Genomic DNA, 286,644 nt, shown 5'->3' with positions numbered 1-286,644 from the left:
AGGTAGTGTGAGGATAAGGAAAAGGGATGGACAGCAAGGAAGTAGACATGAATGGCGACAGAGGAAACTCATTCACATGCAAACAGGGAGAGTTTCAATTTCCACACGAGGAAATAGGTTGCAAAAGGGTTGGCGGGGGGGGGGGGGGGGGCAGCAGGAGATTGGTGGTTAAAGGAGCAGAGGTAAGTGGAGGATGGGGACTAATGAACTTGTAGCCCAGGTGAATCAAGAGTAGAAAGACTAAGGAACTGTTCCCAGTTGTATAGTTCTGAAAAGTTGGTAGAATGAAATTTTCACTGTATAGTGGAGTGTGCGCTGATATGAAACTTTCTGGCAGATTAAAACTGTGTGCCGGACCGAGACTCGAACTCGGGACCTTTGCCTTTCGCAGGTAAGTGCTCTACCAACTGAGCTACCCAAGCACAACTCACACTCCGTCCTCACAGCTTTACACAGTTTTAATCTGCCAGGAAGTTTCATATCAGCGCACACTCCGCTGTAGAGTGAAAATTTCATTCTAGAAACATCCCCCAAGCTGTGGCTAAGCCATGTCTCTGCAATATCCTTTCTTTCAGGAGTGCTAGGTCTGCAACCTTCGCAGGAGAGCTTCTGTAAAGTTTGGAAAGTAAGAGACGAGGTACTGGCAAAAGTAAAGCTGTGAGGATGGGGCATGAGTCGTGCTTGGGTAGCTCAGTTGGTAGAGGACTTGCCCGCGAAAGGCAAAGGTCCCGAGTTCGAGTCTCGGTCCGGCACACAGTTTTAATCTGCCAGGAAGTTTCTGAAAAGTTGGTTTTGTGGCATAGTTTAGTAAGATGCCATTGTAATCAACCATTCTGTGTTGAGTTGCGTGCTCTGCAACCATTCAGTCAGAATTTGGCAGTGGCTGTTCATACCAGTGGAAGAGTTGTTTGGTGGATATGGTAATATACCAATTCATTACTACTGGTTGTGCAGTGAATTGTCCCTGGAATGGGTGTTTGTCATTATTGTAAATGGAGTTGCATTGAACAAGGTATACACTTTACTAAAATGCAATTTTTGCATAGCTGATTGTCTTGAAGTTCACTTCCTTGTCCTCACATAGAAGTACGATAATGGCACAGGCCTACTTTGTATGAATAAAAACCACTGTTGGTAGGATTCTGAAAGTCTTTTGAATCTCTGTTTATGAAACAAAATAAATATCTGTAAATATTTGTATTTTAACTCTTCAATCATCAGAATAACAAAATGTAACATTCATTTACTTCTGTGAGCTATCAGGTCCAACTACAAAGTGTTTGCTTTCTACTGCTTCACAAACATGACATTTCTCCATTACTGGACAACTTTCCACCAAGCATTCCCAAAGAACTAGTAAAAAGATAACATTTAAAGCCAGTAGATTGACATCATTATCAAAGCTGTTAACTGATAACTATTTAGCAAAATTTAGTATATTTAAATTTACAGTTTTTATGTTAAATCTTCTAAACATAGAAGATATAAATAATTTCTGTTATGTTGGAAGTAATCATGTTTAATGGGTATAGTTGTATATGAACACACAAATTTATAAAAAAAAAAAAAAAATTACCAAAAGCTCGCATAAAAATTTATGGATGAGAATGTGCCAGCACAGTGATTGCGGCAAGCCAGTACTAACAGAAACTTTTTCCAATATTGCAAGACAAACTGGAAAAATTTTCAAAATTGTAGATTACAACTGTTTACAATATGTACAGTCTTGTCTTCTGGTCTTGACTTACAATCAGTTCTTCTGACTTCTCCTTTACCCACAGTCATGGTCTTCACTCTTAACCTCTTCATCATAGTGTCTTTTGCTCAAGCATGGTAATAGTAGTCTTTCACTTCGTTGAGGAACCATCAGTTTGTCCTACAAAATATTCCTTGCATTAGTACACAGAACCAGGTTCCCCTAACACATAACAAAATATATTAAAGCAAAGCTTAGTTGGAATTGTAGGAATGAGAAGACAAACTACTCAAAGAATGTGAGGTAAAATTTCTTAACATATACCACTTAATTTGCAACAAAGCAATTGTTAACAATTATTACTTTGAAGATGTTTTCACATGTAAAGTTAGACAACCAATAGCATCTTCAGATGACAAACAATGTAAGTGAAGATAAATTTTATATACAAGAAACTGTCATCATGAAATATCATAAGTTGGTGTGTATACCAACAGTTAAACGACCAATCATACCCATGTACTGAAACATGAGGATATGAGAGAGTGTTTCACAGAATGTATGTTGATCATATGAAATAACTTAGCAAAGCTTTTTCATATATAATTTTGCAGTAATATCGACACCCCATATCTTTTGATTCATTTTTGTAGTAATTTAACATTAATACAGTTCGAAATACAGACCATTATGCACATAAGTAAATAAATCCTAAGCCGTGCCTAGATGCATTGCCATGGTACAAAATACCAAAAGGTTGTCACCTGACAGAAGTAACACAGTGAGAAAACTGCATAAATAAAAATATTAATAAAGCTAATGGGATTGATGTGTCATTCCATATCTCTGATCAGTATTTTCATTGTGAAATTCTTTTTTGGAAGAAAATAGACAAGCTGCCTCCATATAGTGAAAAAAGAAGTATAATATTTCATGAGAAAATTAGTAATGCACACAAATATTATAGCAATTAGTGTATAACATGTGACTAAATGTACGGACAAACCATATCAGCGCATGGTAAAATATTGAAAACTACAAATGAGTACAAATTGAACTAAAATGTACAGTTCCTTAACCACTCACGTATGCTGGTGATATTGAATGTTCATTCATAAGTATTCATTTCCTGAACTATATTGAAAGTCAAGGTATTATGTTTGCATTCTTACACAGCAAAGTCAAATAATGTAATCACTTTGCACAAATACTGTCATGTAACATTGTGCATTTATAACCACCACAAACTGTCATGCTCATTGCTGAGCATCATGTCCCCATGAATCAAGTGTCTACATCCTGGACTTTACCAGCTTCTCTTACAGCCTGCTGGAGGCATGAGGGACCAGTTTTTGGAGGAGGTGACTGAGGCTTTGAAAGGCCTGCTGCCAGGTTCCTCAAAGCAAGGGCTGCCTGTCTGCCACAGCCTTCTGAGTTGGTGGTCACTCATGGTCCACACTTTGTCTGAAACCACATGGACAGACCTCGTAGCGACAATGCGGCCAATGTCAGTAACACCTTCCAGCAGAGCACAAGATGCCCTCAGCCAGAGACAGCATGCATGCCACCTTCCCTTGAATGCTCCGCATGGATGTAATTCAAATGCTGTGCCCAATCAAATTGCATTCCACTAGACCTACACAGATATGCCTTGTCCTGTTACAACAAGCTGTGTCTGAATTTAGTAAATGTCCATTATACAGCTAACAGTTCTTTTCTAGTTACATTTTAGATTCTTTCATGTTTTTGGAGCATCGTACATGTAGAAGCAGCCATCAAGTGTTTATGTTCCCATCCAAAATTTTTATATAGAACAAATCCATAATCACTATCATCATAAAATAGACAAAATGTTAAGGAAGAAAGATTGTGTTTAATGTCCCATCAACATCAAGGTCATTAGAGACAGAGCAGAAGCTCAGATTGTGATGAGGATGGGGAAGGAAATTGACCATACCCTTTGAAACCATCCGGGCATTTGCCTGGCGTGATTTAGGGAAATCATGGAAAATCTAAATCTGGATGGCCAGATGCAGGCTTGAACAATCCTCACAGATGCGAGGCCACTGTGTCAACCACTGCCTCACCTCACTCGATAAACAAAATGGTAAGGATAAGTCGAGTCTGTACAGAACGTTGCAGTTACTGAGCACTTGTTATAGAATGAAAAGCTTCCTCACACTCTGTCCCATATCTAGACAGAATTCTTTTTCAGTAAGTTGCAGAAATGTGATGCATTTGTACCCTTGACTACTAATGTATTTTCTATGATATCCATACATGACGAAAAAGGATTTCAATTGATCCTTATTGTTGGGTACTGGAAACTCAGCAATGGCTTTAGAAACCTCTGTCCAGACAGGCCTCAGAAGGCCCAACAGTACCGATAGACTGCCATATCATCCTTAGCCTAATGGCATTACTGGATGTGGATATGGAGGGGCATGTGGTCGGCAGGTGTACTTTTCTCAGTAATGCAGTATCCCAAAAACTTCAGTTTATTAACTACAAATTTATATTTTTTTTATTTTAATGTCATCCCTCCTGATCGCAATTTGTCAAACACTTCTTTTAATAACAGGAAATTCTCATCCCAACTCTGAATGTAAAGCAAAATGTCATTAACAAATATGGTTAATTTAGAAGACAGTTCCTGACCTAAAACATGATTCAAAGCTCCGATGAACTCAGGTAATTTAAACCAAAGAATACATCACAGTGCTGGTAACCTTTACCATTGTACAAAAATGTCGTAATATTTTTCTGAGATTCTGGAGCAAGTGGAACCTAATGAAATCCAGAGATCACATCTAAACTTGTCATCAGTTTAATATACTGAAACTTTTGTAATGACTCATTTATGTTCTCCAGCTTGCTGTTTCCTCGATGTATAACTTTTTTCAGATGTCTGGAGTGTAAAACAAGTCTAACACATCCATCACATTTTATCAGAACCATCAGACGTTTATAATAATCACTGTTACTTCTCTCAGTTATACCATGCTTTTCCATCTTTTGCAACTCCTTTCAATTGGTACATTATATAGTTTTATAAAAAATGGGCCAGTAGGTTTCAGTTTTAATACACATTCAAAATTCTGTATCCATCCTGGTATATCACTGAACACATCCCCATCTTTCCATAACAAACCTTTTTACTCATTCTTTTGTTCATCATGCAGCCCCTCAGTTTCAGATACCTTTCCCTCAATTGTTTTCATTAACCCTTGAGTGGGTGTGACTATGTATAAAGTGCACCAACCACAAATAAAATTGTTTTGCGTTGTTCCATTGTTGTTTCACAGCTTTAAGCTCATAACTATACCTTCATTACTGCTTTAAACACAGTGATAAATTGTGTTGTCATATGTGCAAGTGAGCAGCAATAGTATAAAATGAACAGCAAGCTAAGAGAGAAAAAATTAGGATCAGTGCAGGAAAGTGACCCAGATTACAAGATAGCAGCACAGTTCTACAATGAGGCTTTTCTCAACGATATAATTTGTAATCTAGTAAATGGTTGGATGGAATCTGATGCATCTGCACTGTTTAATGCTTTGAGTGAGTCATTACTGTAGGGTAACTCCTGTCAATGGCATCAGAGTGTTGCAATCAAAGTTTATTTCACTATTGTTTAATTAATCAGTGCTTTAGCTTATATCATGTAAGTTTATTTTATCATTGTTTAATTAAACTAAGATTAAACTGTGATTTTGCTCATACATATTTACCTTGGTATCTTGAAGACAGCAATTCTTTACATGCATACAATGTGCGCTGCGTACATGCTGGTGTTATGAAAAATAGTGTGCCAGCTTGAGGGTTAATTCCTTGTCTTCAACTTCCTGTTCTGAATTATTCTGTACTATATGATTTCCCTCCTTCTTAAATGACAACCTATTTACGTTTTCACAAGCAACTTCCTTTCCCTCCTTTATAAATTTTGTTCGGATTATGTTTCCCTTTATGTCTGTCACACATAAGGTTTTCTCTTTCCGTCGAGAGCAGCACTAACTTTGTGTAACTTACTGCTCCCAAAATAAAATCTTGATGTAGTTCTGGAACTATCAAACAATTGTGTTCAAATTCTATACACTTGATTTCAAATGTCAGTAAAATTTGATTTCTTACCATGTGCTGTGTCTACCAGTAGCACCTCTAATCCTATTATAACTGACATTTCAATATAATTCTTGTTGTTGTTGTCGTCTTCAGTCCTGAGACTGGTTTGATGCAGCTCTCCATGCTACTCTATCCTGTGCAAGCTTCTTCATCTCCCAGTACCTACTGCAACCTACATCCTTCTGACTCTGCTTAGTGTATTCATCTCTTGGTCTCCCCCTACGATTTTTACCCTCCACGCTGCCTTCCAATACTAAATTGGTGATCCCTTGATGCCTCAGAACATGTCCTACCAACCGATCCCTTCTTCTGGTCAAGTTGTGCCACAAACTTCTCTTCTCCCCAGTCCTATTCAATACTTCCTCATTAGTTATGTGATCTACCCATCTAATCTTCAGCAGTCTTCTGTAGCACCACATTTCAAAAGCTTCTATTCTCTTCTTGTCCAAACTATTTACCGTCCATGTTTCACTTCCATACATGGCTACACTCCATACAAATACTTTCAGATATGACTTCCTGACACTTAAATCTATATTCGATGTTAACAAATATCTCTTCTTCAGAAACGCTTTCCTTGCCATTGCCAGTCTACATTTTATATCCTCTCTACTTCGACCATCATCAGTTATTTTGCTCCCCAAATAGCAAAACTCCTTTACTACTTTAAGTGTCTCATTTCCTAATCTAATACACTCAGCATCACCCGACTTAATTCGACTACATTCCATTATCCTCATTTTGCTTTTGTTGATGTTCATCTTATATCCTCCCTTCAAGACACCATCCATTCCGTTCAACTGCTCTTCCAACTCCTTTGCTGTCTCTGACAGAATTACAATGTCATCGGCGAACCTCAAAGTTTTTATTTCTTCTCCATGGATTTTAATACCTACACCAAATTTTTCTTTTGTTTCCTTTACTGCTTGCTCAATATACAGATTGAATAACATTGGGGAGAGGCTACAACCCTGTCTCACTCCCTTCCCAACCGCTGCTTCCCTCTCATGCCCATCGACTCTTATAACTGCCATCTGGTTTCTGTACAAATTGTAAATAGCCTTTCGCTCCCTGTATTTTACCCCTGCCACCTTTAGAATTTGAAAGAGAGTATTCCAGTCAACATTGTCAAAAGCTTTCTCTAAGTCTACAAATGCTAGAAACGTAGGTTTGCCTTTTCTTAATCTTTCTTCTAAGATAAGTCGTAAGGTCAGTATTGCCTCACGTGTTCCAGTATTTCTACGGAATCCAAACTGATCTTCCCCGAGGTCGGCTTCTACTAGTTTTTCCATTCGTCTGTAAAGGATTCGTGTTAGTATTTTGCAGCTGTGGCTTATTAAACTGATTGTTCGGTAATTTTCACATCTGTCAACACCTGCTTTCTTTGGGATTGGAATGATTATATTCTTCTTGAAGTCTGAGGGTATTTCGCCTGTTTCATACATCTTGCTCACCAGATGGTAGAGTTTTGTCAGGACTGGCTCTCCCAAGGCCATCAGTAGTTCTACTGGAATGTTGTCTACTCCTGGGGCCTTGTTTCGACTCAGGTCTTTCAGTGCTCTGTCAAACTCTTCACGCAGTATCGTATCTCCCATTTCATCTTCATCTACATCCTCTTCCATTTCCATACTATTGTCCTCAAGTACATCACCCTTGTATAGACCCTCTATATACTCCTTCCACCTTTCTGCTTTCCCTTCTTTGCTTAGAACTGGGTTTCCATCTGAGCTCTTGATGTTCAAACAAGTGGTTCTCTTATCTCCAAAGGTCTCTTTAATTTTCCTGTAGGCAGTATCTGTCTTACCCCTAGTGAGATAAGCCTCTACATCCTTACATTTGTCCTCTAGCCATCCCTGCTAAGCCATTCTGCACTTCCTGTCAATCTCATTTTTGAGACGTTTGTATTCCTTTTTGCTTGCTTCATTTACTGCATTTTTATATTTTCTCCTTTCATCAATTAAATTCAATATTTCTTCTGTTACCCAAGGATTTCTACTAGCCCTCGTCTTTTTACCTACTTGATCCTCTGCTGCCTTCACTACTTCATCCCTCAAAGCTACCCATTCTTCTTCTACTGTATTTCTTTCCCCCATTCCTGTCAATTGTTCCCTTATGCTCTCCCTGAAACTCCGTACAACCTCTGGTTCTTTCAGTTTATCCAGGTCCCATCTCCTTAAATTCCCACCTTTTTGCAGTTTCTTCAGTTTTAATCTACAGGTCATAACCAATAGATTGTGGTCAGAGTCCACATCTGCCCCTGGAAATGTCTTACAATTTAAAACCTGGTTCCTAAATCTCTGTCTTACCATTATATAATCTATCTGATACCTTTTAGTATCTCCAGGGTTCTTCCACGTATACAACCTTCTATCATGATTCTTAAACCAAGTGTTAGCTATGATTAAGTTGTGCTCTGTGCAAAATTCTACCAGGCGGCTCCCTCTTTCATTTCTTAGCCCCAATCCATATTCACCTACTACGTTTCCTTCTCTCCCTTTTCCTACACTCGAATTCCAGTCACCCATGACTATTAAATTTTCGTCTCCCTTCACTACCTGAATAATTTCTTTTATTTCATCATACATTTCTTCAATTTCTTCGTCATTTGCAGAGCTAGTTGGCATATAAACTTGTACTACTGTAGTAGGTGTGGGCTTCGTATCTATCTTGGCCACAATAATGCGTTCACTATGCTGTTTGTAGTAGCTTACCCGCATTCCTATTTTCCTATTCAGTATTAAACCTACTCCTGCATTACCCCTATTTGACTTTGTGTTTATAACCCTGTAGTCACCTGACCAGAAGTCTTGTTCCTCCTGCCACTGAACTTCACTAATTCCCACTATGTCTAACTTTAACCTATCCATTTCCCTTTTTAAATTTTCTAACCTACCTGCCCGATTAAGGGATCTGACATTCCACGCTCCGATCCGTAGAACGCCAGTTTTCTTTCTCCTGATAACGACATCCTCTTGAGTAGTCCCCGCCCGGAGATCCGAATGGGGGACTATTTTACCTCCGGAATCCTGCTATACGAATCAGCTAATGTTTTTTCTTCCAAATTCCCTATTTTCAAGAAAGCATAGGGGTTTCCGATCTCATCCGCCCCTGTATCAATGCCTTCATCTAGGAAATCCCTTACAACTTCACTCAATTCCATATCCTTGCTATTCTGGATACTTTTGTTCCTGTTTCTAGTAGGTAAGTCACTTACCATCTTCATCCAATTAATATTTAAACCATAAATAACATTGCTTCTTATATTATAATGGTCATCCCACAAGTTACCCAAAAGCTCAATTAAATCTTCACTCACCCCTACCTTTCTTTTATATGATTCATAAATTGCATTGCAGTTTTCTTTCCACCAGTCAGGGTAAACTCTTTTGCACAACATTGCTAATTTTTTCAAAGTGAGTAAGTAAGTAGCTCTTCCCTAACATTTATGCGAACTGTGTACAGAAAACTCTTTATCACTAATTTCCAGATTTAGAACTGAAGACTGATTAGACAACTCACATCCATATTTGTTCTGAACACTTTCTGTGACTGATTTATGAGCACAATTAGTATTCATACATATATTCAGACACTTGGTTTGTGGGACCGATGACCGCCGCAGTCTGGTCCCTTTAATCCCACAAACCGACCAACCAACTTGGTTTGTAACTTCATTTACATTTTTACTTGCCTCTAACAAACTTAACGAATAATGTGGAACAATATTTCTTCTCATCTAACAAATCATCTTTTAATCCAACAAAATAATCTACTTTTTTTTTTTTTTTTCATACTATGCAAGCCACCTGACGGTGTGTGGCGGAGGGTACCCTGAGTACCTCTATCGGTTCTCCCTTCTATTCCAGTCTCGTACTGTTCGTGGAAAGAAGGATTGTCGGTATGCTTCTGTGTGGGCTCTAGTCTCTCTGATTTTATCCTCATGGTCTCTTCGCGAGATATACATAGGAGGGAGCAATATGCGGCTTGACTCTTCAGTGAAGGTATGTTCTCGAAACTTTAACAAAAGCCCGTACCGAGCTACTGAGCATCTCTCCTGCAGAGTCTTCCACTGGAGTTTATCTATCATCTCCGTAACGCTTTCGCGATTACTAAATGATCCTGTAACGAGGTGCGCTGCTCTCCGTTGGATCTTCTCTATCTCTTCTATCAACCCTATCTGGTACGGATCCCACACTGCTGAGCAGAATTCAAGCAGTGTGCGAACAAGCGTACTGTAACCTATTTCCTTTGTTTTCGGGTTGCATTTCCTTAGGATTCTTCCAATGAATCTCAGTCTGGCATCTGCTTTACCGACGATCAACTTTATATGATCATTCCATTTTAAATCACTCCTAATGCCTACTGCCAGATAATTTATGGAATTAACTGCTTCCAGATGCTGACCTGCTATTTTGTAGCTAAATGATAAGGGACCTGTCTTTCTATGTATTCGCAGCACATTACACTTGTCTACATTGAGATTCAATTGCCATTCCCTGCACCATGCGTCAATTCGCTGCAGATTCTCCTGCATTTCAGTACAATTTTCCATTGTTACAACCTCTCGATACACCACAGCATCATCTGCAAAAAGCCTCAGTGATCTTCCGACGTTATCCACAAGGTCATTTATGTATATTGTGAACAGCAATGGTCCTATGACACTCCTCTGCGGCACACCTGAAATCACTCTTACTTCGGAAGACTTCTCTCCATTGCGAATGACATGCTGCGTTCTGTTATCTAGGAACTCTTCAATACAATCACACAATTGGTCTGATAGTCCATATGCTCTTACTTTGTTCATTAAACAACTGTGGGGAACTGTATCGAATGCCTTGCGGAAGTCAAGAAACATGGCATCTACCTGTGAACCCGTGTCTATGGCCCTCTGAGTCTCGTGGACGAATAGCGCGAGCTGGGTTTCACACGACAGTCTTTTTCAAATCCATGCTGATTCCTAAAGAGTAGATTTCTAGTCTCCAGAAAAGTCATTATACTCGAACATAATACGTGTTCCAAAATTCTACAACTGATCGACATTAGAGATATAGGTCTATAGTTCTGCACATCTGTTTGACGTCCCTTCTTGAAAACGGGGATGACCTGTGCCCTTTTCGAATCCTTTAGAATGCTACGCTCTTTTCATTAATCTTAATTCCTCCCTCTTCAGTAACATCATTTACATTACAAATACCAGTTGCATTTTCATCTACCATGTATTTCTCATTCTGCTCATGCTCCACTACTTCTTCATTTTTGGAAAAGATATAGTAAATGTTTAAGTTGTTACCACCAGACTCATTAAAATTTTCTCCCATGTCAGTACCATAAAAGTTTTCTTGATCACTTTCTTGCAATTCATAATTAAGATTTTTTTTCTATTGTGTTCTGGTCCTTACCTCAATCTGACCAGAAATTACTCTAAAACTCTTGATACACTGTAATTCTATTATTTTGGTATTTTTCTGTACTTGCCCTGAAGTTGTAACAATCATTCTCTATTGGATATCTGTCACGACTACTGGTACATGAATTAAGTGTATTATTTTCCACTCTCACATTGTACACCTCAAATGCAGTGAGCATTACTTTACCAGCTCATTAACTTTAGTACTGTGACCCAAATGCTGAGTTGCATGTTGATTATGATTGCAGTTTCTATTACTTTGTTCATATTTTCTATTATATTGTCTCCCCCTCTTATCAAATTCTCTTGATGCTCCCCTTTCTTGATTTCTATGATTATTACCTTCATTTCCCCCATGATAATAATTATTTCCTCAGTTTCTATTGTAACCTTCTTGTATGAAACGATTTGGACCAAGACCCTATCTGTTATTTCTTTCAAAACCTGTATCCAATTTCTCTATATATTTGAGAAACTGTTCAGCTGATTGGTCAGGCCCATGCATCAAACCCTTTGGACATTCTTAGTTAACCTTCTCTTTAATGAGTCGATTTCGTCAGTTTGTCAAAAGGTTGGTTCAAATGAACAAGTTTCCTTGATTGATTTTTACAAAATTCTTTCATACCCCCTCTGTAACTTGGCCAGCTGAGAAATTTGCTTTTGATTGTAGCCTGTTCTGATTCTGACCAAAATTTATTAAGTAAACTCTTTTCAAAAATGTTGTATGTTAAATATTGTATGCAAATCTAATTTGCCCAATATTATGCCTCCCTATCAGAACATCTTTTTGCAAATTTAATTTTAAGATTATGAGTCAGATCTGCATAAAATTGTATTTATGTTATTCTAAGAAACCAAAAGGATGCAAACAACCATATCTACATCTATATGTACATCCATACTCTGCAAGCCACCTGACTGTGTATGGCGGAGGGTACCTTGAGTACCTCTATTGGTTCTCCTTTCTATTCCAGTCTCGTATTGTTCATGGAAAGAAGGATTGTCAGTATGCATCTGAATGGGCTCTAATCTCTCTGATTTTTATCCTCATGGTATCTTCGCGAGATATACGTAGGAGGGAGCAATATACTGCATGACTCGTCGGTGAAGGTATGTTCTCGAAACTTCAACAAAAGCCCATACCGAGATACTGAGCATCTCTCCTGCAGAGTCTTCCACTGAAGTTTATCTATCATCTCCGTAACGCTTTCGCGATTACTAAATGATCCTGTAAAGAAGCACGCTGCTCTCCATTGGATTTCCTCTATCTCTTCTATCAACCCTATCTGGTATGGATCCCACACTGGTGAGCAGTATTCAAGCAGTGTGCGAACAAGTGTACTGTAACCTACTTCCTTTGTTCTTGGATTGCATTTCCTTAGGATTCTTCCCATGAATCTCAGTCTGGCATCTGCTTTACTGACAATCAACTTTATATGATCATTCCATTTTAAATCAGTCCTAATGCCTACTGCCAGATAATTTATGGAATTAACTGCTTCCAGTTGCGGACCTGTTATATTGTAGCTAAATGATTTGGGATCTTTTTATCCAGTGAAACTTTTCACCGGCACATTGGACTTAACATTACAGCATGTGTTAAGAAATGTTTTGCACCAACACCTTGATGTAAATTATGTACCATAATTGTTTTTGAACTTCAAAAAAATTATTCTGTAAATATGACACACTGATTCTTACATTCACTGGTTTTCCCCCCTTCAAAAATCATCTTTCCAACACAAAAAAACTTTTGTGTTGAAATTACAAAATTTTGTATCAAAACTGTTATTAACAAATAAAACTTTGTTACATAAATTGTGCTTTATCTCTGAAATCTCACCTCACAAATTAACCTCCAGATCAGCTACTTTTTGATTGACAATCTGAGCAAAGGATATCCTGTGTTTGCGACTGTTGTCTAATCCTGCAATTTTATAATTTGCAGTTTCAATTTTATCACTTAATTAGTTTTTATCCGCTCATATCTGATTACGTAGTTCTTCCTGGAATCCCAGAATTTGATTCCCTGTCTCCAGTTTAACAGCATTATAATTTTCAGAATTTCTGTTTTCTAGCTCAGTTTTGGTTGCATCACAGTTCTCAGAAATTTGTTTGTCCATTTCAGAAATTTGTTTGTCCATTTCAGAAATATGTTTGTTTCAGTCATTTTATTGTTTGTTTCAGTAATTTGGATGTCTAGAACATCACCAGGCAACATGTTTCCAGTCATCAACAGTCCAGTGTCAGTGTTGAAGGCCCCAGGTGAGGCATAAAGCTTTGTGTCGTGCAGTCATGGAGGGTACACGAGTGGGCCTTCAGCTCCAAAAGGCCATATCGATGATGTTTTGTTGTATGGGTTGCATGCTGACATTTGTTGATGGCCCTGTATTCAAACCTGCAGCAATTTGTGGAAGGGTTGCACTTTTGTCATGTTGAACAATTCTCTTCAGTCATCGTTGGTCCCTTTGTTGCAGGATCTTTTTCAAGCCACAGCAATATCAGAGATTTTGATGTTTTACTATATCCCTGATATTCACAGTACACTCGTGAAATGGTCATATGGCAAAATCCCCACTTCATCGCTACCTTGGAGACGCTGTGTCCCATCACTTGTGCACCGGCTATAACATCACGTTCAAACTCACTTAAATCTTGATAACCTGCCATTGAGCTGTAGTAACTGATCCAACAACTGCGCCAGACACTTGTTGTCTTATATATGTGTTGTTGATCGTAGTGCCGTATTCTGCCTGTTTACATATCTCTGTATTTGAATACGCATGCCTACACCAGTTTATGTAGCACTTCAGTGTATATCCTCTGTCACTGTTACCACTTTGATGAGATAATTAGGAAAGATAGATGAAATAGTGCACCTTTACTTTCCCTGTTGTGTGTCCATGTGTGCCCTCTTTGTTCCCCAGAACTCTTAATTGCCTTTACATTTGATCTCCACTTCATTGCTTTTGCATTCATTGTAAAATTTTTCACTTTTAGGTTATCTGAAAACTACATCAGTAACTAATATTTCTTTGTGCGATATTAATGTCTCAGGATGGTGCACTCACATTTAGTGTAGTGTAAGACTACAGAGTTGATAGAAATGGTGAAATGAAGAGAGGGAATGTAGCATTACATAGCCAACAACAAAAGAACAATAAATTTAATGATATGACAAGTTTATCTGTGGTACCAACAAAACTTTTCTCATCAGCATGTTGAGATTTTTATAGCCAAAGTTCATAGCTGGGAAATAGTAACCTTGGTGATGTCTGACCATGTAATTGTTACCATTAACCCTAGGAGCACAAAGTTATTTAGGTTTTCTGGAGCACCAACCCAGGCCAAAATTTTCCCATGTTACGGTACGTCATCAGTCATGTAATACATATTTATTTTAGGTGATTGTGTTTCCAATTTGCAATCAGTTTAAAAATGCCCAGTGACATTATGACTAAAAACATAATGTTTCAAACATACAGGGCAGGTGCAGCCAAGATTTCGGCTCACGAACTGTGCCCTGGCATGAGTGCCATAGTGCTCAGCTTCACTGCACTCTTCCCGCACCAACACGCTACATTGTCTGAGCATAAGGAGGGGGAAACTGCAAACGTGCCACATTTAAATGGCAGTGCAGTCACACTACATATGACTTGGTTTTATATTTTTTCTCAACAACATGGATGACAAAAAAATAAATTTTCAGCATTATTTAATTATTTTTGGCTTGCTGAAGACAGAATATAATTTTTGTGTGGTACAAACTATTGGCATATGGACAGAAGAAGACAATTTTACAGAGTTTTGCACTCAGGTTGCCACATAATCATGACCTATTTAGTTTTATAATTAAATAAAGGCCTTGCACACAAATATATCAATAGAAATATTGTAACAGTTTGCAACCTTATTATGGAGATGTGGAAAATCTACCTAAGGAAAGTGATGTAGATGTCTTGGACAGTTTTAACACAAAAGGATTTATTATTAAAATGGGAATTACCTTGCAGATCAATCAGACACATATGCACTTGCACAGAGACACTTTCAACTAAAATGGCAAATGGTCTCAAAAACAGATGTAAGACTGGCAGTGTCATCAAAACAGTTAGGAAAGGCCTCTTTGCATACCGTTACATGCCTTTCAATCTTCGTAACGCAGCCCAGACTTGGCAGCGATTCATAAATGAGGTTCTCCTTCACCTCGATTTCTGTTTCGCCTATTTAGACGACATCCTCATGTTCAACCCTTCACTAGAGGACAAGAAGACCCATGTACAAACTGTACTCGATACCTTGCAGGCAGCAGGTATCGAAACAAACAATAAGAAGCTGCAGTTACACAGAACCTCCGTCGACTTCCTAGGGTTCGTGGTGTCACCAGCGGGCATTACCCCCCGCCCGCTAAGGTGCAACCAGTGTTAGAGATGCAACACCCAACAACTTACAAGGAATTGCGCCATTTCTTAGGAATAATAAACTATTACAGGAAGCACCTACCTGCCGCGGCAGAAGTCCAGGCTCCGCTTACAGACACGCTCGCAGCATGGTTAACTTCAGGCACATGACCCGTCCCTTGGACAGAAGAAATGAACTCCACTTTCGAGAAATTAAAAAAACGTTTGGCCTCAGCGTTTACCATAGCACTCCCTCACCCGGAGGCAGAACTATTCATAACTACAGACGCTAGCGAAAGCGTGGTAGGCACCGTCCTGAGTCAAACGGTCAGCGACTCTACCTCCCCACTGAGTTTCTTCTCGAAGAAATTGAAAAATGCGCAGAAGAAGTACTCTGCCTTCAATCATGACCTATTAGCAGTCTACGAGGCCATCAAACATGTTCGTCCAGAGATCGAAGGCCGAGGACTCTATGTACTAACGGACCACAAACCGTTAGCCGGTGCCATACAGAACCCCACTAAAGATCCGCCCCCATGCCGTTTTCGATATTTCAACTTCATATCACAGTTTACCACTGATGTGCGGTATATCAGGGGTGCCGACAACGTCGTCGCAGACTTCCTATCGCGAGTGGACGCAGAGACATCACTTTTCAGTATATCGAACATTGCTACCTTGCAAGCAGCAGACGAGGAACTCTTGACACTGATTTCAGACCAAAACTCGTCACTCAAACCAGTGCGCATTACTTACCCAGGCGTAGTTGGCGAGATTTGGTGCGACAAATCCACCGGGACCCTACGACCGTTCATCCCGCGCGCCTTACAGTGCAATGTGTTTCTCAAGCTCCACAATTTAGCGCACACTAGCATCCGCGCTTCCACAAGACTCGTGACGGAATGTTTTATTTGCCACAACATGAAGCATAACTGCCAAGAGTGGGCCCGCAACTGTACACGATGCCAACAGAACAAAATATCATGCCACACCATACTCCCACTGCATAGTTTCCCTACACCCACAAGCCAGTTTCAACATGTCTACATAGACTTAGTGGGCTCCCTCCCCTCCCCCCTCCCCCCTCCGAGGGATATAGGTACAACCTTTCAGTAATTGACAGGACAACACGGTGGGTGGAAGCAGCGCCCCTGCCGAACATTACCGCAGAGGCTGTAGCACGAGAATTCTTCTTCATGTGGATCACTCATTTTGGTTCCCCTGCCACCGTCACCACCAACCAAGGTCGCCAGTTTGTGTCCACATCGTTCAACTCGCTCTGCGCTCTTTATGGCACACCACAGCCTATCCATTGGATTAGCTAAGCGATGGCACAGGATGCTAAAGACTGCGATTCGATGCCACGGAAAATTATAGACAGAGGCCCTGCCATTCGTACTGCTTGGCCTCTGCGCCACCTACAAGGAAGACTTGAAGGGCACAACTGCCGAGTTTGTGTACGGACAGACACTCATCTTACCTGGTGAACTGGTCAATCCCTCATTTGAACCCATCCTCTCCGAGCTACCTACTTTACTTGAATGCATCAAACTGCATTGCTCTAAACTCCTATACCCTCCACACCAGCCACACTTCCCCGCACACATACATGCCACGAACATTGGAAACCTGCTCACATGTAATGCTCCGCGACGACACAGTGCGGACCCCCCTAAAGCCTCCCTATACTGGCCCACATAAAATTATTAAATGCACAGACCAGACATTAGACATCGAGGTCAAAGGCAACCCAGTCACTCTATCACTTCACCGAGTAAAACCAGCGAACGTGGAGCCGACGTCCCCGCCCCCTCCTGTTGAGGATGCAACTTCCTCTAATTACATTTACAGCCCACAATCGAGCTCCCTTATTTCGCCCCAGCCGCTCCCACTTCTAGGCCCCCTGCAACTTGCAGCACTCCCAACTCACCCTTCCAAGGTTTCTCGCCCCGACCTTCACTGTCCAATTCATCCCGAGCCAAGTCCAGTGACACCAACAGCTCTCTGTCAAGCTCTTTACCCCCCTCTCAGACCTCTCCCCCCACGCTGGGAACATCAAGGTACTCCCAACCGAGCACATATTATCCCCACACTGCTATACCCCCCTCGCCGGGTCGGGACAAACCCCTGACCACTCCCATCTCCCCATTCCGAGGTTTCTCAGCACCCCTACACAGAACTGACCAGGGCCTTCCACCGGAGACCAGCATGATTGAGCTGCGGGTGGACATTTACCCGGAGGACATCACGAACCTTTCTATCACCATCCGAGGTGATTGTTGGTAAAACTGAGTGTGTCGCCCCCTACTTGCACACCAGCCACATCAGTAGTGCGACGATTCCCACTCCCGCCCTGCACATCCGTCGATGCTATCAGAGCATTTGTGTGCCCTAATGGGTTCGTGTTCCTGTGCGTGCCATGTGCGTCACAGATCTCCTCACCACACCCACACTCCAGGGCTGGCCGACGCCTTTGCCACCCTCAGAGATTCGACGACTACACCGTCCAGTGGCCCCCCCTCGAGCTGCGAGCACAGGCATCACCACTAATCCCAGATGACGCCGAGGAGTTACCAATCACGCATCTGCCTGTCAACCCACTGCCCCTGCCCACCGCCGAGTACTCCATACTGCAAGGGGTGGGGGGGGGGGGTGGGGGGGCTATGTGGTGACATTCACAGAAGTAGTTAAACATCAACCGTCACCAGCATCGAACATTTGATTTCTCTTTGCCATATTCTTTGGAGCGTCAAGCAGAGACCCACGGCTTGGCACACTTTTCTTTGTCTTTGTGCTGTATACATTGTGCCATCAAGTACAATAAATCAGTGTTTTTATTAATGGGTGTATTATTCGGTATTATAGTACCCACTTATACCTCATACACATAATCAGTGATATAAATGTTTATCCAGGAGTGAATGGCATATCTGGCCACATTGTTCTGTTTGTCACATTTGATAACTTACCTGATTACAGAGAAGTGGTGGGACAGAAAATAGAGTATGTATTTAATGCAGACGTATATGATGTAACAAATGTCAATTCTAAATTTAATGTATTTGTTGATGGATTTCTATGAATCTTTAACAGCTGTACTTCCAAGAAAACAATAATATGACAGAAAAGCCTTGAAATATAAAAGTAATCAAAATAACAAGCACAAGGAAATGAAATTCATATGAAATTGTTAGGACAAACAGAGAAGTAGGACTGATTTCATATTACAAAAAGTACTGCTCTATCTTAAGGGAAGTTATTAGAAAATAAAATAACCTTCCATACAATGCCTGAAATTGATATTTCAGATTATTATCTGAATTATTACATCAGAGATGTTTTGATTTTTTCATCTGTTTGGACAATAGTTAAAAAGAAACCAAGAAATAAATTAAGGATGTGACATCTTTGTTATTAGAGAAAACAGTCAAATAACAAATTTTAGCAGTCAGCTACTCAATGTATTTAATTATCACTTCCTGGAAGTAGCTGAAAAAAAAGGTGTGGGCTGATCAAGGCATAAAGTAATAGAATTCATGCAAGAAACAGTGTCAGTGCCATGTACCTATAACCAGATCACGATGAATCAAAAATGCTCAGCCAAATAAATGAAGAATGTATTTAATACCTCCAAAAGGGGAAATGATAGATTATACACTGATGAGCCAAACCATGATGACCACTGGCCACTGTGAAGTTGTATGCTGCCTGATGCCACTAATGGCATGTTGATGCAGAAAGAGAAGTACGGGGTGGGGCAAATAAAAGTGGCCTGGCTAACAGAGTTCCAGGGTACAAAGAAACACAGCAGAGCAAAGGAAATATAGTACTAACCTGACTATATTAGATGTTTAAAGTGACCACCATTCATCTATGGGCACTTTTGGACCATGGTCAGCAAGCTGCTGAAGCCAGAATGATTGCTGCAGTTTCATCAGAAATGTTCTGCTGCAGTTTTTGAAGACAATGAGGGGCAGTTCACTTGCAGAAGTGGAAGTGTTAAGACGTGCTACACGGTCGCTCTTCCGTGTGACGCTTGTGTTTACCTACTAGTGCACGCGCGTAACAGCTTTCGTTTGGTACGGTTTTCTGTTAGGCACATTAACACCTGACATTACTATCGGTGATGGCAAGCCCCGCCATGTATGGTGGGGTGTATGGAGAAGGGGGTGGTGACTTCGATGCCCCTATGGGACAACATCAACAACAACCACCTGCCCAGCGGCTACATCCAGATGCAGCACCCTTACCAGCTCCTCCAGGAACTACATTGGACAACACGACGGCTGTGATCACCCACTCGTTAGCAGTTGTTCGGGGAGAATCTGGAATACAGCCGGCAGAAGAGCATATGGATTTATCAGAACAGGATTCCTCCAGCTTCTCCGCTACGAGAAACAAGCGACAAAGTGAGGTCAGTCTGGATTTAAGAAATTCCAAAACCTTCATAGCAGACGCTAATCAACACTTACCTGTAACTGACGTTTCAAATGTAGCTGACCCCCCAGTAGCAACTGCTTCTGGGCTCACTCCTAACCAACATGCTGCAACTAACACCCCTCCTGTGGGACCTGCACCTACACCGAGGTCTCTCAACTTTTACAAACGTACAGATAGGGGACCATTCATAGTTTATATGGAATGTTTGGACAAAAACTTAGGTCGCTTGCACCCTATGGCACTAGGGAAATTATTGCATATTTCCTTGCCAGAAGTGAAGAATTCTATCCTTAACATCTCTTCAGCAGGAAAAACAAAAGTTAAGGTGGAACTGAAAACCCCAGACAAGGCTAATTTCCTAGTTACCAGTGAGGTATTAAAGTCAAAAAATATAGAAGTTTACATTCCTTCCTTTGTTGTCCATAAGCTGGGAGTAATCAGGAAAGTAGACACCAACCTTGAAGAAGCGGAGATTTTGGAAGTCGTACAATTTCCCTTCCCTGTTGTAGGCGTTCAGAGGTAGAGATATGGTAAAGACCAAATCGTTAAATTGCAGACCTGTTTGTTAACCTTCGCCTCTCAAACCTTACCGGAAGCCGTGTCTATTCACGGAACAAAATGTCCCGTAGACATTTATGTACCAACTGTCAGGCAGTGCTTTAATTGTCTTCGTTACGGGCACATCAGCAAACAATGTCGATCTCAGATGAGATGCATTAAATGTAGTGGTCCACATAATGTTGAATCCTGTGTCTCACCTATCACTATTTGCGCTCATTGCGGGGGACAACATGCATCCACGGACCATTCCTGCCCGGAATACCATATACGGCGACGAGCTCAAGAATTAGCTACGTTCAATAACATTGACTTCAGGGATGCGCTGTCTATTGCTCGTATGCCAACCTATGCATCCGTCACCGGGGTTCAACAACATCACTTGCCGGCTCCGATCATTCCTGCTCCAACAAATTTGAGTTCTCCAGACTTTCAAAACCCACAACTCTTCCCGCCGCTGCCCGCCGCAAGCATGCAGAGTCAACAATGCGGAAGTGGGGACGCAACTCACAAGGGGAGGCCGCCAATTGTGAAATTCAGATTCGATTCATACTGCGCATAATAAAAGCTCATGGCCAGAGGTGTCATGTTGCAAAGCACCAAGATGCACTTCTCAGCCGTTCTGGAGAAAATCGACAGTTAAAAGAAACCGTTGCGGTGAAATACTCTCTACGATTAATGATTTTCTACAGCGTCGTGGTGCAGCGGTAGGCGCTGGAGTTCGTAATCCGAAGGTCGCCGGATCGAATCTCGCGCCATGCAATTTTTTTTATTATTTTTTTGTAATTCAAATATATATATAAACTATTAATGAATTGCTTATGCATGTTGGTGAAGGCGGATCGCTCTCCAATTGAACCGCCTCCATTTTTCCGTTTGTTTAACAGGGTGTACCAAAGCTCTCCCGTCCGCACTGATTTTCGACGATGTTATAAGCTGCGCTAGGGACCACATCTACCTTCTTTCGAAGTTAGCACGCAACTACTCTGTTATGCGGCGGCTCGTTTCGGCCCATTCAACATCTGTCCTTCAAGTGTAACGAGCGAGTAACGGTGTTTATATTTCATACCTGCCACAGCAAGTTTGTGTTCGTGGGGTCTCTATTCTAATTCGAACGTTTGACTTACGCTATACGTATTCGTTTCGGAATATCGTTTCTACATCTTCCGTTAACTATACGTGGTTAACATTATGAAGACAATTAATAAAATTTGTGAAATACAACTTTGTTTGCGTAAAACATAATGATGTTCGAAGTCGCCCGTTTTTCCACGTCAAACGACTTTCAACAACTTATTATATGCATAATTGTTGCAACTGATGCCGGGAATTATATATATTTGAATTACAAAAAACAAATACTAAAAATTGGGTGAATGGTTCGGGATTCGATCCGGCGACCTTCGGATTACGAACCCGAGCGCTTACCGCTGCACCACGACGCTGCAGAAAATTTCTACTCTTAGAGAGTATTTCACCGCGACAGTTTCTTTTAACTGTCGATTTTCTCAACAACGGCTGAGAAGTGCATCTTGGTGCTTTGCCACATTACACCTCTGGCCATGAGCTTTTATTATGCGCAGTATGAATCGAATCTGAATTTCACAATTGGCGGCCTCCCCTTGTCAGTGTGCAACTGTGCCCCATCAGACACACGTCGCTTACTGGCCTCCCCGGCGGCAGGCGCAAGTAAACAACCCAAGTAACGTTCGTGAGTGGTCTCAGTACCGCAGCCTGTTATATCCCATGCAACATTCATTCACTCCTATCAGCCAAAATCCATTCCAGCCTGCTGCTCACAGATTAGCAACCCCACAAGCGTCGAATCAACGACAGCCTCAAGGTCATGCTGAACTTATAGATAAGATAATAAATGTGATTGATATTGTCATGCAAAACATGAGACAAAATAGTGCTATGAACAATTCCGATATCCGGCACCTCGTTACTGGCATATTTCAATCTCTCTCTCCCTAAATTATGGCGGCTTTAAAAGTATTGCAGTGGAATGCGAGATCGGCTAATTCTAATAGAGAAAGCTTGCAACGAGAACTGTTCGTAAGTCAGCCTGATATCGTTCTGTTATGTGAAACTTGGTTCAAATTTGAACGAACTGTTCGCTTTCAAAATTATTCTATAGTAAGGGAAGACTGTCTCGATGGGTGGGGCGGCGTAGCTATACTGGTAAAAACTTCGCTGCCGCATCGACCACACCCGTTACACGTACCTGTCACCAACCTTGAATTAGTTGCTGTGGAGATACGAACTGCCCACAAAACCTTTACAGTTGTCTCGCTGTATAACGCTCCCCACGACAGTATCGTGGAAGATGACTGGAGACAATTAATAAGTCAGCTTCGTCCTTCCTTTATCGTAGCTGGAGACGTGAATGCCCACCATGTAGCGTGGGGAGGAGACGTGACAGACAGGAACGGCAGGACCTTGATAAGCGTTATCAAAGATAATAACCTAGTGATACTCAACGATGGCTCTCCTACTATGATAACTTCACCTCTCCGTAGACCCTCCGCAGTTGATGTAACTCTTTGCACCCCCTGCTTTACTGAAATATCTAATTGGTGCGTTAAAAGGGATTCAATGGGATCCGATCATCTCCCAATAGAGTTTCACATTAACATCAATGTCGATACTACGCACATCTGTTACTCTAATAGTACGTGGAAAATCAAGGAAGCCAATTGGGCCTCTTATAAGGAAACGGTTCGCCGGGCACTCGCAAATACGAGACGTGACTTACGGGACGACGATGCATACCCAGTTTTACTCAGTGCTATGAACATCGCAGCTGGCATCAGCATCCCTAAGAAAACAGAATTTACAGTAATGAAGCACCGTTCTCCTCCTTGGTGGAATTCGGAATGCTCTCGGGAAGTTGCGAAGCGACGACTCGCCTTGAAAACCTATCGTCAGAATCCTTCATTGGACAACTTCTTGGCTGTACAAAAAGTGAATGCGCGAGTTACCAAATTCCTGAAGAAAACCAAGAAGGACAGTTGGAAACAATTTTGCCTGTCCCTAAATAATGAAACCAGTATGGCAAGCATCTGGCATAAAATAAAAGCTTTTAGAACAAGAAGACTGTCTTCCTCCCCTCCTGCTACCACAGCCTGGTTAGAGGAATCCATAGATACAATCGCTCCTCCCACGGTGCCATTTTTAAACCATCGGTTCCCTGCTGAAGAAGACCGCTATCATGTTCTCCTTCGTCCTTTCTCTATAGAAGAACTCAACGAAGCTATTAAAGTATCGAGCGACAGTTGCCCTGGCATTGATCATATACATTACTCTATGCTTGCACACCTGCCTATAGAAGCGAAAGACTTTCTCTTGAACATTTTTAATCAGTACTGGATGAAGAAAGACCTCATATCAACATGGACGACGCAAGTAATAATTCCAATTCTCAAACGTGGTAAAGATCCAAATGTCGGTACTAATTATAGACCTATTGCCTTGTCGTCGTGCGTTGCAAAAACACTGGAACGAATGGTAAAAAGGAGACTAGAATGGTGGCTTGAAAAAAGTAATTTGTTGCCTCGGAGTCAATACGGCTTCAGAAAAGGCAAAGGGACCATGGATAACCTGTTTTTGCTTAATATGAATATCACGTCAGCCTTTCAAACGAAAGAGACAGTAGTGTCAGCTTTTCTTGACGTTAAGGGTGCATATGATCACGTACAAATACCGATACTCTTGGACAAGCTGGCAGGATTCGGAATTCCTTCACGGATGATCTACGGTATCAGTACCCTGCTTACTCAAAGAACGATCTACGTCCGTTTCAAAGGTACCATGATCGGACCTTTTTATGTCTCCCAGGGCTTGCCGCAAGGTGCAATTTTATGTCCTCTCCTGTATACTCTATATACGCACGACCTAGAACGCATACTTACTCCCCCCACAAAAATCCTACAGTATGCTGATGATATATGTGTTTATTCTACTGCTGCTTCATATCTTCAGGCCAAAACAGCATTAACCACAACCATCGCACACATCGATGAATGGCTCTCTATCAATGGGCTGGAGATCTCGGCTGAGAAATCAGCAGTCGTTCCCTTCTCCAAGTCGACGTCAGCTCGCACTGAAGATCACATTACCTGTGGCAAGTACACCTTCCAAATAAAATCTCACGTTCGATTTCTGGGGATGATTTTTGACTCTCGGTTAAGCTGGGTGCCCCACATCCGATCCACCGTTACCAAGTGTGAAGAAGGTTTAAATGTAATCAGATCACTCACTCGTGTCTGGTGGGGAGCGCACCAGAGTGTTTTACTCACCATGTACCGAGGGATAATTCGATCTCGATTAGACTATGGCTGTCAATTCTACCACACTGCGTCAAAGATTCATCTCTCCAAATTAGATACTCTTCAATATAGAGCCATTCGTACCTCTCTTGGAGCCATGCGATCGACGCCCACCAACGCCCTTTTAATAGAAGCAGGGGAGATGCCCTTGAGCATTAGGCGCCAAATGTTATGGGACAAATTCTACATTCAAGGCATGGCCATTACGGACAGTTCCGTATATCAAAGTAGAGACTGCATTTATCAACTGTGGATTGCATCCCACAGAAGGAATAAAGTGCCAGCCGTTTGTGCCAGCTTTGACACTTGGTCACCTGTCATACATTCTATACGGCGTTCAGCGCATCTACCTGTTTTTGAATATGATCTTCAAACGCTCTGCTCTCAGATCCCAGTCCATTATTTAAGTACGACCTGGCTGGACAGTACTAATGTCACCGTTGGCTTCAATCGTCTCATTCAAGCACAATGGCCGGGTTTTCTCTGTGTATATACTGATGGCTCCAAAATTCTGCAAGAAGAGTGTACAGGATGCGCTTTTTTCTGCCCTCAGATCCAGATCCGCAAAACCTTCAAACTGCCTACGAGCACTTCTATTTTTACGGCGGAGACAGTGGCAGTTTTGGAAGCACTTAAGTTTGTCTCTAGCAGTTCCTTCCCCAAGATATTGATAGTATCTGACTCGCAAAGCGTTCTTAAAAACATTCAGTACAGTCGATGGAACAAAACGACCAACAGTTATATCTTGGATGTGATATCTGAATATATTCGCAGCACACGCACGGGCCGGACGATCCATTTGTTGTGGGTGCCTTCCCACTCTGGTATCGTCTATAATGATGAAGTCGATGCATTAGCCAAACAAGCGGCAACGTCAGGCACCGTCCTGGATCTGCAGCTTCCTTATACAGACTACTTACGTGCAGTCAAGGATCACGCAAGACAACAATGGCAGGAAATGTGGAACGTTTCTCAACAGACAAAAGGCGGTTATTACGCAATGCTACAACCTCGGATTCCTTCACAGCCGTGGTTCATGAGGACACTTCTGGACCGATCCACGATTTCTATCATCATAAGACTCCGCTTCAATCATGCCTCTTTCCCACAGCATCTACATCGGATCAACGTTCACAGTTCACCATCATGTGAGTGTGATCCTGAGTCGGAAGCTGATGTCAACCACATCTTATTTATGTGCCCCAAATTTGACCGTGAACGGTTGGTCTTTTTGAAGATATTGCTGAGTATGGGCTACCATCTTCCTCAATCAGCTTCTTCTCTTTTGTGTACTAAAGACGTTCGTCTATATAAAGTGATCGTTAACTTCATCAAGAGTACTGGTCACAATCTGTAGGTTTTAATGGTGTATGTCAATTATAAATATGTCTTGCTGATGAAGATATTTCAGAATTGGTGTGAATTGTACGCCTAGACACTTTTAATTATTTTTCAATTCAATTCAATTTTTAAAACATTAAGTACAAAAATGTAACAGTTAAGATTTTTATTCTTGTAAATATGCATTTCTGTATTTGTTTATTCAATTATGTGCACATTGTCATTGTGTTGCCGATGGCTAAATTGATGTGTAAATTGTCATTGTGTTGCCGATGGCTAAATTGAGTACACACTCAAAGGCAAAAAAAAAAAAAAAAAAAAAAAAAAAAAAAAAAAAAAAAAAAAAAAAAAGACAATGAGGGTAGTTGCAATACACCTTAGACTTCAGGGTTCCCCACATGAAGTAATTACACACCAACAGATCAGGTGACCTGGGTGGCCAGCCAGGGCCACAATCAGACTGGCCTCTGCTAACAACTCTGTGAGGTGTGAAGACTGTGTAAATGTACTCCAAGGTTCAGCTGGCTGTATGGGCAGTTGCTCCATTCTTTTGGAAGTTGGTGTTAGTGTTGTTATATGCATACATTCATGACAAGTTGTATCCACACATCCAGGCTGTTTATAAGCCCCACCCTGTACATGAGTGGAGCAGAGACAAGTAGAGCAGATACGGAAATCCACTGACTTAAGTGACATTGACAAAAGCCAGATTGTTGTGGCCCAGAGCCTGGAAGCGAGTATCTCGGAAATGGTGAAACTGGTCAGCTGTCCACATGCTTCTGTGATGAGCATCCCTGGAAAGTGCTTGAAGAACATTGAAATAATGAGTAGACAACAAGAAGTTGAATGTCCATACCTCATCACAGAACACAGGGATAGGAGGCTTGCCCACTCTCTAAAGCAGGATAGCGGTGATCTGTGGCAGGTCTGGTGGACCACTAATCAATGGAATCATGTCACCTGGCTGGATGAATCCCTTTCATTGTTAAACCAGGTCAATGGTTCTGTCCAGATATGCCATCATCCAGGCGATGGCTGCTCGAAGTATACAGCATGCCACAGCTTCAGGCCAGTGGGAGCAGTATTATGTTATGTGGGAGATTCACCTGGTATCTGTTTCTATTCCACACACTTAATCACTTCGATAAAGTGCAGTAGCTGCCTAGGGAAGTACAACATCATGATGGTCTGGGGCTCCTGAGGCTGTCAACCCACCCCGCCCCTTCTGTCAGCACTGCAGAGCACATACGCAGCACCCAGAGCACAAACCACCACCCATACATCTGTGCTGACCAGGGACAACAGAGTGAGGTATGTTTTCCTCACTGAACCATGACATGTAATGTACTGGAATTAAATGAAGGCATTCTTTAGCATCAACAGTGTTTCCACTGGGCCCACCACCTTGTCACCACTACTCACTCACCACCCTGAGTGCAACTGCACTTTTTATCTAAGTCACTTATATCTCCTACATTTACACAGTGAAGCTGTAAAATTTTGACACACACTTTAGTCTTGTAAGTTTATCACAGATGGAATGTAAGTAAAAAAACATGCAATCTGATTTTGATGTATTACTGACCTTTGTAGTCAAGGTTGCAAATATACATAGTGTGGTCACATGCAGCTAGAGTAGCTAATTTGAATCCTAGTAGTGAAGGAGCAGAGATTATTGAGAGTTGCAGAGGGAGAATTATGCAATGTTTTGCTGAAACTGGAAGGGAATACGGTAGAAGACCAGTGGTTAGGTTTGAGAGATGAAATAGTGAAGGCAGCAGAGGATTAAATATGTAAAAAGACAAGGCCTAGCAAAAATCTGTGGACAACAGAGGAGGTACTGAACTTAATTGACAAAAGGAGACAATGTAAACAAGCAACAAATGAGGCAGGCAAAAGGGACTACAGGCAAGTACAAAATGAGATTAGTAGAAAGCAGAAAATTGCTAAGCAGGAATGCCTGAAGAACAAAGTCAAGGCCATAGAAGCGTGTATAAATAGATGAAAGATAGATACCAGCTATAGAGAGATTAAAAAGACCTGTGGAGAAAAGGAAGCAACTATATGAATATCAAGGATTTAATGGCAAGTCAGTTCAAAGGAAAGAATGTGTCCGGGTTCAATGTACCTGATGCCGAACGCTGGAGCTTGGGTTCAGTTACCAGCCAGGTTGAAGATTTTCTCCACTTGAGGACTGGGTGTTATGTTGAAACTTCCTGGCAGATTAAAACTGTGTGACGGACCGAGACTCGAACTAGGGACCTTTGCCTTTCGTGGGCAACTGCCCTACCATCTGAGCTACCCAAGCATGACTCACGCCCCGTACTCACAGCTTTACTTCCATCATTACCTCATCTCCTACCCTCCAAACTCCACAGAAGCTCTTCTGCGAACTTTGCAGAAATAGCACTCCTGGAAAAAAGGTAGAGTCAGTCTTGATAAAACTTATCTACCTGCTATGAAAGACACTGATCAGCCACAACATTATGACCATCGATATAAAACCATCCATGCAATAGCAACGTCACCTAGCAAAGAATGACTGCTAGTCACACACATGCATCATGGATGCAGTATCAGTGAGTGTGCTGTCAGTGGGTAGAATGTGGATGACGTGAAATCTATCTGAATTTGACTGAGAGCAGATTGTGATGGTCTGAAGGCTCAACATGAACATTTTGAAAACTGCACAACTTTTTGGACATTTAAAGAGTGCTGTGGTGGGTGTCTTCAACACATGGCAAAACCAAGGTGAAACCACATCCAGATGTCATGACATTGGGTGGCCACCCCTTATCACAAATGTCAGACATCGTAGGCTGGGCAGACTGGTAAAACAGGACAGTTGGCAAACTGTGGTGGTACTAACATCAGACTCTAATGCTGGGTAGAGTACAAGTGTGTCTGAACACTCCTAATGATGGGCCTCTGCAGCTGGTGACCCAAGTGTGCACCAATGTTAATACTATGACATCGGCAACTATGACTGAAATGGGCACATGACCATCGGCACTGGACATGGGTGCAGTGACAGAACATTGCATGGTCTGATGAATCCTGATACCTTCTTCACCATGTCGATGGGAGGGCATGAATCCATTGTCTTCCAGAGGAAGAAGCTTCTTGAAATCTGTACTGTGGGATGGAGACAAGCTGGTGGCACCTCCATTACGCACTGGGGAACATTCATGTGGGTATCCATGAGTTGAGTGGAGCTCATGAAAGGCACCATGACACAAGGTGTATCGTACACTGGTTGTAGATCACATACACCCCATCATGACAAACATGTTTCCTGATGGCAGAGGCATTTTTCAACACAACAAGATAATGTGCCATGTCACAAGGCCAGGAGTATGATGGAGTGGTTTGAGGAACACAGTGGTGAGTTTCAATTGATGTGCCGTACTCCCCCCTCCCCCCTTCCCGCCCCCTCCACCCAATGTCCTCCAGGCACCCCTAGTGACCTACCCAGACCTCATTGCTTCCGTACTACGATGCATCACTGCTGTTATCTGTGCCAAAGGTGGACATACTGGCTGTTAGGTAGGTGGTCGTAATATTGTGGCTGAACAGTGTATATGAGACAGGTGAAATATCCTCACACTTCAAGAAGAATGTAATTCCAGTGAAAGCATGTTCTGATAGGTGTGACTTTTACCAGAGTATCAGTTTAATATGTCATGGTTGTAAAATAATGACAAGAATCATTTAAAGAAATTGAAAACATAGTAGAGGCTGACCAATGTGGGTTTCGGAGGAATGTGTGAGGCAATGTTGACCCTCTGACTTACCTTAGAAGATCAGTTACAGAAATGCAAATCTATGTTTATAGCATTTGTAGACTTAGAGAAAGCTTCTGACGATGTTTAGTATAATTAATTTTTTGAAATTCTAAAGGTAGCAGGTATAAAATATGGGGAGTGAAAGGATATATACAGTTTGCACAGAAAACACACTGCAGTTAGAGGAACTGAAGGACATGGAAGGGAACGAACTGGACAGTGTCTTGAAATGAGGTTTTACGATGAATATCAGCAGAAGTGAAACAAGGGTAATGGAATTTAGATGAATCAAATCAGGCGATTATGATGGAATTAGATTAATAAATGAGACATTAAAGGTACTGTGGTAAATGAGTTTTGATATTTGAGCAAGAAAATAACTGAGGATGCCCAAAGTAGAGAGGTTATAACATCCAGACTGACTGTAGCAAGGAAAGCATCTGTGAGAAACAATCCAGACTGACTGTAGCAAGGAAAGCATCTGTGAGAAACAAGAATTTGTTAACACCAGACATAAATTTAAGAGTTTGAAAGTCTTTTACGAAGGTCTTTATCTGTAGTGTAGCCTTTTATGGAAGTGAAATTTGGACAATAAGCATTTCAAATGAGAAGAAAATAGGAGCTTTTGAAATATGGTGCTATAAAACAAAGCCAAAGATTAGATGAGCAGATCGCACAAATAATTTGGAGGTACTGAATTGAATGGAAGAGATAAAAAAAATTGCACAAATTAAATAAAAGAAGGGATTAGTAGATGGGACACATTCTGAGGCATCAATAAACTGTCAGTAGTGGTGTTGGCCGGAAGTTTTGGACCAACAAGGTATGAATACAGTACGCAGGTTCAAATGAATGTAGGTTGCAGTACTTATTCAGAAATGAAGACGCTTGCACAGGGTAGACTAGGAGTGGAGAGCTGCATCAAACCAGTCCTCAGCCTGAAGTCTACGGCCACTACAAAATGGTACAAAAATTCACCTTCTCTCTTAATTTTATTTTCATAAACATTCAAAACACAAACACAATATATACTACAAAGGACTGAATAAGTGACAGTTTCTCTCTTTCCTCCATGTACCCATACCATAGCAGGCATACCAATCCCAGTACTTTGTTTAGCCAAGTGACAACACTGAGTTACTGTGGTGTAGTGGTTACTGTCTTTATTTTTTTTTTTAATTACTGTCCCAGAGAAAAAAGGACATTTTTTTCCTGTTCAGCTTTCCTTCTTTGACACTGACTTACTTCTCATTTTGGGAGTGGCTCCATGGATTACTTCATAAGGTCCTTAAGTTCTCTTCGAAGCAGGTAGGATTTAACAACAGGCTTTTTTAACCCTAAAATGGTCTGACTGGGTCTGTGAAACCCACTTGTTTTTGTTTCACTTCATTTATATTCTTACAGCTCCTGATTTGACTTGAGCCCTGGCTAGCTTCCTGAAACATCTGAGAGAAAGTGTTCATGTCATGAATGAGGTTTTGCTTTATTTGGTCATTGTCTGGCAGTCTTACAAAAAGTGCATGTGTATGTCGCCAGACCACATATGTTACTAATTTCTGCCAGTGTGATCCCATTTTTATTTTCGTATAGGCCTATACTGAGTTACTTTGCTAACAATTTGTGATGTCCTACAACTGATTTATCATAGTCAATAGCTCACAGTATAAAATGGCAACAGAAAATCTTTCATACGGTGAAATTTACAGAATTTATATCATGAGAGCGAAGTAGACGACTGTGATGAAGACCCAGACTTCGAAATAAACTGTGATCATGACAGTAATAGTGAAATATGTGGTGGTGAAGAGAAAGATGTTTAGTCTTCTGCAGGCACCAACACACCTACTGTTGTTGATCCAAAAGAACAACTCCTGTAATTGACTCAGGAACGTCACCTATGCTCTTTTATAAAGGAAGGAACAGAGCAACTAAATGGAGAAAGACTTGTTTCCCAAAAAGCGTTTGAACAAGACATCACAACATACTTACATGCATTTGCCTGGAAATATTTTAGCTGTGATGGATGCACATTCACTGTTAGAATCATGGCAGTTGTTTTTTAGCAGTCGATTGACTGATTTAGTTCTTGAATCAACCAATATCTATACACCTCAAAAAAAGTTTCACACCACCTCAGTTCTGAGAGTTCTGGAACCTGTACAGAAAATTGGAATAGAGATCAACATAAACACATTGCATGTTGTACCACCATATAGTGAAACCTTCAGAAGTGGTGGTCCAGATATCTGCACACGCCGGTACCTCTAATGCCCAGTAGCATGTCCTCTTGCATTCATGCACGCCTGTATTCGTCATGGCATACTATCCACAAGTTCATCAAGGCACTGTTGGTCCAGATTGTCCCACTCCTCAATGGCAATTTCACGTAGATCCATCCAACTGGTTGGTGGGTCATGTCGTCCATAAACAGCCCTTTTCAATCTATCCCAGGCATGTTCGATAGGGTTCATGTTTGGAGAACATGCTGGCCACTCTAGTCGAGCGATGTCATTATCCTGAAGGAAGTCATTCACAAGATGTGCACAATAGGGGTGCGAATTGTCATCCATGAAGATGAATGCCTTGCTAATATGGTGCTGATATCGTACAGCCATTACATTGCCTTTCATGGCCACCAGTGGCATACATCGGCCCCACATAATGCCACCCCAAAACAGTGGGGAACCTCCACCTTGTTGCACTCACTGGACAGTGTGTCTAAGGCGTTCAGCCTGACCGGGTTGCCTACAAACATGTACTCCGACGATTGTCTGGGTGAAGGCATCTGTGACACTCATTGGCAAAGAGAATATGATGTCAATCCTGAGTGGTCCATTTGGCATGTTTTGGGCCCATCTTTACCACGATGCGTGGTGTCGTGGTTGCAAAGATGGGCCTCACCACGAATGTCAGGAGTGAAGTTGCACATCATGCAGCCTAATACATACAGTTTGAGTCATAACTGTGGCTGCACGAAAAGCATTATTCAACGTGGTGGCGTTGCTGTCAGGGTTCCTCTGAGCCATAATTCGTAGGCAGCGGTCATCCACTGCAGTAGTAGCCCTTTGGTGGCCTGAGTGAGGCATGTCATTGACAGTTTCTGTCTCTCTGAATATCCTCCATGTCCGAACAATATCACTTTGGTTCACTCAGAGATGCCTGGACAGTTCCCTTGTTGAGAGCCCTTCATGGCACAAAGTAACTATATGGACAAGATTGAACCGCAGTATTGACTGTCTAGGCATGGTTGAACTACAGACAACACGAGCCGTGTACCGCATTCCTGGCGGAATGGCTGGAACTGATCGGCTGTCGGATCCCCTCTCTCTAATAGGTGCTGCTCATGCATGGCTGTTTACATCTTTGGGCAGGTTTAGTGACAAATATACAAGTGACCTGATGGCACAAGATGGACAGACTGTCATTCGACTGTCAGAACGTGCATACGCTTCGTTGATGTAACCACACTACACAAAAACTCCTTTGAACAATATTAACATTAGCTTTATTGGTTGCAGTGACAGGAGACGGCAAAGAATACATGGCTTGTTCGGTCTTTCTTAGCTTACAGTTGAAAATAACTTAACATGCAGGGAACAAAAACATCAGCATTATCTAACTAAACTGCTAGTTTGGACGATACAAAAACAAAACACAAATGTATAAAACACAGCGCCTCTGGTGGGTGGCATACGAATTGTTTGATGGCGTGATTGTAGCACCTCTGGTGGCTGGCGTGCAAAATGCTTGATGGTGCAGTTTTGCACACACATGCTGATGACATGTGCGATAAATTACGTAACTGCATGATTTTGCCACATCAGCCCCCATGGTGGAAGCATAGCATTATTCCAAATAGCAGGCTGGAAATTGGACATGGTGACCAGATCATGAGGTACACGTTGTAATCTGTGCTGGTGGCTGTGGAGGCGGTGATGTGGTGGCTGTTGGGTGACGTTGAAGTCTTGGAAGCTTTGGCATTGTTGCTTCTTGGAAGATGTAAGCTGGTTTAACCCTGCCTATAGAACAGTAGTCACCTTCCCGTTAATTGAAATGTCAATTGCAGTAGCTGTACTGTGTATGTGGGGCTGATGTGGGTGAATTCGGGTAAAGTGCTCTCATAGTTGGCGTAGGAATTCTGGTTGATCATTCCTTGGTTGTGACAGAGCGTTTGTTTGCTTGAATTCTCCTGGAAGCCTCCAATTCTCGCTGTACACCAGTTCCACCAAAGAAGTGTCTAGATCCAATTTGAAAGAGCCTCTGAGGCTAAGTAGTATCATGGAGAGGGCCTTGGTCCACTCAGTGTGATGGCAGATTAGTGCAGCCTTAAGTGGGCGATGCCATCTCCCAATCATCCCATTACTGGCTGGGCCATAGCTCGTCGTTTCGTGCTGAGTTGTGCTGCAGAACTTCGCGAGTTGTCTGAACGGGTCGGGTTAAAACTGCCGTCCTCTGTCTGTCATGATGTGTAACAGAAAGCCAAAGCAAGACACCCAGTATGACACGAAAGCGGAAGCCAGAGTTTCTGCTGTAACGTTGTCCACTGGTGTGGCTTCCAGCCAGTGTGTGTAACAGTCTGTCATTGTAAGCATGTTGCTGTGGCCTTCTCCACCAGACATTATGGCACCTAGAGTATCAGCAACCACACTGACAGCCTGCAGCTGCGGGTTGCCTGCTTCGCAGGCCACCAAAGCACTACACAACCGACAGGCAATATTGATGAACGGCCACAACAACAACAACAACAACACAGCAAAGACACCAGCGGCCACCAGGGGCCACCACCAGCCCACATAAACATAAGACAGAGGTCGCTGCAGATCCCGGAACTATTTTCACACGTCAAATCACGTGATGGAAAATAGTTCCGAGGTACTCATCCGCCGAAGCACTATAAAGGCCGACGCTCGGCCGCACATCGGCAGTTCATCGAATGCCAGCAGACGTGGATAGCTGCCGCCCCATCAGCCCGGCTTGGATCTCCTCGCTGATCTCTAGATTAGGCTTGGTATATCGGAGAAGTCTCTGGTGGAGACTAGTAGGAAATTATTTCAGTTGTTTTCCATGTTATTCTTGTATGTAGTTGTGATTCGAAAACGGATCTCTGTTTTGTTGGTGTTATACTTGGAGAATTGGTTTTGGTTAATTGAACAGTCCAATAAATTGTTTTCGGACTTTGATCGTTAGTTTCTTCTGCTTATGCAGACATATCACATGTAATGTTGGCCATCGGATGGTGGCAATGTGGACACAACTGAGACAGGCCGTTGTGATCGGAAAGTTCCCTTTTGGTGCTTGCATGTGGTGATGTATCTTGCTGCATTGGCATTTAAGACAACACCTCGTCCATTCAGGGGCTGTTGAAATGCCACATTACACCTTCATGATTCATACTGTCAGTCTATGCTTCCGCATTTTAAGATCTGGAGCCAAACGCTGTGGACTGCAAGACGTGGGAGAACCGTCGGTCATCTCTATGTATTGGACAGTTTCGTGCCTTACATCCTTAGGTGTTCCAAGGAGTCGTGTCAGAGCCAGAAATCCGTTCAGCAACTCTGCGTACTCGCTGTCCGTCACCTGTATTACCTCGGCAGTATGAACAGCTGCAGTGTCGTCAGCTAGGTGTGAGTACTTCATTTCTGGCAGTAGATTATAATGGGTGAGGAAGTTCGCTCCGATGATAGGTTCGGCGACGTCTGCAATGGTAAAATCCCACATGAAAGCTTGTTGTAAACCCATGTCTAGTTCCAAGTGCAGGGTTCTAAACGTTATGACCATGTTGTTTGCAGCCATCAGACAAAATAACGTACGTCGTCGCTTCCTGTGTAACATAGTCTGTCGGTAAACGAATAAATTGGATCCAGTGTCTATTAAATAATAGGTGGCACACTAGAGGTTGCTTTACCGTCTGTAGACGTCTCTCCATTGATAACATGCTGTGTTCTGTTAGCTAAAAACTCTTCAATCCAGCCACACAGCTGGTCTGATATTCCGTAGGCTCTTGCTTTATCAGGCGACAGTGCGGAACTGTATCGAACGCCTTCCGGAAGTCAAGAAAAATGGCCTCTGCCTGGGAAACTGTATCTAATATTTTCTGGGTCTCATGAACAAATAAAGCGAGTTAGGTCTCACACGATCGCTGTTTCCGGAATCCATGTTGATTCCTACAGAGTAGATTCTGGGTTTCCAGAAACGACATGATACGTGAGCAAAAAACATGTTCTAAAATTCTACAACAGGTTGACGTCAGAGATATAGGTCTACAGTTTTGTGCATCTGCTCGACGACCCTTCTTGAAGACTGGGCCTACCTGTGCTCTTTTCCAATCATTTGGAACCTTCTGCTCCTCTAGAGACTTGCGGTACATGGCTGTTAGAAGGGGGCAAGTTCTTTCGCGTACTGTGTAGAATCGAATTGGTATCCTGTCGGTCCAGTGGACTTTGCTCTGTCGAGTGATTCCAGTTGCTTTTCTATTCCTTAGACTCTTATTTCGATGTCAGCCATTTTTTCGTTTGTGCGAGGATTTAAAGAAGGAACTGCAGTGCGGTCTTCCTCTGTGAAACAGCTTTGGAAAAAGGTGTTTAGTATTTCAGCTTAACGCGTGTCTTTCTGTTTCAATGCCATCATCAGACCTGAGAGCTCAGGCCGGAACCGCGCGACTGCTACGGTCACAGGTTCCAATCCTGCCTCTGACATGGATGTGTGATGTCCTTAGGGTAGTTAGGTTTAAGTAGTTCTAAGTTCTAGGGGACTGATGACCTCAGAAGTTAAGTCCCATAGTGCTCAGAGCCATTTAAACCATTTTTTGAAATCTGGCATCTATTAATCTTGCTAAACAGATAAACCTTCCTCCCTTTTTTTTATATTCCTATTCCCTTCCAAATTCAGGGATGCTGCAACGGCCTTATGATCACTGATTCCCTGTTCTGCTCATACAGAGTCGAAAAGTTCGGGTCTGTTTGTTATCAGTAGGTCCAAGACGTTATCTCCACGAGTTGGTTCTCTGTTTAATTGCTCGCGTTCCTGATTCCAAAAGTCATAATTTTGCTCTCAAATAGGCCAAAAGGAGTGATGATCGCTGTCTTGGGAATGCCTCGTTCGGCTACAGACATGCTTTTGCACGGTCCAGGACACTAAAACTAACTGCACCACTCAACGCCTAGGTGAACAGTTCGTATTGTTTTCGCGAAAGGCGTAAGTTAAAGGGTTTGTGATCGGCGTATATAACAGTCTCTAGCTTCCAGGTGAAGTCTGAAGTATTTGATGGTCTCATAAACAGCCAAAAGTTCTGTCGTAGGCACCCCACAGCTTTTACAAGGGTGATAGTCAACGCGAGAAAAACGCAAGTGGTTGCCATGTGTCACTACATCGTTGTTACAACGGTGCACATATCGCATTCTGGCTAGCGTCGGCCACTCCTTCCGAAGGTGCAGGAAGCTCAGGGTGCACTAGTAGTGCAGCGTCTGCAATGCTGTTTTTGGCCACTTCAAACGCCACAGACATGCCATCAGTCCTTGTTATAGGCGGGTTACCCTTGTTCTTTGGGACAGTGAGCGCTGCAATTAACGGTTCTTGTAGCTCAGCACAGTATGGCTAGTGAGAGCGATAAAAATTTAACATACTGAGGAATCGGCGTAATTCCTTAGCTGTATTTGGGAGTGGAATCCATAAGACGGTTTCCACCTTCTCTGGCAGTTGTAGCAATCCTGATGCTGTTATCCTACACCCTAGGAAATATGCTAGGTGCTGGCCAAAGACACATGTTGTGGTGTTCAGGATGACGCCATAGTGTTCCATCCACTTAAACACTTCCGTTACATGCTGCCGATGTTGCTCTGCTGATGGCGAGAAAACTAAAACGTCGTCCATGTAAGCGAAAGCAAAGGTTAGGCTCTTTAGCAAAGATTGAATGAAGCGTCGCCATGTTTGTGCAGCGTTCCTGAGTCCAAAAGTCATAATTTCGCTCTCAAATAGGCCAAAAGGAGTGATCGCTGTCTTGGGAATGCCTCGTTCGGCTACAGACCTGCTTTTGCACAGTCCAGGACACTAAAACAAACTGCACCACTCAACGCGTTGTTATAGTCACGTAACAACGGCACTGGGTGTCTGCTCGGTATTCTGGCATTCAGGGCTCTGTAGTCACCACAAGGCCGCCATGACCATCCTATTTCGGGATCAGATTTAGCAGTGAGGACCGGGGGCTGTTGAAAGGCCACATTACACCTTCATGACTCATACTGTCAGTCTATGCTTCCGCATTTTAAGATCTGGAGCCAAACGCTGTGGACTGCAAGACGTGGGAGAACTGTCGGTCATCTCTATGTATTGGATAGTTTCGTGCCTTACATCCTTAGTTGTTCCAAGGGGTCGTGTCTGAGCCAGAAATCAGTTCAGCAACTCTGCGTACTCGCTGTCCGTCACCTGTATTACCTCGGCAGTATGAACAGCTGCAGTGTCGTCAGCTAGGTGTGAGTACTTCATTTCTGGCAGTAGATTACAATGGGCGAAGAAGTTCGCTCCGGTGATAGGTTCGGCGACGTCTGCAATGGTAAAATCCCACATGAAAGCTTGTTGTAAACCCATGTCTAGTTCCAAGTGCAGGGTTCTAAACGTTATGACCATGTTGTTTGCAGCCATCAGACAAAATAACGTACGTCGTCGCTTCCTGTGTAACATAGTCTGTCGGTAAACGAATAAATTGGATCCAGTGTCTATTAAATATTTCCAGTTGGATCCTCGATCACTAACAGGCATGGAGACACTGATCGACAGTTGGAGGTCCCTACTTCCTATCGCCGTTGTCATTTGGGTAATTGCAAGAGGTTGTGAATCTGCACGCTTGCTCCCCAAATTTCTGGTGATAACAGAAGATGACTTGGTGCTAAAGTTCATCTGCAGAAGAGGTCGTCGACGATCTGCTGCACGAGCAGTATCGATTCCGGCTTCTCTTGTTGCTCAGGTCATGTTGAGTTGACAGTTCGCCGACCCGCTCTATCAATAGATCTACCTTGGCCGCCAAGGCGTCGTAATCTATGGGCGAAGCAGTTGGCATCGTGTTAGCACACTGCATAGTAATTGTGCTGACAGGAGCCGGTGTCACCATGTCCTGGATTTCATCAGCCAGTTCCGCTATGACATCCAATAGTGTCAGATTGTGATGCTACAGTTGCTTTGACAGGTCTTGGCAAATGACTGCTTCCTATTGTGCACAGTACGCTGTCCAGAATGGTTTCCACATCTACTTTGCTTCTTAGATAAGGCAAGTGTTGCCAAGGCTTTGTCTCCAATATCTTCATGACTGAGGACTTGACGGATTTGCTCTCCCTGCGATGCTGACACTCACTGGATCAACTCTACTTTAAGCCGGTCGTAGAAGTTAGCCTCTGGTGGTAGAGGTAATATTATTTTACACTTCCACGGCGTACTGGTGATCTTATTGGCTTACTACCAGTGCAAACTTGGTAGTGTCTGCCAAAATTGCAGAATAGAAAATCTGGCCTCCGTGTGTGCAAACCACAAAGCTAGACTGTGTGGCCAGAAAGGTGGTAGCCTTAAAGCCAGTCGTAACATGGCAGGGTTCGTGTCAGTCATTTTGTAATTCTCTTCTGTAACCGCTCATTAATCCGATAGTACTACACAGGTGTATCACACTGTGATACCAATTTCTCAGCACAAGCTGGGCAGACTGTCGTTTGACTGTTTGCATCTGCGTGCACTTCGTTGAGGTAACCCCACTACACAAACTCCTTTGAACAATATTAACGTTAGTTTTATTCATCACAGCCATAGGATACAGCAAAGAATAAATGGTTTGTTCACTCTTTCCAAGCCTACAGTTTAAAATAACTTAACGTGCAGGGCACAAAAACATCATTATGTTGTAACTACACATGAACTAAACTGCTAGCATGGAAAAAATAAAAACAAAACACACATATATAAAACAAAGCACCTCTGGCGGCTGGCATGCAAAATGTTTGACAGTGTGGCTTCCAAATAAAAGCAGACGACACGTGCGATACAACAATACCTAACTGTACGATGTCACCACAGACCAAAATATGGCTAGGCCAACAAGTTTGGAACGTTGTATGGCGGTGGAAAAAATATTGAGGACTTTTGGAATACTGCTGGGGCCAGAATAAAATCTTTCGAGCAATTATGCCACTGAAGAGGTTCAGATTTTTGACTCGTTGTACCACATTCGACAACTGTACGTGGGAAGAAAGAAAAGCACAAAATAATCTTGCTGCCATAAGATCCAGTCTTTGTATGTTTGTCTCCAACTGCAATGCATGTTGTTTTCTTAGAGAGAAAGTTACTTTGAACTAAATGCTTGTTCCATACAGAGTCAGGAGCAGGTTAAGGATGTATGTCCCAAATAAACCAGCCACGCAGCAGATAAAGGTTTTCATCCTGGCTTGATTAAAAACATACTGTATAAAACATTTGGAAGTGTATGCTGGTGCACAACAAGGACCTTACAAAGTCAGCAATAAGTCAGTTTTCAATCTTGTAGACTCATTGAAAGTGTCTGGAAGGAATATGACGATAAAAAATTACCTAATAATCAAAAAAGCACTAAAAGAAAATATTACTGCTGTTGGTACGTTAAAAAAAATAAGCCTGAAATTCTAGTTGAAAATTGTAAAAAGAGTATTCAAGAATGATTGATCAATTTAGTGGCCTGTTTTATCATTTTTGTACATAGTTAAAAATTAATTTGGACAAGTCAATTTTTGTGAGATGTTGATATGATACAATGTGAATTTGTGTGATTATGAATTGTGTACCTACTAAAACATGAATAAGTTTACACACATAAAACTGTAAGCAAGTGTATACATACAGGTTAATGTCTTCAAGCTCTTCTCAAGAACTTATTAGTTTTCTAGATAAAAAGCAAGAAGATTTTTACATTATTGTGTTGATCATAGCTTGCATTTTTTTTTAAAGAAACAAATTTACATTAAATCATGATACTTTTCTTATTGATTAACAATTATCCTAAATAATTATAAAAGCAGAGTAATATTTTCGGTTTCTGGCATCTCCATGACTATAGCTCACAGCTTTTGCATTTGTACAAATGGCACAAATTTAAAGATTAGAAAATAGGCTTCACTAGCTTCTATATAATTTAAGATTGTTTATATTCATTAACGGATTCATGTTCGAAGAAATTTAGTGTTGTTTATAGTTCATAATTGTTTGACAGATAACATTATGACAGGGCTTGGAGAGGTGTATCATTTGTGTTGTATGTAAATGCATACTTACTGTCTTTTCTGCATTTGTGATAAGACTGTTTCTGGAGAACCAATCAGTTAGGTGTAATGTGTGTACTTTTATTTAGCTCCCCAGTTCATCTGCAGACTTCCCTTCTGGGAAGGGGTTGCTGACTCTTCAATCTATGAACAGCAGGAACAAGATTGGACCTAGAGTGGAACCTTGGGGCACACCGTATTTAACATTTTGTTTACCTAGATCGTACATGTGTAGTTTCCATCTTGATATTTAAGTTCCACTGTTTGTTGTCTGTTGTTCAGGTATGATTCTATCCATTTGTGTCCTAGTCCCCTGACACCTACATGTTCCAATTTTGAGAGTAATAGTTCATGCTTAATAACATCAAAAGCTTTGGTGAGGTCCAAAAATATAGCAGATAAGTGTTTGAAACTTGTTCTGTCCCAGTATTTGGTGGAACCATTTTGATAAGATTTTCTACTTGTGTAAAGTAAGAGTTAAATTTATTTTCAACTACTTTGGGTCTGATATTTTGGTTTACTTTTCCAGTAAGTCAATATTGTGGTGTTCTTCACACTGTTTTCCTGTTTCTTTTCTTACTATACCCATCGTTTCGTTTGGGCCACGATTTACAGAATTCTCATTTGTCAGTTTCTTAGACATTTTGTTGAGTTTGTTTAGGATATGTTTCTCCTAAAATAAATAACAAAATCTGGTGGTTTTTCTGTTTGTTTAGTCTTCATATAGAAATACCTTTTCCTTAACTGGTATCAGTATGCCTGGTGTGGGCCAATTACGTTTCTTATTTCTGTGTATAAACTCCTTTATTTTAGGAGAGAAATATAGTTCAAAATAATGGCAGAATGTGTTACTGAAAGCATCAAATTTTTCATTTGTGCATACAATGTTGTAAACTTTTACCCATTTGTCCGTGGTTAAAAACAGGGCCTACTGGAAGGAATTTGATTTTTTTGCTGTACCTGACAACGGCTGATATCGACTGTTTCGAATGTTGACAATGATTTTTTATTTCTACAGAAATTATTTGAGCATTGTGGTCCCCAAAGCCTGTACTGAAAGTTTGTGTATTGTATTTACATGGCATATTTGTAAATATTTGATCAATGTTTGACACTGATGTTGCTGCTCCTGTTTTAGCTTTTAGATAAAAAATTAAAAGGAACTTCAAAATATGAAGTTTTTTCTTTCAGAAACTTAATGGTTCAAATGGTTCTGAGCACTATGGGACTTAACTTCTGAGGTCATCAGTTCCCTAGAACTTAGAACTGCTTAAACCTAACTAAACTAAAGACATCACACACATCCATGTCCGAGGCAGGATTCGAACCTGCGACCGAAGCGAGAAAATTAATATTTAAATCTCTGCACATTATGAGAATTTTTGCACCTTTTTGTTAAGATGCGGAGGTATAAGTTGTTAGCAGGGTAGGTATATTGCGTGTTGGACTTCTAAAGAAGCAAATAATAGCTAAATTTTCAGCTAGTAATTCAACTCCAGATATCTCTAAAACTCCTTCTTTAAGTGTATCTTTTGGGAAATTAGTAGGTGCGAATTTTATACCACTTTTTTATATACAATTTTTTGTTAGTGATTGCACATTTTGATGAAGCACCGAGAAATTTGAAAATAACTTTGAGATTTGAAACTTACTTGTTACATAGTGTAGTTTATTGTCAAGTTACAGGAGGTGTCATCACCATTATCTTGTGTGCTTTCCCTTCTGTCTGCCTCTGATTAAAAAATCATTTAAACAGGTAGGTGGCACTGCTTTTTCTCCTGTGCGCAGTATTTGACCCTGTTTCTTCCGTTCTGGACACCTTCTCTCCTTTTGCTGTTGTTGCTGTAGATGTTGAAACTGTAGCTTTTGTAGTTGTTGTTGGTGTCTGCTCTGATGTTCCTGATGTTGAATGTAGCTCAGCTGCTTCTGTTGAGACTGAGGCAGATGTTTCTTCTATTACTGCAGTTCTCATAGGCTTCATCATTTCATTTGGAGCAACTGTTTGTTGTTTTTGTTTCTGTGGTCACTTAATCTGGGATTGCTTTTTCTGTACCACTGCTTTCTGGATACCTCAGTGGGATGACAGGTTTGTACAGACTTTCTTTTCTTGTCAGCAGTATTTTTCTAATGCTTGGGCGATTTTTTTCGCTGAGTGTTCTTTTCCCATGTTTCCCATATGTTTTCTGTTCAGATGCATTCCATGTTTTGTATAATTGCACCTTTCCAGAAAGTTCACACTAAGGAAATAGGCATTTATATAAATTTTACAGATCTTGTGAATTTTACAAATCCGTTTGCCTTTTTAATTTCAGAATTTACACAGGAAGTAGACATGAGATCGTGTCTGTGTGGTATTACTGCTACTATAGAGTTTCTTACTTGCTCAGTGAAGTAATTGCATTAGATTGCGGATTACAGTTAACAGCCCATTTCTGTAAATATGGTTTGCATCCCTAATCAACACAATACTTCCGTTTTTGCTGTCTGCACAGTCCTGCTCGATAGCTGTGGTAACTTCATGCATGGCTGCACCAGGTTTAGCATATCCATATGCTTTCAGTGAAATCATTTCGTAAGATTTCTGCAACATTGCGTCCATGAGTATCCAAATGAACAGGTATTTCTGCAGGTTTACCATATCGTTGTGACTTCTTACTTGTGTCTAAAGTTTTCTGTTGAGCAGAATTATTCACTTCCCACTTTGTATGATTTTAATGTTAACATGTGGTTCACTTTAATTGGTCACAACACTCTCTCTTCCGATTTTGAAGACTCCTTAAAGTAATTTTAGTCCACTACACTTATCTCTCTTTCACAGTTTTCTAGATTTTCCACTTTGTTTGCATACTTTACTTCCGTCCACTTCTGACAGTCGGACTATAATGGCGAGATTTTGAATGACTGATATGTTTATTCAACTGTATAACAATACAAATTGTATGGATGCCGTCAGTCATGTCTCATAAACTAAAACATATACATACGTTCTAACAGTTTACAATTCAATTCTTACAATTTTTACATGTCAGTTCTTACAATATTTATAATTTTGCAATATGCAGTCACTTTATATAGACCTATGTGGTATTTGCATCTACTGAATAGCTATCTACAGTTATTCTAAATATTCATTTGCCTTGTTACAACTTTTGCTTAATAAATAAGTTTTTAGCTTTTCGCTAAAGATATGATATTCATTAGCACCTTTCATTTCCTGTGGCTGTCTATTGTACAGTTTTAGGCCATTATATACCATCATGTACTGTGTTTGGGACTTGTTTTAGCTGTTTAGGTATAAGTAGTGGCTGGATCTAGTTTAAAGGCCATGTATTGAGCTGTTTGTACCATACATATGTATATTTTTCTTACATACATTAGTGTAGAAAATTTATTCACATGGGATAGTCAATATTTCTAGCTTTTTGAATAATTCAGTACAATGGGCTCTATTGCTACTATTTCTTATCTATACAGCTCTTTTCTGTACCTTGAAGACATACTGAATATTCCCATCACTTGTTCCCCAAAACATGATTCCATAACTAAGGATTGAGTGTAAGTATCCAAAATATGTCATTTTGAGGCATGAAGTATTGCACACTGGTGCAAGTGTTTGTAGACTATAAGATGCTGTGGATAGTCTCTTTGTTAAAGCTTTTACATGTTCTATCCATTTTATCTGACAATCTACCTTCCACCCCAAAAATTTGGTATCCATTACACATTCTATTACATCATCATTAATTGTTAATATATCATCATTGTGTCTTAATTCAACTGGAAGTACATAGAATTAGTTTTATTTACGTTTAGAGTTACTTTATTTTTCTGCGACCACTTGTGAACATCTTTGAGGGCTGCATTAGCCTTTTCTGTCAACTGTGTTGGAGTTTTGGCTGTGATCAGTATGCTGCTGTCATCAGCAAATGGTATTTTTTCCCCACATTAGGTACTCTGCGGAAAATCACTAATGTAAATGAGAAAAAAGGATTGGACCTAATATACTACGTTGCGGGACGCCTATATTAATATTTTTTTAATCTGATAAGTCTTTTATCAGAAATCGTTCTGAAATATATGAAATCTCTACAGGCTGTGTCCGGTTTTACAGGTAGGGCTTAAACCACTTCTTAACCACGCCTCTTATTCCTAGTAACTCTAATTTATATAATAAAATTGTGGTCCACTGTATGAAATGCCTTTGGTAAGTCCAAGAAAAGTCCATTCACATGGTGACCTTCGTCTAGTACCTCAAGAATGACACTTGTAAGCTGTGCAATAGCCGATTCTGTACCTCTTTTACGCCTGAAACCAGTTAAACTTATTTAGATACTGCATTAACCTATTTTTCATTACTTTTTCAATAATTTTGGAAATGGTGGACAGTAGGGAAATTGGACTGTAGTTCTCTACATTTTCTGCATCACTATTTTTAAATATGTGTATTACTTTTGCTTATTTTAGGCTCTCAGGATAACAGCCAGATTTGAATGATTCATAGATTATTTTTGTTAATGGAACTTTTATGGAACTTGCACTGACTTTAAGGACACAAGCTGGGATTTCATATAGACCAGTTGATTTTATTTCTTTGAAAGATTCAGTTCACTGTTTTCTTTTTTGTTCGAAGTTCAGGAGGACGTCACATTACTTTCATATTTACCAAAACGAAACAAGTCAGTACTGCTTATTTTGTCAATTCATCATGATGAAATTGGCATTGGCAATGGCGAAAAGAAAAAACAAAGTATAGTAACGTACAACAAAACAAAAGGCGGCATGGCATATATGCCGTTGATGCTGTGTGGTGAATATACTGTTACTAGAGGGACAAGACTGTGGCCTCTCAGTTTTTTTTTTTTTTTTCCCTTCGTTGCAGTTAGAAACGAATACCCAAGAACCATTGGAAATTCTCACGTAACATCATATTTGACAATACATGCAACCCATCCAATCCTCCCTTGTGAAATTCGCAGGCTTGCCTCTAACCTCTCTGGCACCCAAGAACAAAGAATAGTTGACGATCCACAACCATGGAAAAGAGGAAGATGCTGCAAATGCAAGGACAGCAAAACTAAATACTTTTGCAAAGTGTTCAAGTTGTTGTTATGCTGAAATGTTTTCCGGGGACTGATGATTTTAGAGAACGATATCTCACAAACTACTCATTATATTCACAATTTCCATTGATGTAATGAAAATTCAACATTTTTTGTTCTTAGTTCAACAACTTTTTCTCATTTGTATTCGTGTTTCAGTCAAATTTACTTGTATTTCTAGTTCACTTATATTTAGTACTAAAAAGCAGTATTTTTCAGTTTTCTTTCAATTCTTGTATAATTGAAAAAGTTAAATTATGTCACTATAACATTTAGTACTACCGGAACAAAATAAAAAATCATTTGATGTAAATATACTGTTTTTCACCTTTATAAGTGTTTTATTTATTGGTTTCCATAGACCCAGCCCGACCGTTCTTGAAACTATTTTCCGCCCGTTCTAAGGTTACAACAGTGGACTATTTTTTGCTGTTAATCGCTATTCATTTGAAAGAGGGTTGTCCATTTGGCCATGGGCAATACTTTAGACAGACCATGGCGGCCAACACTCCGCCCAAGGCACATCAGGTTCTCTGCTGTCAAAAAACAATTTGTCGTTATTTTCATCACAAGCGTTTATTGGTCATATGGTTTCGTTAGATATGTCATTGATACATCGGGTATGAGACAAGCCAATTTAGCAACTGGAGTGCTGACACCAATAGTAATTAGCATATGAAATTATCGTTGCTCATTTTTCAGAGAATTACCGGTGGCAACCAATATACACCACAGCGCAAAATGAGATGTTCCTAAAACTTTTATGCCTATAGATAGGCTTTATCCATGTTCCACAAAAAAATTTTCATTTTTCTCAAGTAGAAGCTCACGAGCAGTCATTGTATCTCGTAGCAATTTAATTGCCCGCAAACAACTCGTCACAGAATGGGCCGTTTGTGTCTGGCAGCATGTACTTCGAAATCCTGTTCGATACAACTAAAAAAAAATGGTGAAATGTTCTATTTAGCCTTGACCGTATATTCCAATTTCGTTGTGCTGATTGAAAAATAAGTTTGACTACGCCAAATTTAACATCTTTACAGCGTCATCATTCATCAAATTGACTCTAGGAAAATTTGTTGCATGCCTGATTTACCACTATTCACCTGTTTCTAATAGCTCTTTTGTTTAATCATGGCTAATACAACGTGGATAGAGACGTTCTGGAAGAATGATTACGAACATGGATTTGCCAGCGAAATGGTAATTAAAAACCTTAATGCCTCGAAGGCAACCCACTTAGGTGTTATGCTGTTGCAATCATAAGGAGTATATACATAAATCCGCGACGATTTTATGCAGTTGATGTTCTCTACATAACCTCCACTGCGTAATGTGGTACCACTGCGGTTTTGATGCTTCGAATTCGGATCAGTAGTTTACAGACGCAGAATGTGACAGATATGCTATTTGTTTTGGATAGGTGGCCATGCGAATTGTGTGTACTGAATTAACTTTCAGTAAGTGTATACTGCTTCGTGACAGAAATCGTTAACAATGAACACTGAAATAGTTGTTTGTGTTTGGAACTTCAGCGTTTTACATGCGCGAAACGGAATTTTAATTAAATGTAACTGAATTAGTACGTTGGTAGTGGTGTATTTCTCGTTGGTTGAAAAATTGTATTGTGTACATTTCTGTATTATCGTTATGATAAATGAACCCTGATGAAAGGCAGTTTGTAACACAAATAGAGATTAGATATGATTCAGCATTGTTCCTTAGTGTCTCAGCCAGCAGAACAATTTCACTACCACATTTTGAACTTGGTGGCACACTCATCACATTTGATACGTTGATCAAAAAATAATCGGGTTAAACCACAAAAGTGTGATACAGGTGTTACACTTTGAGCAATTTGATTGAGCACGAGGGTTTGTAATTTCTCCATCTCTGTTCTTCATGTTGTTCTGAAGTACTTGACAATAAATTATGTTTGCAGTTTTCATGGCGAGATTGGTTTCTATTAAGTTTCCGTGACTCAGATCAAGTTAATATTATATTTATAGTAGGCAGCACTGCATTTGAGATGTTTTTACATGATGTGACTTGGTGAAAGGGCAGGTCACACTTATATACAAGAAGACTATCAGAAATGATCCACAGAACTAATCTATCCAGACTGACAGTAGTCTGTTGTGGAATGTTAGAACATATACTGAACTCAAAACATAAGCTGTTTCCTTAGCCTTGCCAACCAGCATGAATTCCAAAAACATTGCTCATGTGAAACCCAACTTGAATTCTCCCATGACATCTTGAAATCTGTGGATGAAGGTAGTCCTAATAAGGAGGATGCAACATTTGTTGGCTTCTGAAAAGCCTTTGTCAGTACCACACTGACATTTACTACCAGAAATATGATCATATGATCATTAAACAAAATTTGTGACTGGATTGAGGATTTCTTGACACAGAGGACACATGTTGCCTTGGATGGAGAGTCACTGACAGAGGTAAAAGTAATGTCAGGTGTGTTCCAGAGAAACGTGTTGGGACCCTTGCTGTTCATATTGTATATCAGTGACCGTGCAAGCAATATTAATAACTAAGGACTTTTTACAAATGATACCATTATGTGTAATGAAGTACTATTTGAAAACTGACAACAATGTCAGTAAATCGTCATTGGAAACAGTCATTGAATACAAATAGCTGATGTAGCAATTTGGTGGGGTATGAAATGAAATAAATCACATAGACTTAGTTTTAGGTGAGGCAAAGGTTGCAGATTTTGGTTAATTACCTCATTCATTAGCATGATATTGGGAAAATGCAACTAGTTTACAAAGTAGATTATTTACAAAGCACTACTGCATACCTTCTTAGTTTAGTGTTAGTGTGTTGGACCCATACCAAATTGGAGTACACAGGGGAGATTGAATGTCAGTAAAGAAGGATTGCATGAATGATGATGGGTTTATTTGACTTGGCTCATGGAAATGCTGAATTGGCAGGTGCATGAAGATAGCTGCCAGCCATGCTGCCAAAATCTACTTACAAATTTCCAAGAACTAGTGTTAAGTGAAGTATCCAGAGATTTTTGTCAACCCTCTACATATTGCTGACAGTGACCACAAAAACTAAATTAAACTAATTGTAGCATGCACATAGATGTTCAAACAGTTATTCCTCCCACACTCCACATGTGATTGAAATGGGAAGGAACACTAACATTTTGTACAGTGCTAAGTGCCCAATGCTCAGCACTTCAGTAGTTTACACTGTTTATGTGTAGACAGAAATACGATTAATACAGCATGTGAACTCAAGTTTACAGGGTACGATTTAAACTTGTGTGTTCTCTTCGAAATGCTTGTATGGGCACATTTCTGAGGAGGGGGGGGGGGGACCTTGAGTTAAGTAGGCATATATACTTTTTGTTCCATTGATCCATATAACAAGGATCCTGATGGATACAAGAAATGTCATAAAGACAAAAATGCATATATACAAAAGAACAGACATGTTAATGTTCCTTCCACATATCCTAAGTGAAGTGGTCCTCATAGATGTTTTATAAGAAAATATCTGAAACATATTGGGGCTTTGGTTTGTGTTACCTCCTGTGGCAACAATTCGTGATTGTACTGTTCTTGCATTTCTTTGAGTTACTTGAATAGTGCAGTTTATTTTTTGAACTGCTCCTGATTGTAAAGTTCATAAATTCCTGGCGTCATTCAGTGTTGTTATAGTCAGCATCAGTTCAGGCTGGGGGTTCTTAGTCGTGAATATTATGGAACTTGACACATGATAAAATTCGGTACAAAGTAAGAAATCTAATTTTTATGTTTTGAAAAAAAAAAAAAAAAAAAGCCTGATATATTGGTCCCTTGAGATGGAACATTTTTTGTATAAGTCTCTTGGCAAATTATTAAAATGATGTACCTCTGGTGGTTCAAGGTATTTTGCTGCTGCTTATTCCTTGAATGGCAGCCTCACTTTGGAAATGTTTGTCCAAGTTCTTTCGCTATTGCTATCTAATTTTTTAATATTTTTCAAAAAATATGTTTTTTCCAATAATGCCAATCCCCAAAATTTTGTCGATACTAGTGTTTATCAGTACCATACGGTAATATGTTTTCTGAAAATGAAAATTTGTACTTTTCAGTGTAACAGATCTTATAAACGGTATTCATGTTTCAATTTCTGTGTATAATTTCCCTGTTGCAGTTGCTTTAGATTTTTCGTATCTCAAAAGCACAATTCTAAAAAATTCTGAGAGTTTTACAGGAGCTCTTGAACTGGGGTGTTACATATCCTGTAAGGGAATCTTCTGTTGGGACTTCTCCCGCCTCCCCCACTTTTTCCAGTGGGGTTCCCACATATATGTTGCCGTTGGTTCCTATCTTCCCAGGCTTTGTCTTCTTGTATTTATCTTTTTCTCATGGCCTACTACCATACAACTTTCGCTCTTCCCCTTCTCCCTCTTTCCTGAGGATGGTGCTTCAAAATATTTGGCCTTGTTTCATATGTCATTTGCATTGTATGTCCGTACCAGATGACTTGCCATTCTTATATGCTATCTGTGATGCTATCTTGAGTCTAGGTCAATTCTTTAATTGTTGTATTTCTTACGTGGTCTCGCTAAGATATTCTACGCACTCTTCCGAGATAGTTCACTTCTACAACTGTCAGAATTTTTGTTTCCATTTTTTACAGTAAGTAATTGTTACTTTGTCGTAAATTACAATATAGTGCTTGTTAAATTCGGTAACGTCCGAGACTATGGAGTTATGATTTCTGTAGCATCCCTGAAATGATGTGTGCTACAGCTTCTAGTTTGATTGCAAAACTATATTTTATTAAATTTTACACAATCAGTAACATGATTGCACTGAAAAAAGTATTATCATTGATACCATATTTAATTGTTGTTAAGAATTTTTTTATTAATAGGCAGAATGAATATCCCTTGTATTTTCCTAGTTATATATCCTCTACTGCTATTATTCAGTTTCACAATACATGGTGGACTATGTGACTTTTGTTACTGTTTACAGTCACCTTGGTCACACATTTTATAACACAACTGTTTTGAGTTTATTGGTACTTATTTTTTGTTCTCTCCCATCCATGGCACATTCCTGAAATGTGTAATGTGCAGTTTTGTGATGATGCAGCACCAGCAGTGGTTTTTACTTATTGACACTTGATACAAGCGATAAGTGTGCAGGATGATTCACTTAGCTCTTACAAATGTACATACTCTATTAGTCCACATAGAAGAGCCGTATAAGGTGAGATCATCATTGTCACTTAACAAGTCAGTTTACAAATCTCTCTCAACCCAAACATTCTTTCCAGTTCAGTGAATCATGATGACTGTTTCTGTAATATGTATAATACATATATAATTTGCAAACAACTGTAGAATATAACAAGTGTGTTCTGCAATTGTACCATATCATGTGGAAGTATGACTACTTAAATGTTTTTGTTTACTTTGTAATTAGGCTAATCTTGTCTTTGCCAACCCCTTTGGGAGCAGTAAGCAAGGAGTTATAGCATATTTCTAATTCCTCAAAAACTGGCTCTTGCAAAATTTTTGAGTAGGCTTTCAAAAATATTGGGTTAACACACAGGAAGTTGTATAAACACGAATGTATACTCCACTTTGCTACTTGAAACAGTACTCTCCTTCGACAATGAGGAGGATACACAGCCTGAACATACATTTTTTATGGATTAATCCTCTGCATAGAAAGTGCAATACCTATTCATGGACTGCCACCCAGTTTATGAACTGCAGTTCCGGGCGTAAAGTCACTGTACAAACTGATCATTTTAGCCAGAGAAACAAATATAACTTTGAAATTCAAGTACATGCATTTTGCAGCAAATCTCTCACCACTCCTGTAACTTAATAATTATACTTGCAATAAAAGCACAAAGTACAAGATTTGTACCCCACTTAGTATATCTGCCAATTATATACTTTTCATTATGCTCCCTAAGAACAAGCTTTGATTAGGAGTCTTACAAAGCATATCAGTTGGTATGAATTAACTGTCAGCACTGGCATTTGAGATTTGTTGTTGTCTGTGACATAATGTTCTGTATGTTACTCAGTGCTGACAGACAGCAGCTGTTCCAGTATGAAGTATTATAGACTGTGGCAGGTAAATGAATCTTTCTAGCCACCAGCTATCTTAAAACCTATAAATTAGTGTTCAGCTTGTGGGCATTAGGTGGCTTTAGAACAGACACCACCCTCAGCAGATGCACTGTACTGTGAGTCACTACTTTCCATTGAGTGAAAATTACTTATTGTATAAAATACTTAAAAGATTGTTCAAGTCGTCACAGTAGTCAACAGCCTTTCATCTCATTACTTGAACACCTTTCGAATGAATGGACCTAAGCTGTGAATCCTTTGAGAGACGTTGTGGGCTCTTACGAATCTAGATGTGATGGACATAATTGTTTTTACCATAGACTGGAATAAATATCCACCATTGTAACTAAGAAATCTTGTACTCCATATTATGTTTTTACAGAAGTATTTTATCAATTTGTAGAGAAAAACCACAATTTTAAAGTCCTTTATGCTGATGGTTCCAAGTTGTGAGAGGCAGTCAGTTCACAGTATTTGATGCCGAGCCCTGTGTGATATGAAGGCAATGAAATTTCTGGAATATAGCCAAATCAAGAATTTCCTCACCTGTACAGATTCCTTGTGTTCTCCCACATATTTGACAGAGAACTAAATGGCACTGATCATGCAAATTAAACTTACCTTGTTATAACAATAAGGGAGGTAAAGACTATTCTGCTCAGGACCAGGGCAAGAGGGACTCCAAGGGAAGAAACCGGTGGACAGGACAGTAGGAGACAATATGGAGTTACTCATTGTTGTGATGCACTGCCATACTACTGCATGCTTTCAGCCCCCATAGGAGTGGTCATGTCTCGATTGGAGATTGAGTGGCTGGAGATGCTATAAGCAGCTACACCAGCCAAAGTACATTACAGGCCTGTGGAAGATGATGTTGAAGTAACTCTGAGGGAAAGAAGTTGTATTATCAAGATTAAGAACAAGATATTAGCACAAGACTTATGTACTTATCCTGGGGAGGACCCACAAATTACTGGTGGTTTTGGCAGACCACTTTTTAATATGCCACAATGCCATATTTTATTGGACAGCACTCTTCATTCTGACAAACTAGCTGCAGTTTGTTTGGATTCTAGGTAACAATCTGCTGAGTTTGAAATTTTGAATGCTGTTCGTGTTGTTTGACTACCTGATCTTGTCACTAGTATATTAAACCTTATCTTTCTGCTACTTTTGGTATGTGTGGTATTTTAATGTGTAATAGAATTGGTGCTTCATTCTCTTTTAGTTACTAATCAACCAGCCACATCTTTTTTAAATATTTACTTTTGATTTAAATTTTAATAGAGCATGGGGTTTCTTTATATTGTGTCTTTTACTGTTTCATCAAAGATGTCTTCCTTATCACAACAATACTCTTCTCTCAGTGAAAAAACATTGCCTTTAGTGACCAGTTTGTCATGCACCCTAAAGACAAATCTGAATTGCATACACATATGCAGCAACCATACTGTAACAGATTCATAGTCCATATGAGTGTTTGTTTGAAAAATGTATTGTTAACAGTGAGGTAACAAGCCCATAAATTTTCATTTTAAATTGTTAAAAACCTGCTATATCAATTAAAACTGATGTGAACTTAATACTGTAATAACAGGAAATATTGAAGAATGCGATACAACCCATCACCTTTGAGCATTAACACTGTCAGCCAGTATGATGGCTGTGATGATATACGATCGTGTGAAATTAACAAAATATTGGGGCCTCTGTGAGTTTATGGGGATTTAAGATGAGGATGTTCTTGTTATTAACACATCTGTCTATCTTCTTGTAGCTTCTTTACGTATCTGCCACATTTTTCTGTCTGTATGGGAAGGATAAGTTTAGGAACTACTCCAGGGAGTTTGATACGATGTTCACTAAGAAACAGACTGATTCATGAGGAAGATTTGTGGGAAGTGCTAGGCTGGCACGATGTGCTCCTAACTTTGTAAATGACTTGCGATGCAGGACATATCAGATATTAAGCTGATTAAAAACAGATTTTTTGATATGGAATTAATGTTTAAGGGGCATGAAGGGAAGTATGGAAAAATATCAGAGAGAGAATGTAGCTTGTGCCGGACTGATGCTGGAGTTAGGTGGCCAGCTAGTGGCCACAGCTTGCACTGAACTCAATTGCAGTTGAGTGGACTATACATTACAGGCACAGCAGGCAAGCAGCTGTCAAGTGGCCATAGCTCATGGTGAATTGGTAGTGCAGTGAGCTGCACCAGGTGGCATGGTAGCTTGCAGCTTCCATTGTGGCTGTGAGATGCCAATTAAATATGGAACAGATAACATTTGTGCCTCTTGATAGCTTTCCTGATGTGCACTACTCAAATTATCAGTTACTTAATGGTGTCCTCTGAATTTTAATTATAACGCAATGCAGTTGCCCATAAACAAAATTACCACTATGTCAGACAAGTTGTTTGCTTGTAGATACTTAGTACTACCATTGTTAAGCCAGGGTTGGTTTCTAGTTCAAAACATATTAAACACTTTATAGACCACAGTAGGAAAATAAGGACTGTAAATAGAACCATGGGATGTGCAGTACATAAAAAAAGAAATATTGTCATGAAATGTACATTGGATTTGCCAACTTGCCACCAAGATATGACTTTCTAACTTATCATAGATCTTGTGCTATTCTCCAGACCTGTCTATAATACTAAAAACTTAATGAAAGTAACTTGTTAATGAGACTTATTCATAGGCATCACTAACTCACAATGAAACTATCACCTTTCAGCATAACCTAATGTTGGGCTATGCTACACATCAATCAGTCGCCACATTATTCATTAATTAAAAAACAACTGTCGGTGGTGAGGCCAGTAGTCAAAGCAGAATGTCGGTATTGTGATATTCAATAATTCCTAGCAACATGTTGTTCCAGTTACAATGTTTTCTTCCAGTTTGTCTCCAGAAACCTCCACTCATGATTTTTTCTCAACTCTTTCCTTGTATTCAACGCCACAATGGAGACATTCTCTGTCTAATTTGGCATGTGATTGTATTTGAGGGATAAGTGATTGACACATCAAACACCTTAATGTTAACAATAGCCTTTAAAATTGGAGCTGCTGTTTTGCCCTAAAGTCATCCAGTTTTTATTTGCATCAGTTGGTTTCCTTTCCCACTATGCACTATAAATATATTGTCTGAGTTTTCCATTTCATTGTTACCATCCATGCCACCAATGCATCTTGATTGAGTTGCTCTCAACATCCCCCATTTCCCTCCTTTCCCAGAAACTGCAGAACTTTTCAGAAATGATCCTTGGCCTAATGTGTACCTTACAGTATTAACATGAATGAGTTGCAAGTCCAGTAAACCTATAACTTCTATCATTGTTTTCAGTTCTGGTGCATTATTCTGTTTATTAGACAAATATTACTATAGCACAATTATTGCTATTGGAAAAACCTTATATTTTGCACTGTACTGTTTTTATAATAGTGTAACTTGCTGTTAGCAGAAAATGTGCTGCTGATAAATTATTTTATTGTGAATAAACTGTTGTATAGTTCTGTTCTGATAAGTGTTTTTTATTTTGTGCCCCTGCAGTAGTCTTAAAACAGATCACAACAACAAACTATTGGAAAGTCAAAGAGATGTGCAGAAAGGATGGACTATAAAATTTCTTTAGAAAAATGATTTTGTATAGAACTTGCTCATCAGTTGTAGAGTGTAGGTGTTGATCATTAACCTTAGACCTTCTCATGTAATTTTGTGTGTAGAGCACTAATTTGAAGGATATGCAAGTGATCTGTGCTCAATCCATCTGTGTACCAGATGGACCCTTGATGTGATACACCAGCCAGCCATGTGTCATTTTCTTGCAGTCTCTCTCACCTTTATTCACTACTTTCAAAGAAACACTTAGTAAGCAAGGGGAATAAGAATGCAATGAGCAGGATAATGTTAGTGTCGAAGAATAGAACACAGGGGGAGGGGGGGGGGGTTTCCATTTACATTGTATCAATTACTTTGCTTAACTAATAAGAGTTAATTAATAATTTTTTAAAATTCAAGGATGTATTTAAATCATGTTTTTGTTTATTAAACATCTTGAAATGCTTTGACAGTGATTTTGGGGACCTGGCATGGTTTTTGACTGTACAAAAGCTTACAAAGTTTCAAGAACCAGTATAAGGGAGGAATCAAAGAATATACTGTAGACTTTTACAGATCACTCCAATAGGGGCCATGAACAGGATGGTGATTCTTCTGGAATACCTGGATTTCTCAGGGAATCACATTTTATCTGGAAAAATTGGAAATTTCAGGGAATGTCATGAATTTCACAAAATCTCAGGAAATTCTGTGTTTTTAACCTAGCATTGGAATTTAATTTTATTGAGTGTTACAAATCACAAATTTTAAAATACTTGATATTTCAAAACATGTTAATTATACGAGTTATTTAAACTATCAAAGTTTAAAAACTGCAGTCAAACTACTGCTCATGGTCAATATTTCTCAGCTGAATGGGAATAAGAGTCATTATTGTGGTATGCCAAAATTGCTCCCCCTGCCAGGAATTCCCAGGGAATATACATCCCCCCCCCCTCCCCCCCCCCCCCTCCCCCGAGTTTGAGTAGTCATACTGATGAAAGACTATATTAATTACAGTGCACACAGAGCCATTTAAACGGCCATTCTTCCCATGCTCGATACCTAAATGGAACTCAAAGAAACTCTTAATATGTGGTATAAAGGGAAATACCCTCTGCCACGTACTTCACAGTGGTTGGTAGATCATGGCTGTAGATTACACCATTGTACTACAAGGTAATAATTTAGATTCCAACTTTATTTTGCAGAATACTGGTTTGTAAGGCAAGCATTTTTAAACTTGCTATCGAGTGAGGTGGTGTTGCAGTTAAGATACTACTACAGTCAAATTTTGGAGAAGTGGGCTTAGAAGCTCCACTCAGCAGTCAATTTTAAGGTTTTCCTTGATTTCTCTAAATCAAAATGGATACCCCGAATTTCCTTCCTTGTCCTTATCCAGTGTGAGCTTGTGTTCCATCTTTAATGCCCTTACCACTTAGATGATACTGTACTCTAATTTTGCATCATACTTTTTTTTTTATTTTTTGATGTAGTTTCAGTTTAGATGTGTTGATTATGCCGGTCTTTTACCCTCTCTGAAGAAGTATTCTACAGGTCTGAAGAACGGCCAAATTTAACTACCATAATCTCTTTATTGTACTTGAAACTATTTCAAGCTACAAATTTCTTTGGATGATGGAATATGTAGAAGTTAGAGGAGACCAAATCTTTCAACCAGTTGCTCTAGTAGATATGTGTAGTATTTGCCAATTGTTGTTCTACTCTCTGTAGGAAGACTACCATTTGCATTCCAGAAAACTCAGACTGTGACCTTCCTGCACACAAATTCAAACTTCATGTTGTTTTTGGTGAAAGACTACTGGCATTTACCCACTGGCATTTTGCTGTTCCATTTCTGGAGTTTAGTTGTGGACCCGTGTTATACTACGAAAAAAAATCTGTACACAATATAAGAGGGACTCTCTCTCTCTCTCTCTCTCTCTCTCTCTCTCTCTCTCTCTCTCTCTCTCTCTCTCTCTTTTTATAACAGTTCAGACATTGAACAGTCCACCGGTGTTCTGCCAGTTAATTGTGCCCAGCAGTCACAATATTTTTGCAATCAAACATGTTACCATTGTCAGGTGCACTGTTGAATGGACCACCTGGGGGTGCATGGCTGACTTACATCCTCTTCTCCTGTGGGCCCCATGTACGGCCCACACCCGAAGGTGCACATTAGTGGCTGAAGACAGTTACATTGGTGGCTGTGGCTGGCACCACCCAACGGAGTACCTCAATTCCGGAAGCATGGGTGTAGGCACCCTAGGGTGCCCTGCCTTCTGGACACTGTGAACTGGCAGTACATCCATGGACTAGTCAGTCAACTAATATGGCAAGAGAAACTTAAGAATCATGTTGCTTTTTGTGTGTGTGTGTGTGTGTGTGTGTGTGTGAGAGAGAGAGAGAGAGAGAGAGAGAGAGAGAGAGAGAGAGTGCATTTATGGTCAGCAACAGCTCCCATCTTGTCTTATAGTTAATTTTTCATAAAAAAATATTATGTACTGACTGTGGTGTCAGCTATTCAGCTATTTTGTACACCTTGATCACTAGCAATGCAGTAGAATATTTTATTGCAGTTTTCATCTACGGTTGCAGTTACGAGATGTCATCAACAGTGATCATCATCAGTAATTCAGCTGCTTATTTCTTTACTGTGAAAAATAGAGTGGTAGACTTCTTTTGACCCTAGAACAGTGAAAGAGGTCAAAAGACACTTTTCAACTTTTGTTTCCATTGCAGTGAATTCAATTTTTAACATCTCTCCACCAAAAGTCTTGACTTTTGCTCATTTCTTCTACTTTTGACAGTAGAACGTGGAAATTTCAAGAAGTGTGCCCAGAACAGCAGGAGGAGTCAGTTGACCCTAGGACGTAACTCCTTTTTAGACTATTGATGTTCTCATACTTACAAAAGTAATTGTGTTGCATCTTGTTATGGTCAATACTCATTGTCTCAAATGATGATGTACATGTTATCAGGAACGTTTGCACACTGGACATAATAATGTAAAATTTCAGTCATGTTTTGTGTGTTTCTGTTGTTACTCACATTATCAGTGGGAGGTGGTGGTGGCGATTTTTTGCCGTAGCAGGTGTTTTCAATTATGTTTCGTCAGTTGGGTCTTGGTAAGGAAGAGATGATATATATTCTGTAGAACTCAGGTATTGACTCAGAAAGTGGCTTCTCTGATTCAGGTAGTGATTTACTGCCAGAGACAAGTGACGATGAAGAGGTGTTACTATAGAAGATGACGCCCCATCTCTTTTCTTTCCACACCAGTCTCAGGAGTCAACTGTTGCAACAGTGAAGAAATGCAGCTTTAGATGGAATGGAATGTAAGGTCATAACGTGGCATCACCTGGAAGAAGGGCTCCTGTGAATGTCCTGGAGGAGAATTGATCCACTGCGTATGCCTGTCACCAAGTGGATAACTGTCATTAGTGCCTTCCAGCTTCATTTTGATTAATTAATGCTGCAGAATGTCACAGAATCTAGTTCTTAAAGAAGTAGTCCAGCCAGACAACCAGCCATTGGGAGAGTATGCTATTCCATGCCTCATGGAACCATTTCTGAATCAGGGAAAGACTAACAACAGACAGCTTCTTCACATCCCATCAGCCTACATTTTGTAACACTACAGTCTGGTGTGGACTTCATTGATCAAATGATCTCTAAGTATCCAACTAAGGTTGGTTAAAAGTGAAGATTGTGCATGACTTTTACGATATCCTACATATCACAGCAATAAATGGGTGGATCATCTGCAGTCGAATAACAAAATGTAATTTGAAGAGAAGGTATTCATTCTTCAATTGATAAATGAACTTACAAACGGGGAAACAATAAATAGCAAGACACGAACAAGGAAGCTAATCAAAAGGAGAAGAGGTTGTAGCATCAGACAAATAAAAAAAAAGTGAAAGAATTGTCAAATTGTTTGCGCAAAGGAAAGATGACCAAGATGAAAGATGGAAAAAAAAGCCATCTGCAGAAAACATGTGGAAAGTATCAGTACTCAAAGATTAATTTCAATGTTTTGGAACAAACAAGTGTAGTAAGTGAAGAAATATTAGACTTTAGAAATAGGTCACATCTCTGTGTAGATGGATGATCTAATCATGTGGATTTTATTATGCATATTTCATTTGGGGTCAAATGGCACCTTTGTGCTGTTCTAGTCTTAAGCAGTTTTGGATAAATTGGTGTTAACTTGTTTGAAACAGACTTTTGTGGCTGTCTAGAATTCCAGTTTATCCATTTGAACAATGGTACTACTTAGTCAGTGTAAACAAAATTATTCCATATATAAAATGGAAATTTGAATTATGGTATGGAACAATATATCCCAACAAAACAGAGAATTTTTTGCATTGTCCTCTTACAAGGTCAGCTCTATCCCTTGCTGGTTTTGTAAAACTGGTAACCCATTACACTCAACCGGATAGGCCATACCTAGTGTTGCACCTTGCCAAAAAGTCTTCTTACATTGTAAATTCACTCGTTTACCATATACTTCAAACTATGTGCAGTTGTTTTTTGTTTACTATCTATATTGGAAAAAGGTTTAACAAATCAGAGACAGTGAAAAATATTGAAAGCAAACACACATACTTCCATGAGTGATTCATATTTCAATTTTTTTTATTAACCTATATGTGTTTCACAGTAAAAGTTTTATTTTCAGGTTTGAGTATTTAATTGAAGCGGAACACCATTATTATAACAGATTCTGGTGATTAAATTCATTGTCGTGATTGATAGAGCTGGAGCAATACTGAAAAATTCATGATGGCCTTACAGTGAATCAGATTAATTTAAGAGGTACAATTCCTTCACCAGGCTATCGTGTGGACATATGTATAGTTAAATAAAAAGCTGAAATGCAGACAGTCAGTAATTTTATTAATAAACTGTAGAACAATGACAGTCACGGTACAAGTTTAACAGTGCCTGGCTGATTTAAGAAATTCATCAGTAAGTCGTCGAACATTTTACACTGAAACCAGCATTTACCACTCTATCACTATTTCTGAAATACATGAATGGAAAGGAATATAAAACTGAATTGTTCAAATGAAATGATTGCATTATAAACAAATCACTAAGATGATTCATATTGACCACAAAATGCACAGAAAATTTTGTTGTGGTGTAAGTAATATTGTGGCAGTTTGTCTTGTGGCACAATAAAAGCACTAATTGACAATTGATATTTATTGTGTGAGGTGTACTGCCTTTCTATGCAAACATAACATTTGACACACTGTAGTAGAATAGTATTTGAAAGAACACAGTGTAGGCTATTAGAGTGCTGCAACGCTCCATGTTTGACCGGTCACGGCTCGCCTGTTGACGGGGGGACCGAGCCGCTCGTGTCCGGTCCCATACGACTCGGCTCGGTCATGTACTCGCCCCATGTCTGATGTCCGGATTCCGGACACGCGGATAACCGAGCATGACCGGCCACCGCTGACGTCTCACCTCGCCTCGCCACGGCTCGCTGCTCTGTACTTTACTGTACAAATGCAACACCTCTCTCTCTCTCTCTCTCTCTCTCTCTTTTAATACAAAAGTAACGTTTCCAAGAATGGGTACGTTACACAGCTAAATTCATAGAGCACTCTCTTTTATAATATTTACTCCCGTCTTCCTAACGTCCGGGTATTTTGTGGTAAATAAAACATTGATCACAAGAGACCAATCTGTGTTAATGTAATGAAATGTAAGCGTCAAATAGTGCACCTGATTATGCGAATCAGTCCACATATCAACTGTCGCAGCGCATGTTTTATTAATAACTTCCGCAATAACAGAAGGCATTATACTGTTTCGTATTGCATCAGCTTGTTCTTTGACATGTCTGCTTATAGTAGAGGGATGTCGCATGACATCTGCCACGTTAGCTTTTCCATAATGCGCACCTAGATGTATTAATTCTTGGCCTAGTTCTCTGAAACCTTCACCGCAAACAGCATTAAAAGGTCTCATATCTTTAGCACACATTGCAACACACTTTGCTGTAATACTATTTTTTATTACTGCCGGTATCCCTGAAGGAGCTGTATATTTGTGAGGTTTCTTGCAACTGTCTTTCTTTAAAAGAGTGGTTCGCGATTGGAAACACAATAATGTGGAGCAGTTTATGCACGATACGTACCCAGTAGACGCACTGTCTTCGTCTACAACCACCAAAACTATGCTCCGTACTTTGCTTTTTAGACCTTCCCGTCTCTTCAACGTGTAAACATTGATTTCAATCTTACGTCTTACTGCACTGGTTTCCTCGCACTGCATGATTGCAGAGAGAGAGAGACCACAAATGAGAAGCCCATACTGGGTGCAGTCTCACACGGATAATGACACGTGTAATGTGTTCGAAGTTGCGTGCTACGTATTCGGTCACGGCTTCTATGCTCGGTCACTAGAACTAGTGCGGGCAGCCTATCCAGTTAGGGTGTGCTCGCCCCATCTCGTATTTTGTGCTCGCTTACTCGGTCGTGCAGGACTCTATAGGCTATATTGCATTCATACTTGAATGTGATCTGTGTAAACACCTGCTTCACCTATAACTTGACTGAGGATGAAACTGAAACATTCATCATCTGTACTTAAAGAAATATATAAATAAGAGGCTCCAATCTTCCGTAAAATTTTATGTTATCAAAGTGTGTCTTATTGAAACAGGATACTTAGCACCAAGCAGTGACATGGGGGGTCAATGAAACAGGTGAACTAATGAAAGTGGAAAGATACATCTCCTTGACTACATTTGGAATTGTCTGAGATACTGCTTATCATGTTCATCGCCAAACCTGCCTCCTCAATCATATTCAGATTCTGTTCACCAGTGCTGTTGGAATAGACAGTGGAAAGATTTCTTTGACTGAAAGTACATTCCTACATTCATAATTTGTTATGCTGTCATTAATGCCAGGTCTTCAGCCATAGCAGCGTGGCACAAAACGACAAGACGTGTGGTGGGAAATGTAGTGTCTGCATGTGAACCTGGAAGGGGATGTAACTTGCCAATGTGTTACTAACTGTTTAACTTGTAGAAGACAGCTTCCTCTTTATGTGTGGGAGTGGGAGATTAAAAACATCAAAATTATGAACTGAATACTATATGCAGAGGCAAGTAAACTGCATAAAGCACAGTAGCAATCCACCCTCTCATCGTCTTTCTCACCTATTGTCAAGAAGTTCTCTTCCAAAGTGAATTCAATAACACAAATTCTTCTTCAACTACTACTTGTGTACAAGCTCAAGTGAAACAGAACTTCCATGAAAGTCACAGGCACCACTGAAGAAACAACAAACAAAGTAAAATCAAGCAGTGTTCGGTCATCTGTAACCAAAAGGATATAATAAAAAATTTCCTCTCTTAATACTATCATTCTCACAAGGTGTTGGCAACTCAACTGTAGCTGAAGATTGATATTATGAGATATTGAAGATGGCTGAGGTATATAGTGTTCAGTCTAGTCTTCCCACATTCCAGTTGCGCCGGTGATGGTGAATTTTGTAATGACTAAAATGCTCTACTGTTGTTCTGTAGATTACAGGTTGAAGTTTGTAATGACAACTCAGTGGTTAAGGCTGGAGGGGTTAGTTTCAGAATTCTAAGTTCTGCCTGCACCTCTGGTGAACAGATGCCAAACACATTGCTGCTTGTCCTTTGTCAGAAGCAAAGTGGATTTTGTAGAATGAGATGTCTCTTACACCAGTTCTGCCATACTGAGATCCCTTCTCTCTCACTGCCTTCACTACCATTGAGATATTCAGTCATCAGTACGCCATCACAAGGTTCTATCACCCTTGCCCTCCCTCAGTAGATCGTACTTTTTATTTTTTATTTCATTGCCAGACTAGTATTGGACTCGTACCCATCATCGGGGGCATCTGCATTATGGAAGACAAAATACCTTTCACAGTGTATTTACCTATAGTTTATAGCTATGAGCTAATGTGAATGATGTCTTTTCAGGTTTCTTAATTTGACTTGCCATATACATTCTGCTTTCTGGTACATGTGTGGTTCTAGGCCGGCAAAAAAATTAGTAGTACACTTTATTGGACAGCTCACTGCAGCGTGCGTATACACACATAACGGCATGACATATTTTCAATATTTTGAAGCTGCATAACACCATGTGTCTGAGACATGTGAAATATTAGTGCATATATTTGCAGGAAATTGTTTCTGGTCCACAGATAATTGCTATGAAACATTTTATATTCAGATTATCAAACATAGTCCTGTTTGAGGCAACATTCCCAAAAGTTTACCATCCATGCTATATGCAGTATTAATTCACAAACCTATTTCTAATATACTGGGGATTCATTCACTAAGACTACATTTTACATCTACTCTCATACAGAATCTATTGTGGTTTCATCAAGCACGGTGAGAGGGAGCGATGACATGAATTTAGCGAATGCAAATCAGAGAGATGGATCTTTATTTGAAAACATTTACTTCTACATTGTTAAAAAAAATGTGGGTTACTTTGCAACATAAATTTTCAACAGGCTGTTACAAGAATTGGAAACTGAAAAACCTCAGGGTTGTTCCGTGGTCTGTCCATAGTGTTTGGGTTTTCTATGGCTTTCGTGAATTCTTGCTTCCTAACAGGCCATAGCCTCCAGATTCTCTGTCTCCTGCCTATTTTTAACAATTTAAAATTAGTCTTGTAACTGTATTATTGTTATTGTCCATATCAACTGCACCTTCATTAGGTAATAAGAATTCATCATATCAGTGGCTAAGGATAAAGCTTCTCTACTTTCTTCTGTTGATCCAGACATGAAGATGGTGGAATTTCTGTATACATAAAAACAAGAAAACCCCTTCAAACTGTTTGATAAAGGCCTGAGATCAAAATTTTGAAGAATTATTGATTCAGCACAGCATAACATGGAGGTGGCAGTATCTTTATTTACAATAGTGACTTCTAAAAGAGTCATTGACATCACCACCACCAGTATTAGTAGATGTTACTATAAGCTATTCACAGTTCAGACTCAAATATCTAATCATGGACAGCTGGATCTTTTTTGCATGGGTAATGATGTATCAGAACTGAAACAAACACTCAGGATCACCAATGATTAAACCATGACCACCTTTAAAAGAGTATTAAGTAGAGACCCTTGTACTGAAACTATCTACAGGCACAGGATGTGAATGAAAAAAAATGCATTATTAAGAAAAGCTGTAAGCTGAGTAGGAAGCTACAAGAACTGAGATGGTTGGGTGATGCTGAACGCTGCAAAGTATTATGAAAGAAATACAGGAAAATAATAAGAGACCAAAGCTGTTATCACTACCATAAAAAAATAAAAAATTGAGTGCAGTGCAGAATACAGTTAGCACTGAAACAAAAATGACTCAGAAAAAGCAACAAAGATTAGGACACTGAAGATGGATAATGCAGCGGTTACGAATATCAGGAAAGTAACAAACATACTGAGTAACTAGTAAATAAACATGATAGAGAACTCGGCAGAGGAAAGAAACAGTCAAATAAATAAATAATGCTAAACATCTAAGCCCTAAGGTATTAACATCATACAGCGTGATGGTCTAGAAAGCATTATGAAAGAGAAACTCAGATAAAATATACAATAACTGAAGACCACGAAATCAGCTAGTGTTGTATTGATGCACTTAGGACATCTTGTGAGTGAACAAATAATCACACTGTTGCTGGACATAGCAAACTGCTGAGAACAGAAAAACTAAAGTTAAGCAGGGTGGTGACAGAGTGCAGGAAAAGGGACAAGCACAATCCCTATAACTAAAGACCAGTTTTGCTGATATCGAGCTTCTCAAAAATTCTGGTGTATCTGGACAAACACAACATTCTTGTGCCTTCAGAGTGTGGTTTCAGAGAGGATAAATATACAGAATAGTCAGTTGCCTGCAACTGACCATGAAATGCTCATGCAATAGTGAGAAAAACTGTGGCATTACCTGGCAAGCAGGAAAGTGGGTACTAATTGTATCTGAGTGACAGGAAACAGTAGGTGTCAGTTGAAACCAAGGCCATCAAGTACATAGCTCCTCAGAGTTCCGCAATGTGACTGTTGCTGTTTAATATGTTTAAAAATGATCTAAACATGGAAAAGAAAGAAGGAAAGAGAGAGAGAGAGAGAGAGAGAGAGAGAGAGAGAGAGAGAGAGAGAGAGAGAGAGAGAGAGAGAAAATATTGTATCTAAATGATAGGACGATACTGAGTGAAGACAAAAATAATGTGGAACAGCTTGAGAAAGGAGCATATATTTCTGCAAATGTCACACCATAATGACTCATGAAAAATAAACTGGTTATAGACCTGAAAAAGACTGCACACACAGTGTTCAGGAACAAAGAAAAGTCTGAGCAAATGGGTATAAAGGTGGTTGAGAAAAAGGCTGGAGAAGGTAGAGTCTACTAGAGTTTTGGGTATTATTTAGATTAGATCAGATCAGGCAAGAGAAGTTTCAGTAGAGTATAAATAAATTAGGAGTAAAGTAGACCACATTCCACATAGTGTTGAGTCAACAGGCACACAGAAAAGAATGAAAACTTTCTAGCTTTCAGAAAAATCCTTTGATGAGGTAGAGAATAAATAAATACACAAATAAGTGCACACGAATGCCCGCATACTCTCACCAGACACTCCCCTCCCCCTCCCTGTCCCCCTCTCCCTCCCCCTCCCCCCATTCAATCTCCCCACCCCCCCCACCCCATCAACACTCTCCCCTCCCCCCCTCCCATCCATTTCACCTTGTCCTCCGCAGCCCTGTGTTCCAGGTTCTTGGACATTGACCTCTGGCTCTCTGATGGCTACATCCAAACCTCTATCCATATCAAGAGTCCACTAACCACCAACAGTACTTGCATTTTGACAGCTGTCACTCCCTTCACACCAAAAAATTGCTCCCATTTATCCTGGCCCCCCCTGGATCCTGTATTCTCTTGCTCAGTACGCTGAAGGTCTCACAAAATCCTTCACAGACAGATGATACCCCACGAAATGTAGTCTAAAACAGATTTCCACCACCATATTCTTACACAGCCCTAATCCACCCACCACCTCCAAGAACCAGCTGCATAGGAGCATCCCTCCCAACCCCTCCTCCCCACCCCATTTATCATCATCCGAGACTGGAGAAACTGAGCCACGTCCTTCATCAGGGCTTCGACTATCGTCAGGCCTGGAACAGCCCACCCCCGATCCTTCCTACCCCCTCCTAAAGTGGCAGCTTACACAAAATCCTGGTCCATTCCTATGCCACTCCCACCTCTTGCCACAGAGGTCCTATACCTGTGGAAGACTCAGGTGCAAGACCTGTCAGATTCACCCACCCAGCACATCCTACTTCAGGACTGTTACAGTCATATCCTTTCCCAGCCAGTCAGAGGCAGTGTTACCTACAATAGTAGCCATTTCATGTACCAACTCTGCTGCAATTTCTGCACAGCATTTTATGGGGTTATAACCAGCTATCCACAATAATGATTGACCACCGCCAAACTGTGGCCAAGAACAAAGTTGACCACCCAGTGGCAGAATGTGCTGCTAATTACAACATGCTAGAGTTCAGTGGCTGCTTCACAGTTCATGCTATCTGGATCCTTCACTCCAGCAGCAGCTTTTCTGAACTACGCATGTGCAAATATTATTCTTACAGCATGTGCAACATTTCTTTTGTTCCCAAAATCCACTGCACCAAAACCCTCTGCCCAACAGTCTACCCGTGATATGCCCTGTCAACCATGTCACATCATTGTCATTGTGCACTGCATGAACTCACTGGCACCACTGTGTGCGTGTCGCGTTCCTATCCCATGCACTCTCTGCCTCTCCCTCCTGCATTCCTATCCTGCACACGTTGCGTCCCTTCGAGCCACCAGCCACTCCTCCTCAGCCACTCCTTAGCAAGTTCTCATTCTTTTTCTTCTTTTTTTTTTGCCTGCTGACAACCCAATGCTTTCACTATTTGGTAAGTAGTACCAACTACTATAAATTATTTACATTAGATTAGATATCCTTTTTTTTACATAGATCCTTAGTGAGAAGATCCTCAAGAATATAGAATATGTCCAAAAAAATACTTATCATACATCATGAGATCAAATGAAAACATTATGTTAACACTTTCTGTAAAAGAACTTGGCTGTCGCTTACAAAAAACATCTGTGGATAGTATACTTTGGACTGTTTGAAGCTTACCTGCAATATGGAGTTTATTATGGGGAAACTTACACAGAAAACAAAACAGAATGTTCACATTGATGATAAAAAAGGATAATTCCAAGAACAAGACCATATGAGACACGCAGATATTGCTTCGAAACCTAGACATCTTAAATTTGGTATTTCAGGGCATATATAAAACAGTAATATTAATCACAGAAGTTAGCCAATAGTGAACAACAAAACAAGTATGTTCTCCCACAACACACACAAGAAGAACCAATTAAGAAACATACTCTACAATACTTGACAGTCTGAAAAAACACCTTCGTACACCGGTATCAAGTTAATAGTAGATGTGCCAGAATTCTGTGGGATGATATAAAAAGAGATTAAATTTGCAATGAATCCCAAAGACAATCCGGCGGTAAAGAAATATTACAAAGTTAAAGGATTACTTATTAAATTAAATAATGTTTTTTGTAATCATTGGTGTTAGAAAGCCTAATCACAATTGTTACTACTTAGGAAATATGTGATAACAAATAGTTTATATTATTTATGGAATATTCCGACAGTTCTCAAAAAATAGGAATTATACAGCCAGCCGGATGCAAATAACTGTGTGGTACACTGACCTATGTTTCGACACCTATTAAGGGTGTCCTCAGTAGAATGAAACTTCATTCTGATGAAGACACCCTTGGTAGGTGTCTAAACCTAGGTCAATGTACCAAACAGTTATTTGCAGTTGGTTGGCTCCATAGTTCCTATGTTTAAAAATTATATACCATTGCTGAGAAAGGGCCATGTTTAAAACTGTGTAATTCCATCAGTTCTTGTAAGAACATAGACATATTAAATACTTCAATACACAGTATTAATGTTCCACAATAATATGTATTTAATAGTTCATTGTGAACTGAGTTTTGGCTTCTAATGATGGTGTAAGAACCCAAAAGCCAGTTTGTAATGAACTATTAAATAAATATCATTGTAGAACATTAATACTGTGTATTTAAGGTTTTAATAGTTTACGTTCTTGACATTGCTGTATGCTACATATTCACTTGCTGTACACAAAGAAATGCTGCATGATAAGTTAGTTAGTTTCGTGTTCTATGGGTGATTTACACAATAACTCATTACGAGTCTGTTTACTTTCACATCACAAATTAATTTGTAAGTAAGGCTACATGCTGAACATTTCAATTTTTTCTTTTGTTTTTAATTTTTATTTTAAAAAAAGATATACAGATGTGAGTTAGTAATTCCTACTCAGCACCTTTCAATAATACTTCTACAGTATGAAAGGAGTTGTCAAAGAGAAACTTTTACACATTATTTTCCAAGTGTACTTTGCTGTCTTGTGAGACATTTTGTATCACTGGGTAAGTGATCAAAGATTGTGGTTTCAGCATTGTGAAACCATTTTTGTGCTAAAGACAACCTTAATGTGAAATAATGAATGTGATTTTTTTCTCCTGGTATTGTAATTATGAGCATCATTATTACTTTTGAATTATACTGGATTACTTACAACAAACTTCATGAGGGAGTAAATATACTGAGAAGCAGTAGTCAAAATGCCTGACTCCTTAAACAGATATCTACATAGTGGCCATTGTTGAGCACCACATATTATTCTTAAAGCTCATTTTTGAGCAATGAAGACTTTTTTTCTTAAAGGTGAGTTGCCCCAGAACATTATTCCAGATGGAACCACTGAATGAAAATAAGATTTCCAATGTTTCTAAGTGCACATGTGGCTGAACTAGCTTGTTTTAGGATCTCGAGAATGTACTTTTCCCAGATTAAATTCTCAAGAATATGAACACGTAAGAGTTTCAAAGTTTCTATCCTATTTATAATTTCTTCTCCATGTGTGACACCTATCATTTGTGTAGTATCTCTAGATAGGCAAAACTGAATATGTTGTCACAATTTTTTTTCTGACATTCCTTAGTTAGTTCAAAATTCATGGAGATATGTTCTGTCTTTGCAACTGAATGAAAGGTGTTTTTTCCATGTGTGTTTCGCTTCTTTTATTTATGAAGCATATTCAGTGGCCTGTAATACATGTTTATTTGTATATATTTCCAATTTCTGGTGTTGTTTCACTTACATTTATTACAACACAAATGCTGGAAATTGGGCAGCTGGTGCACGGAGACTGAATGAATATATCTCCAGGACTACACACATGGACTAGCAACATTGTAAATTGTAAGTACCACCAAACAATAATTCAACCTCACAAAACTTGTTGTTTCTAATCTGAAAAACAAGAGAAAATGTTAAAAACCTAACATAGTAACATATTTGTAACTCCTACATTACCATTTATTAAAACAAGTATTACAGACTGTTGGAGATATTCATAAATAAAAGAAGTGAAACACATATGCCAGAAAACAAACTGCCATTCATGTAGCAGAAAAGCTGGAAAACGCCTCCATGAATATGTTGTGTCTTTATAAAATTGGTGGGTGGGGGACCATTCACAGAAAACCAGTGGTACTGTTAAGAACATTGTTTACAGTCCTTCTGTAAGTGTATATATGCATGGATTCATTACAATACTAGTGTCTTCTGCAAAAAGAACTAATTCTGCTTGTTGTTTATTAGACAGAAGATTGTTCACATGTAAAAGGAGGAACAGTAGCAGACCCCAGATGTGATATGTCCCCAGACTACGTTGGTCGACTTACGAAGTACAATTTCCTGCATTCTTTTGGGTAGATACATTATCCATTGGTTGGCTACACCATCAGTTCCATAAAACCTCAAATTATCGAGGAGAATATTGTGATTCACTCAGTCAAATGCATTAGATAGGCCGCAGAAACTGCCAACTGCAATATTTTGTTAGTTAATGCTTGTAAAATTTGGTGAGTGAACAAGTAAATGCCATTCTCAGTAAAGCAACTCTTCTGAAATCCAAACTGTGGTCTGCAGAGGATATTATTGTTTCTCAGGTGAGATCTAATTCTAGAACACACTACCATCACAGAAATTGTGGAAAATGTCAGTAGTGAAATAGTTTTGTAGTTATTGACATTCCTCTTATCACCTGCCTTATAGAGGGGTTTAGCAACGACATATTCCAATTGCTCTGGAAAAATGCCTTGGATAACTGATGAATTACGTATTTCAGATAAGAATGCATGTATGATATGGGAATAAATCTTTCGTATTCTGTGGGAAAGACTGTCAGATCCAGATGAGTTTTTATTTTTGAGAGAACATATAATTTTCTTCGTTTCGGAAGAAGTTGGTGATACATTTATATGATAGAATTTGATTAGACTTGCTTCTTCAACATACTGCTGTGGTGTTTCTCTTGAACTGTTTGTTCTCATATTTTCTACTGTATTTAAGAAATGATTGTATTTGTTACCTGTCACTCATCATTTATAGCCATTCCATTCAATTCAACAGAGATGTTATCCTGTTCTGTAGCTGGTTGTCCCTTCTCCCATTTCACTGTTCATTGTAGCCTTAAGTACATTGTCGGAATTACTGACTTCTGAACTAATGTTCATGTTCCTTGATTTTTAATACCTTTTCTTTGTAAATTTGAGTAGTGTTTCTAGTGTGTAACTACTGCAGGATCTCTGTTTGTTCTTGGCAACACACAAATTTCCTTTTTCCTTTCACAAGCTACTTTAATCCCTCTAGTGGTCTATCATTTTTCACATGGCTGTTTAATATCCTTTCTTATTAGCTTGTATGGAAAGCTATTTTCAAATAATGATATGCATTTATCACAAAACAGATTAAGTTTTGTCAGCATTTGGTTCATTATAAATTTTATCCCTCATCTCTTGTAAACTGCACTTAAAAACATTTTTTCTGGAGTCATGAATTTTTCTAACTGATGTCCACTATGGGTATCGATACTGTAAGGCAGTATCATATTTATCCTGACTAACTGTGTGTCATGATCAAAGAGCATTTGTTAGTGGGAATACTGTTATTTTCTTACCTTGAGCTTCATTAAAGAAACATTATCCGTTGGGATCCCAGTGTCTTTATTCACCCGCCCTGGAAAGTTAATTACCGAAATCAAATTGTAGGATCAAATAAGGTTTCCAGATCATTTTTCATATTGGAATCCTTTAGAAAATCTATGTTGAAATCACCACAGACTATTAACTATTTACTGCTTTCCGACAGATAAAATAGTAAGGAATCCAAATTCTTCACAAACAGTTCAAAATTTCCTAGTGGTGATCTGTGTACCATTACAATTAAAAGTGAACTGTTTTTCAGTATTACTTCACAAGCACACACTTCTGTGTGTTGATTACTACAAAATCAACTTTCCTCAATGTTTTTGAACTTGGGTTCTGTCTTAATATATTTAACTATTCTAATCCTGTGGTGCTAATATAGACACAGGATGTTTACATTTTCAGAGCATCTAAAAGTACACAAACAGACAAGAAGCTCTTCTACTTTATTACTCAATCCTCTAATATTATGATGAAATAAGCTAACCTTACTTCTCTGCACATTCTCAAGAATTTTCTGGGGCTCTTCTGTTATTTTAACACCTTTCATAACAGGGTGCCAGAACACTGATTCAAGAAAGGTATCTCTCTGATGCCTGCAACCACGGGGATGTTGATTTGTGTGATGATGCCCCCCCCCCCCTCCCTATGTAATATTATGTTACATCATCTGAATGTAAGGTTCAAAGTCATCCTCTGCAGTGTTATTAATGAAATTATGATCTACCTCATAAAGGCAAGAAAGATTTGTATGCTCAAGTAGGTGATTATTGTGTTACTGTTATCAAGTGTGCAGGAAAGACTGGAACAAGGTCACCCCTCATCTGTTTCCAGTCTGAGTTTGGAAGGTACCATTCCATCTCTTGATAACAAAACAGAAGAGTCTGTCCAATGGAAATATCACATCACAAGGGCCTTGTTCAACACAGAAAGTTTGTGATGGTAAATGAAAATATGAGACATCACAAGTCAGCTTTGTAGACTGTTGCCAGAATTTCTCAAATATTTTGTAACATAGTTTTTTCTGTGACAAAGTTGGCAGTCCCATTCCAGACACATTCATTCTGTGGAATGATGTAGCTCAGAAAATTATTTCAGGCGTAATTCTGATGCAGTAAATACCATAATATACACAATAGAGACTTATTCCCATTGTTCTCTAATTTTGGAGAACTTTTATTTTCACATCTTCCAGCATGGGAACTACAGAACTTTGTCTGTTAACTCTTCAGAATCTGTAGAAGTGGGTAACAATCACCAATTTTCACTTTTAATCACAATGCAGTTGAAGACTGATCATTGAAATTACTACCACCTCTGCTCTGATTTCCAGAGTGCAGAACAGACTACCACGCAGATTTATCTAGCTGAGAAAATGATGCAAGACATTATGGATACCTTTCTTTATGTAAAACAACAGGAGAGTGGGAAACACAGTGTGCCAGTGCATGTGGAATTAGGACAATAAGAAAGATGATCACAGAGCCCAATGATACATATAAAGAAATCTGTGGCAAAATATGTCATCATCCTCAAAAATCTTTTGAGACCCAAACTTTTGAGAGATAAGTTCATATATTTGTTTGTGGCTATACATACAAAAAAAGAAGTTAGGGATCATAAGACTGACAGTCCAGCCTTGGAGAGCATCTTACCAGTTTGTGACTTCTTAGGCTTTCCAAGTGTAATAATTCTTGATAACCTCCTTGTGGTTTGGTTCTATATCCTAAAATCAACATTATTTGACATTTGAGTGATCCATCCATCTCTTCAGGAGAATGCTGCTGCTGCTGCTGCTGCTGAGTCCCCAATGAAAATGGGACTCAGCAGATTTTCATTGGGGACTCAGCAGTAGCGTTTTCCTGAAAATGTCAGACAGATGGATTGCTAAAATATTGAATTGTGTGGATTTTAGTATCCAGCAGAAAAGCCGGGTGGATTATCCTACTAGTTTATTTACATGAATATATGGTAAATAGGATTGATAAGATCTTCTACCTTATACATTTAGTATTTTGCACTTCTGAGCATTCACTCTGGTTTTGCTGCATGTTGCACTTTTTTGTTCAGTCTGCAAGTGCTGCAACCATATTCTCCTTTACTGTGATATCTCAAGTGTCTTCCGAAGTAATTTGGACACACATTTTCGTAATAATAGAGCTGATATTCCTAAGTTTCCTTTCTAATTCTCCTGTTGTTTCTCCATCAAATCACAGAGTATATTTTGTAAGCAGAGGGAGTTCAACATACGACTAAATTTGTTTGGGAAGTATAAGGTATTCAGAAAAAATTAATAAAAAAATGTGGACAGACAGAGTTAGTGAGTGTGTGTATGTGTGTGTGTGTGTGTGTGTGTGTGTGTGAGTGAGTGAGTGAGTGAGTGAGAGAGAGAGAGAGAGAAAGAGAGAGAGATTGCTTTTAGTTTTATTAGCAAAATTAATGGGAATGCTTATTAATAAAAAAAATTAATAATGATATAGAACTACAGTAATTAAGAACCAACTTCCAGTCAAAATTAATAAAGTACTAAGATTTTTTCCAGCTGCAGAATTTTTAGTTCCATTATTACAAGAGGTAATTTCCGTTCAATTTAGTATTACTGACAATGGACCAAAGGTTTTGCTCACCATGAAACCATAAAGCAAAGTGTTTGATAATGCATGAAAATTGTTGACATAGTTGAAGTACTGAGTATTCTTGACAGTTCTCTCATTTTACTAGTTAGTGTTGTGGCTAACTGAGTATTGGTCTGAATAAATATATCCCTAAAAGTGAATATAAAGTCATCAGTGTAGTAGATGAAGTTTGTATGAATTGTCTAATAGCTGGAATACGGTTGAAATAGGCTATATTGATGTAGATGTACTTTTTATTGTTGCAATAATTGTATTGTCTGTCCTGTTCGCAGGTGACAATGTTCCTGAGTACTTTGACACCAAAGTTCTATGTAGCCTTGACTGGAACATCATCACTAATATCTGGACTGATTTTGGTGAGCTGATGTTTAGGTTTTAAATTTTTCTGTCACTCTTACATAGCTACTATTATTTTCTGTTTACTTGCACTCACAGTTCCACAGTATTTCAAAAACAACATGATTTTCCACCTTTACTGTTACTGAATCTTCCAATATAAATTTTGGCATGTTTGCCAACTTCAAGTGATCATTCAACAAGAAGACTGTCCATACATATTGTTTAATGTTTAGTGGTCATTGCTGTTGTGTCCAACCATGTTCACATATTTCACTTCACCTGTGTGAGAACAAACAGATTTCCCATAGTCAGTATAAATGGAGGTTGTAACAGTTTGTATAATAATTTCTATCAAACTCAGTGTTGAAACTTCCCCTTTTTACCACAGTCCGTCCACCAGGTACAATGTATGACAGTTCGTGCAATTATATAGACAAAGTTAAATATGTGAATATATGATTTATATTAGAATGATGTCTATAACAGTAAAGAATATGTATTAACATACTTCATGTTGAGTTATCACTTGCCAGTGGCACACATGCCAAAATCTCGATTGTGACGTAAATAAATCAGGTAACAGTCCAGGTAGAAAATCTTGTCGTTCCTTAAATACAGTACAAGTAGATAATTCGACATGCTCTGGAATCTGTCAGTGCTGAATTATGAATATGCTGGACTCTGAAGATCATTTTTTTTAATGTTGTTGTCATACAAAAACAAGTAACAGTAATGTAATTGGATAGATAAAAATGTACTCGCCAAGTGGCGGCAGAACACGCACGTAATAGAAGATGACAATTAGGCAAGCTTTCGGAGTCAGTGGTTCCTTCTTCAGGCAGAAGTGTTGAAAGGGAAGGGAGATCTAAGTTCATGTGTGTGTTATGCCACCGCTTGGTGAGTAGATTTTTTATCTATGCAGTTACATTATATTGTCAAAAATTGATTGCTTCGTTGTTATAAAAACAAATAACTGTTATTCATTAAACATATCAGGAGAGATTATGCTATAAAAAATTAAAAGTATGTAGGATTATTACTTTCTTGTAAAAACAAAATTGAATTAAAAGTAAAATACTGTAAGTCTCTGTTAAATCATAAATTCAGACACATTGTATTGTTGGCTACTTCCAGTGAATTTCACATAAGTTTTTAAGGCTTTTGAAGCCTGAGCTCAAGATATGAGAGTTTTAGACTTTCCTTCCTGTCACTTTGTTTCTGGTGTGTCTTGTGGGTTGAAAGCACTTTCGTATATCACATCGCCAGTCATCTCTTCTTCAGTAGCTAAATTTGTCATTGTCAATTCCCATGTTTCTTGGAGGCATCCAATAATACAGCCAAATCCAACATACTGAGCTAAAAATAGGGAAAATTTTTGATGTGTCCACCACTATTGGGTCTGTCATATTGATTGCTGGATTATCACTGTGTTACTGTACTATGGTGACAGTTGTAAGAAACTTCCATTTAAATAAAACTTTTGTTCATTTTGTTTGTAATAATTTGTGACATCTGAAGAACTATTGGATCACATTATATGACGGGAAGGTATAATAGTGGTGCTATAGTGTTGTTATACGATATGTGTTATGAGGACAGTAATTAAAAGCTGTGGTATTGTCATTGTCATTTACTTTCTCAACTTATTACAGTAATCATTCCAGGCTAATACTTACAAACCAGGCTAATGCTTACAAAAATTTCTATTGCAGAGCATGGCCAGTTTTCTATTATCAGGCTTGATTATATTAAAGTCTTCCATTTACACATGTCAACTCTTGTAAGCAGTCCTGTCAGTGCTAGTAAGGCGTGTGACTCTCCAGACAGACAAGAAGTATCATGTTGAAACATAATATGAATCAAAAGGCATTACTTTGAGCGGACTTAAATTTCTGCTTTTCATATCTTAGTCACAGTGAATGGACCGTGCTGCCACCTAGAAAATTTTTAGTCACTTGCATCACTGGTCAAGTCAAAGCTGGAGTCACTTGCTTTTGAACAAAGGGGAGGGGGGTGGATATTTTATTCACTATTTACCATACATTAATCTGATGACAAATGTAAAATGTGTACAGACCAGTCAGAATTTGCAATTTGGAAAGAATGTGAGTGAATGTTCGTGATGAAAAGTATTCAATTATTTTCTCTCATTTATTCAGTCATTAACCTTATGATGATAGTTCTCTGTAGGCTACTAAGGTGCAGTTGTATAAGTATATTCCCAGACTTATCCATCAGCTATAATTGAGGGCTACGGACTGTCTTGAATATTTGACTAAAAGTCACCAGTTACTTACAAATACAGTAGAAATACATCTGGCTTTAGGAGGTTACAGATCCCTATGGTACAGTTCCAAAACAGTACCAGTGATATATTCAAATGCAAGGTTTCTCTGTGAATTACACTGATAAGCTCTTCTTGGGAAAAGAGCCACGTAATACAGTGATTTCAGAGTAATGTTTTGACAAGTTTCTTACTTATCCTCAGATGAGATGTCTGAATCTTGTAGGACTGTTATTTACAGATTGTGTATGTTGATTTTCTTGTTGTCATATTTCTATGACATGGCATCTTTGTGTCTTCAGAATTGACATATATCCCTCAATGATGCTGTGCTCTGCTACCACTGACTTCTCTGTGTACCTGAGGAGGACATTCCTCACCTGTCCCATGCAGCTCTGTGATATGCAGTGTTGTGTCTGGCTGATGATGTGTCTGATGTATTGGCAGAAACACACATGATGCTGTGCATGCCATTTGTCCTTAGTCCTAAGATATCTTTTATGGAACTCTGGATGTTCCTAATTTTACATGAAGGATGGAAGACTGTCTTCATGTTAAGCTTGTACAATATCCATTGGAATATAACCTCCCTTAATTGTGTACATAGGCCGGGGAACCTAAAAAGAAAAATGTATTAGTTGAAGTTAGATATAATGGGAATTAGTGAAGTGTGACAGCGGGAAGGATGTAACTTCTGGTCTTGTGAGTACAAGATTATGAAAACAGTCATATGGGCTAATGCATTAGTAGGTCTGATAATTGAATAAGAAGGATGTGGGTAGGCTCTTATGGACAATGCAGCGAACACAATATCATAGCCGATACAGACACAAAGCCAACAACCAGCACAGTAGTGCAAGTTTTTATGCACTTACTAGGTCTGCAGTTTATAAAGAGATTGACTGACTGTATAGTGAGAGAGAGGGAAAAAAACAGATAGTTAAGCGAGGAAAAAGTATTTGCAGTGGGATATTGGAACTCAGTAGTAGGAAAAGGAAGAGAAGGAAGATAATAGGAGAACATGTCTTGGTGAAAGGGTTGAAAGGGGAACCAACCTGGTAGAATTTTGCTCAAAGCACATTTAAACTTTTTCAACACGTTGTGTAAAACTCATGAAACAAGGTTGGATGTGTGGAAGAGGTGTGGAGACAAAGGTGTCAGGTACAATATATAATGATAAGACAGATTTCAAAATCAGGTTTTAAACTGGAAATCAATTCTATGGGCAGATGTGGACTCTCACTGTAACTGTTGGTTATGAACTGTAGATAAAAGCAAAAGAAATTGCCGAAGTTGGGAAATTATGGATATGGAACTTGGATAAATGAAACAAACATCTGGTTTTCAGAGTTTCAAATAGAGAATCAGGCAATGATTTACTGAAGCAGAAGAAAATTATAAACTAGAAGATAAATTGGTACCTTTTATAGATGAAATAGTGAAGGCAGAAGAAGATTGAAAAGACAAAAATACTAGGTCCAATAGAAATCCTTGGGTAACACATGAAATATTGTACTTAACTGATGAGGAGAGAAAATATAAAAATGTGCCAAATGAAGTAGACAAAAGGAAATATAGGTGTCTAAAAAATAAAATTGATGGAAAGTAAAAATTGCTAAAATAGGAATGGCTAGAGGAGAAATGTCAAGCTGTGGAAGCACACATGACTATATGAAAAATAGATGCTGCCTATAGAAAACTGAAGAAATCGTTGGAGAAAAAAGGAGCAGCTATATTAATATCAATAGCTCAGATGGCAAACCAATACTAAGAAAAGAAGGGAAATGAAGGTAATATTATAGAAAAGGAAGAGGAAGTAGGTAAAGATGTGTTGGAGATATACTGTAAGAATAATTTGCAGAGCACTGGAAGTCCTGTGTCTAAACAAGGCACCGGGTGTCGACAACATTCCCTCTGAGTTATGGGGATCCTGTAGAGATCATAACATGACAGAGCTATTCCACCTTGTATGCAAGACACATGAGACAGGTGAAATATCCTCAGAATTCAGGAGGAATGAAATAGTTGCATTTCTAAAGGAAGCAAGTGCTGAAATGTGTGGGTATTACAGAAGCCTAAGTTTAATGAGTCAAGACCTCGTGGGAGGTTAGTTTGAGTTCCGGACAAATACAGGATGATGTAACCCCTACCCGGGTCACTACATACTTATTTTATGAGCTCACTCTCAGATCAGAGGTGACGCAGGATTTTTGGTCATCTGTTTGTTGGTACATGAGCAGCTACATTCAAGAGTGAAACAACAGTGTGGTGAAGCTGGAATTTTTCAGATGTCTTTGGTTGGAGACAGTATAGAATGTCTTGGATGTTTTAGACTAAGGAAGGAGATATGGTGGCGATAGTGAAATGAGTCTCTGCATTGGCTTACTGGTCTGCTTTTTATTGCTTCTTCACATGTTAGCAATGCACATGCAGAAGAGCACATATGCTGGCTTACAAAAACATAGATGAGGCTTACTAGATTCTCTTATCAATTGCCAGAAAAACTGGCCAATCCCACCTATCACTTTAGTTATAATTGAACACTTATGTTCAAGTACTTGTCACAGTGTAACTGACATACAGACATAGGTACATGTAGGCATATGTATGTTGGAAACCAATAACCCTAGCCCAGAGGTACATACAGGCAAGCTTTGCAAGTCCTTCTTAGTGCACGAAGTTAATTTAGTCTGATTGCTCATTTAAATAGCACCTGCTGTAGGCTCGTTCATATGAGGCAGCTGTCGCTGGATCTCTTCTGTTCACTGGAACTCTCAAACTCTGCCAAATTCTGCCTTGCTTGGCATTTGAGGACCTCTGTATAGAGCATTTGAGGCTCTTTGCTTATAGACAACATGTAACTGCATCACTTTTTACCTCTAATTTGCAATCAGAGAGTGTGAAATCAGCGATTTCTTAATACATATATTCTCTTAATGGTTTGACAAAAGTGGCTTACACTGTGTGCCTGTACCTACAATACAAGGTTTATGGCTATATTTGGATAATTTTTCTTTTTTTCTGGCAGTGTTCCATGATTCGGTCATTACACCTCTGTTACTGGGGGAAGATTCGCCCTCAAATCTTAGACACTAATTTTACAATTTTTCTTATACAATTTACATTGGTGCATACATATACATACATAAAGGCATGGGTTTCTCTTTTCTTTTTACATATAAATATACATACATAGATTTTTCCATTGATACATCTAATACACCCATAAATACGTACAAGAAGTAATCATGTCTTCTCCCATCTTCCTCTGTGATCTTGTACATCTGGTGATGAAGTGCTGGGATTAGGAACAATTTCACTTAGGGGGTGCACATCTCGTGAGATTTTCCCATGAGTTAGATCACAATCCACATACACATGGTCGTAATACTTCTCCTCTTTCCACTTTGTGCACTGGATGATGCATCTGAGATGTCTGAGTTTCTAACTTTTACACTTCTCACTGATGTATTCCATCTTTGTCCTTTCTTCCTGTTTGCTACTGCAGCCAGGGCTAGGCTGTAGTGGCAAAGAGACTGGTGTCAGCCTGGACTGATGACATTGTCTCCCTCACCTATGCCTTTAGAATTTATATAAGCAAGACCCTCTTTGTATAAACTCAACTTTATCACAGCCTCACATGTCTAAAGTCATTATCTGCCTTAATCTGTTTGTGTGTAGTGTTATGAACTACTTATTTGTTCATTGGAATACTACATTTATTCCGTGAGTCCTTACAATATGGAAAGATCCCCTCTGTGGGCTTGTTAACTGCTTTGACTGCTCTCTCCTCATACTTTTGTTGTGTAATAATAGCTTGTCTTCTTTCTTGAATTCCTTGGGGTTTTGAGTGCAATCATAATACTCTTTATTCTTCTCTTTACGTTCCTTATTAAATAATCTTGCCACTTGCTGCATTTGGCACATCGCTTCCTTTAGTTCCATTACGTAATCATCATGGTTGTATTGTACTTTGGCCAGATCCCACTGTAGGATCCTGGTTATGTTGCATATTCTCTCAAAAAAATAACTCAAATAAGGTGAACCCTGCTGATGAATGCAGTGTGCTGCTGTATACAAAAGTGGCAAAATGCAGCCATTCATCCCAGTTTTCCTATGTCATTTCCACATAATGGAGTAGATATTCTGTTAGCATTCAATTCATCCTTTTGAATGCTCTATTCATTTGGGGAAGGTGTGCACAAGATTGAATCTTCTTGACCCTCAGTAAATGAGAAACAAGATCTGCACTGTTGTGTCAGCATCCTGTTGCACTATAGGCTCTGCTGTAGTGTATTTTGTGAGGGCATCCTGTACATTGTGATTTATCTGTTCCCTTTATCTGTTATCTGAAGTGGTCCAACCATGCTGATATCACAATTAGCTCTTCTATGTCTTTCTTCAGACCTTTCCATGGCCTATACTTTTTAGTATGGTCATATATGTGTCTGATATCTTGGTGTCCAACTACTAGTAAATCATGAAATTTCTTCAGAATAGTTCACTTCTCCTCTTTACTAACCGCGTGTTGCTGGTCATCTTGTTCTTTCTTGCTGATCTCTTCCACATCCCTAATGACTGCAGTTGGCTCTTTTGGTATCTATGACAATCCATTTATTATTGCGTTTTGCGATCCCTGTTTTGTATATTATCTCAAAATCATATTCTGCCAATTTAATCCTGATTTCATTCATCTTAATGATGGATCACTCACATGCGCCAACCATTTCAAAGGTTTGTGATCACTACATACAATGAGTCTTCTTCCATACACATAAGGCCAGTAGTGCTTCACTGCCCCACACTATGGTTAAGAGCTCTTGCTCAATCATATTATGTCCTCTCTTGGTGTGGTTCAATGTTCTGGATGCAAAGGCAATGGGTAAGCCCTGTCCTAATTCTCCTTGGCTCAGTTAGGCACCAATCAACTGCTTGCTAGTGTCCGTTGCAGTTATGAACTGCTTCATAAAATCAGTATACTGTGAGATCAGGGCGAACTATTTTTGCTTTCATTGCTTGGAAAGCTGCTTCCAGCTGAGTCAACCACTCATATGTTGCTTCTTTCTACAGTAATTCGTATAACAGTTTCACTGTCTATCTGAAGTCTTTGATAAAATGATATGGTCCCTAGAAAGCTCTTTAATTGCTTCGTGGTACTGGGTCTTGGATACAGTCTTATCATGTTAGGTTTTAATCCATCTGTCATAATTACATGCTGTAGGTAAGTTACTTGTTTCCATAATAGTTCACACTCGTCAACCTGCAATTTCAAATTGTGAAATTGGAACCTCTCGAATGCTTCCCTTAGTCTGGCACCATACTCTTGTAACATAGCTCTGAACATGACCACATCATCTAAATATACAAATATCACGTGTCCCTGAAGTCCATTTAATACTGTGTTCATCAGTCTCTGAAAAGTAGCTCCACTATCTATTATTCCCATCAGTAATCATTTGTATTTGTAATGTCCTTATGGAGTAGATAATGCTGTTTTCTCCCTATCATCCGCTTTTCCTAAGTAGTGTAAAATTTCGTCAATACTGGGTAGTAGAAATACAGTGTTAATGCAAATGTCATTTAATCTCCGATAGTTTGCAACTATTCTCCAGTTTCGTTTCCCTGAAGCATTCACGTGTTTCGGAATCATCAGTAATGGAAAATTACACCCACCTGTGCTTGGCATAATGATATCCTCCCTTAACATTGCATTTATTTCATTCTGGAGCCCTTCCTTTTTTGCCTCTCGTAGTTGATATGATTGGATATTTATTACTTTTTCTTGCACTTCTAGTTTCAACTTAATTTTATGCTTCACCATCTCTGTGTACGTTAATCTGTCTGCAGGCAGATGAAATACTTCATACTTCATGATTTGCAATATACAATTCAATAACTGAAGTCCTTTCTTCTTTGTTTAAGTGATCCACTCAAGCCATATCCTTTAATCTGCTAATTCGTGACCTTGTCTCTCGGTCCACAGAATGTATACTATGTATGCGGCATTCCTCATCTTCTCCCATGTCAAGCAAGGCTTCTGTTGTCGATTTGGGACATTTTAATATAACTTCTTCTTCTTCTTCTTCTTCTTCTTCTTCTTCTTCTTCTTCTATGGTAGTCAAAATACTTGTGACACACGTGCCTCTCTGCTCGATCACCAAGGCTGCAGGAAAATACATTCCCATTTGCAACTGCTGCTTCTCCACTATTTCTTTGGTCAGATCTGTGTTCTGCACTTTAATTCTTAAAATCTTTTCTTGTCGTGGGCCTATTTGTATAACTTCACACAGACACACTTTCCTTTCCACCTGTTGCTCACCTTTATTCCCGTAGATGTGCCATTGTATCACATTTTATCTCTTCTGGTTCCTCACTTTGAAGGTCTCTCTTCTCTCTCAGCTCTGAGTCCAATCCTACCTGTGTTCCTACTGACACCTCTCGCTTTGCATTTGCCCTCGCAACTCATTTCTCTCAATGCGGTTCTCACCCAGTACTCAAGATTTATTTCTCTTAAACACTTGCAGATGTCTATGCCTAAAATTCCTTCATGTGGAACATCTGAAACTTGTGTTCCACACATATTGTCAACTATCAGTGTTAACATCTTGGTTCTGTTACTTCTTTAGTGATCCCTTTAAGTTTTATTCTTTCATCTGTGCTACTGCCCACCATACTCTTCAATGCTGGTTCTTTTGTTATGCTCACCTGAGTGGCACTATCTACAATGAAACTTGTTGTTCCCAGGCTTCCCTGTGTGCATCTTATATTTATAAAATCATTCCTGCCCTTGCTGTCTACTGAGTACAATTTTGCAGCACTGTGCAACTGCCTATTTATGCCATTCTTTTGTTTCCCGGTTTTTGGTCTCACCTGATCACATGGTCCTGTATGCCTTGAAGATAGCATCGATGGTACACTGTTGCTTGCTTGTTTCCCATTTTCCTGCGATGACCTCTACATAGTATTTCTTCTATCTTTCTTGGTAGTGATGGAGGATGGTGTGCCCATTTTTCTGCTCCACCACAACTCAGGTGCGTGGCATCTAATTTCATGACAAGTTTTTCCATAGTGCAGTTCCTCACATGGTGGCCGCCTCTCTTACACATAAAACAGAAATCTCTCATGATACTGGATTCACCAAACTTTTCTTTACAAGAGGTGATGGGCACTACTTCTGCTGATGCTAGATCCATTGCTTGTGCTAATGTTAAATCTTCTCCTTGTGCTATCATGACTCTTTTTACTCCTCTCATCCTTGATTCCCTGTATGAACACTCTTTGCGCCAGCTTCCCAATTAGAGTATGGCTATCTGGAATGTATGACTCCCTCATCACTCCCTAGATGGCTTCTCAAAATCGGTGTTGCTATGTTTCAGACACACTTTCAACCCTTCTCTGTCTACTAGTGAATAGTAAACAATCGTGGTAACCCAAAGTTTGTTTTGACTCATAGTTCTACAATAAAATCCCTTTCACATATGCCCAAGTTGATGTCAAACTGCATGCAAGTAGTAGCTGCACCACAATCCTAGTTATAACAAATTTTAATAGCACACTGTGACTATGCTGTGGTGTTAGTTTGAATGATAGGTGACAGTTGTGTATGAATTCTCTAAGTTCACCTTTATTTTCATTAAAAGCCCTCAAAATTAACTTAAATGTGTCAGACAAGACTATGTCCCGAGCAAGGCCTCACTACCTTCCACATTCATATTAGATGTTTTTTCAATCTTTCTCCCAGCTGCAGACTGTGTTTCCACACTGTTTTGTGATTCACTCAATGTTTCTCGATCAGGTGGCAGTGCTGTGTTGACATCTCGTGCAGGTGTGAGGTTTGAATCTGGTGCGGTCAGCGCACAAGTGCCGCTGATTCAAGTGTCGGTGGTCCCGACCTCGGTTGTCGTAACAGCTGTAAAGGTATCCTGATTAGTGTACTGATGCAGGCTGCTTGCAGCAGTCTCGTAATTCTTCATCACAGGACGGTGACTTCTTTTCATCATCATCATCATCATCTTCTTCTTCTTCTTCTTACCTTGCCACTGCTGTGCACTACAAAGGAATGTTTTGCCTGGGCACTGTACTTGAGCTACCTTAAAAGCTCAAGCTTATTCATCCTCAGATAAGGCTTGCTAGTTCTCTGAAGAGGAAATTGTATCTTCCGTACTCTAAGGCACCTTAGTTCTTAATAAAGCTACTCAGCCGGGAATCGAAGGCTGGACCCCCGAACCTGAAACAGTTTTATATATTGTAACCCAAAGTGGGTCGCGATTTACTGTAGCAGCTCACTCTCAGATCAGAGGTGGCAGGAGAGTTTTGGTCATCTGATTTTTGGTACACGAATGGCTGCATACAGGTGTGAAACTGTGATTGTGTCAAGCTGTGTTTTAGTTTTCTGTGGTTGTAGACAGTACAGAATGACTCAGATGTTATACTAATCACCATTACAGTTCTATGTCTCTGCAAAAAGTGTAGAAAACTTCAAGAGGCGTTAAGATGTACAAAAGAAGAACTTTTTACTTATCTTGATTATCTCGTTGTTGTAGGCTCCAAGTCTACGGGTACATTCTTGCGCTTGAAATTTTGATTTAACATTGAGGATTTCTGAAGATAAAATAACCGATGAAGATTTGCCTGTTACTGTGAATATTTTTATATTTTATCCAATTTTTCTATACCAAACTGACTACACAGAAGACGAAATAACTGATGAATATTTGCCTGTTGCTGTGAATATCTTTTTATTTTATCCAGTTTTTCTATACCACACTGACTTCAGAATCTCCATTTTTCTCACACCAAAAATTACATTGTTGTTGGCAAGTTTAGCAAAATAAGTGTTTTTCCATCAGAGGCATGCCCACTACTACTTACATTCTGCAGTACTCACGTTATTCCAAAGAGTTTACAAAGCAAAAGAGTTTCCAAACTTTCATGATAAAAGAAGAACCATCACCAAGACATGGCGTCATTTTATAAACCGATCCAGAAATAAATTTAATAATTCACATTAGATTCTGTAATTAATATTATTAATTTTAAGCATACCAAAAATTTTGTGATTCCAAATATTTCTAAAAGAGGAGTTATTTTAACTGTTAGTACACACTGAGGGTGTATACGACCCGGGACAACCGGGAGATCGGGGAAAAACCCGGGAATTTTTTCATCCGGGAGAAAACCGGGAAAAACCTGGGATATTTTTAGAATTCCGGGAATTTCTCATCGTTCGAGTTTTCAGTTAAATATTTGTAATTTTGACTGGTAAGAACCAATACTCTAACAAAGGATATTACTGTATCCCGCTACTGCGGAATAATACTTCAACAATAAAACATAAATGAGAGAAAAAACGAAAATAACTTAAATTGCAAAGGAAATGCGCCATATACAACAACGACACACAGTGCTCATGCAAGCGTCTGCCAATTGAGAATGTGTCAAAGGCTTTAGGAAGACTATGCAGTGCTTCATAACAACAAATTGCCTCCAATGAGCGTGAAGTCGCAACTGTTTATATTCGATTTGTTTTAGCAGTTACGGGTGGGCTCATGCTCACGTTTGAGTAGTAGATTTTCCGGCTTCTGGCTACAGGAATGTGGCTGTTGGCTGTGCAAGCAGCTAGATGCTACTGGGAAAAGAGGGCACCAAATTCTTATTCTTGAGGGAAAAAAACTTGTTTAACAAAGCGCCTAGCATCCAGTGCACGTTTGTCTATCGATTATTCATATTATTTTGAAACGCTTCCCTGCTGGTTTTTGAACACATTTTAAGTTGATTTCAGAATGAATCATAAGCTGACTTTTGAATGCATATATAGTGTACGTGATGTCTCTGTCAGGAGAATCCTCGTTGCATCTAGAAATAAACTTTCCCCAGACAAAAGGGGGCGGGGCAGTACGAGCTGAGGGAGTAAAGCCGAACGAATGAATGCCAATCGCTGTCTGATTATGTGGTTGATTACCTTTGTGAATGATCAGCATTGTTATAATTACTAGCGAAATCCATAGATTCAGACTACCAGAATGGAAATAAACGACTAACAGGAATAACTGGTGAGAAAGATTATGTATTATCTTCTCGGTGTATCCAAGAAAATGAAATTTTGAAAAAATGGCTCTGAGCACTATGGGACTTATCTTCTGAGGTCATCAGTCCCCTAGAACTTAGAACTACTTAAACCTAACTAACCTAAGGACATCACACACATCCATGCCCGAGGCAGGATTCGAACCTGTGACCGTAGCGGTCACATGGCTCCAGACTGTAGTGCCTAGAACCACTCGGCTGCTCCGGCCGGCCATATGTTTTATGTTTCAGAGTTTTCAGAAAGATGTGCGCTACAAGATTAACATATTTTGAAAATTCGATTTTTTTTAGTATTGACTCGGTTCGCAAATGTCGTAGATCCGGGGCTGATGCACAGAGCAGTCTGAGTTATAGCGGGTAGTCTACACGTGACCCTTGTTTACATTTAGTGATTTTGCTGTTTCCCCTTCGTTTACTCTCACGTCAAATGAAAACAAAACGGATATCTGTGGTCGGAAGCTATCAAGTGAATTAAAACACATTCACATAATTAACGGAAGGTTAAAATATGTCATTAGTTTCAGATTTTATTTTATTTCCACCTTTCTGACAGTCAAGCATTAATCGCCTTGTGAAACAATGAAGTTATTTTTGTCTGTTAGCTAAAGAAATTTAACTTCTTTTAACCTTTTCAGCAGAGGCAGTCAATGTATTTGAAATGAAATGTTTGCTTCCACAGTACTGGCTAGTTTCAACTGTTCGCTGCATTTCAAGTGCACGTTTACATTTTCTAGCACGTATGGCAATATGTCATAATAAAGAACCAAACATGATATAATACAGTACTGGTGCTCCAAGAAAATTTACATCCCGAAAACCACACTGAAAAGCTTAATATCAGGTCGAGGTCCACTTAATTGGGAATCCGGACATACAAATGTGCACTTTAAGTATGCACTTTAAGTGTGCACATTTTAATATTGTTCACGAAATTCCGATGCTCTTACCGTATCCTCTGATGTCTTGTTTCTTTTATGACATAATGTGTGATCTTCCAATGTTTTAAACGTACGTACATACGGGCTTCGTACGTCGTGATAGCTACCCAAGTGCGGTGTCGCCTGTTATCTGCGCTTTCTGGCAACTGTTGAAATGAACCTATTTCTAACAGGTTGCGGGAAAATATTGGGAATAGTGATTTGAAAAGCGTTACTTTCAAAGTGAATATCCTTTTACGTAAGTTGAACTATGTGCAAGAATGTACTATGAATTTATTAAATCACAGAGCGTTTGACTCTCATTCAAAAATCAACTCTTTGATGACACGCCATGTACAATAATTTCGAACCCTGAAGAACAGACATTTATGTCATTATTAAAAATTTTACTGGCACATTTGTGGGATATATCTTAAAGTGTAACACGTGCAAAAAAGATCAACAGTATATGCGAAAGCTAGGCTTCTCTTGCAGGTTGAGAACAATATTTTATGTGAAAACTTTGCTTTTCTTGTAGCAACACTATGTATATTAATTTAAACTATTAACTTTCCCTGTTTGTGTGTTCGTGCTACTTAACAGTGATGTTGCTGTTGGCTGACTACATCATGTGTCCTATGCTCTGAATATCCGCTGTCATCGGCTGGCGAGATCATGTGACATGAGCTACGAATGGCCTACAAAAGCGCATCAAAATCTCGATTTCAATTATTCGGAAAGTAACGTGCAGTATTTGGTGGAATTCCAGTGTATACTTTCGTAATACGAAAATACCCAGCGTACATGTTGCTGCACATCACAGATGTTTCCAAAACGTGTCTTTTTCCCTGAGTTTCATTTTCTAAAGTGCCAGGAAATTGTACGTCCGCAAATAAAACGATAACCATTCAAAGGATTGATAAGGGAAAAAATACTGTCACCTGGGAGAAAGTATATTTTTAACTGGGAAATCCGGGAATTTTTTTTCCTTGTCCACGTATACACCCTGACACTGATTGTAACACATTAATTTCTTTTTTATACATTTTAACCTGAAATATAATACATTGTATACAATACGAGAGAAGGAAAGTTGCTACTTACCATATAGCGGAGATGCTGAGTCACAATAGGCACAATAAAAAGATTCACACATTCATAGCTTTTGGCCATTAAGCCTTTGTCAACAGTAGACACACATACACAGTCACACAAATGCAACTTGCACACATGCCTGCAGTCTCAGAGAGCTGAAACTACACTGCAAGCAGCAGCACCAGTGCATGATGGGAGTGGTGGCTGGGTGGGGGTAAGGAGGAGACTGGGGCAGGGAGGGGGAGGGGTGTATGGTGGAAATGGCGGACAGTGAAGTGTTGCTGTTTAGACGGAGGGCAGGAGAGAAGATGCGGAGGGGGGATGGGGTAAATAGCGGAAAGGAGAGAAATAAAAAATAAAGTAAAAGACTGGGTGTGGCGGTGAAATGACGGCTGTGTAGTGCTTGAATGGGAACAGGGAGGGTGCTGGATGGGTGAGGACACTGCCTAATGAAGGTTGAGGCCAGGAGGGTTACGGGAATGTAGGATGTATTGCAGGGAAAGTTCCCACCTGCACAATTCAGAAAAGCTGGTGTTGGTGGGAAGGATCCATATGGCACAGGCTGTGAAGCAGTCACTAAGTTACGGGGTGTCATGTTTGGCAGCATGTTCAGCAACAGGGTGGTCCACTTGTTTTTTGGCCACAGTTTGTCAATGGCCGTTCATGCGGACAGACAGCTTGTTGGTTGTCATGCCTACATAGAATGCAGCACAGTGGTTGCAACTTAGCTTGTAAATCACATGACTGGTTTGACAGGTAGCCCTGCCTCTGGTGGGATAGGTGATGTTAGTGACCGGACAGGAGTAGGTGGTGGTAGGAGGATGTATGGGACAGGTCTTGCATCTAGGTCTATTACAGGGGTATAAGCCATGTGGTAAGGGATTGGGAGCAGGGGTTGTGTAAGGATGGACGGGTATATTGTGTAGGTTCGGTGGACGGCGGAATACCATGGTAGCAGGGGTGGGAGGGATAGTGGGTAGGACATTTCTCATTTCAGGGCACGATGAGAGGTAATCATAACCATGACGGAGAGTAATTCAGTTGCTCCAGTCCAGGATGGTACTGAGTTATGAGGGGAATGCTCCTCTGTGGCCGGACTGTGGGACTTTGGGAGGTGGTGGGAGACTGGAAAGATAAGGCAGTGTTTTTGTACAAGGATGGGAGGATAATTACGGTCAGTGAAGTCTTCAGTGAGACCTTCAGTATATTTAGAGGAGAACTGCTCATCACTGCAGATGTGATGACCATGAGTGGCTAGACTGTACTGAGGGGACTTCTTGGTATGGAATGGGTGGCAGCTGTCGAAGTGGAGGTATTGCTGGTGGTTAGTAGGTTTGATATGGACGGAGGTACTGATGTAGCCATCTCTGAGGTGGAGATCAACATCTAGGAAGGTGGCTTGTTGGGTTGAGTAGGACCAGGTGAAGCAAATGGGGGAGAAGTTGTTGAGGTTGTGGAGGAATGTGAATTTTATTGTGCCTATCGCGACTTAGCATCTCCACCATATGGTGAGTAGCAACTTTCCTTCTCTTGTATTGTTACATTCCATCTTGGATTTTCCATTGTTTGATACATTTTTTAACCTATGCAAGAATCTATAGTATACATGCTATCAGTTATCTCTATAAGAAAAAGGTAATGTTGGAGGAGGATGATTCATTATAAGGTAGATATGGTGACGATAGTGAAATGAGACTCTGGGTTGACATATGGGGCTGCTTTTTGTTGCTCCTTAATGTATTAGCAATGAACATGCAGAAGAATACCAGGGTGTATACGGCCCGGGACAGCTGGGAGATCCGGGAAAAACCCGGGAATTTTTTCATCTGGGAGAAAAACGGGAAAAACCCGGGAATTTTTTAGAATTCTGGGAATTTTTCATTGTTTTTGTTTTCAGTTAAATTTTTGCAATTTTGACTGGTAAAAACCAATACTCTAACAAAGGATATTACAGTTTCCCGCTACTGCAGATAATACGGCAGCAATAAAACATGAACGAGTGAAAAAACTGAAATAAAACTTAAATTGCAAAGGAAATGTGCCATATACAGCAACAAAACACAGTACTCATACAAGCGTCTACCAACAGCAAAATGTGTCAAAGGCTTTAGGAAGACTGTGCAGTGCTTCGTAACAACAAATTGCCTCCTATGAGCGTGACATCACAACTGTTTACATTAGATTCGTTTTAGCAGTTACGAGCGGGCTCAAGCGCATGCACAGTTGAATGGTAACTTCTCCCACTGTTGGCTGTGTAAGCAGTCGCAGCAAGCAGCTAGATGCTACCGGGAAAAATTTCACTGGAGCGCCCAAGCTGTCAGATTAATGCATGCGCAGCAAGTCCAGATCTAGAGGGGGGGGTGGCAAATTCATATTCTTGAGGGGAAAAAAACCTTGTTTCACAAAGCGACTAGCATTCATCACACGTTAGTCTATCGATTGTTCATATGACTTTGAAACGCATCCCTGTCGGTTTTTGAACATTTTTGCACACATTCTAAGTTGATTTCGGAATGAATCGTAAGTCGATTTGTGAACGTGTGCATAGTGTACATGATGTCTCTGTGAGGGGAATCCTCGCCACGTGTAAAAACAAACTTTCCTACAGACAAAAGCGGCTATACGAGCTGACCGGAGTGAAGCCGAACGGATGAATGCCAACCGCTGTCTGATTGTGTGGTTGATTGGATTTGCGAATGATGAGTGTTGTTATAATTACAGGAGTGGAAGTAAACGATTAACCGGTAAGAAAGATTACACATTACATTCTCAGTGTATCGAAGAAAATGAAATTTTGACGGAAAATTTTTGGCCAGATCGCTAGACTAGTAAGGGCCAGTTGTACAGTCCCCAGCTAGCAGCCGCCTTAAGTTCTATTCTGGAAGAAGCGTGGAAAACACGTTGTACAAACATGTAACAACGCCTAACCGGAGAATAATCACGGATAACTAAACCAGTAATTCTGGCAGAGTTAGTGAAGTTAACCTGTGAATATGCTTTGACACTGTCAGGAATAGTTACAGAATTAGTGATAACAAGACTATTTGTTAGAACGAGGAAGGAGAAGAAACGGGGACATCACACAAATTACGGAACGGTATGACGATTCCAAGTTTGTATAAAAATTTCGTACTACTACTTTTTGATCTCATGCTTGAGAAACTGGAGCGTCTGAATGAAGTGAAACTATTCCCTAAAGTAAAGCTTTTTGCTTGTAGTAGGCCTAATAGGCATTTGATATTGGTACTTTGTGAATTATGTACTGTCGTTACAAAAAAAATACCGTTTGTGCCAAAACAGTCTCGTTTATTTAGTGTATTACAATTGTTGCAGTATTAGAAAGGGCTAGTTTATCTAGCAGACAATGACAAAATAGATGTAATCAGGTCGGGAAACCACACCAGTCTTGGGTTCTGTTTGTATTAACAGCTTTTTCAGTATTAGACAGCGACATTTCGATTTTTCATGTAGCAAATCGTTTGACGAACTTTGATGAGGTAATACATTCTTTCGCAGAAAGGAAAGCACGCATGTAAAGCTGTAGCAAGATTAGAGAAAAAAAAAATTCTAGGAGCCAAGGATTGAAGAAATGTGTATGGTCTTGCTTGTCTTATGTTCTGAAGAGTTTTTTAATAAAAGAGAGGGACAGGGTGTGAAACCGGCTGACTATAAGCAGGAGAGGCACCACAGGACATTTTAATTTCCACTGTCCTGAATATGGTTTGATGGCATCCATTACAAAATATACACGTTTCAATTCCACAGAGCGAAATAACGTGCGGTAGAAGAATGCCTTATGCAGAGGTGAGGCACTGCACTTTGGCCTACTTAAGACCATATAATATGTCTTACATTTCCTCGAACACACATGTTTTATGCATCAGACTCTTCAGAAAGCTGTGCGCTACAAAATGAACAAATTTCTGAATTTTTTTTTTTTGCTCGAGGGAGTGACAGGGTATTGCCCCGGTTCGGAAATATCGTAGACCCGGGGCTGATGTGCAGAGCAGTCTGAGTTGTAGTGGGTAAGTGGGTAGTCTCCACGTGACCCGTGTTTACATTTAGTGATTTTGCTATTTCCTCTTCGTTTACTGCTCTCATGTCAAATGAAAACAAAACAGATTTCTGTGACGGGGAGCTATCAAGTGAATTAAAATACATTCACATAAGGCTAAAATGTGTTATTAGTAGCAGATTTTATTTCTGCCTTCCTGACAGTCAAGCATTAATCGCCTTGCAGAACAATGAAGTTATTTTTGTTGGTTTGCTAAAGAAATTTCCTTTTATTAATCTTTTCCGCTGAGGCAGACAATATATTTGAAATGAAGTGTTTAATTCTACACACTTTTCGCTGCATTTCAAGTGCTCGTTTTCAGCTTCTAGCACGTATAGCATTATGCCATAATATACAACCAAATACGAGATAACACAGTATTGGTATTCCAAGAAAATTTTCGTCCCGAAAACCACATTGATAACCTTAATATCAGGTCGTGGCCTACTTCACTGGGAATCTGGATATACAAATGTGCGCTTTAAATGTGCACATTTTAGTATGGGTCATGAAATTCCAATGCTCTTGGCGTAACCTCTGATGTTTTGTTTCTTTTATGACATAATGTAAGATCTTTTAATGTTTTACATGTACAAACATATGGGCTCCCCACTGCATCGTAGCTGTGCAAGCGTGGTGACGCCTGTCATCTGGCGCTCTCTGGCAACTGCAGAAACGAACCTATTTCTAACAGGTTGCGGGAAAATATTCCGAATGGTGGTTTGAAAAGCGTTACCATCAAAGTAAATTTCCTTTTACGCAAGTTGAACTGTGTGCGAGAATGTACGATGAATTTCTTAAATCACAGAGCGTTTGACTCTCATTTAAAAATCAAGTCTTTGATGACGAGCCATTTAGATGAATTTAGAGCCCAGAAGATCAGACATTTATGTCGTTATTAAAAATTTTACTGGTACATTTGTGTGATATGTCATAAATTGTATACGCGCGTAAAAGACCAACATTATGTGTGAAAGCTTAGATTCTCTTGCAGCGTATTAATCTTATAGACCAATATTATATGTGAAAACTTTGCATTTCATGTAGCAACACTATGTATATTAATTTAAACCATTAACTTTTTGTGTTTGTGTGTTCGCACTACTTAAGTGATGTTGCTATTGGCTGACTACATTACGTGCCCTAAGCTCTGAATACCCCGCTGTCATTGGCTGGCAAGATCATGTGTCGTGACCTATGACTGGCTTACAAAAGCGAATCGCTATCTCGATTTCAATGCTTCAGAAAGTAACATGAGGTGTTTGGTGGAATTCGAATTAATACTTTCATAATACGAAAATATGCAGCGCACATGTTGCTGCACATCAAAGATCTTTCCGAAACGTGTTTTTTTCCCCGTGTTCAGTTTTCTAAAGCGCCGGGAAATTCTACGCCCATGTATAAAACCGTAATCATTCAAAGGACTGATAAGTTATACAGTTCCAAGAGAAAATATACTGTCAGTTAACAGGGAAAAAGTATGTTTTCACCCAGGAGAAAGTGTATTTTTAATCAGGAAATCCGGGAATTTTTTTCCTTGCCCACCTATACGCCCTGAATACAGACATTGGCTTATAAAAACATAGATGAGGCTTACTAGATACTCCAGTCAGTTACCAGAACACAAGGCCACCCTGACTTTGGACCACAAACCATGGAGGTGCCAGTCACTCTTGTTATAATCGAACCCTTGTGTTCAAGTACTCGTCAAAATATAGGTGACCTATAGACATGGGTATATGTAGTCAAATGTGCGATGGAAACCAATAACCCTAGCCCACAGGTACATCAGGCAAGCTTTGCATGTCCTCCTCAGTGCACAAAGTTAATTGAGTCTGATTGCTCACTTACATAGCATCTGCTGTAGGCTCGTTCATACAAGGTGACTGTCGCTGGATCTCTTCCATTCACTGGAACTCTCAAACTCTGCCAGACTCTGTCTTGGTGTTTGAGGGCCTCTACATATGGCGTTTGAGGTGGTTTACTTATAGGTGGTAAGTGACTGTGTCACTTTTTACCTCTAATTTGCGATCAGTGACTGTGAAATTAGCAGTTTCTCAATGTGTTTGACCTCTTAATGGACTGATAAAAACAGTGTGCAGGTTAAAAGGCTTGCAGCTAGTATTTATACTTGGGTGATTTTTCTTTTTTCTGGAAACTTTTCATGATTTGATCGTTACAAGGAGCGGACGAGCCAATACTGACGCTACGACTTATCTTAGGAGATGGACTGAAGAAAGACAAACTTGTGTTTATAGCATTTGTAAATATAGAGAAAGCTGTTTACAGTGTTGACTGGATGACACGCTTCAAAATTATAAAGGTAAAAGGGAGACAGTACAGGGAGCAGAAGGTTACATACAACTTGCACAGGAAGCTGACTGCAGTTACACGAGTCAAAGGTCTTGAAATGAAATGAAAGCAGTAGTTGGGAGGAGGGAGAGGCAGGATTGTAGCCTATCCCCAACATTAATCAATCAGTCCATTGAGCAGGCAGTAAAAAGCTAAGAAGAAATTTGGGAAGGGAATTAAAGTTCAGGGAAGAGAAATAAAAACTTTGAAGTTTGCCAATGATATTGTAATTCTGTCAGAGATAGCAAAGAACTTGGAACAGCAGTTGAACAGAATAGACAGTCTCTTGAAAAGGGATTGTAGGATGAATATCAACAAAAGTAAAAAAAAAGGGTAATGGAATGTTTCTCAATTAAATCATATGATGCTGGGGGAATTAGATTATGAAATGAGAAGCTAAAAATGGGGTGAGTTTTGTTATTTGGGCAACAGAATAATGGATGATGATCAAAGTAGAGAAGATATAAAATGCCTGTGGGCAATAGTGAGAAAAGCATTTCTGAAGCAGAGATATCTGTTAACATTGAATATAAATGTAAGTGTTAGAAGTCTTTCATGAATGTATTTATGTGGATCGTAATCTTGTAATGATGATAAACAATTCAGACAAGAAGAAAATAGAAATTTTGTAATGTGTTGCTACAGAAGATTGCTGAAGTTTACATGATTAGATCAAACATCTAATAAGGAGATACCGAATTGAACTGGGTGAAAAGAAATTTGTGACACAACCCAACTAAAAGAAGAGATCGTTTGATAGGACACATGCCAAGGTGTCAAGGGACTGTCAGTTTGTTAATGGAGGGAAGTGTAGGGGTAAAAATTGTAGAGAGAGACTAAGGCTTGTCTACAGTGACAAAGTCCAAATGGACATAGTTTGTAATGGCTATGCAGAAATGAAGAGGCTTGTACAGGATAAAGATTAGACGGGAGAGCTGCATGAGATCAGTCTTCAGACATTAAGCCACAGTTAATCAAACAAGTTGATAAATCAACTTCCAAAAAAGAGTTATGATCACCTAGACACATGTTAACAATTTGAAAAATCTTTTAGAATGAGTATTCTTCTCTTTTGTGTTGAACTTTGCTATTAATACTGTCACTGCTAGATAAATCAATTACTACACAATATATAAAAATGAGGAAGACAGCTACTCCCATATAGCATAGAAATGCATCTGACAACACAGTGTCATGGCAAGCTTTTGAGCTTCCTTTCTATTTCTGTTGTGTGCACTTCCTAAAAAAAAAAGCTGTTCTGTGTGTCTATGTGCCACACATTAATCAGCTGTGAGAGAGTTGTCACCTTTCATAGTTTTTATTTCTTTTGCCCATACTGGAATGCTTTTTATTGCCAATTTTTTTAAGTATAGCTAAATAACCAGCTCATAGAAGTTTTCTAATATGTTAGTGTGACTAGAACAATTGAAAAATTTAGAGTTTATAAGTCAAAAGTGGTATACAATATGTTGTTCTTGATTTTTTTTTTTTTTTTTTTTTTTTTTTTTTTTTTTTTTTTTTTTTTTTTTTTTTTTTTTTTGGCCAGGTGAAAGTCTATGACATAACTTGGCTGCATCATATTCTTACTATTCTACATGGATGGAACTTTAGATGTGCTGTTTTCATTTTTATCTCATTGTTCCTTCCATGTTTGGGTAGGAGCTTCTCACAGTCTTCCCAACCCACAGAAAAACAGTGTCCCACAAGGTTCTGTCCTGAATGTAGCCCTTTGTATAATAGCTATTAATGGACTTAATGACATGGGTTGACAAAGTGACGAGATGGTCAACTGCAGAACGGTGCAGTCAAAAACAACATTGTTCAGTGGTTAGTAGATGGTGAGACTCGAGCCACCATACCAGCCAGCCATGAATCATATGTTTCATCAGCATGCAAACACAGCTGGTAAAAGAAATGGGGCAGTAGCTAGAAGGAAGGTGTTTGTTCTTACTGAGCTCACATCATCCAACCCTGGGGTGGCAGATTGGGATGAAATGATTGTATGGTCTAGCTCCTTCGTAGTAAAGTTGTAGCATTAATGATTCTCAGAGGTGAAGATATCACTCGAGCCGCCTCCACTCATTCCTGAGGAAGAATGGCAGGATGATAGAGGATGGTGCTCAAAATCTCCACAAAATAGTGCCCCAAAGTGTTGGAGATGGCATAAAGTTCCACAATGACATCTGCTGTGGTCAGGCCACGGGCACTATAGTCTCGCCTTCCCTGTATGTTGATGACTACTGCATTTATTACAGTTCTTCAAACATAAGTGTCATAGAATGTTAACTACAGGGCACCATAAGGAAATCTAATCTTGAGCCTTCATCCATGGCTGACAATTCTCTATTTCCAAAACGTATGTAATGCACTTCTGTTGCTGAACTGCTCGTCCACACCTGGACATTTCATTTTGAATTGCATAAGGTAGTAGAAACATATGACTTTATAGGGCTAATTATTGATTCTAAAATGACATGGCTGCCTCATATACACTAGTTGAAATAGAAGTTCCAGGCAAAATGTTGTACACTGCCAGAGCAACACTTTTTGTGGTGGTGATAACTCCATTATTTTGCGACTAAATCATACTATCCCACTTGGGCCTGTGGATTAGCAGACCTGTCAGAGCTACATTTTTTAGATCCAATTCATGTATCTGACTCACAACCAACACCTTTTGAATAAATGTTGTTGGTAGACACCTGACAGAGATGTGCATACCCTTGCAACAGAGTTGACAGCTTCAACTATCACTTAACTGCATCTCCATGTACATAGCCTCAAAGACCATCCAAGCCACCATATTCTGTTCTTAGATAACAGGACAGTGCCTACACAAAACACCCTAAGCCTGGTGTCCTGTTATCAGTCCATCCTCTCTGAACTAGAAGTGACTTTTGAACCCTTTCTCACAAGCATTTTCAAGAACACACCTTTGAAGGGTCCAAGCCCATAACTAGATGCATCCTTCAGCTCAAAAGGCATAACAGACTCATATATTCAGGGTGAGTATTATATCCGGTTGTGAACAAATTCCAGAGTTCAGAAAATAAGTATACCATTGGATCATGGGTTGATGGCCAGTGGCTGTGAACAACAGGACACCAGGATGCAGTGTCTTCACTGCAAAAATTGTAACCATTATGTAAGCTCTAAGATACATTCAGATCTGCTCACACAAGTCTTTTCTAATTTGCAGTGAGCCTGTGAGCAGTTTGCAAGTCATAACTTAAAGTGCGACCTTTGCCACCCACTGGTTTTGTCCATTCATGACCTTCTCTCTGAGCTCCAAAACAATGTCACTTTGACTGTATATCTAGGCATGCCAGAATCCCAGGAAACAAACTCACATTTGAAATGACAAATGAGCCTACCAAAAAGGACACCCTAGAATTAAAGATACTGGGTCTTAACTTCGGAAGTATAGAGAGTAGTATGATGTAGCTACCACTAGCATGCTATGCACTTTAAAAGATTCGACTGGTGCATGGATGTCTTCATGCAGAGTGTCTCACCAAGAACCTACAACCTCCCAGGTGGGTCACCATTCTTTGGTGAGTTTGTGTGTGGCTACCATGAGGCCTCAGCCTTTTGAGCACCTCTTCCCTTTCCACACCGTATGTCTATTCTCCTGCCATTCTTTTTCACCTCCCTTGGTTGGGAACATGTCTTGGGTATCTTCAGGAATGCATTCTGAAACTTTGGTAGCTTGGCATTGGAACAGTCCCTTGTCAGCTTTTTCCTTCTTCCATAATTCTCCATCTCCTCACGTTCCTCTGCTTCAGCGTTTGAGGTCTCTCTTTGTTTATTCTTCCTCCCTGTGCACTCCTGAAGACTGGCCCACGCATTTGACTTGTTGCAGGTGATTTATGAACAATCACCTAAGGCTGGTGAGCCCCTCTCTGAGGGGGCCACTAGTTGGAAGGAGCGTGCCATCAGAGATGCTGGCAATAATGGGAGATTTTTTCACAATCAGCCAATCACCATCTCAGTCTATGTCTGTTAAACGTAAATGGAATGAGGTTAAATATTCAAAGACTTTCCCAGATGCACCACGGTTCCTCGGGGTATCACATACCGAAAGAGGTCAGTCCTTTGCTACTGTTAATCTGTTGATTATTTAGAGAGGTGCTGATGAAATTGCAGGACCTGTGCATTCCTGCTCTCACTTATGTAATACAGCTTTACTTTTGGAGACCAATTGTGATTTTCAAACGGCCAGATGTGTCACTTGTGGTGTAGATGCTCGCCTCATTCTCCCTGCTGTATCAACTGTAATGGTGATGGTGCTACCTCATCCCATGAGTGTGCCATGTATCTCAATGAGTGGGCCGTCCAGCAGATCCAGGTGAAAGAAAAAATACCATACCCTGTCACTCGCAAGTTGTTGGCTAGTTGAAAGCCCTGCATTTTACCATCTGGCACTTACAGTACTGTTCTTGCTACACCTTGCTCCATGAAGGATATGACCACGCAGACTTGCAACCTCCAGTTTAGTATTGCAGTTGTGAAATAGCCAGTGTCACAGGAGTGTCCCCATATCCTGCTCCTACAGCTGCACAACAGACCTCGAAATCCACAGTGAAATCACTTGCTACACAACTGACAAGCCGGAAAGGACAAAAGGAATACTCGTACAAAGACTTCTTATGCTCCTCCAGCCAACTAATGTATGACGGCTCTAAGAAATCCATGAAAGACAAGTGATCTTCTCCTTCCTCGACTCAGAGATCCTCATCAACAGTGTTGCTGCGTGATGTCCTACCCAGCCAACCTCTATTTCACTGGTGCATATTGCCTACTGTTTTTCTGCCACCTCCATTTCACTGGTGCACATTGCATACCATTTTTCTGCCATGGAATCCACAGGCTGACCCAGGGAGATTGCCAACACCTCTGTAGAATTTTTCATGGGACAGAATCGTCTGGCCTCTACATCCTATAGCAGTGAGGCTTTAAAGACTGGTACTCAGCAGCCAATGAGGTGACTACCCTTCATTTGTCTCCTCCTCCCCATTCCCTGTTATGACTCTTCTCCAATGGAGTGTTCATGGCATTAGATGCAACAAAGAAAAATTACACCTGCTTTCGAAATCAGTGTCTGGTTTTTCGTGCCTCCAAGAAACAAAACTATATCCTTGCGACCGCTTTGACCTCTTGCGTTTCCTTCTGGTCCACTTTCACCTTCCCCCCCAAGGATGGCATTCCATCTTGTGGGGGTGATGTGCTGCTCATCAGGGATGATGTCTGTAGTCAAACCATCTCGTCAAACACCCAGCTGCAAACTGTTGCAGTTGCATTTTCCTTCCTTGTTTCCCTTTGTAATGTCTACATCCCTCCATCATTCGCTGTCAGCAGGACAGACTTTCTCCAGCTTATTGGTCAGCTTCCTCACCCCTTTTTGCTGCTCCGTGACTTTAATGCCCACCATCCCCTATAGGGCTCTTCGAGAACCTGTCCGAGAGGTTTCCCCTTAAGGGCTGACCTTCTCAATCAACTCCACCTCCTCTGTCTTAACACTGGAGCACCCACATTCCTTGCAGACTCCCCATACACCTATATCCATTTGGACCTCTAGTTCTCCACTGCTCACATTCCTTGCAGACTCCACATACACCTATATCCATTTGGACCTCTAGTTCTCCACTGCCCAACTTGCCTGTTGTATCGAGTGGTCCATTCTCTCTGACATGTACTAGAGCGACCATTTCCTACACGGTATCTGTTTGCTGACTCGTACACCACCTGCATGTAAACCCAATTGACAGCTTTCTTAAGGCCGACTGGAGGTTTTACTCCTCCCTGGCGACCTTCGACAAACAACATTTCCTCAGTTGTGATGACCAGGTAGAGTACCTTAAGACTGTAATCGTTACTGCCACAGAATGTTCCACAACTCCCACTTCTTCTTTACCGCGCTGTGTCCTGGACCCTGTGTCGACCGAAATGTGATTTACACATGGAGATATGCTCTCAATGTTTTTAACCATCATCCTACAATGGAAAACTGTATTCATTATAAATGGTTGCATGCACAGTGTTGTTGCATTCTTCGAGATAGCGAAACAGCTAAACATGTACTAGTTCTTTTAACAGTTTCACTCCCTCTTCTGTTGTGGGGCAACCTCCGTTGGCTGTCTGGGACTGGGGTCCATTCCCTGGTGGTTGGCCTGACCACAGCAGATGTCATTGTGGAACTTTATGCCATCTCCAACACTTTGGGGCACTATTTTGTGGAGATTTTGAGCACCATCCTCTATCATCCTGCCATTCTTCCTCAGGAATGAGTGGAGGCAGCTCAAGTGATATCTTCCCCTCTCAGAATCATTAATGCTACAACTTTACTACGAGGGAGCTAGACCATACAATCATTTCATCCCAATCTGCCACCCCAGGGTTGGATGATGTGAGCTCAGTAAGAACAAACACCTTCCTTCTAGCTACTGCCCCATTTCTCTTACCAGCTGTGTTTGCAAGCTGATGAAACATATGATTCATGGCTGGCTGGTATGGTGGCTCGAGTCTCACCATCTACTAACCACTGAACAATGTTGTTTTTGACTGCACCGTTCTGCAGTTGACCATCTCGTCACTTTGTCAACCCATGTCATGAATGGTTTTATTGTGGATATGCCAGACTGTGGCTGTGTTTTTTGATTTGGAGAAAGTCTAAGACACCTGCTGGAGGACCGATATCCTCTGTACTCTATACATGTGGGTATTCTGAGGCCGCCTGCGCCATTTCATTCAGAAATTTTTAACAGACAGAATCTTAAAGATATGTGTGAATTTGGCCATGTTTTCCAGGAGAAAAGGATGCCTCAAGGCTCTGTTCTGAGCGTCATTCTCTTTGCTGTAGCCATTCACCCAATTATGGACTGTCTACTGCCCAGCATCTCCGGCTCCCTTTCTGTTGATGACTTTGCAAGCTGTTGCAGTTCTCCATGAGCTTGTCTCCTTGAGTGACGTCTTCAGCGATGTCTCGATTGCCTTTATTCGCGGAGCATCAGCAGTGGCTTTTGATTTTCCACTGATAAAACTGTTTGCATGAATTTCTTGTGGTGAAATGTGTTTCCTTGAATGTCTTTACATCTTGGGCCTGTTGCTCTTCCATTTGCTGAAACTACAAAATTCCTGGGGCTCATGCTTGATGGGAAACTTTCTTGGTCCTCCCATGTGTCTTACCTGGCTGTATGCTGTACCTGGGCCCTCAATGTCCTGTGTGTCCTAAGGGGTACTTCCTGGGGAGTGGATTGGACCATCCTCCTCCATTTGTACCAAGCCCTTGTCTGTTCAAAACTAGACTATGGGTGTGTTGTTTATTCCTCTGCATGTCTGTGCATCTTACATCATTTTAACGTAATCCACCATCATGGAATACATTTGGCCACTGGTTCCTTTTACGCTAGCCTGGTTGTGACTTTCTATGCAGAAACTGCCAAATTACCCCTGTCACACCAGCGTGATGTACTCCTCGGTGGATACGCATGCTGTTTGTGTGCCATACTTGGCCATCCATCTTATGCCCTCTTCCTTTGATGACTCCCTTGTCCACAAGTATGTAGCAGGCCCTTCTTCTCTGTTACCTTGTGAAGTTTGCTTTTGACTACTGATCTGACAGCTTAACTTCACAATACCTGACATGTTCCCAGTGAGTATGAACCCTTCACTGCCCTGGCTTCGTGTGGTGGCCCATGTTCATCTTTGACTTCATTTGCTTCCCAAGGACACCACTCCAGATTCAGTCTGTTGATGTAAGTTGCTCAAACTTTGCATGCAACTTTGCGATAGCACCTTCATGTACAATGATGACTCTAAGCCAACTGTGACGTTGGGTGTGCCTGCATCATTGTCACCAACTAATTCCAGTATTGGCTTCCAGAACAGTGCTGTATTTTTACAGTAGAGCTCTTCGTTCTCTATCGGACTACCCAGTACATCCGGTGATACAGGCTCTTTGATTTTCATGTGCTCAGATTCTCTCTGTGGCCTTCAGAGCCTCTGTGTGCTGTACACAGTCCATCCTTTAGTGCAACGTGTCCAAGAAAGCTTCCACTTGCTTGCTGTTGAGGGAGCCATCATAATGTACATGTGGGTTCCTGGTCATGTCGGTCTAACAGGAAATGAGATTGCTGACACTGCTGCCAAGGCTGCAGTCTTCCCACCTCTTCCATTCCTTCAGATGATCTCCATGTTGCCGTCTGTCAGCATATGGTGTAACGTTGGCATCAACACTGGTCTTCTCTTCATGGGAACAAGCTCTGGGGAATTAAACCTCTCCCAATGCTTGGAAGATGTCCCCTAGACCCTCTTGTCACAAGGAGATAATTTTTGACAGGTTACATATTAGACACTGTCATTTTAGCCACTGCCATTTGTTACATGGTGATCTGTACCACTTTGTGCTCCTTGTCATCAACCTTTGATGGTTCACCATTATCTGACCCAATTCCCTCTTTTAACTGCTTACACTTCAGTGTATTTTTGCCGTCTGAGTTATTGGCTATTGTAGGGAAAAATGTGTGGGCTGTTGGCATCGTTTTACTTTTCATCCATTGTAGCAGTATGACATTTAATCTTCGGTTCAGGAACTCCACTGTCTCAGTGGTGTATGTTGTGGACGTTTCTCCAAGGGGAAGCCCATGTTTTTAGCTCTGTTTCATTCTATTGGTTGGGTTTAACACACAGTAGCTTTTACTTGTTTTACTTCTTGGTGTTCTAATGTTATGACATGGGCATTTGTGACCTCAGCTGTTTTTACACCCTGAAAAAAAATAAAATAAGCAGCACATTTTAATAAAGAGCCCCATTTTTGTCACATTAAGGCGATCACTGAAGCTAACTGACACATTACCCTCAATTTTAGTTGATAAAATCCCAGTTTTACACTTAATGTGACTGTGCAGCTTGTATAATCTTCTTTGGGGGTCAGAAAGTATGGTCTTGATGGCTCCAAATGAGGGACGGCTGGTTGTATGTTGCTGCTGTCTCAGCCCAGAGACCGCCTGACTTCCTCTTGCTAGTATGTTGGCTTAACTCCACCTTGTAATTCATTAGTCCTTCTACGTGCCTCAGTGTTTTAATCTAAGGATGTTACCTTATTTACTTTTTCCATTTTGTTGATCTGACTATCTCACCAACTTTTATAATGATCGAGGGTCTGCCAGTTGGTTGCGGAAGGTGTACCTCTCGCCACTGACAAACTCCAGAGCGCCTTTGGCTGTTCATTTTTTTTGTACCTTTTTCATTGCAGATGAACATACAAATGATCATTTTGGCAACCTGTCTCATTCCTTTTAGAGGAATTTTATTGATTAGGTGCTCTCAGGATGGAGGGACCAATGACCTAGTATTTTGGTCCTTTAAACTAATAAATCCAATCCAATTGAACCTGAGTCTTCAGGGGTGTCTTGTATCCATCCTCCCTATTCATGCTGTTGAGGCATTTAATGATCTCAGTAGCCTCTATTATTTTCTGCTGCTGCGTTGATGGATACATAGCAAGCACACAAGGTTCTTGAAAATTAATAGGTCATCTTTAGTCCAGGAGGTGTTTAGGTATTGCTGATTTGCTGTGTTACCCCAATACCTTAATGCTCTGACATGTGATTAATGGATTTCTGATTTTCACCAACATAGATGTTGCGATTCATCTCGAAGGCCATAGAGAGCATTTGCAGGTTCCTATTTGCCCCTCAGTAGAACTCGTCTATTGCAGTTGCACTATGACATTGGCTTAATGACTCCATGGTGCAGCCAGCAATACGACTACAGTGATGTAAAATTTAATTATTCATTAGGTGACTTCCATGAACACATCAGCTGAAGAGGAAAGGAAGAACTTATTGCCATTCTTATCTGCCTGCTAGTAGTATTTGCCTTGACAACAGTAATATGTGGTTGACAGGAACAGCTGCACCAAGTTGTTGTAAATATCTGACAGTACTTGCTCCTGTAAGGTATTGGTGGTCTCAGCTATAGACATATTCAGAATCAGAAGTTTTACATCAAACTGACCAAGAGATCTGTAGCTTGGACTTGTTGTTTCTGTATTAGTTGGGTAAAATGTGTGGAATCGTTTTTTATTTATTTTGTTGTCTCTGTTTTTGGCAACCAGGTGGCATAACTGGTGGACTATGTGTTTTGCCTGATAGTACATTGGTCAGTTGATTCCACTGATAGGTCTTAAAGGGCAGTCCTCCGTATGTACCTTTGGTACACTAAATATACTTGGTGGCACTGGAAATATCGATGTCAGTCATAGGTCACACAGAAGGGGAAAAAATAAGAACAATGAAGATGCATGAACCGTATAGAGAAACTGAAGAAGCTAGGACAAAATGGCTACAAGAGGACTGTGATGGAGCTGAAGCACTGTAGAAGAAGGGAGAGTAATATTTGTTGTGTGACAGAGTAAAGGGTACATACAGCAAGAGACCAAATCAGACATAGAAGTTCTTACTCTGAAAATTCTCACCAAAGACAAAAATATAGTGTACAAAGGTTGCAAGGAAGTCCCCCAGAGATGAGAAGACTATTTATTTGGTCAGTGCATCAGCTCGTAACTTTTTGTTTTGCATCTTGGTGCATATGCACTATGTTTGGGGGTAATACCATTGGACAGAGAATGACAAGAGAATGGTTTTCTTGTTTTAAGAAGGATAATTTTGACAGTGACTCTCCATGTCCAAGAAGACTTTCAGGGTTTGATGGAGATCACTTAAACACATTAACCTTCAATGATCCATGTCACTGTACTCGAGAAGTGGCAAATGTAATGAACTGTGATCATGCCACCATTGTGTGACATTTGTATGCAGTGTGGAAGGCTTAAAAATTGGGTGTATGGGTACCGTGTGTTCTCAGACAAAATCACAAAAAATCAGTGGGTGGTCATGTGTGCATCTCTGCTTGCTTGTCATCAACTCTCATGTGAATAATGGCAACCATTCCTATCTTGCCTCATTACTGGTGATGAGAAATGGTGTTGTCATGCTAACATAAGGAAAATACAGGAATGGTTTAGCCCAAACATGTAGCAGCAACTCCCCGTACAAAGACCTGCGTGCATCCACAAAATATAATGTTATGCATCTGATGAAACAGTAATGGTATGTTGTACTATGAATTTTTTCCCCAAGATGTAACCATCACTGCTTACATTTATTGTCAATGACTGAGATGTCTTGCATATGCAGTCCAAGAACAATTACCAGGAAAATGCATGAAGTGATGCTACCCCACAATAACACCTTCGCGCATTCTGCTAGACTGGCAAAAAACAGCAATAGGAGTTCAGTTGGGAAGTCATTTTACACCCACCTTATTCACCTGATCTTGTGTCATCAGATTTTTACCTTTTCTGCCTACAATCAAACAGTCTTCAAGAAACTTCCTTTCCAGATGAAAATGTGCTTAGAACATGGCTCGACAAGTTCTTCATCTCAAAACCGTGAGATTTCTACAGTCGTTAAATTGAAAAGTTACCCGAGCATTGGCAGACTGTTATTAATAGTGAAGGAGATTATATTATTGATGACTAAAGCCTGTGTTATATGTCTCTGTTGTGTTTATTAAACTTACGGTAATCGATAAATGATGTGGATGTTGATGAGAAACAACCACAAATTATAATTTAAGAAGTAAAGAATGCAATAGCTGTAATGAAAAATGTGAAAGCAGTAGGTACAGGTACAGTACCAGGAGAAATACACGAGTGCATGAATTAGGAATGAGTTAGAGAGATAATGATGTTATGCTACAAAGTTTTTGGTGGTGCTGAACAGACAGAGGACTTTTTGACAGTGGTAAAGATTCCAAAAAAAAGAGAAGAAAAGAAATTTCATTGTGCACAGGACAACTAATCCCACATACAACCTAACTTACGTTAATGATCATGACTAGAAGACTGGAAAAGACAAAGGAAAAGAATCTGGCTGAGGAGCACTTCAATATTAGAGATTTATTGAGAAGGAAAGAGACTTACACATATTTTTTTGTAGGCCAGGAAAAGGTCTTTCGGAATATGGCTTGGGATACTCTTACAACTGTAACGAGAGAAAACAGTGTGTGCTAGAAAATCAGGCAGCTTATAAAGGCATTATATTTAAATCAGAAGGCAGTGGGAAGAGTGAGAGGAGAAAGTAACAACTTGACTTAATTAGAAAAAGGATTAAGACAAGGCTGTTACCTGGCTGCTACCTTTTTTAGTCTGTGCATAGGTAATATGATTGAGAACTACCCACTAGACAACAAGTGGTTAAAAATGGGAGGAAGGTTTGCAAATTACAAGGTCATTCTAGCAGTGGATGGAAAAAAAGTGTTTCAGGAAATAGTGGAGTTCATTGAAATTAAAGAAAAGAGCTATGGAATGAAAATTAGTACAAAGACAATGAAAGTAATGTTACTAGTAGGAAATGAAATAGTAAAGATACTGCTGTATAAAAACATTGGAAGATGGGCAAAGCTTTGAATACCCTGCAACCAGAATAGAAAGTGACTGGATGTGCAGCATAGAAATTGAAATGAGAATAGCAATGGTGGAAGAGACTTTTTGTAAGGGAAGGAGAATTTTCTGCAGCAGTATGCACAGAGAACTGAGGAAAAGAGTGATAAAAGCATTTTGTATGGAATATTCTCCTGTATAGTGTTGAAATATGGACAGAATGAATGGAGACTTTTGAGATACAAATGAGGTGCAGAATCAAAGGAAATAAGTTGGATGAATGGAAAGATCTCTTGAGAAGAGAGAGAGAACAGAGTCAGTTACGTGGTGTCATAAAGAGGAGGAAAAGAAACAGCATAGGTCATATATTAAGAAAGAAGAAAGGGCTTATAAAAACAGTCCTGAAAGGTTATGTGGAATTGGGCTAAGGGCCCTATTCAGTCACCTGTCTGGTGAGGCAGTAGAAGATACCAAAACAAAAGCTGAAGTTTTAATTTCATTTTTAAGAAATCATTCATGCAGGAGAAGTTTACAAACATAGCGTCATTTGATCATTGCACAGAATCCCATATGGAGGACATAGTAATAGGCATCCCTAGCAAAGAGAAACAACTGAAAGCATTGAAAACAAATAAGTCACCGGGTCCAGATGCACTCCCAGTTTGGTTTTATGAAGAGTATTCTACAGCATTGACCCCTTACTTAGCTTACATTTTTCGCAAGTCACTGATCCAGTACAAAGTCTCAAGCGACTGGAAAAAAGTGCAGATGACTCCTACATATAAGAAAGGTAAAATAATGGACCCACAAAATTACAGACCAGTCTCCTTAACATCAGTTTGCTGCAGAATTGTTGAACATGTTCGCAATTCGAATATAATAAATTTACTTAAGGTGGAAAAGTTTCTGTCCATGAATCAGGGCGGTTTTAGAGAGCATAGCTTGTGCGAAACTGAGTTTACCCTTTTCTCAAATGGTATCTAATGAATTATGGATGAAGAGCAACAGGCAGATTCCATATTCATAGATTTCTGTAAAGCATTTGACACCGCACACCACAGCAGACTGTTCATGAAGGTACGAGCATATGGAATAGCTTCTCAGAAACATGAGTGGCATAAAATATCTTAAACAACAGAACACAGTACATTGTTCTAGACAGTGAGTATTCTTGAGGAACAAGGGTATTGTCAGGAGTGCCCCAGGAAAGTTTGATAGGACCGCTGTTAATATCTATATACATAAATGATTCAGCGGACAAGGGAGCAGCATTCTGCATCTGTTTGCTTCCAGGGAAGTTGTTGTTGAGTGACTACGAGGATACAAGATGAATTGGACAAAATTTCTGGTTGGTATGATGAATGACAGCTAGCTGTAAATGTACAAAAATGTAAGTTAATGCAGATGAATAGGAGAAACAAACCTTTAATGTTCGAGTACAGCATTAGTATTGTGCTGCTTGACTAAGTCACATCAATTAATTATCTAGACATAACATTGCAATGCTGGCCAGGGTGGCTGAGCGGTTCTAGGCACTACAGTCTGGAACCACGCGACCGCTACGGTCGCAGGTTCGAATTCTGCCTCGGGCATGGATGTGTGTGATGTCCTTAGGTTAGTTAGGTTTAAGTAGTCCTAAGTTCTAGGGGACTGATGACCTCAGAAGTTAAGTCCCATAGGGCTCAGAGCCATTTGAACCAACACTGCAGTGCAGTACAAAATGGAATGTACATGTAAAGATTTCACTATGGAAGGTGAATGGTCAACTTTGTTTTATTGGGGGAAATTTAGGAAAGTGTGATTCATCAGTAAAGAAGACTGCATATAGGACACTAATGTGACCAGTTCTCCAGGTCTGCTCAAGTGTTTGGGATCTGCACCATGTTGAGTTAAATGAAGACATGAAGTAATTCAGAGGCAGGTTGCTAGATGTGTTACCAGTAAATCTGAACAACAGACAAGTATTACAGGGATGTGTCAAGAACTGAAATGGGAATCCCTGAAGGTAATGTGACGTTCTTTCCAAGGAACACAAGTGAGAAAATTTAGAAAACTGGCATTTGAAGCTGACTGCGTAACAATTCTACTGCTTCCAACATACATTTCACGTAAGGACCACAAAGATAAGAGAAATTAAGTCTCTTATGGAGGCATATAGACAGTCAGTTTTCCCTTTCTCTGTTTGTGAGTAGAGCAGGGAAGGAAATTACCAGTAGGCTAACATAGTTAAAATATGATTGTGGTGGTGGTGGTGGTGGTGGTGGTGGTGATGTAAGGGATCACTCAGCCACCCATTCATTTTGGATTCATACATTATAGCATGCATTATTGTCGTGGCATTTCCTTTGTCTGCCTGTAGAATCATAATATTGTCATGTAGAAGAAAGTGTAATTAGATGAATGATGAATACTAAGTTCACTTAATGAACGTTTATTCAGCTCTTGCACATACAAGAGCGCGGAGTATATATACAGTATATATACAGCTACAGAACATTCCAGTACAATAATTCTTCACATTTGTGGTTACTTCTAGAATGTACTCGAACTGAATATAGAAATTGAAATTGTATATTCAAGGTGAGTTTTGAACTCGTGACCTTCCATCCAACAGTTTAGTATCATAGCCACTACACCACAGTGCTACTCAGCTTCTAGCAGCATTGCTCCCTCCTTAAGAGAACAGCATCTCGGTGTTACATTGTCCTAGTCTGGGAACGAGTCATCGGTCCTGCATACTCTGACTCCTGATGACTGATTCTTGCCCTGGCAGTGATCTTCTTAGAACTTCTTTTCTTGATACGCTCTTCGTCACCTTTCCACTTGTTGCCTGTCACTGGAGCTCCGAATTTACCCTGGGTTGCTGGATCCTTATAGGGCTTCATTCGAAGGACGTGGACTGTATCTCTGATCTTTCGTCGTCTTGTGTCGGGGTCAAAATCTTCAACTTCATGTGTAACATCAGACAACTGTTTTACAACCTTATTAGGTCCAAAGTAGCGCCTGTGGAGCTTCTCAGAGACCAACCTCCCGAACAGGAGTGAAGATCCAAACGAGGTCACCAGTCCGGTTGACAACAGGGTGGTGGCTTGCGTCGTACCTCCGGCGATCATTTTCTTGAGCCTGCAGTGTGCAGAGTCGAGCTAACTGCCAAGCTTCCTCAGCTCTGGTTAACATCTGGCCAATGTAGTCATCGTCCATGTCATCAGGATGTAACGGAAACACAGTGTCCATCCTCGTAGTCACCTCACGCCTATGCACCAGGAAAAATGGCATAAATCCTGTGGTGTATTGTTTGGCGGTGTTGTAGGCAAACGTTATGAAAGGTAGCACCTCAGCTCTGCTCAACATTGACGAACACTGATATCAAGTCGGCCAAGGTCTTATTAAGGCATTCAGTAAGCCCGTTAGTTTACGGATAGTAGGCAGTTGTCATGTGATGATTAATGTTGCACCAACGGTTTATCTCTGTCACAAGATTCAATTGAAAAACTTTCCCTCGATCCATAATTAACGAACTTGGGGCACCATATTTTAATACAGTGTCTTCCACAATGAATTTGGCTACCTCGGATGCTTTGGCTGTTTTCACAGCTTTTGTAATGGCATAGCGTGTGCAGATCAGTGCAAACAATAATCCATCTATTGCCACTAGCAGATGTTGGAAATCGTCTGAGGAGATCAATCCCAACATGCTGAAAAGGCATTTCAGCTGGTGGAATTGGTATGAGTCGGCCAGGTGGTTTCTGAGGAACAGCTTTTCTCCTCTGGCACTCTCGACAGTGCAACACATATTGACGGACACTCCTAAATAAACCAAGCCAGAAAAATCTCTTGCGGATTCTATCATAAGTCTTAATAAATCCTGAATGTCCGGCCTCAGGTGTGTCGTGGAATTTCTGTAGAACATCCAAGTGCATGTGTTTAGGAATCACTGGTAGCCACCTCTTTCCGAATGGATCAGAGTTTTTTTTTTTTGCAAAGTAATCCATTAACCACCTTAAATTGTCCTTTCACATCCTCTGACCAATTTAAGGCAAGGATAATTTGAGATATCTTGGCGTCCTTCTGTTCAGCAGAGAGGTGCTGGAGTGCAGCGAGACAGTCACTATCTTCATCAAAGTCTTGATGGTCTTGCACAGGGTTTCTTGAGAGACAGTCAGGCTTTTGGTGTTTTCTTCCACTTTTGTACATTATGGTAATGTCATATTCTTGAAGACGTAGTGCCCACTTGGTGAGTTGTCCTGCACCCACATCTTGTTCGTCTTCGTTGTCCCGGAGTTGACATCGGCTAAGATCGGTCTGCTGTTTTCTGGCACAGCCATCATCAAATATCCACTGCCTTTCTCGACAATAGTGCACCACATGTCCCGTTCGTCCACAGTGGAAACATACTGGTTGGTTGTCTTGGGTCCTCCAGACATCAGTCTTCCTTGGTGCCCAAACAGGTTCCTCATGCAGCATTGTAGGAATGTAACTTTGCCTGGGTCTTGACTTTTTCACTGTTATAAAGACAAGAAATTGGGTTCAATGTCTGCTCCACTTCCTCCCTTATCACCTCTTGAAGTGTGTCTGTTTTTTGCTAGCCATGCAGTCCAAGTGCCTTCTGAACTTCCTTTCTCACTATCTGATGAAGAACACTTTAGAAATCAGTTGCTTCCTATATCACAGACATCGATACGACGTTTGGAAGCCATTCAAACTTCTTGCGCGTAATTCTTTTTTGATGCATTGTCTTGATATACTGGCACCATTTTATGAAATCATTTGCTGTCGAAACCTCTTTCAGGAGTAGGGCTTCATACATGTCCTCGGCAACACCCTTCATGAGATGTGCAACCTTATCTTCCTCCTTCATTCTAGGATCCACTATTTTACAGAGCTCCAAGACGTTTTGAATTTAGGATGCTGTAGTTTCCCCTGGACGCTGTGCCCTGCACTTTAATTTATCTGCAGCCTTGCACTTCTGTTGTTGTTGTGTCGCCGAAATACTTGTGCAGATCCACCTGAAATACTTCCCAGCTTGTGAACTTCTCCTCGTTGTTCTGATACCATTGCTTGGCAGTGCCCTCCAAGTAGAAAAATATGTTAACCAAACACATGGCGTCATCCCATTTGTTAAATTTGGCTATACGTTCGCATACCTTCAGCCACTTGCTTGGATCTTGGCCATCGTCACCAGGGAACCCGGAAGGATGTCTCTTATGGTGGCACACAGTTGCTGTCATTGTAACGTCCTCTCCTTCTTCTGTCTACGATAGATTGCAATCTGTTGAATATGGCTCAAACTCGGGTCTCGCCATGTAAACGGTGACTCTGTTGTGGCCTGATGGGAGCCACTGTGTTGCCGATAATGTGTGCTATCACAAGTTCCAATACGCAGTGTCCCCACCAAAATAATGCACATACAAGAGTGCGGAGTGAACTGCCTCCGGCCAGAACACAGACAATATATGTACAGCTACAGAACATTCTGGTAGAATGATTCTTGACATTTGTGGATACTTCTAGAGTGTACTCTTACTGAATATAGAAATTAAAATTGTACAATCCAGGTGAGTTTTGAACTCACGACCCTCCAGGCAACAGTTTAGTATCATAAACACTACACCATGGTGCTACTCAGCTTCTAGTGCAACAATATCTTGTTATTCTTGAGTCTGTGTAGGGCAGATCCTTCATGTGATACATTCTGCTTCAGTAGCTTCACATACAGCAGGTTTTGAATTGTTTCTTGTTGAATCCTCTGTGCTCCTACTTGAAGCAGTTTCCAGAGCAACACTCTAATGGATTGTATGATGTCTTTGCCAATATGTGTTGTGACGTAACTGAATAACTTGTACCCTTTGACTGTGCATCTGTAGTTTCGTTGATGAGGGTTTGTGTTGATGACTTCACCACAGTGTTACACATATCCAAATTAGACTGAGCTTTTCTTTTGATCAGTGAATGGTTTGAAAGAGGAAATGCCTGGCTCCCATTGGAACAAAGTGGTGCAACAAGAAGTTGCATACACTTTGTCACCAAAAGCAAAAATGTGAATTTTTAGAGGTGTTTACAGAAAGAGATGCAGCAGCCAGTCACTTCATAAGCATCTTTTGCAGTAACTCAAGGAGAACACAAAACAAACATATATGGTTGTGAAGATTCAACAGATTAAATATGGTGAGTTACAAAACTCTTTATCACACCTGCAGACAAACAGGATATCAGACAAATGTGTAAAGCCATCACAAGAACATTTAAACATTAGAGCCATCAAAAGAACTGTTAATGCAGTCATTGTGGAAACTGCACCCCAAGAAGACTAAAAATAAGTTGGAAAAGGCAAATTGGGTAAAAACTATTAAATATGAGGAGCAAAAATAAAGGAAATTCCTGTTGGTTATTTATCATATGCCAGACACCTTAGCAGAGGAGAACTTCGTAGGAAGTTAATGAATCAGACATGAGGTCACCAGTAAAGATGAATTTGAAAATGATTTCAAAGCTAAATTCATACTTGTACACGGCGGTTGTGGTCGTACACATAATGTCACTGGATAAGCCCCTGTGTTAGACACAGTCTGAGAAGGGACATGTATATTTAGGCTTTCAAGGTGCCAAACATCAGAGATTACATACTCATCTTAAAACATTTCAAATGAAATGATGCAGGTAACACAGTCAGATCCTATGAAAGAACACCAGTTTGTGTGAAAGATGGAGACAAGGCTGCCAGAAGAGATAGTATAGTAGACAAGAGAAACATGTGGGATGCATACCATATAAGCTGCATAGGTGCTAGTGTAACTGTGGGGGACTATGTGAGTGTGTAACATACCAATTATTACTTGAGTGGCAAATTGCATGCACAGAATACAGATAGTAAGAAAGTAAGAGAACATGTATGATTTTCAGTGCAGGAGGAATAGCAAATATAATTCATGTTCCAGTAATTGTGTGTATGGTACAAAACTTGGAAAGCAAACTGCAAGTTGTGTTCCACCAGAAAACCCTATTGGCCATGTTGTAACTAGGAACACAAGGAAACACACGACCATCATGGAGATATGATTTAGCGGGTCACGGCGGAACATCAACGAGAATACAATGACAATAGTTTACACGTCTTGAGCACATTTGACAACTGAGTGAACAGAGGCCTGTGCATGCCCTTATGAAGATGCTATCCATGTCAGGTGTTCCTGGTGTGTAGAGCTGCATGCACACTGTGGACCTGATGTTGAGAGCTGGGTAGTTGCGACTGTGCCGTTTGAATGTCGGCATGCACTGTGATTACTGTAGTGGCCTGATCTAGGTACACTGTGGGCAGTAGTTGTAGTAACTGGAAGGTTACGACTCTCCTGCTTCTCTGTGGGGTGAATGACCAGGTGTCAACTGTGTGAGAAGTTTCTGTTCTGCCTGGACCGGCCCATACAGTTGAAACAAAGTGGGATGAGGGCATCCCTGCTACTAGCAAACCATGAGGTGACAAAAGGACAGGGACCAGCATTGGGGGGAGAGGGGGGGAGTCATTTGGATGTTGGAATCTGCAATGAGGAGTGCCACCACAGGCAGTGACAGTGGTGGACCAAAGAGGAGAGGCTCTGGCGATGGAGAATGGCTTCTGTCCCCACTGATGGCGGTGCCTGCTCAGCGCAGTGAGAGGCACTGGTCACAGTTAGTGATGTGGGCTAGGCAAATGCCGAGTGGGCAGGACATTTATAAATGGACATTTGTCCAACACATTTTTAAATGCTCAAAATCTGGGCATTATATATATAATAGAGGGAAACATTCCACGAGGGAAAAATATATTTAAAAAGAAAGATGATGAGACTTACCCAACAAAAGCGCTGGCAGGTCGATAGACACACAGTGTTGCGAAACACCTTTTCCAATACAAAATATTTTTTATAACTGCTGCTTGTCAATTAATCTTTAAAATGCATAAATAGTTGGACATTTGGACTTTGGCCCTGGCATTTCCCCTGGGCATTTGCCCCAACTTATAAATGACCAGGCATTTTACACCACTAGCTACGGTATTGAGTGTGACCTGGTGAAAACAGTGTCTATCGACCTGCCAGCGCTTTTGTTGGGTATATATATATATATATATATATATATATTGAAAATGTTTGGTGCTAGAATGTACAATTTATCAATTAAAATAAGGGAAGGGATGATACTCCTAATATTAAAACTTAGTAAATGTTTACACTTACACATGCATATATTCTTCATTACCTTTATTGCTAAGAATGAAAGGAAAGAAGAGAGAAACATAGGGTTTGAAGAAAAAAAAATGCATTCCAACTTGGTCTACCAAGGAAGGGCGGATGATGTTGACAACCCCTTATCATTTACAATGTGACACACACACACACACACACACACACACACACACAGAGTGTTGAACAGCTGTGTGGTTATTGTCATTAGGTCATCGCTTTGTAATGTAACACATTTTATAATCTGTGTTAAATCTGTTATTCATTGAAGAATGATTATTGACAAAAAAATTATTACTGATTGTATTAAACATCTGACATGTGTTTCATCATAAATGTATTCTTAAATGTTAAACAGTTTTCAGGAAGAAAATATGCTGTATTGACAGATGTAGTGATGTTTAAGACAAACTATAGTTTCCTATTCTGCTCCTTTCTTTATTTACTTTTGTACGACTGCACTGCTGTGAAGATAAAATGAGAAGATTAACATAAACAGTATTTAATAACAAAGAATCGATGCCCAAGATTCTGGAATCATTTGATTCTGATACTAGTCGATTCCTAGAGAGTCGACGATTCTTGGAATCGTGGAACTGGAACACGACACATCCATAATTATAATCATTATGGGTAAACTTATTTTACTCTAATTTTTTTCAGTAGTATAGTATAAGTAAAAATATTACCTGCAGGCTATCTTCTTAATATAAACTATACTTTACTTCAGAAATTACTTTTAAATTTGAATGTTGTTTTCTTATTTTATTATATACTACCCCAAGAACTGACATCACTAAAGATGCAAAAATTTATATTTACAGTCCAATCTATTTCCCATAATAACTCTTCCCTAACTCTGAAGCAGCTTTTTCAGCTTGGTTACCCCTCCAGTACAGAAGCAGTGTTGCGAAACACCTTTTCCAATACAAAATATTTTTTATAACTGCTGCTTGTCAATTAATCTTTAAAATGCATAAATAGTTGGACATTTGGACTTTGGCCCTGGCATTTCCCCTGGGCATTTGCCCCAACTTATAAATGACCAGGCATTTTACACCACTAGCTACGGTATTGAGTGTGACCTGGTGAAAACAGCCTCTGCAACAACCCATACCAATGTTGGGCTGGTACCTGCTTTCGTGTGGCATGATCAGCCCCAGTTGAACTGCTCTGTCTGGAGGGTAAATATGGAGTTGGATCAGTTACGTAGGGCGGCCACTCTGTCAGATCGGATTGGTTCCTGTCGAGGGTATTGATAGGGGGAATTTCACAAGGCTTGGCCTACACCCCAATAGGAAAGGGTAAACCTCTTTTTTAGACTAATATCAGTGTCCAATGAGAAGTTCAGACAGGCAGGTGCTAAAGAGGTCCACAACTCACAAGATTCTCACAACAGTAAAGTAAATAATAATGTTACCATATTTAATAAAAATACTGGTGGATTAAAGAAAAAGTAGATTCTCACAAAAGTAAAGTAAAGAAATAATGTTACCATTTTTCGCCAAAATATTCCGGGATTGAAGAATAAAGTAGATGAGCTCCTGGCCTGTTGAGATGACATTGAATCTGATAATGTAATAGATATGCTATGCCTGTCTGAGCATCAGATTGTGTCTGATATGGAAAAGGTAAATATCAGTGGTTATAAACTAGCTGCACATATGAGTAGAGAGAATAAGGTGAGAGGAGGAGTTGCCATGTATGTCAAAAGTTATCACTGTGTAAAAAGCTTAGATACAAAAAAGTTTTGTCTAGAGCAACATATAGAACCATGTGCCTGTCAACTTAAACTGAAGGAAGGCTCTTTTATAGTTGTAACAGTATATAGGTCCCCTTCAGGAAACTTTCATTTATTCCTGGAAAACTTGGATGCCTTGTTGTGCTATCTGTCAGATAGGGGAAAGCAAATTATTATGTGTGGGGACTTCATTGTTCATTCACTGAAGGAGTATAATAGGAAGAATGACCTGGAAGTCTTGCTCAGTTCTTTCAATTTGACATTTGTCATTAATTTTCCTACTCGGGTAGTAAAGGACAGCAGCACATTGATAGATAACACTTTTATAGACCAAGATAAGTTTAAAAACATAAATTCTTGTCCTGTTGAGAATGGCCTTTCTGATCATGGTGCTCAGTTAGTTACAGTATATGACATAGCTCCATTCAGTAATTCAAAACTACCCTCCAAAGTTGTGTGTTCAATTAATGACTCAACAATTAGAAATTTCAGGGAAATTCTTCAGTAGTTAGACTGGGATGAGGTGTTCAAGGAATCCAATGCTAATTTAAAATATAACTTATTTCATGATACACTTGTAAGAGAATTTGAAAACTGTTTCCCCAAGAAAGTAGTTAAATCTAATTATAAGAAACCATTCAGGAAACCTTGGCTTACTAAAAGAATAAAAATATCTTGTAACCACAAAAGAGAACTGTATCTAACATCAAGAAAGGATAATGACCCAGAAACAGCTAAATATTATAATAACTACTGTGCTACATTAAGAAAGGTTACTAAAAAGTCCAGAAGCATGTGCATCATGTCTGAGATTAATACCTCTGATAACAAAATCAAAATAATTTGGATTGTTATTACAAGGGAGACAGGACAACCAAGAGTACAGGATGATGGCATTACCATCAAAGTGAATGGAAACTTGACAAAGAACAAGCCGGAGATCGAAAACATTTTGAATAATCATTTTTTAAATGTTGTAGAGAAAATAGGATCTAAATGTTCATTAGAAGAAGCAAGGCTGTTAATGGAAGAGGCCTGACCCACACAATTGGATACAATTGAAATTCCACCCACGTCTCCTGCTGAAATTGGGAAGATAATAAACTCTCTCAAGAATAAAAGCTCACATGGAATTGATGGCATTTCCAGCAGGATAATAAAAGCTTGTTCCAAAGAGATTAGCCACATATGTAATAGCTCTCTGAAGCAGGGTATTTTCCCAGAGTGGCAAACTTCAGTCTTGAAGTATGCCATTGTTAAACCACTGCATAAAAAAGGGGATACTTCTGATGTCAACAACTACTGCCCAATCTCTCTTCTGACTGCCTTACCCAAAATTCTTGAAAAAGTAATGTATTTTACAGTAGCTTCACACCTTTGTAAAAATAAAGTTTTAACAAAATGTCAGTTTGGTTTCCAGAAATGTTTTTCAGTAGAAAATGCTATATATACTTTCACTAATGAAATATTAAATGCTTTGAGTAACTGGAAGTCACTCGTTGGAATTTTTTGTGATCTCTCAAAGGCTTTTGACTGTGTAAATCATGGAATACTCCTAGATAAGCTCAAGTACTGTTATATGAATGGGACAGCACTCAAATGGTTTAAATCATACCTAACTGGAAGAGTGCAGAAAGTTGAAATAAACAGTTCATATAATATGCTAAAACACTGGTGATTTCTCAAACTGGGGAACAATCAAGAAGGGTGTGCCACAAGGTTCGGTGTTGGGTCTTCTGCTGTTATTAATATGTATTAATGACTTGCCATTCTATATTCACAAAGATGCAAAGCTGGTACTTTTCACTGATGATACAAGTATAGCTATCACACCCAACAGACAAGAATTAACTGCTGAAATTGTAAACGATGTTTTTCAGAAAATCATTAAGTGGTTCTCTGCAAATGGGCTCTCATTAAACTTTGACAAAACACAGTATATTCAGTTCCACACAGTAAATGGAATGACACCATTAATAAATATAGACTTCGATCAGAAATTGGTAGCTAAGGTAGAATATTCAAAATTTCTAGGTGTATGCATTGATGAGAGGTTGAACTGGAAAAAACACTCTGAAGATCTGCTGAAACGTTTGAGTTCAGCTACTTATACTATTAGGGTCATTGCAAATTTTGGCCATATACATCTCAGTAAATTAGCTTACCACACCTATTTTCATTCTCTGCTTTCGTATGGCATCATATTCTGTGGTAACTCATCATTGAGTAAAAGAGTGTTCATTGCTCAAAATTGTGCAATCAGAATAATTGCTGGAGCTCATCCAAGATCATCCTGCAGACACTTATTTAAAGGGCTAGGGATCTTCACTGTAGCCTCACAATATACATATTCACTTATGAAATTTGTTATTAACAATCCAAATGAATTCAAAAGTAATATCAGTGTACATGGCTACAACACTAGGAGAAAGGATGATCTTCACTACTCAAGGTTAAATCTAACTTTGGCTCAGAAGGGGGTAAATTATGCTGCAACAAGTGTCTTTGGTCACTTACCTAATAGCATCAAAAGTCTGACAGATAGCCATATAGCATTTAAAAGGAAATTAAAAGAATTTCTGAATGGCAACACCTTCTACTCATTAGATGAATTTTTGGATATAGTAAGTGGGTAATTCCTCCCCCTCCCCCCCTCCTCCCCTCCCCCCCCCCCCCCCCCCCCCCCACACACACACACACAAAAAATTAAGTGTCATGTAATATTCTGTGTAGTGTAATATCTTGTATAGACACCTTTTATTAACCTGACATGTTTCACATCATTACGAAGTGTCGTATTCATGATCTGTGGAACAAGTACTAATCTAATCTAATCTAACACCCACCGTCAGTGCTGATGGAGCCCTGACCACCCTGGCCCTGACTGGTATGCTGGGTGCAAATGTCGACAAAACCAGCACTGCTGGGGTACCTGCCCAGCAGCAAGAGGTTGAGCATTGTCTGCGGCTGGCCGCACTTGACGTCGTTCTCTAAGTGCTTTTTTTTTTTAAAAAAAAAAAAAAAAAAAAAAAAAAAAAAAAAAAAAAAAAAAAGTGGGAGCCTCCATAGCTGGGAAATCTTCTACGTACTTGCGCATCTGCGTCTAAATGTTCGGACATGAATCGGACATGAAATTCTGCATTGCCATATGACTGCCAGAGGAAGACAGGTGCTATGGCACAGTGAATGTCATTGTGTGGACAAAATTTCTTGCAAGATTGTGTCTCAAACTGAGGTCCATTGTCCAAAACCAGGGTGCAAGGCAAGCCTTCTATGGAGAATACCTTCTACAGGGCCTTGACAGTTGTGTCTTATGTGACAGATGTACAATGAACAACATAAGGGAAATGAGAAAAAGCATCAATTTCGATTAACCAGAAGCTGTCTGCAAAAGGACCAGCAAAATCAATGTGGATTCTTTCCCAAGATTGTGTAGGGGCTGGCCATGGTGAAAAAGCAACGTGCAGTGCCACCTGCTGCCTCGAACACATGTGGCCAGGTGTTTCACCTTTTGCTCAGTGCCTGTCCAGAACACATGGCAGCACAGTAAGTTCTGTGCAAGAGATCCCCCAGTGACCCTGATGTAATAAGCAGAGGATCTCCCACTGCAGAGCAGCTAGAACTGTGATGCGGGGAGTAAACCTTCTTCAGTTGCAACTTCCGGGCTGAGAGGCCATGGTCGATGTATAAAATTTCCACCTAATGTTTCGTCTCCATCTGTGGGATACATCTTCTGAGGTCCTCCGGCTACTGCCACTGAGGCTCCAGGTACTTTCACATTTATAGAGTGCATAGAGGGCACCACCATTCATTACGTGATGCTGATGGTATGCCTATCTTTGGAAGGCGTCATCATTCTCGATTAAGAGTAATTGATTGTCATTCTGCTGGCACAACGTCGACATCCATATTTTGTCTAACTTTAAAATTTCCCCTTTTCTATTAAAATTGTTATGGTGTTCGTGAATCTCTATTGCTTCTCTATACATGCGCGCATGATAATGGGATGTTCATGCTAGAACGCTTGTCTCGTTAAATTTAATTTCATGGTTCCCATCTCGAAAAACATGCTCAGCTATGGGCGATTTTTCGATGTGTCCTAAGCAACAGTTTCTTTTATGTTCAGCTAAGCAGGTGTTTACACTTCTTTTCGTTGTTCCAATATATACTTGTCCACAACTGCATGGAATTTTGTATACCCGAGGTGTTGCTATGGGGTGTCGGGCATCTTTTGCAGTTCTTAAGTATTCCTTAATATTCTTGGTGGGTCTGATGATTTTTTCGATCCCATACTTGGTCAAAACTTTCCCAATACGGTCCGTGACTTAAGTAATGAATGGTAGGAAAACTTTTCCAGTAGGTGACTGTTGTTGCTCTGGATTTCTGGCTTTTCTTCTTCTTTGATGGAGGGTTCGATCAATTTCCTTGCTGGTATATCTGTTTTTCATGAGGGCTGACCATAAGTGATTTAGTTCATCTTGTAAGTAAGCCGGCTCACAGATTTTGTTGGCTCTGTCCACCATGGTTTTCATGACACCTCTTTTTTGCCTAGGATGATGGTTTGATTCTTTGTGGAGGTATCACTCCATGTGAGTGTTCTTTCTATATACCTTGTGACCCAGCGTCCCATCCACCCGTTTAATTACCAACACATCCAAGAAATTGAGTTGACTGTTGCTCTCTTTCTCCATCGTAAACTGTATCTTCGGGTTAATACTGTTCAGATGCACCAAGAAGACATCCATCTCTTCTTCACCATGAGTCCACACTACAAATGTGTCATCAACATAGCAGTACCATTTAGCTGGCTTTTTACTGGCAGTCTGCAGCGCTCGCTGTTCCAAGATCTCCATAAATAAATTGGCAACAGCTGGGCAGAGAGGGCTTCCCATCGCCACCCCCGTCGATCTGTTCATAAAGCTTGTTGTTATACAGGAAATAAGTTGTCGTCAGGCAGTGTTTAAATGAAGCCACTATGTCAGTCAGAAAAATATCTGCTATATATGAAATAGCTTCGTTTACAGGAGCCATGGTCAATAATGTCACTACATCAAAGCTCACAAGAATATCACTTGGGCTGATGTTAATCTCCCTCAGTTTTTCAATAAAATGCGCAGAGTTTTTAATGTAACTGTCCGTTCTGCCAATGTATGGTTGCAGCAAGCAGGCGAGATATCTGGCCACCTCTTGTGTGTTGGCGATCCTGTGGCACTCACAATCGGTCTCAATGGGACCTGTGGTTTATGTACCTTTGGGAGTCCATAGTCTGGGTGGATAAGCTTCCAGTTTGCTGAGTTGTTTTTTATCATCCAAAGAAAGAGAAGATGTTTTACCAGTTGACGAATGGTGGTGCCCTCTATGCACTCTATAAATGCGAGAGTACCTGGAGCCTCAATGGCAGTAGCCAGACGACCTCAGAAGATGCCTCCCGCAGATGGAGACGAAAAGTTAGGTGGAAATTTTATACATTGACCACAGCCTCTTAGCCCGGAAGTTTCAACTGAAGACAACACCGGCCGTGAAAGCCTTCATTGTATGAGTAAACCTTCTGTTGACAGCAGAATAACGCCATCCTAAACAGAGAAATTATGGTGCAATGCATGAAAATTCTTAAGGGATCCAGTGACTGTCCTGGTGGTCAGTCAGGCCAACTATGTTGGACTGTGCCTATGACCAGCAGGAGTACCACATCCTCCATCACAGCAAAAGCAATATGGGAACTGGGGATGGGGAAGCCATGCATTTTGTGCCCCCTCTCTGTATGCAGTTGGAAACAAAGCTGTTTCCCCTCATCAAATGAGGGGTCAGGACCCGTGGAGAGACCTGGGACGCAGCATCTGCGTTCATGTCACAATGTGGGATGAAAAAAAATTTCATGATTTTACTGGGACAAGAACAGAATGCAACACTGATGATGATGATGAGCAGATTTGCCCAATAAGGATGCTGATGAGCTACACAGAGAAACCAAGGGCTTATGATCAGTAATTAAATGAAATTTTGCACCATACGGGAACATATGAATTTTTTTTAGGCATCATTGTATAACACATGTTATTGTATAACATTGTATTGTATAACATAATGTTTCTGAGACACTTTGAGTGTTTCTGATGCAAAGGCAATAGGCTATGTGGAGCTATCTGAATGGCAACAGGCCAGGACTGCCCCCACCCTGTACTGGGACATGTCTGTAGCCAGGACCAGATGCTCGCTGGGTTGAAATGATGCAAGACACGGCACAGAGTGAAGACTATCCTCATGCTGCAGACCAAACAAAAGGAGTGCTTCCCCAAAGCAACAGATGCAAGAGTGATTGTAGCATCTCTGGGAATAAACTTGTGATAGTATGCCACTTTGCCAAGGAATGCCTGAAGTACTTCTAAATTACACACATGGGGCAAAGCGTTAATGGTGGTGACATGTTTCCATGGAGCACATGCCCTGTCAGGAAGTTTCATGACCCAAATAAACAATGATTAGCTGGAAAAAGTGAGATGTAGTGAGATTACATTTGAGGAACGTGACCCGTATAACATTAAACAAAGAACTCAGAGGGACAACTGTTGTAATGCGTTCTAAAAAAATTTTGAAACATGCCAGATGCACTAGCTACCCAAAATGTTAACCATTGATACTGATAGAGGTGAAAGGATATGTTAACCATGAACAACTGTTTTGATGACATATCGAACAGAATCTGAAGATTGGCGTCAACTGAATTGATTTTCGGAAAGAATTGACCCCCAGCCAACTTTGTGAGCAGCTCCTCCAGGTGAGGCAGAAGACTACCTGTGCGTTAACAGTGACTGTGAAGTCACAGTTGAGCTGAAGCTGCTACACAACTCCCTTACAATCACTAAGGGCATAGCCCATTCTCTTGAACAAATCGGTTTAATAACTTCCAGTAATGTTAAACGTTCCAGCTCCATCTTAACCTTGTTGTGTAAAGCTACTAGTACTGGCTGCACCAGTAAAAAGTGATGGTGGGAGGATGGTTTGAGGGTGATGTGTGCTGTGAAATTGTTTACACAACCTAATCCTAAGGCTAACGGATGGAAAACTCAGCACACCAGGAATGCAATTTGTGATAAGGCACTCAGTCCAAAATCAAATGCACCACTTCTGCAAAAGAAGAAATCAAAGTAGCAAACAAATTTTCAGTCTTGCTTCATTAACCACTAAGTTTATAATGAAACAGACAATTGGCTTGTTAACTGTGTTGGTGAAAAACTGGCTGAGAATAGGAGTCTGCTGTTATAGTTTACCAAATGCCACTCAAAGCATGCCTCTGTTGAGGACTGTAGCCTGGCATACATCTGCAAGTTGCGTAGGGACATGGTGTCACCCATGTCGACTTGTAGAATTAAAGGCTTATCCATCACCCAAACTTCTATGAGAAGTTTGTTCTGGCCAGCAGACAAAAACATGAGGATGAAATAGTATGAATATCAATGTCCATTGATTCCTGCAATGACTCCTGGAGGCATAGAGATCAGCATACCACTGCTGTGCGGACCCCAATTTTCTTTGTAGCAGGTCCACTGTTTGGGGCAGGCCGTGTGCTCGACCTGTATGAAATGAGAGTGGGCGTGAAAGAAGGGGCATTTACTGTTCCTGCTACTGACGATGTGTTCGTCCGTGTCTTTGTGGTTGGCTTGTTTGTACTGTAGATACCTCCTCTTCCCCGAGCATGCTAGGCTACATGTGTCAGGGCTGCATGCCATCTGCAGTGGCAACGTTACTCCAAGCCTCCAATTTGTGGCCCCTGGCGTGAGAGACCTTGAAAGACTGTGCTGTATTCAAAACCTCTTCTAATGCAGTGTCCTCAAACTGAAGGGCACATTGACACACCTCCTTCATCTGGGGTTGGATGAATGATTGCATCTCTGACCACTGCGTCCACAGAAGACTCCTGACAATGAAGTCGCAATGAACTGACACTTATGACTGAGACCATGAAGCTCAGCTGCCCAAGTTCAATGAGATTGCTGCAGCTGTTTGTGAAATTGGTAGAATTTGCCACATGCGGCAACCACATGGTATACTTGTGTTGACAGGAGGACAGCAAACTAAACATATTGTCAAAATAAAGTGACAGTGGTTTTTGCAATAAATGATACAAATATGAAATTCTTGCAAAGCTGCTTCTTGTAAGCATCCCACTTGTCCATGGAGTTGTCATAGGGAAGGAATGGTGGCAGGTGAACAACCAGTGGCTGGGGCTGGGTCATCGTAGTCAACAATCATTCAACGTGGCTGTACATGCCTATTGTTTTTGCAGAAGTGAGCAGAGTAAAGCCTCCATGGAAGAGCCAAACAGGAAAATAGCAAAATCCAAAACACGCAAAATTCTGTCCGTGACATCACTTATGTTTTAACAAGGAACACCATAAAAGAGACACAGTTTATTGGATCACAATGTGATATCAACAAGGACACAGTGAAAGTAGTTTACACATCTTGAACACATTTAGCAACTGAGGGCCTGGAGGTGTGCACATGCCCCTCTCTTTATGTAAGTTGTACATTAGTGGCAGTAGAAACATTCTGTAGTCTGTTGCAAATGTCAGTTTCCTAAACTTTCTCAGTAGTGTTTTTCAGGAAGAATGTCTTCTTCCCAGCAGGGATTACTATTTGAGTACACAGAACATTTGTGTAATACTTGATGGTGATAAAAACTACTGTTAACAAAATCTTATCAGTACTCTTCTGAATTGCTTCGATGTCTTCCTTTAAGGCCAAGTTCTCATTTAAATGAGTAAAAAATAGGCTAAGTTAAGAATTTTTTGAGAGAATGAAAATACATACAAAGGATATGTTTGGGAATTATGATTGATCATACTTTGAACTTCATTTTAGATTTTCAACACAAAGAAAACAACAAAATGGCACCCATAATTATGGTTTGATCAACCGCCTGTTAGTTTGAAGTATGCAGAATCCGGGCTGTGTAGCCCCTCGGGAATTATCTGAAATAAAAAATGGATAACATCAGTCAAGACTTTGAGCTCAATTTTTGAGGATTTGTTTCACTCTTTATGGCTCTACAAAAAAGAGTATAAAAATAGTATCAAATAATATATTAATAAATTTCAAATATTATAGGTATAAGCTCCCAAGAAAAGTGTTAACTTTTCGGGGGTCAAATGTAGAAGTTAATAGGTTGAACCATTTTTATTTTATACTGCACACAGTTTTGAAAAATTATTTTGCGAGAAAAACTTGTTTAAATTTTAGGGAAACTTTTATTGTATTATTAGTTCAATCTGCATAAAAACATGATTATATGTATTTTTTGATATCGGTGAACAGAAATCTGAAGTTAGATTTTCAAAATTCAAAATGGCTAATCCAATATGGCAGATAAAAAATTATGTTTTGACCACTTTTGAACAAAAATTGAGAAAAAAAGTTATTCCATTACTTATGTTTAGCCTGCAGTTCCAGGGACTATATATCAGCCCTTCCTCTAACTTCAATTGTTCCTGGAGAGCAATTCCCTCATCGTTATTGACGAGCAAAGCCCATCTTGCTGAGCTTGATATGCTGCTTTCGGCAGCCTGCACACATTGTTCATCAACTATTTTGGCGAATATGTTTGGATGCATACTGCAGTGTAAAACAATTTGTGAATGTGCGTCATGGCATGATAAGTTTTCTACCTGAGCCGGATATTTCCAGCTGAGAGCGTCCCAGGGCAGCTGTGATGCTGCTTCAAAACTTTTGCAACACTTGGTTTTAAAAACCTTTTCATACCAGCATTTCAAGAAATGCAATAAAATAAAAATTGAACTTTGGCCATTTTGAATGAGAACTTGGCCATAATCCTAGTCGAATGGGATGCAGAATTGCTCCGAAACATTCTTCTTTCGTATATGACCTACAATTTCCTAGAATTTTCCCAATGAACAGAAGTTGACCTTTTGCCTTCCCAACAACTGACCTCGTGTTCTTGGCTGTGCAATGTTATGCCCAGATATTTGATTGATGTGACTGTCAAGCACTGCACCACTAATACTGTATTCACAGAACTGTTTCTCCTATTCATCTGCATGAACTTACTCATAGCACAATGCCACTCATCAGACCAAATGTATATTCTATGTGAGTCATCCTGTACCATCCTGCAGTTGATCAATGGCTACAGAATAGTCGCAAATTGGTATATACATAAATGATCTGACAGATCACCTTATCCTTCAGATACTTAATGTATATAGAGAAGAAGAGTTGTGCTATCACACCTCTCTGGGACACTCATGATATCCTTGTCTCTGGTGAAGACTTGCCTTCAAGGACAAGGTGTTCTGTTACTTAAGAAGTCTATGAGCTACTCACATATCTGGGAACCTATTTTGTATGCTCCATTCTTCATTAACAGCCTGCAGTGGGCTCTTTGTCAAATGCTTTCTGGAAATATAGAAATAGGGAATCTGCCTATTGTCCTTTAACCATATTTTGCACTATATTGTGTGAGATAAGAGCAGGCTGAGTTTCGCATGAGTGATGCTTTCAAAAACTTTACTGATCTATGGACAGAAGTTTTTCTGCCTCAAAGAAATTTATTATATTCGAACTTAAAATATATTCAATAATTCTGCAGCAGATTGATGTTAAGGATATTGGTCTGTAATTTTGTCTGTCGATTCTTTTACCCTTCTTATATACAGGAGTCACCCTCACTTTCGTTTTCTAAGTGCCAGCTATATCTGTTTCTGCATCCTTCATGTGGGAGTTCGTGTGACTGTCAAATGATGGTATGTCTATATGATACTCTGCATTAATGATTTTTTTTTAACGGGAAATTTAAAACATCAGTTTTCCTTTTGCTGCCTTCTATACCTACATCATCCTCGTCAATAAGTGACTGAATGCAAGCCTTCAAGCTCCGACTGTGCCAGTGTTCCTCACTATAAACCCCGCTGCAGGACCTAACAGAAGTGGAATAGTAACAGACTGTAGGCAACTAGTCTTGGAGTATACACTCTCTTTATATTCATAACTCACACCCCTGGCAGCTGTGATGGGGGCATAACCCATATCTTGAACTAATTTCTATTTTTTTTTTTTCTTTCCTCTTCCTGGCTCTTAGTTAGATTTGTTCCATTTTATGTTTAGATTAGATCTTTTAGGTCAAGCAGAAATAGCCTGCACAAACCACTAGTGGAACTGTTTGCATCATTTCATTGTACTTGCAGAACAAATGTATATATGAGCTGTGATTGAATGCCATAATTGTGTATAATTTTATTGTTGTAACTTTGATACTGATTGTGTCATTAATGTAATGTGTGAACTGCCATTGTATCTAGATGGTAGACCATAGTTCTTGCAACAAATAAATAAATAATTAAATAAAGAAAGAACTTATAATCAAACATGACATTTGTAAGTTAAAAAATAGTGATAAGTTTTCACTCGTTACAAAGTTTCAAAAACGTGATTGACAGAAATTGAAATGTAAACTCAATTAGAAGTTTTAACTTCAAGAGAGATTATGCTTTATGATTTGTTTAGTGCAAAAGTAGAACTAAAATGTATTATAGGTAACTAGTTACAGATTTGATATGGGTGTTTAACAATCAAAACTAAACAGTTATCTTTCACAGTGTTACTAAAAATAGTTGTTTTTGTCACAGAGGTATGTGTCTAATGTCCATAGAAATTAGCAAGCAATTTTTAAATCAATGATAACTGTTAATCAATGAGCATATACTGTGAAGGACTAAATTACTATTAGCAATTAAAAAAAATGCACAAATACTTGCTGTTGTTGCACCTAAGTCTCTTGGAAGTGGCAATATGCTGCTTGTATATGTATCTGAGGTGTAAAGTGAGATATAAAATGTTTGTTGTACCGTTTTGCAACAAGGTTTATAAATTTTAATTGGCACGTTTCTATGCCATTTAAAAGATTTTTTTTCAAACACAAGCTGCAGAAGTCGCAGTTGTGCTTGGACATTTCCAAAAGTGATAAACAGTGATTGTTAGCAATAATTTATACATGTGTTCTACCTGACAGTAAGCAAAATAAAATGATATTTAATGTTAATCAGACTGTATCAAGTAAGTGCATAGAATCCCACCGCTATTACCGCCCCCTTCCACCCCTATAATTAATCTTATTTCTTAAAAGAATTTAGTGGTACTTGAATCTTTTCTCATTAGAGGACTTAAGTGATATTATTTGCATCTATCTTGCAGATTTTTGAATGGTGGTACTTCCGCAAATATGGAACATCATTTATAGAACAGGTATCACTAAATCACATCAGCCCATGGATTGGAGGTAATGACAGTTGTGGAGATATCGCAAACATACCAAATAATGAAAATACCATTGTCAATAATCAGCAGACTGTTCCAGGTAAGATACTGTCACCAGGAATACGTGATGGATAGACCTATGCATATACTGTATTTTGTATACTCCCACATCTAAACTGAGAGCATCTTCATCCCCAGATAATTCCATTATGTTATTGTAAAGGAGCACACTGCATTTTTAATTACTATATAAGACTGTTCGGATTTAATTTTCAGTGTGATATGCTTGCACATACACACACATCATGGATTTTAAGGTGATGCTTTAATGCAGAATGGAAGGAGTTCTTTGCCAGAGCTTTTTATATTCCGTTTTGTGTCACCCTTATGACAGTTGTTGAATGTGAAACACTCATTTATTGAAGAGGTTTACTGCATCTTTTATCATTCATTTTAAGCTTTTTTCCCAATTCAAGTTAATGAAAAATTTTAAAATTCATTTACAGATTGCAAAGTATGGAGAAATCCAATGAACCTTTTTCGTGGTGCAGAGTATCAGAGGTATTTTTGGGCCACTAACAAGGAACCTCTGACTTATTATGATATGAATTTGTCTGCCCAAGATCATCAGACGTTCTTCACTTGTGAAGGTGATTGTGGGAAGCCTGAGTATGAAAGTAAGTCCATAACTAAGCTCATAGATTATGTAACACTACATTATTATTGTTGTAATGGATAATTTAAAATGACAGCATTCGAAAAGGTGAGAGAGAGAATCTGAAAAGGGAGGACATCATAGTCTAGCTTTCAGTATCATGTTCGATACCATGTAGGAGTGGAGATGTTCTTCTGTCTCCTTTTCTCAAGATGGGTTTGTCCAAATGACCATGTTGTCTGCCTGACTTCATCATTGTAATATATTTCTCTATCTTGCAAGTTGTTCAAAAGACAATTGAATACACCTTCATGGACGATCACATTCTTAGACTGCTTTACAGTCATTTTTTAGTGACTCAGGGGAAATATGTCTCCAATCATGTGACCTTTCAATACAATTATTCGTCACAGAGCTACATTAAGTGACACAATTACAAGAAAGAATACCTACAGTTTTTTTCCATTATTTTTCTCTCTGTACCAGAAAATAGGACTTGTAATGTTAATTAGAACTGAAATTGTATCAATTGTATCTTATAAAAGATACCGTCTTTTGTGAAAAATGTGTGTGACCTTTTGTATTTTAACTTTGTTAAGAGTCCTCATAAAATATCAGTCTCTCTCTCTCTCTCTCTCTCTCTCTCTCTCTCTGTGTGTGTGTGTGTGTGTGTGTGTGTGTGTGTGTGTGGGGGGGGGGGGGGGGGGGGATACGAGCATGTGTGCATGAGAGGTCTGCCAATCTTAACAAGATATTTATGTTATTAAATATGAGATTACAGAAAAATATTTATATTAATTTTTATGTTATTGAAAATGATTTCAGGTTTAATGTTTAGCACAATCTATATTATCGAATCTTTCATAATCTGCTGAGCTTCATCTTGGGCTGCTGTTGATTTTGTGAATGTAATTTCCACTTGTTTAAAAATGTCAATTTTGTGGCATACTTATTGCTTTGTGACAGTAATGCAAACAGCGTGGCGGGAACGTAATCCAATTGCTAGAATCAAAGCTGCCCATGAAGCTCTTGAGAAAAACAATGAGTGCACACCTGCATTTATACTTCTGGCAGAAGAAGATGCTACAACAATCAGTGAGGCGGAAAGAACATTTAAACAAGCATTAAAAATAGCTGAAGCAAATTACAAGAAGTCACAGCAGTTGCAAAACCAGAGCTCTGTTGCAGAAGCAGTACATCGTAAGTGAACTTTTTATCTTGAGGTGAAACTGAAAATATGTTATTTCAATGCTATGCTTTAATCCTTGAAAGTTAATATTCTGATGATCAGTAGAATTAACATATCTCCTTGGTCAAGTGTGCCATCCCTCTTCCCCAACCCGTGCCCCCTCTTTCCCCCTCAGTGACGATGGGGGTTTGTGTAGCATAAACTCCATAAAATATAAGAAGCAATACACTTTCTATGGTTGAGATCTAGTTGGTAACAATAAGTTCATGTAGTATATGACTAGCTAGTAAAAAAAAAAAAAAAAAAAAAAAAAAAAAAAAAAAAAAAAAAAAAAAAAAAAAAAAAAAAACATGTTAAGGTCATTATAAACGTACAAGATCAGTCCATAGTGAATACCAAACTAGCGAAACTGTACAACAAGCTGTTGAGCATTGTGTCCAATGATATGATCTGAAAGCTCTGAGATAACAGTTAAGTGGCTGTATATGAATCCACATGTGTTTTTAAGCAGAGAACTCTGCTAGACTCCATATTGATTCTGTAACATTGTGGTAAATCTAAATCAGTGTAAGAATAGTGTGGCAATGCATTGTCTTGCTGGCTCTTCAAGGGGCCACTGCAAGCCGACAAACTGATACCATGATCGTGCTTAACAGCTTAATATCAGTGTTTGACAGTGATAGTCACTTTTGGAACCTATAGTGAGAGTATGGTATAGCTCTTCACATATTACACGTGGCATGTTGTTACACTGCAGCCTATCTGCTGTTAAAATTCCAGCTAACTGAACTCCAGCAAAGTATACATAAGTAACATGAAGGTGAGTCATCAACAACATGATATGAATAAATAGGAAACTGACTGGAAAAAATGGAGAAGTTGGACTGAAATACTGATGTTAGATTATTGCTCTTCTTTTACACTGCTTACTTTTGTCATGTCAGTCATGTGTAGCGCATTAGATGGACTTGTTATTACATACGGACAGTATTATTTTTCTGCTAGGGCTATGAGTGATTAACATTTCCCGCTATGTCACTGTCCTCTATTTACATTTGCTACAGTTGCCTTTTCCATACCCTCTCAAGAAAGCTAGATTTTAATGAAACTGTAGAAAGTAAGTATCTGTTGCTGTTTATCTTGCCTTGATTCTTCATTTGAAAGACTATTTCCATCTGTCAGATGAGTTATGTTTATGATATTTCTTCAAGTGATTATTAATCTGGCAAATGCTTATTCTATCTTACATTAATGTTGATGCTAGTCCCTTAACATTTCCCTGTAGTGACATACTAATAACATATGGTGGTGTTAAAGATATAGGATCTTTTGATTAATCATGCACTTCACATGTGCTTATGACAGGTCAGCAGTCTTGTACAAAATACTGGTAATCTGCACCTCATCCAGCAGTTTATAACCATTTACCACATAATACACATAACAGTACAATACACATAAGCAGTATCACAACAGTATAATACACATAAGCAGTATCACAACAGTATAATACACATAAGCAGTATCACCCCAGAGATCTCTCAGAGCTACCAGCATTATCTTATAACTCATTTCTATACATTGTGAATAATAACTGTCCTCTTATATTTATCTGAAGCACATCATTGCTGGAAAGTAAGAAACAAGCCATCAATCTGAGAGACTTTCTCTGTCTCCTTGTGGATTTTGTGAATATATAGGGTAACCTAAATTCTGGTTTGTGGAAGCTAATGATTCCAACAGTCTACTCTGAGGTGACAAAAGTCATATATCTGAATATAATGTCAGATCTCTTTTGCCAGGCATAGCACAGCAACTCGATGTGGTATGGATTCAACAAGTCGGTGGAAGTCTCCTGCACAAATATTGAGCCGTGCCGCCTTTATAGCCATCCATAATTGTGAAAGTGTTGCCGGTGCAGGACTTTATGCATGAACTGACCTCTCGATTATGTTCCATAAATGTTTGATGGGATTCATGTCAGACAATCTGGTGGCCAAATCATTCAGTCGAATTTCCAGGATGTTCATCAAAGAAACTATGAACAATTGTGGTCTGGTGACATGGTGCATTTTCATGGGAACACGAAGTCCATGAATGGCTGCTATTGGTCTCCAAGTAGCTGAACATAACCATTTCCAGTCACTCGTTCAGTTGGACCAGAGGATCCGGTCTATTCCACCACCAATTGCACAGTGCCTTGTTGAGAACGTGGGTCCATGGCTTGTGGGGTCTGTGCCCCACTTAAACCCTACCATCTGCTATTACCAACTGAAATTGGGAGTCATCTGACCAGGCCATGGGTTTCCAGTCATCTAGGGTCCAACCGACATGGTAACGAGCACGTTGTACATGTCACATTGACCTCTGTGGTCATTTCATGCAGTGTTACTTGTCTGTTAGGACTGACAACTCTACACAAGTGCTGCTACTCTCGGTCATTGTGAAGGTGGTCAGCCACTGCGTTGTCTGTGGTGAGAGATAATGCCTGAAATTTGGCATTCTCGGCACATTCCTGACACTGTGGATCTCAGAATATTGGATTCCCTAATGATTTCCAAAATGGAGTGTCCCATGCGTCTATCTCCAACTGCCATTCTGCATACAGAGTCTGTTAATTTCAGTTGTACAGCCATAATCAAGTTGAACCGCTTGAGCGCAAAAGACAGCTCCGCCAACACACTGCCTTTTCATATCTTGTGTACGCGATACTGCTGCCATCTTTATATGTGCATATTGCTTTGTCATGACTTTTGTGGGGTCTCATGGTCTCTGTAACTCATAGATGTTTCATAATTCTACAAGAAGTTGCATGAGTCATATAAGACTGTTGTTTTTGTGAACTACTTTGAATATTGCATACCTCCTTTTCCAGTAACAATGACAGGGAATGCTCAATTGCTCCAGCATTCGACCAACAAACAGCTGGTAGAAATCCACCAGTTATGACATGTGAAGCTAATATCTATGCCCTTGTGTCAAATGACCTGGCTATTAGAAAATGATTGCACTTACTTTTAGGCTCTAATATATATATAGGACATTTTATGTATTCATGAGACAATTAACTGCAAAAATTGATATAGTTGTCTTTTGTCATTTCACAGGTAGAGATACAAATGTTTTGCTTTATATAAAGAGGCGCCTAGCAATGTGTGCAAGAAAATTGGGAAGGGTCAAGGAGGCAGTAAAATTGTTTAGAGATGTAAGTATGTTTTTTCTTAATGCATATGGATAGTGTATTTGCCCCAGTGTATAAGTAGGTTTCGCACAATTATTTTTAGACACATTTATCATGTTTTCACTTGTGTGACTTGCATTTGGTAATTATTCTTTTCTAGTGGTTTTTCTTCTTTTTCTCTTCTGTTGCTGTAGAGTATTTTACTTTCTACATCTTACTCACAGTATTGTTCATGCCTCTGCATAAATTAATTACTGCTGGATATTAACAGCTTAAAGAATTTTTTTTTTCTTTGCAAACACTGCCTTTTTTTTGTCATTTGTTTTTGTATGTGAAACTTCTTCACTCTCTCTCTCTGTGCTGCAACATGTACTATTTGCTACTCTCCTTTTCCTACATATCGAATTCTGTTTACCTGTTATGTAAGCCTATTGTGTAATTCCCTTTTGGTAATTCATTCAATTCTCTCTCTCATTAAGCTTTTTTCATTGTGTATGGTTCCTTGTGGGTATTTTACTGTGCTATTATTTTCCTTTTTCTTCTTATCCAAACATTTGCTATTAAATATTCCCATCATAATTTTCTCTCCTATTGATATTGTGTATGGCTGTTTCTTTTTGCTTGCTTAAAATTATTCAGTTACTAATTTACTTCTTATTTTCAGTGGAAACTTGTGGTGATGCCTCAATGTGCCACATTCCTCTGTGTTTCCATTTACATTTGTATCAAGTTAAAACATTGTTCCCATTGGAGCAGTTAACTGGACTGGTCTCTTTCAGGCATTGCTTGCATGTTGAACATCATTGAGAATCATTTGTGTTAATGTCTAAATCTCTTAAGGAAGTAATTATTTAATTGTTGCCATTTGCCATTTTATGGTGGCCATTCTGCATGTATGTACAACTCGTCTAATTAAATAATAAAAGCATGATAGGGATCCATTAGACTGTGTAGTGTGTGTGGGATATTACTTTAGTACTGAATGCAAGGACCAAGGAATGTCTTCTGAGAAATGGTTCTTCATTGTTCCTTCAGATCAATCTTGTTCTCACTATAAAAGAGTGAAATGGGATTATCTTGTACCATGCCTGATGCCAATATTATTTTTTTTCCTTTTACGATCTCCTTTATTATTAAATAAAATAACAAAAGTCCTGTTCAAGTTATATTTTGTTAAACCACATTTTTTACAGTATAATTTACCGATTGTTTATGACAGTAATAGAAATAGTTCATGTAGAATCATTTTATGTGAAGAAATTTTCTAAATTTACAACACCTATGATCTATGTTCACTTCAAAATTCAAACCCACTGAAAGATATTTGTTCTTCAATTTATATACCTTATAAAGCCCTCTTTCTCCACTTTTCAACCAACATTTTACTTCCTTCAAAAACTGCATATTTAAAAAAAATGATAACTATTCAAAATTATCAGTTCCAGAAGCTCTCAATCTTAAACTGAAATCCTGTCAAAATTCTACCATTAGTGTAGTAGCTCTTATTCTTTAGATTCCAAAAATGTGTGATTTTCATGAAATAACATGTTAGTTAGCAAAATATGCCAATTAGAAAATCTAATTTCACAGAAAATTCATGGTGGGCTTTGAAAATCCCAGTGTCCAGAGAAACTTCCATGTCATAAAATAGTACCTATATTGTGTCAGTTCTATTTATACAGCTTATAGTTAATCAAGATAACATCACTACCTAATTTATTTGTTAATGTTTTTCTTTTTCTGTCTTTTATGTTAATATCTAAACGTAACAGTCTTTTATGTTACCATTTTGTAGTTTATGTACTACACACATCTTTGTATAGGCATCACACACAAAGCCACGTGCAGACTGCGGTAGTTAGTCAACATGTTAACTTATAAGTAAGTCTGTTTAAACAAGATGCTACTTGCTAACATTTGCTAGGCTAATAATAGCCTCTGCAGCTTAGTGACCTGTGATGTTACACTGAAATTATTAATGACAAGCAATTTGATCATCTAAAGTGCTTCTCTTCTCTTTCCCAGCCTTTATTCCCTGTGATTATCTAAAATGCTTATGAACAATAAATATGAAAAAAGCAAAGGGTAGTATCATCTGGCTTGTATGCAATCACTTTATAAGGTGTGATAAAAAAAAGTTTCCATTCAAAGGCTGTACAGTTCAGAATCGGTATGCCAATCAGGCAAAATCACTGTGAGCATTGAGGCAATCATGCCACCGACGCACCAGGTTGAAGATACCTATTTGGTAAAACACTGTGTCCTACTGTGTGAAGTAGTCCATAACTGCGTGATGCACATGCTCATCCGACAGGGATTTTTGTCTATTCAAGGCCTTTTCTAAGGGACCATAGACATGATAATCACTTGAGGAGATATCAGGACTATAGGGTGGGTGCTCAAGTGTCTCCCACTTGAGTTGGCATAGCTTCTGCATTATGACATTCACAATATGGGGACATGAATAGTTATGAAGCAGCCATACCCCTTGTCACACCATTCCACAATGTTGGTTTTCAACAGACATGTTGTGCCATACACATTCTTCATTCTCAGCTATATGTCTACCAGTGTTTGTCCTTCAGCAGCCAAGAAAAGAATAACAGCATGTTGATCCTGTCGCATTTGATACTAATGTCATACTGTTGATGTTTCCCCATTTACATATCAGAAAGACACAAATGCCATACACTAATCCCTTGCCTACATGTTGGTGCTTATCTACCCACATTGGAGTTGTGCTACATTGCACATATGCTGCAGCAACACCCTCAAATGAAAATTTTTTGATCATCCCTTATATAATGCTTCAAATTTCCTAATACTCATAAATAAGATATAAAGCAAAAGAAGAAATTTGATGAGATTTAAGAGAGGAATCAAACAGGTCATTAAGTTATACTGCCCCTGTCTTTTTGTTCTTTTTCTGGTGGTCACTAGTTTCTTGTGCCGGTCCCAGTTTTCCTTATTCCTTCATTTTTGAGTGGTCAGTCATTAATTGTCCCACCACTACTCTACATTCAGTACTAGGTTGTAATTCCTTTTGTTAATTGAATACTCTTGTTCTTGTTCACTTTTAAACTGTTCTCAAAAACTTGACTTCTTTGCCTACATGATAACTTTTATAATTATATTTTCAAATTGAAATAAGAAGTCCCGATTCACTGGAATTTGTTTCTCAACTTAATATTTCATGTTTTTTGGAAGGAAAGTGTTCATAATTTCACTTTAGCTTTCACAAATAAAGTTTATTAATGCCAGTGTTTATGTTTGTATAGTTATGTTCTATGAATTGTTAAAAAATAAAATTTTTAAATTAAATTAAATGAATTTACCAGAACTGTACCATTTTCACTTCTCAGCTTCTGAGGCAAAGTCTGTCCCTTGAAGATATAAAGAGCAGTTGGACTATGTGGAGTCCTTCCTAATATAAGGTTTTTCAATCAGGCCAGAAACTTTTGTAGTTTTAATTTCAAAAATTTCTGAGCCCATTTGAGTCTGACATATATACAAAATTTATCCAAATATTTCAATTTTAAAAATGACAACTTTATTACAGTAAGCAAAGTTCTGACAGAATGTAAATAATTTAGGAGTAAAGGAGACCACTCACTGAATAGCAGAAGCCTTGAGACATCGACAGGCACAGTAAAAAGAATGGCAGCTTTGATAGCTTTCAGGAAAAAAAGAATGACAACTCTGCTAGCTTTTACAGAGCAGTTGCGGGATCAACACATGGTGAAACTAACAAAACCTGGTTGTTTATAGAACATGAGCATAACCAGTTTGGAGGGAGGTGGAGAAGGGGAGGGGTGCTAGAAAAAAAATGTTCATAAACCGGACTCGCATCATACCCTGCCTCATCTCACAGAAAGGCATATCAATTCATTATCAGTTTGAAGTAATGCTAAACATGTAATAGATACTGATTGGTTGCAGCATAATCATTTGTTGTGAAATTTCAAAATTATTTTGCTGTTCACAAAGAAACTACGAAGAGTCATCACTAACAGACGCCACTTTCCCTCGCCTGCTCCCCTTCCAGATTTGCGGTTGTTTCCTGATGCTATGGTGTACAGGCAGGTATCGAAGATGAGTGACTGTAGAATGATACAAGATGTCTTGGACAAAATTTCTAGTTGATTTGATGTATGGCAGCTGGCTCGGAATATTGAAAAATGTAAGTTAATGCGGATGAGTAGGAAAAACAAACCTGTAATGTTTGGATACAGCATTAGTAGTCTCCACCTTGACATAGTCATGTCATTTAAGTATCTGGGCATAACAATGCATAGCAGTATGAAATGGAATGATCATGTGAGGATTGTGGTTTGAAATGCGAATGGTTGACTTCGGTTTACTGGGAGAATTTTAGGAAAGTGTGGTTCATCTTTAAAAATGAGTGTTTGGGATCCGCATCAGGTTGGATTAATGGAAGACATTGAAGCAGTTCATAGCTGGGCTGCTAGATTTGTTACTGGTAGGTTTGAATAACATACAAGTGTAATGGAATTGCTTCAGGAATTGAAATGAGAATCCCTGAAGGGAAGACAACGTTCTTTCCGAAGAACACTATTGAGATATGGTAACTTGGACATAATTCAGTATTGTTGTTAATGAGATGTAATTATCATATATTGTATACATGTTGCTAACTACTATGATATGACTCTTCCTTTTTTTTTTTCAGCTATCAAAAGAGGTTCCACCAATTATGAATGTTCTCAATGTTCATGAGAATCTCATTGAAGCCTTACTAGAAATGCAGGCCTATGCTGATGCACAGGCTGTCTTAGCAAAATATGATGATGTTACATTACCCAAATCTGCTACGATATGCTATACAGCAGCTCTTCTAAAAGCAAGAGTAGTGGCCGACAAGTAAGTGTAGTGTAGTGTAGTGTAGTGTAGTGTAGTGTAGTGTAGTGTAGTGTGTGTGTATGTGTGTGTGTGTGTGTTTAATTTTTATTTATTTATTTGTTTTTTATGAGCACTCAATGGTGAGGTTATCAGCAAAGTCAAAATAGAAACATAACACTATATTCTCTTCCCCACACTACACATTCTATAAAATATTAATAGGTCTGCTAAATTCTTTCTTGAAAATATTCTTTAGTGTTTAATATGGATCATTAAAACCTTGTCCCCAAATCAAACTCCCATTCTTTTTCCAGTGAAGAATGCTTGTGTCTGTGCTTTACTGAAAAAATAATGATAAAATCAATAATATTATTAATTGTAATGATTATAATTGCTGTATGCACTTTTTAAATGACGGTTTAATAGCTGGGGATACTGTATTGATTAGGCTTGTCAAAGTAACTAAACGGTATGTATTTGGCACAGGCAAGCCATCTACCCATTATGAAGTATTTGTTACTCATTACTTTTCTTACTAATCACATCATGTACTATGATTGGCTGATGGAGAGCATTTGGCATGTGCACCATATTTGATTTCGTAATCCTGAAGTTAACATTTTTGTTTGATAATTTTGTATTAAAATGTGCTTGCAATGAGAAAATACTGTTTATAGCCATTGCTGCGTAGAGGGATAGACATGCTGTACTGTGATTCCCAAAATATTTTATACACCGGGCAACCACAACTGTTGAAAGGTAAGATATTATGAAGAACTCTGATCACAGCTGGTAAAATTGTTGTTTATTAAAACATGACTGGTTTTGCAGCTTTAAGCCTTATCATCAGGTGAACCTATGTGGTAAAAAGCAAAGTACAGTGTCACCACTTTTTGTGGATATTAAAATTAGTAAAAGAATGCCTAAAATATACTCACAGTACTAAAAGATCATAGGCATACCCATTGCCGCTACTCAAAATGTACTATTCAGAGAGTATCGTCAGTACTATGGTGAGTAAAAGATAAAGTAGTAGTGTCTCATTCTTTAAAATTTGCCTGCATCTAAAAAGAAAAAAGAAAATATTTTATAGTGAGCAGACAATAATTTTTTTTAAAAAAAAGAAGAGGCCAGATTGGTGACAAAGAATTGTCACTGCTAACATGATTAGTCATGGCACACAAAAATTACGATGTGGAAAGAATCAGGTGGCAGTGTCTTACCAATATGCCAGCAAGGCAGCTCAGTGCAGGCAAGGCAATAGCGGCCTCCATGAATGACAAAGCTGGCTGGCGGAACAGAAGCAAGCTTGTAAAGGTAGTGACCCAGCACTCCTAGTCATAAGTATACAACACCACACTGTCCACATGAATAGCTTCCATTCTGCCAGCCAGCTAGTCTCGCTTTGTCGTTCGTGCACGTCACTTATGCCCTGCCCTCCACTGAGATTTTCTTTTTTGAGGCAGGCAAATGTTAAAGACTGGGGAACTTCTTATTTATGTTTTGCTAACTTTAGTATTGATGATAATCTCTGAATAGTACATTTTAACTAGGAATGATGGGCATGCCTATGATCTTTTAGCATTGTGAGAATATTTTAGACATTCTTGTACTAATTTTAATATCCACAAAAAGTGCTGACACTGTACTTTGCTTTCTACCATGTAGGTTCGCCTGATGATGCGGCTTAAAGCTGCGAAACTGGTCATGTGTTAATAATCAACAATTTCACCAGCTGTGAGCAGAGTTTGTCCTAACATCATGTACTATGATTGGCTGATGGAGAGCATTCGGCATGTGCACCATATTTGATTTCGTAATCCTGAAGTTAACATTTTTGTTTGATAATTTTGTATTAAAATGTGCTTGCAATGAAAAAATACTGTTTATAGCCATTGCTGTGTAGAGGGATCCTTTAAAAATGCATTGTTTTGGCATAGTTTGTTAAAATAAGATGATGGAATGTAAAACATTCCATTGTGGTACCTTATGAATTGCACCAAGGCTAGAGTCGCTCAGTCACTCAGTTTTGTAATGGTTCATTGGGTACATCCCAAACAACAAATATGAAGGTCCAGGGTTCCATCACCAGTCATTCTTAAGATTTTTCTTTTCTGTTACTGATTTTATTCCTTCCAATGTTAATGTGAAAAATGCCAGGTTACCTTGTGATTCAGAATCTGCACTAAATTGTCCCTTTGTAATTGGATAGGAAAGCCAGTTTATAGTTTGTTAGGGCAGCTTTATCCTTTTCTGTAGTGTCCATTAGAGTTAAAATTATCAGTATGATTATTACTATTTTACTAAACTCTCAAGCTGTGAACCTGAATATATACTCGTACGCTGTTAGTTAAGGAGCGATGGGAACATAGCAATTGGTCACAATCCCACTGGTTTTCAGCTACAAACTTTAGTAGTGTATAGGCAAAAGTAAACTGTTAGTTTCCTTCTGCTTATACGCCAGTAAAGTCATATGGTGATGTGTACTGCTGCAAGTTTGTTGGAGGATAACTCACTGGAATGCACTGAAGATGGCTATTTGTAGCTGAAATCTAGTTATGCAAGAATGATAAAAAACCAATGGGATTGCAACTGATTGTCTTCTTACTTATCCTATTAATCTACAGTTACTGTTAGTGGTGGTTATCTGATCATGTACTCATCAGTTGCAGTCTCACAAGTAAAACTATGTTGCTCTGCCATCTGTTGTGATGGGCAACACTACTTTGTCATCTAGATGTAATGATATCTTTATTGATGCACTGTGAAGTTCTTTGTTGGAAAGTTAGGGAGTTGGAAGGAATTGGGAACTACAAACTGTCTTTACAGAAAGAAAAAAAGAAAGCATAAAGCAGTGCATGAATATGTCTAGAAGGGCACTAAATGTTGCAGTACACAATGCTTTCATTGTTTCTCAAGCAATTGAAAAGGCAAAGGATGATGTACATATAAATTTCGAGCTTTGTATTGTAACAGTATTGCTGGAAAATCACTGGAAGAGACTGTGGTGTAGGACTTTCTGTTGAAGGTTGCTGCAAAGTGTACCATTTTAAATGTAATAATGGCCTAGTAGTAAAATTTTGTCAAATGTCGTGAATAATTACTGTGCTAGAATGATTTAAATAAAATGATTCATTTCTGTACCAGCTGGCCATGTAAACTACAGCCAGTAGGCTAGGTGCGTGCATGGAATTTACTGACACGAAGAGTTGATACATGGGATAAGAATATGCTGAACTGTACCTTCATCTTGCTAATTTACTTTGTAGTACCTTCCAATAATGATATTTTGAAGGTTATTGACTTTCAAATATTGGATTGCTCTCAAATCAGTGACAGCAAGTTAGTTTAAAAAGTACATAAAAAACTGTCACAACACTACTGAAAATGAAAATTTGAATGATGATTTCATCCTCATGCGTAAAATATTCTGGAGGTAAAACAGTCCCCCATTTGGATATCTGGGGAGGGACTACTACGGAGAATGTCATCATCAAGAGAAACAAAATCGGCATTCTGTGGGCCATGGCATGGAATGCAAGATCGCTTAATTGAGCAGGCAGAGTAGAAAATTTGAAAAGGGAAATGGATAGGTTGAAGTTAGATATAGTGGGAATTAGCAAAGTCCAGTGGCAGTAGGTATAGAGCTTGTGGCCAAGTGATTACAGGGTTATAATACAAAATAAAATAAGGGTAATGCAGGACTAGGTCTCCTAATAAATAAGAAAATAGGGATACAGTAAGCTGCTATGAATAGCACAGTGACTGCATTGGCTTTGCCAAGATAGACACAAAGCCAACACCCACCAGAGTAGTACAACTTTATATGAGAGCTAGCTCCACAGATGATGAAGAGATTGAAGAAATATACGATGAGATAAAAGAAATTATTCAGACACTTAAAGAAGATGAAAATTTAATTATAATGCTGGACTCGAATTCAATAGTAGAAAAAGGGACAGAAGGAAAAATAGTAGATGAATATGGATTGGGGGAAAAGAATGGAAGAGGAAGGTGCTTGGTAAAATTTTGTGCAGAGCCTAATTTAATCATCACAAACACTTGGTTTAAAAATAATGACAGGAGGTTGCATACATAGAAGAGACCTGAAGACATCGGAAGTTTTCAGATTGATTTTATAATGGTAAGACAGAAGTTTTGGATTAGATTTTAAACTTTAAGACATTTCCAGGGGCAGATGTGGACTCTGACCATAATTCATTGGTTATGAACTGTAAATTAAAACTGAAGAAATTTCAAAAAAGTAGAAATAAGGAGCTGAGACCTTAATAAGTTGAAAGAACCAGAGGTTGTTGACAGTTACAGAGGGAGCATTAGGCAACAATTGACTATAACAGGGAACAGAAATACAATAGAAGACAAATGCGTAATTTTGAGACATGAAATAGTAAAGGCAGCAGAGGATCAAGTAGGTAAACAGACAAGGCCTAGTAAAAATCCTTTCTTGAATATCACAGGAGATACTACACTCCTGGAAATTGAAATAAGAACACCGTGAATTCATTGTCCCAGGAAGGAGAAACTTTATTGACACATTCCTGGTTTCAGATACATCACATGATCACACTGACAGAACCACAGGCACATAGACACAGGCAACAGAGCATGCACAATGTCGGCACTAGTACAGTGTATATCCACCTTTCGCAGCAATGCAGGCTGCTATTCTCCCATGGAGACGATCGTAGAGATGCTGGATGTAGTCCTGTGGAACGGCTTGCCATGCCATTTCCACCTGGCGCCTCAGTTGGACCAGCGTTCGTGCTGGACGTGCAGACCGCATGAGACGACGCTTCATCCAGTCCCAAACATGCTCAATGGGGGACAGATCCGGAGATCTTGCTGGCCAGGGTAGTTGACTTACACCTTCTAGAGCACGTTGGGTGGCACGGGATACATGCGGACGTGCATTGTCCTGTTGGAACAGCAAGTTCCCTTGCCGGTCTAGGAATGGTAGAACGATGGGTTCGATGACGGTTTGGATGTACCGTGCACTATTCAGTGTCCCCTCGACGATCACCAGTGGTGTACGGCCAGTGTAGGAGATCGCTCCCCACACCATGATGCCGGGTGTTGGCCCTGTGTGCCTCGGTCGTATGCAGTCCTGATTGTGGCGCTCACCTGCACGGCGCCAAACACGCATACGACCATCATTGGCACCAAGGCAGAACCGACTCTCATCGCTGAAGACGACACGTCTCCATTCGTCCCTCCATTTACGCCTGTCGCGACACCACTGGAGGCGGGCTGCACGATGTTGGGTCGTGAGCGGAAGACGGCCTAACGGTGTGCGGGACCGTAGCCCAGCTTCATGGAGACGGTTGTGATTGGTCCTCGCCGATACCCCAGGAGCAACGGTGTCCCTAATTTGCTGGGAAGTGGCGGTGCGGTCCCCTACGGCACTGCGTAGGATCCTACGGTCTTGGCGTGCATCCGTGCGTCGCTGCGGTCCGGTCCCAGGTCGACGGGCACGTGCACCTTCCGCCGACCACTGGCGACAACATCGATGTACTGTGGAGACCTCACACCCCACGTGTTGAGCAATTCGGCGGTACGTCCACCCGGCCTCCCGCATGCCCACTATACGCCCTCGCTCAAAGTCCGTCAACTGCACATACGGTTCACGTCCACGCTGTCGCGGCATGCTACCAGTGTTAAAGACTGCGATGGAGCTCCATATGCCACGGCAAACTGGCTGACACTGACGGCGGCGGTGCACAAATGCTGCGCAGCTAGCGCCATTCGACAGCCAACACCGCGGTTCCTGGTGTGTACGCTGTGCCGTGCGTGTGATCATTGCTTGTACAGCCCTCTCGCAGTGTCCGGAGCAAGTATGGTGGGTCTGACACACCGGTGTCAATGTGTTCTTTTTTCCATTTCCAGGAGTGTAAATTTGACTGATGAAAGATGAAAATATAGAAATGCAGCAAATGAAGCAGGCAAAAGGGAATACAAACATCTAAAAATGAGACAGCCAAGAAGTGCAAAAGTGCTAAGCAGGAATGGCTAGAGCATAATTGTAAGGAAATAGAAGCATATATCACTAGGGTAGAGAGAGATACCACCTACAGGAAAATTAAAAAGGCCTTTGGAGAAAAGAGAAACAGCTGTATGAATATCAATGGCTCAGGTGAAAAACTAGTACTAAGCAAAGAAGGGAAAACTGAAAGGCGGAAGGAGTATGTAGAGGGTATATAAGGGAAATGAAGTTGAAGGCAATATTATAGAAAGGGAAGAAGAAATAGATGAAGATGAGATATGATACTGCAAGAAGAGTTTGACATAATGCTGAAAGACCTGTTGAAATAAGACACCTGGAGTAGATGACATTCTGTCAGGACTGCTGACATCATTGGGAGAGCCAGCCATGACAAAACTATTCCACGTGGTGTGCAAGGTGTTTGAGATAGCCAAAATACCCTCGTACTTCAAGACGACTGGAATAATTCTAATTCTAAAGAAAGCAGGTTCTGATAAGTTTGAATATTAGCAAACTGTCAGTTCAATAGATCATGGTTGCAAAATATTAATGTGAATTGTTTACAGAAGAATGGAAAAACTGGTAGAAACCAACCTCAGGGAAGGTCAGTTTGGATTCCACTGAAATGTGGAGCACATAAGGCAATACTGACCCTTTGACTTGGTTAAGGAAAAGTAAACCTACATTTGTAGACCTAGAGGAAGCTTTTGACACTATTGGTGGAAGACTCTGTGAAACTCTCAAGGTAGCAAGGGCAAAATACGGAGAGTGAAAGCCTATTAACAACTTGTTGGGATACAGTTTTGCTAGAGGATGAAGTTTTTGAGTTATTCATGGAAAACCACAAAAGTGACCTTCAAACATGCCCCACTCCCACACTAGCCCCCACTGGTCAGGATTTCTAGTATGTTAGTCATGGCACTCCCTCCTGCCACTGTACAAATATCTACATCTACATCTACATCCATACTCCGCAAGCCACCTGACGGTGTGTGGCGGAGGGTACCTTGAGTACCTCTATCGGTTCTCCCTTCTATTCCAGTCTCGTATTGTTTGTGGAAAGAAGGATTGTCGGTATCCTTCTGTGTGGGCTCTAATCTCTCTGATTTTATCCTCATGGTCTCTTCGCGAGATATACATAGGCGGGAGCAATATACTGCTTGACTCTTCGGTGAAGGTATGTTCTCAAAACTTTAACAAAAGCCCGTACCGAGCTACTGAGCGTCTCTCCTGCAGAGTCTTCCACTGGAGTTTATCTATCATCTCCGTAACACTTTCGCTATTACTAAATGATCCTGTAATGAAGCGCACTGCTCTCTGTTGGATCTTCTCTATCTCTTCTATCAACCCTATCTGGTACGGATCCCACACTGCTGAGCAGTATTCAAGCAGTGGGCAAACAAGCGTACTATAACCTACTTCCTTTGTTTCTGGATTGCATTTCCTTAGGATTCTTCCAATGAATCCCTAGTCTGGCATCTGTTTTACCGACGATTAATTTTATATGGTCATTCCATTTTAAATCACTCCTAATGCGTACTCCCAGATAATTTATGGAATTAACTGCTTTCAGTTGCTGACCTGCTATTTTGTAGCTAAATGATAAGGTATCTATCTTTCTATGTATTCACAGCACATTACATTTGTCTACATTGAGATTCAATTGCCATTCCCTGCACCATGCGTCCATTCGCTGCAGATCCTCCTGCATTTCAGTACAATTTTCCCATTGTTACAATCTCTCAATACACCACAGCATCATCTCCAAAAAGCCTCAGTGAACTTCCGATGTCATTTATCTATATTGTGAATAGCAACGGTCCTATGACACTCCCCTGTGGCACACCTGAAATCACTCTTACTTTGGAAGACTTCTCTCCATTGAGAATGACATGCTGCGTTCTGTTATCTAGGAACTCTTCAATCCAATTACACAATTGGTCTGATAGTCCATATGCTCTTACTTTGTTCATTAAATGACTGTGAGGAACTGTATCGAACACCTTGCAGAAGTCAAGAAACACGTCATCTACCTGTGAACTTGTGTCTATGGCCCTCTGAGTCTTATGGACGAATAGCGCGAGCTGTGTTTCACACAACCGTCTTTTTCGGACCCCTGCTGATTCCTACAGAGTAGATTTCTAGACTCCAGAAAAGTCATTATACTCGAACATAATACGTGTTCCAAAATTCTACAACTGATCGACATTAGAGATATAGGTCTATAGTTCTGCACATCTGTTCGACGTCCCTTCTTGAAAACGGGGATGACCTGTGCCCTTTTCCAATACTTTGGAACGCTACGCTCTTCTAGAGACCTACGGTACACTGCTGCAAGAAGGGGGGCAAGTTCCTTCATGTACTCTGTGTAAAATCGAACTGGTATCCCATCAGGTCCAGCGGCCTTTCCTCTTTTGAGCAATTTTAATTGTTACTCTATCCCTCTGTCGTTTATTTCAATATCTACCATTTTGTCATCTGTGCGACAATCTAGAGAAGGAACTACAGTGCAGTCTTCCTCTGTGAAACAGCTTTGGAAAAAGACATTTAGTATTTCGGCCTTTAGTCTGTCATTCTCTGTTTCAGTACCATTTTGGTCACAGAGTGTCTGGACATTTTGTTTTGATCCACCTACCGCTTTGACATACGACCAAAATTTCTTAGGATTTTCTGCCAAGTCAGTACATAGAACTTTACTTTCGAATTCATTGAACGCCTCTCGCATAGCCCTCCTCACACTACATTTCGCTTCGCGTAATTTTTGTTTGTCTGCAAGGCTTTGGCTATGTTTATGTTTGCTGTGAAGTTCCCTTTGCTTCCGCAGCAGTTTTCTAACTCGGTTGTTGTACCATGGTGGCTCTTTTCCATCTCTTATGATCTTGCTTGGCACATACATATTTGTGACTGCACGAATTATTCCAACATTCAACTTCTTGTTGGTCATCATTGACCATCCTCATTATGCCAGCAACTTGGTTGAGTCCTTACAAATTGTAAAATTTGAAGTTTGTGTAAATTTTACGTAATAATTTTGTGAATATTAACAGCATAAAATAAATGGTTAGATTGTTGCATTTGTCAGGCCTTCTGACTATGAAACTACTGTTGTTATAAGGGTTAAGTTCAGATCAAATAGTAAACATAATTAGTGTAACATCAACAAAAGTAATTTTTCTTTCATTACGCTTGTGACACGTTTAAATTGCTGATGTTAACTAAATAGCCAACTATGCTGGTGTTGTAATAGGCCCATCAATAGGGACCAAAAAAAGTTGAATATTGGGAATAGTTCATGTAGTTGGAAATTTTTGTACAGTGGTAGACAACTTACTAGAAATCCTGAATGATGAGGGTTGAGTGTTGTGCGGAGGTGTGTCTGACAATCACCTTTGTATGTTTTTTCCTGAATAACTAGAAAACTGTGGTCTCCAGCGAAAACATATTCCAGTACAAAATTTTACTGCATAAAATTTCCTACAAAAAGACACTGTTCTTTTTTTCTGTAAGACGAATAATTTGAGCATAGAGAGTGAGAGAATATGAAAATCTTGCACATGGTTTATTTATTTATTTACACTTCAAGTTCCGTAGGACCGTATTGAGGAGCAAATCTCCAAGGACATTGAACGTGTCAGTGCATGAAATTACAATGTAAAAGTAATAACAGATAAAAATAAAATGTTTATAAACCCAAAAAAAGTCAAGCCATATATTTAAGGAAACGTAATCAACAATACAACATAAGAATCAGATTAATTTTTCAAGGTACTCCTCGACAAAATAGAAGTGACCCATGAGGAAACTCTTCAGTATCAGTTTGAAAGTGCATGGATTACTGCTAAGATTTTTAAATTCTTGTGGTAGCTTATTGAAACTGAATGCATCAGTATACTGCACACCTTTCTGCACAAGAGTTAAGGATGTCCAATCCAAATGCAGATTTGATTTCTAATGAGTATTAACCCAGTAAAAACTGCTTATTTTTGGGAATAAGCTAATATTAACAAGAAGGGACAGTAAAGAGGCCAATACCCAGACTCATGAACAGGGATTGACAAGTACCGTTTAAATAGTAAAAATGGCTACATTAAGTCTTTGAACAAGATCCTTAATGTGGGCTTTCCACAACAGTTTACTATCGATCTGAACACCCAGAAATATGAACTGTTCAGTTTCGCTAAGCATATGCCCATTCTGTGAAATTAAAAGGTCAGGTTTTGTTGAATCGTGTTAAAAACTGTAAAAACTGAGTCTTATTGTGATTTAGCATTAGTTTATTTTCTACAAGCCATGAACTTACGTCATGAACTGCGCTATTTGAAACCATGCCTATGTTGCACACAATATCCTTTACTACAAGGTAGTGTCATCAAGAAACAGAAGTATTTAAGAATTACCTGTAGTACTAGAGGGCATGTCATTTGTATAAATAAGGAACAGGAGTGGTCCCAACACTGATCCCTGGGGCAGCCCCCCCCCCCCCTCTCTCCCATTTGAGTGTACCCCACTCAGGCTCTACATCACAGTCATTCTCAGCACTATGAATAATGACCTTTTGCTGTCTGTTGCTAAATTAAGAGGTGAACCAATTGTGAGCTACTTCCCGTATTCTGTAATAGTCCAATTTCTGGAGCAATATTTTGTAATCAACACAATCAAATGCCTAAGTTAAATCACAAAATATGCCGAGTGTTCAAAACCTTCTGTTTAACCCATCCAGAGGAAAAAGGAATATAGCATTTTCAGTTGTTAAATGACTTCTGAAGCCGAACTGTATGTTTGATAGCAAATTGTGTGATATAAAATGATCAATTATACTTACATTCACAGCCTTTTCAGTAACTTTAGCAAACACTGATGGCATAGAAATAAGCCGAAAATTGTATATATTATCCCCTTCTCCCTTTTTATAACGCTGCTTCATTACTAAGTACTTTAATCGTTCAGAAAACTGACCATTCCTAAAGGAAAAATCACAAATATGGCTAAATACATGGCTAACATGTGCAGCACAGTACTTTAATATTCTGCTAGGCACTCCATCATATCCATGAGAGTCCTTAGGTTTCAGTGATTTAGTTATTGACTCAAGCTCCCCCTTGTCACAGAGGCATATTTCAGATACCAATCTCGGAAACGGATATGCCAATAGTGTTATATAATTCCCTGTAAAAACTAAATTTCTATTTAATTAATCAACAATGCTCAGAAAATGATTGTTAAATACTGTACGTATATCTGATTTATCAATAACAGAAATATTTTTACTATTAACTGACTTCATATCGTCGGCCTTGTGCTGGTGACCAGACACTTCCTTCACAGCTGACCATATGGTTTTAATTTTATCCCGTGATGTAGCTATTCTATTTGCATACCACATACTCTTTGCCTTCATAATAACACTTTTAAGCACCTTACAGCACTGTTTGTAATGGGCTACTGTAGCTTGATTGTGACTACTTCTAACATTTTCATGTAATTCCCGCTTTGTTCTATATGATAGCCTTATCCCACTAGTCAGCCACCCAGGCTGCCTTTTACTGCAAATACCCCATTTAGAACATTCTAATGGAAAGCAAGTCTCCAAGAGCATGAGAAATGTGTTAAGGAAAGCATTACATTTGTCATCTATGTTATCGGCACTATAAACATCCTACCACTCTTGTTCCTTGATGAGGTTTAAAAAGCTCTCTATTGCTGTGGGATTAACTCTCTACATAGTTTGTAATTATATGTGACATTTGTTTGAATACAAATGACTTTTAGTGTTAAAATTTGTGCATCATGGTCTGAAAGGCCATTCACCTTTTTACTAACAGGATGTCTATCTAGTAATGAAGAATGAATAAAATATTGTCCATGGTTGTTGCTATTGTTCCCCTGCACCCTGGTTGGGAAAAACACAATCTGCATCAGATCATATGAATTTAGGACATCTACCAAGATGTTTTTTCTCGTACAATTGTATACAATATTAATATTGAAGTCACCACATATAACTAATTTCTGGTACTTCCTACATAGTAAATCAAGAACCCCATCTAGCTTGAGCTAAAATGCTCTGAAGTCAGAGTTAGGGGACCTATAAACAACGACAATTAGAAGTTTAGTTTCACTAAATTCAACTGCCCCTGCACAACATTCAAATATCTGTTCAGTGCAGTGTCGTGATACGTCTATGGACTCAAATGGAATACTGTTTTTTACATACATAGCCACTCCCCCACCCCACAAGGAAGTTCTTGAAAGCAGCCAGCTAATATGTATCCTGATAAAGGATTTGAATACAAATGCCATTTAGTGTTAAAATTTGTGCATCATGGTCTGAAAGGCCATTCACCTTTTTACTAACAGGATGTCTATCTAGTAATGAAGAATGAATAAAATATTGTCCATGGTTGTTGCTATTGTTCCCCTGCACCCTGGTTGGGAAAAACACAATCTGCATCAGATCATATGAATTTAGGACATCTACCAAGATGTTTTTTCTCATACAATTGTATACAAAATTAATATTGAAGTCACCACATATAACTAATTTCTGGTACTTCCTACATAGTAAATCAAGAACCCCATCTAGCTTGAGCTAAAATGCTCTGAAGTCAGAGTTAGGGGACCTACAAACAACGACAATTAGAAGTTTAGTTTCACTAAATTCAACTGCCCCTGCACAACATTCAAATATCTGTTCAGTGCAGTGTCGTGATACGTCTATGGACTCAAATGGAATACTGTTTTTTACATACATAGCCACTCCCCCACCCCACAAGGAAGTTCTTGAAAGCAGCCAGCTAATATGTATCCTGATAAAGGAAGTCTCTGAATTGTCAAATTATTTAAGTGGTGCTCTGATATACCAATAATGTCAGAGCCAACATCTAGAAGCAGTTCACCAACTTTATCTCTAATACCTCATATATTTTGATGAAATATGCTAATTCCTTCTCTACTTGGAAACATGATGTCCTCTGAAGGTGATTTCTTAGTTACGAGGGACTTCCTTTGAGCAGGTATACCTATCAGCTGACTTCAATCTAAAAGAGATGCAGCTCTAACACTAACTACTACAGGAATTTTTCCATGAGTGATCCCACCACCACCCACTACACCGTCACCTATATCCTTTGCCAGCCTCCTTTTCCCATACCTATTGATGTGCAGGCCATGCCTAGTGAAACCTGGTCTACTGATAGACTCAACTGGCACCAGTACAATGTGACCCATGTCCTCTCCAGCCCCGTGTTAACACGCGTAACAGCCACATTAAGATGAGGCCGATCATGATGCTGAGACAATTGCATGAAATTCACATTAGTGCCACCAGTTTGAGTAGCTATCTTTACCAAGTCACCACGTACATCATATTCCCCGTCCATATCAAGACGTACTTCACCCACTATCACTACCTGATCCTCCTTTGTAAAATTCCTACATAACTCCCCTGTGCTGTCAGTCACCAGAGCCAACACTGCACTAGGTTTCACAATGGGGGTGACCTGGTACGACTGCTGCATGTTTTGTACACCTACCGCTACCAGAGGCCCCTATCCACTCAGCTCTGACAGTTGGTCAAATCTATCGCATATACGCAAAGTACACAACTGTCTGAATACCTCCTCCTTCTTGCTGCCTTTTTGCCAACTGCCAGTTCCCATTCTCCAGCACCCTTCACCCTCAACCTACCTATTTCCTGCTTTGCGTATTGTGCACCTGAAGGGCACAGATTTTATGTTCCTGCTCCTCTATCAACTTATTTCCACAACAGATTCTGCATTTCTAGGAGAGTATATCACTAGAATGCCCACTGGCTTCCTCACTTCATTCCCCCCAATGAAAATACTTTGAACAAATCCCACACTGTAACCAGCTACTCACAAACCTACAACAGAGCCCACACTTCTCACTCATGGTAAAATTTTACAGTTACTGAAAAAACTATATGTCTATGTTAACTAAGTTCAGTTACACCAGTAGAACTATTTATAGAACTAACAGTAGCTGTTTTGAAGTTCTCCCTCTACTAAGAAAGAAACTACTTTTATTAATACTACTAAATGACACCCAATACCAGTACCAAGAAAACTTCACAAAATTGATTAGCTAAACCAAAAATTCAAGCGGCCACTGGAACACTCAATGAAGTTAAAACAGTAAATGAAAATTTTACTGAAATATTTCACTAGAAACAATAAGAAATGTCAGCTGAAAACTAAAGTGTGAAATTTACTAAATGATTTCAACACACAGACAACTCTAAAAAACACAATGAGCGAACATTTCCAAAAGTTTATTAAAGTGTTATTTTACCACAAACAAAATGAAACACCATTGAAAACCATTACATTTAGTAACTGTATAACAGCGCACAAACAACTTTGTCATTACTTAGCTTTAGAACCACTGCAGCTGCAACTGCACACCGCGAAATGCACACACACACTACTAAGGCGTGAGGCTTGGATGAATAACGTAAGCACACTTACGAATAACAGACCAGTTTAGTCAATAACACAGGAAGAACGACTGAGATTAATCAAAATCCACTAATAAGTTAATTTACAGCAAGTATTAACACAAATAAACTTTAAAATAAGTAACTGAAGACTAAAACTTTATAAAATGTTGACGAGCAATTTCAGCAGCAGTCCACCACATGTGACATCATGCCAAAGAGTCTGCGCCACTTCATCGAAGGCCTGGTGCAACGTTGTGGGTTATGTAATATGACAGTGGTAGGGGCAGCTGTATTGTCCTCTAGATTTAAGTGTTAGTAAGAAGCTTTTGAAGAGTGGTAGTACAGAAGAATGCTGAAGATTAGATGAGTACTTGAGGTAAAATCTTCTGGATTGTTAGGATACATCGTATTTCTTATAAATGATCAATGGTTCAACCTTGTGATAGGATGTCTTCTGGATCTCTTGCTGTCCACTGTAGACTGAGCCCTCAGTCTACAGTGAACACCTGAAGAATATCCCAGCAGAGGGGTCGAAATGTTGACCGTTTATAAGTAGTATGATGCCGCTCAACAACACGGAAGATTTTAACTTCAGTGACAATGGCCCTGGCCATGGCCTGTGGACAAACATTAATTGGGTCTGTATGTCCATCTTTTCAGATATGGTTACGGGACCTCAGCTTTTCAGTGCAGAATGTCTAATCAAACACCATTCAGCTGACTAACTTCCAAACTGTTATTTTATTGGACTGTCAGTTTCGGTGGTATATTATGCCATCTTCAGGCCCCCTGACCAATTTTTAGGAAGATTCTAACCTTAGTTCCAGTCAAAATAGGGGCCAGAATTGCAAGACTGGTATCTGTAGATTTTTGATACAGTGATCACTTCAATCATCATCTGACCATTCCAGAACCGAGGTTGGAATCTTCTTACACATCAGTCAGGGGCTGTGAAGATTGCGTAACATATCACCAAAACTGGTAGCCCAATAAAATAACAATTTGGAAATTAGGCAGCTGAAAGGTGTCTGATTTGACATTCTGTTACATTAAATGGGTAGATCATGTAACTAATGAGAGAAGCAAGCATCTTCCTGAAAATTGTTACCATTGAGGAAATGCTTCAACAATAACACCAGATTTAATTTACTATAAAATGTGCCAGATTTAATTCCCATTTCAATTGCGTAAATACCGATTACGCTCCTCGAGGATGTTTAATTGTATATGTATGCTTCACATATTATTTGTTGAATCAAACAGGTGCAATAAGACTTGGCATCTTCTCCTTCTTCTTCTTCTTCTTCTTTCCAGTTTGGTTGAAACGTAATGCTTGCCATGGTAGGTGTTAAAGTGTCTATTTTGTTGGGGTGTGTCTAAACTGTTCTGCCCCTTTTTTTACATCTAGTTTTTACATCTAGTTGTTACATCTAGTTGTTGTCTTATACCTCCACTCCACACACTATCTCATAGCGTTGGTCCAGAAATCTCATTGCACAGGCTTCAATTCTTTGTTCACCTGCTTTTCTTAGGATCTAGTTTTCACTGCTGTACATAAGAGCAGATATAGCTACCGTGTTTTGTAGTCTTAGTGTTATCACTTTCCTCATAGTTCTGTAAGTAGAGGGGAGCGGGCATGGTAATTATGATGATGAATAATCACTCACACTCTCATCGCGTACTAGGAATACTTTTATTCCCGCAGCATGTAGCATAGAGTGCATGCTACAGAGAACTGAACTGGCAAAGATACAGTTATTCTTGCTGCAGTAGGACAGCACTATTATTGTGGGGTAGAGCCAGTGCTTCTACACCCCCCACAGAGCCCCTCCCCCAATTGCAGAGCAATGCGTTGTCATGCTGGCAATGGCAAGGGCCGACGTATCGTAGTCTTCCAGATGCCTAGGCGGCCGTAAAGGGTGGCCGACCTGCAACGTCAACAGCGGTGCTGATGGAGCGGTGGTAGTGTCCGTTGAGGTGTTGATGGCTGGTAGTGCATCGTCTGGTGTTAGCGAGGTTGTTGGTCCGCCGGGGGGTGGCGGTGTCCAGGTGTCAGACGTCTTTATGAAGTGATCCGGGGCCGACACAAGCACGTAGTCATCCAAAGAAAGAGTGGATGTCAGACCTGCTGTGTCACTCATAGGCAGAAGGGGCATGGAGTGCTCTAATGACCTGGAGACCATGCTGTAGCCAGACTCTCTCTTGTCGAATTTGGCCATAACCATGATTAGTGAGTCCTGCAGTGTTACAGAAGTGTCTTCTGGGAGGTAATCTTGCAGGTCTAGGCCGATTGTAAATTGGCTGGAGAGACCTGGAGCTGGGGCTTGTGGAGGGTAAACACCGGGTGTGCCCACTAAAGTCCACACTGGTTTTTTTGGCGGTTCAGTGACATTTTTGTCATTTTTCCAGCTTCCAAGATATCAAAAGTGTTTGACTCTAGTTTCAACACCTTGTATAGGCCATTGTAATCAGGGTGGAGGGTGGGTTTGATGGCATCAGACCTGAGCATGACGTGTCGACACGATTGCAGGTCCTTGGGGACAAATATGGTTGGTTTGGCATGGTAGGATGGTGGTGGGATGCGGATGTGGCAGATGTGGTCCCAGACACATTTTACTAGATCTGGCAGGTTGATGTCCACGGGGTCAGTGGTTTGTGATACGAAATCTGCTGGGAGGGTGATCGGTTCCCCGTAGAGAACCTCTGCCAGTGAGGCATCCATATCTTCTTTGTAGGCAGCTTGTATGCCCAGCAGCACCCAGGGGAGGCCCTCTGTGCACTCCTGGTCATTTCATACAAACGCTGTCTTGAGGGTGCGGTGCCACCGTTCTTCTGTTGGATTGAGGCTGTCGTTTGAACCAGCGGCACCCACAGAGGTGGCAGACCTCAGAGAACAGGGCTGATTTGAACTGACAGCCCTGGTCAGTTGTCAGGGACTCTGGGCAGCCGAAGCGTGCAGTCCATAGTATGAGGAAAAGTCGGGCGATGGTGTCGGCCAAGATATCAGTCAGAGGTGTGGCCTTCACCCGTTGAGTTGTTCTGTCTATGGCTGACAAGATGTTCTTGTATCCATTTGAATCTAGGAGTGGCCCCACCATGTCGATGTGGACATGTTGGAAACAGCCCTTCGGGATGGGGAATTTCCCGAAGGGCAGTTGGGCGTGACGTCCTGTCTTCTTTCTGTTGGCATTGGATGCAGACTCTCGTCTATGCAGTGCAGTCCCATTTAATGTTGTGGCGGAATCATCAACAGCAGGTATTGGTTGGTGGGTTTTCAATAGTGTCAGACAGAGGACAGTGGTTTCTGTAGATAGTAAGCGGCCAGCCCTTGATATCATCTTGGAAGTACCAAACTGCCTCCTATATTGCCAGAAGCTCACAGTCGAAGGTTGATCATGTTTTCTGGAAGCCGGTAATTTTCCGCAAGAAAAGCTGTAAGGGTTGGGATCCACTTGGTACTTCTTGTTGTAGCAGCCCTGTCACTGGCATTGGCCTTTATAACCATACGGGCATCCAGCGATGAGAGTGGCAGGTTATGGATTTGGTCTCTCTCTTACGGGGTGGGCGGATGCCCAAAGCGTTAATGAGGTGGCCTACAAATGTAACACATTTTTGCTGGAGTTGGTCTTTGTCCTCATTGATCACAGCATCATGCTCTGCTAGTTTGTTGAATACCACGTGTAGATGTTTCTCATGATTTTGAGCTGTTTGTGAGAAAATAATTACATCGTCCAAGTAACAGTAGCAGAAAAGCAAGGTAAAAAGCAAGCCATCAATGAACTGTTGCCAAATCTGGGCTGCGTTCTTTAGTTCGAAGGGCATAAAGAGGAATTCAATAGGCCAAATGGTGTAATTATTTCCATCTTTGTGGTGTCCTTCGTGGCCATTGGGATCTACACATAAGCTCTTTTGCCGTCGATCACACTAAAGATTTGTTGCAGCAGCCAGTTCCTGGGAGAAGTCCTGAATATTGGGCATGAGGTAACTGTCAATGATGGTGTCGTGTTCAAATGTCTACAGGGTGAGTCACCTAACATTACCACTGGAAACACCTCCCAAACCACAACAACCAATTCCACTGATCAAAAGTGAGGAGAGTGCTGGTGGAATTGGTTAATACAAACCATTGAGAAATGCACGGAAGTATGGTTTTCAACACATACTTAATTTTTTTTAAATGGAAACCTGTTGTTATTTTTAGCACAACCTGTTTGCATATTACGACCATACTTTTTGCATACAATTGTTTGTAGATGTTTTCAAATGTGCAGCACATTGAATGTTCTCTGTCTGGTTACCTTTCTGCATACAACCTGCAGGCTGCAGCTGCATTTTGTGTACACTCGCCATAGGTGAATATCACCTCTGCTTTTTCAGAGTTAGAATAAACCATTTTCATAGTTCTTACAACACTGTTCACACTGTTGTAATTGCGACCTTCGCCCATTCCTACTATGTGTACTTCTGTTCTTACTTGTGTACAGTACACTATCACAGATGTCCAGTAACACAGTGTACTACAGTTATTCTGAGTACAAGGACTAATTCAGCAAGTGCTACATGCAGACACTGAGACAGTCAAACTCATAAACATTCTAGTCTTCATAAGCATGCCCCTACAGACCTTGTTTGTTACATCACACAACTGAACGTCCAAGGTTTCAAGCGTCAACCTTACATTACAAATTACTCTGGATGTACTTAACATCTTACAATGTAACAAACAGCATTGATTAAGTATTTGTTTTTATTTTTAGCTGTGCTAAAAATAAAAACAGGTTTCCATTTAAAAAACATAAGTATGTGTTGAAAAACATACTTCCATATATTTCTCAATGGTTTGTATTAACCAATCCCATCAGCCACTTTCGGTCTGTGGAATTGCTTATTCAGTGTTTGTTGTGGTTTGGGAGATGTTTCCAGTGGTAATGTTAGGCGACTCACCATTGTATAGTTCCCACACAAGGGCCAAGCTTTATCTTTATAAGAATGAATCTCATAGTAATCGTGAGGCCCACACCTGGCGTCGTCTCGGGCAGGCGGCTCTTGTTGTTGCTGGTGTTGTGCAGTTGTGCAGTGAGCTCAGAGCAGTGGTTGCATAGCTATTTGTTAGCTGCTATGAGCTGGCATTGATGTGGCGGAGGTAGGAGTATGCAGTAGTTTGCAGTTTTAAGCTGCTCAAACAATACATGGCACTTTATCGTGAGGTCCAGTACTGTTTCAGAGGTAGGAGGAGCAGACGGCAGAGTCTCGTCCATCAGTAAGTGGTTGCTGTTTACTCCACTGATTGTCTTGTGGCTGTCACGATGTAGTAGTAAGGTCCTACCCAGGTCTGGCAGAAGATTCTAATTCCTCAAAAAATTTGTACGCAACACTGTCTCTATCGTGTCGGCCATGAAAAACGTACATGGGTGAGGGGTGTGGTTGTCCAGTTGCACTGTGATAGAGGCCATGCATATCATGGGAATCACTGAATCGTACATGGTGCTTAGTTATATAGCGGATGGTGTACGTTTTCCAGGTGCCAGTTGAGGTGGCAGCGAGCTGTAGTTGGCAGCCATGTCGACTAGGAAGTGTGTTCTAAGATGGTTGTCATAGACAAAGAGCCATGCACCGTTAGAATGTAGACACGGAATATGACGAGTGTTGTCATGTTTCATAGCGAGGCAGCTTGAAGCAGGGGAGCAGCTTGATGTACCTTTGTCAGGCCACTGTGCTAGTTTGGGTAGCTGCTGTGTGGACGACAGCAGCGCGCGTCAGCACCGAAGTGTGCGTGGAAACAGCAGGGGCGGTCGGCTGAGTAGATGCGACATTCTGACTGGGTTAGTTGTGATGGTTAGGCATGGGTCAACAGCTGGGTGAGAATGAGGCAGGTGGTTGTTTACAGTTCGCTACAAACGTGGTGTCTAGATCTGTTGTGGTATGTGATTGTTGGTGCCTCGATGCAGCAGACTCTTGTGAGGCTGCTGCGGGTGCAGCATAGAAGGGCTCAGTTGAGGCCGGAGCAGCTCAGCGACTGTCGGTTGGCCAGGCGCTGCACAGTGAATGCTGCACAGTGGTCTCCGTGGGCATGGCCAGTGTGCAGGCTCGCCCAGGCTGGCTGCAGATGCAACCAATGTTGACTTCAGTGCCAGAGAGTTTATCAGGGCATGATGTTATGCGAGGGCAAACATCCCATTGGCAAGGTGTAACTGGGTTTCCAGCGGTTTATCCTTGTGCATTAGCATGGCCGTCTGTACGTTGTCAGGCAGCTTGAGAAGCCATAGTGACCAGAGAGCACGATCTGGTAAGAGGTTTGTGTCGATTCAGAGGCGTAACCTATGCCAGAACACTGACAGGGTATCATGGCTCAGTGACATCTCAGTGGAGTTGTTGTTCAGGTGAACGCGACAGGCACTGCAGTATGAGCATCTTCACTGTCTCGTATCTGTCAGTGGTTGGTGCGTGCAATAGGAGGTCACTGATAAGATCAGTGTTGGTATGGCGGTGGTTCAAAAGCACCAAAAACATGTCGTCATCATCTGTGACTGTACCGTGCACTCAGAGTGCAAACCATACATGCCGAGAATCAACTTGCAGCGATGGCAGATGTAACTTGGTCTGTGGCCGGTGGTAATCTGCCTGGTGGTGAGCGGCCGAGCCCTATGAAGTTGTTGTTATCATGCAAAGTACATGGTGCGGGATCATGAACACCATCTGGTGGCTCTGATAGAGGTGGCAGTTGGCATTGTGGCTTGGTAGTCATGTCAGTAATGCACGTCTTGTGACTGATTGTCATGGGACGTGGCGTGGATGTCGCAACTGGTGCTTCGGTGTTGTGGAGGATAGCATCGTACTTGGGTACCGAGGAATGCGTTGCAGTGGACGGGTACTGGTTGGTGGCTATCATGGTGGGCAGTGTATCAGTGTAGGTCATCCAATGCAGTGGCTGTTGTAGGTTCTCCATGTGTTCCCATGGTGCGTAGGTCTTAGTTGCCGGCAGGCTCGCCATACTGATATGCTGTGGTCACGAGGTGTGGAAACAGTGCGTGGTTGCACGTAGACATGGTGCGCCAGCTTGTCGAATGATGTCACGTGGCAGGCGTGGCCCAGAGCGCGGCTCAGCTGTTGTTGGTGTGACATCATTGTGATAACATGACGTGGGTTGGAGCATGGCCGTAACAATTGTGACCTCACCTGGGTGATGTACAGTATCATGCGGAACGTAAAGTTTGAGCATAGGCTGTGAAAAAACAGTGTCTGGCACAGGAAGGTCACTTGTAGGATGGATTTGTCTGCAATAACCTGTAAATATCGGTTCTCTACTGTGGAAGGTGGTCGTGTACAGTGGCGATTATTTGTCAACAATTGCGGAACTCTGGAGGGTGTCCATAATTTGGTACGTTGCACACGGACTGTCGATATGTGCTGAGTCATTAGAATGAAAATGAGTGAGCTGTAGTTCGTTAACTCTGTCACTGATCAGTATATTAGTAGCACTGGTTAGGTGCAAGGTGGGAATGGCAGCAGGCAGCCATTGTCCACCATGTATGGTCACTGTTGCTGTAGCACAGTTAATTAAGGGAATGGCAGGCTTCACCTCACCACCTTCGCTGATAACTTAGTTACTTGCTATTAATACATGCAATTGGCAACAATCTTGTTATAGTTTTGATATGGGTGTGGTAATGTGTAATTAACTATTTTCACTGCTCTAGGCATGTTAATGTGCACCACTACACCTGTCCCTAACGGCTCTAGACATGTTAATGCATTTTCACTGCTCCTCTCAACTGGTGCTCTAGAGGCGTTTACACACATTGCCTTGTCAACCTCTGTGCACTTCTTTGTACTGTGTACATGTTAATGTACAGGGTTGTGTTCCCACTTCGAGTGCTTTGTAGCTTTTCAGTGTTCCGCCTGCCAAGTTGGGGACCCTGTTTGAATGTGCTGATGTAGTTTGGTGTTGCTGTGATTATCTTCATTATTAGTCATTAGCTGTTGAATAAGATTCCGTTTTGTGAATAAAATGGCACAGCATCCTTGTTGCACAGAGACAGAAATGTATGAGATGCTCACTAGAAGTGACAGTGAGAATGAACTCTTTGATTTCTATGATAATGACCCCTCTTTGATAGAATCTTGAAGTTGCTATCCTGAGCCTTGTACATCAGCTCATACAAGACAGCCATTTGTTTCTGCAAGAGATGAAAATTCTTCAGAATCTAAAATGCCTATGAGAGAGCACTAAATGTTTTGTAGAAGAGCACATTTTAGCAGCATGTATGACTGGAATAAGAGTGAGTTTCATCACATTGTAGATGTGTTGACAGTTCAGTTTCAGAGCACAAATGTAGATTAGTGCAGGATTCCAGCATTCTGTCATTTTTATCTGATTTCATGGCAAAAGGTATGATGAAGCCCATAGCCTATCTGTACATAAATCCAGATATGCCAGAATCAGTGCATTTTTAATTGTCAGTATGGAAAGAAACAGGGTTTGAGGCTATGTCTTCCTTCACTGCGTTAAAACATTTTATATATTTTATTTTTATTAAAACTGATTCATTTTAGTTAAATGTCTGTGTGACTGTAAGGTGAGGTTTTTCTTTCTTTTTTTAAATAGGGGGCTTGCAGGTGGATCTGCACCTGGTTTGGAGATCATTTTCTGTTAATTTTTATAATGCTTCACATTAATAACATCTCTGACTGACACAATTATTATTTTTCGAACAGTATATTCCATCCGAAAGAAGTAGGTATGGAATAAAAACTTCGTGCTATGCGACTGTCAGACTGTATATGTCCTAGATCTTATTATGTGTACTGGTGCATCAATGGAAACTGGCTTACACAATTTTGAAAAGGGTGGTGACACAGTGTTAATGCTCATCAAGCTCTACATGGAACAGACATACCATTAATGTTGATGACTGGTATTCAGGGCCAGACCTGTTCCTGTATCTTCATAACAATGGAACAGTCACGTGTGGTCCTTTATGTAGGAACTGGCTTGACACCTTTGTGTAGGAACTGGCTTGACATGCCAAAAACTACTGGACAGACTGAAAGGAGAAAAGATTCAGTTTACATCCTGTATTATAATACTTGCCATAAAGTGGTGCAATAAAAGGGAAGTGTGGATGTTGATCAACTTTAATACCACAGAAATGTTTGAGATGGGAGAGACTGACAGAAAGACGGGTGAAATAATCAGGAAACTATAATTTGTTGCAGTTTACAACTCAGTGTATATGAGCAACCGACCACACTGACGTGCTAATGAGTTCAGTTCAATCAACTGCAGAAGACTATCAAGTGGGACAAAAATTTGTTTTTCCACATACTGAACCTGTGCATACTTCACAGAGTCATAAAAGGACAATAGCAGAGCTTCATCTGTCTCCAGTAGCAGAACTTTTTGAAGCTTATGTCACAGAATAAAGGGAATCTGGCAGATATTTGGTGACAAGAATCCTTTGGTATATGCTGGGATTCATTTGACAAATACAAACATTATTGAGAATGAACACTAAAAAAAAGTATTCCAATCTGTAAATGTGTAGCTTTCTTGAAACGGATAGTGTACTGTGAAACAAAGCACAAATGCTGAGTCAAACAGAAAAACAAAAAAGCCAAAGATATACAGAAAGTGTATAAGGCATTATTGACTTTGAAACTTCTCTCCAGATGAATTACTGTGTTAACAAACATACAAACTTCACAGATTTCTGAGGCTACAACGTGTGATTGGTGAGAAAAAGTAGAAACACAGCATAAATTGTGTCTATGAAACAAAATTCTACATAATCACCTCTTTCGAGTGCGCAGCTATTATTTGGACACTAGCAGAATGTGTGTGGATACCTTGATTATTTTGTTTTGAAGGTTGTCTAGGGAAATTTTATGGGGTTTGTGTGATTATAAGTAATGATAACCTTCCAGAGAGTTTTCCAGCACACAGACTTTCCTTTAAAGTCAATTGAAGAGCTGCTGTGGTGGCACTGATGGACAGTAACGGTTGAACATTTCAAATTCTACAGTGTTTATTTCGTAAGTTACAAGCCAGTGAAAGCTCTGTGGCAGACATGTAACCATATCTGATTCACATGAAATGATTCTAAATTAAGGCAATTCTTTGATGGCCTACTACACTAGATGACGAGATGCATGTCTTACCAACACTATTTACACATTGTGTTTATTACAGGTAGACAATCTGCTTGTGATTAAGATCTCAGTTTGCTGTTGTCTAAGGAGGAGATTGACATGATATTACCAAACAGCTTTCATTAAATGGTTGGAAGAAAATTGAGTTAAACAATTCTTGCTTTGTTTCAGAGTTAGTGGCAATGTATGGAGAGGCGTAATTCTTAATAAAGAAAACAATTTTAACAACTCTTGCAAATTTTTGTAGTCATAGTCAAGAACTTTAACTGTCTGAATTACTACAGGGTCACCATTGTGGGCTGTAGAACAACACTGGGTGAGGCAGGCTGCATGGGTAGCTCAGTCCTGGGCAGCAGCCCTAGCAAAACGTACTTACAATGGGATGATGCCTATTTGTTGTGACCAATTTTGTCCAAATTTATGGCATATGCAGGGGTTGACCAGACAAGAATGTGACAGAAGTAGGAGCTCCAGATAGCCAAGTTCAGAAAAAAATAACATTTTTGACTTGGGTTGAGTGAGACATGAGCCATTTATGCTAGTGTAGTTTCCAGGCAGCGGTTGGCATAGTGGAAACATTACAGAATGGTAATTTGAGAGTCAGGCGATTGAAACCCTATTCAGAAACATTTTCTATTTTGAGTTTTCATATTACTGACACTAAATATAATCAAAATCTGGGAAACGTGGCAACAACCTCACACAAAAAATTTTTATCTGATGCAATGAAGCCGTAATGTAGGAGAACAAATTTCTTATGATAACTGAGTTGTGGGAAAAAAAAAAAATTATATGACAAGATTTTTCAAGATGTAGGAGGATTACTGTCGTGCAGTATTTAAGTCCCCCCCCCCCCCCCCCCCCCCCCCCCTCCTCCTAATGCACTCCACTAGTGCAACCCTGCAATGTCTTATTTTTATTGCCAGGTAAATAATTTGATCAAAAGTATTCAATACTACTATTATGTTATTGAGAAAGGAAAAGAAATCACATCCAAAGATCACTAGATCCAAGTACAGTGTATTGTACATCTACAACTATCCTCACCAATATTTGGTGAAATGATGTATTATGTGTGGTTTGGTGCCAAACTGTGGGATCAGAGAGAACCTTTTATGAATGTAAACCAAGTTTGTTTTTCTATAGATACTAAAATAATGTCATAATTATGAAAATTGAGCATTTATGTAATATACTGATAAAATTACTGCTTCCACTGGTTTTATAATGAATAACACCCCACCGACTGTGAAGTAGTAATAAATATGTAACTTTATGTATGCAGTTCTTGTTTATACCTTCCAGTTCCTTCTTAATGTTTATTTGCAATCCCAAATTTTCCCTTGCCTTTCCTCTTCATGCCTTTAATGAAAATACTAATGAATGTAATGTATTGGGCATATTTTGTTCTATTTGCAGTGTGAATAATGTAAAAATTGAAGATAAAAATAATTAAAAAGTTTCTGGTTACGGACTTGAACCCACAACCCTTGGAGTACCGTTCTGTGCTCCTTCCACTGTGCCAACCACTGCCTGTAAAGGCCACCTGGAGCTCCCACTTCAGTGATTTCTGTTTTGGACCAAGCCCTGCATATACCACAAATTTGGACAAAATCGGCGATGATGAGTAGATTTGGTCCACTCGTTTGTTAGCTGGTAGCTTAATTACCAATAATGACACAACAGTTACATGTCTGCAGCAGTCAAAGGATTAAGGAACAATTTGTTTCTGTACATAATAATATATTGTTTTTGTTTCCTTGTTATTGGTGTTATAAATCAAGGTTGACACTGATGAAAGGTGGAAGTTTTATCATGTTCAGTATTAGTTTATAATTAATCACCTTTTCAGTGACCCTTATATCTACTCTGGTAGCTAAATTTTTTTTGTAAATCATTGAAAATATAAAATAGGATTGACATGGCATAGTTTTCAATTGTCAGAAACTAAAAATCTATTTATAATCGGTACTGTGTATTTCTTTCAGTCCTTACAGTACTCCATCAGAAAATGGTATTGTAATTTTTTTCTGCCATTGATGCTATTCTTAACTATTTCTCTCATTAGTGGAACTGATGGTGTATGTGACACCTGTGCTAGTGTAATAACTGTTTTTCTTGCAAACTTTCTGCAAATACACTTTTCATTCTGTCTGAAAATATGAATAAGAAAATATGACTACAACATAAATTAAATGATACCATTCTACCATTTGCAAAGATTTTATTTGTGCACAATTTTCCTTTCAGATTTTCACCTGATGTTGCAAGCAAACGGGGTCTTACAACAGCAGAAATGACAGCTGTTGAAGCTATTCATAGGGCAGTCGAATTCAACCCTCATGTTCCAAAAGTAAGTGCAACTCCTTAATACATATATGCTATGTGAGTAAAGTAGCTGGACTAGGCTCAACAGTGATATTATAGACATAGTAATGTAACATAAATAGACTCTACAGCTGCAAAAAGGTAGTGTAAGAGATCAGAGTGACACATTCTGCAGAATTCATGGAGACATATAATGTCCAAGTGATTTGCTATCACTGATGTAATAAATTTCAGATCTTCAAAACATACTAAAGTCAATGTTTTTAAAATTTCATTGGGAGATGACCATTTCATTTTAATATTTTTGTGCCAAAAACTGATTGTATGGCATTTATCGGTGGAAGTCCTCACCTGCAGAAATTTGCCCACTGAGTTACAAGTTTTGTCAGTTGATGCCACATTGAGTGACTTGCATATCAATGGCGATGAAATGATAAAGAAGACAACACAACATCCAGTCCCTGAGTAGAGAAAATCTCCGACCCGATTGGGAAATGAACCATAGCCCGCTGCGTGGGAATCAGATATGCTGACCACTCAGCTACGGAGGTAGACTTTGTGTCAGAGAAAAAGATTGTTGAACAATGAAGAGAGTATTCTGCTAAATGAAGAGTTTTTTCTTTCATGACACCAACAAAGAATTGTACAATTTCAGTAAAGAATTTTCTCTAGCATGACAGTTTCCGATAATATGTGTAAACTTAACTGTCATGGCCTGTGAGCTGCCCATAAGCCACAATAGTGATATTGCAATGAATAATCTTTTTTGAACAAGAAAATGGGCCATAAAAAATGAGAAATGTGTTTTGTATAGTGTTCAGTCTCATAAACGATGTAGTTTTCTAGTGGAAGCATGTTATTTTGCAGAATATCTGATAAATGGCATGTGTATGCAGAGAAATCAGCAGTATGTGGGGATAGGCAGTTAAAATGAGGTTTCACTACTAAGGACAAAATCATGAGCTCTTGTTCTATTGGAGGTTTATAACAGTGTCTTACTGTGTTTTTACATTCTAGTATTGAAGAATTGTTTAGAAAAAAGGTATTATATCAGCATAATATACCGGGTGATCAAAAAGTCAGTATAAATTTGAAAACTTAATAAACCACGGAATAATGTAGATAGAGGGGTAAAAATTGACACACATGCATGGAATGACATGGGATTTGTTAGAAAAAAAAAAAGAAAAAAAAACTAAGTTCACAAAATGCCAGACAGATGGCACTGGACAGCAAAAGGTCAGTGGCTGCGCATGACAATAGCGTTACAGAATCGCATCATCCCCAGCCTGGCTGATAAACACCTGCTGGAATGTATGATGTTTATGCAGGAAGGCGCTCCACCCTATATTGTTAGACGCGTGAAAGGTCACTTGCGCGCTTCGTTTGGTGATGATCGTGTGCTCAGCCGCCACTTTCGTCATGCTTGGCCTCCCAGGTCTCCAGACCGCAGTCCGTGCGATTATTGGTTTTGGGGTTACCTGAAGTCGCAAGTGTATCGTGATCAACCGACATCTCTAGGGATGCTGAAAGACAACATCCAACGCCAATGCCTCACCATAACTCCGGACGTGCTTTATAGTGCTGTTCACAACATTATTCCTCGACTACAGCTATTGTTGAGGAATGATGGTGGACATATTGAGCATTTCCTGTAAAGAACATCATCTTTGCTTTGTCTTACTTTGTTGTGCTAATTATTGCTATTCTGATCAGATGAAACGCCATCTGTTGGACATTTTTTGAACTTTTGTATTTTTTTGGTTCTTATAAAACCCCATGTCATTACAAGCATGTGTGTCAATTTGTACCTCTCTATCTACATTATTACCGTGATTTATTCAGTTTTCAAATTTATACTGACTTTTTGATCACCTGGTAGTACCGATCGCTTGCTTTTACCCGGTCCCTGAGCGGAGGCCACTGGCAGCAGCAGCCTGCAATTCGCTGGCAGCATATTGGCTCTGAGGCAAGCCCTGCCTCCTCCTCCCAGAGTGACCAGCTTACAGTTTATAAAAGAAACAAATGTGTAATAGGTTAATGCAGCACAGAAGTGACATGAAAGTTGATGGTGAATCACTAGAGGGATCAGTTACTGCCTCTTTGTTCTGTCTTGTAAATAATATAATCACTATCCACAACACTGCACATGGATCAACACTATATTCACAATGGCTACTTATTGTTATGGTACACAATACTGTTATGTGTAGCTAATGTTGGCAGCAGGCATAAACATACTGGAGTGGCTCAACATCAGCTGACTTCCACCGATTGCAGAGGTGCTAGGATAAAGTGTGCAACCTGTATACTAAATTCTCACTAATACAACCCTCTGAAGCCCCAGTTCTCAGTAATATGAATGAGATTTTCATTCTGCAGCGGAGTGTATGCTGATATGAAACTTACTGGCAGATTAAAACTGTGTGCCGGACCGAGACTCGAACTCGGGACCTCTGCCTTTCGCGGGCAAGTGCTCTACCAACTGAGCTACCCAGGCACGACTCAGGCCCCTCCTCACAGCTTTACTTCTGCCAGTATCTCGTCTCCTACCTTCCTTTCTTTCAGGAGTGCTAGTTCTGCAAGGTTCGCAGGAGAGCTTCTGTAAAGTTTGGAAGGTAGGAGACGAGATACTGGCAGAAGTAAAGTTGTGAGGACGGGGCGTGAGTTGTGCTTGGGTAGCTCAGTTGGTAGAGCAGTTGCCCACGAAAGGCAAAGGTCCTGAGTTCGAATCTCGGTCCAGCACACAGTTTTAATCTGCCAAGAAGTTTCATCTCAGTAATATGGCACATATCTGGCCTCCTTTAGTGCTCAAGCAGAAATGATGTGCTCAGCAGTTGGTTACCACGCACAACACTGTAATTAACTAATAACAAAATGGCTCAATGGCCATAGTGCTCAGAGCCATTTTGTTATTAGTTAATTACTGTGTTAAACAAAGCTATATGTATTTGAAATTGTGGTTCTCTTTACAGCTTAGTTTTATGACTTCTGAAAAGAGACACGTTTATTCTAGATGTCGAGCAGAAATTGAAAATTTTTATATACATTGAAGAAAGCCATTGCTGCTAAGTAGTGTGTTGCATGAGCAAGTATTTACGACATCAAAAAGAAAGAGGATGATATTTGACAGAACCCAACCAGAATGGAGAGTGAGTTGGGAAAACGGAAGGTTATACAAAAGAACAACTTGGCATAGCTGTTTATAAATGTTTCTTAGAACTTCACAATAAGGAAATCCCAGTCAGTAGCCTAATAATAAAGGGGAAACAAAAACAGTTGCATATAACAACGTGGTGACTGTAACTTGTTTGTAGCAAGTGAGGGTTGGGTATGAAACTAGAAAAAATTACAGGATGTGAGACAGATGACAATCATTGGGGAAAGTTGCTCATCTAATGAAAAAAAGATGCTGAAGAGTTTGTAAAAGAGATACTGAATATAATACAGTAAGAAGTTTAACTACTGTTTCCTTGCACAATGCTGATGAAACTGGCCTTTTTTCAGGATGCTTCCATTGAAAAATATTAGCTGCCAAGAATGAGAAGGAAGCATGTGGATACAAAGAACAGAAACAGGGTGTAACATTAATGATGGATTATAACGCAAATGGAAGTCATAAAGTCTTGCTCATGGTGATTAGAAAAATCCCAACATCCACTGGGAAAATTCCAACATCCACGTTGTTTTCAACTCGGTGACAGAAATACAGTACCAGTGCACTACTGTATTGTGCTCAGAAGAAAGTGTGGATGCACAGAGAAATATTCTCTCAGTGTTTCCATGAAACATTTGTGCCAACTGCGAGAAAAGAGCTGAAGAAGAAAAAGCTTCCACTGAAATCTGCCCTTATAATTGACAATGCTCCCAGTAATCCTTTTGATGTGAATCTAAAGTCCAGTGTGACATCACTGATTCAGCCAACGGACCAGGGAATTTTTGGAATCAATTAAATGTCATTATTGACATGCATGTCGTGCCTGCTTGCTGCACAAATATGAAAATGACTCTATTGAGGCTATGCTGAATGTGTGAAAAGCAATCAACATACATGATGTTGTTTTCTGAATAGCTGAATGGCATAACATGGAGAATGCTAGCATAATGAAGAGTTGGAGAAAAACGTGTGACCATCCATTGATGCAGTGGAGCCACTACTGAGCAACAGTAATGAGCCAGAATCATCAGTTTCTGACATTTTGTATCTTGACATGTTCCAAGAGATTTCAGGAGGAGGAGAACTTGATGAGGATGATTGGTGCTGAGTGACTGAATCAGGAGAACAGTGAGACCAAACTTCAACAGATGAAGTAGTAGTCAAAAACGTGCAGAAAAATAATGATGAAAGTGTTGAAGAGGCAGATATGGGAAGAAAGAGCATGAAGATTTCTCTCACTGCTGGTGCTGAAGCTGCAAATGTCTTTCTGGAGTATGTAAAACATAAACTCCGTCCACAGGCACTCGCGGACCCAGCAGTACCAACCGGCCACCATGTCATCCTCAGCCCACAGGCGTCACTGGATGCGGATATGGAGTGGCATGTGGTCAGCACACCACTCTCCCAGCCGTAGGTCAGTTTCCAAGACCAGAGCCACTACTTCTCAATCAAGCAGCTCCTCAGTTTGCCTCACAAGGGCTGAGTGCATCCCACTTGCCAACATTGCTCGGCAGACCGGATGGTCACCCATCCAAGTGCTAGCCCAGCCTGACAATACTTAACTTTGGTGATCTGATGGGAACCGGTGTTTCCACTGCGGCAAGGTCGTTGGCCTCTTTCTGGAGTACAGTATGCAACAACTAGATACATGCAGTACTGATGTAATGGTTTGAAAGCGGTTGCATGATAAAGCATGCTGTTGTCATGTATCATCATTCCAACAACTAAAAATTCATGGCATGTTTCATAGTGAGTGATACTACCGTATATTAATATATGCAAGGCCTAAGCTTTCAGTGAAAATGAATGTCTTATTGGATTTAATAAAGTATAGTCCCAGTAAAATGGCACTTCCACTAATATGGCACCCATAAAAGCAAGAATAGCTGGCTAAATGAGAGTCTAATGTGTATTAGTCACTGGAGAGTGATGTCAAAATAAAATGTACTTGTATTGTGAACTATTCTAATCAGAATCCTGGTTTTGGTATTCACAAAGAATGTCTGTGTTGCCCACAAATCTTTTACTATCTAATCGGTATGTGCCAATATGAAGACATTGCATTGGATAAATTGTTCATTCTGTACGCCCGTAGTGATGAGGTCTCAGTGGATATGTACTGTGCCATGGAAAGTGTAAACTGAGGTAGGTTCTCAGTGGGATTCATTAGTAAAATATTATAGCAAAATAGAAAATGAAAAATAAATAGCAAAAACATTTGTGTGTTGGAATATTTAATGAACTATATGTATTATTTTGCTTTTGTAGTCTTGGTGTATGCAAAAAATTTCTGATGCTTTAAGTAATTATATGATATTTTATTTCTTTGCAGTATTTACTTGAAATGAAACCATTGATTTTACCACCAGAGCATATTCTCAAAAGAGGAGATTCAGAAGCAATAGCTTATGCCTTTTTCCATATACATCACTGGAAGCAAGTGGAAGGAGCATTGAACCTTCTTCGTTGTACTTGGGAAGGCGCTTTCCGTATGCTTCCATTTCCCCTTGAAAGAGGTCATTTGTTTCTTACTTACGAAACATGTACAGAGTGTGCAGATAGGGAGTTACTGCCTGGTAAGTTCATGGTGAAAACTATTGATTGGTGCTCTGGATTTTTTACATATTTTTCAAGTGTTCTGTATAACATGAACATCTAAAACACCACCGGATTTGTGTTTATGAGCATCTTGTTTTATCATCAGTGGTTTACCTGATTCAGTTTTGTGACTACTCTATCGAATGGCATGCAAAGTATCACTTTAAAGATCATTTTGTTTGTGATGGGAAACATTTTCTGCAACATTGTGTCTTGCATGAAAGCTGTGGTGAGCACTATTTGTCTGGGCTGACTCCAGTTACACAGTGCAAAAACAAAACTGCAAATATCTGCTGAAACATGAGAGAAAATCCACTTGACAACTCTTAGGAGAGACACCATATATATATGTATGGGCATCAGATTTTCTGGGCAGATGTCTTTGTGAAGAATTACTGTATTACCGCTAATGTACAGTCAGGACTCTATTGCATTCTGTGCATTTATGCTGAGTGTATTTCTTAAGCCATCAGACACGTTTTCTCTGGTGTTTCAATGTGTAAATGGTGTCAACCAGTAGGAATACTGTTCATTTTGTGTGCCATCCAGCACCCAGAGTCAGCAAAAATGTTGTATGTTTTTTAGTACAGACTTTTTGAAAAGTGGGATTTTGTGTTCCTATTTTGATAGAATGGCCCCAAATTAGTGTATTTTGTTTTGTGATATCTGTTAACAGGGACATTTATTTATTGCTGTGTGTATTAAACTTGCTTCCCTCTTGTCTGAAACTAGTTTACTGTACACAATGTGTTTGAAAAAAATTAAATCGTAAAAGTAACTTCTCATTTCTGACTTTGCAGACAACAGTATTCTAAAAAACCTGAGATAATAAAGAATGACATTTAAGATTTTGGACAGAAAAATCCTTCTGAAATAGAAAACACACACAGACATTCACACAAGTACACCTTGCACACACATGCCCAGAGACAGCGGCCGTGTGTGTGTGTGTGTGTGTGATGTGTGTGTGTGTGTGTGTGTGTGTTTTGCTATTTACGGAGGAAGACTTTTTTGTCCAAAAGCTTCAATATATAGCAGTCTTTTTTTCATTGTGCCTATCTGCAACTCAATGCCTCCTCTATGTGGTGAGTAGCAATACATGTTTTCATATTGATGTTATTCCATCCTGGACTTCCCATTGTTGAAAGAATGACAAAATATAATCAGAATACAGAAACTAAAAAGCAAATGTGATTACACAGAATGAAGTAGCCCATGAATAGGGAAAAAAAGCTAGCCCATAAATTCCTGCCTCCAGCTTACTGTTATATGGCTATCCTGAAGAAAACTTCAAATCTGGTGACATGCCAGCAGAGGTCTACTAGGGTAAGCATCAGTGACCACATCTGTTGGTACAAATATCATCTACTGCCACCAGTATACTCCACCAAATTGGTGGAATTCCTCAAAGTTTTCTAAGGCAAACACAATTGATATACTGTCTTTGGTTTGTGTACATTGTTCAGGAGAACAAATCATTCTACATTGACATATTCTTCGCTGCTGGTGTTGAATTTTGGATAGATGCTGAGGGTAAGCAGTCAGCAGGTGTAACTTTAGTCATTCCTTGATATTTTGAAGACTTTGTAGTTCTGTCGATCCTTATCAGAGCAGTCCCAATCTTTCTGCCAGATATTCACCTGCTGGCAAATTCTGTTTTTTGCTAACAGATGTACCTTGTCCAGCTTGCACTTCTTGAATCAGTACATAGCACCAAGATTCCTGGCGACAGTAATATCTATTGGAAATATGCCTAGAATCACAAACAGGGACTCTACTGACATGGTTCCAAATGCACTAGTAAGCTGTGTTAGCACATCCCTTTGTGGCCTCCACAAAATATTCCTATATAGTACATAACATCTGCGAAGATGGTGGTGGCCAAATTATAACCCTGTGGTAGGTCTTAATCATCAACCATGGCAGTCATTAGGTGGTCGTTCTTGTTTTTGTTGCTTTTGAGCATCAGTTTAGATGTTTTTGAGGCTGTGTTAGTGATATGTTGTTGGGAGATTAATTTTTTATTTGGATACACTCCTGTATATCTGCACACAACGTACCTAGATGTGGAATTGTCTGGTAACCTTGTAATTGGGTTTCTGTTGGTAGAATGCTGATCTTTCAACAGCATTTACAATGTGAATTGAATTGAATTTTATTTGATCCTGTAAGATTACATTGTGTACAGTAAATGTATGTGTAATATAGGACATGTCAAAGTAGTATCATTCATTATCACTTATTTTTCTACCCCTTTAGCTTACATTTTTACATCATTGATAATGAATAACAATATATACAAATTTATTGGCATAAGTATTCTGCAACAATGTAAATCTTTTTGTCAATGAGATAGTCTTTACGTTTCTTTGGAAAGTCATTGTCAAGTACACTATCTTGCAGGTTTTTAGGCAGACTTCTTAGTAGTCTGATACCAGAGTACTGGGGTCCTTTTCCTAGCATTGCCAGTCGGTGGGGTATGCTCCATACTTCATTCTTCCTTCTTGTATTGTGGGTGTGTACATCAGCATTTGTAACCCAGTCCTCACTGCCTTTTTTATGTACATTATTGTTTTGCATATATACAACAATGAAAAAGTTAAGATACCTAACTTCTTGAAACAGTTTCTGCGCATTTCAGAGGTATTTCTTCTTAACCTGGTCCTAATTGCTTTTTTTTTTGTAATGTGAACACTCATTTTCTCTCTTGTTTGTTTGAGTTTCCCCACACAGTCACTCCATACTGTAAGTATGCTTCAAAAAGTCCATGATACACTGTACACAGAAGGTTCTTGTCTGAGTACTGTGATAGCTGCATCATTAAGAATATGACAGAGCTCAGTTTCTTACAGACATTATTAATATGTTTTTCCATTTCAGTTCATTATCCACAAGAATACCTAAGAATCTAGCAGATTCTACTTCTTTCATCCTTGTTCCATAAACCTCTAAATCCATGTCTACAGCCTTCTCCTTGTTTTTAAACACTGCTCAAATCTAAGCCGCACTCGAATCTAAGCTGCACCTGAAAAATGAGACTCGAAATCAAGGAAAAAAAAATTCCTGAATCTAAGCCGCACCTGAAATTTGAGACTCGAAATTCAAGGGGAGAGAAAAGTTTTAGGCAGCACCTCCAAATCGAAACAAAGTTGGTCCATTTTAATATGAGACACAATTTAGGTCAAATGAATGACGATACAGCTACAGTAGTTTGGTTCGAGTCGTAAGCTTAGCAGTTAAGCTTTACCAGGTAGACATTGCTATGTCTCAGGCGCTCCATCCGTATTTATAAGGGTACCCTTCCTTTTTCATGTACTTTGTCTGGTTTGAATCGATTGCTTATTTTTCTTTGATCTGATAAGTGCTGTTCTCTTAGTTATAGGTGTTTACGTCACTCTAAGCTGAAAATGCATTACTGTACTGTGTCATGCATTGTTTGTCGCATTCTGATAATGAGTGTTTACGACCTGTCACCGCTCGCGGCATGGCTTTGCTTTTGTGCGCGCTACTGCCAGGTAGAATAAAAAAAAAAAAAAAAGAGAGAGAGAGAGAGGAATTGTCTCATTAGCGAAACAATGGCAAGAGACTGCTATTTGTTGTTACTTACACTACTGCTTTCTTTGATAATGATCAACAAGAACCAAATAATAGACTGCGTATGACAGATGTTCTGAACGAGAGTTTGGCAAAAATTTTTCTCCGTTTGAAAACCTTTGCAGACGCCTCTTTAGTACATTACATTCTGCACAGAAATTAGAGTCATCTTAGATTTAAAAATCTATTCAATTGCCGTGCTTCATTTCTGACTGTATCACTATTAGTCATAAGAATAATACGAATATAAACATGACATGATATGTATATTCTTCCGCGTTTGCTGTTGTCTCGCTCTAGTTTCGTAGTTTATTAGGCAGACAGGATTTAAATGAAATAGCAGCAAACACATAGCAGTACATGGCAAAATGTTTATATGCGTATTATTCTTATGGTGAAGAGAATACTACATGTGATTCACAATTCATAAAAGTTTCTATTAGCAACCATCTCTTCTCACAGGTAGGAAAAAACTCAGAACGTAGACTTGGCCATATTGACAAACATCCCAAACAGTCTCGCCAGTCGGATTTTTGTAGTACATTGAAATGCTGCTACATTTGAAGATGAACAATACGGAATTTGTATTTACTTCGTTAGATAATGTATGAAAATGCAGTGGTCGAAACTCGGGGCGGAGAAAAAAGCTCCTATTCCACCGTTTTTAATTTATTTACTGGCGCAGAGGTTTTGGTGCCAGTATTTATCTTTGTGCCGGCAAAGCATGCCTGTGTAGCGCTACATATATTCGACGGCAGAAGTTAGTTGTGGCGGCACCTACCAACATTTTTCAGAACTTCCGCTTACTTTACACTCAATTCTAAGCCGCAGGCGGTTTTTTGGATTACAAAAACTGGAAAAAAAGTGCGGCTTAGATTCGAGTAAATATGATAGTCTTTTTTTTAGATTTATAACTAGTTCATTTTCCAACAGCCATTGAGCTGTGACATTTGCAGATATGTATGCTCTTCTTTCAAGCTGTTCCATATTTTGGTCACTATTTAGTATTGTCATGTCATCAGCATACAGTATTTGTTGTGGCGTTGCAAGACAGCCACGCCACTCGGAAGTAGCCGAAATGCACGCGTTACACACGCCGGCTGGCGTGAAGTCTGGAACAGGATACTTAATGAATGCTATAAAGAAAAGTACGTAGCTGCTGAAATACTTAACTTTACTCCATCATTTGTATACAGCATTCTTGATGATACAAGTGAGACTCTCTATAGAAATGGTTAATGGCACCTTGCTAGGTCGTAGCCATGGACTTAGCTGAAGGCTATTCTAACTATCTCTCGGCAAATGAGAGAAAGGCTTCGTCAGTGTAGTCGCTAGCAAAGTCATCGTACAACTGGGGGCGAGTGCTAGTACGTCTCTCTAGACCTGCCGTGTGGTGGTGCTCGGTCTGCAATTACAGACAGTGGCGACACGCGGGTCCGACATGTACTAACGGACCGCGGCCGATTTAAAGCTACCACCTAGCAAGTGTGGTGTCTGGCGGTGACACAACAGTATTTTCTTTTCTTCCTCCTCAACACCTATATCATTAACAAACACATTAAATAACAATGGCCCCATTACTGAATCCTGCGGCACTCCATATTTGATGGGTTTGGTTTCTGATTGGTATGAGTTTCCTAATGATACATACTGCTTGCGGTTACACAAGTATGATTTTATCCATTCACCTGGTTGCCCTCGAATGCCATAGTTACCTAATTTTTGTTTCAGCATTTCATGCTCAGTGGTGTCAAATGCTTTTGAAAGATCCAGAAACATTGCAGAGACAACCTTTTTTTCATCTAAGGACTGTAAAATGTATTCTGTTTGACTGGCAGTTGTATAAAACATTCTCGGTATTCTTGCCGCGTCAGTTCTAGATAAAATCTCGAGCTTTCGACGATTACCTCCATCATCATCGCCAGGAGCTGACTGTCTCCACTGCTGCAATGGTAGCCTCTATATAGCTCAAAGACGGCTTCTGATTGGTTGGCGATTACGTGCTGCTGTCTCAGACAGTGTCACTGTGTGCGCCGGTGGCGCCACCGCTTCCGTCTGAACGTAAACCTTGGAAGGAACGTCTCTGCTGCTTCTCTGCATCAAGCGCTTGTTTCCACGCACAGCTCAGATGGTATCTGCTATTGCGGTTAAAGTTCTTTCGGCTCATTCTTATTTCAACAGCCTTCTTAATAACAGAATCCCAGTACGTGGAGGCATGGGACAGAATTTTAGTTTCATCGAACAATATTTTATGTTTGTTCGTGAGGCTGTGCTCCGCAATTGCTGATTTCTCCAGTTCCCTATTTTTAATATGGCGTTGGTGTTCTGCACAGCGGTCGGAAATGGTACGAATCGTCTGACCTATATAATTGCTTCCACACTCACAGGGTATATTATAAACTCCAGGGACCCTCAGGCCGAGATTGTCCTTAACAGGGCGCATCATCTCCTTAATTTTCTTAGGAGGAAAAAAATAGGTCTTATACCATGTCTACGCAGGACTCTTCCTATTTTGCTGGAAATCGCGCCACAAAAAGGAAGAACCGCAATCGGTGTTTCATCCTGTGAGGTTGCAGCATTTTCATGTTTCCTTCTTTTGGAGGACGCTGCCTTTATATCGCGTGCACCATAGCCATTCTTTCGGAACACATTCTTCAGGTGGTTAATCTCGGACCTTAAGTGGTCCTCGTCAGAAACAGTTTTGGCTCTATATACCAACGTGTTCAAAACGGCTCTCTTCTGAGCAGGATGATGGAGACACTGTGCATTCAGGTATAAATCGGTATGCATCGGCTTACGGTATACAGAGTGGCCAAGACGCCCGTCCGCCTGTCCAAATGACATCTTAGTCAGCCTGGATGTGGTATCGCTGTTCACAAAGTTCCTGTGGAGGACACTTTGAAAATGCTGTCGGATCTTTTTCCTCCTGAAACTATAAAGTTGTTCCAGCACGTGATAACGACCACCTACTTCTTGTATGGTAATAAATTTTATGAAACGACAGACGGTATGGCGATGGGCTCTCCGTTGTGTCCATCACTGGCTAACTTTTTTATGGAGAATTTTGAAGAACGTGCATTAAATTCGGCTCCCCTCTGTCCATCCTTATTTTATCGTTATGTTGACGATACATTTATGATCTGGCCACACAGTGCGGAAGCTCTCGAACAATTCATGCAATACATGAACAGCATCCATTCGAACATCCAGTTCACTGTCCAGATGGAGAAGGAAGGGAGACTGCCTTTCTTACATGTTTTAGTACAACACTCTGTATACCGTAAGCCGATGCATACTGATTTATACCTGAATGCACAGTGTCTCCATCATCCTGCTCAGAAGAGAGCCGTTTTGAATACGTTGGTATATAGAGCCAAAACTGTTTCTGACGAGGACCACTTAAGGTCCGAGATTAACCACCTGAAGAATGTGTTCCGAAAGAATGGCTATGGTGCACGCGATATAAAGGCAGCGTCCTCCAAAAGAAGGAAACATGAAAATGCTGCAACCTCACAGGATGAAACACCGATTGCGGTTCTTCCTTTTTGTGGCGCGATTTCCAGCAAAATAGGAAGAGTCCTGCGTAGACATGGTATAAGACCTATTTTTTTCCTCCTAAGAAAATTAAGGAGATGATGCGCCCTGTTAAGGACAATCTCGGCCTGAGGGTCCCTGGAGTTTATAATATATCCTGTGAGTGTGGAAGCAATTATATAGGTCAGACGATTCGTACTGTTTGCGACCACTGTGCAGAACACCAACGCCATATTAAAAATAGGGAACTGGAGAAATCGGCAATTGCGGAGCACAGCCTCACGAACAAACATAAAATATTGTTCGATGAAACTAAAATTCTGTCCCATGCCTCCACGTACTGGGATTATGTTATTAAGGAGGCTGTTGAAATAAGAATGAGCCGAAAGAACTTTAACATCGATAGCGGATACCATCTGAGCTGTGCGTGGAAACGAGCGCTTGATGCAGAGAAGCAGCAGAGACGTTCCTTCCAAAGTTTACATTCAAACGGAAGCGGTGGCGCCACCAGCGCACACAGTAACACCGTCTGAGACAGCAGCGTGTAATCGCCGACCAATCAGAGGCCGTCTTTGGGCTATATAGAGGCTACCATAGCAGCAGTGGAGACAGTCAGCTCCTAACGATGATGATGGAGGTAATCATCGAAAGTTCGAGATTTTATCTAGAACTGACGTGGCAAGAATATCGAGAATGTTTTATACATAAGTGTCGCCACGAAAAACTTCGTTCCCATAGACTGGCAATTGCTGATTCTGTAGATGTAGCCTTTCTGAAACCATGTTTTGCGGGTATGAGAATGTTATGTTTGTCAAAATAATCAACTAATCTGGTATACATAAGCATTTATAGGATTCTCGAGAAACCTGATATAAGTGAAACTGGTCTGTAGTTGTTGGGTTCATCCTTATCCCCTTTCTTGTACGCTGGCACCACCTTCGTTATCTTCTGTTTTTCTGGAAAAATTCCATCCCTGATAGGACAGTTTGCTATGTTCGGCAGTGATATTATTATCTGCTCACTTACCAGCTTTATTACATGATTTGATATTTCATCACCACCAGCTGATTTCTTGGACTTCAGTTTCTGTATAGTTTTCCATAGTTCATCTTCCGTGACTGGTCTTAAGAACATAGTACTGCATGAACTTTTTGGTACCTTAATACTCTTCTGTTTTTGACTATTTCTTTCCAAGTTTAAGTTTTCTGCTACACTGATATAGTTATTATTCAGTATGTTTGCTATTTCCATACCATCTGTGACCACTGTGTTGTCTATTTTAATTGACCTAATAACTTCTTCTTTGTTTGACCCATCTTTTTCCTTTCTTTCAGCATTAATTGCATTCCAAGCTGCCTTTGCCTTGTTTTTTGAGTTCGTTATGGTGGTGTCAATTGCTCTTGCTTTTGCTTCTCTTATTGTTTTTCTACACTTCTTTTTTAACATTTTATAGTTTTCAGCTTTGCCCATCCGTTTCGGATCCTGCAGCTTCCTTCACTGTTCTAGCATTTCACTGGTAATCCACTGTGTTTGATCTTGCAGCCTTTCTTGTCTCTCTACTTTGGGAAATACTACATTAAAATGGTATTTAATTGTTGAAATAAATGCATCATATTTTTCATTTACACTCTGGGCCTGTAGGGTTTCATTGCAGGTTTCCTTACTTAACATTGTTCTAAAGATGTTGATATTTTGTTCACTGATGTTCCTAATTTCTTTGGTTGTTTGGTTTGGTTCTGATACTGTGTCATTACTTCTGCAAAAGCTGATTAGTTGTCCATGATGATCAGATATTTCTGTCTGAACTACATGTGACTCAGAGTTTGATAATTTAGTAATTATGTTGTCAATAACTGTCTCACTTTGTGAAGTCACTCTTGTTGGTGCAGTTATTGTTACTTTCATGTTATCCTGTATTATCAATTATTCAAAATCCTGTCTTATTTTTGTGTCTTTTCCCATGTCAATGTTGAAGTCTCCACATATAATAAGGTTTCTCTTCATATTCATTCTCAATAAGCTAGCAATTTTTTTTCAGGAAGATGCTAATATTGCCACATGGTGATCTGTACACACAAAACACTCTAAAATCCTCTGTCACTATACCAGTAACTCCGAAGTCTTTTTCTCTAGCTATGGGGAATGTAGCAGCTTCATTGTTTACATTCTTTAGGAGAGTAACTGTTTATACAAACGCCACCACCCATATATTTAGATCTGCAGAAGTAACTAGTGTTCACTCTGTACCATTCCTTCATTTGACTAAAAACAGTAGTTGCCCTCACCTCCATAGCTGCATTGAGGTCCACTGAAACCATTACCAGAAAGTGTTCTATTTGGGGAATTCAGTCCTTTCCATGATCATGAGTAGTGGTTTGATGCACATGTCCTAAAAAACAAGGCTTGGAACCAAATTTCATGGGTATCCCTTGGAAATATGTTTGATTACAGTATGATTTCATGCATTATATTCTACTAATCTCTCCTGACAGTGATCTCTGATGCTAAGGTAGACTGTGCCGGAAATCCCGAGGTATTTTAAAAGTAGAAACATTCTAGATCATAATAGGTTGTCAAAGATGCCTGCAGTGTTAATCAGTATTGCAGCTGCATATTTGCAGGCCAAATGACTAAGCAGAGTCCTTGATTAATGACATCATAAATGAAATGATTGTTCCTAAAATCAAACTGGCAATATTTAAAGTAGCTCCATATATCCCTGCAATTGGTCCCACAGAATATAACATGTTGATGAGGCCAATAGGCCTGTAAGACTTACAATTCACTTGAGCTCCATACTTGGATGGCTACTCTTTCTCCAATAATCTGTAGCTCTTCAGAGTCTTTGATAATGTTGATGGTTCTGTAAAAAAGTTGGTAACTTGTGATATATCACAGAAGACTGGGTTGAGTATCATTACCTGGGGCCTTCCTTGGCTTAAGATTTGCCGAGCTGTAAAGGCTACTTTCTTGTCATATAAGACTACAACTGAATATTATATCCCTCAGCAGACACTGTTTTTTGATAGAAACATCTTAGAATGCTTGTCCTTCTTCTTTGGTACATGCATCTCTGTGTCACTTCCTATTGTATCCTCTGCAATAGTTCACTTAACACACACACTTGGTAGTCTATGCATCCTACCACTGCTGAGTGGGAAAGGCAGCTACAGTTTGCCTTATTCCTTCTGAGTCAGCTTGTTTTAGACTGAACTTCTGTGGGAAGTTCCTCATATGTGGAGTTCTTTCTTTTTCTGGATGTTTCTATAAAAATAGCATTATGGTCCCTGGATGTCAAATAATCCAGTTGCATAGTTTTGTAAATGTCTATCTTTGGCAAAAGGGATGCTGATGTTACTGCATCCATCACCTGCCATATATGGATTTACCTTGGTTTGTATAAGTCATTCCCCTGTTGTCTGTGCCGGCCGGTGTGGCCGTGCGGTTCTAAGCGCGTCAGTTTGGAACCGCGTGACCGCTACGGTCGCAGGTTCGAATCCTGCCTAGGGCATGGATGTGTGTGATGTCCTTAGGTTAGTTAGGTTTAAGTAGTTCTAAGTTCTAGGGGACTGATGACCTCAGTAGTTAAGTCCCATAGTGCTCAGAGCCATTTGAACCATTTTTGAACCTGTTGTCTGTGCATGAATTGTGGCAAAGGATTGAGTATGTGCAATATCAGCCATTATTATCAGGTTTGCCACTCTGGAATAAATGACCATGTCTCTAATCTTTCCTGCACATATCTGGATGTCGTGGTAATATGGGTGTAAATACTGTCAGTTTTTTGTTTACACACTGAATATTGACTGTCACCATGCCCTATGAGTGGAGTTGAATAATTTTTGTGGCAATGTATGATTTGCTCGGTATTATGATCACTGACTTTGGATTGATGTGTCTGAGAATTACTTCAGTTTGTGTGTGAACTGAGGAATCTGACCATACATAGCTTGTGGCTGTTACAGCCAAATAAATGCTAGTCACCGCTCTTCCACCACTTTTTGAAAATCCGTCATCACCAGAGTGCTCCTCAAGGCGTTCAGGTGCAGAAGCTTAATTGCTAAAGACTCCTGGTGTAAATGAAACACTTCAATGTATACTGTGAGTAGCCCATGTAGTCTCTTCCATGATCTCTTACTAAGTGTTTGCATAGTTTTTGCAGGTCAAGAACCTCATTATGAAGAAAACTGGCTTGCCTCAGAAGACCACAGAGTTCGTTCAGTGTTAGTAGGTAAATTATTTGAGCTTGTAATCATTATCAAATTGTTCCGTTGTGGGGTATGTAATTTATTGCCCATCAAACACACCCAATCTAACTACCGATCTTCCTGTTGGCTGAAAAGATAGGTACAATTTCTAATGTATTTAGATATATATTATACTTAGTGTCTGTCTGCTTAGACAGACTATTACTAATACCATTAACACTGCTGTAAGTGGCATTGCCTCCTTTTACTTTTTTGTCATTCACAGAAGTTTACTTGCTGTCGGTATTTTATCCATTTCCTTCCCCAAATTTTGTTTGTGATTGCTACTTATAATGTTACCAAGCTTTTATTGCTCCTTGTTTCTTCCTGGAACTTCAGTTACAGGTCTGCCAGATATAAATGGACTGATTTTATGTATATTCAGCTTTCTGATGTGTAGTATTCTTTTGTTGTCATTGACACATCTTCGCACTGAGTGCTATATTTAGGATACAGTAAAATCTCATTATGATGTATAGATCTGTGAGTTAACCACACATTAAACAGAAAAAAATTAAAAATGGAAGCACCAGATTGGCTGCTTCTGTAAGAATTAATGTAAATATGGGCCTACATAAAGGAACTTCAGATATTATAAGTAGTAGTATATGCATTATTATAAGTGAAATTCAATGTTTCATGCAATACAATCACAGCAACTACACAATTTTAAAAAAAATCAATGAAATGTCTGTTGCTTTTGTCTGCATTGGTATTCTGTTATGGTTAAGCATTTAGTTAACATCGTCAGACAGTTTTTGTGCTACGAAGACGTATCTGCAAATCAGATGAATCATGTATATTACTTGATGTTTTGAAGAGACATGCTGTGACTAACTTTCCAGCTCTGCTTCATTTTCAAAGCCATTATTTTCCACATTATCTTCTATTATATCATCTGTGTGCAGCATATGGGACGTCCTAACATTGTTATTAAAAAAGCAAAGTTTTGAAAGTAGACGTTGTTGTGGACTGCCTACCAGTCTTTTGTCATCAAGAATATTAAAATTGGCATCCCCCTCCTCCTCCAATGTGTATGTTGTTAACTACAGCTCACCATTTCCCTTGTCTTATGTGATAAGTGGCCTGTCACCTGCTGATAAACTTTAGTGAGCCTTCTGTTGTTCACAGAAATGCACAGTTGGAGGAGAAGCAGTCTCTCTCATGTTGGCAAAGATCACTTTGAACAGGAGCATCTTAATGATGTTTATTGTAGACCTTGTACAGTAGAACCTCAATTATCCAACCTTTGATTAACTGAATCCTCAGATTATAAGCCCCCCGACTCCTAGTGACTTCAATAATCCAACCGATGGACCAGGGCTTTAATTAAAATGATGTTACAGGAGGAAATCTGTGAGTGCTTTGTTAGAGAAAATAAAAGAGTGTTGTGATTCTTTTGATGAAAAGTCTCAACACAAAAGATAAATTTACACGGTTGCTCAAGTTTGGAAGAACTTAGGAAAATCACTGTACAGAAATCACGGAAAAAGGTTTATCCTAGCCTGAACCAAGCGTATGAACTTCCAAAACCTAATGAGTCAGACAATGCAGATTTAGCGACGGATTTGCAAACACTTCAAAAAGATATCCAGTCTGTTGATGTAGAGGAATGGCTAGCAGAAGGTAGCATTGCTGCTGTACCAGTGAATAATTTTGCAACAGTATAGTGTTGACCAAGAGGAGTCAGATGATGAAGAAAAGGAGGAAGACAAAAAGATCAGTCACTCTAAAGCAAAGGATGCGTATTGAGACTGCTGTCAAATATTTGGAACAGCCAACTTCTACACCTACGCACATATTGTCGAGAAAGAAGTGGCATGATGCAGCTGCAAAGTCAAGGCTTAAGAAAAAGAAACAAAAACCATTTTACACTTTTAAAATACATTTTCATATCTACAATTTTTGGTTTTCCTATTTTTTTATTAGAAATATAATTTTTTGTCGAGGTTCTACTGCACTTATCTTCAGGTGTAATAGACTTGCTTTTGAATATGTGTGAGTCAACACTGTACTGTGCTAACCTGCTGTTAAATGTTACTACTTGCATAAATATTTCTGACAGAATTCTGTAATATCATTTTATTTGTTTAGGCAAGTGTAATGAGATTGCCAGTGAGGCAACTCAGTGTCCCACATAAGATGTACGGAATGAGAAGGGAGGCATTTTTGTGTGAGCTGTAATACAAGAAGCTCGAGACTAATGATGCCCATCCAGCGAAATTCCAATGAAACAAACATGTGTAAAAAATCAAAACAGTGCCATTGCACTGTATGTGGTACATGCAGATCCACACACCAGCAGAAAACGATTCTCAGACAATTTGAAGTCTTACACAGCATGGTGCATCACATTTTAAGAGACTCAGAAATGCACCAAAAGCTTTCAATGGAGGACAAGGGTAATTGGCTTATCTTTTGTAAGTGCCAATTAAGTCATCTTATCAACTGTTTAAAAACACACCCACACCCACACACACACACACACACACACACACACACACACACAGTGTTCACAGATTAGCCAATGTTTTGCAGTACATATTCGTCAAATTTTACTGCAAAGCACTGCTGGTCCTCCGTGAAGTCTTACTGGCTGCATGAGTTAGGTCGTTAGTCAGTTGGTTGTGTGTTACATTGATCAGTCGCACGGTACGCTAGCCGTTATGATGTGGAACGTGTCAAGTGCACAAGAAATACACATATAAAACAAGACAAGATATTTACCCCATTCCCTTAAATGGCACAAAATGCATATGCTATATTTATAGATTTATTTATTCCTATTCAAGAATTCATCTATGGTATGGAAGTAGTTGTCAAGGAGATAAGATTTCAGTTTATTTTTGAAGCTATTACTGCTGTCTGTCAGACATTTTATTTCATTTGGTAATTTGTCAAAAAATTTTATAGTAGCATATTTTACTCCTTTCTGTGCCAAAGATAGGTTGAGTAAAGGATAGTGTAAGTCTTTCTTTTTTCTGGTATTATAATCATGAATGTCACTGTTGTTTTTAAACTGATCCATGTTGTTGAGAACAAATTCATTAGAGAGTAAATGTACTGTGAGGCTGTTGTAAGAATTCCCAATCTTTTAAAAATATGCCTACAAGACATGTGACTATGAACCCCACACATTATTCTAACCACTTTTTTTTTGACCAGTGAATACTTTTTGTTTAAATGTTGAGTTACCCCAAAATTGTATTCCATATGAAATCAGAGAGTGAAAGTATGCAATGTATGTTAGCTTACTACTTTCTGTATCCTCAAAATTGGCAATTATTCTGATTGCAAAACTCGCTGAATCTAGTCGCTTTAGAAGATCCAAAATATGAATTTTCCAATTATGTATGTACACCCAAAAACTTAGTATGCTCTACCCTGTCTACTGACTTCTGTTGATGTGTTATATTTATTCAAGGAACTGTACTTTTTGCAGCAGAAAATTGGATGTACTGTGTTTTTTCAAAGTTTAGAGCAAGCCCATTTGCAGAAAACCAGTTAATGACTTTTCCAAAGACCTTATTTGTATCATTTTCATTCGGAATTTCTTTTACTGGGTTAATAATAATGCTTGTATAATCAGCAAACAGTGTAAGTTCAGCTTCCTGTTTCAGATAGGAAGGGAGATCGTTCACACATATCAAGAACAGAAGGGGACTCACGATTGAACCCTGTGGAACACCTAATGTAATTTCACCCCAGTTAGATGAAGCAGCAAACTTATTTAAATCATTTGACCCATATAAGGAAACTTTTTGCTTCCTGTTCTGTAGGTATGACTTAACCATTCATATCTATTCCATTTATACCATAGAATTGTAATTTCTGTAACATAATGTCATGGTTCACACAATCAAATGCTTTGGACAAGTCACAGAAGATTCCTATTGGTGACATTTTACTATTTAAGACTCGATTATGTGTACAGTGAAATTGTATGTTGCTGTCTCAGTGGAACAGCAGTTTTTAAATCCAAACTGTGATTTACTAAGTATCCCATTACTGTTGAGATGGCTAACCACTCTTGAGTACATTACTTTCTTGAAGATTTTTGAAAATGCTGTAAGCAATGATACTGGGGACCTGTACACTGTTGCTAATTTCAATACTACATTATCTAACTGAAGTTCACATGCACATACCTCAAAGTGCTGATCAAGACAAAATTTGCTTACTTCTACAGTTTTGCATTTATACCCTTGTTTTATGAAAATGGCAACTCCTCCTTTATCCATCCTAGATCTACAAGTGTAAGATGCTAAATTATACCCACTTATACTGACACTATCCATGCCTACAGTTACATGGTGTTCAGACAGACATTCATATTTTTGAGATCATCTAAACACTCTAATAGCTCATCTACTTTATTTTTTATTCCCCTGATATTTTGTTGAAGTAAGTTGATACTGCCCTTAGCTTTACCCCTGTTTACTGTACATGAAGTTTCTTTTATTCTATTTATCTTCATTGTCATCTGTCTGGACTTTGGCTTTAACCTAAAAAGCCTGTCTGCCTGGACCCATTAACCACAGGGATCACCCCTTGTGTGACTGTGGACCTCCTTACAGTTTCTGCTAATAGAGAAGCTAACTTATTTTTCCCCATCCTATTCAGGTGCAGGCCATGTGTAGTGGATCCCTACCTACCAATAGCATTTACTGGAACAACACTTATGTGAGATTTTGCCGGTGTCTGGAGCATCCTGTTCAGCTTAGTGTTAACATGCCTTACAGCAGTGTTTACCCAGGGCTGATCATGGCACTGAAAGACCTCCACAAACCCCACATTTGTGTGCTCAGTTTCTGCTCCTATTTTATCCAGGTCACTCCTAATACTTTATCTTGGATTCATAGCCAGGCTGTTTCCTGCTCCTCCAACTATAATTACCTATCTTCCTTCTCAAAGTCCCTGCATAACTGACCTAAGTTTTCTGTCACCTGTCTAAGGCTAGCACTTAGTTTCACGAAACTTGTGACCTGTTACCCTGCACCTAATTTCTCCTGAAGCTGCTAGCCCATACCCCTCCCATGACTGCTGCCTATAAGCAGAATTCTTCTTTTCCTATTCTGTCTTTTTTCTTTAAACTAATATTCTGCTTCAACCTACTTTGAACTACATCTGGAAGATAATCAACGATTCTTGAAGAAACAAAGTCTTTACTGCTCAAAAGCTTGTCACATGAATAATATAAGGTCCTTGCCATCATTCACCTTGTGTATGTCTGTTTAACGCATTAAATATTTTAACTACAGCAATCTCTTCTGTCATGAAATTTATTGCAAATAACCTGTTAAGAGTACAGAATGAACAATGACATGTATAATTATAATACTGGAACAAATTAACTTCATTACTCTTCATGGCAACTGACTTTTGCTCATAAGACCGATAAATAATGCTGCTATCAAAATCTGTAATCACTTAACCAATGGTATTAAATACCTGAGAGATAGCAAAGCTAAAATTAAAAATAATCTGAAAAGCTCCCTCTGGATGATTCCTTCTATTTCCTGTCTGTGAAAAAGTCAGAGCTTGTGTTCCATCTCAAATGAACTCAGTGTCGAGGGGTCATTGAACCCTATTCTTTCATCCTTCTCTTTATCATGTGTGATGATTTATTTTTACAAACATAACATAATAATCTGTAGTCACAATTGTTTTCCTTAACTGGCTCAGATATCATTTTGTAGTACTTTCATTACCCAGTTAGCAAGCTCTTGTTTCTAAGATTTTGAGTAGTGCCCACTGGATCAGAGATTGTGTAAGAAAAAGTCCCGATTTTTCATTTTGTCATACATGTCATCCATCATAATGTTGCTAAGGCTTTACGTGTAACTTGATAAACACTGTATGTATTCCAACTTGTTCAAATTGCAAAGAGGCTTCTAATAATGAATATGTCTATCAACTGAAGCTGTTGGCTTGATCACAAAGGCTTATAGAAGAGGCTTGGCTAATGTGTAACTCTCTAACACCTGTACACTGCTGTATTGTGTTAGTAGTATTTTTGTCTTAGTTTCAAGAGGAAGAGTTGCAGAAATTTCACTAATATTTGAGATAGTATTCCTTCAAAACATCATAATAAGTGATGGAAGTAGTTGAGACCTTAATATAAGCTACTTACCATATTTACTCGAATCTAAGCTGGTTTTTGTAATCCAAAAAACTGCCTGCGGCTTAGAATCGAGTGCAAAGTAAGCGGAAGTTCTGAAAAATGTTGGTAGGTGCCGCCACAACTAACTTCTGCCATCGAATATATGTAGCACTATGCAGGCATGCTTTGCAGGCACAAAGATAACCTCTGCCAAAACCTCTGCATCAGATTTTTTAATCTAAGATGACTCTAATTTCTGTGCAGAATGTAATGTACTAAAGAGGCGTCTGCAAATGTTTTCAAACGGAGAAAAATTTTCGCTAAATTCTCGTTCAGAACATTTTCTATCATACGCAGTCTATTATTTGGTTCTTGTTGTTCATTATCAAAGAAAGCAATAGTGTAAGTAACAACAAATAGCAGTCTCTTGCCATTGTTTTGCTAATGAGACAATTCCTCTCTTTTTTTTAAGTGTAACTGGCGGTAGCGCACACAAAAGCAAGCCATGCCGTGAGCGGTGACAGGTCGTAAACACTCATTATCAGAATGCGACAAACAATGTATGACACAGTACAGTAATGCATTTTCAGCATAGAGTGACGTAAACACCTATAACATAGAGAATGGCACTTATCAGATCAAAGAAAAATAAGCAATCTATTCAAACCAGACGAAGCACGTGAAAAAGGAAGGGTACCCTTATAAATACGGACGGAGCACCTGACGCATAGCAGTGGCTACCTGGTAAGGCTTAACTGCTAAGCTTACGACTCGAACCAAACTACTGTAGCTGTATTGTCATTCATTTGACCTAAATGTGCCTCATATTACAATGGACTAACTTTGTTTCGATTTGGAAGTGCAGTCTAAAACTTTTCTCTCCCCTTGAATTTTGAGTCTCAAATTTCAGGTGCGGCTTAGATTCGGGAAATTTTTTTTTTCTTGATTTCAAGTCTCATTTTTCAGGTGCGGCTTAGATTCGAGTGTGGCTTAGATTCGAATAAATACGGTATACATTGTGCCAACAAAATTTTAGCTTACAATGTCTAAATACTTGCCATTAATGTTCTCTGAAGTTACCTTTCCCTGTACGTCTACTACAGAGATAAACATAAGAATGCTCTTCTTGAGGTCAAGAGAACAGTACTCGGTGCCACCACCAACTTGAGATGCTCATTATTGTTATCAGATGAATATAGTAACCCGCCAATGACTACACCTACTGCCCACAGTAGGCATAAGTCATGCCACTATGGCAAGTGTAGTATGACCGACAGTCAAATGATGCACTCACACGCAACTATCCGAGATGGCCTCCAGGTGCAGTCCGGTCACCATCCACCATCGGCAGATTCGTTATGCATGCGCAGTACTACACCAGCAACACCTGATATGGATAGGCATGCACAGGCTTCCAGGCTCTCTGTTGTTAAATGTGTTTGAGACATGTGAACTACTTTAATTGTATTCTTGTTGATGTCATGCTGTGGCTCAAAAAATTGTATCTCCTTTACGGACATGTGTTCCTAGTTAGAACGCAAGTGGCAATGATGAGGGTCCAATTTTCGTATGTTTCAGATTCTGTGGTTTTCCTGCTGTTCCACTCTCCAGGGAAGCTTTAGTCTGATCACTCCTACAACAACAGGTGCATATGGTGTTGGAACAGTTATTGGCTATGTTGACCCAGATTTAGCTGCTGGTTGTTCACCCACTGCCATTCTCCACCTATGATGAATCCGCAGAAGACTGGGGTGCTAATGAGAAATGGCTTCTCCAACATTTCGTGGCATTCTGGGTGGTCAACACGGAGGTCTGTAAGGCTGTTTTCTTATGTTGGATACTCCTCATATGTATCACTTACTGCATCAGTTTCTGATTAGCAAGAATCAGCGTCGCTTTCTTTTGATGATGGGTGTCCTTTGCTGCCATTCTGTCACCACAAGCTTACACATGTGGTCGCTGCACGTGTTGAATTCTACCAGTTCTGTCACAAACAGCTGCAGCAGTGATATTGAGCTTGCATGACTGAGCTTCATGGCCTCACAATAATAAGTGTCAGTTCGTCACAGCTAGTCTTATGCAGACATCATGGTCAGACACACAATCGTTTGTTCAGCCCCAGTTAAGAAGGTGCGGCAACATGTGCTTCAGTTTGAGAATGCTACTTTAGAAGAGGTTTTGAATATTGCACAGTTGTTAGAGATCTCTCACATTGTGGGCCACCAATTGGAGGCTTGGAGTTGTGTTGCTGTTGTTGAGAGCACACAGCCCCGGTGGTTATATGCAGTACACAGGGGGGAGAGGAGGTAATAACATTATCAACAATCCAACTGGGCTGATGCAGAGAAACATGTCATTGGCAACAGGAACAGTGAATGCCACTTCTTGCATGCCCCTCTTGTTTCATACAGCACAAGTAGACCTGCCATAAGTGGTGGACCTCTTGCCATAAATGTAAAGCTATTGATCCTACAAGTCAGCAGAAGAGCCGCCATGACCGTACATAACTCACAAATGTATGACAGGCTAGGGTCTCCACCATTGGCACACGTCGAGCATCAGTTGGTAAGCTACAACAGACTGCAGATTCCTACTCTCGGCCGATTCATGGCTGACAAAGTTTACAAGTCAATTGCCTGTACCATTACATATCTTGTGGTTTTGAGTCAAGTACTGAAAATTTGTTTGGGTTATATTCCTTTGTTACTTCTGAATTTTCTGTTTCGGATGCTTCTCAGGTCAGACCAAGTACCTTATCACAAATTGGATTCCTTGGGTTCTGAACTTTTATCTCTGTTTGCCCCTGTGTTAGGGTATGCAAACAATTACATGGCACACATCACACTCAAACTCTCTGCCTGCCCTCACTTATTTTGAGTGTGGCTGGTGCCAGTAGGTTTACATGACCAGGTTAAGATGTAGCTGGATCGCTTAACTTCAGTCACTTAACTTCATTGGGAGTGATTAAACAAGTTTTCTCAAATGAATGGGCTATATCCTTAGTGACTGTAAAGAAGCTATCTGCTCAGTTACAGCTTCCTGGCAACTTCGGTGTCAATCTTAATGCACAGTCAGTCATAGACACTTATCTCCTGCCTCTCTGAGATGAGCTGCTCACAGAGTTCGCTGAGGGTCAGTTCTTTCCGAAAATTGATTTGGCCGCAGCCTACCTTCAGATTTCATTAATATGCCATTCATTTTCTATCAGTATTAATGACTAATGTTTGGGGTCGTTAGTGTGCCTGCCATCTTTCGGTGTTTTTTAGAACAAGTTTTGATGGGTGTCCTTCATTGCATTAACTATCTTCATGAGACTGTCATGACAGGTGCTACAACAGATTTACTGCTGTACAAACTGCGGGTCTCAAATGTAAGCTCAGTAAATCTCATGTTTTACAGCCTTCCATTGTTTATTTGGGACATGAAAATTCATTCATGGCAGGGTGTGCACTCCTTGGAATAACATGTTGCTGCCATTACAGATATCTAATCTGTGAAAACTTCTTGGCAAAGTGGCATAGTATCACAAGTTTATTCCCAGAGCAGCTACTGTCGCCCACTTCTTTGCATCTCTTGCTTCAGAAAAGTGCTCCTTATGTTTATTCTGGGGCCTGTCAGTGTAGTTTTGTGCAGCTTAAGGATAGTTTCTTTACTTTGTACCATGTCTTGCAACATTTCAACCCGGCAAGCATCTGGGCCTAGATACGGACGCATCCCAGTGCAGGGTGGGGGTGGTCCTGGCCCATCGCCATTCAGATGGCTCCAAACAGCCTATTACTTTCATGTTGAAAACACTCAGCTCAGCAGCACTATTCTCAGGTGTAAAAAGAAGCTCTTGCTATTGTCTTTGCATTAAAAAAATCATGTGTTCTTGTATGGAGAAAAATTTTATTTAATTACGCACCATAAGCCCTTGGTTTTCCTGTTTAGTGTGTTGGTTTTCTTATCAGACAAATCTGCCCATTGTCTTCAGCGTTGTTCTGTGTTCTTGTCCCGGTACAACTATGGGATCCATTTTTATCCCATATTGCAGCATGTGAACACAGATCCTCTATCATGGCTCCCCATGGACTGACCACTCTTTTGATCAGGAGGAATAGCTTTGTTTGCAATTGCACTCAGAAATGAGGCACACGGTGGATGGCTTCCCCATCACCAGTTCCCGTATTGCTTATGTAGTGGTGGTGGATCCGGTACTCCAGAAGGTTGTACACATGATATAACATGGGTGGCTCAACTGTCCTCAGGACTGAGCATCGGACCCACTTTGAAATCTTTGTGTGTTGCACGTTTGCCTCTCCTTCCTGGATAGTGCTATTCTCTTGTTGACAGAAGAGTTTACTCTCCACGTCGTGGTGCCAGCCGCTCTGCTATGTGAGGTTCTCTGCTTGTTATATCAGGGTCACTGGGAGTTCTCTTGCACAAAACTGGTGGTGTGCTGACATGTGATTTGGTTGGGTATCTGTGGGGAAGTGCAACACCTTGTTGCAGCCTCTGCAAGTGTTCACATCAGCAGGTGGTGTGCCATACACTTCTTCTTTTTTCCATGTCTGACCCCTATGCAGCATTGGGAGAGAGTGTCCACTATGATTTTGCTGGTCCTTTTCTAGACAGTTTCTGGTTATTGACAATTGATGCTTTTTCTCATCTCGTTCGCTCTACGTCTGTGACAGCAGACATGACTGTCAAGGCCCTGTCAGAGCTATTATCCATAGAAGGCCGCATTGCAGCCTGGTTTTTGACAGTGGTCCTCAGTTCATGATACTATCTTTCAAGGACTTTCGTACACATAATGGCATTCGTCACATCATGGTGCCTCCTTTCCAACCAGTCGAATGGCGAACTGGAATGTCTTGTCCTAACATTTAAGACACAGATGCACAAGTGTGTATAAGATTTGCCAGCCAAGGAAGTGCTCACATTCTTTAAGCTCTTACAGAACGATGTCAGTTGAGGCCAAGATTCTATCAGAGTTCCTGCAAGCTGTCAGTGCCCACGGGTGCTCACCTCTTGCTGCTGTACGGGAGTCCCCCAGCAGCATCAGTACTGTAATGTTTGCGATTGGTACACCAGTGTTGGCCAGAGCATTTGGCTGGTGCACTCACTTCATTCGAGTCATCATCATCAACAGTCAGCGCAATTTCGTGTCTTCTTGGTTCACATCGAAGGTCAACTCGCAGTATGCCACAAGAACAATTTGCATGAATTTGCAGACCAGAATAGGCACATGCTGCTGCCTCAATCCATGGGCCCAATGCCTCATTCTATGTCAGCTCTACTCGCTTGGGTGTCGAGCAGGCCTGTTTGTGCCTATCTACCCTGGTGGTTGGGGTTATGTCAGCATCAGAGATGGCTTTGCTTCATGTGGCCGTTGCCGGCAACTCCAACAGTGCTGAGCAGGTGCTGCCATCAGTGGAGACAGATACAGTGTCTTAGTTGCCAGAGCCTCTGCTCTGCAGTCTGCCACTGTTGTGGATTCTGAATTCCAGATGACTCCCAACTGACTGTTGTTGGTCCTGACCTGTGGATGTACTGAGGTCCACGGGCGGCTGGGGGTGCCCTCATCTCCCTCACTCTCGGTCTGGGCAGATTGAAACTTCTTACACCTTCAGCTGCTAGCCTAGGCACCACCATAGATACCATGAATGTCTCTTCAGTCACAGCATCATGAACAGCAATGCCTGGTCTTCCTCCTTCCCTCCCCCCACCCTCCACCCCCCACACTACCCTTCCCCACAAGGAAGTAGCTTTGTAGTAACCCGTTGGTTACTACACATACTGCTCACAGCAGACATGTCGGCCCACTATGGCAAGCGTGGTGTGCACCGATACTCAAAAGGTGTGCCAGCAACTACACGAGGTGGCCACAAGGGGCAGCCCTGTCACTGACCACCATCACCAGGTCCGCTTGCGCAGCACTAAATCAGTGACATCTGACATGGAGAGCATCTATATAAGGTCTTCAAGCTCTCAGTTGTTAAAAGTGTTACAGATGTGGCCACTACTTTCATTGTATTGTTGTTGATATCACTCCATGACCCATTAAACTGTATCTATTTTACAGCCATATGTTTCCTTGTGTCCCAAGTTAGAAAAATGAACAGTGCTTTAAAAAGAGTCTGTGAAATACCTCCAGTGAGTGATAAAGATACACAGTATATCAACGTTCAGTCAACCCCCTCAAAAGTCTTATAAGCAAGCTGAAAATTTGGATATGTGGAGTGTATATGGTTATGGTACAGAACAGGAGAGCTTCTACTATTGTTCTAGTCTGTAATTACTTTTTTATTGTGTTATTGAGTTTGTAGGTTCTTTTGCAGTTGCCAAGAGAGAACTCATCACACTAAAATATGATGTTGGAACATTCCTCATTGCAATATTTTGAATTTAGCCGATGATAATTTCTGACAGTTAGTCACTGTTGTCTTCTAGTAATATGAGGGCTAGCCAAAATGCTGTAGCAACAATGGGCAGGGTAGTATGGCCATATTGTTGTCTGCACATTTGTCCATTCAGTCGACATGTAGCTGCACCATGGTGAGGTTTGTGTCATTTCCTGTTATTCCACAGTAAAAGTTTCAAATCCATGCTGCAATTGAAAATCCCATGAGTTGTAAAGTGCAGTCAGTAATAAGGTTTTTGTTGGCAAAAAACCATAAAGTGATAAAAATTATAGGCTTCTATGCAAAGCATATGGAAACAACGTAATCACTGAAGACTGGGTGCACCAGTGGTGCATTTGATTTAAAAGTGGCTGAAGTAATGTTCACGATGAAGAGCAAAGTGGGTGATCAAGTGTTGTGACTGATGAACTGGCTGCAAAAGATAGTGAGAAGATTGAAGAAAACTACTGATTCACGATGCTGTAGCTCTCATTTAGTTTTCCACAAATTTCATGGAGTGTGTTGCATCAAATCATAGCAGTGCTTTGATGATAATGTGGAACTGCTGTAGGGCATGACTCTGAGGTCTCAGGCAGCCAAATGTTATGACAATGGTATTTCAAAGATTGTTTGCCACTATGATAAGTGCCTAAATTTGTATGGGACTATATTGAAAAGTAGTATTTAAGTGTCACTTTGAAATGAATGAAACATAATTTTTTATATTTCATTTTAATATCAAAACATAATCATTTTTATGGATAGCCCTTGTATAATAATATTGTGCTGCACAACAATGTACAGAGGACTACAGGAGCAAGATTTGCATAACAATCAACAATTCTGAACTCTGTTAACAGTTTAAAACATAACATATGAATAAAAACTGTTCATTTTGAAATGCTGTAAAGCGATGGTAATGTGTTCCATTGTATTTTTAATCAAGGTTTATTGTATGTATGTTGTTTTAAAAGTAGTGCGTCAGTTATTTTGCCTGAGACAGCAGACCAACACTTTCTGCGTACTTGTTGATGTTAAATGGATGACGAACTTTGGTTTACAAAGTGGCATATAATTACCTGTGAAATACCAATAGTATTTATTCAACTATATCCTGTTCTTATCTTCTCTTTCTGCCTCCCTGTGTCACATTTCCACCATCCCTTCAGTATGTGTTCCTGTATGGGTATTCGGTAACTAAATCACAAGGTCACTATCTTGTCACATTTCAGGATGCTTCACTCTTTTCTTCTATCACATTTTCAAATTCTGTGCTTCTGCTTTCTGGTACATATAAGTTTTTACATTTACATATAATCTGCCTTTTTGTTTGTGACTCTTTATGTCAAAGAACTTGTTCTCTAAATGTTAAAATTGTATCATACATGTAAAATATTTTCTGTTTAAGCTGCAGCCTTCAGTGATGTCAGCATGTATCCAAAGAAGGAGCTCCCTTTCTTCATTCTGTTTACGGCTGGCCTGTGTTCCTTTACAGCCTTGCTGGCACTGCTTACACACCAGTATCCAGAACCTATGGGAGTTATTGCAAAGACGGTAAATTGTTATTCTTTGCTGGCATTTATATGTAATGAGAGAAGTATTAAATCTGCATAGAAAGAAGCATTCAAAAATGGTTCAAATGGCTCTGAGCACTATGTGACTTAACTTCTGAGGTCATCAGTTGCCTATAACTTAGAACTAATTAAACCTAACTAACCTAAGGACATCACACACATCCATGCCTGAGGCAGGATTCGAACGTGTGACGGTAGCGGTCGCTTGGCTTCAGACTGTAGCGCCTAGAACCGCATGGCCACTCTGGCTGGCTGAAACAAGCATTGAAGGGTATCTCTATTCTTAAGGCAAAATTTTTTTGGACGGTGAAAGACATTAGTGTCAGTTAAAATACATCATTTTTGAGAGCATAATTCCTGAATTTTTGCAATCCAGTCCCATTACCTTTAAAAATGATAGAAATGTGGAAGGATATGATGTCTTTTGGAGATTTTGTAGAGATGCTACACAAACTCAGTCCTTTTTTATATCTACATTAAATGATTCAGAGAAACAGTGGAAAACCCAAATCAAGATGGCAGGGCACATATTTTAGCGTGTTTATTCCCAAATAAAAGTCCAGTACTTGAAATGTTTCTCCACTTAACTTTGTGACCATGACCCTCAGTGATATTGCACACATTTTTCTTATTCCTTGGCAGTATTGCCCCATACTTCTGAAATTGAAAAATATGTTTTCATTTCATTAGTTCATCAGATGACTTGGTTGACCTAAAAATTTCAGCTCAGAGTTCCTTAGCTAAGATCTTTGGTTTGTTTACAATGTACTTAAGTTATTACCAGTTTTTATTACATTGAATAAAAACTGTCAAATCTATCTTGTAGTTTATTATGGTAGGTAACAATGGAAGTGTGGGTGCTCTTTTCACAGAAAAGAGCTGTTGGTGTGGAAAATTGGGGAGGTTTGGTTATAGAAGAGAAGACTTCACTGAGGAGGACTTTTTTACAGGTGGAGAATAGTTAAGCAACCATGGTTGTAATTTTCGTTGGTTTCTAGAGAACTTTTCAGTAAATACTGAAAATACTGTGGAATAATGACCATTTTTAGCAACTGTTAAAACAAATGTGGCAGGTGTCTAATGATATGATTTTCAATAGGAATATTAAAAAATGATGGCTTGGACTACAAAGAAATGAGATAAATTTGTGTGTGTGTGTTTCTCATTTATTTGACAGTGATGTGTTGTTGGTTTGTTTTCTGTTGTGTTCAAAATGGTTCAAATGGCTCTGAGCACTATGGGACTCAACTGCTGTGGTCATAAGTCCCCTAGAACTTAGAACTACTTAAACCTAACTAACCTAAGGACAGCACACAACACCCAGCCATCACGAGGCAGAGAAAATCCCTGACCCCGCCGGGAATCGAACCCGGGAACCCGGGCGTGGGAAGCGAGAACGCTACCGCACGACCACGAGATGTGGGCTTCTGTTGTGTATTTGTGTTTCAGATTATTTATTGGAAGCAGATAATATGCCTTTCTTATTTTGTTTTTACTTTTATTCCAGCAGAAATGATTATTGTCTTCATTTTTTCAGATCTGTAATTCCAGCGAGGAGAAATGAAGAAGAAAGGAACCAATTGAAAGAAAGGTGTCTGTTGATATTGAATTTGCAAGATTTATAGATGGATGAAAGGTAATATAGAAATGAGGAATTGACTGATGTATGTGTGGGTTACCTTGTTGGGATCATGTTTTATTTTCCTAAAGATATTGTGTTCAAAGAAATAGAGCTTACAATTTTGGAATGGGGTGTTGAGTATCAGAATGGTTGTACTTGGTCCAGGGACACTGCACAAACATCAGGAATACAGAAGATTGTAATACTTTGCTATAATGCAAAGAAAGCAGAACTCTACAGGTCAAAGTAATAGATGACTGAAAAAAAGTCTGTTTTTTAGAGGAACAATAATGAATGAAGCGTGCAGCAATGGAAAGAGTTTAATGTGAGTTTAAAAAAAAAAAGGCTTCAGACTGTACTGACTACGCAGAGTATTTTTCTTGGCAGTTTAGTGAAAAATAGTTTCCAGTTTACACAAGGCAACCAAGACGTTGATCTCTTGCAATAATTTTTGATGATGTACTCATATAACTTCTGCTGACAGTTGGTCAACTTTTCATAAGATGTGAGACTTCTACCAATGTGAACGAATTTTTTTTTCTTTTATGAACAGCTTTACTTTATCAAAGTTTGAATGATAGATAAATTTATGTAATTTTATGTAATATGATACACATGTAGAATTGGGGAGGCATCAGCTTCATTACAGTTTGTCACCCACTTGGGATCATCTGAGCAATATTCAAAACTAAAATTCACAGTAGTGAGAAAGTGTGTTTTCCAGTTTTACTCAAAAACAGTTCTGGTATGTATATGAAGTAGGAATGTAATTTTGTATTTATGAAGTAAGACAGTGTCAAAATATTGTATAAAAGGAAATAGGAGCCCTTGTTTACATTTATTCAGTACTTTGGTTACTATTTTGAAGTGAAAATATCAGACTTCTGTAAATAAATTTAAATATTATACTTTTTTTGGATATGCTAAGTATTAACACCTGTTCTGATGCAACACTAGACAAAATGCTACATGATTGTACAGGCTTTTAATAACACAGTTCAAGTTTACCAGCAACTGTTTTATAGTAAAAGTTCTGTGACAAAAGTGTAAACAATTTTTAAAGATCAGATAATGTAAATACCTAATGTTGTCTCTGTTTAGTTCATGTTAGATGTATAAACTGCACTTTAATTTGTTAAGCTTGTCCAGTATTACAGGTGCTTGTTTCCTAAAGAACAGAATGTTAACAAATTTGTAGCTCTGTAAATTGCTGAGAGATTGGAGACACTATGATCATCAAGCTTTCCTTCTGCCATCTCTGGAGGAAGATAGTCCAAGATGCCAGACATTGTCTTCCACTGATTGCTTGGTCCATGTACAGAACAACCAAAATCAGCCATTTTTATTTTATCATAATTAGTAAGAAGCAAACTCTCAATCTTTGCCTTGATGAATCACATTATTTTTATGGAAATACTACAAGGTGTTTGCAACTAGTAAATATGTCTTGCTGCTATAGGTTCGATAAAATGGCCATTTCGGTATGCACTAAGCACTTTGTACAGTTCTCCTTTAGCAGCAAACTTTAATAAAATTAAATATATCTTCTTATAACTTCTTATAATAAAAGTGTGTATAGAGCTATAGGACATAAGGGTGCCTCATATCTGTCTGTATCTTTATATCTCGGAAAAAATGTCTTTCAAGTCTGACACCAACAATTTCTGATTATAGCATTATTTTCAGGGAACTTATAATCCCTGTTGTCTTATCTGTTGCTGTGTACACATGTCCATGCTGCTGCTGCTGGTTGTACAGGGTCCCAGATTGATTAAATTGCACAGTTATATGAATTTGTACTGCCTGTATGGTTTAATGTCATACATGTTACATGTAATAACATCTTTGTTATTTGAGAATTATATAGCTGAAATAGCTGGACAAATGATGGAGTCAAAAATATGACATTTGATGTGTTTTCACTGCCTTTTACCTTTACATCAGGCACAATTTATGTGTCTGCAGATCCATACTGTTTAGTTTTAGGGTTGAATACTTTGTGATGAATGGTGTTCAGTGAAAGAGCATTTGTCTAAATAAAGTAGGCTTTAATCATTAATAGTTAAATGGAACAATGAACTAAATTAATAATTTCTTATGTTTTATATCTGCTGTTTTCTCTGCTGGCAGGAATTTCAGCAGTTGAATGTGTCTGTTGTTCTCTCATTATTTATAAGTGGGACCACTTGTGTACTCCACATTTAAGGTCTTGTATGAATTTATAATGGCAGCAGTTTGCTTTTAGCTGATACTGCTCTTGTCTTTGCCTTATTGTTGAAAATAACAAATCTAACCTCAGTAATTTCTAGGAATATATTATGTGGATTCTAGGCTGGGAGGAAAATGTTGTTATTCATTAAATGTAAATGTCATCACCAAAGAATTCATATGGAATTCTTCACCCAACTGTTGTGATTGTAACTGTGTATCCTCAAGGCTCGTGATTTTTTATGTAAGGTATTGTTGAAAAGTTATTGTTGTGATTATTTATGTAAGGTATTGTTGAAAAGTTATTGTTGTGATTATTTATGTAAGGTATTGTTGGAAAGTTACTGTAAAGTTTTAGTGTGTTACAATTTGTCTGCTTGTGAGCTTATTTAGACTGATAAGACAATCTGCCAAGGATAGTATACAGTGAATTTACTCACCTGATAAAAGTGAGCAAATGAAGAACTGAAATAATAAAAGCAGCCAATATGGCATATTATGAAATTTTTGTTATATTTTATATTGTCATTTGTGTAGATTTTCTGATTATAGTAGGTTATCTTATGCTGTTTGTCTTAACAAGAAAACACTGTAATAATTGTCTCAGAAGAAATCACTTACTTTCTTTCTGTATTCAAATAAAATTACTAAAAGACCAAACATTTTTTTTTCTTTTTAATGCTTTGCAATATGTAAATGAAAATAATGCTGTTACTTAGGGTTTGCAAATATGCTTCCTAGATTTTGTAAAAAAAAGTGTATAAAATTAAATAGTAAAGAAAACACATTTAATAGAACATACATGAAGATCATCCTAAGGTTTGAGTCATAACTATATTCTAGGATCATAGTGAGAAGATTGAGATATTGGTGGAGATATGGGAACATTGCTGGACACAAAGTAATGTGACTTTTGATCGACTGCTGTATTTCTTCAAATAATGGAATCTACAGTCATGGATCTTGACCACCATTACCATTGGTAAATTAATAGAAAGTACTAGTTGTGTAATACAACAGTAGAAAACAAACAAGAAAGGGAATAAACTTACTGATAAGCCGTGTCAGATCCAGAACAGAATATGGGAGAGACATAGTCAGTAACTGGAATTGGAAGCAATAAATTTTTTGGTTTTAGCTAATAATTTTCTGAAGTTTTGTTGGTATTGGTATTAGCTGTCATGTTGTAGTATTAATACAAGTAGTTTCTTTCTTAGTAGACAGAGAATTTTGAGACCATTATTGTTAGTTCTATGAATAGTTCTACTGGTGTAACTGAACTTTTGTAACGTAGACGTATAGTTTTTCTCAGTAACTGTAAAATTTTACTGTGAGTGAGAAGTGTGGGCTCTGTCGTAGGTTTGTGAGTAGTGGGTTACAGGTGGGATTTGTTCAAAGTACTTTTGTTGAGGGGAATGCCGTGGGGAAGCCAGTGGTCATTTTAGTGAGATCCTCTCCTGTGAATGCAGAATCTGTAGTAGAAATAAGTTGGTAGAGAAGCAGGAGCCTAAGATCTGTGCCCTTCATGTGCAATTACAATGTGCCAAGGAGGAACTAGATAGGTAGAGGAGGGTGATGGGTGTTGGGGAATGGAAACTGGCAATTGGCAAGAAGGCAAGATGAGGAGATATTCAGACCGTTTTACTTTGCGTATATGCAATAGATTTGACCCACTGTCAGAGCTGAGTGGAGAGGAGCCTCGTGTAGCTGTAGATATAAGGAATGTGCAGCAGTCCTCAGCAATTAGGAGGCCTAGGTTCATTGCAAAGTCTAGCAGAAAGGAGGAGGTTCTGCTGCTAGGTAGTTCTCACAGGAGAGGTGTGGGCCAGCAGTTGCAGGAAGTGTTGGGGAGGGAGTACCACGTCACCAGCATTGTGAAACCTAGTGTAGGGTTGGCTCAAGTGACTGACAACATAAGGGAGCTATGTAGGAATTTTACGAAGGAGGATCAGGTAGTGATAGTGGATGGAGCAGGGAATAGTCTTGATAGGGATGGGAAATATGATGTACGTGTTGACCTCGTAAAGAAAGCTACTCAAACTGGTGGCAATAATGTGCATTTTGCGCAACTGTTTCTGTGTCATGATCTTAGGTGCATTAACATGGGGCTGGGGAGGGTGCTGATGGCAGAGGGCATGGGTCACATCTCAGTGGTGCCAGTTGGGTCTATCAGTAGATCGGGTTTCACTAGGAATGGCCTGCACATCAATAGGTATGGGAAGGGGAGGCTGGCAAAGGTTATAGGGGACGGTGTAGTGGGTGGTGGTGGGATCACTCATGGAAAAATTCCTGTAGTAGTTAGTGTTAGAGCTGCATCTCTTTTAGATTGAAGTCAGCTGATAGGTATAACTGCTTAAAGGAAGTCCCTCGTAACTAAGGAATCACCTTCAGAGGACATCATGTTTCCAAGTAGAGAAGGAATTAGCATATTACATCAAAATATAAGAGGTATTAGAGATAAAGTTAGTGAAGTGCTTCTAGATGTTGACTCTGACATTATTGGTATATCAGAGCACCACTTAAATAATTTGACAATTCAGAGGCTTCCTTTACCAGGATATAGATTAGCTGACTGTTTCTCAAGGAGTTCCTTGTGGGGTGGGGGAGTGGCTATGTACGTAAAAAACAGTATTCCATTTGAGTCCATAGATGTATCATGACACTGCACTGAACAGATATGTGAATGTTGTGCAGGGGCAGTTGAGTTTAGTGAAACTAAACTTCTAATTGTTGTTGTTTATAGGTCCCCTAACTCTGACTTCAGAGCATTTTAGCTCAAGTTAGATGGGGTTCTTGATTCACTTTGTAGGAAGTACCAGAAATTAGTTATATGTGGTGACTTCAATATTAATTTTGTATACGATTGTACAAGAAAAAACATCTTGGTAGATGTCCTAAATTCATATGATCTGATGCAGATTGTGTTTTTCCCAACCAGGGTGCAGGGGAACAATAGCAACAACCATGGACAATATTTTATTCATTCTTCATTACTAGATAGGCATTCTGTTAGTAAAAGGGTGAATGGCCTTTCAGACCATGATGCACAAATTTTAACACTAAAAGGCATTTGTATTCAAACAAATGTCACATATAATTACAAACTATGTAGAGAGTTAATCCCACAGCAATAGAGAGCTTTTTAAACCTCATCAAGGAACAAGAGTGGCAGGATGTATAAAGTGCCGATAACAAAGATGATAAATGCAATGCTTTCCTTAACACGTTTCTCATGCTCTTGGAGACTTGATTTCCATTAGTACTTTCTAAATGGGGTACTAGCAGTAATAGGCAGTCCGAGTGGCTGACTAGTGGGGTAAGGATATCTTGTAGAACAAAGTGGGAATTATATCAGAAGATTAGAAGTAGTCACAATCAAGCTGAAGTAGCCCATTACAAACAGTATTGTAAGGTGCTTAAAAGTGTTATTAGGAAGGCAAAGAGTATGTGATATGCTAATAGAATAGCTAATTCACAGGATAAAATTGAAACCGTGTGGTCAGTTGTGAAGGAAGTGTCTGGTCAGCAGCACAAGGTCGACGATATAAAGTCAGTTCGTACTAAAAATATTTCTGTTACTTATAAATCAGATATACGTACAGTATTTAACAATCATTTTCTGAGCATTGCTGGTGAATTAAATAGAAATTTAGTTTTTACAGGGAATTATGTAACACTATTGGCATATCCCTTTCCGAGACTGGTATCTGAAATACGCCTCTGTGATACAGACAAAGGGGAGCTTGAGCCAATAATTGAGTGTCTAGCAGAATATTAAAGTACTGTGCTGCACATGTTAGCTATGTATTTAGCCATATTTGTAATTTTTCCTTTAGGAGTGGTCTGTTTCCTGAGTGATAAATGTACTCAGTAGTAAAGCTGCTTTATAAAAAGGGAGAAGAGATAATGTAGTTAATTTTAGGCCTATTTCTATGCCATCAGTGTTTGCAAATGTTATTGGAAAGGCTGTGTATGTAAGGATAATTGATCATTTCATATCACACAATTTGCTATCAAATGTACAGTTTGGCTTTATAAGTTGTTTAACAACTAAAAACGGTATATTCTCTTTTCTCTGTGCGGTACTGGATGGGCTAAACAAAAGGTTTCGAATGCTTGGCATATTTTTTGATTTAACTAAGGCATTTGAGTGTGTTCATCACAAAACATTGCTCCAGAAGTTAGACCATTACGGAATACACCTGTTACTTTAAGCAACAGGCATCACAAGGTCATTACTCACAATGTTGATAACGGCTGTGATGTGGAGTCTGAGTTGGGTATTGTCAAGTGGGTGGTGCCCCAGGGATCAGTGTTGGAGCCACTCCTGTTCCTTATTTATATAAATGATATGCCCTCTAGTATTACGGGTAACTCTAAAATATTTCTGTTTGCTGATGACACTACCTTGCTAGTAAAGGATGTGTGCAACATTGGTTTGGTTTCAAATACCAAAGTACATGACCTAAGTTCATGGCTGGTAGAAAATAAAATAACTCTAAATCACAGTAAGACTCAGTTTTTACAGTTTCTAACACACAATTCAACAAAACCTGACGTTTTAATTTCACAGAATGGGCATATGAACAGTGAAACTGAACAGTTCAAATTCCTAGGTGTTCAGATAGATAGCTAGCTGCCATGGAAAGGCCACGTTCAGGATCTTGTTCAAAGACTTAATACTGCCATTTTTACTATTCGAACGGTATCAGAAGTGAGTGATCGTTCCACACGAAAGTTAGTCTACTTTGCTTATTTTCATTCGCTTATTTCATATGGTATTATATTTTGAGGTAATTCTTCCCATTCTAAAAGGATATTTTTGGCTCAGAAACGGGCGGTTCGGCAGTAAGTGGTGTAAGTTCACAAACCTCTTGTTGACCTCTGTTTATGAGTCTGGATATTTTGACATTGGCCTCTCAATATATATATTCCCTACTGTCATTTCTTGTTAGCAAAAATATTAGCTTATTCCCAAGAATAAGCAGCTTTCACTTGGTTAATACTTGGCAGAAATCAAACCTGCATTTGGATTGGACTTCCCTAACTCTTGTGCTAAAAGGTGTGCAGTATACTGCTGTATCCATTTTAATAAGCTACCACTCGAATTCAAAAATCTTAGGAGTAACCCACATGCTTTCAAATTGAAGTTGAAGAGTTTCCACATGGGTCACTCTTCCTATTCTATCAAGGAGCTCCTTGAAAAATTAAGCTGATTCTTATTGTATTGTTGATTGTGTTTACTTAAATTTATGGAGTGACTTTTTTGCATTCATAATCATTTATTTTTATCTGTTATTACTTTTATGTTGTAATTTCATGTACTGACATTTTCCATGACCTCGGAGATTTGCTCCTCAATTTGGTCCTGGTCCTACGGAACTTTATCTGTAAATAAAATAAATAAATAAATTTAAAATGGAGAAGTATAAAGCTTTTCTATAAATTTTATATTAAGCAGACTCTGCTCAAATGTTAGAGAGACTGACTTTCTTTGTCTTGTGATGAAAAATTTATTTCTTCTTTCCTTAGTTATCATCTCATTTCTGTCTTTTTCTCACTGATACTGGACCTTACAACTATATTTTTGTATATTAAACATGAAATATTTATATTTATGCATTTCTGTCAAGCATTCAATGACTGTTCTTTAAGTGAAGTGGTAAAATGGAAATGTTTCTAGATTCCTTGTGTGATTTCATCATTAAGACATTTGTCTTTCAACATAAACTGCTAATATAACAAAAAATGTAAATTAGCAAATATTTCTTACAATATGTGCATGAAAACATTTCTCCTTTTAAAAATTTTTATTTCAATTGAAAGAAAGTGTTTTGAACATCAGTATTAATCTAACAACATTCTTCTGCGGAACATACCTCTTACGAGGAACTGCTGTCCTTAAATATGTTCATACTTCTGCAAACTCATAGCCTAATGTTCACGGTGTGGAGATTGATGAAGTGCTTCTTATTTATGCATATCTTTTCTATATTTTGCACCACCTCCAATCACATGTCAGCCACATGTCAATTGCAAGTGTTGTTAAAGGGGGTGGAGGATTGGTTGCAGTGAACTGATGCCAGGTTTTTGATGGGGGAAACTGCATGTCATCTTACAATCTTCTCAGACCATTTACTTTCCACTGCATTGAACATGACAAACACCATTCTGTGTAGAATGATACAGTGAGGTCTCTGATATTCATTTTTGACAACAAATTTTCATGGTTACAACTCATCTATGTGTTTCAAAGTGCTTTCCATCTTAGTTGCCATACACATAGTTCTTGGGGAGACAACAGTGTGTGTTGTGCTAGTTTTACAATGTTTTTGTGTGATTTGTGCTCAATTACGAGTTCTAGGTGCACTGATCCTAAATATATTTAGATTTAAGGATCGTAGATACTGTCTGCCATGAGGTGCCTCATCTGCCAAAGGTGACTGTAGGGTTAGGGTTCATAGTAAGTCCTTATGTTGATGCTAGAGAGCTGCCCAACCAGTAACAGATTTTCATAGATCATGAAATACATTTCCTTATCTGATTGATAGCCACCAATATTTCATGTAGTTGAACAACCACCCATGGAAAGTGTATTTTATTATTTCCTATGAATGATAAAATTGTGGGGAATATACTCAAAGCTGTGAATTCGAGCCAAATGTCAGTCATTACCCAAGCTGTAAGACAACTCACACACTGGGCAGTCATCAGGCCCAAAGTAGTACTGGATGTAAAGAAGTTCAATACTAAATGTAATGAAGGACAACAGAGACTGTACTCTTACTTTTATTTTTAAAATGTATGTCTGTCTTCACTATTAGTTCTATGAGCACTTTTTTTTAGCTCCGATTGGTCATAAAATTAAACTCACAGTGAAAATCTGAATGACGCTTAGTGCAGATATGTTGTGCAATCTCGCTAGTATGTCTGTCGATCATGTCACATCACATTTTGCAATTCTGAGCACATAGTGAACACATACAGATGCTTAGAACACAAGTGTCTCCCACCAAGTGTGAAGAGCCTGCTGAGGGGTTCCACTTGATTTCATGCAGCCCACATAATGTAACTGTTGTGAGTTTCCTTCTTCATGACAGTGCTCAGCTGTGGGTGCAACTATAGTGTTCCTGCAGCATTTGATGCTAGAGAGCTGCCCAACCAGTAACAGATTTTCATATATCATGAAATGCATTTTCTTATGTGATTGATAGCTATCCATATTTCACCTCTTTGCCCACTTTAACTGATGGCTATGAGGACAGCATTTTGCTACAGATAATGAGCTGCAGACCATTGTAGGGAACTGGCCGAAAGCACAGGTGGCTGCCTTCTCTGACAAGGGTATTGGAAAGCTGGTACCACAGAACATGTGTCCTAAGTTAGAGTGGTGTCCAGGTGTCCATCCAGAGAAGTTGCTTTAAGGTGTAGCTAAATATTGCAAATAAAACATTTTTGATTTACACTGTGGTTTCTATCTCATGACTGAATTGAAGCTGTGGGGGGAAGGGGTGGAACAGAAGCTCTCTTAAACAGGAAGACATTCATGGGCTTCTATGGTTTGCCATGTGTGTGTGCTCAAGCACCTCGTACAAGTTCAGGGAGTAGGCTGCAGAGCCACATGTGACCTTCAGGGCCCGACACATGTGAGTATTTGAGTATTTAAGCTACAAAATTCCTGATCTGCTGAAGGGGCATGGAATTCATTTCAAGTTACCCAGTTCATGAAACCAATAGTAAAACCAGAACAGTCCATGTAAGACACCCTCATATTCCTGCATCATGTAGGGAAGGAGGTGATTATCTGCTGGATACCATGTGTTGGAATTTGATGCAATGAATGGTTAGACATGACAACGAAGGATTGATTTTGCTGGTGGAACATGGAGCTATACAATTGAAAAGCATAGTGGCTAGAAATGAAGGACAACAAACCTCTGGCAGTGAAGCCAAGTACCCAACATTCCAGTCACTAAAGCAGAATAAAGTCCTGAAACATACGTCAGGAGTACACATGGTTCTCCTAAGAGATTCCTTCTCACGTGAGAGTACACACCAGTGCCTGGTGATACTTGTCGCCGTAGCATACCATATGATTTGCTTTCTGTTTTAGAAAATGGAAGGAGAAATGTGATATGACCTTCAGGGTACTACAAAATGTCTGATGTGCTTCTTAAATTATTAGGAAGGAGAATTTAATGCATTCATTCATTCACACGTCGTCTTCCATAAATCCTATCATGAGGGAGATCCATCAAGGTTGTGGAATGGGTCAAGTCGTACACAAACAGGTAGAACCCAATACTGAAGCCTCCTACTTTTAAATATACTAACAGCATATTACCATGAGAGCTAATCCGCTCAAATTTTATATGCTAATATGTTATCAGGGTGGATAGCTCATCCAATTTTTCTGTTTAGTAATCAGCTATCCAAACTTTGTTGAATGTATATTTTAATCTTCACTCATAATTTGCATAGTATTTGAGCAGAGTTTAGAATAGAGACTATAATTTTAGTTTTACATTACCTGTGTTTGTGTGAATGAAAATGAATGAAGATTAAAGAGACTAAGTGTGGTGGTAACTGAGTTTGTATTTTATGCTCTTAGTTTTTTGCATCTCAACAACATTCCTTACTAACAATTTTTTTGAGAGTGCTGATTACATCACTGTTGGGTGCAAGATCAGAGGAAAGATTAAAAAGGTTTGGTATTTTCCAGGCTAACTATGAAGATGTCATTTTTCTTTGCACTGACATTACTTTACATGAATATCGTTCTCCTTCTAGAAGTTTCAGTCATTTATGTTATGAGTTTAGCATAATTCCACCAAGTGAGAATGTGATTGGTTTAATTTATGGTATCTGACTCAAACAATTCAGCAGATGACTGCTGTGTCTGGAGCCTGCCTCATTGTTTATTAGTGCTAGTAATCTGCCTCAACTCACTTACTCAGGACACAGTAAAGGAGGTTGCTACAGAGTACAACAGCCGCCTGTTGCCTTTGTAACTAAACTGCTTTCTGATCGCCTACTACACTGCACACATCATCAGACCTTCACTTCGGACTTCCACTTCGAACTGAAACTGTGAGCCAGCTGCTGCATAAAATGAAATGGAATAAAATCTGGACTTTTTTCTTTTGTACTGCTATAGCAGACTCTAAATATAGATTCTCAGTGGCCAGTCATTGTATAACAACTGTAGATCCTCTGTGGACTGGTCGGAGAGTGCTCACTCAGTGTTAGTAGCACATAAGTGGCCTTATGCTTTTAGCAGTTGACTGATATCAAGCATTTATGTTTTCTGCAATAAGAGAGGTGGTTTGGCAATTATTTCATAATTTTGTCTGGCTACCCGTGTGTGTCAAATTTTTGAGACAGCAAACAAGTCTGGAAAGCCGAGCTTTGTGGTAGGTTAACAACTTCATGTTAATATTACTTGAAATCCCTCCCTCATGTCTTGGCTACTTACCTTTTTGCACTATTTTAGACTTATGTTCAGAAATAAGCAGAATACCTTGAACAACTGGAGACAGGATGTTCATATTCACAGGACACGTACATTAGTATGTTATGCAGAAATGATTAGCATTTCAGTCACCTCAGATCAGCATGTGTCCTGTTGCCTATAGGCATAGGGTCTGTTGTGGGCCCTGATAACTTGTTCCATGCATGATGTATCTACATGTATAAGGCATGAATGGTGTCCTGTGATATAGCCATCCATGCTGTGTTCACCTGGTTCGAAAGTTCATTTTTGGTGGTTAGCATTGGGTTACCGTGCTGCACCTGTTGTTTCACCATATCCCACACATTTTCAGTTGACAACAAGTCTGGTGATCTGTAGGCCATGGCAGAATGTTGACAGTCTTTGAAACCGAGAGGGTATGTGTTTGTGCAGCAACATGTGCTCGTGCATAGTCTTGCTGAAAAATGGGGTCTGGGGTGATGTGCATACAGGGTATGGCTACGGATTGCAGAATGTCATTCATGTAGGTCACATTGGTCACAGTGCTCTGGACACACACCAACTGTGATTTGTGGTTGTACCCAGCAGCACCCCACACCATAAGGCCTTGAGATGGTGCTGTATGTCTTGTGCAAATGCAGTCACTCTGATGCTTCTCCCCTGTCTGCAGCAAACCTAAGTGCAACCATCATTTTCAAACAAACAGAACCTCGATTCATCCCAAAACACCACCTGATGCCATTCCCATCCCCAGTAATGTCGTTTTATACATGATTGCCATCTAACATGTTTTTGGACATTTGACAAAGGAAGGCGGAGAAGTGGATGATGCACACGAAACCCATTCCATAACAAAGGGAGATGGACTGACACTAGTAATAGTGTATAATGTGTTACACTGTTCCACTGTTGCTCCAGAGCCAAGGAGGACACAGATCTGTCCTGAAACGTGATTCAGATGAGGTGTCAGTCTCCTCAGGGTGTGGTCTTGGTGTTGTGACCTAACCCATCTCATCGTGTTCTACGGACTTCCATGAACTATTCTGCACACACTCGTCACACTGCCGAAACACTTCATCCCACATGAGCATTAGTTCCCTGGATGGATGCAACACATTCTCTCTTGCCAATAAAGTGCCCTCTGTGAAGCTCACAGATATGACTATATGGTTTGTACATACATCTATGAGGCATCATGTACGTTTGCTCAAGTCACACTGATCCATTATCTTTGGTTTATAGCAACAATGAGAGGTACCATCACATTTTACCGGTAGGTGGTGATGTACCACGATATCAATGTTGACCTTGAACCCGCAGGCCAACATGGTTCAAATGCTAAGCATTTCTGCAGAACATACTAATGTACATGTCCTGTGAATATGAAGGTCGTGTGTCTAGCCTTTCAAGGTGATCTGTTTTTTCTTTACATAAGTGTATCTTCTAGGTATCAAATATTTTAAATGATGAAAATTAGTAAAACAGCATGAGTATTTTGAGACTTCGGCTCCTAACATACTTAATGATTGCCCAGTCACTACAGAAAATTAAATTTATCTTCAGTGATATTGGAGGAAGCTGTTGGACCCACTATGAAAAATTCAGAAAATGTTCATTCTGTATTTTGTTTAATGTAACTATTCAATGGAATTTCAAGTCTGACTAATGCGGCAGTTATGAAGGGACAAACAAAAGCACTGTACACTGTGAAAGCATGTTATGGAAGGCAGAGCAGGTCATGTGAAGGCATCACACCATGTACTGACACTATGAACATCGCCAATGAAGGAACATTGTATAAGGAAAGTACCACTCGAGGTCCATTACCAGTTTCCTAGTGTAGCGTGTATCTATATCACTGTGCCAGATGTCACAATGTAGCCATAACACACATTTGTGCACACATTTTTGTCATGTTTTTGTATGGCTTTTGGGGATATCTCAGCTTATCGGTGCGATTATCTATGGTATGTACAGTGAGATGCCTTCCATACAGCTTATAGAACCTGGGAAATGTTTGTAGCCAAATCTTCCTTTTTTAAGTGGCTACAGCCCAACCCAGTATATCAGTGTAAATTAAGGAGAAGCCATATGACATCATAAATGTGATGCTCCTGAAGGATAACTCTGGTCAAAAAAGTCATGTAAAGAGTGCACAGCTGATCTCGATGAGTGGACAAATATTAACAACTGGAAAACTCACCAATATGGTCAGCGACAGGTTAACTGGGTAGTACTTCATAGCCTGGCAGATGAAATATAAAAAAGCCATGGAAGATTTTGTTACTGGTGAAAGTGGAGCAATGCTTATCCAAAAAGATGGAAGAAAATTATGACAGACATGCTGCTACTCTTACAACAGCAGAGAGTCACCAGGATGACAGCCTGAAACTAGCAGTGAAGGATTAGGCCCTACAATGTTATGGTCTGGGTTAAGCTATGCCAGTTTCTTTTCATATTGTCTACGAGGTGTGAATGATGATGCAATAAAAGATGGTGCCAGATGATGCATGGGATTCTCTTCCTGTTATGTGATATAAAAAGGAAATCTTTGAATAATAACAGATGATGATTACATTTCCCATATGCTACATGGAATTACATTTTGTGAATAATGCTCATAGTTAAAATTCTCTTTGTTTTCATTCATGAATGCTATTTTCATCTGTTGTACAATACACTTAAACTGACAATCAAGTATCCAGCTACTCAAACTGTTTGGCAATACTTAATGACAGAACAGCTCAGTTTAGGTACTAATTGAAAGTATTATTAATAACAATAAAATGTTATACCGAGAAAACAATGAATAGTGGTGTAAATCTTATACATACTGCACTTCACTATAGCAGTTGCTTTACCTGTGCAATTCTTAGCAGGTTGTGATGTGAGGGGTGGTTGTCATCAAAACTAGAATGGCAGAAGCGGTGAAAATGACACCTGTCACACTTTTTTCTTCAATGTTGTACCCAGTTTTTTTCAGTTTGCTCGTGAAATCAAACTGTTTTTTCACTAATGTTTTTTTGCTCTTTATGATGTATTAGAATTGTCAAAATATTCATATTTTCTTGGACATTTCATTCAATATACTGAAACAGTTGAAGGGGTCAATTTGACACTGCTGTCATTTCTCTTCTGATTATATGTAAATAATCCAATAGTGGAGAGGCAACAATCAGCAATAATGCAGAGTTGTTGCTGTTCATTATTGCAATCTGCCACAGTTTATACTGTGTCATTCAGGTAACATTCTTTGTCCATGAAAGACATTTTCAAAGATGTCATATCAGTGTAGACATTCTGATGGAGAAATGCTATGCCCCTAGGAAAATCCTGACTTTTAATCAAAAATTGGCTTCATTGATGAAGATGAGGATGAAGACATTCTGAATGAGGAAGGGTTATTGGAGGAGGATTCAGATGCTGATCTTCTTCAATCTTCACCTCATCCATTACAACAGGCCCAGTTGAATGCCTCTGCACAGGTAGTCGCAATGGATGGAACTAAGTGGGAAATTGCCAATTTTTTCACCTTCTGGAAGAAAGTCGACTGAATGTTCTAAAGAAGAGAGGAGGTCCTATTACTTATGCCTGCCAACAAGTAGACAATTCTCTCATCACTGCTTTCCCTCTCATTTTTGATGAAGCAAAGCTACGTCTCATGAAAAAATACACAGAATCAAATGCTCGAAAAGTACTAAAAAAAGCAATGATTTGACTGTATCACTTGAGGAACTGGAAAAATTGATTCTGTCATATATGTCTGTGGTGTCATTTGTACAGGAGGTATGTATGCAGACGATCTTTGATTGCATTCTTGGGGGCTGACTTTTGTCAAGGACATTGTGCCAGGGGACAGATTTCAGGAGCATCTCAGATTTCTTTGTTTTGATGAAAAATCAAGCCCTAGCTGTATGTTTACCAGTCAGCAAATTTGCTCTTATATCTGAAATTTGGGAAAAGTTCATGCAAAATAGTACTTGTTCTTACCATTGTGGAAAAAAATGTAACCACAGACGAGACACTACTACCGAGCAAAACAAGTTGCAGGTTCACTTGATTCCTGTCCAACAACCTGACTAATGTGCTCTCAAATTCTTGATTTCTGCTGATGTAATGACAAAGTATATATGCAATGTTTTCCCACACCTGAGAAAAGAAGATACACATAGAAGGAGCAACCACTTACAGAGTAGGTCATTCTGCATTTCATGGAGTCGCTCTTGAATCAAGGAAGAAATGTGGTACAAACTTCTTCATGTCTGAACTTCATGACAAGAAGCCAAAGAAAAGCATTAATTACTGTATGATTGCATTAGTTGGTACAATGAACAAGATTCATCATGAAATCCCTTATGAGGTAAAGAAACCAAATGCTGAAATACACTCCACCACTATCCTCTGTGAAACTAGTGAAACACATGTGTACTATGTCTGTATAGCAAGAAAATTACAATAAAAACGTCATTTTTCTCTGTAAACTGCAACAATGAAGTAGTAATAAACAAAGAAAGAAAGAAGAAACCTCAAACCAGAACATTCTACAGTGCAACAAAGTATAGGGTGGATGTGGTTGATGAAATGGACATGTAACTATACTACAAAGGTTTCGTGTAGGAGAAGGCTGATGATGTCTTCCACAACATATTGAACATGGCAGCAATAAGGGCATGGGTCATCCATGAAACAGCAATGGAAAAGAAAATTTAAATGATGGAGTTCATACTTCAGCTGATGAATGAACTCAAGGAAATGAAAGAGCAGGATGGACAGACAAAAAAAGAAGAAATAGGACCAAAATCAAATAGAAAACGAAAGAAGTGCCTCAGCAAAGGCAACAAGAGCAGCAACACCTGTATAAAGTGCCACAAAGCCATGTGCGGGAAATGTGGGAGAGTATATTTGGCTAAGGGGAGCAATTGTGTGGCTAATGACTGTTTATTGCAGTGATAATTTGGTGGTGGTCATATCAGTATGAAAGTCTGCACAGAGCCAACACTGTAGCTATTGATGTACATATGACCAATTTGAGGATTTGTGTATTAGGGTAGGAAAGGGAGTTAGTTAGCTACATTTTCTATGGATCATTTTGCACAATAGATTGTAATGATGTGGACCAAATCATTTTACATTCACATTGCAAATTAATTTTTACATATGGTTTCATTCTGAACATTTCTAAGTTTTTTATTTTATTTTTTATTTCTTTATTTCACTTTCTACAAAAAGAAAAAAAGACGTATAGATGTGAGTTAGTAATTTCTACCTATCACCTTTTACACACACAGTAATAGAAATTCTTACACAGAATAGAAGAAGTTGTCAAGGTGAAACTATTTCAGTTTGTTTTCAAATTTTACTTTGCTGTCTGTCAGATATTTTATATTACTGGGTAAGTGATCAAACATTTTTTGTTGCAGCATTGTGTACTCCTTTTTGTGCCAAAGACAACTGTAATATGAAGTAATGAACATAATTTTTCGTGCTGCTGTTGTAATTGTGTACATCACTGTTCCTTTTGAATTGTAGTGGATTATTTACTACAAACCTCATGAGGGGAACAAATATACTGTGAAGCATTATTCAGAATGCCCACCTCCTTAAACCAGAGGTCTACAAGATAACTGTGGGTGAATACCTCATATTATTCTTACAGCATATTTTTCCACAATGAAGACTTTCTTTCATTAAGATGAGTTACCCCAGAACATTATTCCCCTTGACATTATTGAATTAAAATATGCAAAATATGTCAACTTACTGATTTGTTTCCCTCCAAGATTTGAAATTATTATAAGTGCAAATGTAGCTGAACTAATTTGTTCTAGGAGTTCCAAAATTTGCTTTTTCCAATTTAAATTCTCATGAATATGGACACCTAATAATTTTGAAGTTACTACCCTATTTATTATTTCCTCACCATTTGTTACACTTACCTTTGGTGTAGCACCCCTACATGTGCAGAACTGAATATGGTGTGCCTTTTTTAAAATTGAGTGAGAGACCATTCGCAGAAAATCAGTCAATCATACTTTTAACAACTTTGTTTACCATTTCTTTTGTTTATGTATGTATGCTTGGACTGGCTACAATGCTAGTGTCATCTACAAAAAGAACTAATTTTGCTTGTAGTATGTTAGATGGAAGATTGTTTACATATATGAGGAACAATAGTAAAACTACGATTGAACCTTAGGGGACCCTAATATGATTTCTCCCCAGTCAGAATTGTCCCCAGACTATATTGACTGAATTACTAAGTGCAACTCTCTATATTCTTTTTATTAGATATAACATTGGCTATACTGTCAATCCCATAAAACTTTAATTTATCTAGGACAATACTGTGATTCACACAGTCAATACCTTAGGTTGCAGAAAACACCAACCATTACTATTTTAGTTTTCATTGCTTGTAGAATATGGTGAGTGAACATATAAATGGTATTCTCAGCAGAGCAACCCTTCTGAAACCCAAACTGTGATTTGCTAAGGATATTATTCTTCCTAAGTGAGATATTATTCTTGCTAAGTGAGATATTATTCTAGAATATGTCACCTTCTCAAAAATTTTGGAAAATGATGTCACTAATGAAGCAGGTCTGTAGTTATTGACATCTCTCTTATCCTCTTTCTTAAAGAGAGATTTAACAATGGCATATTTCAGTTTCTTGCAAAAATGCCTGGAGTTAGTGACACATTACATATTTTGGATAAGACTGGGCTTATTACTCGTATATGGGAACAAATCTTTAGTACTCTACTGGAACACCATCAAAAACAGGTGAGCTTTTATCTATACAAGGAAAGGAGACATAGGCAACTGATAACTGTCAAGTGTCCTGGTTGGGTCTCATTAGGTTGCTAATGGAAATACTTGTGCAGAGATGTGGGTATAATTTTCAGAAAGATAGTGTTTCAGTGAGAAACCAGAAGAAATTGCAGCTCTGCTGTCATCTATGTCAGAACGATACAATGAGTGTTAGTTACCTTTGAGACTGGATGTGGCGGGTTGATGCTAGTCGAGAATGCCTTTAAAGTGACAAAGACACCAGAGTATTTAGGTGCACTCAGATCTTGGATGTGTTTCAAGGAGGTGTTGATGGGAAATATCTCTTTGAATATAAAATATGAAGGTAATTTTAAAACATAAGATTGTAAGTAAGACAGCAGAGTAAAAGCATTTGGTTTGGAGGGCCCATTTGTACTGTGTGTGAAAAATAACTATAAATTCAAAATTACAGACATGTTTTTACACACAACATTGAATGGAATCATGCAGAGTCACACTGTGATGTATCTTCTGAGAACTGATGAGTGCCGGCCGGTGTGGTCGTGCGGTTCTAAGCGCTTCAGTTTGGAACTGCGTGACCGCTACGGTCGCAGGTTCGAATCCTGCCTCGGGCATGGATGTGTGTGATGTCCTTAGGTTAGTTAGGTTTAAGTAGTTCTAAGTTCTAGGGGACTAATGACCTTAGTAGTTAAGTCCCATAGTGCTCAGAGCCATTTGAACCATTTTTGAACTGATGAGAACATACTGTTTTCAGACTATGTGCTTGATGATATTCACTAGCTGAGACATTAGCATTTTACTATCTAGAAGATTTACTTAGTTCCTTGATTTCTCTAATTAGCTGCATTTGATTGGGTTGATGGTGTACAAAGTATATGTTCAACTAAATACAAAAGGTAAGTTTTCTTCTAAATTTCACAGCCAGTAGTTCACAAACCTTTCTCCATGCTGAAGCGTAGGTAGTTGTGAAGTTTTGACTTTAAAAGCAATATTTATTCTGATCAACTGTGTGAGGAGATGAATCGCCACTCACCTGATGGAAAAAATTGCAACACCAAAGAGTAGTTGTGTGTTGTAAATGAAAGTTGTAGTTGTGTTTGTGCATCTGAAATATGACGCCTGTTCAAATTTCACACCAGTCACATAAGAGTGGCGCTAGTAACTCCACTATGAGGATGCAAATCAGGTTTGCTTTAAATGCATGCTGTAATGGTCATGTGCGTCAGTTACCTTTGAGATTGGACGAGGTGAGTTGATGTCGGTCAAGAATGCCTTTAAGGCTACAAAGATGCCATTATCAACACTTCACCAAGTTTGAATGTGGTCGTGTAATAGGGCTATGAGAAGCTGGATGCTCCTTCTGCGATATTGCAGGAAGACTTGGCAGGAATGTAGCCACTGTACATGACTGCAGGCAGTGGTGGTCACGGGAAGGCCATCATTTTCCACATACGTCTGAGGCGCATCGTACAGCATCTGCAGCGGCAATAGCCAGACGCCCTGTAGCGTGTATTCCACTGACTCCAAACCACCGCCTTTTGTGGCTTCAGTGGTGTCAAGCGAGAGCGTATTGGACGGCGGGATGCAGGTCTGCCGTGTTTCCTGATAAACGCTGGTCCTGCCTCGGCGCCAATGATGGCTATGTGCTGGTTAGGAGGTGGCGAGTTGAGATCCTGCAACCAAGCTATCTGTGTGCTACACACACTGGACCAGGGGATGTTTTCCAACTGGATCTCTACAGTGTCGACATGTTGCCTTGGCCTGCTCGATCACCAGATCTGGCTCCAGTCGAACACATGGTACATCAGCAGACGACAACGGCAGCATCATCCACAACTAGCATTAAACCATCCCTTTATGAACTGACCAAATGCAACGGGCATTGAAATCCATCCCACAAACTGAAATCCGGCACCTGTACAACACATGCCTGCACGTTTGCATTCAAGATTCTGGCAGTTACGCTGGTTATTAGTGTACTGGCATTTCACATTTGCAATGGCTTATCTCGCGCTTACATTAGCCAGCGATCTTGCAATGTTAATCATTAAATACGATACCTCGACAAATGTATTCCCGAAATTTCATTAGACTTACAGACAAATTTCTCTTTCGGAGTGCTGCTCCGTGTTTTTCCGTTAAGTGATCCATTCTCATATAGTGATTTATATTCCGTAATAGGTTTTACATAATCTGTTGTATTTCGAGCGCCATTCCTTGTGCTGTATGAATAAAGTAACTTGAAATTCAGTTCAAAGACAGTAAAAATGTAAACAAAGTAAGGAGTATATTTCACACATTTTATTTACACTGGTAGTAAAGCAGGAAGTACGTTCATAAAACTAAGCATTGTGGGATAATGTCAGGGGATTTTTATTACATTGAAACACCAAGCCTTGTGTAGAATGATGTTTTATTTACAAAAACGCAAAAGTGACATACATACACTTCTGTTTGTGGACAGTACACTTGATTTAATGTTAAATAATGTGTAACAACAACCTCAAATAAATGGGAATTTGTATTTGAGCAGACGCTGAATGATAACATTCTTTGAAATCTCAGTTTGTTCTTTTGGAGGGTACAATATACATCGAAAGTCAGCAAGCACACTCACATTCGTATATTCAGTTTACGTATAGGACTTTAGTAATTGTACGTAGAACTTTGCATAATATTGTAAACTAAATTACAAAATCAGTTACATTGACAATAAACTTGTGCACTAATTTCACCAAACTTTTCTGTGGATTTCGGTCTCTCCCGTTCTCAGTCCTCACCATTAAGAAGAAGAAATTCTCGACGGCCGTTTCAACTTCGGGCAGGCGACGACACGCACGGGTAGTCGCCATTCTTTCCAACGTACGCTCCACAGGAAAGTGGCGGGAAGGTCCTCCGACACGTGTAGCTCCGGACGTGCTCTTACGTTCACTTTTTAAGTCCCAGGTTCTTGAGTGCCTTCAGGTCTAAGTCACCGTAGTAATCTTCACTGCACATTTATGTAAAATAAAGGTAATATTACTCGAGAGATTTCGAGACACTGCTCGCAGGTCCTATTTTTCTTTTTTTTTTCCTAAATGAATTCGTTCACGAACCAGGTTTTTAATAATAATTTTAAGAAGTATACAAGTTAGGACAGTCCCCGGAAGAATGAAACAGTAAATGGACAGTGCCCAGAAGAGTGTAAAAGAGTAAATGCCAGAATAGTTTTCATCCATCAGAGAAGTTCAGTAGCAAAGGATAATTTCGTGTTAGCGGGAGTCTTTTTGTTCTTAGGAGTTGGTGCCGAACATTGCCGTCACCCGAGAAGGCGGATGCCGAATTAAGAAGTAAGTTTAATGCTACGTACCCATTTTCCAGGCGCTGAAATTTTATCGGAGTCTTATTTGTGGGTAAGTGAATGTTGTAAGAAATATGGCATCAAAAGGAGATGGACAAATTTACGAGTTTATAAGGGGAGAGAGAGGACATCTGCGAAACTGTTCGTCGGTTACAAATAGGGGGGTACTCGGTTTTGGATGTCGGATGTAGTATTTTTCAAAAGTGTAGTTGCAGGGACAGTGAAGGCTCTACGAGCTTCCGCCTGTGAAACAGTTTCGAAGCGCAGAGAACAGAGAGACCGCTGTGGAGTGTGGCGTACCAGAGTCGGAGTGGCGACGGCGGCTGCGGGGCAGGCGCCGGGTGTGGGGCTGGGGTACGAGTGAGGACAGGGAGCGGCGCGCTTAGGCGGCGTCGGAGGGCCGGCCGGCGACGCCCGGCGCGGGCGGCCTCGGCTTGCCCGCCTTCGGCTGGCCTCCCGCGCGGCTGGACGAGCCGCCGCTGCTGCCGCCGCTGCCGTTGTTCAGTCCCGCCAGCAGCTCGCTCTTGCGGATGCTCTTCAGGTCCAGGTCTCCGTAGTAGTCCTCGCTGTGGGACGCCGTACAGTCGGCTCAAAGCGCATGCATGCACGTGCTCTCCTACCGCGCGGCTCACAATTTGTGCTCACACTCGCGATTGTTGTTTTCAATCTTTCGATTACCTTTGGCCGTCATCACACGGGATGTGGAAGCTAACGTGGACTACATCTACATCTACATTTATACTCCGCAAGCCACCCAACGGTGTGTGGCGGAGGGCACTTTACGTGCCACTGTCATTACCTTCCTTTTCTATTCCAGTCGCGTATGGTTCGCGGGAAGAACGACTGCCGGAAAGCCTCCGTGCGCGCTTGAATCTCTCTAATTCTACATTTGTGATTTCCTCAGGAGGTATAAGTAGGGGGAAGCAATATATTCGATACCTCATCCAGAATCGCACCCTCTCGAAACCTGGCGAGCAAGCTACACCGCGATGCAGAGCGCCTGTCTTGCAGAGTCTGCCACTTGAGTTTGCTAAACATCTCCGTAACGCTATCACGCTTACCAAATAACCCTGTGACGAAACGCGCCGCTCTTCTTTGGATCTTCTCTATCTCCTCCGTCAACCCGATCTGGTACGGATCCCACACTGATGAGCAATACTCAAGTATAGGTCGAACGAGTGTTTTGTAAGCCACCTCCTTTGTTGATGGACTACATTTTCTAAGGACTCTCTCAATGAATCTCAACCTGGTATCCACCTTACCAACAATTAATTTTATATGATCATTCCACTTCAAATCGTTCCGCACGCATACTCCCAGGTATTTTACAGAAGTAACTGCTACCAGAGTTTGTTCCGCTATTATATAATCATACAATAAGGATCCTTCTTTCTATGTATTCGCAATACATTACATTTTTCTATGTTAAGGGTCAGTTGCCACTCCCTGCACCAAGTGCCTATCCGCTGCAGATCTTCCTGCATTTCGCTACAATTTTCTAATGCTGCAACTTCTCTGTATACTACAGCATCATCCGCGAAAAGCCGCATGGAACTTCCGACACTATCTACTAGGTCATTTATATATATTGTGAAAAGCCCCTGTGGCACGCCAGAGGTTACTTTAATGTCTGTAGACGTCTCTCCATTGAGAACAACATGCTGTGTCCTGTTTGCTAAAAAATCTTCAATCCAGCCACACAGCTCGTCTGATATTTCGTAGGCTCTTACTTTGTTTATTAGGCGACAGTGCGGAACTGTATCGAATGCCTTCTTGAAGTCAAGGAAAATGGCATCTATCTGGGAGCCTGTATCCAATATTTTCTGGGTCTCATGAACAAATAAAGCGAGATGGGTCTCACACGATCGCTTTTTCCGGAATCCATGTTGATTCCTACAGAGTAGGGTTTCCAGAAATGACATGATACGCGAGCAGAAAACATGTTCTAAAATTCTACAACAGATAGATGTCAGAGATACAGGCCTATAGTTTTGCGCATCTGCTCGACGACCCTTCTTGAAGACTGGGACTACCTGTGCTCTTTTCCAATCATTTGGAACCTTCCGTTCCTCTAGAGACTTGCGGTACACGGCTGTTAGAAGGGAGGAAGTTCTTTCGCGTACTCTGTGTAAAATCGAATTGGTATCCCGTCAGGTCCAGTGGACTTTCCTTTGTTGAGTGATTCCAGTTTCTTTTCTATTCCTTGGATACTTATTTCGATGTCAGCCATTTTTTCTTTTGTGCGAGGATTTAGAGAAGGATCTGCAGTGCGGTCTTCCTCTGTGAAACAGCTTTGGAAAAAGGTGTTTAGTATTTCAGCTTTACGCGTGTCATCCTCTGTTTCAATGCCATCATCATCTCAGAGTGTCTGGATATGCTGTTTCGAGCCACTTACTGATTTAACGTAAGACCAGAACTTCCTAGGATTTTCTGTCAAGTCGGAGGAGGACGAGTTTTATGACGTCATAACATCGAATTCGAGGCCCGTGAGAAAGGCCGTGGCGCGTACGTCATAGCACGTGACAATACAGGTCCTACGAGTGCCAGCAGCCGTCTCCGGCGGGGAGCAAAAAACTATTTCAGACGAGTTGACTGCGCGTTTAAAGGCACGCGAGCCCTCGATAACACGACAAAGTTAGGACATTCACCTCTTCAATCACATACTGATTTCCCTAGGCCCTGCATGGAGCCGAGTGTTCGCGATGTGTAACGGACGAGTCGACTAGTGTGATGTCACGAGTTCGTTGCGGGGCCTGTGTTTCTCGTGGGCCCCGGTGACATTTCACGCTGTGTAGCATTCACGTGCGTGAACAACACAGTAAGTCCCATCGGATTTTGTCGAAATATCAACCAATAAACTTCTGGATCGGTCTCTACCCAACACGAATGCAGCTCATCAAAGTTAAAGTGGCCTATTTTGCGGTTTTTGTACAAAATCTTGCAAACTATGAAAATGTTCTGCTTGAAAGCATCGGCACATCGCAGATGTATAAAAACGCGTCATTTCTGGCAAGATTCGTTATAGCTAAAGGTCGGAAACAAAAAAAATCTCAGGGTGTCTTGCTCGAGCAATTTCTGTGTTCGTCTCCGCAGCTGATGTAGAGACGAACTTGAAACATGTAGAGACTATCAACTTAGAAAAACGAATTTTGATGACACTGTGTCCCGTTCACACGCAGCATAGCTGTCAGTGTGTCGGTTTCTCCATTTCAGAACCTATGTTTCATTTTAAAATTTTGAATATAGCTGCTGTTCAGCAACAATGAATGCGAATGAATGATCTGAGAAAATCAGCCAATCAGTTGCAGGTATAAGGGTTTATTAAGAGCCCTTGACCATGGTTTCAACGACTGTAAAATTGTCTTCTTCAGAAGTACATGCCGGCCACGGTGGCCGAGCGGTTCTAGGCTCTTCAGTCTGGAACCGCGCGACTACTTCGGTCACAGGTTCGAATCCTGCCTTGGGTTTGGATGTGTGTGATGTCCTTCGGTTAGTTAGGTTTAAGTAGTTCTAAGTTCTAGGGGACTTATGACCTCAGATGTTGAGTCCCATAGTGCTCAGAGCCATTTGAACCATTTCAAAGTACATGGACGCGTAAAATCACATATTGGCGACGACACATTTCAAAGAAAAGAAACGTCAAGTTACATGGTATGCGTAACCATCGCATGACAACAGCCACATACGGATTGTTGCACTGCCTTTAATTCCACGTATATTTTAATGTGACGAATTTTACGCTTGGCCCAGCTCCAATGGGAATGTTTTTTTAATGTATTTTATTTGGTTTTACTGATGGTCACATGTACCATGTTACTTCACATCAGCTGCTTTGATCTGAAATTTATCGTCGCCAATATGTAATTCTACGTGTCCATGTACTTCTGAAGAAGACAATTTTACAATTATTGAAACCATGGCCAAGTGTTGGTAATAAACCTTTATACCTGCAACTGGTTGGCCGATTTTTTCAAATCATTCACTACGTTCAGTTCCTGGTTGGATATATTATTTTAACTTGCCTCGAATGTTCTAAACGTAGTTTGCTTTCCCAATATGCGATCAATGATGGTTTGTCAAGGAGGAAATGGAATATTACGGAAGTCAATCTCTTCGTCGCATGTTACTTTATTAAAATTGACTGTCGTTTTCAGGTTTACATTTATCGTCAGATCTAAAAATTACAGCAGCGACGTATAGGCGCTAAGTCAAGCGTCCGTTTGAACCTGGTGAGCGCCTTTTAATCTACTGATGCCTTCGCAGTATTCTTCGAGATATTCTCCGGTAATAAAGTTAACGCAATTACTTGAGGCGTGTCAATTTTCGGAAGCAAGAGGTGTGTGTCTTGGTACACAAGATGTAGCCGTAACTGCTGGAGAGTGCTACGTCGCGGACCACAACTGGCGAACACATCCAGTGTGATAAGTTTCTGAGTGTTCACCGACTGCGATGAAAATATCATTTGCGTCCACGTCCCATGTGAGGAAGGCTTTACTCAGATACCTTTCAATCGCGAGAGCTGACGCTGCGTTTATCATCGTAACCTGAAGTGTAACATACATCACAGCTAGTGTTCGGATTTTTCCGAAGGGAATTTTTCACTGATGCAGGCGCCGCAAATCGCTGGGAAGTGCATAGCAGAGGGATTTTTTTTTTTTTATCGTGGCATTATAATCCGTTCTAATCGCAGACGGAATGTGGGAAGGGTGATAGGTGTGAGAGTTACCACTAATCTAGTTTCTGTACAGGTGATATATCTATGGGACTGCAAAATATTCGTAAATTCCGATTTACATACAGGTTCTTACAATTTTATACACTAGTTTTCGTTAGATATTTTCCTTAAGTGTCCGACATTTAAGGTCTCAGAGCGAGAGTCAATTAAGCCTGTGGCTCTTCGCGTTACACTTCTTTGGCATACCTCACACTTGCAGATTATTCCAAAATAGGTCGCAGAAGAATATCTTTCATGAAAACTGCAATTTGCTGCTTTCATGCAAGTTGTGTTTCGTATTCCCACATAGTTACTTCCAGGTATATCGCCGGGATTATTTCTTTGGCTAGTGTACTAGCGATTTCCTCCCCAGTCTGAACTTGTGTTCCGTGTCAAATAAACTCGCACGTTAAATCCTAATCATCTTTACTTCCTATGTATTTTCCGAAATTACTAACTACAGTTATGATTCCTCGATCGTATACTCTAAGGTTAACTCATAAATACGTTTCGTGAAATTCACAACTTCACATTTCTCTATACCAAGAGTGATTTGCAAATCTTTCCACCAGGCTGATACGTTTCCGAACTCTGATCAGACGTTACTACAACTTTTTTAGAGGATAACGCCTTCTCATTGATAACAGCGTCATCTGTGAAAATTTTGTGGGAGAAAGTAGCTCTAAGTCTTTATTACAATATAGCACTAAACAATACTGGCACTCTCACACTACCGGTTCTCTTTATAATAAGGCATCGATTGCGTCTCTCATTCAACAAATTGGAACATCTTTTACTCTTATCTGAATTCGTCAGAAAATGCAGCGAACCAATTCCGTCTTAGAAGTTTCCGTTATGTACTACGAACAAAATGTATTTCACCACAAATTGTGAGCCGCACGCTAGCGTATTTGTTAGTAGGAACACACACTTATAAATTTAGTTTGAGTGAGAGAATTATTAATAAATCACACATTTTAATGCTAGTATTTGCTTCAAGAGCTGTGAATTCATAGATGTGCAAAGAAAAGACAGCATGCTACTTCATACATTGTTCATCTCATGTTTTTAATGAATGTGTTTAATAGTTTTTGCCCTTTTTGTAGTGAAATATTAGCAGGATATAAAAGTACCATGTTACTTGATAGGTTTTACTTCTGGAAGTTAACGAAGAAGTGTGATCAGTTATAGAAAGTGCGAAAGTTATCTTAAAGTGTAATTTAAAAGTGGATTGAAGACACAACTATACAAAATACAAACAGAAATGGACAGGTTGCATTATAGTAACATTTTAACACAAAATAGTATATAAACATAAGAGTTAAAAATTCAACTCAGCAGATTGCAGTAAAATGAATTTTCTTTCCACTTTTTAAGATTGGAATCTTAATACTAGACTTGTGGAACAATAAAAGTTTTTTGCTAATAAAATTAATAGATGAAATAGGACCTAATTTTTTGTAACGAATATAATGAACAAAAACATTCTCATAAAAGTTATCTCATTAGTTAAATAAAGATTTAATGGGCCCTGAGAACAATGAAAAGGCATTTTTGTTAATTTTTTCTGTTTGTATCCGAAACCGTTGATGATACCTGTCTTCTACTACTTGTATCGTAAAATACAAAAACTTCTTCGGTGTCCAAAGTACATGCCATAATGCGCGGCATAGAAAAAATGTTGTTTCTTGAGGCTAGTTTATCAAGTTCCCAGTTGCTCTAATAACGGTATCCTTGACACAAATAATTAAACTGTTAACTTCTAATAGCTCTAAAAATACATTATTTTAAGGTGTCAGACACGCTTGAAAATTATAGTAATCAGGGCGAAATGGTGTTTTTTCTTAAAAAGAGGTTATATTTGTTGAAGGAAAAAATCTCTTTGGAGGATGCCCTACTGAATTTATTCTACCTCAGCGCAGTTGTTTGAAAGTTGTCAACAGAATTGCGTGCTGCTACTGGCTATGAGGGTGAAACAAGTTTCAGGAAGAATTTCCGTTAGTATACAACAGTAATTTCTGTGGATATGGTTACGATAAGTCAAACAACAACTCATTAATTTAGCTACTATTACCGTGGAAATAACAGTTTTGCAGAGTGATGCATTTAGTCAGAAAAAAGAAAAATTTCACGAGAAGTTCGGCGCTCTTTTTACCATTTGTTTGTTTCACTTGATCTATAAGTTAGCATTTCTTTGCTGTACGAGTTACCGGAATCTTATTAGTCAACATTATTAATAATAATTTCTTAAATTTAAAGACAGAGGCAGTTATCTTTGCTGCTTATAGATTTTTTTCTGTCCAAAGGATTCACAAGTTTTGACACTTTCAGTTTACAATTTCCATGTGCCAAATTGTTAATGATTTCTTCAATAATTGAATCCTCTGTCCCACTATATATATATATATACTGTCCTCTGCGTGCACTATGTTTTTCTTTCTATTTTTCTATAACGTGGCTGACTTTGTACGGTCATGTTAAATGTACCCCACTTTCTTTAATAATGCATATGAAAGTTTCACCTGCTCTCGTAGCTATCAAATGTTTTTTTAGTATTTATTTTTCGTACCAGACACCATTCTGAAACACTAGGCAAATGAACTTCGCAATGTATGGCCTAAGTGCTTACTCCAGACAATCTTACGGCTGATGCTAGACACCTTCAACATGGATAATCTTTTGATTCACATAGTCTAGCATCCACACTGAAGTCCTGTGAAAGTTCTTTCACTACTGTGATCAATTTTAAATTTACTGTGACTTTTGTAGAAGTCTAAAAACTGACTAGTTAATCTGGTTGGTGTCATTTTCTTAATACGCACATAGCATTTTAACCTGAATTTTTATATGCGAAAACATATTGGTATACTTTTTAATTTCCTTATCTCTGCTTAGTCGGTTTGCTCCTTATTCACTGTAGTTACGGCCTAAAATATTCCTGATTACTCTTCGTTTCCTCTTTCGTCTCTCTTTCTGTTTAAAATAAGTGTTTCGGTCCAGCTTAAATATTTGAACTTAATAATAATTTGCTATTGTTTACCGAAATGACTCCTTTCAGCTATAAAGTATAAAAATATGGCGTTCCGTGCAGAGAGAAGTGTCATTCTGCAAGTACTATGTGCAGAAATACTTCAGCTAAATGACGTGTTTCGTTATCACGTTGAATTCGCCTGTGCTCTTGTCCTTTGTATGTCGAAGTCTGGCAGAGATATATTTATCTTTTACTAAACCTTGCGAATCACAAATTTAGGTTACTCACCATCCGGGAACATCTTCAGGGTCCTCACAGTTGCCCGAGCCGTCGGAGTCTCCGATCTTGAAGACAGTGCCGATGGGACATCCGTACTCACGGGCCACGCCCTCCAAGCAGACGTAGTATTTTCGGCAGTCTTCGGGATGAGCGTGCCTCGAGAAAGATCCCGCGTTCGCAAGTTCTCCTGGCGCCGGGCAGTTGAATCCGTTCGCCACTTCTGCAACACACATCTCAGTTTCTTACCTTCCCTGCAACAGGCAACGCGTAGCGCGTCATATGCTTCCTGGACTTCATCGACATATTCCTTGCTTCTGTGTCGTTGACACTAGATCAAGTGACAGCCGGTCAAGACACACCATACTTATTTTAACTTATTGCCACTCTGAACAAACACAGAGATCAAGAATTTCAAGTCACGTAATCGAACTTGGCTTTTCAAGAATAGGGTTGGGTTGGGTTGTTTTGGGGAAGGAGACCAGACAGTGAGGTCATCGGTCTCTCGGATTAGGGACGGACGGGGAAGGAAGTCGGCCATGCCCTTTCAGAGGAACCATCCCGGCATTTGCCTGGACCGATTTAGGGAAATCACGGAAAGTCTAAATCAGGATGGCCGGACGCGGGATTAAACCGTCGTCCTCCCGAATGCGAGTCCAGTGTGCTAGCCATTGCGCCACCTCGCTCGGTTTTCAAGAATAAAAAGACAATATTTTGATATCATCTGAGGTGGAGCTGATGGATGTTGTTATTTTACAGTCTGTGCACGAAAAATGATATCAACAAACTCTGAGGATTTAACGTACCGTCGACGGAGAGGTCATTAGAGATGGAGCCCGGTCTCGGGATTGGGAAGGATGGGAAACGAAATCGGTCATGTCCTTCCAAAGGAGTCGTACTGGCATTCGACCTATAAGCGATTTAGGGAAATCACGAAGAATTTGAATCTGGATGGCTAGACGGGGTTTTGAACCGCCGCCCTCGCGACAGAATTTAAACCTTGCCAAGTAGGTGGGTACATGGCTTTCCTCCTTTCAAGATGAGTTAAATTGTGTGGGACGTAAGTTGTCGTGAAACTTTAAAATCATGTTTACTGGCTTCGATAGACTCTAAACTCCAATTCTCTCCTCTCCCTTATCCCCAACAACCATTTTTTAAGCACGGTTGCCGGAGATCACCGACATCCAGAAGTCATTCTCAGTGTACTCCTCAATACGTGGCACCTGTGCAGTGATAACATTATGTTGCAGAATATGCTGACATTTTATTAACATCCACCAGAATACATTAACTCGTACGCCAGGCTGGCAATGCACATAGATGTGTCTAATGGGATTGTAGGAGGAATTTTCGTTCATGAAATGAAACAGATGATCAGTATTATGCTCTATTGTATGTGTATAATAGTGAGTTTCACAGAGTCTGTCCCAGTTTACCGAAAAGAAAGGACAAGTCACCTTATAGGATCTTCCCGTACACTTCCCGTTTGAAAAATTGTTGCATTTAACACATACGAGTGAAATGTGTTGAGGTGGAGCAGGACTGTTAGCTACTACGATGTATTTAACTATTCAGTACTTAAAGCAGAGAGGGGAGATTCAGTGTTCAAATGAAGTTATAACAAGGAAAAAACATTTGAGATACGTAAAGAGTCCAACAGATTTCCTTTCGTTCCTGTTTGTATCCGGTGTCTGCAAAGTGTGAGGTAGCACGACATTTGGTAATGCCGTGGTTAAGAGCTCACTCGAAGCCAGTATGACAAAGTGATGACAATATGGGGAGGCAATATGATAAATAAGTCCTTGTAAACGTGTTACCTCGATCCTCTGCGAACATCTGTTACAAAGTGAGAGTGCTTCATTGTGTGGACCATTATAGCTGAGCGGCGTTCGCAGTGAGTTTGTTGTGAGGCTATGTTAGAATTGCATGGTAGCACTGACCTTCGATCTTGCATTCTGGCACTTGGTCGGCCCACATGCAGACACGCGCATCACGGTCGTATGCGAGTCCCGGTGAGCACTGGTAGCGGCTTGCTTCTCCGTTCCAGCAGTTCCAGAAGACGTCGCATTTGGCCTCGTCGGGGAAGATTCCGTACAGGCGCGGGCAGTGAGGTGCGCTGATTGGTGGTTCTAAGAACATCGATACAAAAGGTGCTCCAGACAAACTTAAAAACTTAGAGCCTAACACGCATAGTATAACAAAATTCAGCAAGTTTTCATGGCCGTTGTCACTGAAAGTAATGTCTTCTCAGTGACTGGGCCGCGTCATATTCATCTTCAACTTCTTCAGATTCGTCGTTCAGCAGTAATTTTCGTCGAAAGTCTTCTGGTATCCCCAGATGACTGAACACTGAACCGAGTGATCAACCACCTGCGGACGTCTGAAGATTATTGACGAAGATCCCTGGAGAGGGGTTGAAACGCCGAGTTTGGAGAAGAAGTTGAAGAGGAATATGAGGTGGTCCTATCATCCAGGAGAATTTAAGTTCAACATATAGGGAAAATATAATATATAGTCCTGCGTCAGTCAGCTTTGTGACTGTCGTAGAATTATACTTCTTTCATTTTAGTCAACAGTCGCGGTCCTCGCACCTTAGTCTATAATGGATATAATTGTTATTCAACGTATAATATTGATTACGGTATTCAAACGTTTCAGTTTCGTCACATCGAGTCACGTTACTAAAGTGACAATTTTGGTGATTAAATACAGCGAAAATCTAGGAATTTGCTAATATGACATAGCCTGACAATCTAGAAGATTCGATAGGAGAACGAGAAGAATTAAGAAACATTATCATTGTCGTTTTTTGTGTTGAACCGTCTTACTTTTGCGATTGTCTCAAGCGACAAAACTACTTTTTATTCCTCTAATAGTTCTAAACAATGTAAGAAGTGTCACTGCATTACTCACCAAGTTGCGTGCGCTCGTTACACTCGACGTTGTGGATATAGTCGCAGTTCTCGGTGAGGAACTTCGAGTCGGTGGCGTCGAAAGCCAGTCCGTTGCCGCACGTCTTCAGCTCCGCGACGCCGTTGTCACATTTCCAGTATTTGTCGCATGACCGACTGTGTGGGTAGAATCCGTAGTCGTCCGGACACTTGAAGCTCTCCTGGGCGGTAACTGTAATCATAAGAAGAATGCTGTTACAGACTGCAATCGCAGTCAAGAAAGGGTACTTGCAAAGATTAAGCTTTTTTGCTATACGAAGAATGGGCCTCTGTTGCACATTTCTCTATGTGGACGACTAGGAATACTTCAAAACTAGGTGCTTCGTAAACTGGTGGTAGTCGACGAGGTATTAGACGAGGTTTTGTGCATTGAAAGTATGAAGGAAGTAGCATTAGGCTTTAACGCCCCGTCCACGACGGCGCCGTTACTGACGAGGCACAAGCTCGAAATGAAGAAATCGACCAAGGAATCATGCCGGCATTTGCCTCACGATATTTAACGAATCCACACAAAAAAATAAATCTGGATTTCAGGCGAGGATTTGAACTGTCGAAAGTATTGAGGTGTGACGCTCGTTCCATGATTACATTCCGCTGTCGATTGAAAATGACTGAAGATAGTGTTTTGATACTGATTTCTTTTATTACACGGATTACATGAGGTATTTTATTTTTAAACTTGGAAGCGCCAACTATCTGAATTTAACACCTAATGTGAGAGTGAAAGGTATGGCGCTGTAGTTTCCATAATTTTCAGGAAAATCCTTTGCTGAGTTGAGTTGCTGTTGAAAGGTACCTTGAGAGTGATGGTGAAAGGCTGATCGAGTGCAGTTGTGGTACTTGTGGCTCATAGGGTCGAAAGGTTTGTTTAGGCGCATAAATGGAACATTTCTATCGCATACTGTTCAAGATAGTGCTTACTTGAAACTGCCTAAACTTTTCTAGGTGCGATCGGAACAACCGCGACAATATTGGTGTCTGCTTTAGGAGCGTAAGGAAGTCCCGATCCAACAGTGTTCAAACTAACAGGCACAAGCATTTCATGCCAAGAATCCTATCTCCTACATAACTGTGTCGCAATGATATTCTATCTACAGCGAAGTTGTTCACTCCAAATGTTGTTGTGACAATCTGGTTAGGCTTTGCTTCGACTTGATAATTCTCTACTGATCGAAACCGTTAGCACTGAGAATAAAAATAAACAGCTGATGGTCATGTGCATTCTAGCTCCACCATCATTAGGAGCATTGAAGGGCGTTTTAGCCACGTCACACCAGCGTTACAGTCGGAGACTGCTTCGGCAAATTATGCAGAACGCCACGAGTGTAAATGTTTAAACTACGCGTTTCAGGAACTTCGTCAGCGGAATCGAAAGCTTTTTCAGTATCAAAAGTTTCAAGATTTGTTACTGGGCGTTACAATTTGGTATATTTGTAAGAGACGATTTGCAATACAGCTAGTTTTAATTTCACATTTTCTATGCTTTTTTGAAAATGTTTTGCATATACAAAGCATGTCCTTCTCAGCCACCGATACAGATGTGTCGGAACGAAATTCGTGTTAATGAGCTTTTGACATCATTCTTTCACTGAAAATTATACTTTTTCCGAATGGAATGATCGAAAGGTACAGTTTGCTTCACAGACTCTGAATATGAATTTCGAGTATGGTGGAAATAATCTCTCAGTTTGAAGACTAGGAACCGTGTAAACTGAGAAGTAAAAACGAGTAAATTAAAACGCCACTTGCAGGCAGACGATACATATTCTCGGACCCGAACAACACAGATGCTCAGAGATGTTGCAGCACATTATAAGCGGAGCTGAAGTATCTAGCGTTTTACCGCGTTTCTAGTCAGTGACGTTCTTCAAATTTCATTGTAAGCTAATCGCCCTAAGCCAGTTACTTACACCACTAACTGTTGGTCACGTAACTTTGTTGATGTAATTAACTTTTGTGATATGGACTTCCTGGCAGATCATATTTGTATGACGGACGAAGACTCGAACTCGGGACCTTTGCTTTCGCGGATAAGTGCTCTACCATCTGAACTACCCAAGCACGACGAACGACCCTTCCTCACAGCCTTAATTCCGCCAGTAGCTCGTTTCCTACCGTCCAAACTTGGCAGAAGCTCTCCTGCAGACCTTGCAGAACTTTTGTGACGCTTTACTACATTTTATAGTGTAAAGAAGGTATTCGTGTTTTGAAGGTTAATTTGATCAGAGAATACACTTAATGAAACTCGGTTGTCACTAATCTATGACTGTGAATCCTTCGTGACGCTACCCGATCACTGATTTCTTCCTGAAATGTTATCCCACGTTTTTTCCACGAAAATATAGCGAAGCAAATCCGTGGTGTAGAACACGAGCGTTGTGGCGGTCGAAGAGAAGGAAGATCTTTATTTCTGAATGCGGTGGTAAAAAAAATAAAAAATAAAAAAAATAAGAAAAAGTTCTAGCGTTATCGCAGGGTCGTGGAAACGCTATCGTCTTCTCCTACGTGCGAATGAACTTTCGTAAACTGTTTAATTTTTTTCTGCGCATCTTAAATGCACATCTCCTTTGGTTGGTTAGTGATGAGAGACTGGACCCGCATTCGGGAGGATGGAGGTTCAAATCTCCATCGGGCTATTCTTATTTAGGTTTCCACGGTTCCCCTAATTCGCTTACGGGACGGTTCCTTTGGAAACGGTGCGGCCGATTTTCCCTCGTCATCATTTCCCAAACCGAGCTTGTGTTCCACCTATGATGGCCACGTCCTCGGCTGGGCGTTAAATATTAATCTTCTTTCGTTGTCGAGTGAAAGCCCCAAAACAGGAAGTGTGAAACAGCGAGTGAGAAGTTATATCCAGGATTCACTTCTGTAAGAGTTTAGCGATATATCAGTTCTGTGTATGCAACAAAATACAATAATTTTATTTATTGCGTTTCCATGCTCTCGGAAGCGAAGCAGGAAAGTAGTTGCATGGAAGTTATGCGATTAACAGCTGGGGGCAAACTTTTGTGTTTGACGCTTTTTCAGCTGTCACTTTTACAGTTTGTTTTATCAAGCATCTTATCATTTGGCCTGATGAGGGCGAGTACACTCTGATTCGAGATCTTTCCCATAGCGAAAAACCTTAGATGGATACCAGGAATCGAACCGACGACCTCTACGTTAGTAGCCAAGAACGCTGGTCACTTGACCACGGAGGCAATCTGTGGGGAGCCGGCGGCTGCCGGCGAGCGAGAACGAGGGAGTGCGTCTCGTGAAGGGGTTGACCTTCGGCCTAGCCAAGGCCGCCGACTGTTTCCGGTTTCACTCACATTCGTAGCCTTCCACACCTTTTTCCTCGGCGCCATGGTACAGATCTAAAAAAAAATCACAAGGAAGCCGGTGCTTATTCGCCTTCTGAACTCTGATAATAACTAGCATAGCGGCTAAGTTTCAGGCTATACAAGCAAACGTCCAGGGTTCGACTCTCAGTTAGTCGTAGAATATTTTCCGATAATTAACACGCTGACTTCCAAAGGCGTTAAATCTATGTCAGATAACCTGTCGTGGTTTATATTCCACATTATTCTGTAGACTCCATTACAGCTAGCTGTATGAACCGGTTCTAGCCCATAGGAAGGCATAATATCTCCACTAGGACCATGGCTAGTAAAGCAATGTGGTATTCAAATCCGGCTTCAGGTTGAGGATAGCAGTGTTCCAACAACATGATCCACAACATGTATTTCTCCTGCTTGTTAGCTCAGTTTTAGATACTGGCAACTTCGAATAAATACAGAGGTTTGGTGACATGACACTATATTGGAGAAACTGGAGTCGTACTGGGCAAAAAAAAATTTAAAAATCTGTATTCTTCCCCTACAACATTTCAAGGAATACTGCGGCTGTTACTGAGACAAGGTGTTGTGTGACAATGTTCCCAAACTTATTCACCTGAGACAACACCCGTCTCGAGTGAACTACGATGTCGATGATGGAACGTCAAATCCGAGGGAAACGAAATTGAGAACCTAACAAAAAGCAAAAAGGCACAGCAGCTAGCTAGTATCTGAGATCTATAATTTTCTTCTTGACTTAAATGTTTAAAAAGCAGCAGCTAGTCATTGTGAAAACGTGGGGCTGCAAGTAACATGTGCTCGCCCATTAGCAGAATAAAAATAAATTTTTACACCAGCATCTAACAGTTACTTATCAGTTGCGTAAATTATTTCAGACCTAGTAGAGTGGTGATTAATACAGCTACATCTTTCGCGAGACGTTCCTAATTTGAGAATAAAATTTAGAGGCGTGTATAACTCTTTAGCGTGTATTAAGCGAGTTGTAGTGGTTAAGGCACTGGAGTCTCATTCGGAAGGAGAAAGGAGGGGAGACAGGGGTTTAACGTCTCGTCGATGTCGAGGTTATTGGAGACAGAGCAGAGCGCAAGCCCGGAAAGAGAAAGGAGGGAAGGATATTGGCGTTGTGCTTTCAAAGGAACCATCCCAGCATTTGTCTTAAGCGACAGAGAGAAATCACGGAAAACCTAAATCTGGTTAGCAGGACGGCGATTTGAACCGCGGCCCTCCCGCATACGAATCCTGTGCGTTACCGCTGCACCACCTTGCCTGGTCACTCGGAAAGAGCGGGTATCAAATTCCTGTTCGGCCATCGCGGTGTAGGTTTTCTGTGGTTTCCCTGAATCGAGTAAGGCGATTTCCGGAATGCTTCCTTTTGCAAGGAAACGGCCGACTAGGTTTTCCATCCTTGGCTCATCCGTTCTCGTGCTCAGCCCCTGATGTTGGCGTCGACAGGACGCTGGACTCAAATCTGCCTTTCTACCTTCTCCCACCAGAAACTGGACAATAGGGTCTAGACTATCATGACGACGAAGTGAATACAAATTCCACGCTTTTGCCTCTTCTCAAGTCTTTACCTGAATCCTCACAGTTTTGTAGGATATTATTCTTCGAATGAGACACACTCTGTCTCTATCTTCTCATTAAATTTCTTTCTACAGGTGAGAAGCACCTGCCTCTGCGCACATCTGTGGAAGGAAATCAATGGAGCTCAGATTGACCCGTTCAGAGCTAACGGATATATTTGTCTTTCCTCTCGATGCTGTTGGTGGCTGGGGAAGATCACGAAAAGATTGGCAGTAAAGGCTCAGCCCAGCTACGATGATGCTGTTGTAGCCTCAGTCTTAAGACGCTGGTCTGCATAACTCCTGCAAGCTAAGTCCATCTGAACCTGTTTATTGTATTCAAGCCATGGTCACACTATTTTTACACTTCCCTCCAGTTCCAAATGCATTATTCTTTGAAGCCTCAGGATGTGTCCTATCACAATATGAATGAGGATTTCACTTCGGCAGACCATTACATGAATGGTTACAGATACGAGTATGTATAGGATACTGTACACGGAAAGATACGGAGTAAGTCTCTCTCTTCTAACGCCCACATGTCTAAAAATAAATTAATCGAGCTCAGATTTTCCTGTTCGGAGGAAACGGGTGTATCTGCTAATCCTTTTAAAAGAATTACGTTTTGGCAATGGTCGTGAAATGATTATCAGGAAGGCTCAGTCAAGCTGGGACAATATGAATTCACACTCTGGCTCAGTGCACCATGGTTCACTACCCACGTTAAACTATAGGTTCTCCTGTAACTGGCTGGCTAAGTCAGTTCAAAGGCTGGAGGAAGACAATGGCATAGCACCTCCAACAGGATCGTGAATAGTAAAGCATCCCTTTGCCCCATTTTCTCAGAGCATTTCATGAATTCTTACACAGTGGATACCGTGCGCAATTATTTCATTCCACAGGAGAAAAGCTCAGGTCTTTGGAGAGACCAGGATGACCAGTTCAGAGGTAATGGGAGTATCTACTTTTCCTCTCGGCAGAGCTACCGGTTGAGGAAGGTCGTGATGAGGTTACCAAAAGAGAGACAATCCAGTTATTCCATGTCTTTCTCGTCTTAACTGGGCCAGACCGGTTTCAGAGCAGAGCAGCACACGGCCAGAGACCCACGGCGCGAGCTGAGCTCTGGGATGGCGGCGACAGCCGTTCGCAACCCGGTTTGGAATGCGTGGCCTTGTGCAGGCAGCTCACGCCATTGGTCAAGAACACGCGGCCAACGGCGCTCCTCCTCCGCGATGTGCCTACGTGGCTGCCGCAATCCATAAGGCAGCCACGCCCCAAACCGCCACGTATCTGCGCTCCGTTCCTTCCATCTGCTAAAAGAACCTCGCAGCTCAGGAACTAATGCTTTGCAGTTTTCCCCGAAAACGATCCAAACGTTTTTCTGTCCATGTCAGTCGACATAGCAAATACAATACCGTACCTCATCTGCCGAACCGGGCATTAGACAACACGACCTCAAAGAATTAAAAAAAAAAAAATCATACAGAAACTGAAGACCAACCAAAAGGCCACGCCAAACAGTAAATACGTTATACGTAAGAAAAATGTAAGCTGCAAATTGTGCGCATGTAGCATGGAATACGTTGGACAGATCATAAGAATTGTTAAACAAAGACGTGAAGAACACAAGTATTACTTTCCTCCCAAGCAGCCAACTAAGTCCGATATCGCCGAAGACTGAGAGCTAAAACGAAATACGACGATGGTAGTATCTTGGTGCAGGCGCCGAACTTTTGGGACAGTGTAATACGGGAGCAATCGAGATTACAGTTGCGGATAAATTTATTAACAAGGACAGAGGCTTTAGTTCGAGTAAAGCGAAGGATACAGCGATAGATTTACTTGAATCACGCCGCAAAACTTACCAGTGCTCCCTCGAATCATAGCTAATGTCTGCTATGCTTTTTTGAGAGAAGGACATCATTGTCTTACGGTATTTTCCTTACAACTTTTTTCACGGTTTGGCATAGCGATTTGGTTGATCTTAAAACAAATTTTTGTGTGACTGTTTCATTCTTTGACTACACTGGTAAACAGTTGCTATGGCGAAGCGAAGAGCGAAGCGTCTCCCCTGCACCATTTGGTTCGAATCTTAACAGTAAGTAGTAGAAGTAGTAGAATCTTCAACATTATAGCTCGACGCTCAGATTGAACTGTAGGTAAATACTGTATTAAGCGCGATAATTATTCGGTGGTCACGCCGATTTCTTGAGTAGTCTGATAATTTGTCACTCAGTTTACAAGTCCTTTAGCTGCGATCCAGTCCATTGTGACTGCATCCGCGTGTTGTGTAATAGTGGTAGGCCTACAGAAGTTGGTGAACACTCCGTAAGTATCTGGTTTGAAGCCCGAAGTGTATGCAGCGTTCATAAGTGAGCGGGCGATGTATATGGATGGGACTAGGGCAGGGCTGTGTCGACATTCATGCCGTCAGAGCGGGTGCAGATCGGTGCTGGTGTAAGGGCTGAATGCACGAACGAAAGCTGCTCTGGGACCACACCCTGTCGAGAAAGCTGCAGGCTTTCACTTTCCGCATTCCCCGCCATGTTTATTCTCCACTTCTACTGTCATTTACACGCCCTAAACGTTTCATAAGCTACTTCGCACGAGCATTGTTGGCACGCCACACGTGTCGCAAGACAGCGTACTCACAACGAATACGTACAAACTTGTCGGTACCTTATTATGTCATTGTATTGGGTAACAAATGCAATGCTTACGATTTTGTTTTGAGCAGATGGTAGTTAGTTATATCTTTGAAGCGGCACTCCAAAAATATCAGATTCGCTGTTTAATGGAACGTAAATGTCTGAACATCGTGTAAGGGTATGAAATGGATCGACTATATACGCTCAGATGTGGGTAAAACAAATGGTTGGCTGCGATCTGCAGTCCGTCTATTACACCTCAAAATATGGGAGCTGTATCAGGTAAGACTTGAGGGTGACAACGATCGTATACAAAGGAGGGCGCTGTGAACGGCCACAGGGGTGTTGACTGGCGAGAGTGTGTAACAGAAATGTCAGAAAATGTTAACTAACGAAACTCGATAACGGGCGCCGTGCATCTCGCGAGAACCATCTCAGGAAACTTCAAGAACCGTCTATCAGGGCTGGAACTACGAACATCCTTTAGCCTCCTACTTACCTGTAGCGTAGAGAACGCAAAGATAAAATAAGGCAAGTAACAGCTCACGATCTGGCGTACGAGCAATCATTCTTCAGCGACTGGAACGGACGAGGCTCTAATATATGGTACAATAAAGCACCCTCTGCGACACACTTCACGATGATACGCAGAGTATAGCTGTAGAAAGAAACGCGGTAGGTAAGCGAATGGTATGGTGGACGTCTCGTGCTACACTAAGCGGCAATTTGCATCAGTGTCTGTGCATATTCTTTCCTACAAGGAGTTCTTCCACAGAAATACGTATAGGCTCTTGTCGGAGCGAGCGTAGCAATTTCTCACACAGTCCCTGCTCATGCGCGAAAAAGGCGGTGCTTTCTAAATCGTCGAAAGTATGCTGTAAACTCCAGACAGTCAGTCTGAAATAATGGTATTCGCTAAGAAGAAATATTTCCCATAAATAAAATGTAAAAATGAAAAGGCTGTAGATGACAATCTGAAGACTAAAGATAACAGGAGATAAACTGTGTTCTCTGTCACATAGCCCCAACGCTTAGGTCAGATACTAACGTCTATATTGCAGTAAGACTGGCTGACTCGATCGCCCCCGCTCCGCAGCTGGGGCACAGCTTCGAGTAGTTCCAACAACACACGAAATTTCATCACGAAGTGAAACCGGTGTTCGACTTTCTTCCGTGTTGGGCAGGGCAATACTTTCACCGAATCGTTACATGGACCGTTTGTAAAGGTCATCGAGTCACTCCCTCTGATGCAACAAGCAGCCACGGCTCGTGCCCGCCTGTCAAGTGACAAGCACAAAGTGCCGACAAAACGAGCTCTTCTGTCATCGGAAAGAATTCGAGAGAGTCACGTACCAGGCCTGCTGCACCACTGCAGGCAGCTTCAGCGGATCTGCGGAGAATGAACTGGGATAAATCGTCGCTCATATTTGTCTGAACCGGAGCGATTGCGAAAATTAGTCGTTTCTGTAGCGTAGTTCTTGAAGCGTTCGAGTATCATACGCTTAAGTCCTTCAGGTACAGAAATCAGGTTTTTAAAGGCTACAGCTGCTGAATTTTCGGTTCAGAAAGGTGTTAAAACGACATGGTGCTCCGAATTGGTAGTACATGGTGTGGCAATTGTCAAACCTGTTGCCGTAGGCACACTTGCTTATACTCAACAAAAAAATTAAATGAATGAAGTTCTTTGCACATCAGACAGACAGCTGCTAGGGTGTTGTGCTACCTAGATACGCACTAACAGCGGAGCTGGAAGAGAAACACGACCTGAATTTCTGTGACCCGCATGTGGGAGAAATTTAACAGCGAGAGTTGTTCCAGCGTGTGGGGCAGTGAAGGGACAGACGAGGAACGGCGCGCCTTCTCTTGGGTTTCAAATCAAGACAACAGGATTAGCCGCTCCCTGTCAAACCACCGCTACAAAATCAGATTCACATGCTCTCTAAGCTTAAACTTGAAGGTTGCTATTTGTTATAACGTCAGGCAATAATGCAGCTAAGCAGATGTGAAGCCACGACTGTTAATATATGTCCTACAAACAGAAACTCCATCTCATAATTGCAAATAGATAACCATAATGGGGCAGCACCAATAACTATTCAATAAAGACGGTCTATAATGATGCCCTATTTTGAGCTTAGTCTGTTTGTTAAGGCAAGCAAGTTAATTTTTCCGTTGCGTGTCACTGGAGACTGTATCTACAACAGACTCTTTCTCTTCATTTCTAAGAAAGAAAGTGAACTATCCTTAGCGGCCCTAAGCCAAAATTTCTGTGTAGAAACGCTCAGTGTGTGCATATGTTGTGTCACCTGCTCCAGTATTCAGTTCTAACACCTGCATCCAGTTGAGACATGGCCCAATACTCACCTGGACAACGAAAAAAGCGATCACATTCTAGTCTTATACAGTAATCTAGAACTTATTTTGTGTCGTGAGAAAAATATCATGGAGTTAGTGTACAGTCCAACAGAAATAAAAATAAACTTACAATTCTAGCCGTAATTGTTTTAGAAAACACTTTTCTGGACCCGCCTCTTACTGATTCTGTTCCAACTTATCCACAAGCAAGCAGTAAGAAGACTTCAACTCACTTATTACACCCAAGCAAACTGCGAACCCTTTGCAGACAACGCCCTCTTTTCTTCAGTCAAAGCAAGAACTGCGTAGTTTTCTAGAAGTCGGGCTTGATTAGTGTTGTAGTAAGAACACAGTAGAGAGAAAGGCTTCCGACGACGATTACTGGGTGGACATAAACGTAGTACGTAACTGTCACGATTCGACTTCTCATTTAGAGCTTAACGTAACTGATCTAAAAAAATTCGCTTAGCAGTAGCCAAAGGAAAGGCGTTAGCCTACTCGGTTGAAATGATCTGACGCGGAAGCTGTCGTTTGTCTTATTTAAGTTGCACTGAAGGCTCTCTTTCTCTCATCAGGAGTCGACGGAAGCCTGGGTGTGTTGCAAAACACGCCGCTTTCGTCTCACACTTTCCCCGGACAATAAAGTGCGCTGCCAGTGATCTACATTCCGGCGGGCCGTTCCAGCGATACTTTTTCAAACACTTCCACGCCTATTTCTCTGTCACGCTTGCACAAAACGTTCATTTTTATCTCTGGGTGAAAGTAGACACAGTGTTCCACTTCAGTTGTTGAGCTGGAACGGTTTTGGACACTCGTCGAGGGGAGATGGTAATTAAGCTGTTGAGGCTAGTAAGATCGCTGCAGACTGCAGATATTCTCTGCAAATGACGTTTACTCGATCTTACAATGCTGCATCATTGCGTAAATTAAATGGAGATAATCTACTAACATCCTGAAGCACCGAGCATATCAGTTGTGTTCAAAATTACGTATTAGAACGAGAGGAGTAAGAATCACAGGTATCTTAGGAATTAAAGGCATTGCGAGTAAACACTTTGGAGTAAACATAAAATTTAAATCAATAGTTACTGTGTGCATTTTTTGAAAAGTTACTTTCTGTCCCTCAGAAATGACTTTTATCGGTTTTACTTTCAGTATCCGGGCTCCCATGGTCTCAAAACATTTCCAAGGCAGCCCTTTAAATTTTAGTAAGATACATTAGATACTAGTTAGAAGCTACTTTCGACAGATGGAAGACAACTCTGACACCTGTTGTACTTTGTACTAGAGTAGGCGAGCCACGATATCTGGGAGGTACGGGAAGAGGAGTAGATAAACAGATCTACATTGGCCCATATTACCATCCAGAGATCTGTGGAAGGCCACAAAAATTGTACAGCCGACATTTTTTCCATTTTTTCCATAACAGACTGGCGAATTTGAATAGAACTTGATAGATTTTCGTCCATAGGACGTAGATCAAACGAAATTAGTATTTTCTTGCTAGACAAAGAATGTAGCGACAACACCCGAAATTTTGAGATACAACATCGAAGCTAATAGCTTAAAGGTTTATAAAACGTCCGAGAACTTGTCGCTGTGTCTAGCTGTGTCTGGTAGGGTGATTGGTAGTGTAGGCAGGCCGGAACACGAGAGCGACAGAGACGATCCGCAGGAAGCACTGGTACGTACCCGCGGCGGCGGCGGCGAGCACTAAGACGCACAGGCGGAGCATGCTGATGCTGAGGGCTGGCGGCACACTGGCTTACTAAAGGCTGCGGCGGCGCGCAGCCCGCTTTATACCCCGGCGCGTGACCTACTCTGACGCGCGACACTTTCACACCAATCTTCCGTTCCGGCCGGCGCGTTTTTATCCGAGTAACCTTCGGCGTGGCGGTGGCGGTGCCGACGCTGGGGGAGGCCCAGGTAGCATCCCCCTGTCAGATGGCTCCCGCCAGCGGGACGCGCGCCCTCGCCCGTCTACGTCACCGTCGTCAGGGCCGGGCGCGCTGCTGAACCACTGACGGCGACGGGTTCTGCCGCAGCCGAGCTCAGGAAGGCCGCGAAAACGTGAACGCCCTTGCATTTCCCGTATCTTCGATACGCGCTCATCACGGGAAACTGTGTTATTACCGACGGCACCACTATCTGACCAAATGTATTCGGAACCTGTTAGTGAACATTATTATGAGATGTGTCCACCCTTCTCCTTTATGACGACTTAGAATCTAATTACAATGAAATGAACACCCTTAGCTGCTTACAGGCGTTGACATACGTCAACGGGGACAGGTGAAAATGTGTGCCCTGACCGGGACTCGAACTCGGGATCTTCTGCTTACATGGCAGACGCTCTATCCATCTGAGCCACCGAGGACACAGATGATAGCGCGACTGCAGGGATTTATCTCTGGCACGCCTCCCGCGAAACCCACATTCTCAACGTATTGTCCCGGACTACATTCGTAGTGCCCCCGCCCATTATACTCTTTACTCGCGGCGCGTTGCCGATTCCCGTAAGAGTTCGGGCACTGTTTGTGCATTCGCACAGAAGAAGAAGATGTCAAGTGGTCGGTGAGCCTTAACTATATATATATATATATATATATATATATATATATATATATATATATATATACTAAGATGTCCGAAAGAATAGATACCATCCCTGTAGTCGCGCCATCCTCTGTGTCCCCGGTGGCTCAGATGGATAGAGCGTCTACCATGTGAGCAGAAGATCCCGTGTTCGAGTCCCGGTCGGGGCACACACTTTCATCTCTCCCCGTTGACGTATGTCAACGCCTGTAAGCAGCTAAGGGTGTTCATTTCACTGTAATTTTATTCTAACGAGCCGCATGGTCACCGATGGTATCTGTTGTTTCGGACATGCCCGAAAGAACAGATACCAACTTAGTATAGACTTAGAATCTGTTGGGGACAGTGTCAATAAAGTGTGTGAATGTCTAAAAGTACGGCAGCCTATTCGCGCTCAAGAGTGGAAAGCAAAGAAGGTAGAGACGTTCGACGGTGGGGTCTGGAGCGGAGTCGACGTTCTAGCTCATCTCAAAGGTGTTCGGGACTCCGGGGACGCCAGTCCATTGCAGGAATTTTATTGTTCACAGACCACTGCCCCACAGAATCTCTTGCCCAACGTAAAGTCCAGAGCGACTGGAAAAAAGCGCAGGTGACACCTGTATATACGGTTAGAAGGACGGATCCTCAAAATTACAGATCAATATCATTAACATCGGTTTGTTGCAGGATTCTCGAACATATTCTCAGTTCGAATATAATGAATTTCCTTGAGACAGAGAAGTTGCTGTCCATGCATCAGCACAGCTTTAGAAAGCATCGCTCCTGCGAAACGCAACTCGCCCTTTTTTCACATGATATCTTGCGAACCATGGATGAAGGGTTATCAGATGGATGCCGTATTCCTTGACTTCTGGAAAGCGTTTGACTCGGTGCCCCACTGCAGACTCCTAACTAAGGTACGAGCATATGGGATTGGTTCCCAAGTATGTGAGTGGCTCGAAGACTTCTTAAGTAATAGAACCCAGTACGTTGTCCTCGATGGTGAGTGTTCATCGGAGGTGAGGGTATCATCTGGAGCGCCCCAGGGAAGTGTGGTAGGTCCGCTGTTGTTTTCTATCTACATAAATGATCTTTAGAAAAGGGTGGATAGCAATGTGCGGCTGTTTGCTGATGATGCTGTGGTGTACGGGAAGGTGTCGTCGTTGAGTGACTGTAGGAGGATACAAGATGACTTGGACAGGATTTGTGATTGGTGTAAAGAATCACAGCTAACTCTAAATATAGATAAACGTAAATTAATGCAGATGAATAGGAAAAAGAATCCTGTAATGTTTGAATACTCCATTAGTAGTGTAGTGCTCGACACAGTCACGTCGATTAAATATTTGGGCGTAACATTGCAGAGCGATATGAAGTGGCACAAGCATGTAATGGCAGTTGTGGGGAGGGCGGATAGTCGTCTTCGGTTCATTGGTAGAATTTTGGGAAGATGTGGTTCATCTGTAAAGGAGACCGCTTAAAAAACACTAATACGACCTATTCTTGAGTACTGCTCGAGCGTTTGGGATCCCTATCAGGTCGGATTGAGGGAGGACATAGAAGCAATTCAGAGGCGGGCTGCTAGATTTGTTACTTGTAGGTTTTATCATCACGCGAGTGTTACGGAAATGCTTCAGGAACTCGGGTGGGAGTCTCTAGAGGAAAGGAGGGGCTCTTTTCGTGAATCGCTACTGAGGAAATTTTGAGAACCAGCATTTGAGGCTGACTGCAGTACAATTTTACTGCCGCCAACTTACATTTCGCGGAAAGACCGCAAAGATAAGATAAGAGACATTAGGGCTCGTACAGAGGCATATAGGCAGTCATTTTTCCCTCGTTCTGTTTGGGAGTGGAACAGGGAGAGAGGATGCTAGTTGTGGTACGAGGTACCCTCCGCCACGCACCGTATGGTGGATTGCGGAGTATGTATGTAGATGTAGATGTAGATCCTGCTTTGTTATAGGGTGCATTCTGAAGCCGATACAGTCTTCTTCGAACTGTTGCTCTATTGAACGCAGTACATAATGCTGCAAAACGTGTTCATATTCTTCGGAAATTAGCGTTTTCTTAGTCGCAATAAGGGGACCACACCGTAGCCACGAAATACTTACCCATACCGTAACACCACCTCCTCTGTACTTCACTGTTGGCGCTACACATGTTGGCAGGTGACGTTCTCCAGACATTCGCCACACCCAAACACTTTCATCGGGTCGCCACTGGCTACAGCGTGAGTCATCACCCCAAATCACTCGTTCTCAGTCATCTACTGGTCTCATTCTCTATGCCACCTCAAGCGTCGCTCATATTTACTACAGAAATGTGCGGCTTATGAGAAACTGCTTGATCATTGTATTCAATTCTTTTGAACTCCCTACGGACAGTCATTACTGGCAGCACTTTGGAACTCACGAGTGATTGTTTCCGCTGATTTCATGCGATTTTTTGCAACCACCCACCGTACTGCTCATCGGTCCCTGTCCGCCAGTATATGAGATGACATTCGATGACTATCCAACGTTCGAAGTCATGAGCTTCCCTGACAGTGCCATTCTGCTGTTACTGCCTCTCTGCTGACTAGAGAATACGCTCTGCCTGCGTTTCAACTGGCGGGTCCACCTTTCGTGACATGTAGTGGACAGTTCCGCATTACAGAAGGATGTTTGAATACTTCTGATAAGATAGTGTACATCTGAGCTCTGCAATCCACTGTGAAGGGTATGGCAGAGAGTACCTCCCATTTCACCATATGTTATGGTTTCTTTCCATTCCACTCGCATATGATCCGCAGGAAGAATGATACGAGAAATAGTCATAATGTTTTAATCACCCCATCTAAACAAAAATAGAAAAGAAAGCTGCGACCATGAGGCAAGGTAACGGTGCTAGACCTTCCCTACATGTTCACCCTTCAATGCAATACATTTTTCCCAACAATGGATGACTGGGCGGAGACATTTGCTGTAAAAGTTAAGACTTTTAACTGTTGTGGAAAAACTCCACCACGAGAATCAGTGGTCGTCATTCTGGAAACATATAATAAATTTCCTTGAGATGGAAAATCGTCTGCCTACCAATCAGCATGGTTTTAGTAAGTATCGCTAGTGTGAAACTCAGCTTGCCCTTTTCTTACATGATATCCCGCGAGCTATAGATGAAGAGCAACAAGCAGATTCCATATTCCTGGATTCCCGAAAATCATTTGACACAAAGCCCCACTGCGGATTGTTAACAAAGGACGAGCATACGGAATAGGTTCCCAGATATGCGAGAGGCTCGAATACTTCTTAGGTAAAAGAACCTAATACTTTGCCCTCGACGGAGAGTAATCATCACAGGCAAGAGTATGTCAGGAGGGCCCCAGGGAAGTATGATAAGCCGGCCGGAGTGGCCGTGCGGTCCTAGGTGCTACAGTCTGGAGCCGCGTGACCGCTACGGTCGCAGGTTCGAATACTGCCTCGGGCATGGATGTGTGTGATGTCCTTAGGTTAGTTAGGTTTAAGTAGTTCTAAGTTCTAGGGGACTGATGACCACAGCAGTTAAGTCCCATAGTGCTCAGAGCCATTTGAACCATTTCTTGAAGTATGATAATACCGCTGTTATGGAGAACGTGGAGGCTAGTGAATCTCATCCATCTGCATCTGTCACAGAATCTGACAGTAATTAAAGTAATTACCTATAAACGCTAACAATGGATCAGTTTTCATTAACATCTTACTATCTCTTCCATTGTTGTATTGAAGTGAATACAAAAATTCTGTGAATTTTACATACGGTCTAGATGACTCCTGTAACTGTAGACACAGGTGCACCATCTATGCGGTTACAGGGGATTTGCCCTCATTTGAATCCTGAGTTCGATACGACAGTAGGTCAACGCAACACCTTCACAATTACAGAAGGATTGAAGACTTCGAACACTTTGAGAGATATTATAGTACTTGGGAAAAGACAACACAATTTCAGTGCACTATATACAGGTTAAGAAACTAGTTCCGCTGGCCGTGGTGGCCAAGCGGTTCTAGGCGCTTCAGTCCGGAACCGCGCGACTGCTACGGTCGCAGGTTCGAATCCTGCCTCGGGCATGGATGTGTGTGATGTCCTTAGGTTAGTTAGGTTTAAGTAGTTCTAAGTTGTAGGGGACTGATGACCTCAGATGTTAAGTCCCATAGTGCTCGGAGCCATTTGAACCAAACTAGTTCCAGAAAAAAAGTTGTTTACGCCAGGGCGCTCACATTATTTTTTCAAACCCCAGCACACAATCAAGACGAGGAATTACATTCTGAAAAACATGTAATCAGGTATAAACATTATTTTAGGTCAGAAAATAGAAAGTATTAGTTTTAAAATTGCTGTTTCCAAAATTACATATGACGTATGAAACAGTAATGGAATTATGTTAATAATATAAGTAACTGATCTGCATAGACTGTGTATATATGATACGATGTTAGGTAGCCTAGGTTATGATTTGTGGTATTTTTTACCGTCTGTGGATCCTGACATGCTTGTGTGCTATACACATAGCTGTATTCCACAATCATTGTAACTTGAACTCTTCTGTTAGTCCGTGACTGTGTAAACCAATATGGGACTATGGGTCGACCTTGATGCCAGCCCAGAATTGCATATTGTATTTCATCTATTGGTACGGCAGTTCAACTATTTTCTTGGCCTTCCTGAACACACCCAAGAATGTGATCATCCTCGAAATTTCTTATCTGCTGTGTACCTCAAGTGATTATGACTAATAGAAAATGTTATTTATGACGGACAAATTGCATTATACACTCCTTGACAGAAAAAGGGAAGAACACAGAGGGGGATGAGGAAACGAAATGAGACTTCACGGGTTGAGAGGTTATATAATGTTATTTCAGTGATTACAAAGTCGAGTCAAATTTATAAGGGACTTGACAGTATGAGCCCACTGATCAATAGGTCAACCTCCTATGGCCTTTCGGTCGGAAAGGTTGTCATAAAGCCGTTGTTGGTTGGTTGGTTGATTTGGGGGAAGGAACCAAACAGAGGGGTCATCGGTCCCCTCGGATTAGGGAAGGAAGTTGGCCGTGCCCTTTCAAAGAAACCATCCCAGCATTTGCTGAGTCCAGTGTGCTAACCACAGAGCCATAAAGCCATTGTATTCTCTCCTGAGGCAAGCTGGCCCACAACGTCTGTAACTGACCGTTGATATCTTGAATACTGCCAGTGAGACAGAGTTGACATCCGAGCTGGTCCCACACGTGCACTATCGGGGACACATTCGGGGATCTTGTTGACTTCGGTAGTATCTCAATATCACGCAGGCTGTTCAGAGAGACACATGCCATGTGTAAACAAACAGACTTCTGTTGAAAAAATGGCAACGGTACTGTCGTATGAGAGGTGACACAAGCGGATACGAAACACCTGTGACGTACCATTGTACCATCATAGTTCCCTCAGCCACTAGCAGCAATGATGTGAAGTCGTACCCATTTGCTCTCCCCACACCATGATGGCAGGAGCAACACTGCTGTGCCTCTCCAAAACATTACAAGAATGGGACGTCTTCCCTGGTTGCCGCCATACTCTCTGATGGTCATCGTGTGTAGTGCAGATCCGCGATGCATTGTTGAACACAGTGCACACCATTCATCCACAGTCCGTCTATCCTGGTGACGGCACCCCTCGAAATGCAGCCATTTGTGTTGTGGTGTTAACGGCAGCCTACAGATTGTAAGATAATCTCATAGTCCAGCACCTGTTAGTCCTCGATCAATGGTGCGGGATGATGCATGGAGTCCAATACTTGTTCTTATTGTTAGACCGCAGGCGCAGAAGTGAAGGGATTAGGATGTACTTAGTGCATAATATGGTGACCCTCTCTTGTGGTAGTCAGAACTGGTTAACCGGAAACTTGATGACGAGTATGCCTGCCCTCACGTTCCCATGCTGTCCAAAATCGCGCCACAGACACGTTCGAATGCCCCCAGATCTGGACATTACACGATTCGACCAGACGGCCTAACGGAGACCACAATGACGTCACTGTCCAACTCTTTAAGGTGATGATATATTGTCTCACACGAGTACCGGGCATCTCCGTGTCCATCACAGTGAACACTCAACATCTGAGGCTGGTCGTGCCTGGTAACAACACTAAACACGTACAACAGTAACGCTCTCTGGTGGCCGTTCTACCTGTCATAGAGAATTGCAACTCTGAACATTTACATACCCACCGATGGTGTATATGTGTACAAAGTTACATTGACCTCTGACGATGTCTTCTGGTGCTTCTCTTCTTTTGTTAGGCGGTATAGTACGAGTAGTTACGAACGTTGAAATGAGATAGTTTAATTGCATTCGTAGTGTGTATACAAAAAGATATCAACGACGCTTAGTATGTTGTGTGGGACTATAAACTTGTCATTTTTCAGTAGGGTACCATTGTGCAGGAATGCAGACTTTGGGCTCTATGGTAGCGTTAAAGTTTCTTTCCATTGTGTTTCGTATCGTAGTTAATTATGCAACCCATTAGCTATCAGTGTAAAGTGGGCGCACGAACCGCTTAGCATGTTGCGCTGAACGCTAAACTGATCCTTTTTTTGAGTGGGGTACCCATGTTCGGAAATTAATTGTTTGGGCACTGTGAGATATCATGTTTTGTGGTTCAAATGGTTCAAATGGCTCTGAGCACTATGGGACTTAACAGCTATGGTCATCAGTCCCCTAGAACTTAGAACTACTTAAACCTAACTAACCTAAGGACAGCACACAACACCCAGCCATCACGAGGCAGAGAAAATCCCTGACCCCGCCGGGAATCGAACCCGGGAACCCGGGCGTCGGAAGCGAGAACGCTACCGCACGACCACGAGATGCGGGCATGTTTTGTGAATGATACGTATATGGTGATGGATGTGCGTTCTACAATTTGTAATGAACCTAGTAAGGGATTCAGACCCTGGAGTAAGTTATATAGGGAGTTCAAAATTTTGTCTTCGAACTTGATTGTAGAATGTACATCGATGATGTAGATTCTGGCACTCATGATGAAATAAGTGTGGGTGTGTGCACAATATTTCAGTCGCAACAGGAATTCATGCGATAAGGTCTTTCTCTGATGACAAGAGTAACGCAACCAAAGTCTTTACAGTAACACAGAAAATAGTCGAGTGTAAGATCTGGCGAACGTGGTAGCCATAGACAGCCGCCCCCCCTATCAATCCATTGATTTGGATGTGGGGAACAAACTGTCATCACAGTATTGCATCCACTGTACCTGACGAGCCAGTAGTCGTATGCAAAAGGAGATAGATCGATTCCGTTAGTCTCGTTGGCATTAAACACGACCCTCTGATGTGATCACAAATTATCCATGCCCATTGTTTCATACTGCACCTGTGCTGGTTACTTTTAATTACTCGCACTCGTCGACTTCTTCTGAACATTTATGAACGTTATACGAGTTAACAATGTCGTCTCGAGTGAACGTGCAGTAATTGATACGTAGCAGAAACGTCAGGCGGAGTGTGCAGCGACGTAAATGTTGTTCCGAAAATTGGATTCGTCGTGGATATTCCTTCATTACTATAGCCTGGACTTTCTGCAGATAGTATGGATGTAGCTATTGTTTACGAAAAACACCCCACACGCTAGCATAACATGTACTCAACGCTTGCACCGCTTGGCAAATGCTGCTTGATTGTTGCTCTTCAAAGTGGCTCAAAACGTCGTCCTCAAAGTCACCTCTAACCGAGTGTAGACATCCGGCATCTGTTATTAACTCCTAATAAGTACTTTTTATTTATCCGTAACCATTTTCCACGCAAAAATGAAAACATGAATTTTCTTGAATTACAGCGCCAACTACCAAGAATCAAAACAAATGTTTAAGACAAAATGTACGTAGTTTTTTATGTAGAATCTGCTTCTGCAATAAAAAAATGTGGGTTCTCATTTGAAATTTTTAAGTTGCCTCCCGCCCTACCCCCAGGGTGCTGGGGTGGCGGGCTAATTTTAGCACCAGCATATGTCTCCCTCGAAAATAATCAACTTTGCATTCTACACATTTTTTCGTGTGAAGCTTATTTTTCGAGTTATTCTGGTTTGTCAACTTAAAATTTACACCCTGTATAACAAACACAGAAAACGCAGTTTGGTGTATATACACGGCACAATTGCTCCGGACGTCAAATGATGTGGTGTGTACCTATCTGGAAATCTCTCCTCAGACAATCATGCAGTAGCTCTACCGTTGCCATTAACTTTGCTATATGCAAGAAGCATATCAGTTGTTCCGTTTCTTGTTATGTCATACAGCTGTGAAGAACGTTACTGCACTGGTACACAATACACCTATCCATCATGAAGAGAACAAAGGGCTATGTAAAGTTGTAGCGTATGCACAGAAATCTATTAGGCGCAGTCCGTGCATCCACCTTACACTTATGGCTAATGGGTTGCATAACTGATTAAGATACCAAATACAGCCCGAAGAAACTTTGATGCAATCGTTCCCGGACTTCGATGCCCCACAGAGTCCACACTATGAACTATCAGACACGTGTTCCCTCTTTAAGAATGACAATTTGGCCGCCATGTACAACACATTCTGTGTTGTTGGTGTTTCTTCTATACACTCTGTACGTGTTAGCCAAGTGTGTAGTATGAAAATGATCACGAAATGAAGAGAATAAAAAAGAAACAAATACATGCAGGTTAATCATTTCCATTGCTTATTTTTTTTTAAATAAGTTCCTCTCTGTTGGTACAACTTAGTGACAGGAAAGCGGCAGTTTCGACAACTCAATGGCTGACACAAACTGAATTCTCCGTGTCGTCATCTGCAGAGTAATACTGGACGATTTAGGATAGAATAATAATAAAAACGTATTTTTGGGAAAGACAAATGTTAGACTGAGATTATTTTCAAGAATCCTTAGAAATCTGGTTCATCTTTATATGAGATGTTTTGCAAAACTCTTGTCCCATAAATTCTTATATATTGTTCGCCGATTTGAGGTACCATAGGATGTTGTGTTGACAGAACAGAGCGAGAAGACTGGAGGAAGAGCTGTACGAATCGTCATTGTCTTATTCAGTTAGAGACAGAGCGACGCAGATAAATTCCAAAATTCTCCAGTAGGCGATATTACAGAAAAGATGTTGAGCTTCGGAGAAAAGCTTTCCGTGCAATTCTGATGGTGTAAGTTCCAAGAAGAGATATTACGCTGTCGACCGTGTATATCTTGTAGTGATCATAACCCGAAAACCAGAAACATTTGGGGTTATATGGAGGTGTACCAACGGCGTACCAACGGCAAGGGACTGGGAAGTGAAATGTGATATTACTATACTTTCTTTCCTCCACCACACACGATCAAGTAGTTTACCTAATACGTGTCCACATTTAAATGTAATCCATTAAATGTAATCCATTATTGGCGCGAAGATTTGTTTGAATGCCCTAGAGCTATACTAGAAGTGTTTTATTAAAGGGGATGTGTACCCTTGCTTTCCTCAGATATCCAATCTGTTGACACGAATCCGAATAATGGTGTAGCTTCACATTTTTTACGTGTACAAGGCGTTGCCAGAAATAAAATTCACGTTAAAAGAAAAAAATTAGAGGCATTCGTGGCATGATAATCAAACTTTTGTATGAGTTGTATATATAACACGTTCTTCGTCCCCTTTTCTTTGTACATCATAATTGTTCAACACAAGTTTGCAAAAGAAAACAACTTAAATTGCAGTTACAGTTGCTACTTTCGAAAATAGCATCTAACGTTGCCAGCCTTACCTTTCGTAAACTTGAACTTCTTCTGCAATCTATCCTTCTTCTCAATTGTGTACTTGGAGGTCTCAGTAGAACTCATAAGAGTCATAACAACCGTTTATTTTGCAGGAATGAGAACCTAAACAAACAGCTTCGCTAATTAGCTTCTATAAATCTTTCAGTTTCCCAAACTCCTGTCCATCTTTCTGGGATTATAATTGATGCTCCAGACGAATGCATGTACTGTACAAATGGTTTATCGACTGAGAGGTCATCAGCCTTCCTTCCTCTTCAATGTCGTTTAAGGACGGTTACGGTTGTACCTGATTTATTGTGCTTGTGATTCGTACATGAATTCCTGTACCACACCTCAATGAAGCACCAAGTCAGTGTTTTGTTTATTCGTTTTACTTCTCGCACTTGTAGAGTGCTGTGTGTGAGAAACACACCACGCTACACTCACGCAGGAAATTGTTCGTATTGTTCGATTTTGTTGAACAGTTTTATTTGATGACCGATCAAAAAAAAAAAAAAAATAAACGATACCGACTGCCTCCGCGAAAAGCTCCTTGCATACAGCTATTTTCCTCCGCCCACAACTGTGGGTTTCTTGACTGCTTGTTGAGAAGCCTCATCAAACTAAGCACGTGAAATATTTAAATATTAGTTCACTTTATTACATAAATGAATAAAAGATTTACTTTGACACACTTCTTTGCCACAGAAGTACTAGGTAATTTACAATTGTCATGGACTAGTAAAGCATGACTTATGCACTGTTTAACGAACTGTTATCTTGAGGTACAATTGTCAACATTAACGACACTACAAGTTCATCTGAAACTTTAACTACTCATTATATACACCGAAGAGCCAAAGAAACTGGTACACCTACCTAATATCATGTAGGGCCCCCGCGAGCACGCAGAAGTGCCGCAACACAACGTGGCATGGACTAGACTAATAAGTGGTGATGGAGGGAATTGACACCATGAATCCTGAAGGGCTGTCCATAAATCCGTAAGAGTACGAGGGGGTGGAGATCTCTCCCGAACAGGATGTTACAAGGCATCCCAGATATGCTCAATAAGTTCATGTCTGAGGAGTTTGGTGGGCAGCCAAAGTGTTTAAACTCGGAAGAATGTTGCTGGAGCCGCTCTGTAGCAGTTCTGGACGTGTGTTGTGTCGCATTGTCCTGCTGGAATTGCCCAAGTCCGTCGGAATGCACAATGGACATGAATGGATGCAGGTGATCAGACAGGATGCTTACGTACATGTCACCTGTCAGATTCGTATCTAGACGTATCAAGGGTCCCTTATCACTCCAACCGCATACGCAACACACCAGTTTGAACAGTCCCCTGCTGGCATGCAGGGTCCATGGGTTCATGTGGTTGTCTCCATACCCGTACACGCTCGATACAATCTGCAACGGGACACGTCCGACCAGGCAACATGTTTCCACTCATCAACAGTCCAATGCTCGGTGTTGACAGGCCCAGTCGAGGTGTAAAGCCTTGTGTCGTGCAGTCATCATGGGTATACGAGTGGACCTTCGGCTCCGAAAGCCCATATCGATGAAGTTTCATTGAATGCTTCCCATGCTGACACTTGTTGAAGGCCCAGCATTGAAATCTGCAGAATTTTCAGAAGGGTTACACTTCTGTCACGTTGAACGACTCTCTTCAGTCGTCATTGGTCCCTTTCTTGCAGGATCGTTTTCCGGCCGCAGCGATGTCGGAGATTTGATGTTTTACCGGATTCCTTATATTCACGGTACACCCGTGAAATAGTCGTACTGGAAAATCCACACTTCAGCGCAACCTCGGAGATGCTGTGTCCCATCGCTCGTGCGCCGACTATAACACCGCGTTCAAACTCACTTGCATCTTGATAACCTGCCATTGTACCAGAAGTAACCGATCTGACAATTTATATATATCTGTATTTGAATACGCGTGCCTATGCCAGTTTCTTTGGCGCTTCAGTGTACGATATCGCAGTGCCTGTATTATTCCAAATTACGATGCAATATTACTTCGGGCATGCATTCATGTCCGAAGGAACATGTCATCGTAATGAAGAATAACACAGGCACTACAGTATCGTATATAAAGAGTAGTTAAAGTTTCAGATGAACTTGTGGTGTAGTTAATGTTGATGGTTGTCCATATTTGCAACTGCGAACACCTTTCTCGTATTAACTACTCGCTGGTCCTATGTTATGAGATCGCTAACTGGGCTGAGCTCTTGCATGCTCAACACTATATTGACTTCAGCATGAGGGAGCTGTTATAGCTAAGAGGGAGGCGTGTTCTTGTGGAGTGCCTCCAATACGTCGTTGCTGATTGCAGCGACTCATCGGTAATGTCTGTGGTATCGATTCGCTTTGGTTATTTTGCTGTGTCACCGCGATCTCTGGACGATACTACCTATACTATCTATAATTCCATACAGGGTTGTACATTGCTGAATCAAAACATAATGACGATTCCCCACCATCAGAATAAATTCTAGCTGGTGGCGTTGCGGGCGTATGATGAGGTAAGGGATGTATGTTGAGGTAAGGGACGTACATAAGCGGAGCAAAGACGGTTTGGGAATCATTCTAGTGCCGATACGGGCCGCAGGTGGGGAAATCCACTGACATAAGCGAATTTGTTAAAGGACGGTTTGTCATGGCCCGACGTCTAAGAGCGAGCATCTCGGAAACGGCGAAGATGTTGAGCGGCTCGCTTGCTACTGTTGTGGGAAAATAGTTGAAGAACGGTGAAACCACGAGTAGCCGACAAGGTGTTGGACGTCCATGCCTCATCACAGAATGTGGAGGTCGGACGGTTGACCAACCTGTAAAACAGAATAGGCAGCAAACTGTGGCAGATGTGCGACAGAGTACTGTACTGGTGTTTAGAGGCACGCCGTTCAGCGCACACTGTTAAACGTGGGGCTTCACAGCGGACGACTCCTACGTTTTCCCATGTTGACCCAGTTACATCGTAAGTTACGATTACAGTGGGCACTGGATCATCGAAATTGGACCCTGAATTAATGGACACATGTCACCAGGTCGGATGAATCATGTTTCGTCTTGCACGAGGTCGATGGTCGTGTAGGGATACATCATCGAGTCGAACGGCTGCTCGGTACATGCAGCCCACCACGGACACAGCTTGGTGGGACAGTATTATGCTGGACTTCTGTAGGTCCCGCGGTAATAATCGAAGGCGCCCTGGTAGCTGTGAACTACGTGAGCATTACTGTAGACCACCCGCATCCCTTCATGCTTGATGTCTTTCCAGACAGCAATGGCATTTCTCTTCTATTTATTTATTTATTTATTCTTTCTTTCCTTCGTAAGCATCGTTTGTCAGTTGTAAAGTTTATCTGATTTTGGGATTCAAAGTCCAATAAATAGATTGGTGGAAAGCGCTAATCAAGTTGTGACCATATTTAAAGGAACTGTCTACTCATTGTTCTAGACTAATTCATGGATATCAAGGAAAATCTAAATCAAAAGAAATTGGATTTACTTACCGTTGATTCGATCATTAATCGGATACGTTGGTGCATGACGTGCTCGGTGCTTTTGGCAGAATAGCCAACTGGTACCCTCCGAAACGCTGAGGAAACAGGAGCAGGGTCACTGCCACAGTTCTCGATAAATTAGGGCCATTGCGACAGATTGAGACAATACTTCGAAGTTATTATTAAGAGATTATGTATAGAGAGATGAACAAGCCAATATTGTAAGTATGCTAAAGCTGAAGCAACATTTTAATCTCCTATGTGCTAATTAGTGCGAAGAGCTCGTTCAGTTTTGTGTGGAGAGAAATTCTCTACTAGGATAAAACGTATTCCATAGTTGGCACAATAAACCACATGAGATTTTCCATGTACTCAACCATTCCAGTCAGTGTGACACATACGTCTCTAGTACATGCGTTCCTTCAGCGTCTGTTAGGTCTAGTTGGTAAGGACCCCAAATATTAGGGTGCTAAAAACGACTCATCCGGTTTTTCAATACTACACTACGCAACAAAATTAAAGGTCCATTTTTTTTCGAAACCCCGTAATAGATTCCCTTTGCGAAGCAGCAGTTAGAAATTTCTCTCAAAGGTGCCTACAACCTTCCTCTGCAATGGTGCAAAAGCGTGGTGACCTGTGACGTTACCCTTGAGCTTCACGGCGCTTCAAACAGCAACGTGTCACCACGTGCGAAAAAAGGCCAGAGTTCAGAAGTTCATGTGACGCATAGTTGGGTTAATGATGTCACACTGGCATCAAACTTCACAACAATTTTGCCTGTCACCACCGTGGATGTGTCACACGATGGCAAAATAGTTACACGCTCTCTTACCCACATTTCATCCCTTCTTTTGACACCCCTGCGATAGAGGTCAGAACTGCGACGCCCAGCGTTGAAAACACGTGGTTTTGTTATGAGTGGTCGAGGAAAACATTTCATAAACACCATCGCTTAGAATCGACGCAAAAAGGCCTCAGGAGGTGGCATAAAGTGCGTCAATGCGACCACCCCTTTCCTTGTGACGGTGATCCCCACACATGTCGCGGTCGGAAACGACGTTACGTAGTGCGGTGAACAACGGGACGACTTGCTTGACAACGTGTGACACTGTTGACACCCCCGAAAGTTTCAACCGTTCTCTAAGGACATTGTGGGGCTGCATCCCCGTTGATCATGACTGTACCTCTTTGGACTGTAGCGCTACCACAGTTTTTGCTTTTGTGTACAGGTTAGAACCACTAGGGTCCGTTCAAAACCATTCGACGAGATCTGAACGTGATGCGATGCATTTTCAGCCCACATGTTTCGAGCCCTCCTTGGTGTGATAACGTCATGGTGTGACATTGACACGTGCATGAATAAAACGGCGAAGGGTTCCTCTAAGATCTCCCAGTTCGGCAGCACCCTCGGTAGCACCTGCCCACTTTTATTGAGAATTTTAAAAATGTGCTGGAATCGGAGAGGCGTCAATGGGTTGCTTGCCTCCAGGATCCGAGGACAACTTCACAGGTTTCGTCTGTACAGCTACCTTTATTTTTTACGCCATTTTATTCACACATGTGTCATTGTCGCGCGTCCTGGTCCCCCGTGTCAATGTCGCACCTCCCGCCACTCCACCCCCCCCCCTCCCACCCCCCGTCGACCGTCCCGTGATCACGCCACAGGAGGACTGAAAATGCGTAAGCACCCACTGCTGCATTGGATCACGTTCAAATTTCGTCGAATGGTTTTCAACGGTCCCTAGTGGTTCAAACCTGTACAGGAGAGCAAAAATCGCACCCGAGCTGCACTCCAAAGGGATGCTGTCAAGTTCAATTCGTATGTAGTCCCATAATGTCCTTAGAGGCGCGCTGAAACGTCTAGGGGTGTAAGCAGTGTCAGAGGTTGTCAAGAATGTTTTCTTGTTTACTCATTACACTGTAAAACGTCGTTTTCGGCTGCGAAATGTGTGGGAATCAACGACCCAAAGAAAGGGGTGGTTTTGTTGACGCCATTTATGCCACCCCTTGAGGCATTTTCATGTCAGTTCCGAGTGGTGGTGTTTCTGAAATGTTTTCCTTGGCTACCCGTAAGAAAACCACGTGATTTCAACGCTGAGTGTCGCGGTTCTGACCTCCATCGCAGAGGCGTCGAAAGGAGGGGTGAAACGTGTGTAACACGGGGTGAAATGCCCTTGCCATCGTACGATACGTCCACGGTGGCACTCAGCAGAATTGTGGTCAAATTTGGTGCCAGTGGGACACCATTAACCCACCTTACGCGTCACATGAACTTCTGAGCTCTGGCCTTTTTTCGCACGTTTGCTGTTTGAAACGTCGTGGAGCTCAAATTCCACCCACCTCTTCATCTGAAATTAGGAAGATAATAAACTCTCTCAAGAATAAAAGATCACTTGGGATTGATGGCATTTCCAGCAGGATAATAAAAGCTTGTTCCCAAGAAATAAGTGGGATTCTTTGCCACATATGTAATAGCTCTCTGAAGCAAGGTATTTTCCCAGATAGACTGAAGTATGCCATTGTTATACCTCTGCATAAAAAAGGGGATACGTCTGATGTCAAGAACTACCGCCCAATCTCTCTTCTGACTGTCTTATCCAAAGATCTTGAAAAGGTAATGTATTGTAGAGTAGCTTCACACCTTTGTAAAAATAAAGTTTTAACAAAATGTCAGTTTGGTTTCCAGAATGGTTTTTCAACGGAAAATGCTATATATACTTTCACTAATGAAATATTAAATGCTCTGAGTAACCGGAAGTCACCCGTTGGGATTTTTTGTGATCTATCAAAGGCTTTTGATTGTGTATATCATGGAATACTTCTAGATAAGCTCAAGTATTGTGTTATGAATGGGACAGTGCTCAAATGGTTTAAATCATACCTAACTGGAAGAGTGCAGAAAGTTGAAATAAACAGTTCACATAATATGCAAAAAACTGGTGATTTCTCAAACTGGAGAACACTCAAGAATGGGGTGCCGCAAGGTTCGGTCTTGGGTCCGCTGCTGTTCTTAATATATATTAATGACTTGCCGTTCTATATTCACGAAGATGCAAAGCTGGTACTTTTCACCGATGATACAAGTATAACTATCACACCCGACAGACAAGAATTAACTGGTGAAATTGTAAACGATGTTTTTCAGAAAATCATTAAATGGTTCTCTGCAAATGGGCTCTCATTAAACTTGGACAAAACACAGTATATACAGTTCCACACAGTAAATAGAATGACCCCATTAATAAATATAGACTTCGATCAGAAATCGGTAGCTATGATAGAATATTCAAAATTTCTAGGTGTATGCATTGATGAGGGGTTGAACTGGAAAAAACACACTGAGGATCTGCAGAAACGTTTGAGTTCAGCTACTTATGCTATTGGGGTCATTGCAAATTTTGGCGATATACATCTGAGTAAATTAGCTTACCACGCCTATTTTCATTCTCTGCTTTCGTATGGCATCATATCAAGCGTGTAATCAGAATAATTGCTGGAGATTATCCAAGATCATCTTGCAGACATTTATTTAAAGAGCTAGAAATCTTCACTGTAGCCTCACAATATATATATTCTCTTATGAAATTTGTTATTAACAATCCGAAGGAATTCAAAAGTAATAGCAGTGTACATGGCTACAACACTAGGAGAAAGGATGATCTTCACTACTCAAGGTTAAATCTAACTTTGGCTCAGAAGGGGGTAAATTATGCTGCAACAAGTGTCTTTGGTCACTTACCTAATAGCATCAAAAAAGTCTGACAGATAGCCGTATGGCATTTAAAAGGAAATTAAAAGAATATCTTAATGGCAACTCCTTCTACTCATTAGATGAATTTTTGGATATAGTAAGTGGGTAATTTCCCAATCTCAAAAAAAAAAAAAAAAAATCAAAAATTATTGAGTGTCATGTAATATTTTGTCTAATGTAATATCTTGTATAGACACCTTTTATTAGCCTGACACGTTCCACATAATTACGAAGTGTCGTATTAATGATCTATGGAACAAGTACTAATCTAATCTAATCACAGGGCGCCATGCTTTTGCATCCTTATAGAAGAAGGTTGTAGGCACCTTTGAGCCAAATTTCGAACTTCTGCCTCGCAATGGGAGACAACTATGGCGTTTAGAAAAAGTGATCCTTTAATTGTTATGTGCAGTACACATCGTCAACACGAATGAAGATAGGAACTTGGTCTAAACGTTAACTTACGAAAAGGGCTGCAAATTATTTTATTTTTCAGAAGAAGTATAGCGCTTTATGGGGGATATGTTTCACATGCATACACATACAGGGGGTGGAACACCAAAAACACAACACATTACTATGACTAACACGGTGTAGGAAAATCGTTGGCATTCAGAACAGCTTTCAATGGATAAATACAGGTCCTGTATGGTTTTCAAGGGAATCTTTCATGGTTTTTTCCTGCAAAATAGTGGCAAATTCAGATAACGATGGTGGAAATGGAAACCGATCAAGCACTCTTCTCTCCAAAGGAGACCACAAAGGCCCAATAACATTGAGACCCTGGTGATTGTGGTGGCCTGCGGAGATGCGACAATTCATTCCTGTGCTCATGAAACTAGTCCTGGACAATGCGAGCTGGGTGAACAAGGACCTCGTCATTTTGGAACGCAACATCGCCATTGAGAAAAAAAACATTGTACCTTGCGGTAGACCTGATCAGCCGAAATGTTCACATAATCTTTGCCAGTAATGCGACCTTGCAGAGTAACCATGGGCTCATGCAGTAACGCGATTTGGCTGCCCAAATCCTCTCCAGACTCCGCCATCTTTCACTCTTGGTAACAAGCAGTCTCCGTCGTAGACTTGGAACGACATATGCCAGACGCAAACTCAGCCAGGAGATGGAAATAGCGTGAAAAAGACTCATCTGACCAAATGACTTTCTTCCGTAATTCCATAGTCCAGGTTTCATGGCTTCGGTACCATGGTTTCCTGTTACGTGCAATTGCCTCACTGAAGTGTGGTTTTGGAGTTCCAGCTTGTGCCGCAATTCCCAGCTTCTAGAGCTCCCTTCGTGCTGCTTTGGTGTTGTGAGGGTTCACGAGTAAGACATTTAGTACTGCAGTGTCTTTTTCAGTTGTCGTCCTCTTCAACGACCGTCTGTCACGATCGCTCAACACATACTTTGGTGCGCGTTGTGACTTAGTGGCTGATGTTTTTCTGCTTTCCCTGTACGAGGTGTAAATCTTCAATTCTGCGTATCGAAACACCAAACACTCCGGCTACTTTGTTCACCATACGTGCATCGACAATTTGCACATGTTCAAATTCACTTACCCCCGACATAATGCACTCACAACTACGCAGGAAGACAGTTCTGATCGTGACTAACGCTTGCAACGTATTGAGGCCATTGCAAAGGCTCTGAGCACTATGGGACTTAACATCTGTGGTCATCAGTCCCCTAGAACTTAGAACTACTTAAACCTAACTAACCTAAGGACATCACACACATCTATGCCCGAGGCAGGATTCGAACCTGCGACCGTAGCAGTCACGCGGTTCTGGACTGAGCGCCTGAACCGCTAGACCACCGCGGCCGGCGAGGCCATTGCACTGGTGCCGTTTGTAGTCATATACAACAGCGCCACCTGTGGGCTCGGCTAACATCTGCACTTATGTTCAAGCAAGCACATTTCGCGATATTTCCATATTTTACTCCAACCCAATAAGGTCAAAGTTTTCATCTAACTCCCATTAATGTTCAATGTGCCCTCCAACGGACGCACGAAAAATTTTAAGACGATAGTCCAACTCATCCCATAGTTTTGAGAGCCTGTCTGGATCTACTGTATTCAATTCTGTTGTACGGCGTCGTTTTCATCCAGAGTTGTTGGAAGTGCAAAAACACAGACGGAGTGCTCACAAACCCCCACAAAATAAAAAGAACGCATACTGTGAGCTGAGGTGACCTTGGAGTCCAATGGTTCAATACGGGATCCGTATGCCTCTTACGTCCGATCCATAATTGAGGCAGCTCACTTCTAAGATAATCTCTCACAGGCAGATGCCAGTGCGATGGTGGCCCGTCCTGTCGAAAAATGAAATTTTGCGGCATGTCTTCTGGATTGTGGAAGGAACCTGACCTTCAGAATGAACAGGTACGAGTGGTCTAGCTGCACCAGGGAGACTCCTAGCGGCAATTACATGTACCACCAACTTGCAACTGGCATCAACCGAAACTCTTAGTTTCGACACGTATATTGTTGACTTTATTTTAAATTCGTCTGCCCAACATCAAGTTATTCCGAATAGGATTAATCTTTCTGAAAGACCGTTGGTCTAGAACTGGTGACACGTACTTCATGTAAGCAGTCTCCTTTATAGAAACATCGCACGTTCCGAGATAGCACCCCACGAATCTAAGACTCACGTCCTGCTTCCTTACTGCTGATTTCACATATTCGGTTCATTTCATATCTTTGCATAGCATACTGTCCACTCACTGTAATGTGACCACCTGTCAGAAGCTTGAACAACCACCTTTTGTTGCTCGGACCACTGCGAGACGTGCAGGAAGAGAGTCACTGAGTTTCCGGAAGATGTGGAGCAATTCCGACCGTCGTGGCCAGCTGTGCTATGTTTCTCGGAGGAGGCTCCATGGCGCGAACAGCCCGATTGAGGTGTCTCACATTCTCTCGAGGGGTTTAAATTAGTGGAGTTTGGTGGCCAGGCGAGTATGATAAACTCATCTTGGTGCTCTTTGCACCACATACGTACACTGAGAGTCGTATGACACGTTGCAACGTCCTGCTGGTAGATGTCATCATGGCGAAGAAAAACGAACTACGTGCAGGGGTTGATGTTGTGGGTTGGCAGGAGAGCCAACACCGGGCTACTAGAGGAAGCCGAAAGGCACGCGTTTTAGCTTACGCAGGCTGGCGTGAGGTTTGGAACAGGACAAGGAAATTAGAATTTAGAAAAACGGACGTAGCTGGTGGCATACTTAACTTTAATCCATAAATGGTGAACGTCGCTCTTGACTGTACATGATTCAGTTATCAATAGTGACTGGTAATGCTAGGAAGTCTCTCTAGACCTGCCGTGTGGCGGCGCTCGGTCTGCAATCACTGATAGTGGCGACACGCGGGTCCGACGTATACTAACGGACCGCGGCCGATTTAAAGGCTACCACCTAGCAAATGTGGTGTCTGGCGGTGACACCACAGTGGACATGACCCCCAGAGACAGATGCATACTTATGTTGATCCATTGTACATTCCAGAATGACCACCCAGTGAATCCCATGAAAACATTCCCCGGATCATAACGCTCTCTCCTTGTTTGCTTTCTGACGTCTCATGGTATACACATCAACGGCCATCTGCCCGAGGGAGCATAACATGTGATTTATCTGGAAAGATCACCTGTCACCACAAAGTGGACGTCCAGTTGCGGTACTGACATGCAAATTCCTGCCTTCTTCACCGATGAACAACAGTCAACATGGGTGAATGAGCCAGGCCTCTGCTGCGGTAGCCCATAGGCAGCACCGAGCGAGGTGGCGCAGTGGTTAGCACACTGGACTCGCATTCGGGAGGACGACGGTTCAATCCCGCGCCCTGCCATCCTGATTTAGGTTTTCCATGGTTTCCCTAAATCGCTCCAGGCAAATGCTGGGATGGTTCCTCTGAAAGGGCACGGCCGACTTCCTTCCCCGTCCTTTCCTAATCCGATGAGACCGATGGCCTCGCTGTTTGGTCTCCTCCCCCAAACAACCCAACCCATACGCAGCAACGTTCTCTGAACGGTCGTTGAGGCGACACTGTTGGTGGGCCCTTGTTTCATCGGGGCGGTCAGTTGCACAACAGTTGCATATCTTTTCGCCCGTTCACATCTACGCAGCCGTCGTTCACTCCTGTCATCGATGGCCTGTGGTGCATCTCAGTGCCTCGGCGCCGGTTTTGGATAGCGCCATTTTGCCATACACGATATACTTCAACTACGGTGGCACGCGAACAGTTTACAAACTAGTCGTTTCGAAAATTGGACGTAAGATAAGTCGCTCCGTATCCGTAATATGACAATGACTGCACTGTTTTCCACGCCCGCCCCCTCCCCCAAGGAGTCGCTTTATATGCCGTCCACTGCTAGTGCTGCCACCGGCCGTCTGTGAGGAGTTATTGCACGTTCACGCCAAATATAGGTGTTTATATTAAAGTTATATTACTACCCACCTTCCACACCGAGCACGTCCATATCTCACCACTGACTTCTACTATCAGCCGCACGCAGTTGACGTCAAGAAGTGTTGGGCCTGAAGATGACGTTGTTACAACGTTGAAACTAGTTGCCAAAATAAAATCGATACCTTAAATACAGCTGGAGGATTTTTTTCATTTTTAATGTAAATTTCTAACAGCTGACGTCCCACTGTTCTCCATTTCAACTATGGATGTACGAAGATTAAACATAAGCGTTGGTCACATTAATGTGACTGGACCATGTATTAATGCTAGGTATTTATGCAACTTGAGAGGCTCCAGAAGTTTAACACTGACCTTGTAATCGGATGGCAACAGTTTCTTTTGTTTTTTATATTCTGGATTTTCTCTATCATCCAACGACGGTGCTTTCCTATAAACAACATAATCATCGGCGGGCAATCTAAGAGTGCTGCTGACAGTATCTTGTAAGTCGCAAATGTGTATTAGGAACATGAGCAACTTTGTCACACTTCTGAGCCAATGTGATTTTCGTCTACCATAGCATTCTGTGCAACCTCAGACGACAATTGTCGGAGACGAGCACATTTCATTTCATGTGTTCTTTGTTATCAGTCGAAAGTGTGAAACATTTTTCGGATATCTATTGCCTACGTCGATCGTTTACAAGGTATCTTGTGCAAAAACACGTTATCTGTGTAGCCATTTCATGTGTTCTTTGTTATCAGTCGAAAGTGTGAAACATTTTTCGGATATCTATTGCCTACGTCGACCGTTTACAAAGTATCTTGTGCAAAAACACGTTAGCTGTGTTTCACACCAGTGATGTTTCTTGTGCACCTGCTGGTTATGTGAGAGAAGGGTGTTTTCCATCAGGAGCGTCATAATGTTCGAGCTTAGAATACCGACTATGCTGTAGGATCCTGCAACATGCGGACTTCAGTGCTGCTGATGTGTAATTGCGTGTATCTGTTCCTATACACGACCTATAAACTGGAATGACCCCTATTCTTTTCCAATCACACGTATTTGGTCACTGCCCTAGAGAATCTCGACAGCTATAGCTAGGAAAAGGGCTAAGTGAAAATATAATACCAATTAAATGGAAAGCACAATATTGTGTATGTTCTACAGGATTAGTTTATTTAGTTACTCGATTTTCGGCTTAACAAGGCCATCATCAGATTTCAGCTTTCGCCATGAAAGAAGATACAATATTTGTAAACTGCGCTGGAAAATGCGTTATTAATTTAGACTGAGGAGCAAACAAGCAGTAAATTTCATCTTTGACATTGCTGTCGTGAGATTAGTTATCTTTGAGATTGGACGTGGTTAGCTGAGATTAGTCACGAATGCCTTCACGGCAACAAAGACGTTATTATCAACACCTAACCTAGTTTGAACGAGGTAGTGTAATAAAACTACGAGATACTAGATGTTCCTTCTGCAGAAAGACTTGTCAGGAACTGAGCCAATGTACAGGGTGACAATTATTGAACTATATGAAATGAAATTGTCATAACTTCTGAATGGTTTGCTTTAGGACGTTCAAACAGCACGATTGGCCGCAGAGCGTGGTGGGACTTAGTATGCGCATGAACGGTTTGGTTTAGCAACGAAGCCCACTTTCAAAATGGTTCAAATGGCTCTGAGCACTATGCGACTTAACTTCTGAGGTCATCAGTCGCCTAGAACTTAGAACTAATTAAACCTAACTAACCTAAGGACATCACACACATCCATGCCCGAGGCAGGATTCGAACCTGCTACCGTAGCGGTCGCTCGGCTCCAGACTGTAGCGCCTAGAACCGCACGGCCACTCCGGCCGGCGAAGCCCACTTTCATTTGGATGGGTTCGTCAATAAGCAAAATTCTCGCATTGGGGGGACTAAGAATCCACATTTCGCGATCGAGAAGTCTCTTCACACTCGACGGGTGACTGTGTGGTGTGCAATGTCCAGTCAGGGAGTAATTGGTGCGATATTGCCTGATGACACGGTGACTATCGAACGGTACGTGAGGATTTTGGAAGATGATTTCATCTCCATTATCCAAAGAGACCCTGATTTGGACAAGATGTGGTTCAGGCAAGACGGAGCTCGAACCCATCGAAGTAGGAGAGTGTTTGATGTCCTGTAGGAGCACTTTGGGGACCGCATTCTGGCTCTGGAGTACCCAGAGGCCACTGGTATGAGCCGCGACTGGCCGCCATTTTCTCCGTATCTGAACACAAACGACTCCTTTTTGTGGAGCTATATCAAAGACAAGGTTAACAGAAATAACCCCAAAGCCATTGCTGCGCTGAAAACAGCCGTTCAGGAGGTCATCGACAACATAGGTGTTCCGACACTTCAGCGGGTCATGCTGAATTTCGCTATTCGTCTGCGCCGCATCATCGCTAATGATGGTAGGCGTGTCATAACCTAAATACGAATATTTTTAGTGATATTTACATGTTGACGAAAATGTGTGCACTACGTAGTTTGCAACTAATTTAGGTTTTTTTCATATAGTTCAATAGTTGTCACGCTGCACATGGTTGCTTGTAGCGGTGGTCAACAAGAAGACCGTGCTACGGACGGCCCCATTGCACTACCAAGAGGGACGGCCATCGTGTTCGGCGTGGGACTCTGGCGCATCCTACTGCATCTGCAGCAACAATTTGAACAGCAGTTGGCACCACAATGACACAACGAACTGCTATAAATGGGTTACTTGAAGGACAGCTCCGAGCCAGACGCCCTGTAGCGTACAGTCCACTGACACCAAACCACCACCATTTGACACTTCAGTGCTGTCAAGCGAGAGCTGATTGGAGGGCAGGGTAGAGTCTGTTGTGTTTTCTGATGAAAGCTGGTTCTGTCTCAGTGCCAGTGACGGCTGTTTGTTGGCTAGGAGGAGGTCAATTGAGGGCCTGCAACAAACCTGTCTGCGTGCTAGACACACAGGACCTACACCTGTGCCGCTGTTCACAAACAGCATTCCAGGGGGTGTTTTGTAACAGAATAAGGCTCGCCCACATACCGCGCCGGCCGGGATGGCCTAGCGGTTCTAGGCGCTACAGTCTGGAACCGCGCGATCGCTACGGTCGTAGGTTCGAATCCTGCCTCGGGCATGGATGTGTGTGATGTCCTTAGGTTAGTTAGGTTTAAGTAGTTCTAAGTTGTAGCGGACTGATGACCTCAGCAGTTAAGTCCCATAATGCTCAGAGCCATTTGAACCATTTTGAACCACATACCGCTGTTGTAACCCAACATGCTCTGCTGAGTGTCGACATGTTGCCTTGGCCTGCTCAATCACCATATCTGTCTCTAATGGAGCACACATGGGAGATCATCGGGTGACACCTTCAGCGTCATCCACAACCAGCATTAAACGTCCCTGTGTTGACCGACCAAGTGCAGCAGGAATGGAACTCCATCCCACAAACTAACAGCCGGCACCTGTACAACACAATGCCTGCTCGTTTGCATGCTTACATTCAACATTCTAGCGGTTACACCAGTTACTAATGTACCAGCAGTTCACATTTGCAATGGCTTATCTTACGCTTACATTAACCTGTGATCTTGCAGTATTAATCACTTAGATATGTTACCCAGACAAATGTATTCCCGAAATTTCGTTACTCTACATTAATTTTGTTTTGGTGTTGCGATTTTTTTCATTAAAGGGAACAAACCAGGAAAAACATTAATCCTAAATACCAAAAACCGTGCCTATAACAATCTAAATCAAATTAACAACCCAAATAAACAAATTACTACTTGAAACGACTACTAAAATAGTTTGAAGAAGTATTACGAGGACGTAAGAGGACGTATTGAAAAGTAATGCCTCAGAATTTTTTTATGTGAAAATTTTTAAAGCTTTTGAAGTAATAGAAATGATGTTAACATGCTATATCTTTGTTCTTCATGTCTACATATTTATTTCTCAACGTAGTCACCCTAGCGACGAAAACATTTCTCTCAGCGAGAGTCCAGCTTGTTGATAACGTCACTGTATAGTGTTTGACTTTGTCTACAGAGCCATAACCTCCTCTCTGTTTGCACCGTTTCATCACTATCAAAGTGAAGTCCTCGAAGGTGTTGCTTACGTTTAGGAAACAGATGAAAATCGGATGGGGCCAAGTCCGGACTGTATGGTGGATGATCTATGACTGTGAACCCAAGGCGTCAGATGGTTGCAGATGTCGCAGTGCTCGTGTGTTGTCTGGCATTGTCATGCTGAAGGAGAGGGTGCGACATGTGTGGACGAACTCTTCAAATTCGAAACTCGGTTACAGCACGCTATTTATCACTCACCGACAAAGTTACGCTACATACCGCCATGTTAAAAACTACAATTCGGAGCCCTCTAACGGCAGAGAGCTGAAAATATGTAGTCATGAGGAATAAAAATGTAGGATGTTAACAACGTTTCTTGTATTAAATAAGCTTTAAGGGTTTTCGGATACAAAATTCGGGTGCATTACTTTCCTGCGCGACCTCTTAAATATGGATAGTGACACAGAAACAAAGTAAAATATACAAATGATAATTGTTACAACATAATATGTTGAGTACATAGGCAATCACAATAGAATAAAATAATTAAATACAGGAAAATGGTGGATTAGAAAGGAACAGACAATATGGGAAGCAGTGGTGAAAAACTGCGAATTTTAAGTGGATTTTAGAAGAGGGGAAGTACTGAGATGGGTTTGGTCATTTCTTGTCAAATCAAGACGGTGGACCAGGTATTTGGTGATTATCAGAGCTTTCAACAGCTTAAGTTTTTGGAGTTTGTCTGCGAAGCGAAGAACATGGGACTGTCACTGATAGCAGGGGTCCTCACTCTGTACATGATCAGCAAATGTGGAGTCATAATTCTGCAACCTTCAGCTGCTTTCATGTTCAGCTAACCTAGTTGCTAGGTCCCTGGATTACTGATCGATATGAAACTTATCACAATCAGGACAAGTAATTTTGTATACCTTACTGTTAGTAATTGGGCCTTGTCTTTATTATTGGAAATACACTGTTCTGTGGTCTTCTTCACATAGTAGGGAATCCTTTAGTTACATGATGTAAATTAACGAATTACACTCCTGGAAATTGAAATAAGAACACCGTGAATTCATTGTCCCAGGAAGGGGAAACTTTATTGACACATTCCTGGGGTCAGATACATCACATGATCACACTGACAGAACCACAGGCACATAGACACAGGCAACAGAGCATGCACAATGTCGGCACTAGTACAGTGTATATCCACCTTTCGCAGCAATGCAGGCTGCTATTCTCCCATGGAGACGATCGTACAGATGCTGGATGTAGTCCTGTGAAACGGCTTGCCATGCCATTTCCACCTGGCGCCTCAGTTGGACCAGCGTTCGTGCTGGACGTGCAGACCGCGTGAGACGACGCTTCATCCAGTCCCAAACATGCTCAATGGGGGAGAGATCCGGAGATCTTGCTGGCCAGGGTAGTTGACTTACACCTTCTAGAGCACGTTGGGTGGCACGGGATACATGCGGACGTGCATTGTCCTGTTGGAACAGCAAGTTCCCTTGCCGGTCTAGGAATGGTAGAACGATGGGTTCGATGACGGTTTGGATGTACCGTGCACTATTCAGTGTCCCCTCGACGATCACCAGTGGTGTACGGCCAGTGTAGGAGATCGCTCCCCACACCATGATGCCGGATGTTGGCCCTGTGTGCCTCGGTCGTATGCAGTCCTGATTGTGGCGCTCACCTGCACGGTGCCAAACACGCATACGACCATCATTGGCACCAAGGCAGAAGCGACTCTCATCGCTGAAGACGACACGTCTCCATTCGTCCCTCCATTCACGCCTGTCGCGACACCACTGGAGGCGGGCTGCACGATGTTGGGGCGTGAGCGGAAGACGGCCTAACGGTGTGCGGGACCGTAGCCCAGCTTCATGGAGACGGTTGCGAATGGTCCTCGCCGACACCCCAGGAGCAACAGTGTCCCTAATTTGCTGGGAAGTGGCGGTGCGGTCCCCTACGGCACTGCGTAGGATCCTACGGTCTTGGCGTGCATCCGTGCGTCGCTGCGGTCCGGTCCCAGGTCGACGGGCACGTGCACCTTCCGCCGACCACTGGCGACAACATCGATGTACTGTGGAGACCTCACGCCCCACGTGTTGAGCAATTCGGCGGTACGTCCACCCGGTCTCCCGCATGCCCACTATACGCCCTCGCTCAAAGTCCGTCAACTGCACATACGGTTCACGTCCACGCTGTCGCGGCATGCTACCAGTGTTAAAGACTGCGATGGAGCTCCGTACGCCACGGCAAACAGGCTGACACTGACGGCGGCGGTGCACAAATGCTGCGCAGCTAGCGCCATTCGACGGCCAACACCGCGGTTCCTGGTGTGTCCGCTGTGCCGTGCGTGTGATCATTGCTTGTACAGCCCTCTCGTAGTGTCCGGAGCAAGTATGGTGGGTCTGACACACCGGTGTCAATGTGTTCTTTTTTCCATTTCCAGGAGTGTATATTGGAGCCTGGAGTCTCAAATAAACTGAAAGAAATGAAGGTTTTACATAATGAAGAACCACTCCGATATTTGAAGAAGCTGGTGGTGATATTTATCACATAGCAGGTATTAAATGTCCAAATTTTCTGTTCGAAATAATGTCCCCCAGTGGGATGTAATACACTCTTCTACTCGTTGTGGCATGGAACCTGAAAGCCTCCGTATGTTATCTTGAGGAATTTCTCACCATGTCTAAAACAAATGCTGCGTCAGTTCTTGAACATTGCTGGTTGGAGATTGGTATGAAATCATAGGTCTCCCCAATGCATCTCAGACGTGCTTTGCGAGTGGCAAAGCAGGGGACTGGACAGGCCAGTTAAGAAAGCGTACATTACTCAGCGTGATTTTGCGGGGAACTGTAGTGTGGGGTCTTGCATTACTCTGCTGGAATATTCCATTTGGTACCCTGGTCATGATTGGTATGACAGCGTTTACCATTATTACCACATATTGGCGAGAATTCAGCTTCATCAGTCTTCTGGCTGGTTTGATGCGGCCCGCCACGAATTCCTTTTCTGGGCCAACCTCTTCATCTCAAAATAGCACTTGCAACCTACGTCCTCAATTATTGGCTGGACGTATTCCAATCCCTGTCTTCCTCTACAGTTTTTGCCCTCTAGAGCTCCCTCTAGTACAATGGAAGTAATTCTCTGATGTCTTAATATATGTCCTATCATCCTGTCTCTTCTCCTTGTCAATGTTTTCCACATATTCCATTCCTCTCCGATTAACTTCATCTACTTCGTGGCCATAAATCCTAATGTTAAGTTTCTCGCTGTTCTCATTCCAGCTACTTATGATTACTTTCGTTTTTTTCCGATTTACTTTGAATCCATATTTTGCACTCATTGGGTTGTTCATTCCATTCAGGACATCGTGTTATTCTTCTTCACTTTCACTCAAGATTGCAATGTCATCAGCGAATCGTATCATCGATATCCTTTCACCTTGAATTTTGATTCCACTCTTGAATCTTTCTCTTATTTCCATCATTGCTTTTTCGATGTACAGATCGAATAGTAGGGGCGAAAGACTAAATCCCTGTCTTACACCCTTTTTAATCTGAGCACTTCGTTATTGGTCGTCCACTCTTATTATTCCCTCTTGGCTCTTGTACTTATTGCATATTACTCGTCTCTCCCTATAGCTTACCTATATTTTTCTCAGAATTTCGAGCAACTTGCACCATTTTACATTGTCGAACGATTTTAGCAGGTCGACTAATCCTATAAACGTGTCTCGATTTTTCTTTAGTCTTGCTTCCATCATCAGCCGCAACGTCATAATTTCCTCTATGGTGCCCTTACCTTTCCTAAAGCCAAACTGATCGTCATCTAACACTTCCTAAATTTTGTTTTCCATTCTTCTGTATACTATTCTTGTCAGCAACTGTTAAGCTGATTGTGCAATAATTCTCGCATCTGTCAGCTCTTACAGTCTTCGGAACTGTGTGGATGATATTTTTCCGAAAGTCAGATGGTGTGTCGACAGACTCATACATTCTACACACCAACGTGAATAGTCGTTTTGTTGCAATTTCCCCAAATGATCTTAGAAATTCTGATGGGATATTATCTAGATCTTCTGCCTTATTTGATCTTTTAAGTCCTCCTAAGCTCTCTTAAATTCTGATTCTAATACTGGATCCTCTATCTCTTCTAAATCGCCTCCTGTTTCTTCTTGTGTCCCATCAGGCAAATATTCCTCCTCATAGAGGCTTTCTTTCAACCTATCCACTCTCTCCTCAGCATTAAATAGTGGAATTTCTGTTGCACTCATAATACTAGCACCCTTGCTTTTAATTACAGCGAAGGTTGTTTTCACTTTCCTGTGTGCCTAGTGAGTCCTTTCGACGATCATTTCTTTTTCGATTTCTTCACATTTTTCATACAGCCATTTCGTCTTATCTTCCCTGCACTTCCTTCCCTTCAGCAATTACCGAAAATTCCTGTCGTCATATCCAATAGCTTCCCACGTCGTGATCTCGCGAGTTTGCGAGGCATCGGTATAGAGAATCGCTGTTTCATATGAGTTCCCACCAGGTCGTATACGGATACGTTGGCGTCGGTCTGACTGCTGCAGACAGAAGCGAGGCACATCGCTGAACACGTTAGAATACCACTCAGTGTCCCAGTTGAAGTTGACTATACACCGTTAAAGAGTCTGTTTCCTGTAGTATGGTGTCAGCGGTAAACGTCCCATGCCAACTCGAGATCTCATCCCGACTTCCAGTAATCTGTTCCCTGTGGTGTCACTCTACTTCTATTCACTGCCCGGATTTCAGCTGCTGTCCTCCATTTATTTGTCAGAGGCAGTCGAATAAACCTATGATCTTCTCGTGGTTTAGTTTTTCTGGAAGGATCCATGCCATACTCTTCTAGTCACGCTACCCTCCTGGGTCCATCTCTTCGCCCCTCGTTCTGCAGACATTGCACTGTAGCTGACTGCCTCTGCGATCTGTCGATATGATGCTCCCATGCCCCATATACTAATTATTTGATCTTTCTCAATATCCGAAAGATGACGATGGGCTACATGTCACCGGGGATGTTGTGATGCGATATCACCCAGAAAAGTTCCAGTAAAAAAATATACATTAGCCAGACAGGCCGGAGCTTTACTACACGATACAAAGAACATACATCAGGTACCGCACGAACAAAATCAGTCTTTGGCCATCACATAACTTTTAATAAGCATGCCGAAGGGACGGTACAACAGAATTTGCAAGTCCTTCATTACGCGGTTAAAGGCTTATTATTATTTTGGAGGAGATCGAGATATACGCCCTTTATAGAGATGAACCGTCAGTGCTTCTCAATGAACAATTAGATTTGCGCGAAAAACATTTTTATGATCTCGCTGACGAAATTCTATGAACACATGTGTACTCTTTTGTTCAGAAAATCATAGGACCCAGTTGTATCCATGGCAGAAATGTACCTTAGGACAGTATGTAAATATTTATATCACAATTTTAAACTTCCAAATAGAAATATTACGAAATAAGACTCCACGTTTTTATTAAGTTTCATGACATTTTAATAAAAGACAAACAGACTGAATCTAGCATAGATATATACTTGCAGTCAAGTCACAACTCAAATATCGATATGATGCCGCAACGCCAAAGACCTCCACACCATCGCTGACTTTGAAACGATTGTGGTAGTACCACCTTAGCCCATAGAGGGCGCACTGACTCTACATCGTCTGTACAGTTATTTTAAAGCTTTTAATTGATGTTTGTAAAGAGATATTATGCATAACTATTTTTATGTTATTATTGTACTTTGGTTTTTTTTTTACGATTTGACTATTATGTGAACCCATTTTTATGCTGATTGGTTGATGTGAGATGGAGGGAGAAGAGGTAGGCGGAACATCTTCGTACTTAAGCGTATGCTCGTCGCTTGCTGGCACCAGTTGACATCACAGCAGCTGAGAAGAGTGCTCCGCCTACCATCTTCGAAGGATGCCATGGGTATAACACGTGTTATTGTATTTTATCCTTATAAGCATTTTGTCTTATTTTGTTGTAAATCTAGTAAGGTTTCTATTACTTTCTAAATTAAATTACAGGTCTGATGATGGTCATGTGATATGACCGAAACCGGTCACCTATGTTCTTGTAACATACGTGGTGTGATTAAGACTGAATTTTAAAAACAAAAAAATTAAAAAAAGTTTAATCACTGTTCCAAAAATGTTTATTAAAATTGTTCAAAGTTCCAGTAACGTTTATGATCATCATCATCAATGGCCTATACTTCCTAACGGAAGATTCAAATAGCGTCACGCAGGCACTTTCTTTGGTGACTCAGGAGTCCAGTGCGACAGCCCACTTGGCGCCCACAGATGGTGCAAGTGTGTCCCACACCAAAACAGGGGTTCGACGGAGGCGCTTGTCTACATGCTCGTTTCGCAGCTGAGTTGTTGAGCCAGGCGCCGTCGTGCAACTTGCTGCCATCCTTGATGGGTTTCCTCCATTATCTGTGGCCTTCAGCGAGGTCCTCCCATTTGTCGCAGTCAATATTAAATATATTTTCCAAAGAATGTAAAGTGGTTCTCAGAAAATGGACTCTCCCTAAATTTTGAAAAAAAAACCACACTATATTCAGTTCTGTACAACGAACAGTCATACCAACAAATGATGTAGCACATGAGCAGGAGTCAGTAAATAGAGTACAATGCTCCCTATTGTATATACTGATGAAAACTTGAACTGGAAGAAGCGTATTATTGAGCTCCTCAAGCAAGCAAGTTCAGCTACTTTTGTTCTTCTAATAACTGATAATCTTGGAAACAAATAAATCAACCTCCTGACATGCTTTGCATATTTCCACTCAATAATGTCTTATGGAGTCATTTTCTGGGGTAACTCATCACTTAGGAAGAACAAAAGCGAGCAGTAAGGATAATATGTGGTGTTCACCCATAGACGTCATGCAGATACCTCTTCAACGAGCTAGGCATTTTAACTGCGCCGTCATAATAAATATATTCGCTAATGAAATTCGCCATAAATAATCCAACATAATTTGCGAGCAGTGATGTCCATACCCTCAACACTAGTGGAGAAAATGACCATTATTACCCATTATAAATAGCTGTCAGTGCTTCAAAATGAAGTTAAATATGCAGTAACAAAAATCTTTGGTCATTTTCCCAATAAAATAAAATGTTTGACAGGTAACAAAGCAAGTTTTAAATCTAATTTACAAAAATTTCTCCTGCACAACTCTTTCTATTCAATTAACGAATTTCTACTTAAACTATGGTAGCCAGTAAAAAAAATCACTTTTTAAAGTGTAGCTGCATGAGTAGGACTAAAATGATAATGTGTTAATAAATGTTAACACTAATCATTTCTACGTATCATGTAAACTGACTCATTCTACATCATCTAGACAAAATAATCGTTCAGATGATCTATGGAACATGTAACTAACTATGTGCGCGCGCGATTTTTGTTTTAATTTTTTGATTTTTATTAAATCTTAAAGCAAGCGTTCTGGGGGGTCACTTTGCATGTGCTATCTCACTAAGCACTGTGCGTCAGGGTAGACAGGAGTGGTCCATACGATGTAAGTGTCCTAGCCACCGCAGGCCACGTTTCCGGAGTGAGAGTGGCGATGATCCTCTGTAGATTCGCAACATTTAGAACCATCCCATTTGCCATATTGTCCCTCTACATTATGCTTAGAATTTTTCGTAAGAACCGCAGATGAAAGGTGTTGAACTTACGTTCTTGTCAGGTGTATGATGCCCAACTCTCAGCACCATACAAGAGGGTGGGTACTCAGCACGCATGTTTGATAGAGGAGCATTTCTGTGGTGTTTGTTGTCCCATACTCTTTTGCGGAGCTTCCCGAAAGTATTCGCCGCTTTGCCAGTTCTTCCGTTTATTTCGTCGTCTAGAAAAAGGTCTTCTGATACTAGCGAAGAGAGTTAGCAGAATTTGTCGACTACATTCAACTCCAGTAACTTTAGAACTTTAGAAACCCTCAGCAGCCTTCATGTGCTTAGACTATTCTTCGTCTGACGAATTTTATTTTTCGTCCTGAAAATAATCTGGCATAAAGATGAAATGTTAGGTAACATAGCCTACAAACATGGAAATACTGGACTGTCAGTTTGATAGCGTTCGGTGAAGGTGTTCATACTGTTAACATTTTCCATTTCTGTCACTCGAGTTTTAAATGTTACTTTATATCGGAAGTACTAATTCCAGTACCATCCACTTGTAAATTTTGGGGCAGTCAAACGATGGTACCGTAATGGAATTCAGATGCGTGATGCATCTTAAAATGCAGAATTTTTTTTGTTTTGGCTATCTGCCTGTTGTCTCACTAGTATATTACAGCCTGTTACCCTCCGAGGGAGGTTAAATACGCACGCAAGTGACGAGAAGTAGAACTCCGTTGACGACGGAAAAGTCGTACACTTTAATTGTATTTGTTGTGAGATCAGGGTCAGTGAGAATCATTATGCGGCAGCAACGATGAGTGTGACAATCCGGACGAGTACTAAAAGGGGTAGCTAACTTAACGTGCTCAGTTAATTGGAGTCATTAACGCATGGATTTGGAATGCTCCTGGCGCAGAATTAACATTTGGTGAACACTTTAGAATATAGACGAACAGGTGATTACAATTAGCGACAGTAAGAATGACAACTGTGACGATATGATCAATCACAGGTCATAAGGTATTCTGTATAAGGAGTGAGTGTCGCCAACTCTTGTTTCCTACAGGTCGCTGTTGTCTCATATTTCCTTTACTTTCCGCATAAAAGGGGGATTGGAATCTAGCGTCCCAGTATTGTCGAGGCCATTTGAGACGAAGTATTTGCACATTTGGACAATAACTGGGAATTAATTCAATTTTCGACTACTGAAGGAGCCGTTCAGCGTTTTTGATATTTTTGCCGTTTCAAATTAAGTCACAGTAGAATAAACTCGGAAGGATTAATGACTGGACACGATATTTTTTAAAGTCTTAGGTAGAAATATTTTTCTAAATTTATAAATTATATGTTGAAAAGAGAGAGAGCTTTAGTCTGTTCTTCCCAGTTTAGATTCTCGTCCAAGGTTATGCGGAGATCTTTTACTCTTTTTTCATAGGGTAACTGGATACCATGATATCAAGAAATTATTGTCCGAATCTGGTACGTACGTTAGTCGAGCTAGAGCGACGACAATGACTGTGAACAGTTTTGTTGTTGAGGGTAGAAAATTTTGAACTCTGTCAAGTAATGAGTGCTACGTTCGGGAAATGAAACGAAGTGCTACAGTGGCACGACAGTTGTCTACTGGGATACTCTACACGAGTCTGAGAGACGGGCATCGTAAGTTTTGTCGCGTCCCTTTCGCGTTCATCAGCTCTGCCGTGTCGGCACGCGTGCGTGACGCTTGCAGAATTGGAAGGACGTCCGCAGAACCAACTGTGAGCCGAAGAATACGGCTCTGGAACCTGTGCCGTCTGCAACAGAATCGTAGCTGCAGTAATCACCTGTAAAAAACGGAAAGTGCTGCAACCATTAAACACGTTCAATAATTTAATGTTTGTCTTTCCCGGTGTGCTGAGCTACCATGAAGTTCCCTGGTTTCTAGCAAGGTAAGTTCTTCGAAATGGCCCCATTTCGTCAAACTCACCCAACTGGAAGCCCGAGAACTTTATAATACGATCAACAGTTGTTTCAAATAGCGAACTGCGCAAGATACTATTTATAACTTTCCGTTCAATAACAAACTTTGAACACTGTCTCAAAGGTGCATGAACTGGTTGTCAATGCTCCTACGATATTCGTGGCATCAGAAGAGAATATATGAAGGCGCTGCAAGAAATTGGAGGAAACTGTCGGTGTAATTAACACAAACATCAGTAAGCGAATGGTATGAATCTCCCAAGTTTAATGTTACCTAATTTAATCGGTCCCTTACCCGTGCTCGATGAAGCGATTTGTGGTAACCAAGTAATCTCAGGAAGGAAGGGTTTAACGTTCCGTCGAGGGAAATGGAATAAGAGACGCAGCTCAACTTCGGTTTGGGGAAGAATGGGGAAGGAAAGAAGCCTTGTTTTTTCCGGAGGAACCATTCCAGCATTTGCCTTTAGCTATTTACGGACATTTATTTATTTATTAGGTAGTAACCTGTTACATGAACAACGTTAGAAGCCCTTGACAGAGTATGAAATGGCAAAACTGCATGTCTGCATGTGGCCAGTTGGTCCAGCTGTGCAACATACAGGGATGTGAGGCGTTTATAAGTTATAGTGGCCGGATGTTGGACGGAATGAAAAGCGAGGGAAACCACACGCGTCGCCGAGGTTTAGATCGATATAATTTGACAACACCAAGGGAGGATCGTCGTATTGTGCTCCAAGCAGTTGGAATTCCTTCAGATTTAGGCCTGTCATCAGGGCAAAGGTAACGGGCTAACTACAGAACCCCATGGCTTGCCTTCTTCACATAGGCAATTTCTGATGTTCCTCTACTCCAAATTTGATGCCACTGAGTGGCGTAAGGGCCATGGCCAGTCATTAAATGTGTTAATCCTAGTGAGGGATGTACTTGAGCCTCGCTTCTTGGGCATGATCGAGTCGTTTCCATCTCAGAAGGACGATATGATTGCAAATCTGTTTGCTTCTGGCCCGTATTCCTATGACATTGTCCACTTAACAATCTTCTACTGTCAGCCAACACATCGCTGCTTCCTTTCGTATCTACAGAATGAGTGGACATATTACAAGTGTTACCTGCAACGCCTCAGATGATAGCACCTCAGGAAACCGAGCAGGTATTTATCATTGCACTATGTTAAATACCAGGTTTGATGTTATGTTCAGGAGTCTGTGAGCCCAACCACTCTCACAATGTGCTACTATCACAGTTATAACAGCGTCACGATATGTTATTTTTGTTCACTTTTTTTCTTTTTGAGCGCTTCTTCCATGTGCACGCTGAATTCGTCCAAGAAGAGTAATAGGTATCTAGTGACAGAGTTCCTTTTCATGAAAATGTTGTTTAATTTCAGGGTCATAACTTTTAAAATGTTGAGGTGACGGCAAAAGCTTTTGTTTTCTTGTTAAAATGAAGTGAAATTCATGTTTAATAGTTAAAACAAAAATGGTGAGCATAATAAGTGTCTTTCTCAACACGAGTAGTAAAATGAGAAAGAAGACGACACCACTATAAATCTATAACAAGCTGTATGAAATTTGTTATACATGACATTGCGAATACAAAGTAACTACCACCTTTATGTGCGGTGCAATAATAATAATAATAATAATAATAACAATTTTACCAGACAATAGATAACACACACATTAAAATAGACAATCCACCAAGCATAACAGACATGGAACACTTCTGGAGCAACATATGGTCAAACCCGGTACAACATAACAGGCATGCACGGTGGATACAAGCAGAAACAGACTCATACAAGATGATACCACAAATGCCTGAAGTGATAATTTTGCAACATGAAGTCACCCGAGCAATTAATTCTGCGCACAATTGGAAAGCCCCTGGAAATGATAAAATAGCAAATTTCTGGCTAAAGAAGTTCAGTTCACCTCAACACATTCACATCTAACTAAATTATTTAACAGTTACATTGCAGACCCATACACATTCCCTGATACACTTACACATGGAATAACCTATCTGAAACCTAAAGATCAAGCAGACACAGCAAACCCAGCTAAATATCGCCCCATAACATGCCTACCAACAATCTACAAAATATTAACTTCAGTCATTACACAGAAATTAATGACACATACAACACAGAACAAAATTATAAATGAAGAACAAAAAGGCTGCTGCAAAGGAGCACGAGGATGTAAAGAGCAACTGATAATAGATACAGAGGTGACATATCAAGCTAAAACTAAACAAAGGTCGCTACACTATGCATACATTGATTACCAAAAAGCTTTTGATAGTGTACCCCACTCATGGTTACTACAGATATTGGAAATATACAAAGTAGATCCTAAATTGATACAGTTCCTAAACATAGTAATGAAAAACTGGAAAACCACACTTAATATCCAAACAAATTCAGATAATATCACATCACAGCCAATACAGATTAAGCGTGGAATATACCAAGGAGACTCATTAAGTCCTTTCTGGTTCTGTCTTGCTCTGAACCCACTATCCAACATGCTAAATAATACAAATTATGGATATAATATTACTGGAACATACCTACACAAAATCACACATTTGCTATACATGGATGATCTAAAGCTACTGGCAGCAACCAATCAACAACTCAACCAATTACTAAAGATAACAGAAGTATTCTGCAATGATATAAATATGGCTTTTGGAACAGACAAATGTAAGAAAAATAGCATAGTCAAGGGAAAACACACTAAACAAGAAGATTACATATTGGATAACTACAGTGACTCCATAGAAGCGATGGAAAAAACAGATGCCTATAAATATCTAGGATACAGACAAAAAATAGGAATAGATAATACAAATATTAAAGAAGAACTATAAGAAAAATCTAGACAAAGACTAACAAAAATACTGAAAACAGAATTGACAGCAAGGAACAAGACAAAAGCTATAAATACTTATGCTATACCAATATTGACATACTCATTTGGAGTAGTGAAATGGAGTAACACAGACCTAGAAGCACTCAATACACTTACACCTTCACAATTCCACAAATATAGAATACATCACATACATTCAGCAACAGAAAGATCCACATTAAGCAGAAAGGAAGGGGGAAGGGGATTTATCGACATAAAAAACCTACATTATGGACAGGTAGACAATTTAAGAAAATTCTTTCTAGAACGAGCAGAAACTAGCAAAATACACAAAGCAATCACTCATATAAATACATCGGCTACACCACTGCAATTTCATAACCACTTCCACAACCCTTTAGATCACATAACATCAACAGATACGAAGAAAGTAAATTGGAGTAAGAAAACACTACATGGCAAGCACCCGTATCATCTAACACAGCCACACATCGATCAAGACGCATCCAACACATGGCTAAGAGAAGGCAATATATAAAGTGAAACGGAAGTATTCATGATTGCAATACAGGATCAAACAATAAACACCAGATATTACAGTAAGCATATTATTAAAGATCCCAATACCACAACAGATAAATGCAGACTTTGCAAACAACAAATAGAAACAGTAGATCACATCACAAGCGGATGTACAATACTAGCAAATACAGAATACCCCAGAAGACATGACAATGTAGCAAAAATAATACATCAACAGCTTGCCTTACAACATAAACTTATAAAACAACACGTTCCCACATACAAGTATGCACCACAAAATGTACTGGAGAATGATGAATACAAATTATACTGGAACAGAACGATTATAACAGATAAAACAACACCACATAACAAACCTGACATCATACTCACCAATAAAAATAAGAAATTAACACAACTAATCGAAATATCCATACCCAATACAACAAATATACAAAAGAAAACAGGAGAAAAAATTGAAAAATACATCCAACTGGCTGAGGAAGTCAAGGACATGTGGCATCAGGATAAAGTTGACATTATACCAATTATACTATCAACTACAGGAGTCATACCACACAATATCCACCAGTACATCAATGCAAACAGCTACATCCAAACTTATATGTACAACTACAGAAATCCGTAATTATTGATACATGTTCAATTACCCAAAAGTTCCTAAATGCAATATAACATATACCGTACAGTTAAAAGGTAGTCACGCTTCATCAAGGTCCGCGTCACTTTCCATTTTTGACCAGACATAACGTCTGAGAAAAGAAAGAAATAATAATAATAATAATAAAGACAATGAATATAGCACATAAAGTGATGACTACATGTACGGATGAAAGAAATATAAATTAGAAGGCGGAAAAACTCTTAAATTTTGCTTTGTAAGCTCGTATACGAAGAACAGGAACACTATCTAAAAACTGGTTGCAGTGCTACCTTTTAGTAATAGATACAAAATTAGCAAAATTTAAATCGGGATGGCAGGAAGGGTAATTGAACAGTGAATCTCTAGAATCGAAGGAAGGCTAGAGTTAACGTCGCGTCGACAGCGCAGTCATTCGTGACGGAGCACAAGCTCGAATTACGAATGGATGGGGAAGAAAATCGTCTGTACCCTTTTCAAAAGAGCCTACCTAGCACTTTTTTTTTTTTTTTGGAGCAGTTGACGCAAATCAAGATAAACCTAACTCTGGATAGCCGGATGGGGATTTTAACCGTCGTCCTTCCGAGTGTGACTGCAGTGTGCTACCCACAGCACCACCTGACTGCCTGTCCAGTGTCCTAGCCACTGTGCCACATCGCTCGATTGCCGATTCTTAACCCTAGCCCCTAGCATCGTCATTATGTAGCTTAAAGTAATGCAGAAATATAATTTAAGAAACTTCAGAATACTAGGTAATACACTGTAATTTAGGATAAATAAATAAATGATTATGCATCGTAAATCTTTTATAACAAAAAATATTTAACACCGACTGCACTTATAATTTATAAAAAGGAAAGTAGGATGGAAAATTATTGTTTAGCGCTCCACCGACCACGACGACGTATTTAGAGACGGAGCACAAACACGAATTGGGAAAGAACTGGGAAGAAAATTGGCAGTGTACTTGCAAAGGATCCATCCTACAATCTGCCTTCAACGTTCCAAGAAATCTCGGAAAATCCAAATCTGGGTGGCTGGACGGGAATCTGGAAGGCCATCTTCCTGAATAGGAGACCACTACGCTAGCTCGCTCGAAAGAACTGGAAAGAAAATTGGCAGTGTACTTGCAAAGGATCCATCCTACAATCTGCCTTCAACGTTTCAAGAAATCTCGGAAAATCCAAATCTGGGTGGCTGGACGGGAATCTTGAAGGCCATCTTCCTGAGCAGGAGACCACTACGCTAGCTCGCTCGACGGTTTGTATAAAGTTATATCTCAATCGCTGTTAGTTAGATGGTGAGGGGAGGGGGCGCGGGAGAGGGAATGGGTATGGGTTTGGGAAAGGGAGGAAGGGTACCGTGTCAGTAGCAAGTAGGATGACCAGCATGGATCTGAACGACTGAAGGCCAGAAGGGTTTTAATTCATGTCCTTCGGTATTTATTCACGTAACCTATTTTATGTCTACCTTGGTACGCATTTAGAAGCGGAAACCGATCAACGCGTAAGAGCAATTTTTCTTTCAGATGAATACTTTCCTTGTTACCACTTAGTCACACCTTCCTTCATCGTGGAAACGTGACCATGTGTGGCCTCAAGAAAGCGTTCGGTAAGAGTGTCTTAAGACGATCTTCAACTGCGTAACGCAATATGCGAATGAGCTCAATTTAAATTCGCTTTCGATTCCTACTTATTCTTCATTTATAAATTTTTCCACTACTCATACGTAATTTTATTTTTTTA

At 40.4% G+C, this 286,644-nt stretch overlaps 2 protein-coding genes and 1 non-coding gene across 10 annotated transcripts; 1 reads left to right on the top strand and 2 right to left on the bottom strand.

Annotated features, from left to right (window-relative positions):
• The first annotated feature begins 47,477 nt into the window (after positions 1-47,477).
• Positions 47,478-203,312, top strand: LOC126183479 (protein ST7 homolog). 7 transcript variants are annotated; one of them, XR_007536754.1, is made up of 12 exons: positions 47,478-47,652; positions 75,286-75,369; positions 130,750-130,912; positions 131,319-131,489; positions 132,434-132,667; positions 135,764-135,861; positions 140,528-140,718; positions 167,556-167,658; positions 173,123-173,366; positions 188,384-188,542; positions 192,445-192,676; positions 198,664-198,787. XR_007536754.1 is itself a non-coding variant. In XM_049925497.1 (11 exons), the coding sequence occupies exons 1-11, from the start codon at positions 47,584-47,586 to the stop codon at positions 200,385-200,387; spliced, it is 1,530 nt and encodes a 509-aa protein (XP_049781454.1). In that variant the 5' UTR covers positions 47,491-47,583; the 3' UTR covers positions 200,388-203,312. The 7 variants fall into 7 exon arrangements, 2 of the variants coding, with proteins under 2 accessions (XP_049781454.1, XP_049781456.1); XR_007536756.1 differs by having other exon boundaries at positions 198,658-198,726; XR_007536757.1 differs by lacking the exon at positions 192,445-192,676 and having other exon boundaries at positions 198,664-198,789.
• On the bottom strand, positions 170,059-170,133 carry Trnas-cga (transfer RNA serine (anticodon CGA)). The gene has a single exon. It is a non-coding gene; the product is annotated as a tRNA-Ser (tRNA).
• Positions 203,313-221,313: 18,001 nt separating the features above from the next.
• Positions 221,314-244,921, bottom strand: LOC126185179 (protein obstructor-E). 2 transcript variants are annotated; one of them, XM_049928031.1, is made up of 5 exons: positions 244,765-244,921; positions 233,132-233,341; positions 232,159-232,347; positions 230,231-230,441; positions 221,314-221,906 (listed from the first exon to the last, which is right to left on the bottom strand). In XM_049928031.1, the coding sequence occupies exons 1-5, from the start codon at positions 244,805-244,807 to the stop codon at positions 221,846-221,848; spliced, it is 714 nt and encodes a 237-aa protein (XP_049783988.1). In that variant the 5' UTR covers positions 244,808-244,921; the 3' UTR covers positions 221,314-221,845. The 2 variants fall into 2 exon arrangements, with proteins under 2 accessions (XP_049783988.1, XP_049783987.1); XM_049928030.1 differs by having other exon boundaries at positions 221,314-222,823; positions 244,765-244,920.
• Between the last annotated feature and the right edge of the window lie 41,723 nt (positions 244,922-286,644).

The sequence above is a fragment of the Schistocerca cancellata genome, chromosome 4 (genome assembly GCF_023864275.1).
Source record: "Schistocerca cancellata isolate TAMUIC-IGC-003103 chromosome 4, iqSchCanc2.1, whole genome shotgun sequence".
In the NCBI taxonomy this organism is placed as follows: Eukaryota; Metazoa; Arthropoda; class Insecta; order Orthoptera; family Acrididae; genus Schistocerca; species Schistocerca cancellata.
This window is presented reverse-complemented; position numbering and strand designations above follow the sequence as displayed.

What these genes read in the sequence shown, in the direction of transcription:
- LOC126185179 (XM_049928030.1), bottom strand. Translation starts at nt 244,807, where the DNA reads ATGCTCCGCCTGTGCGTCTTAGTGCTCGCCGCCGCCGCCGCGG. An exon ending in GCTCGCCGCCGCCGCCGCGG is followed by an intron (nt 233,342 to 244,764) that starts GTACGTACCAGT and finishes TTATGATTACAG; the next exon opens with TTACCGCCCAGGAGAGCTTC. An exon ending in TAACGAGCGCACGCAACTTG is followed by an intron (nt 232,348 to 233,131) that starts GTGAGTAATGCA and finishes CGATGTTCTTAG; the next exon opens with AACCACCAATCAGCGCACCT.
- LOC126183479 (XM_049925497.1), top strand. Translation starts at nt 47,584, where the DNA reads ATGGCTAATACAACGTGGATAGAGACGTTCTGGAAGAATGATTACGAA. An exon ending in TAATCAGCAGACTGTTCCAG is followed by an intron (nt 130,913 to 131,318) that starts GTAAGATACTGT and finishes ATTCATTTACAG; the next exon opens with ATTGCAAAGTATGGAGAAAT. An exon ending in TGGGAAGCCTGAGTATGAAA is followed by an intron (nt 131,490 to 132,433) that starts GTAAGTCCATAA and finishes GCTTTGTGACAG; the next exon opens with TAATGCAAACAGCGTGGCGG.